Source organism: Hyperolius riggenbachi, chromosome 10 (assembly GCF_040937935.1).
Source record: "Hyperolius riggenbachi isolate aHypRig1 chromosome 10, aHypRig1.pri, whole genome shotgun sequence".
NCBI lineage: Eukaryota > Metazoa > Chordata > Amphibia > Anura > Hyperoliidae > Hyperolius > Hyperolius riggenbachi.
In genome coordinates, this window is record NC_090655.1 from 248,672,537 (window position 1) to 248,960,894 (window position 288,358).

Below are 288,358 nucleotides of genomic sequence, written 5' to 3' on the forward strand. Positions count from 1 at the left end.
ACATGGCGTGCAGGCAGAGATGCTGTGTGTGGGGACTGACTTAGTCTTGAGGTGGGCAGTAGCCCTCCGGGATCCATGCCTCATTTATTTTGATAAAGGTGAGGTACTGAACACTTTTGTGACTTAGGCGACTTCTCTTCTCAGTGACAATGCCTCCAGCTGCGCTGAAGGTCCTTTCTGATAGGACGCTTGAGGCAAGGCAAGACAGAAGTTGGATGGCAAATTGGGACAGCTCTGGCCACAGATCAAGCCTGCGCACCCAGTAGTCCAAGGGTTCATCGCTGCTCACAGTGTCTACTTCCACACTTAAAGCCAGGTAGTCGGCTACCTGCCGGTCCAGGCATTGGTGGAGGGTGGATCCGGAAGCGATAAGGCGAGGCGTTGGACTAAAGAATGTCTGCATGTCGGACATCACCATGAGATCGCTGGAGCGTCCTGTCCTTGCCTGCGTGGACATTGGAGGAGGATTACTGGCAGTGGTACCTTTATTGCGTTGTGCTGTGATATCACCCTTAAACGCATTGTAAAGCATAGTTGCCAGCTTGTTCTGCATGTGCTGCATCCTTTCTGCCTTCTGGTGAGTTGGTAACATGTCCACCACTTTGTGCCTATACCGAGGGTCTAGTAGCGTGGCCACCCAGTACAGCTCATTCCCCTTGAGTTTTTTTATACGGGGGGTCTCTCAACAGGTTGGACAGCCTGAAAGATGCCATCTGCTCAAAGTTGGATCCAGACGTACTATCCATCTCCTCTTTCTCTTCCTCAGTGATGTCAGGTAAGTCCTCCTCCTCCCCCCAGCCACGAACAATACCACGGGAACGTTGAGCAGCACAAGCCCCCTGTGACGGCTGCAGTGGTTGTTCTTCTGCCACTGCCTCCTCCTCCTCCTCCAAAGAAACACCTTCCTCATCATCCGAATCGGACTCCTCTTTCCCACACAACTCTTTCTCCTCCTCCCCCCTCTGTGCTGCCGCAGGTATTGAGGAAACATCTGATTCTGATGTAAATTGCTCCCACAACTGTTCCTGCCGTAACTGTTTCCTTCACACTCCTCCACAGCTTGATTCACCACTCTACGCACGGCACGCTCCAGGAAGTAAGCGTACGGGATCAAGTTGCTGATGGTGCCTTCACTGCGACTCACCAGGTTGGTCACCTCCTCAAATGGCCGCATGAGCCTGCATGCATTTCGCCTCAGTGTCCAGTTCGGGAGCCAAAACATCCCCATCTCCCCAGATTGTTGTAATAGATAGCGGAGAGGCCGCCCGGCGGTGAGCAGCATGGCGGCTGCATCCACGTCTCAGTTACATGTTGGAGTTTAGCCTGGTCCCTCAGTTGCACATAGACTGAGGGCTACGCGCGCGGCGCCAGGCGACAGGACCTTTATACAAGTAGAAGGGGAGTCAGCTGATCAGCCGGTCAGCTGACTCCAGCAGTGCTCCGGATTGGCTAAGTGACTCGGGCGGCGCTGCAGAGCGCTCTTAGTATATATAGGACCTGCCTGTCAGTTGCTCTTTGTCGGCTGTTGCAAATGCTACGTGTTAGCACTCAGACCTTAGTCAGATCCCAAAGTGTGCTAGAACCAGCAGGAGCTGGGGATCCACACTTAGCCAGATTCTGTTGATAGCTTAAAGTACTAATTGAATTATATTATTTGTTATGACCCTCTGCTTGCCTGGACTACTCTTATGCCTACTGATTCTGTGTCTATGCCTATCTGATCTTATTGCCGACTCAGCTTTTACCTTACTCTGATTCAGTCTTCTGTCTTTGTACCGTATCTGTCCGTGTGTTGCCGATCCTGCTTGTCTGACTTTCCTGCCCTCACCAGTGAGCTTAGTGCTGGTGAGGGACTCTCAGTTTAGTAATCACCTGCTCCTCAGGTTGATAGCTGCAGTACAGTCTTAATCACCTGCTCCTCAGGTTGATAGCTGCAGTACAGTCTTAATCACCTGCTCCTCAGGTTGATAGCTGCAGTACAGTCTTAATCACCTGCTCCTCAGGTTGATAGCTGCAGTACAGTCTTAATCACTGCTCCTCAGGTTGACAGCTATAGTACAGTCTGAATCGCCCGCTCCTCGGGTGATAGGTACCTTCTGTCTACCGTGCATCATCCGCTCCTCGGGTGAACCGATCATTACTTCATCTGAGTCTCCAGCCTGCTGGAGTACTGATTCCAGTGTTCTGTAGAGATACCCCTCGTTACCAGCTCCTCTGGGAAAGTGGGTATCTCTATCTAAATTTACTGTTGCACCAAACACTTATCTCACACCTGGTTGTCCTGTGTCTTGCTATACTCGCATTATTGGTGATTCTGCAGATCACCATATAATCAGGTATAGCATCTGTATTGTTGGTGATACTGCAGTTCACCAATAATCAGAAAATCTGTCCTTGCTGACACCAATCGTTACAATTGTGTCCTTCTACTGAAATTGTAGAGGTACTGTGTGGCAGCTTTCTCCTGATCTAGTAGGCGAGAGAACATGACCAGGGTCGAATTCCAGCGAGTCGGGCTCTCACATATCAAGCGTCTCACCGGCAAGTTGTTTCTCCGCTGAATGTCCGCAAAGCGTGCCATGGCCGTGTAAGACCGCCTGAAATGCCCACACAACTTCCTGGCCTGCTTCAGGATGTCCTCTAAGCCTGGGTACTTTGACACAAATCTTTGAATGACTAGATTCAGCACATGTGCCATGCAGGGTTCATGTGTCAGCTTTCCCAAATTCAAAGCGGAAAGGAGATTACTGCCGTTGTCACACACCATGTTGCTGATCTCCAGCTGGTGTAGGGTCAGCCACTGATCCACCTGTTTGTTAAGAACAGCCAGGAGAGCTGGTCCAGTGTGACTCTCCGCTTTTAGGAAAGACATGTCTAAGATGGCGTGACACCGTCGCATACCTCCCAACATTTGAAGATGTGAAAGAGGGACACTTAAGCCTCGCCCCCTGTGCGGCCTTAAGCCACACCCCTGCTTTTGCAAGAGGGTGACAATGGGAGGGAGTTTGCGGGGGAGGGTGCCAGTGGGTGGGAGAGGGTGACACTGGGTGGAAAGGAGGGTGCCAGTGGGTGGGGGCGGAAAGTGCCAGTGGGAAGGAGGAGGGTGTGAGTGGAGAGGAGGTGGGTGCGAGTGGGCAGAGAGGAGAGTGCCAGTGGGCAGAGAGGAGGGTGACACTCAGAGGCAGGGAGGGTGACGCTCAGGGGGCAGGGACTGGGTGCCTGGGACAGGGACTGGGTGCCTGGGACAGGGACTGGGTGCCTGGGACAGGGGGCAGGGACTGGGTGCCTGGGGAAGGGTGCAGGGTGTCTGGAGCAGGGTGACTGGGACATGGGGCAGGGTGTCTGGGGAAGGGTGCAGGGGCCAGGGGTAGGGTGCCTGGGGAAGGGTGCAGGGTCCAGGGGTAGGGTGCCTGGAGCAGGTTGCAGGGACTGGGTGCCTGGGACAGGGACTGGGTGCCTGGGACGGGGTTCCTGGGGAAGGGTGCAGGGGACAGGGTTCCTGGGGAAGGGTGCAGGGGACGGGGTGCCTAGGGAAGGGTGCAGGGTTCGTGGGGAAGGATACAGGGTGCCTGGTGCAGGGGCCAGGTGCCTGGGGAAGGGTGCAGGGTGCCTGGAGCAGGGTGACTGGTACAGGGGGCAGGGTGCCTGGGGAAGGGTGCAGGGTGCCTGGGAAAGGGTGCAGGGGGCAGGGTGCCTGGGAAAGGGTGCAGGGTGCCTGGGGAAGGGTACAGGGTGCCAGGTGCAGGGGATGGGTGCAGGGTGCCTGGTGAAGGGACAGGGACTGGGTGCCTGGGGAAGGGTACAGGGTGCCAGGTGCAGGGGCCAGGTGCCTGGGTGCAGGGACTGGGTGCCTGGGACAGGGGGCAGGAGCCAAGGTGTACTGACACCTGGGGAGGAGGGTGGTAGGGGGAATGCCCGTGGGTGCGCAGGAGGGTGCCACTTTTAGGTTGGGGGGGAAAGGTTGGCTGGGCAGAGAAGAGGTGGAAAACTGATCGATCGGTAATGAGGGATGCGGGAGCTTCACTACTTCCTCCCTCCCTCTTTCTGAATACCCCCCTATGTATGTCTGTGTCCCCCCTCCCTGTAGGCAGAGTGAGCGCAGTGGAGCGGGCAGCCGAGTCCTCTTACCGCTGATGCACGCGTACTGACACCGGACTTCCATGTGCTTCCTGTTTACTATGACGTCACAGGAAGCACATGGAGGTCCGATGCCAGAGACAGTACGCATGCATCTGCATCAGCGGTAAGAGGACCCGACTGCCCGCTCCGCTGCGCTCACTCTGCCTACAGGAAGGGGAGGGGGGCACACAGACATACATAGGGGGGTATTCAGAAAGAGGGAGGGAGGAAGTAGTGAAGCTCCCGCATCCCTCATTACCGATCGATCAGTTTTCCACCTCTTCTCTGCCCAGCCGGCCGGGATTCAAGAGGGGGGGCCCGGGACAGCGGGAGAGCCCCCCCAAATCGGGAGAATCCCGACCAATCCGGGACGGTTGGGGGCTATGCCGTCGTACCTGGCATGCAGCATAGGCCCTGGGGAGATGGGGCTGTGTAGCTGGAGAGGAGATCACAGCACCAGTAGAGTTGAACTGCCACTTAGCCAAGGAGGAGGACGACAGTGAAGAGGATGTAGCATGAGGAGAGGAGGTGGCAGGAGGCCTGCCTGCAAGCCGTGGAGGTGTCACAAGTTGGTCCGCTGCACAGCCATGTACTCCCTGCTTGCCATCGGTCACCAGGTTGACCCAATGGGCTGTGCAAGTTATGTGAGGAGAACGCCAGCGCATACCACTAAGGCTGCATCTGAAATGAATACCAGCTCAGTGTGCAGCACCTAAATAGATTTTCTGCACACTTCGCATTCAATTCAGCTGCAAATCATATGCAAATCTGCTACTACTTATCATGCAAACAGGAAACTCAGGAGGAGGGGCTGGGAGCAGCTAACCTGACAGTTACATAGTTACAAAGTTAAAGTGAACATCCGGACTAAAAATCGACTCAGCAGCACTGGAAAGGCCTGGTGTTTCTTTAACAGTTTCACAGCATCAGAACTTTGTTTCTCTTATCCAAGCCTCATTTTTAGCTGCACAGAAGAAAACTGCCTGGGCTTTTTTCCCCTGATGCTGTGCAAAGCATGATGGGATTTCTGATGTTGTTGCTCTCGTTCTGCTGTTTTGGTGCACTTTTTTTTTTTACACTTTGAATTTGACATTTGAAGCCTAGTGTGTGCAGCTGGGAGGGGTTATCAGGACACAGGACCGTTGGAACTGTGTCTCCTGCTCCATGTCACCTCCTTTCAACCAAAAAGATGGCTGCCCCCATGACAAAGATGGCAGCCCCCATGAACCACAAACATTTGTTTGTTCTTTTAAAACAGGGTGGGTAAAAAATTATATTACCTATCTATTCTAATTAACATAACTAATGTAACTTAATGACAGTATGTTTGTTTAGGCTGAAGTTCCCCTTTAAGGAAAGGTGGGGGGAAAGGCTGCACATCCCCAAACACATGTTGCAATTGAATGGTTAATCGCACAGGCATACACCGCCTCTGCCAGACTGAAAAATGCATGCCCTGCATCCAAGACCACCCTCCACCCTCCTCCCTCCTACCGGAGGGATGAGGGTCTCATCTGCCAGGGAATTATACTATTTCAAAAACCAGTTTACATACCATGGCTGGGAATCGAACCCGGGTTTCATTGTGTGGTGGGCAAGTCACCCTAACCGCTGTACCACAACAGTACTAGCTGAAGCTGGCCTAGCATTTACCATTTATGCTCAATGCAATAGAAACATTAGGTTGCTTAAAGGGAACCTTAACCACTTAAGGACCAGGGGATTTTTCAGTGATCGGTGCTGCGTGGGCTCTACAGCCCTCAGCACCGATCAGGAGTGCAGCAGGGCGATCAGACTACCCCCCTTTTTTCCCCACTAGGGGGATGTCCTTCTGGGGGGGGGGGGTCTGATCGCCGCCGACTGCATTTGCTTAGCGGGGGGGGCTCTTCAAAGCCCCCCTCCGCAGCGTTCTCTGCCCTCTCGCCAGTTCCCTCCCTCTCCCTTACCCTCTGAGCGGCGCAGGACGGATATCCGTCCTGCGCCTGATACGATAGGCTTCTGCCTATCAGATGCCGGCGATCCCCGGCCAATCAGAGGCCGGGGATTGCCGATCTACGTCACGCCGCTGCTGTGCAGCAGCGCCGTATTGATGTAAACAGCGGGGATGTCTTCCATGCGTGTTTACATTATGCGTGCGAGCCGCGATTGGCGGCTCGCACACTGTTCACGGAGGCAGCCTCCATGAACTGGCATGGAAAGGCCGCTCGATCGAGCGGATGTTTCCATGCTATACCACCAACGACCGCCGACGCCTATCGGCGTTAGCTGGTCGTTAAGTGGGAGAGTGATATGGATGTTTCCTGTAAACAATACCAGTTGCCTGGCAGTCCAGCTGATTTTTGTGACTGCAATAGTGGCTGAATCACACCCTGAAACAAGCATGCAGCTAATCCAGTCTGACTTCAGTCAGAGCACCTGATCTGCATGCTTGTTCAGGGGCTGTGGCTAAAAGTATTAGAGACACAGGATCAGCAGGCGATTCAGGCAACTGGTATCATTTTAAAAGGAAAAATCCATATCCTTCTCTGTTTAGGTTCCCTTTAAGGATTTGTAGCAAAAAAGCCAACTCACATTGGCTGGGATTTGAACCTGGGTCTCACTGTGTGGTGGGCAAGCACCCTAACCACTGTACCACAACAGTACTAACTGAAGCTGGCCTAGCATTTACCATTTATGCTCAATACAAGAGAAAAAGTAGATAAGACAAATAACATTTATATCACACTTTTCTCCTGATAGGAGGGAGGAGGGTGGAGGGAGGAGGGTGAAGGGACCCACAAGAGGCTAATTAAAATCTCCCTAGCAGAGTGTGTAGCAGCTGTCCCATAACTAATTAGTGTAGGCAGACAACTGAGTCAAATGGTATAAGGACCTTGCTTGGAGGAGGGAGGGAGGGTGAGCCTCCAGCAGTGATGTGTATTTCACTCAATCAGGTGTGCCTCCAGGTATTAGAGCCGGTAGAATTTTTTAAAATTTTCAAAGTTCGCCTCCCCATTAAAGTCTATTGCGGTTCGCGAACTTTTTCGCGAACCGAACCTTTCGCGGAGGTTCGCGAACAGGGTTCGCGAACCAAAAAGCGGAGGTTCGCGACATCTCTAATCCCCATCCTAAAGGTGTTTTTGACAGTTTTCACTATTGGCTCCAGGTCTTTTTCTTTTTGTTTTAATTCTAGTATCCTAGGAGCTCCGGTACAACCCACTAAGCCTTATACTCATCTTGGCTTTGTAGGCAAGTAAGTAGGATGTTTATAGGAAAATCACCACCAACCTTGGGAACTAAACTCTTGCTTAGCCAATAAAAGCGATAAACCTCCATGGCTCCTCCCACCAATTCCATCTGCACCATAGAGAGGTCAGACAACAACTGAGCAGGATATGCTGCTATGGCCCCACCCCCTTGCCCCATGTGGATGCACTCTGACCCTTTAGGGATGGTCGGAAATGTCGATTTCCGATTCTGCAGAAATTCCGATTTCCGCCAATGCCGAATACTGATTTCACGGATTTCCGATCGGTTTCATATTTCCGAGTAGTGGGTTTTTTGGTCATTTTTTTGCATTCTCTGATTGGCCAAATACTTCCGAGTTCTGTGATTGGGCTAAAATTACTGAGTTGTGGTAATGCAGTATTTCTACAGAAATCCATTTTCCGATCGGTTTCCGATTTTCGAGTAGTGTTTTTGTTTCTGTTTTTTTACATTTTTTGCATTCTCTGATTGGCCAAATACTTTCGAGTTGTTTCTGCATTCTCTGATTGGTCCATTGATTCCGAGTTCTGTAAATGGGCTAAAATTACCCAATTGCAGTAATGCAATATTTCTGCAGAAATCCAATTTCCGAGTTCCGCTTTCCGATTTTCGATCGGAAATTCTGATTTCCAAGCGGAAATTCGGAAATTTCAATTCTGCGAAATCCGAATGAGCATCTCTACTTTTCACCACACCTACCTGATGCTGCTCCCACCCCTCTCATTGGGGCTCAGGTGCTGACCAGGATTGCCCCCATCTGGTGGCCTCAGAGCATGCTGTGTTCAATGACATTATACATGCATCGTAGATGTAGCAGGGTAAAAGTGGATAAAACCTTTCAAATTTGCTTGGAGGAAGCGGTGGACTTACCTCCATAAAGCAGACACGAAAGACTGTCTGTATAATAGTAATCACTTTTATTATATAGTACCCCAAAAGTGTAAAGCATTTCGCAGGCCACGCCCGCGTCATAAGGCAATAAACGTGGGGACAAACAGACTTTAGGCAGTAGCAGGAGTAGTGCCTCCTGCTACTGCTGAAATTCAGTTTGTCCCCACGTTTATTGCCTGATGAAGCGGGCGTGGCCTGCGAAACGTGTTGCACTTTTAGGGTACTATATAATAACTGTAATTACTTTTATACAGTCTTTTGTGCCTGCTTTATGGAGGTAAGTCCACTACTTCCTCCAAGCAAATTTGAAAGGTTTTATCCACTTTTACCCTGCTGGCGCTTCTGTTCCCCGTTTGCTGTACCGTGTCCTCCCCTGGTGGAGGGGTGATCTACCCCTTTTCTGATCTACAGAGAGCGACTTCTTATCCCTGAGTGAGGAGAGGACAGGTCTAATCTCCTCACCTGCCTATACAGTGGTTGCCTTTGTGGTAACCCACGCTTGTGAGTATATTCTTCTCACTAATTATCTTTACTAATTTTATGCTGAACATACTACACTATATTGGGCTCTCGGTTTCTCTAACATTATTGTAGATGTATATTATGTTTACAACTGGAAAAAGATTTTATTAAGTAGGGAGATGTTTATGAGAAACTACTGTATATATGGATGAGTTTGTAATGTATGGACATTGTACTATTGTATTAGTGGGCACAACTTGTTACTGACTAGGGAGGATCGATGAGATGCAAATACGTCTGAGTTTTTGCAAATTTATGTACATTTTTATGAAAAATATCACTTGACAGTCAGCCTACTGGACCAATCAAAGTGCAGGAATACGGGCTCAGGGCGGGTTAAATGGAACGCTTGTTAAGTGTAACGAAGCACTAGTTAAAGTAGAAATGGAGAGCCTAATTGAGCAGCGCACGGTATGGCTACATAGCATGTGCTGAGAATTATTAACAAGCGCTGTTGTTATTAAGCTGCGCAAGTGAATCAACCCCACTGTATTCAAGGTTTAAAGCATTTATTGAAAACATAAAATCACTAGGAACACTGCAAACCCACATTGTGGGGCTCTGCTCACAGGAACATTTGCATCAATTTGCATGTAAACAGTGAACATAAAGTACTTTATTGATCACAAATAAACAGAATATTTTGTCCTTTTTGCACACTGGTTGTTACTATGTATATATTTATTGTGTCCTTTTATTATTAATGTGTATTTTTTGTGCCATATTTTTCTACTGCATTGGGAATGAATCCCCCACAGAACCTTATTATTTATTGTATTTATAAAGCGCCAACATGTTACGCTGCGCTGGACAATAAACATTTTTTATATAGCGGGGTCAGTGGTTTTATACTTTGGATCAATGCTGCTGCGCAGTAGTCTACACATTTAAAACTAGAGGTGTTGCGAACATAGAATTTTCTGTTCGTGAATGGCAAACGCGAACTTCCGCAAAATGTTTGCGAACAGGCGAATTTGGCGAACCGCTATAGACTTCAATGGGCAGGCGAATTTTAAAACCTACAAAGACTGTTTCTGGCCACAAAGTTGATGAAAAAGTTGTTTCACCTGGATAGTGACATGCCAGAGGGGGATCCATGCCAAAAGACTCACCAAAAATTATGGGCAGAAATCACATTATGCACAGCTCAGGGTGTCAATGGGCTGTGGTCTGTGGAGTGTCTCACACAGAGAGATACAATAGTACTGTCAAAATACAGTGAAATAGCAATGCGTTGGAGTGGTTCTGTGCCTGCAACTTAATGAGGCAACAGCAGTAGTGTGCACACAGCTCTGGGTGTCAGTGGGCTGTGGAGTGTCACACACACAAAAACCACAGGAGACCGATGTGCTAGCCCTCAAAAGGGCTGTTTGGAGTACTTTCCCAGCAAGTAAGGAACAAGAACACAGGCCTAGCTAATGCTTTCCCTACCTACCTGCAGCAAGTCTGACCCTGCTCTCACTAACAGTCAGCAGCCAGCAAAGAATGGATCCAATATGGCCACCTCAACTGCTTTTAGATCGGGGGGTGGGGAGTCCATGAGGGGGTGCTAGCTGATTGGATGCCATGTGTCTGCTGACTGAGAGGCAAAGGGTCAAAGTTTTAGCTCAATGATGATGTATAGGGGGTGAATCGAACACGCCAAATAGGGGGCGAATTGAACATGCGAATACGAACAGCCGATGTTCTCAGAATACTATTTAAGTCTTCTACAATATTGTGACTAGAGTTGGGCCGAACGGTTCGCCTGCGAACGGTTCCATGCGAACTTCCGTGGTTCGCGTTCGCGTCCCGCAGGCAAACGTTTGCGGAAGTTCGGTTCGCCCCATAATGCACCATGGAGGGTCAACTTTGACCCTCTACATCACAGTCAGCAGGCCCAGTGTAGCCAATTAGGCTACACTAGCCCCTGGTGCCCCACCCCCCTTATATAAGGCAGGCAGCGGCGGCCATTACGGTCACTCGTGTGCCTGCATTAGTGAGAGTAGGGCGAGCTGCTGCAGACTGTCTCTCATAGGGAAAGATTAGTTAGGCTTAGCTTGTTCCTGGCTGCATACCTGTTCTGTGAACCCACCACTGCATACCTGTTCATTGAACCCACCACTGCATACCTGTTCATTGAACCCGCCACTGCATACCTGTTCTGTGAACCCACCACTGCATACCTGTTCAGTGAACCTGCCAGGCTGCCACTGCATACCTGTTCTGTGAACCCACCACTGCATACCTGTTCAGTGAACCTGCCAGGCTGCCACTGCATACCTGTTCTGTGAACCCACCACTGCATACCTGTTCTGTGAACCCACCACTGCATACCTGTTCAGTGAACCCACCACTGCATACCTGTTGTGTTCAGTGAACCCGCCACTGCATACCTGTTCTGTTCAGTGGACCCGCCACTGTATACCTGTTCAGTGAACCCGCCACTGCATACCTGTTGTGTTCAGTGAACCTGCCACTGCATACCTGTTCTGTGAACCCACCACTGCATACCTGTTCTGTGAACCCACCACTGCATACCTGTTCAGTGAACCCACCACTGCATACCTGTTGTGTTCCGTGAACCCGCCACTGCATACCTGTTCTGTTCAGTGGACCCGCCACTGTATACCTGTTCAGTGAACCCGCCACTGCATACCTGTTGTGTTCAGTGAACCTGCCACTGCATACCTGTTCAGTGAACCCGCCACTGCATACCTGTTCTGTGAACCCACCACTGCATACCTGTACTGTGAACCCACCACTGCATACCTGTTCAGTGAACCCACCACTGCATACCTGTTCAGTGAACCCGCCACTGCATACCTGTTGTGTTCAGTGAACCTGCCACTGCATACCTGTTCTGTTCAGTGGACCCGCCACTGTATACCTGTTCAGTGAACCTGCCACTGCATACGTGTTCTGTGAACCCGCCACTGCATACCTGTTGTGTTCAGTGAACCCGCCACTGTATACCTGTTCTGTTCAGTGAACCCGCCACTGTATACCTGTTCAGTGAACCCGCCACTGCATACCTGTTGTGTTCAGTGAACCCGCCACTGTATACCTGTTCTGTTCAGTGAACCCGCCACTGCATACCTGTTGTGTTCAGTGAACCCGCCACTGTATACATGTACTGTTCAGTGAACCTGCCACTGTATACCTGTTCTGTTCAGTGAACCCGCCACTGCATACCTGTTGTGTTCAGTGAACCTGCCACTGCATACCTGTTCTGTGAACCCGCCACTGCATACCTGTTCTGTGAACCCACCACTGCATACCTGTACTGTGAACCCACCACTGCATACCTGTTCAGTGAACCCACCACTGCATACCTGTTCAGTGAACCCGCCACTGCATACCTGTTCAGTGAACCTGCCACTGCATACCTGTTCAGTGAACCTGCCACTGCATACCTGTTCTGTGAACCCACCACTGCATACCTGTTCTGTGAACCCACCACTGCATAACTGTTCAGTGAACCCACCACTGCATACCTGTTGTGTTCAGTGAACCCGCCACTGCATACCTGTTCTGTTCAGTGGACCCGCCACTGTATACCTGTTCAGGGAACCCGCCACTGCATACCTGTTGTGTTCAGTGAACCTGCCACTGCATACCTGTTCTGTTCAGTGGACCCGCCACTGTATACCTGTTCAGTGAACCCGCCACTGCATACCTGTTGTGTTCAGTGAACCTGCCACTGCATACCTGTTCTGTGAACCCGCCACTGCATACCTGTTGTGTTCAGTGAACCCGCCACTGTATACCTGTTCTGTTCAGTGAACCCGCCACTGTATACCTGTTCAGTGAACCCGCCACTGCATACCTGTTGTGTTCAGTGAACCCGCCACTGTATACCTGTTCTGTTCAGTGAACCCGCCACTGCATACCTGTTGTGTTCAGTGAACCTGCCACTGTATACCTGTACTGTTCAGTGAACCCGCCACTGTATACCTGTTCTGTTCAGTGAACCCGCCACTGCATACCTGTTGTGTTCAGTGAACCTGCCACTGCATACCTGTTCTGTGAACCCGCCACTGCATACCTGTTGTGTTCAGTGAACCCGCCACTGTATACCTGTACTGTTCAGTGAACCCGCCACTGTATACCTGTTCTGTTCAGTGAACCCGCCACTGCATACCTGTTGTGTTCAGTGAACCTGCCACTGCATACCTGTTCTGTTCAGTGGACCCGCCACTGTATACCTGTTCAGTGAACCCGCCACTGCATACCTGTTGTGTTCAGTGAACCTGCCACTGCATACCTGTTCTGTGAACCCGCCACTGCATACCTGTTCTGTTCAGTGAACCCGCCACTGTATACCTGTTCTGTTCAGTGAACCCGCCACTGCATACCTGTTGTGTTCAGTGAACCTGCCACTGCATACCTGTTCTGTGAACCTGCCACTACATACCTGTTCTGTTCAGTGAACCCGCCACTGTATACCTGTTCTGTTCAGTGAACCCGCCACTGTATACCTGTACTGTTCAGTGAACCCGCCACTGTATACCTGTTCTGTTCAGTGAACCCACCGCATCAGTGCGCATACCTGTGCAGTTAAGTGGACCCACCTACCTACGTGAGTGCACGCAGTGTGATATACCACTCCGTGCATACCCGATATTGACAAAACAGGTAGAGGAAGAGGTAGTGCCAGAGCCAGAGGAAGGCCACCCGGCAGGTCTGCGCGAGGTCGTGTAAATGTAATTTCGTGTGGACCTGGCCCACAGTACAGTGCTCGGAAGAAGGCACGTCCCATCATCTCCCAAGATTGTCAGGACGTGGTTGAGTATTTAGCGACACAGAACACCTCATCTTGCTCAGCCATCAGCGCTACTACTAGCACCACTTCCGCTGCATTTGACACTTCGCAATAATTGTTTAGTGTTGAAATCACTGATGCACAGCCATTGTTACAGCCAGATGAATTTTCACCAGCTCATATGTCTGAGTTACGCGGCAACACTATGGATGTAACGTGTAAGGAGGATGAAGGACCTACTGATGGTGCATGTTTGGATTTTTCTGAGGCAAGCAAAGCTGGGCAGGATGATTACGATGATGACGATGATAGGGATCCTCTGTATGTTCCCAATAGAGGAGATGAAGAGGGGGACAGTTCAGAGGGGGAGTCAGAGAGTAGTAGGAGGAGAGAAGTTGCTGAAAGAAGCTGGGGCAGCTCTTCGTCAGAAACAGCTGGTGGCAGTGTCCGGCACCATGTATCGCCACCTATGTACAGCCAGCCAACTTGCCCTTCAGCATCAGCTGCTGAGGTCCCCATAGTGCCCACATCCCAGGGTGGCTCAGCGGTGTGGACATTTTTTTAATGTGTGTGCCTCAGATCGGACCAAAGCCATCTGTTCGCTCTGCCAACAAAAATTGAGCCGTGGAAAGGCACCTGGAGAAAAGGCACAAACAGCAATGGGATGGCCACCTGAGCAAAAGCAGCAGCAGCACACAAAAGAAAAGTCACCCTCCTTCTCCTCTTCCTCCTTCAGGTGCATCATCTGCTTCTGCCGCTTTCTCCTTTCCACCTTCACAGGCACCCTCCTCCACTCCGCCTCTGCCCTTGAGCGCTTCCTGCTCCTCTGCCCACGGCAGCAGTCAGGTGTCCGTGAAGGAAATGTTTGAGCGGAAGAAGCCAATTTCGGCCAGTCACCCCCTTGCCCGGTGTCTGACAGCTGGCGTGGCGGAACTGTTAGCTCGCCAGCTGTTACCATACCGGCTGGTGGACTCTGAGGCCTTCCATAAATTTGTGGCCATCGGAACACCGCAGTGGAAGATGCCAGGCCGCACTTATTTTTCGAGAAAGGCCATACCCCAACTGCACCGTGAAGTTGAGAGGCAAGTGGTGTCATCTCTTGCGAAGAGCGTTGGGTCAAGGGTCCAACTGACCACGGATGCCTGGTCTGCCAAGCACGGGCAGGGCCGCTACATTACGTACACAGCCCATTGGGTCAACCTGGTGGTGAACGATGGCAAGCAGGGCGCAGCGGACCAAATTGTGACACCTCCACGGCTTGCAGGCAGGCCTCCTGCCACCTCCTCTCCTCCTGCTACATGCTCTTTGCTGTCCTCCTCCTCCTTGGCTGAGTGGCAGTTCTCCTCTCCAGCTACACAGCCCCAGCTCCGCAGGGCCTATGCTACATGCCAGGTACGACGGTGTCACGCCATCTTAGACATGTCTTGTCTCAAAGCGGAGAGTCACACTGGAGTAGCTCTCCTGGCTGCTCTTAAGAAACAGGTGGATGAGTGGCTGACCCCGCACCACCTGGAGATAGGCAACGTGGTGTGCGACAACGGCAGCAATCTGCTTGCCGCTTTGCATATGGGGAAGCTGACACAAATACTCTGCATGGCACATGTCATGAATCTAGTTGTTCAAAGATTTGTGGCAAAGTACCCTGGCTTAGCGGATGTCCTGAAGCAGGCCAGGAAGTTCTGTGGGCATTTGAGGCGGTCTTACACAGCCATGGCACGCTTTGCAGAAATTCAGCGGAAAAACAACATGCCGGTGAGACGCCTGATTTGCAATAGCCCGACTCGCTGGAATTCGACCCTGCTCATGTTCTCCCGCCTGCTAGAACAGAAGAAAGCCGTCACCCAGTACCTCTACAACTACAGTAGAATGAAACAGTCTGGGAAGATGGGGATGTTCTGGCCCGACAACTGGACACTGATGAAAAATGCATGCAGGCTCATGCGGCCGTTTGAGGAGGTGACCAACCTGGTGAGCCGCAGTGAGGGCACCATCAGCGACTTAATTCCCTACGCTTACTTCTTGGAGCGTGCTGTGCGTAGAGTGGCGGATGAAGCTGCGAATGAGCGTGACCAGGAACCGTTACGGCAGGAACAGGCATGGGACCAATTTTCATCAGACCCAGCTGTTTCCTCAACACCTGCGGCAGCACAGAGGGGGGAGGAGGAGGAAGAAGAGAAGTCGTGTGCAGAAGACGAGTCAGACTCAGAGGATGATGAGCAAGGTGTTTCTTTGGGGGAGGAGGAGGAGGAGGGGACGGCGGCAGGAGAACAACCGCAGCAGGCGTCGCAGGGGGCTTGTGCTGCTCAACCTTCCCGTGGTATTGTTCGCGGCTGGGGGGAGGAGGTTGACTTACGTGACGTCACTGAGGAAGAGCAAGAGGAGATGGAGGGTACTGGATCCGACTTTGTGCAGATGTCGTCTTTTGTGCTGTCCTGCCTGTTGAGGGACCCCCGTATAAAAAAACCTCAAGGGGAATGAGCTGTACTGGGTGGCCACACTACTAGACCCTCGGTACAGGCACAAAGTGGCGGACCTGTTACCAACTCACCTGAAGGGGGAAAGGATGCAGCACATGCAGAACAAGCTGTCAACTGTTCTTTACAATGCCTTTAAGGGTGATGTGACAGCACAACGCCAGCAAGGTACCACTGCCACTAATCCTCCTCCCGTGTCCACGCAGTCAAAGACAGGACGCTCCAGCGATCTCATGGTGATGTCGGACATGCGGATGTTCTTTAGTCCAACGCCTCGCCGTAGCCCTTCCGGATCCACCCTCCACCAACGCCTGGAACGGCAGGTAGCCGACTACCTGGCCTTAAGTGTGGATGTAGACACTGCTGTGAACAGCGATGAGGAACCCTTGAACTACTGGGTGCGCAGGCTTGACCTGTGGCCAGAGCTGTCCCAATTTGCCATCCAACTTCTCTCCTGCCCTGCCGCAAGCGTCCTGTCAGAAAGGACCTTCAGCGCAGCTGGAGGCATTGTCACTGAGAAGAGAAGTCGCCTAAGTCACAAAAGTGTTAAGTACCTCACCTTTATCAAAATGAATGAGGCATGGATCCCGGAGGGCTACTGCCCGCCCCAAGACTAAGTCAGTCCCCGCACACACAGCATCTCTGCCTGCACGCCGTGTGACTGGCTACCTTAGGGTGACCATATTTTGATTTCCAAAAAAGAGGACGATCACAACAGCATGTGGGCGTGGTCATGGGTGGGGCCAAATATACAAGACCTTAGCCGTGTGCTGTTCAACTTCGTGGGCATGGAGGGACTTTTTTTTTTTCCAGACCACATGGTGGAGGGCCGGCCAACCACAAAATGCAATGAGATTGGCAGCAGATTTCCCCACAAATGTGCGGACAAGGTATATGTCCGCAGTATAGGTTAGATAGGAATATGGCCCCAGTATAGGTTAGATAGGAATATGGCCCCAGTATAGGTTAGATAGGAATATGGCCCCAGTATAGCTTAGAATCTCAGACCCTTATGCTCCCACAGGCTGGCCAGTGGCCACACAGCAGAGTGACTTCACTGCTAACTCAGGCCCTTATGCTCCCACAGGCTGGCCACACAGCAGTGACTTCACTGCTAACTCAGGCCCTTATGCTCCCACAGGCTGGCCACACAGCAGAGTGACTTCACTGCTAACTCAGGCCCTTATGCTCCCACAGGCTGGCCACACAGCAGAGTGACTTCACTGCTAACAACTCAGGCCCTTATGCTCCCACAGGCTGGCCACACAGCAGAGTGACTTCACTGCTAACTCAGGCCCTTATGCTCCCACAGGCTGGCCACACAGCAGAGTGACTTCACTGCTAACTCAGGGCCTTATGCTCCCACAGGCTGGCCACACAGCAGTGACTTATCTGCTAACTCAGGCCCTTATGCTCCCACAGGCTGCCCACACAGCAGAGTGACTTCACTGCTAACAACTCAGGCCCTTATGCTCCCACAGGCTGCCCACACAGCACCAGCGTGACTTGAATCAATTCACTGACACTGACAGACTGAACTCAGGGCTCAGGCTGTGCTGCTGAGCTGCTCCCACAGGTCACACACAAACAGCACCAGTGATCAGCCCAGCGTGAGTCCCAATGAACTCAGGCTGTCTCTGGCTGTCTCCACCCCTCTGCTCTGCAATTTGCTCTGTCTCAGTGGATGGGGGCGGCTGGAGGTGGAGCAGAGCAGCAGGAAGGGATTGACTCACTGCCTAGCCCGAGGAAGAGCCGTTTGAGTCAGGAGCTGAATGAGATGAGCCGAACACTGGGAGCCCAAGCTGCAGAAGAACAGCTTGCAGAGAGAGAAGATTCACTGAGGCTGAGATGAGCCAAACACTGTGAGCCAGCGACAGAAGAACCACTTGCAGAGATCCACTGAGGCTGAGATGAGCCGAACACTGCGAGCCCAAGCAGCAGAAGAACCGTCTGCAGAGAATCTCTGCAAATGGTTCTTCTGCTTTGGGCTCGCTGTATTCGGCTCATCTCAGCCTCAGTGGCTCTCTGCAAGCAGTTCTGTTGCTGGCTCACAGTGTTCGGCTCATCTCAGCCTCAATGGATCTCTGCAAGCTGTTCTTCTGCCACTGACTCGCAGTGTTCGGCTCATCTCAGCCTCAATGGATCTCTGCAAGTGTGTTCGGCTCTCCGGACAGATCAAATATCCGGGAGGACAGCCCGGACAGGTCTGAAAAAGTGGACCTGTCCGGGCAAAAGAGGACACATGGTCAGCCTAGGCTACCTGGCCTGCCCCAAGAAGACTAAGTCACTCCCAGTCCCTCCACACAGCATGTCTGCCTGCAGGCCGCTTGACTACCTTCTCCGCCACCACCAACAGGGTCCGGGACTCCAGGCGGATTGCTGAATTTTTTAGGCCGCTGCTACCAGCGGCCACTGTAATAATTTTTCTGGTGCGTGTACATGACTGCCTAATTTTTCTGGCTGCACTGCGGGCAGCTGCAACAACAACAAAAAAGGCATGTACATGTGCCCATTCCCCTTCGTGATCATTACCTTGCCGTGGTGAAGGGGCTTGCGTATCACAATGAAGCAATGACCGGCGCCTAGATGAGTGTCTCGGGGGGCACACAAAAGATAATAAGGTCGTTGCTTCATTGTGGTCAGACCAAATTTGATCAGCTGGACAGTCACTGTTCTGTCATTCAGCTACATCAGCCAAGCGACCATATGGGCTGTAAAGCCACCAAGACCTGCACTCTCGCCATGGTGCGCACCAGTCCAGCACGGCTGTCACTACACAAACAGCTGTTTGCGGTGCGTTACACGGTGAGTTTGGTGTGTCAGTGTGAAGCAGTACCTTAATTACACTACCTGATTGATGTATACACATGCAAGATGTTTTAAAGCACTTTAGGCCTGTCATTTAGCATTCAATGTGATTTCTGCCCTTAAAACGCTGCTTTGCGTCAAATCCAGATTTTTCCCGGGGACTTTTGGCATGTATCCCACTCCGCCATGCCCCCCTCCAGGTGTTAGACCCCTTGAAACATCTTTTCCATCACTTTTGTGGCCAGCATAAATTTTTTTTTTCAAAGTTCGCATCCCCATTGAAGTCTATTGCGGTTCGCGAACTTTAACGCGAACCGAACCTTCCGCGGAAGTTTGCGAACCTAAAATCGGAGGTTCGGCCCAACTCTAATTGTGACAATGTTGAGGTTTTGAGATCTGGTAACCACCCCTTGATTTTAATTGTTTTTATTATGAGTAGGTCCTAATAAAGATTTATTGTTATACTATGCAGTAATCAATAAGTATTAATTTCCTGATCTAGGAAAGAGGAAGAACCCTTGCTTTTTGTGTGTGTATCTAGACACATCCAGAATCGCATCCAGAAATGTTACAAAGCCACTCCAACCCACCCTACATACAGCTGTTTTGGGCTTTCTGGTCCTCATCAGAACCTCTAAGGTGATAGATGATCTGCTACTGAGCATCCAGAGGTCATGTGAGTTTTAAGAACTAAGGAAGCTAATATGAGAAGACATATGGTATTTACTTCACTTACACCTCAGCGTCTCTCCCACTCTAAAGAGACCGGCCAGTGTGTCTAGGTACCGGTACCTGTATGAGTGTGTATGGGTGAGACTGATTGGGGGAATTAGGTTCAGTATGGTGGTGTATTCAATTTTAAATGATTTTAGTAACTTTGGTGCTTTTGTACTATTTTGACTGAATAAAGGTTGAGTACCTATATTTAGCTCTCAATAATTGGTTTTGGTAATGTGACTCCTACAGTGGTTGCAGTGCATAGGGGATCATATGTGTGGTTGAGACATATAGGTTTGTGATTGCAGACCAGTACTAGGGGTACCCAGATAGCTCAGGGTGACCCAGAACCACTAAGGAAGTATAAGGGGCTAAAAAAGAATGAAAAGCCCTCTTCATAAAAAAAAAAAGGATGCTAAATATAATTTTGCCTTCTGAGAACACAAGGTGCTGTATTTGCAATAATTCAGCTTTGAGTGCAATTAGAGCAACGTGCAGTACCAACACTCTCCACAAGATGGACAACTTACTGAAATGATAGCATGCATAGAGACTAAGGCGTAGGCTCCACAGATAGGAAGTTTGGGGTCAGAGGTGAAGTAGGAGGAAGTGGAGAGCAGCCATTGCTGGAACTGGCAGTAGAGGAGGTAATGAGAAAGATGAAGATATTGTAGAGAATTTCTGATTTGTTGCCAGGATGTCCCTTACTATTTCTCCATGGAGGAGTGCCAGTATGTAGGACACAAGGACCTCTACAAGGACATCATGATGGAGAATCTGCTGCCCCTCACAACACCAGGTAAGAGGAGACTTTCATATCTTGTAGAGAAAAGAGCAGTGTGGAGGGTACACCTAGTGAATCAGTTAAAAACAACACACCTTTTAATCTTGGCCCCTTCATAGCCCACAATGTAATTATCGGCTTTGGCGATGCCGGAGGGAGAGGGTGTCATTTAGGTGCCCGGTGCCTGATTCCTGCAGCTGCCGCATTGTGTTCCCTCCAACATACACATTTCTGCAGCGGCTTCCTCTGTTGAGTGCTGGGGGCCAATATCGTCACTCTGTCGTGCCCTTGTTACCGGATGCCACTTTCAAATGGTACTCCCGCCTAGATCCCCCATCATCTCGTAATCAAATAGAGATGATGTAATCAGTCAATGTGTGTTTCCTACAGATGGAACCAGTAACAGAAACCCACCAGAGAGGTGCACAGATCCTCTTTATTCCCAGAATTGTCTTCTGGAAGATCACACCATCCGCCAACATTATCAGGTAGGTGGGAATGAGGGTCTACAGTAAGAAAATACTTTGATTATAATCTGCAATGTAGTCTCTGTGCATCAGTGTTCATGTAAGATTTTCTTCTGAAAGGGTGAAGATTTAATTGTTTTGAAAGTTGAGAATAAAGAAGAAGAGACAGGAGTGAGGAGTGATCAGCAGTCTATGGAGGAGGGCGACATGATGAGGACAACTAAAGAGAAAGAAGAAGAGACGTATGTGAGGAGTGAGCAGCTGACTATGGAGGAGGGTGACATGATGAGGACAGCTAAAGAGAAAGAAGAAGAGACATGTGAAGAGTGATCAGCAGTCTATGGAGGAGGGTGACATGATGAGGACAACTAAAGAGGAAGAAGAAGAGACGTATGTGACGAGTGATCAGCAGTCTATGGAGGAGGGAGACATGATGAGGACAACTAAAGAGGAAGAAGAAGAGACGTATGTGACGAGTGATCAGCAGTCTATGGAGGAGGGAGACATGATGAGGACAACTAAAGAGGAAGAAGAAGAGACATATATGAGGAGTGATCAGCCATCTATGGAGGAGGGTGACATGATGAGGGCAATTAAAGAGGAGGAAGAGACGTATGTGAAGAGTGATCAGCAGTCTATGGAGGAAGGTGACAGGATGAGGACAACTAAAGAGGAAGAAGAAGAGACATATGTGAGGAGTGATCAGCCATCTATGGAGGAGGGTGACATGATGAGGACAATTAAAGAGGAGGAAGAGACGTATGTGAAGAGTGATCAGCAGTCTATGGAGGAAGGTGACAGGATGAGGACAACTAAAGAGGAAGAAGAAGAGACATATATGAGGAGTGATCAGCCATCTATGGAGGAGGGTGACATGATGAGGACAATTAAAGAGGAGGAAGAGACGTATGTGAAGAGTGATCAGCAGTCTATGGAGGATGGTGACAGGATGAGGACAACTAAAGAGAAAGATGAAGAGACGTATGTGAGGAGTGATCAGCAGTGTATAGGGGAGGGTGACATGATGAGGACAACTAAAGAGGAAGAAACATATGTGAGGAGTGATGATCGGCAATCTATAGATGAGGGCGACATGATGAAGACAATTAAGGAGGAAGGCCATTCTGTGGATTTCAGCTCTGGTAAGCAGAGAAGTCTTTAAAGCAGTATGTAATGGTTCACAGTACAATAGTAACCATGGGACTCAGAGTCGCTCATCTAATAGGTAGCACGCCGGTGCACTTCTCCAGCAGGCACACCACTCCTGCTAATCCAAATTCATCCAAAATTCTGAAGAAGGCACTCCACAGGCTTCAAACTTTCGTTTGTTTTATTAGAGCAAAGGCCACATACATGTTACGGGTCACCTGACCCTTGACACTTGAGGAAGGGTCAGGTGACCCGTAACATGTATGTGGCCTTTGCTCTAATAAAAAAAACGAAAGTTTGAAGCCTGTGAAGTGCCTTCTTCGGAATTGTGGATGTAATGGTTCACAGCGCTGATGATCACACTCTTCAGGCACAAGGCAGGGTCCTATGCCACTTAAGACCCTCTCTTGGTATGTTTGCTTCCTACCCTTGTAGTACTATGTACAGTGCTGGTCTGGTCTAGTCAGCTTAACTTTGACCTCTATTGTCCTGACTAGTTTTGGCTTTCTGCCGTCTTCAGGGGATACCCTGAAGACGGTGGAAAGCCGAAACTAGTCTGGACGAGAGGGTCCTAAGTGGCATAGGACCCTCTAGATGTAAGTGTCTTTGCTGTATACCTGGCTGCCTTTTATGGAATAAACTTTGATCCTGACTTTGCATCCACTGAGAGCATCCCTCTGTTGTTTTGGTGCACTAAGCGCACACCACTAGGTCATTGGATCTACTAGAGGGATCTCTGGAGGTGGTATGGATCTGTCTTGTAGTGGTACGCAGCGTGACCAAGTGTCTGGATAGACGCGAAACGGCCGTCGCCAGTCCCACCTAGTGCCCTGGCATTCCCACCTCCACCGCACCATCACCATTGAGGACCACCAGATGAAGGTATCTCTTTGATATGGTACCCTGAACTCTGTCTGCCATCACTTGCTAATAAAGCACTGGACAGAAGGTGCCCGGAGTTCGTTCTTTTTTCTCTCTAACTGGACATGGATCTGTCTTGTGCCTGAAGAGTGTGATCATCATCTGCGCTGTGAACCATTACATACTGCTTACTTGAGGAGAAAAAGGATATATCCTATACACAGCAGAAGATAATCTACTGTAATTGGGGCACCTTTACTTCACAACTACTGTATAAGTCTTTAAAGCAAACCTAAAGTGAGGAAACGTCAGGTTTGATACTTACCTATGTAGAGGGAAGGCTCTGGATACCATAAAACCGTCCTCGGTCCATCCCATCATTTCTGTGCCATCCCCATTTAACGTCATTTGTCCTACTAGGTTTTCAGCAATCATCAGGCAGCCTTTGGAACTACTCTTGTACCCGAGTAGTTCTGAGGACTCGCGCATCTGCACTGTGCACAGACTTGCATGTGTCCAGTATGGAGGTGCTCATCTTCAGAACTACTCATGGACCTGAGTGGTTGTGAAGGCTGCCTGACGAGAGCCGAACACCAAGAAGGACAAATCACTTCATATGGAGATGACGCCAGAACGATTGGATGGACCGAGGACTAGGAGGGCTGCACAGGATCCAGGGTCTTCCCACTACATAGGTTTGGTTGATTATTGTTGTAGAAGAACTGTACAAGAACAATTATTTTCTCAATACCAAAATTTCTATCCACTTATTATCTAATTATTATTAGACCTGTGCCTCTGCCCAGAATTTAAATGGGAAAAATCCCATTTGTTGCATAAACATCATGGGCAAAGCCTAGTAGACAAATGGCCTATCTTCACACCTCCATGTATTATGAAGGTCAACAGATTTTGAATACAATGAAGAGATCGTGTAGGTAAACCATCATACTATATGGAAGTGGTAACATTTGGCCAATCAAAATTGGATGTCTGTACCAGGATTTATTAATTTCAACATTAGCACCTTCTTTTCCCATGATTGCTACGGAAGATTTTGGCAACTGAGATGTGTGAAAGGTCCATTCCCAACAAATGAGGAGGAGATACTGTACACCATATGAAAGGGCCATCTCCATTCCTCAGCATAACATCACCTATCCAACAAATGAGGAGGAGATACTGTACACCATATGAAAGGTCCACCTCCATTCCTCAGTATAACATCATAGTACCAACAAATGAGGAGGAGATACTGTACACCATATGAAAGGCCCATCTCCATTCCTCAGTATAACAGCATAGTGCCAACAAATGAGGAGGAGATACTGTACACCATATGAAAGGCCCATCTCCATTCCTCAGTATAACATCATAGCACCAACACATGAGGAGGAGATACTGTACACCATATGAAAGGCCCATCTCCATTCCTTAGTATAACATCATCGTAGTACCAACAAATGAGGAGGAGATACTGTACACCATATGAAAGGTCCATCTCCATTCCTCAGTATAACATCACAGTACCAACAAATGAGGAGGAGATACTGTACACCATATGAAAGGCCCATCTCCATTCCTCAGTATAACATCATAGTACCAAGAAATGAGGAGATACTGTACACCATATGAAAGGTCCATCTCCATTCCTCAGTATAACATCATATTACCAACAAACAAGGAGGAGATACTGTACACCATATGAGATGCCCATCTCTATTCCTCAGTATAACATCATAGCACCAACAAATGAGGAGGAGATACTGTACCCCATATGAAAGGCCCATCTCCATTCCTCAGTATAACATCATAGCACCAACAAATGAGGAGGAGATACTGTACCCCATATGAAAGGCCCATCTCCATTCCTCAGTATAACATCATAGCACCAACAAATGAGGAGGAGATACTGTACACCATATGAAAGGCCCATCTCCATTCCTTAGTATAACATCACAGCACCAACAAATGAGGGGGAGATACTGTACACCATATGAAAGGCCCATCTCCATTCCTCAGTATAACATCATAGTACCAACAAATGAGGAGGAGATACTGTACACCATATGAAAGGTCCATCTCCATTCCTCAGTATAACATCATAATGCCAACAAATGAGGAGGAGATACTGTACACCATATGAAAGGCCCATCTCCATTCCTCAGTATAACATCATAATGCCAACAAATGAGGAGGAGATACTGTACCCCATATGAAAGGCCCATCTCCATTCCTTAGTATAACATCATAGCACCAACAAATGAGGAGGAGATACTGTACCCCATATGAATGGCCCATCTCCATTCCTCAGTATAACATCATAGCACCAACAAATGAGGAGGAGATACTGTACACCATATGAAAGGCCCATCTCCATTCCTTAGTATAACATTACAGCACCAACAAATGAGGGGGAGATACTGTACACCATATGAAAGGCCCATCTCCATTCCTCAGTATAACATCATAGTACCAACAAATGAGGAGGAGATACTGTACACCATATGAAAGGCCCATCTCCATTCCTCAGTATAACATCATAGTACCAACAAATGAGGAGGAGATACTGTACACCATATGAAAGGTCCGTCTCCATTCCTCAGTATAACATCATAGTACCAACAAATGAGAAGGAGATACTGTACACCATATGAAAGGTCCATCTCCATTCCTCAGTATATTATCATAGCACCAACAAATGAGGAGGAGATACTGTACACCATATGAAAGGCCCATCTCCATTCCTCAGTATAACATCATAGTACCAACCAATGAGGAGGAGATACTGTACACCATATGAAAGGCCCATCTCCATTCCTCAGTATAACATCATAGTACCAACAAATGAGGAGGAGATACTGTACACCATATGAAAGGTCCATCTCCATTCATCAGTATAACATCATAGTACCAACATATGTGGAGGAAGGCCCCATTACTCTCCTCCCCAGGGCAGCAATATCAGTGTATATACATTGGGAGCTTGTGTGCTATAACTGTTTTGGTTGTCTTGTACATCTTATCTGAATTCTATGTTTATATTGTTTCATCTTCCATGCTGGAGCTGTGTGGAAACCTGACTGCCAGATCAGCATACATGAAACTTGAATGTACTGTTACTAATAATAATCTCTTCCCAGCAGATGGGAGCCCTACGGAGGGACGTCTTATCTCCCCTCCAGATGATGCTGCAGAAGATAATGGCGTCACACAATGTTCTCCAGGAGGAACCCCCATTACTGGAAATATGAAATCACTTTTTACTGCCCATCGGAGGGAGAAGACAGTGGAAACTCTGTTTTCTTGTTCAGAATGTGGGAAGGGTTTCTTTACAAAAAGAGACATTCATCGACATCAGAGATGTCATACAAGCAAGCGTCCTTTTGTGTGTTCAGAGTGTGGTAAAGCTTTCATTTGGAAAAGTTATCTACTTACACACCAAAGAAGTCATACAGGCGAGCGTCCCTTTTCATGTTCAGAATGTGGGAAAGGTTTCAACTCAAAATCAGACCTTCTCAGACACCATAGAATACACACCGGTGAGTGCACTTTTTTCTGTGCAGAGTGTGGGAAAGCTTTCATGTGGAAAAGTAACCTCTTGAGACACCAGAGTAGTCACAAAGATGAGCGCACAGGGGAGATTCTTTTTTCATGTTCAGAGTGTGGGAAATATTTCACGGAAAAACAAACTCTTCTTATCCATCAGAGAAGTCACACAGATAGTCATCTTTTTCCATGTTCAGCATGTGGGAAAAAATTCAGAAGAAAGGAAAGCCTTCTCAAACACCAGACAAGTCACACGGATAAACGTCTTTTCCCATGTTCTGAGTGTGGGAAAAGCTTCACGCGTAAAGATTCCCTTTGTCGACACATGAAGATTCACTCTGGGGTGCTTCGCTTCTCTTGTTCAGAGTGTGGGATGGGATTCCTCCGAAAAGAGTATCTTCTGGTGCATCAGAAAATTCACACAGGCGAGCATCCCTTTTTCTGTTCGGAATGCGGGAAAAGATTTCTACAGAAGGGACACCTTCTTTCCCACCAGAAAATTCACTCAGGGGAGCGGCCTTTTTCCTGTTCAGAGTGTGGGAAATCGTTTCTTCGTAAAGGGAACCTACAGGCCCACCAGGAGATTCACACTGGCAAGAGGCCTTTCTCATGTTCAGAGTGTGGGAAACGTTTTGTCCATAAAAATGGCCTTTTGAGGCATCAGAGAATTCACACAGGCGATCGTCCATTTTCATGTACAGAGTGTGGGAAATCTTTCATTCAAAAGGTTCAACTTTTCGCACACCAGAAATCTCACACAGGTGAACAACCCTTTTCTTGCTCAGAGTGTGGGAAAGGCTTCAGTGACAAAGGACATCTGTTTAGACATCAACGCGCTCACACTGGCGAGCGCCCTTTTTCATGTTCGGAGTGTGGGAAAGGCTTCATCATTAAAGCAGCCCTTCTTAAACACCAGCAAATTCACACCGGTGAGCGGCCTTTTTCCTGCTCAGAGTGTGGGAAATCGTTTCTTCGTAAAGGGAACCTACAGGCCCACCAGGAGATTCACACTGGCGAAAGGCCTTTCTCATGTTCAGAGTGTGGGAAACGTTTTGTCCATAAAAACAGCCTTTTGAGGCATCAGAGAATTCACACAGGCGAGCGTCCTTTTTCATGTACAGAGTGTGGGAAATGTTTTGCGCAGAACGGACATCTCATTGAACACCAGAGAGTTCACACACACTGAAGTTGGTGACAGATGTAAAGTGACATTTCTAGTTCATGTTGCCCTTTCATGATCCTTTCACGATCTTTGTCCTCTGATGCCTCCAGATGTTGCTTGCACCATCTGTCTATTGTCAGCAAGTGGCTTATACAAGTTATAGTCTTACACGCTTAGAAAGCAAAATTTCCTTTGTTCAACTGAATGCCAAAGGGGAAGGAGGTCTTAGTGTAATATTTGCCGTTAATGCCCCAACCCCTGGTACACATGATGCAATTTTAAATCATATTGACGGTCAAACCGATTATTTCTGACAGGTCCGATCTGATTTCCAATCCTTTTCCTAATCAATTTTGTATAGAAGAGACTGTAAAATCATTCAGAAAAACGATCGGAAATCAGATCAAACTTGTTGGAAATAATCGTTTCAACCATCAATCTAATGTAAAATTGCATAGTTTGTACCAGGCATTAGGTAAGAAAATTAAAGTGGAGCTAATCTCTTGCACAGCAGACAAAGAAAACACATATTGTTGCTGATAATTCCACTCTGTGTTTTTAGAGAGATCAGCCTGTGTGATTAGCTGATATCAGCTAGTAATCAGCAAGTGTAAATAAAGGTGCATACACTCGCACTGCTATAAGGAACGACGGGTCCGTCAGACCCTCCCACTGGGCGGGCGTTCCAGCGATAGTAGAGCATGTGTACAGTCTGCCGGCAGACTGATAACACTGTTTCTGAACGATCCGCTCAGCAGATTGCCGACAGACTGTAGACACGCTCTACTATCGCTGGAACGCCCGCCCAGCGGGAGGGTCTGATGGACCCGTCGTTCCTTATAGTAGTGTGAGTGTACGCACCTTAAAGGGACACTTAAGTCAAACAAAAAAAATGAATTTTACTCACCTGGGGCTTCCAATAGCCCGCTGCAGCTGTCCGGTTCCCTCGCCGTCTCCCTCCGATCCTCCCGGCCCCGCCGGCAGCCACTTCCTGTTTTGGTGACAGGAGCTGACAGGCTGGGGACGCGAGTGATTCTTCGCGTTCCTGGCCACAATCGCGCCATCTATGCTGCTATAGCATATATCATATACTATATAGCAGCATAGAGGGTGCTAATGTGTCTGGGAACGCGAAGAATCACTCGCGTCCCCAGCCTGTCAGCTCCTGTCACCGAAACAGAAAGTGGCTGCTGGCGGGGCCAGGAGGATCGGAGGGAGACGGCGAGGGCACCGGAGAGCTGCAGGGGGCTATTGGAAGCCCTAGGTGAGTAAAACTCATTTTTTGTTTGTTTGACTTAAGTGTCCCTTTAAGGGCTGTCAGCTGTGTCTGAAGTATGCCTTTGTTCTGTGCTAATATGTAAACACCAGGGCCGGATTTACCATAAGGCACTGAAGACACCTGCCTACAGGCGCCTGATAATGAAAAGGCAGCTTACTCCCCTCCCCTAGTGCCTCCTATGCAGAGTCCTGAGCAGAGCATAATTAGAGGTTACTCACCCTCTTCGCATTCCACTGACAACATCTCCCTTCAATCAGCGGCACCTCTAGCTACTTAATCCTGAGGATAGCTCTGGCTACCTAACGCTAAGGGGCACCTGTAGCAACCTATGATGGGCTAGGGAACTAAGAGAGGAGTGACAGCTGGGCCAGCCAGCACACTTGCGATGTTGTTCAGGAGGGTTTGTAAGTTTGTGGAGGGACCAGTCTAGGGAAGCAAGGGAAGTAAGGGAGGAGTGAAGCTGGGGCAGCCAGCACACTTGCGATGTGGTTTGGGAGGGTTTGTAGGTTCATGGAGGGAGAAGTCCAAGGTGCCATAACATCTGTGCCTATAGGCTCCTGTGAAGGAAATCTGGGCCTGGTAAACACAAAGTTAAGGCTGTGTTCCCACTTGCGCTAGATCAAATGCGGCTAGCGGGTGTGGACAATGTAGTATCCACTCCGATGGTGCGCTGTGGTCCGACTGTAGCCCCGGGCAGATGTGTTACCTCCATAGGCTATAATATAATATACACATCTGCTCTTCCAGGATTAAAGTGGAGTGCACAGAAGTGCAGCTTGCTTACCACAACCCATCTAACGGATCCACTGCAGGCTCATACATACTGTATATATATATATATATATATATATATATATATATATATATATATATATATATATATAGAGAGAGAGAGAGAGAGAGAGAGAGAGACGTTCCCTGTCCGTTTAGCAATGAGAGGCGAACGGACAAAAATGGGAAGAGAGCCTAACCCTTTCTATGCTCCCAGGAATATCAGGAAGTAAACACTGCAGGTTTATTGTAGGAGTTCCATAAGTTGTTTAGAAGTAATGTTTTTCTTTATAGGTTTTTATGCTCTGACTTTAGGTCCACTTTAAAGGACTCCTGAACTGACAGTATGTAGAAGCTTTCCAGAGGCACCAATAGAATAATAATCACTTAAAGGTTTTGATGCTGATAAGCTGTATGCTCCTTTTTGATTGGCCTGATGAAGCAGGATAAATTGTTGTTTGACTGTTGATGCCACAGTCCTTCCTTTGTTTGCTTTGTCTGCATGGATGGGATAGGCCCACCACTGCCCCATCGGTTTTAAGCTCGTTTAAGTGATTTTTATTCTGTTGGCGCCTCTGGAAAGCTTCTACATATTGCTAAGTCCACGCTTGGTGGAGGGTTGTACCCAACTTCTTCCCATCTACAGAGAGCGACTTTTAATCCTGAGTGGGGTCAGGTTAATCTCCCCACCTGCCTTCACAGAGGTTGCCTAATGGTAACCCTGGTTTGTGAGTATTAAATTGTTATATTACTCATTATTAATTATCATCTATACAGTATCACACTATTGGGCTCTTGGTGTCCCCCCCTCCCTTTATCCTGAACTGACAGGGATATGGAGGCTAACATATGTGGTCCCTTTTAAACCATGCAGATTACCTGGCTGTCCTGCTGATCCTCTGGATTAACCACATGCTTGTTTCAGGTGTGAGATTCAGACAACACTAATGCAGAATGATCAGCAGGACTGCCAGGCAACTGGTATTATTAACCACTTCAGCCTACTGGTGTTTTCACCTTTAGGACAGAAGCAATTTTCCCCTGTCAGCGCTCCTTTCATTAATTCCCCAATAACTTTATTACTACTCATCACTTGTAAATGATCCCTAAGGCAACTATTTATAGATTTTTCCCATTTTTTTTCAATGTATTTACTTAGTAACTGGGGTGGGTGGAGGGGGCTTTGGAAATTATTAAATTATATTAATATTTTTCATTTAAAAAAAGGTGTACTGTGTAATTTAACTTTCCGCCACTAGATGGTGCCAGAAACACTGCCTGCTTTACAAGGAAGTGTTTCATATTTTTTTTCCCATTCATTCACCTACTTTATTTTGAATGGACATGGCCCCTGATCAGAGGTCATGTCCATTCATAACAGGCACTGTGGTTGGAAGCCCTAGCTTCCCATCCCCAATCACCGCTAAGGAAAAAACACCTGGGTGCACGGGGCCGCGGCTGCTTAAACACTGGACAGATTTATCCATACAGATAAAATTAAGCAGGGCCTATCTGGACGGAAATATCTATCCAGATAAGTGGTTAAAAAGGAAATATTCAGAACTTCCACTTTGCTCTAAAATATATGCAACAGCATAATAACCTTTCAAGAAAAACATTGTTTGTAACAGCTGATACAAATCCTGCAATAAATTTGCAGTGTCAGGCATAGGGTTAATATCCTGTGTTTACAAATTAACTGCTCTGCTGAGGCCCTGAACTCTTGCACAGGACAGATGGAAAACATATAGAAATTGACCCTGTATGTATTTAGAGAGTTTAGCCTGTCATTTTATCTCTCAGCTGTATCAGCGGGCTGCTGATACAGCTGAGAGATAAAATGACAGGCTAAACTCTCTAAATACATACAGGATGCATTTCTATATGTTTTCCATCTGTCCTGTGCAAGAGTTCAGGTCCTAGCCCAGAAGGCATTGTGCTGTGTCTCCCATGGATTTTACTGGAATTCCTCACAATTTATAAGCTGTAGACTCTATATACAGCAGCGGTTCTGGATGTGTGCCTGTCTTTCATGGGCATAATTAGCATATTTGGAGTGATGCATCATGGGAAACCACACTTGCTCACTTATAGCTGAATTATTAACCCATAAATCCTCAACTGCGTAACAGATGGGGAATATTCCTGTATCTCCTGAAGTCTGGCAGTATCAGGGGTTCCTGATGAGTCTGATTGATGATGAAACTAGTTGGGTGGAGCTAACCAGAGCATGGGATTTTATCATATGGTGCAAGGGTGCTGGTGTCAGCGTAGAAGGATCAGAAGGAGGGTAGCTGTGAGACGCTGCAGGAGCCCTGGCCGGACAACCATACATAAATATATGCTGTATACCAACAGACACTTGTGAGGTCACATCTGCTTTATACTTTTAAGTAAAGGACAACTGAAGTGAGAAGAATATGGAGGCTGCCATATTTATTTCCTTTTAAACAATTCCAGGTGCCTGGCTGTCCTGCTGGTTTATATGGTTGTAGTCATGTCTGAATAGAACCAGGAACAAGCATGCAGCTAATCTTGTCAGATCTGACAATAATGTCAGACACGCCTGATCCGCTGCATGCTTGTTCAGGGTCTATGGCTAATAGTATTAGAGGCAAAGGACCAATGATAGCCAGGCAACTGGTATTGTTTAAAAAGTAATAAATATGGCAGTCGCCATGTCCCTCTGTTTACAGTTGTCCTTTAAATATGTTTGGTAAGCGATGATCAGTACTCTTTTCTTTGAGGATATTCCCCAGCCAGCTGTGAGGGTCTAACCCAGTGGTCCTCAAACGAAGGCCCACAGGCCGAATGCGGCCCCCTGAGGCTTTTTTTTACCGCCCCCCCACACACACACAAAATGTATTACTTATAGATGTGGTCTGCTGTATCTTTAAATATTGGTGGCTCACATATAGAATAGCAGTTCTGGCACCACCCATCCACATGGACGCCAGAAAGCAGTCATTTGCTGGCTTCTGGGTTACTGGGTGCAGGGGATGACTCATAACAAGCATAATCACATATAATATGGTCAGTGCTGTACAGGAATGTTATGGTTTCTTTTGCGAAGGGGAAATGGAGAATTCCACTGCATATGTTTCTACAGAGATCGTGTGTGTTTGGGTGAGATTGTGCTGCAGGCTTTAGCAGGATCATTGGGTGCCATTATGGCTCACATATGACTTGCTATGTTAGGGTCACGATATCTGCACTGTGTTGGTGGCATAGTAACTGCACATGCTGTGGTGGAATGCATACTACCTGCACATGCTGTGGTGGAATGCATACTATCTGCACATGCTGTGGTGGAAGGCATACTACCTGCACATGCTGTGGTGGAAGGCATACTACCTGCACATGCTGTAGTGGAAGCCATACTACCTGCACATGCTGTGGTGGAATGCATACTACCTGCACATGCTGTTTTGGCGGGCATACTACCTGCACATACTGTGTTGGAGGGCTGCTATCAGCTGTGTTGGGGGCATAACATCTGCTCTGGTAAATGGGAGACACGAGGGCTGCCCATGTTAATAGGCTCTGTCTAGAATTCCTAGGCTCGATGTTATGTTTTTGTACATCATTTCATGTATACTCCAGCCCACCAGCAGTCTGAAGTATGTTGACCCGGCCCTTGACCGAAATAGTTTGGGGACACCTGGTCTAACCATTTACAGATGATAGACAAAGCTTGATTATATTTGTGAGCATTGTGTGCAGGAGGGGGGATGTGTAGTGATCATTCTCACCGCAGGTACTGACATGTATTACCAGGTTGTTGTAACACAGTGAAATGGTGAAGGAATTTTACTGCTCAGGTAATGCCCCATTGTCAGCCTGTTTTTGCAGGTGCATAAACTTGAATACTGCAGGACTTCAGGCATTTGAGTAAAGTAGTAGGAGCGGAGGTCCCCTTCCACAATGCAAAGGCTTTATTCAGTTTTCCATCACAATAGAAAGGCCAGAGTTCCAAAAAGTTGGGAGAGATGTATAGGCAATAGTGGGGTCGACAGCTGTTTCACGCCAAAAGTGGGTGGTGCTTCATCAGGACGTCCTGATAAAGCACCACCCACTTTTGACACAAAAAAGCTGTCGAAGACTTATGGGTTACGCTTTGTTATCTCGTCTTGAACAACAGTGCACCCACACTGAAGCAGTGAACTATATCTAATTGATAATTTGCAGCTGAAAGCGCGTGACTGTTGCTGCTTGAGGTTACTGCTGCTGCAATTTGAATTTATAGCTGAATTATTGCAAATATCTCCTGTTTTAGGAAGGCAAAATTATATCTTGCATCTCTTTTTTTAGCAGGAGGTATTTTCAGTCTATATTAGACCCCTCTAATCTCCAGGTGGTTCTGGGTCACCCTGAGCTGTCTGGGTATTCTGTTTTCCTAATGCAATGAGAATGATATTTATTTATACTCAGGCCTGGATTTACATCACAGATGTCCTGGCACCCTACATCTCAACCTCCGCGAACCTACAAACCCCCACCAAAAATGCAAATGTGCTGGTTGGCCCCGCTGTCACTTCTTCCTTACTTTCCCTGCCCCGTATAAGCAGCCGCTGGAGTCCCTTAATACTGAGTGTACCTCTGGCTACCTAATACTAAGTAGCTACATTTGCCCCCAGGTATTAGGAAGCTAGAGGTGCCCCCAACTGGAGATCTCGTCAGTGGAATGCTGAGAGCAGGGTGAGTAACCTCTTATTCATGCTCCACTGGGGACTCTGCATAGGGAAGGAGACACTCAAGAAGAGGCGTGGGCCGCCTTTCCATCATCAGGCGCCTGTAGGCACGTGCTTACAGTGCCTTATGGTAAATACTGACTGATCCCAGTTGCCCATAGATATGAAATGATCGTGAATGAGAGCAGCTGTCTTGATTACCCGATTCCTAGGTTGTCTCTTCTGTTTGCTGGAGGAATAAATTTAGAAGATTCTGCAAGCTGAGTGTTTCTGTTTATGAAGCAGTCTACTGATGAAAAGGATTTGTACTTATCAGGGGCTTCCTCCAGCTCCCAGTAGTCTGTCAGCTTCCTTGCCGTCCTCACCCTTGTGACGCAGTCAGCCCTGTAAAGTCCGTGACTTGGTTCACAATGGAGAACTGCACATGTGCGGCCTTGGCTGTACACAAGCCAGATCCCCCATGTCTGTGAGTGTTCTGAGCATGCACAGTTCACTAAGACTATAACTCCTGCAGAACACTCCTGGCAATGGTGGCACGATGGAGAAGGTGCATGGCCTGGAACAGTGCATGCACAGTAGCCCACACACATGTAGACTTCACAAGAGTACAGTAGATCAGATCGAAGAGACATCAAGGAAGCTGACGGACTACAGAGGGCTGGAGAAAACCCCAGGTAAGTAAAAATCCATTTCATCAGTCCATCCCAGGTTTACTTTAAAGTTGTATTAAATTTAAAATATGAGAATCTAAAAAAAAGTATTGTGTTACTGGTAATTAGAGTAATATCTATAAGACCCTGTCTTACCATTGCATTTTTTTTAATTGTTCAAATGTAGAAAACATTCTATGCTGTACATTTTACAATGGTTATTTTTTGCCTTTGCCAAAGAGGCTGTTTTCTTAATTGTGCTGCTAGTAAGATATAATTACAGTCACTGTAGGGAGGAAGGAGTGTATTGGGGGATTTTTTCATACTACAAAGCAGGGTCTTTTTTCTGACTCCAGAGAAGATATTAAAGTGGCCCTGCTTCCTCCTGCAGTGACTGTAATTATATCTTATCAGTGGCACAATTAAAATAACAACCTCATTGGCAAAGGCAAAACATAAGCAGTATAATTTTTTTTACATTTGCACATGTGAAGAAAATGATTGTAAGGCTGGGTCTTATAGATATTACTCTAATTAACACAATGCAGTACAGTGTTTCATTTTGTAGAGTTTAATGCTGCCTGAACTATAATATCATCGGGGGAATAATGCGAGTTGGTGATAAGGATTGCTCCTGTTTTCACCTTTGTTTTCTTCTTGTTACTGTAATCTATGTTATTTTTGTCTGTATTATTTTACTGTTTTTTCTTTTTGATTGTATGGCAAATATGGAATAAAAGACCACACCTGTGTTCTCCATTTGTGCTTAAAAACTGTTGATTGCTCCACTGTGTAATCTTTGGAGTAAATGGTCCAATCCCTTTAAGGAAGTCCTCCGAATAGGTGGACACATGCCCTGCCCCCAACAACAGACTTCACCTCTCCAAGTCTCAGGTGATATCATGCTGTAGCATAACCTGAGAGACACAGAGACAGGAGTCCTCATCCTGATACTGTGATGTACATTGCATAGATACTGCCCTGAGAGGTGCTCAGCTTTTTAACATCAACCCAAAAAACCAAAGGAAGGTGGCTGTGAGTGGCAAAACACATTGTGAATACAAGTTCTTACTACTGCATTTATCGTCTATGTAAAGTGTGCTCCCTTCTCCTCTCACTCACTCCCAAGGGTGCCTTTCTCCCAACTTCAGGGCACACTGTGGGAGGAACTAGAGACATGGGGCATTTTGGGGGTAGCCGGTGACACCCTACTGGAGGGCTCTGAAACTCTCACAGCCAGTATTATTGCATATGCTTTAGGTACGCTACTCTCCAGGTATGTAATATTCCCCTGCCAAGCATACATTGGAAGATGGCAAATAAAGATGGTCTGCACTGAGCAATACAGTAAACAGTGTGGACATTACACAGCTGCTGCATCTTCTAGTGTGAGTGAAATGGGTCACTAGAACTGTGAGTCCACGTAGATTGGCAGGTTTAGAGAAGGAAGGGACACCGCAGGTTTCTGGCCCACCAGGGAAACCAACATGCCATCTCCCATTGAAAATTGAGAAAGAGGATCCTTACTTTTATTTGTCTTGCAGATATGTCATCTCTTCTGGCTTCTGCATAGTTAGTTTCACACTGTGTCAGGAAGTTCCTGTTTAACCAATAACAGTTAATAATAAATGGGTGTCAAGCGCTCAGATTAGTCTATAAATCTTATATCAGCAGCCTGGCAGGGTCACCTCCAGAAGAAAACGCTAACAGGATAGGACGTAATTCTAACACGCGGAAAGCCATTTTTGTAAACCAACCGTGGGGAACGAACGGTAGCGGAAGTGCCGGGACATACTGCGGGGAGTAAGCAGAGGGTTTAACTGCAGTATTAGCTCTATATTGGTCCTGTGCGCATAATCACTTCTATAGATACTTTGAATAGTGGTAATCATTAACAAACTGTTCCCGTCCCCTTCTTGCACCTCTGACACTGTAGTTGCCATTGGCAGGTTTTGGTGCGCCATATCAATTGTTATGTATAGAATGCTTGGGGAGCCCCATTGTAAAACTTGCATCGGGGCCCACAGCTCCTTAGTTACGCCACTGGCGTCTGGCCAAGTGTCTCTCCACTGTCAGTACAACTCCACCTCCCAACGTGTCTAGCTGGTCCAATCAGCTTTTCTGACTGCATCATGCACTATAGTGAGCAGGCATCACACCAGCTGCTGATCCTGGTAATGAGCAGAACTGGGAATCAGTGGTGCTCATCATGAGTGACTCATGATCACGAGCCATTTTTTGCGATCACGAGGTCATAATTGGTATTCGTGATCACGAATGCACTCGTGATTGCACTTGTTACCCGATTCCTGATCACGAGTTACTCGTGGAGCCACCCATGCATGCTGGAAAAAGCCGTGCGCAAGCAACTCCATGCTACTGTGCAGGCGCAAGCCTCCTACAGCCATGACTGTAGGAGGATGTGGGAAACCTCTGGAGGATCCCCTATGGGATGCCTGGTGCTGCACTAATGCTGCGCCAACATCACAATTAAACGTGGCTATGTTAATATGATGTCCAGTCTTGATACTCCTTAATGCTTGTGTGAATCTACCTTAAAGGACACCTGACCTACGGTAAGCACAATTCATCCTTTTCCTCATTCCCTTAACAACCACCCCCCAGTTCCCATAATGTGAGTTTTGGCTAAACTCATATGTTCAGACGGGAAGAGGCGGGATTGCCGCGATGGTCCCTCCTCTCACACTCCCATTCCCCCCTATTAAAGGGAGTGAATGGGGAGAGGATGAGGAGGGAATGGCAAGCTTGCCTCTTCTTTATCTATAGATTTTACTAGCCAAAAGTCAGATTTTTCAAGGAGTGGTTATGGGGACTGGAGGAATGAGGAGAGGAACGGACAATGCACACAATTATGTGGATCTATTATGAACATACAATGAGGCAAACTAGTATTTGATCCCCTGCTGATTTTGTTGCCTTGAACAGGAATTTAAATCCTTCACAGCATAGTGTGTTACTAATTGCTCTCTTTGTGACTCTGGTCTCAGCTGCCCTGAGATAATTAACCAATTAAGTACCAGTGGTCTCTGCCAGTGACCGCTGGTACAGAAAATTCAGAATTCCGACGAATTGTGGCACATGCTCGCCACACGTCGGGAACCTGGGCCACCCACTCTGCCGTCTCTATGATGGCAGAGTGGGTGGCCCAGCTTCCCGACGTGTGGCGAGCATGTGCCACAATTCGTCGGAATTCTGAATTTTCTGTACCAGCGGTCACTGGCAGAGACCACTGGTACTTAACTGGTTAATCCTGTGAGCCGGTCAGGAGCCGCTTTTATTGGCTCCTGACCATGTCTATCAATGTAAGCCAATGGGAGTTGCTTACATTGACAGACAAGGCCAGAAGCCAATAAAATCGCCTCCTGACCGGCTCACAGAGCGCTGGCGTCATAGAGACTTGCAGGGCGAGTGAGCTGTGTCGGGAGAAAGCGGTGAGATAGGCGGAAGCAATGAAAACGGCGGATGCGCGCAGCTGCGGTGAGTTGAAATCTACGCCCTGCCAGCCATCAAAACAGGACGTAGATTTCAATTAGCGTCGTTTGAAAGTAGTTAATAAGTTCTCCCATGTAGTTTTGGGCTTTTACCCCCAGACCAGACTGAAGGCAGTTATTTTGTGTTTCTTCCATTACTGTTGTCACCTTCTCCCCAAGCTGATTGGCGATAGTCTTATAGCCCAGTCCAGCCTTGTGCAGGTCTACAACCTTGCCCCTGACATCCTTGGACAGCTCTTTGGTCTTCCCCTTGGTGGCTAGTGTAGAATCTGATTGCTTGCTTCTGAGGACAGGTGTCTTTTATACAGGTCCTGTAAAAAGCTTACAGAGGGTGCCCCTAATCTCAACTTGTTACCTGCATACAGTGAAGACACCTGGGAACCCCTGAAATCTTGTGGCTTGATTGAGAAGAACCACATACCTAATTCACTCATTACAATGCACATCAAGCTCTGACTTTGGGGCACTGCTTTTATGACAGTTCTTTTGTTGTGATTCTGCCTTTAACAGCTAAAGTAAGCCTACCATTACAATCATAGACTGGTCATTTCTTGGTCAGAGAGCAAACAAGCAAAATCTGCTGGGGATCAAATACTTATTTCCCTCGCTGTATCTCTGTACTTACCTAAGTTTGCTTTTTCTCAGGTCAGGTGGGCATTAGGAAAGGTCCTCCCACCCCCCAAAAACCCCCGTACATGACTTCACAGGTCACCTGACCTTCTCTCCAAATGGAGGTTCTTCTCACCACACTGCACACTTCTCTTTGTTGAGCCACTCCCACCATTAGGACATAATTAGGCTTTTAATTACATCCCCTTCCACCATAACCCCCAGGGCATCCCAGTAAACACAATGTTGCATTTCACAATGCTGCTCCTCTGTTCTGAGACACATCACTCTGCTCATAGCCACTCCTTCTGCTATTAAGCAAACAATGTACAGCAGAGTCTCATGCAGCACAAATATTGCAACAGAAACAGCAAACATTAGGAGGATGACCCTGCGCTTGGGAGCTTACAATCTAAAGTAAAATAAGTGCATCTTTATTTACCTGGGATTTCTTCCAGCCCATAGAAGTCTCTGTGTCCATCACCACAGCTCCACTGTCACCCAGTCTTCTGCTGTCCCCACCATATTGGCTTTTGTGCATGCGTGAGTGCCCATAGCACTGCACCAGCGCAGGTGACCACGAGTGAGGCGTCCACGCACCCACGCATCCTATAGAATCTGTCAACTCATTTTTATAAAGAAACGAAAAATGCACATGTATTAGCATGCAAGCTTCTCTAAGTCCATTTCGCAGAGCTGGGACAACGTCCTCCATCACCCAAGGCTGAGACACCAAAGTGCGCCCCTCCATAACTCCCTCCCACCCCAGCCGTCACACTAATTGCTATTAGACTAAGAGGTGGCCTAGGGCCCCCAAACCCCACCAACACCCTAATCTCTTATTATCTGGCTTGCAGCCACTGCCCTGTATTCCCTTTTCCTATTTCTCTCTGCTTCAAACACAATAGGGGACTGATAGCTGAGTGAGTTGTGCGCCCCCTCCTTCACTGCGCCCTGAGGCTGGAGCCTCTCTCGCCTCTGCCTCGGCCCGGCTCTGCCATTTCGCAAATATAAAATGTGTTATTTTTATCAAGTTCTGTGGAACATGTAATACAGTATATTCTTCAATTCTGAATCTACATAAAACAATTCATAATTTATTTTCTTCAATTCGTTTTTCAAGCTTTATTTTTTTGATAACCAAACAGCTTTAGAGAACAAGGAAAAAGTCTAAGCCACGGGATTGTTTGTTGCTTGTTGTAAGGTGGTGTAATGTGGCAGGGCATAGCACAAGGCAGAATCGTAAACTCTGACAAAAAAAGAACTACAGCAGGCTGCAGTGCCTATATTTTCCACTAGGGGGAGATCTTGGATATAGCAAGTGGAACGCAAAGACAAGAAGGGGGTGGAACCTACAGACAGGAAGTGAAAAGTGGGAGGAAGTAGAGAGGAGCCATTGCTGGTACTGGCAGCAGAGGAGGTAATGTGATAAGATACAGGTAGTTCTGAGAATTTATGAAATTATTTCTCTCTGATGAATTCTTAATTTTTCATCCAGGATGACCCTTACTATTTGTGGCAGCAGTATATAGAAGAACACAAGGACCTCTACAAGGACACCATGATGGAGAATCATCTGCCCCTCACATCACCGGGTAAAAAGAGGCTTTAATTTCTTGTATAGGAGAGAGCAGTATGGACAATGTATTCAGTCAGTGTGCGTATGTTTCTTACAGATGGATCCAGTAACAGAAATCCACCAATGAGATGTACAGGTCCTCTTTATTCCCAGGACTGTACACATGAAGATCCCACCACCCCCCACCATTATCAGGTAAGTAGAGCAATGAAGGTCTATGCTATGAAGACAGCTTATGATTGCCAATATATAGATCCTACAATAACTTGCTGATGTGAGATTTTTGTTTGGAATAAAGTTGGCCATAAAATATAACAATTTTAGCGCTAGTCTAGTTTAGGGGACCCAGCAGGAAACCTCATAGGACTCAGTTCTCCTATCAAAGTACCCTGTTACAGCATAAAGCATTGTGATTGGCCGAATAATGTGGGTGTAGTTTACTACAGCCTATCATAAACCTAGCAGTTCAAGAGGGTGCTGTCCCTCCAATCATGTTAGTAGTATTTCCCTATGAGGTTTTCTGTTGGGTACCCTAATGTAGATTAGATTTTCAAATTCTGTTGTCAATATACAGCCAAATCGATCACTCTGATAGAATCGGCTAGAAGGCAATAAAGCGGCCAGCCCAAATGATCAGTTTCCATCAAAATGGAGCAAGTGAAGTGTGGCCCGGTGTTAGTTGAGGAGCAGAAATGCTGACATCAATCCAACAAACGTTGATTCCGGTGATACCTACAATGAAATGACTAACTGTACATGGTTTATTGCAACCTTTCCAAACGTTAAGTTTCTTATTCAGGCATTATACAGAACTGGATTAGAACCGTACAACGTTTGTTGGTTTGTTGTCTGCATTTCAGTCTGGATGGAAAATCTAGGTCAATCGGTGGTGGGTCGAGAGCAGCGGCAGATTGACAGCCCATAATCTTGCACTGGATCAAAAAGTGCAACACTATGGTTAGATAGATTTTTAATAGATTTAATTCTGAAATCTATTAAATACAGTATCTGTTCCTAGCGTGTGGCACACATCAGACAGAGTCCTGTCAGATTGACAGTTGTCTGGGGCCTTGAGAGAATCTAGGGGCCTGGTGGATGCTAGCCCCACCAAATCTTACTAAAAAAGCCAGGTGACCATCAGCGGTGGGCTGTCGATCTGCCGGTGCTCTCGACCCGCCACAGATAGACCTAGATTTTCCATTGAGACTGATATGCAGACATCAAACCAACAAACATTGATTCTGGTGATCCTCCACAATCATCTCGTGTCCTTCTGGACCCCACCGCTGCTTGCGAAGACTTTCTGTTAGTTCACTTCGGTGCTCACCTTCATGCGCAATAACAACTTATTGCGCAGGTGTGACCGTGCTTACGCAGGCACCGTACAGCCGCATTTATACACAATGGAGCATATGGAGCACACACCGGAGCATATGTCCGTAAAGCTCTGGTCAGATATATTCAGGGGGTCCATGCATGGCAGTAGTGACCTGGACTGTCCCGAGTCTTCTCTCTACCTAGGATAGTATCTAACACTCCTTGCCCTTGGCCAAAGACCTTTTGGCTGGAGCCCTGCCTGGTGCAAGGACAGATCTTGACTCTGAAGTGGTTACATGAGAGAATTCTTTTCATGGCTTACCTCCAGCCATGTGACATTTGACTATCGTGTATCTATCACCAAAAGCCTAAAGGACATCATTAGCGAAAAGGTACCAATTGCTCTGACAAATACCAGGATGTCTATTTAGAATTTTTTAACCCCCATGCAAGTCTGACACCACATGTGGCCATAACACTGAACTGCCTGCATGGGTTACCATATTACCCTATAGTTATAAATTCTTGCAAATCCAAAATTACATTGATCATATTTTGTTCTTAACCCAGGATTGAACTTGATCCCAATCAATAACTGATACCCCCTTTCCCATGAGCTATATTTACCTTTTTCGAGACTAGATCATCAGGGACATCTCTATGTCTGAAATTGTGCTGAACCCCCTTTCACTGTGTGATGTCAGGGCCATGGCTCTAATTGTAATTGGAAAAATTGGGAGACCAAAAACCATATCCTCAATGGTGTCCCAGAACACCAATAATATAACCATATAAGTACAAGGATATATAGTAGAAAAAATATTTTTGAAGAGACAAAAAAGTTTCGGTATGATCTTAAATTTTAATGTATCAAAAAGTTTGTTTGTATAAACAGAGTTCACAAATCTTCAAACAAATTAATCTTTGTAAACAACATCCCATTATTCCGTACAAATGACATATGTTGAAATATGCAATTGTTTAAAAAGGCGACAACGTCGACTTGTTTCAGAGTAACCTTCTTCAGGCCTTCACAAACAATTGTAAGAGAGTGGCCACTCTCTCCTGGTACATCTTGCCTGTGTGCTGTGTCCAGTGTTAGTCTAAGTGGTGTTTCCTGGTTTGATTTTGTTCTGTATATTACAGATTACAATTGTTTGTGAAGGCCTAAAGAAGGTTACTCCGAAACAAGTCGACATTGTCGCCTTTTTAAACAATTGCATATTTCAACATATGTTTTTGGTACTTGATAATACAAGAAGTAAGAAGCCGGCACCATCTGTTTCTTCTGCTCTTTTATTGCATTAAAGCATAGACATATTCCAGCAAAAGTAGTGCAACGTTTCAAGGCTACACGCCTCTTTATCAAGCTAAGCTGGGAATGACACTTACATAACAATCATACATGTATTTATACTAGTCATGGATGGCAGCAGCCAATAGAATTCAAATACACTCGTACCAATCATAATGGTCCTAGTATTGCGGACCTGATGGGGAACTTTGATGCTGCTAACCTGATAGGATGCTGAGTCTGGGAACCTCCCATCTGGTGTGTCCCTCCTGGCCACCGGCTCGAAACCTCCTTTGTCCGCCTCCCAAAGTAGGTTTCGAGCCGGTGGCCAGGAGGGACACACCAGATGGGAGGTTCCCAGACTCAGCATCCTATCAGGTTAGCAGCATCAAAGTTCCCCATCAGGTCCGCAATACTAGGACCATTATGATTGGTACGAGTGTATTTGAATTCTATTGGCTGCTGCCATCCATGACTAGTATAAATACATGTATGATTGTTATGTAAGTGTCATTCCCAGCTTAGCTTGATAAAGAGGCGTGTAGCCTTGAAACGTTGCACTACTTTTGCTGGAATATGTCTATGCTTTAATGCAATAAAAGAGCAGAAGAAACAGATGGTGCCGGCTTCTTACTTCTTGTGTTGCTGATTGATCCAAAGTGCTGTTGGATCGCTGGCCGGGCACGTCGATTTGAAAGCCTTACAGAGTGTGCAGTCACACAATTGCATTTGGTACTTGATAATGGGATGTTATTTACAAAGATGAATTCGATTGAAGATTTGTGAACTCTGTTTTTACAAAATAACTTTTTGATACATTAAAATTTAAGATCATCTTGAAACTTTTTTGTCTCTTAAAAAATATTTATCTACTATATATCCTTGTACTTAAAGGGCCATGGCTCTGACAGTTTCCTGTCCCTGAACCTCACTGCCTTCTGGGAAATAAGACCTGTATCTAACTGCCAAGCCAGCAGTATCTCCCCCCGTGCATATATATATATATATATATATATATATATATATATATATATATATATATATATATATATGTATATATTGCTGGCGGGTATGTTTATAGATGAGGGCAGTTGGTGCTGTCTGTTTTTTTTTTTTTTTTTTTTTTCTTGTCTGGCAAGTAGTGAAGATGATGACCTGCAGGCTCATGGTGAATCGAACAATATAAACCAATTACACTCATTTCTTCATCTATCTTTTAACTTCTCACTTCTCAGCGTATTGATTTCTTTTCTTCCCTGCTACTTACTTAATCCTGTGTCTCCCACTGGAGCAAAGGGCCTCAACAAATGTGTGCCACTGGTTTCTGTCCTGGGCGATTTTTTTTTATCTCCGTCCATGTTGCCCCTGCCTTCTTTATTTCTTCCTCTACACTTCCCTGCTACTACCATTTGGTAAAGTTCCTCTTTAAGAATGCACTTCTATCCTATTGCGGCTTTAGGGTGAAGATCTGATTGTTCTGAAAGTTGAAGTTAAAGATGAAGAAGAAGAAGAGACATATGTGAGGAGCGATCAGCAGTCTATGGAGGAAGATGAAATGATGAGGACAATTAAAGAAGAGGAGGAAGAAGAGATGTATTTGAGGGATGATGACCAGCAGTCCATGGTGGATAGTGAAATGATAAAGAAATTGAAAGAGGAAGAAGAAGAGGCGTATGAGTGGAGTGATCTGAGGTCTACAGAGGAGGTTGTAGTGATGAGGACAATCAAAGAGGAAGAACTGCCTCTACATATCAGCGCAGGTAAGTACGTAAGCGCAGTGTTAGTTATAATCCATGTCTATTATATTCAACGGAAGGTCTCTGACAAATAATACCAGTGCACAACAATTAGAATCGGGTGGCCAACGATTAAATTTTAGCGCCATTTAGAGTTCTGAGGAGAGATTCCGGTAGTACAGATTACAGTGTCCACAACAGAAAAATAACCTTCTTCTCTTCTCGTGCTATGTCAAAATATACTTTATTGGTGGCATACAAAAATCCCAGCAAACATCATAAGGAACCCTCCCCTTTAAAACCATTAAAACCAACTCTGGTAGGTACATGGAGCCATATTATTCATATCATTTTCCTCACCCCACTGTCATAGTGATGGTTACTCTCAAAAATGATCGGCCAGCCAAAGCCTATGCAGATCACTTTGGTCCACCACACACTATTTGACATCTGTGGGCCCACAGATATGAATAATATGGCTCCATGTACCTACCAGAGTTGGTTTTAAAGGGGAGGGTTCCTTGTGATGTTTGCTGGGATTTTTGTATGCCACCAATAAAGTAGATTTTGACACAGCACGAGAAGAGAGAAATAATACCAGTGACCTGGCTTGCAGGTGCTTGTCCCATGGTGGAGGAGGGGTGGGGCGGGTGACTCTGCAGTGTTGTGGGGCAGTTTTGTGAGATGTCTTGGTAGAGAAAAATGAAATGCTCTTTCTGTGAACAACAATGCAACCTTTGTGGAATAAATTCTATGCTGGCCTCAAATCCTCATCTCATTATTCACAAAGTATTGTTGGTTTTTTTTCATCACATTTGATGTCATCTATGGGATGTAGTGGATGCTGGTAACTTAGCAATATGGAGATATATAGGACACAGCACATGGGGGTCAACAGGAGCAACAGAGGAGTGATTCAGGTGAATGAGGAGGGGAACAATGATGATATCACAGCCATGGATGTGGTTCATACTTTGGCATTGTGACAACAGGGACTAACTTCACATCTTGTGTCATCGAATGGAGACGCATCAGTGACACCTTTATGTTCCATGGATTTGGTAGGTATACTGTAGGCTAGAGACTGTTAGGAATAGGAACTCAACTGGTTCGCTGTGGGTGTGTGCTTGTCCTGCATGTTCACGTTATGCTCTTCATTGACTTGTTAGGTGGAGAACTAGCAGGAGAGTTGCTGTCTCCAAGTGGCAGCTCTAAGTTTGCATGTGGAAGCTATAGCCATGAAGCCAATTCCTTCTTGCTCACTCTGGGCTAAGTATTGTCTTGTTGGGCCTGATTTCCATGTGTTTTCTGATTGGGTGCTGCTCACATAAAAATTCCTTCCTGCCAGCTCTACTCCCGTGATAGTGGTTAGTTACTAATTAGCAAACTTTTAGGTTTTGTTCAGATTGCTTTTCTTTTGTGACCTTTGCCTAATCCTTTGACTTAGTGTTTGACTGCTGCTTGAACCAACCCTTGGCATGGTTCTGGCTTTGAGTTTGGCTAACACCTGGAATGCATACTCATCTGCAGGGCCGGATTTGTACTTTTTACCGCCCAAGGCCCACTGTCACCAGCCGCCCCCTCCAACTAACAGCACCCCCCAATCAATACACAAGTGCAAAACACAATCCCCTCCCCCAGCAAACACATATCTGTAACAAAATAAATCTTCTTACGTCACACCATTCCAGGACTGGGTCCCTCTCTGGTTAAATAAATCACTTAATTGTGCAAGCATGGTCATGGGCTACCATATCCATACTGGGCATGTGGAAGTCGGGTCTGCGCATGCCCAGTAGAACTAGGTTGCTTAGCATTTTTCCTCCGCAGCATAAAAAAATGGGGGGGGAGGGTGCGGCGTGCGCAGCGCCGAAAAATGGGTGTGGCCATGACATTGTATGGGCGGAGCTAGCATAATGATGTAACAGCGAGGCATAAGAAAGCAGTGTTTACGCCATGATGTGGTCAAATGAGGATTCGCATCATGGGTATGCAGAAACTGTGTGATGCTACGTAATAGTATACCGTAACCTCAAAGCAGCAAACATAGCCAACTATGACCATTAAAAAATAAATGCAGCAACAGCTACCCCAGACACCTGAAAATAAACACAATGTGGGCAGCATGTCAGCAGAAAATAAACGCAATAGGCAACATGTCAGCATAAAATAAACGCAATGGGCAACATGTCAGCATAAAATAAACGCAATGGGGCAACATGTCAGCACAAAATAAACACAATGTGAGCAACATTTCAGCACAAAATAAACGCAATGGGGGCAACATGTCAGCACAAAGTAAACGCAATGGGCAACATGTCAGCACAAAATTAACGCAATGGGGCAACATGTCAGCACAAAATAAACACAATGTGAGCAACATTTCAGCACAAAATAAACGCAATGTGAGCAACATTTCAGCACAAAGTAAAAGCAATGTGGGCAACATTTCAGCACAAAGTAAACGCAATGGGCAACATGTCAGCACAAAATTAACGCAATGGGGCAACATGTCAGCACAAAGTAAACGCAATGTGAGGAACATTTCAGCACAAAATAAACGCAATGTGAGCAACATTTCAGCACAAAGTAAAAGCAATGTGGGCAACATTTCAGCACAAAGTAAAAGCAATGTGGGCAACATTTCAGCACAAAGTAAACGCATTGTGGGCAGCATGTCAGCACAAAATAAAGCAACCTTTCGCCTGGAAAAAAAAAGCATTTACTCACCTGACAGAAGTCTCCGGCCTCTGGCGTGCTGCTCCCGGGACCATCTTGCTCCTGCACTGCAGTCTCCCGCGCTGACAGGCAGAGCAGGGCTACGGGAAGATGGCGCCCGAAGCCCTGTACTGGAGAAACAAAAAGTCTCCAGTACAGGGCTTTGGCAGCCATCTTCCCATAGCCCTGCTCGCCTGCCAGAACGGAAGAGTATGCAGCCTGGAGCGGGGCTGCGGACAATAAACTGGCACGGCGTCTATAGATGCCGCAGCCAGTTCATGCAGATACGGTGGCCAGAGTCCCGAGGCCGGGATGTCCCGTAGCTAAAAGCGGGATGTTTCCCGAAACATCATGCAGCCTGGGACAGCAGACCCCGAAGGCAGGATGCGTCCCAGGTAAAGTGGGACGTATGGTCACCGTAATTCAACTGTCCGGCCAGTGTGCTTCTCCCATCTATGTGCTTCATCATTGTAGACGCCTTATTTCCGTGGCCTGCTGGCATGTACATACTCATATGCTGCTGGGCTAGGGAGATAAAGGCAGATAGAGCACAGAGAAGCACGCCAGACAGGTAAATGCGCTCCTCTGCGAATATGCTGCAGAGGCTCCAGGGGATGACTAATCACTTTGGGGGAGACAAGGTGGTCTACACCAGCCAGCCCTAGGGGGATACATAATACTATATGGAGGAAGGGCATGCTTGGAACTGTAGTGCCTCTATAAAGGGCGTGGGGCTTGCAGGCAGCTATGGTGACCCTATAGTGGAGGATGGGAATGTTGGCAGCTGTGGTGCCTCTATGGTGTGGGACGACATGCTGAGAGGGAGGGGGGCAAATACTACCTTGGAGGAAAGGGGGGAGGGGAGGGTGTACACACAAGCATGCAGCCACACCAGCAGATACTTACACGCATGCAATCACAGTTGAAGAAGTTTCGGAATGTCAGGAATCCGATCACCCAGCATCATGATGCCTCTTCTGTGCACCATGGAAGGCTCCCTGCACACAGGACCCTGCTTCTCCCCATCATGCGAGTTCCAGTCCCGATCAGCTGAGCTAATCAGCTGATCTCTCTCTCCCTCCCCCGCCGTGCTATCACTGTCATCCTGCTTCGTTGTCGGGGCTTAGAAGGGCCAAACAGCTGCCGTGGTTCTATCTGTGCACGGAGATCGCTCTGCCTGCTGCGCCCTGGGGGTTTCGGATCTGTGTCAGCCGACAGCCCCAGCACGTGGCGAGACCTCCGTGTAGCAGCAGAGCTTGTTCCTTCCCACGTCTGTTCGCTGCTTCTGGCCGTTATGTTCATATCAGCTGATCAGATCACGTCAGCCACGTGCTGGGGCGCAGCAGGCAGAGCGATCTCCGTGCACAGAACCACCACAGCGGTTTCCTGACTCATCTGTAGCCGCCCGCTGACTGCACACACAAGGACAAGCTGCAGTGTGCAAAGCGGTCGGCTGTGAAGGACTGGACTGTAAGAAGAGTACATGTTGCTGGTAGCTCCCCACCCGCCCCAAGCTATCTTCCGCCCTAGGCAGTTGCCTAGGTGGCCTGCCCCTAAATCCGGCCCTGCTCATCTGATCTCCTGTGTATGACCTTGGACTGTTCAACTATCCTTCCTGCCCATATCCTGTGTAGTGCGGTTCTGGAGTTACTTCTGCCTCCCCTGCTTCAGTTTCAATACCTTTTGCACCTAAGGCCTGTGCGTAACTGAGTGCTGGGATGCACAGTTGTCCCTCTCCTGAGTGTGGACGTGCTGCATAGGGTGAAAGAGGCTGTAGAGAAGATCGGGGTATTGGGAGTGAAGGAAGACAGGAGATCTGTTAGGCCATACAGAGATGGGAATGTATAGAACTCTGCACTGAACTACAGGGGAATGGAATCCTGACAATCCCCCCTGCCCCCCCCCCCCCTATTTAAGTACTGGTATGTTTTATCGTTACAATCCAAAGTCTTTCCCACCATCCACCACAGTGTGCAGACCTTCCACTGCTCCTCTAGTCTACCCCATGTTCCCACAATCAAAGTAACCCTCACTACCTGTACTCCTCTATTATGATCTCTGTTATTAAACCACTACCCCATACAGTGCTTCTCATAGTCCTTCTCCCATATAGTGCACTGACTTTCGCAGACATCCTGTTATGTTTATCTGAGTTCTATTCCTATTATATTTCTATGTTGTCTTTAGAGTACCCACTTATGTGCTGTGAAGACCAGACTGCCAGACCAACATACATGACTCAGAGCAAAATTTAAAAGGACCTGGGCTCAAAACTCACACTTATCCTATATTAGACATGTGACAAATAGTAGATGTGCTCATTGTATGTATAGAATGTGGATGCATCTACCGTTAGCATAGGGACCCCTCTAGGAGATTGGCCTTGATGCCAGCAGAGGGGCTTAACCAACATGCCTGTTGGATATGTGGCACCAGCAATCTCATTTATTTTGGGTTGTTGTGTTGGCCACTGGCGATCTATGAGTTTTGAGCCCGGGTTCCTTTACATGTTGCTCTGTGTATTTGCCCAGCCTTGTGAGCTCCTCATATGATGGTTATCGGTCTGATGGAGCGACTACCATTTTTTTGCAATATACATGACTGATGACTGCAATACCTGGAACTTGGATGTATTGTTACTAATCAAAACCTTTTCCTCTCAGATGGCCAGAATATGAGGAGCCCCTCAGAGGGACGTCTTATCTCCCCTCCAGATGATGCTGCAGAAGATAATGACGTCACACAATGTTCTCCAGGAGGAAACCCCATTACTGGAAATACACATCACAGACTTTACCATGAGGAGAGATCACCAGATCCCTCTAATCCTGAGGAATCTTATGATAGATCCCATCCTGCTACCCCAAATACCCATCCAGGAGGTCACAGTGAGGAGAGGTCACATGACTCATCTGATTCTGAGGAACCATGTGGAAAATCTCGTAGTGTCAGACATGGAGGAGATGAGATGTTTCCATGTTCTGAATGCAATAAATGTTTTACCAGGAAATCACATCTTGCCACCCATCAGAAGGAGCACACAGGGGAGACGCCTTATTCATGTTCAAAGTGTGGGAAATGTTTTAATTCTAAAGGGAATTTCCTCAGACACCAGAGAATTCACACTGGTGAGCGTCCATTTCCATGTAAAGACTGCGGGAAAGCTTTCATTAGGAAAAGTTACCTGCTTACACACCAGAGAAGTCACGCAGGTGATCGTCCGTTTTCCTGTTCAGAGTGTGGGAAAAGCTTCATTTGGAAAAGCCACCTTCTTACACACCAGAGGAGTCATGCAGACGATCGTTCCTGTCACTGTTCAGAATGTGGAAAAGGTTTCATTTCTAAAGCAGACCTTCTCAGACATCAGAGAATTCACACAGGCGAGCGGCCTTTTTCATGTTCAGAGTGTGGGAAAGCATTTATTCGCAAAGGTAACCTTATGGCTCACCAGAAAAGTCACACAGATGATCGTCCTTTCTACTGTGCAGACTGTGGGAAAAGATTTATTTCCAAATCAAACTTTCTCAGGCACAAAAGTATTCACACGGGTGAGCGGCCTTTTTCCTGTTCAGAGTGTGGGAAAGCTTTCATTGAGAAAAGTCGCCTTCTTACACATCAGAAAAGTCACACAGGGGATCGGCCTTTTACATGTTCTGAGTGTGGGAAAGCTTTCATTTCTAAAGCAGATGTATGCAGGCACCGGAAAATTCACACTGGTGAACGTCCTTATACTTGTTCTGAGTGTGGGAAGGCTTTCATTAGGAAAAGTCACCTTCTTACACACCAGAGAAGTCACACAGGTGAGTATCTTCTGTCCTGTTCAGAGTGTGGGAAAGGTTTCATTGCTAAAGCTGATCTTTTGATACATCAGAGAAATCATACAGGTGAGCGGCCTTTTACATGTTTAGAGTGTGGGAAAGGGTTCACCAGTAAAGGAAATCTTAACCGACACGAGAAATCACATAAGTGAAAGGCATTTTTCATGTTTGAAGCACAAGAAAGGTTCCTGGTGTAACTAAGTGTTTCTTAATGGACATCTATCATGAAAAAATTAAAATACAAACATATAAATGCAGTGCATTTCACATTAATAGTAAAATGCACTGTAAGTAACTTTTATCCTGTGTTGCTGTCACTTACAGTAGGTAGTGAAAATCTGACATCTGTCACACTTTGGACTAGCCCATCTCCTCATGAGAGATTCCCGGTTATTTCTTTATATACAAAAGTACCTGCTGAATGGCAGTTGCTCGGTCTAACTGCCAAAATAGTTTTCGAATGATTAGGGAGTATAGCCAGCATCTTCGTATAGATCCTTGCCAGGGAGAGACTTTTTAAATGAAGTTAATATTGAGAATCCCCCATGAGAAAACGAATTAGTCCAAAATCTTTCAGATTTTTACTACTTACTGTAAGTGACGGAAACATATGACAAAAGTAATTTTATAGTGCAATTGTTAGATGCATTTATACATATTTATATGTATTTATTTTAAATGTTTCTCATATACACGCCTTTGGATATAATGTTTCCTGTTCAGAATACAGGAAAGCTTTCATTCCCAAGTTTCACCACTACTGTCGTACACAGCAGAAAAATCATATGAGAGGGCATTTCTTGTGGTGTTCAGAGTGTGGGAAATGTTCTCTTCATAAAGACACTCTTTCTCGATGCGAGAGGATTCCTTCACATTGGCAGGCATCATGTTTTATGTTCAGAGTGCTGGAAGAGCTATAGACACAAATACAATCTAAATAGAAACCAGAAAATGCATGATGATGACAGAAAAAGGGGTTGATCCAGCAGCCAGAATAACAAGCGCTGCTTCAGCAGTGCTAGTTAAAAACAATTAGCGGCCGCTATGGAGGCTACACTTGCTCCTTGCAGCGTAGTGTGCCTTATTTTGTTACTATGTTATTTACTATAGAAGCGGCTGCGATAATGAAGTATCATGGTTGCGATACTTCACAGAGGCGGCCACTATGTAACCTTTTCACCTCCCCCAGCAGGAGTATCTATGACCCTGTATTTACACAAATATAAACAAATACAAACACTTGGTTCTGTTTCTATTTTTAGAACACACTAACTCTGTATCTCCATCTTTTGGCCAAAAAGTAAAACCACATCCAAATACCCTATTATACACCTTCCCATAGAAAAATGAAATACATTTTCATTATTTTTAAAAACCCTTCGAGGTGAAATGGTCTTTAAAGGAGCATGCGTTGCTATGAAAGCAACGCACGTAACAAAATAAGGCACGCTACTTTGCAAGGAGCAGGCATAGCCTCCATAGCGGCTGCTAATTGTGTTTTTTTTACTTCTAAAGCAGTGCTCATTATTCTGGTTGATGAATCAACCCCAATTTGAGTTAAACCCTGATCTAGCACTAGATGTTGCCTGTGCAGTATCTCTGTTCCATACACAGTACAGACTCATGCAGGAGGGATCAGCGTATACAATACTGTGCAAAGGTTCCAGACTGATGTGGCAAATGCAGGCCATACACCTCTCGATCTCCCACCAGATCGACAATTCGATTCTTCTCGGATTGAATCTGATCAGAGAGGGATCTTTTGCCTGCCCACACACAGACCGATGTCCAACAGAATTCAGCATCAAATCTATCGGAAATTGTCCTAGCACCACTGCCTGCTGGGCCGCCCCACCATATAATGTCCCCCCCCCTGCTGGGACCGTGATGAGTGTTGCATGCTCACCTGTCACGTTGTCGTGACTCCTGGTCTCACCTGTGTCTGGCGTCTATTTGAATTTCCACAATCAGTGCCTGTACACCGTGACACTGTCGCACTTAATGATGTCAGTACATGCAGCGGTGTCACGTGATACAGGCTCTTAGTATCAATTCAAAAAGACGCTGGACACAGGAGGGAGTGTGACAGGTGAGCATATAGCACTCACTGCATCTCCAGGGGCACACATACACTTGGAGGGGGGGGGGGGGGGGGGCTGACCGGGGGTCCTTTGGTTATTGGGAAATTGAACGCTGTTACCATCACACTCTCGATCAATCGCTTGCAACCAAGATTGTCCAGCAAGCCTGATTGATACTTTCAACTGATTTTGTCTGGCAATCAAACAAATAATTGATCAGATGGCCATGTTGGGATGCTTACAATGGAGTAATGTATGGACATCCTAAGAATGTTTTCACAAACAGAGCTGTTAATATTTTATTTTTGCCAGTGAACAATGCAAAATGAATGAGCAGAAGACTAAAAATAGTTTGTGCAACCACCCTTTGCTTTCAAACTGGCATTAGTTCTTTTGCTTACGATTATACGCAGATTTTGGAGGAACTCAGCAGGTAGATTGCTCCAGACATCTTGGAGATCTAAGGAAAACAGCAAATGAAGTGTAGGGTACCCCTGACTTTAAAGAGGAACTTTTAACCCAGGATTGAACTTTATCCCAATCAAAAGCCGATACCCCCTTTCCCACAAGAAAGCTTTACCTTTTCTCAAACAGATCAGCACGGGCGTCTGTAAGGATGATATTGAGTTGAAACTCCTCCCACAGTGTGATGTCAGGGCCATGGTCCTGACAATATAACTCTTTAGCCTACCACTTTGTTAGTGGGTGTGTTATAGATAGAGACAGTTGGTGCTGTCTGCCAGCAGTAAAGATGCTGACCTGCGGGCTCACCATGGATCAAACGACAACCTAAGAATTACCTTGGTGATTTAGTATAACTGCCATGAATCCTGTTGCTGTGCTCAGTCTTGCCGTAGTATATGACCTGTGACAGGAAATTGCCCTCCACAGCTCAGAGTTTGCCTGTTCCTTACCCAGCTTTATGCTTCCTACATAAGTGCCTTTGTTTCAGTTAATGACCAAGTTTCAGCCTACATATGAACATTATGATCATTAGCACCTGTTTGGTATAGTTAGTTAATCATACACCTGACTGTGATCCTACAAAATCCCAGACCTGTGCAAGTGTACCTATAAGCGCAGATGCTGGTTTGAAGACAAAGGGTAGTCACACCACATTTTGAATTACAGTAGAATCTTGTTATAGTAAACCCTGATATAGAAAACCTCTGGATATAGAAAACTCAGTCCTCAGGTCCCAGCAAATGCACCTGTATAAATATACAATGTATGACCAATTCTGATATAGTAAACTTCTGATACAGTAAACTACTTTGCCTGGTCCCTTGAAGTTTACTATATACTCTACTGTAATAAGGATTTATCTCCGGTTAGCTCACTTTGCATTTTATGAAGTAAGAATAAACAATTATTTGTGAAAGCATTCTTAAGCCTGGTACACACTTTCAATTATGATTGGCCAATCATGGACCAATTTCCATCATTCTACATGGAAGTGGTAAAATTGGTCAGTGAATGGCCAATCATAATTGAAAGTGTGTACCTTAAGACTTTAGCATGGCTCTGTATATAGGGCAATTGGTATTTTACCTTCAATATAAAAAAAAACAAAAACTGCTCATTCTCATTGACTGACGTCCAACAATGGTATAATAGTTGAACCTAAAATTACTAAAATAGATGTTCCGGAAATGTAGACTTGCACTTAAAGATAGACTCCAACCAAGAATTGAACTTTATCCCAATCAGTAGCTGATACCCCCTTTTACATGAGAAATATAATGATTTTTACAAACAGACCATCAGGGGGCGCTGTATGACTGATTTTGTGCTGAAACCCCTCCCACAAGAAGCTCTGAGTACCGTGGTACTTTTGGCAGTTTGTTACAATGTAACAAGGTTCACAGACAGGAAATAGCTGTTTACAGCTGTCTCTAACAGCCAAAACAGCTAGCAGCAGCTACATAACCTGCACACAGTAAAAATTTCACCATGTAATAAATGTCAGAATGTAAATCGGGGAGAGGAAAGATTTTACAATGAGCAAACACTGACTAAATCATTTATACATAATTATTGTAAAAATGAAGCACTTTTTTTATTACATTATTTTCACTAGAGTTCCTCTTTAAAGGAGAGATCTTGAAAGCGTCACACACACCTCAGCTTTCTTACATGTTGCATTTCCGATCAATAGGCAACCTGGAGCCTCTGGAAGAAAATATTCATTGATGGCTGTAATGATTTTCTGTTACCTCTGTGTCATTCTCTCTTCTTGTTGCTGTAAGCTGTGGGTTTTCTTCTGCATTATTTGACTTTGTTGTTTCACTGTATGAAAACAAAAGATGAAATAATAAAACAATGGATCGGTGTTTTTCCTTTGTTCCTGAATTCTGTCACTTCTCTGGTGGCTTTATTCCCTAGAAGGACGCTGCAATCAGTTCAGGGGGTCATAGGCTCACCCCTATAACAAGCCTCACCTTTTCCACAGTGTTTCATTTTACCCTAGAGGAGACTGAAGAGGTGTGTGCTCTGACCAGTCTTCACTTGACATATATACCGGCTGCCTCAAGTCTATAGACTAATTAACAATGACATTTAATTAAAATGGCAAGGCGTTTGCCCGCTGCATTCGCCTAGCAGAATATGCAGGATCTAAAGCTACCTCCCTGCCATTCCTGCAGGAGTTGGCCCACGCAAAATACTTTGCTTCTCAAAAAGGGCGCCATGTGTAGGCCTTCTTGTACCCCCAAGAAATGGGGGGCAGCGCAGACACCCCCATAAAGCATCTGCGCGCCCCCCCCCCCTCGCCTATCCATTGGTGTGGTTGCACTTCGCACCCAGGATGCACATTGTGCACTAGAGGTAAGCAAATAATGCAGAAGTAGGGAGTCTATTTTTTTTTCTTTTTTTTTTCTTTTTTACTCAGATCTGAGTAAAACAGAAGTAGGGAGTCTATCCTTTGGGGGGCAGCATGGGTGGTCCCCCCGGACATCGGCCGCGTCTGAGGGGTACGTCCATGTTCTCTTGCTCCCCCCAGGGGCAGTTACGGCGCTCCCAGGCAGTGGATGCCTTGGGGTGGTGTTTGTGCAGCCCCCCATATCTTGGTGGTACAAGGAGGCCTACACGTGGTGCCCCTGTTGAGATGCAATGTATTTTGCGTGGGCCAACTCCTGCAGGGAGGTAGCTTTAGATCCTGCATATTCTGGTAGGCGAATGCTGCATGCAAACGCCTTGCCATTTTATTTAGACGAGGGTCAATTTCAATTAGTCAATTGACTTGAGGCAGCCAGTATGTAAGTCCGGTGAAGACTGGTTAGAGCACACACCTTTTCACTCTTCTCTAGTATGCATTGTTTTATCTCATGACATAATGAAAGAGATAAGACACGTGACGTCACACAATACGATATACAGTACATGGAAGCTGAACCCATAGGAATATTTTATCTCTTCCCCTTTGTGGTCAGCCTCACAGGGGTTGGCTGGTGCTCCGGCCTCCATCACACTGTGTTATGTTTATCCCATACATCTGCACATACTGTCATATGACAAGAAGAGAGGTACAGTGAGGGAAATAAGTATTTGATCCCCTGGTGATTTTTCTTGTTTAACCTCTGACCAAGAAACGACCAGCCCATAACTGTAATGGTAACTTTATTGTAGTTATGAGATAGAATTACAACAAAAGAATCTTCAAAAACCCAGTACCCCAAAGTCAGAACTTGATGTGCATAATGACAGAATTAAGTATTTGATCCCCTATCAACCAGCAAGCCCCCCCCCCCCCCCCCCCTCTATACTACATCATTGGGCTAAAGGTTGACCCTCTACATCACGGTCAGCAGACACATGGCAGCCAATTAGGCTACACTCCCTCCTGGAGCCCCCCCCCCCCCCCCCCTTATATAAGGCAGCAGCGTCGGCCATGTTCTCACTCTGTGTTGCTGCAGTATTAGTGAGAGAAGGGAGAGACATTGGAGAGGTAGGGAAAGCGATAGGAGGTCTGTTAGCTTGCTCCTTGCTGATATTTGTTGCTGGAAAGCACCACCAAAACAGCTCTTTTGAGAGCTAATGTTCTTGTGATGTGTTTTTTTTTTTTTTTTGTGTGTGGCCCACTGACACTGCATATACAGCCCTGTCTGTCGCAGCTGGCCCTTGCTAACTGCTATACTGTGCCAGGCCCAGCACATTCAATGCCTAGTGTGACTGCTGCACGCTGTTTTATATACCAGTCCGTGCATACCTTTCACTGCATCTGTGTGTGTGACAGCTGCACATTGTATTGTAATACCAGTCACTGTATACTTTTCACTGCACCTGTCTGTGACAGCACACAGTTTTATATATATCAGTCACTGCATACCTGTTCACTGCACCTCTGTGTGACTGCACGCTGTTTTATATACAATTATGTGCATACCTGTTAAATGCACCTGTGTGACAGCTGCACATTGTATTGTAATACCAGTCACTGTATACCTTTCACTGCACCTGTGTGTGACAGCACACAGTTTTATATACCAGTCACTGTATACCTGTTCACTACACCTCTGTGTGACGTAGTTGACTATTTTACCCCAAAAATAAACTCTTGCTTAGCTGAGCTTCAGGCATGGATGAATGATAACTGGTTGAAACTGAATGCTGACAAAACTGAGGTCCTGTTTGTCCAAAGCCAGTGCTCGCCATCAAAACAGCTCTATCCTAAAGCAACACCAATCAGGATTGGGAATTCAGACATAAACAGCTCCAACCTTATGCGCAGCCTTGGCATACTAATCGATGGGGAATTGAGTTTCAGAAACCAAATTTCATCTGTAGTTAAATCTTCCTTCTTTCATCTGAAGAACATTGCAAAGATTAAACATCTGATTCCCCCAGAGGATCTTCAAACCCTAGTCCACGCCTTCATCACATCACGGCTGGACTACTGCAATGCCCTTTATGCTGGCCTCCCCAAAAAGGACCTGCGTCGTCTGCAATTAGTGCAGAATGCTGCTGCCAGATTGCTAACAAACCAGCCTCGCCACTGTCACATTACACCGATCCTTCGCTCACTGCACTGGCTACCAGTAGAATGGAGAATACTCTTCAAGATTGGACTGCTGACATTCAAATCCCTGCACAATCTGGGCCCTGGATACATGAAGGACTTGCTGAAGCTGCACCACACCTCTCAGAACCTCAGATCAGCAAGTTCTATAAACTTGGTCACTCCCAGAGTGCACCTCAAAAAATCTGGAGACAGAGCCTTCTGTCATGCTGCCCCTACTCTTTGGAACTCCCTACCACACCCAGTAAAGACAGCACCATCCCTGGAGCTATTCAAATCCAGACTGAAAAGCCACCTGTTTAGCCTGGCATTTCCAGATTTATAAAATTCTTCCTCTGTACCACGATGGTCGGAGCCATGCTTATGCGCTTTGAGTCCCACGGGAGAAAAGCGCTTTACAAATGTTATTTGTTGTTGTTGTTGTTAACACAGAACACCTCAGCTTCCGCACGGAACTGTGACATATCTTCCTCCGCAGCCACCACTGCTACTACAAGCACCACATCAGCTCCATTTGACACTTCGCAGGAGTTATTTGGGGGGGAATTAACTGATTCACAGCCATTATTGTTACAAGATGACGGCGCTAAGCATGTTACATCACCACCTCATATGTCTGAGTTAGGCGTCACTATGGACGTAAGGTGTGAGGATGATGAAGTACCTGTTGTTGGTGTAGTTTTGGAGATGTCTGATACAAGCAAAGCTGTGGAGGATGATGATGATACTGTCATGAATGTCACGTGGGTTCCCAATAGACAAGATGAACAGGGGGACAGTTCAGAAGGGGAGTCAGAGAGGAGTAGGAGGAGAGGAGTTGCTGAAAGAAGCAGGGGAAGCTCGTTGTCAGAAACAGCTCGTGGCAGTGTCCGGCGGCATGTATCGCCACCTATGGACAGCCAGCCAACATCCCCATCAAGGTCAGCTGCTGACGCCACCACCAAAGTGCCATCATTTCCAGGGTTTAGCGGTGTGGAAATTTTTTGTGTGTCTGCCTCGTGCCATCATTTCCAAAGCTCAGCGGTGTGGACATTTTTTGTGTGTCTGCCTCAGATGAGAGCAATGCCTTCTAACCTATCTGCCACCAAAAATTGAGTCGTGGAAAGACCAAGACCCACGTAGGCAGGGGCGTAGCAATAGGGGTTGCAGAGGTAGCCACCGCATCGGGGCCCCCCGAAGGGCCCTTCCTCAACTACCGTATTAGCTCTCTATTGGTCCTGTGCTCATAATAATCACTTCTATAGATGCTTTGAATAGTGGTAATCATTAACAAACTGTTCCCCACCCCCTTCTTGTACCTCTGACACTGTAGTTGCCATTGGCAGGTTTTGGTACGCCGTATCAATTGCTATGTATAGATTGCTTTGGGAGGCCCCATTGTAAAACTTGCATCGGGGCCCACAACTCCTTAGCTACGCCACTGCACGCAGGGACAACTGCCTTACAAAGGCAGATGATGAAAAAACAAAAACGGCAATGGGATGACCACCTGAGGAAAAGCAGCACACAACAGCAAAGCCACCCTAAGCCTCCTCTTCCTCCTTCAGGTGCAACATATTCATCCGCTTTATCCCGTGCACCTTCACAGCCACCCTCCTCCACTCCGACTCTCACCTTGAGCGGTTCCTGCTCCTCTGCCTACAGGTGTCCATGTCTTTGAGCGGAAGAAGCCAATGTCTGCCAGTCACCCCCTTGCCCGGCGTCTGACAGCTGGCTTGACGGAAGTGTTAGCTCGCCAGCTGTTACCATACCAGCTGGTGGACTCTGAGGCCTAGTGATGCTCAAATACCCCTTTTTAAAATTCGAGTTTGGTCGAATTCGAATAGTAAATTATTCGAGGTCAGTCGAATATTCGAGTCGAATAATTTTTACTATTCGATTCGACCTCGGACTTCGAGCTCACTATTCGAGTCGGTATTCGAGCTCACTATTCGAGCTGACTATTCGAATTGGCCTTAAATAGCTTCCAACACTTGTTTTGAGGGTGAATGATGCAAGAAACATCTTTTTTTCCAAGTAACAACAGCAAGTGATTATGTGGGGATGTTCCTTTAAAAAAAAATGTGGAAAGAGAAGTTGTGTCCTTAATTTTGTTCAGTAGTGTTACTGTATATACTTGTTCTTCTTCTTCTTTATCTTTCTTCTTCTTCTTCTAGATCTTCTTCTTCTATATCTTCTTCTTCTTCTTCTATATTGTCTTCTTCTTCTTCTTCTTCTTCTTCATCTTCTTCTTCTTCTTCTTCATCATCTTCTTCTTCTTCTTCTTCATCATCTTCTTCTTCTTCATCATCTTCTTCTTCTTCTTCATCATCTTCTTCTTCTTCTTCTTCATCATCTTCTTCTTCTTCATCATCTTCTTCTTCTTCTTCATCATCTTCTTCTTCTTCTTCTTCATCATCTTCTTCTTCTTCTTCTTCTTCTTCTTCTTCTTCATCATCTTCTTCTTCTTCTTCTTCTTCATCATCTTCTTCTTCTTCTTCTTCTTCTTCTTCTTCATCATCTTCTTCTTCATCTTCTTCTTCATCTTCATCTTCTTCATCTTCTTCTTCTTCTTCATCTTCATCTTCTTCATCTTCTTCTTCTTCATCTTCATCTTCATCTTCATCTTCTTCTTCTTCTTCTTCTTCTTCTTCTTCTTCTTCTTCTTCTTCTTCTTCTTCATCTTCTTCTTCTTCATCTTCTTCTTCTTCTTCTTCTTCTTCTTCATCTTCTTCTTCTTCTTCTTCTTCTTCATCTTCTTCTTCTTCATCTTCTTCATCTTCTTCTTCTTTTTCATCTTCTTCTTCTTTTTCATCTTCTTCATCTTCTTCTTCATCTTCTTCTTCATCTTCTCCTTCTCCTTCTTTTTCAATATCGTCTTCTTCTTCTTCACGTATTTCTCTTTTCAATTTTTTTTTTTAAAGAAATGCAGCTATTTTTGAGCGTAACAAATAGCTGGTGGGCGCACGCATGTTGGAAGCGCCATTGTATGTGCTCCCTGGCAGTGGAAACACAAAGACAGCAGGAGGTAAATTCAGCAGCAGGAGGAGGAGGATGAGTGTGTGGCAGCAGGCAGTCAATGAGGCAGGCAGCTCGCCGTGACATAATAGCCCTGGTACCTAGCGGTGATACCAGGGCTGTAAATAAACACAACAGGAGGTCCCAGACAGCGGTCGTGCAGCCCACATTGTGTCCAATACACAACTGGGACAACACAGTTTTCAACCCGGGCACCTCAGAAAAATTAAACCTTTTTTTTTTTTTTTAATGGTTTGTTTGGTTTTGGTTTTGCAACCAATATAGCTATTGTTTGACGTAATAGCTGGTGGCAGAGTGGCAGCAGAAGGTAATTCTGTGTACCCTGGCAGTGGGAAACACAGACAGACAGCAACAGCAGCAGGAGGAATGGAGGAGTAATGTGAGCAGCTATTGTTTGACGTAATAGCTGGTGGCAGAGTGGCAGCAGAAGGTAAATCATCTGTGTAGTGTACCCTGGCAGTGGGAAACACAGACAGACAGCAGCAGCAGCAGCAGGAGGAGGTGTGGAGGAGTAGTGTGAGTGTGGCAGCAGGTAGGCAGCGTGACATAATAGCCCTGGTACCTAGCGGTGATACCAGGGCTGTAAATAAACACAACAGGAGGTCCCAGACAGCGGTCGTGCAGCCCACATTGTGTCCAATACACAACTGGGACAACACAGTTTTCAACCCGGGCACCTCAGAAAAATTAAACCTTTTTTTTTTTTTAATGGTTTGTTTGGTTTTGGTTTTGCAACCAATATAGCTATTGTTTGACGTAATAGCTGGTGGCAGAGTGGCAGCAGAAGGTAATTCTGTGTACCCTGGCAGTGGGAAACACAGACAGACAGCAACAGCAGCAGGAGGAATGGAGGAGTAATGTGAGCAGCTATTGTTTGACGTAATAGCTGGTGGCAGAGTGGCAGCAGAAGGTAAATCATCTGTGTAGTGTACCCTGGCAGTGGGAAACACAGACAGACAGCAGCAGCAGCAGCAGGAGGAGGTATGGAGGAGTAGTGTGAGTGTGGCAGCAGGTAGGCAGCGTGACATAATAGCCCTGGTACCTAGCGGTGATACCAGGGCTGTAAATAAACACAACAGGAGGTCCCAGACAGCGGTCGTGCAGCCCACATTGTGTCCAATACACAACTGGGACAACACAGTTTTCAACCCGGGCACCTCAGAAAAATTAAACCTTTTTTTTTTTTTTAATGGTTTGTTTGGTTTTGGTTTTGCAACCAATATAGCTATTGTTTGACGTAATAGCTGGTGGCAGAGTGGCAGCAGAAGAAGGTAATTCTGTGTACCCTGGCAGTGGGAAACACAGACAGACAGCAGCAGCAGGAGGAGGAATGGAGGAGTAGGCGAGCAGCTATTGTTTGACGTAATAGCTGGTGGCAGAGTGGCAGCAGAAGGTAAATCATCTGTGTACCCTGGCAGTGGGAAACACAGACAGACAGCAGCAGCAGGAGGAGGTATGGAGGAGCAGTGTGAGTGTGGCAGCAGGTAGGCAGCGTGACATAATAGCCCTGGTACCTAGCGGTGATACCAGGGCTGTAAATAAACACAACAGGAGGTCCCAGACAGCGGTCGTGCAGCCCACATTGTGTCCAATACACAACTGGGACAACACAGTTTTCAACCCGGGCACCTCAGAAAAATTAAACCTTTTTTTTTTTTTAATGGTTTTTTGGTTTTTGGTTTTACAACCAATATAGCTATTGTTTGACGTAATAGCTGGTGGCAGAGTGGCAGCAGAAGAAGGTAATTCTGTGTACCCTGGCAGTGGGAAACACAGACAGACAGCAGAAGGGCAGTACACAGCAGCCCACTGTAGGTGTAAAATGTGTGGCTGCAGGCGACGTAATAGTCAAAGTGAACCAGGCTGGCTTAGTGAGCAGGAGCCAGGAGGTGGTAAAGGGTGGAAAGGCACATTAACGATGGTTCCGGCAGCCAGTTCATGTCCCCCTCTCGCCGACAACAGGGGCCAGGAACTCGCCTTCCACCCACGCCTGGTTCATCTTGAGAAACGTCAGTCTGTCCACAGACTTGTGAGACAGACGTGAGCGTTTCTCGGTGACCACGCCACCAGCTGCACTGAAGCAGCGCTCGGACAGCACACTGGAAGGGGGGCAGGACAGCACTTCCAGGGCGTACTGCGCCAGCTCGCTCCAGATCTCCATGCGCTTGACCCAATACTCCATGGGATCAACAGGGGCATCGCTGTCAAGCCCGCTGTACGACCCCATGTAGTCAGCCACCATGCGGGTCAGGCGCTGGCTGTGACCGGAGGAGGATGCTGCTGCATGCATCTCCTCTCTAGTCACTGCTGCCGGAGCCTCTACAGTCCTGTAGAGCTCGTGGCTGAGAGACAGCAGGTCTGTGGGGCGCTTGCTGCTGCTGGATGCAGGCACCTGCTGCTGCCTCTGTGCTGGCTGCTGGACAGTGGGGGTGGAAGGCTGGGGGAAGGCTTCCTCCAAGCGCTCAACAAGGGCCTGCTGCAAGCTCCTTATTTGTTGCGCTGGGTCTCCTCCTGCAGGCGGCAGGAACTGGCTCAACTTCCCCTTGAGGCGTGGGTCCAACATCATGCTGATCCAGATGTCCTCCCTCTGCTTCATCTGGATCACCCTGGGGTCCCTGCGCAGGCACGTCAGCATGTGCGCTGCCATTGGGAAGAGGCGGGCCACGTCTGCTGGCACATCGACGTCAGTGCTGTCCTCATCCTCCTCCTCTGCCGCCTCATCCTCTCTCCACCCCCGCACCAACTCAGCTGCGCTGTGCTGATCCCCCTCATCAGCAGCCAGGTCAGGGACCTCCACCAAGTCCTCCTCCTCCTCCCCCTCAGAGGTGGACTGCGCAGCTGGTTGCCGCTCCTGCTGGTCCAAGGCTGCCTCTCCCTGTTCCAGCAAAGCATCGAGGGCCCTGTTCAGCAGAGAAACCAGGGGCACCCACTCGCAGACCATAGCATGGTCCCTGCTCACCATGTTTGTGGCCTGCAGGAAGGGAGCCAGCACAAAGCACACCTGCTGCATGTGCCTCCAGTCATCATCGGGGACGATGGACGGGATGTTGCTGGTCTTGTCCCTTCTCTGAGCTGCGGAAACAGTGGCCAGGGCAAGGTACTGTTTGACAGCGTGCCTCTGTTCAACCAGACGCTCCAACATCGCCAGGGTGGAGTTCCAGCGAGTCGGAACGTCAAGGATCAGCCGATGGCGTGGCAGATCCTGCTCCTTTTGCACGTCTTCCAGGCTCGCACAGGCTGCAGCCGAGCGCCGGAAGTGACGCACAACATTCCTTGCCGTTTCCAGCAGTTCGCCCATCCCCTGGTAGGTGCGCAGGAACTTCTGCACCACCAGGTTCAGCACGTGGGCAAGACAGGGGATGTGGGTCAGGTTTCCCCTGTCTATTGCGGCAACCAGATTGGCCCCATTGTCGGCCACCACCTCTCCGACTCTGAGGCCTCTGGGGGTCAGCCAAATCCTCTCCTGCTCCTGGAGTTTGGCCAACACATGGGTTGCCGTCAGCTTGGTCTTCCCAAGGCTGACCAAGTGCAGCAGCGCTTGGCAGTGGCGGGCCTTCACGCTGCTGCTGAGGCGGGGGGTTTGGCCAGGTGTGCCGGAGGATGGCAGAGGATCGGAGGAACCTGCTGCAGTTCCCCTGACCCTGCGGGGTGGCACCACCCACTGTGTTGCTGCTGCTGCTGTGCCCGCTGCTGCTCTCCCATCCTCACCCCCTTCCACCAAGCTGACCCAGTGGACAGTGAAGGACAGGTAGCGGCCTGTCCCGAAGCGGCTGCTCCAGGAGTCCATGGTGACGTGGACCCTTTCACCAACCGCGTGCTCCAGCCCTCGCTCCACATTGGCCATCACAAAGCGGTGCAGTGCAGGAATGGCCTTGCGGGAGAAAAAGTGTCTGCTGGGGAGCTGCCAGTCTGGGGCTGCGCAAGCAAGCAGCGCACGAATGTCGCTCCCCTCCTGCACGAGCGTGTACGGCAGGAGTTGGGAGCACATGGCCCGTGCCAGCAAGCCGTTCAGCTGCCGCACGCGACGGCTGCTGGGAGGCAGAGCCCTAACCACCCCCTGGAAGGACTCGCTCAAAAGGCTCTGGCGTGGCCTTTTGCTGGCACGGGAATCAGCAGACACAGCGGAGGAGGCCACTGAGGACTGGCTGCCAGAACAGGCCTCAGTGTCGGCGGCAGGAGTTGCAGAGGGGGGAGGAGCAGTGCGTTTCCGCACTCCTGCTGGTGCTGCTGGAGGAGCAGGAGGGCGGGTGGCTGCTGTTGCTGCTGCTGCTGAAGGCTGTGCAGTGATGGGTGTGGTGCCACTGCCAGCACCAGATGCCTTCAGCCTCTGGAACTCCTGATGCTGGTGGAAATGTTTCGCAGCAAGGTGGTTGATGAGCGAGCTGGTGCAGAACTTTAAGGGGTCTGCACCTCTGCTCAACTTCCGCTGACAGTGGTTGCAAGTGGCGTACTTGCTGTACACTGTGGGCATGGTGAAAAAGCGCCAGATTGGAGACAGAAACATCCCCCTACGGCATGGAAGCGCTGCTGCCTGTCTCCCTGTGGTGGTTGGGGGTGGGGCTTGGGGGGCTTGGGTGCGGCTGGTGGTGGTACTGGCAGATGCTGCTGCTGCTGAGCCTGAGACACCAGCAGGCTGTGGGACCTGCCTACTGCTGCTGCCAATGCTTGCAATGATGCGCCTCCTTGCAAGGCCCACAAGAGCATCCTCCTCCTCCTCCTCAGAGCTGCTGAGGACGACATCCCCTGGAGGTGGTGGCACCCAGTCTCTGTCTGTCACCGGGTCATCAACATCCTCCCCCTCCTGAAACATGTCCTGCTGGGATGAGGACCCCCCAAACTCCTCTCCTGATGCATGGATGGGCTGCTTGACTGTCGCCACAGTCTTGCTGTCCAATCCCTCATCCCCCAAAGTGCCCATCAGCATCTCCTCCTCAAGATCGCCAACAACAGCAGACAATTTACTCATGATGCCTGGGGTCAAAAGACTGCTGAATGACAGGTCGGCGAGTGACGGTGAACTGGCCTCCTCCCCAGACCCTGCTGGGCGGCTGCTGCGAACAGGGGTGGTGGTGGTGGTGGTGAGGGTGGAGGCCTCAGATGCAGAGCTGATGGCGGGCTGCTCATCCTCCGTCATGAGTTGCACCACAGTGTCTGCATGCTTTTCCTCAATGGGACGTTTCCGACCCGGCTGGAGGAAAATGGGAGCAGGTGCTACACGCTGCTGCTGCTGTGTCTCTGCAGCGTGAGTTGCAGATGCTCCTGCTGGGCGGCGCCCAAGGCGTCCACGGCCAGTGGCTATGGGAGGAATGTTAGCCACTGACGCTGCTGCTGCTGCTGCGGAACTGTGCATGGTGGCGCGCCCGCGGCCGCGGCTTGCCACAATGCTGCTCCCTCTCCTCCTGATTCCCTTGCTGCCCTTCCCCTTGCCCAAACCGCGCTGGCTGCCACTTCCAGACATCTTCAATGTTTTGGGCGTATAGACAAAAGTTTTTTAAAAGGGCGGGTGAAAAGTGGGGTACTTTAATGGAGTGGGTTGGTTGGTGAGGTGACTGAGTGAGTGTCCCCTAGTACAGTAAGTAAGTAGTAACAGTCAGGAAGTACAACTAGCAGTTACAATAATCAGTAGTAATCACAAGTAAATTTAGTGTGTGTACACTCAGACAGTGAGTGCACGCACGCAGGAGCTAGTAGCCTATGAACACAGTGACTGAGTGTCCTAGACTCCTAGTACAGTAAGAGTAAGTAGTAACAGTAAGTAGAACTAACTAATTACAATAATCAATCAGCGATCAGAAGGAAATGGAGTGTGGGTGTGTGTACACTCAGACAGTGAGTGCACGCACGCAGGAGCTAGTAGCCTATGAACACAGTGACTGAGTGTCCTAGACTCCTAGTACAGTAAGAGTAAGTAGTAACAGTAAGTAGAACTAACTAATTACAATAATCAATCAGCGATCAGAAGGAAATGGAGTGTGGGTGTGTGTACACTCAGACAGTGAGTGCACGCACGCAGGAGCTAGAAGCCTATGAACACAGTGACTGAGTGTCCTAGACTCCTAGTACAGTAAGAGTAAGTAGTAACAGTAAGTAGAACTAACTAATTACAATAATCAATCAGCGATCAGAAGGAAATAGAGTGTGGGTGGTGTGTGTACACTCAGACAGTGAGTGACCGCACGCAGGAGCTAGTAGCCTATGGACAGTGACTGAGTGTCCTAGACTCCTAGTACAGTAAGAGTAAGTAGTAACAGTAAGTACAACTAACTAATTACGATAATCAATCAGCGATCAGAAGGAAATGGAGTGTGGGTGTGTGTACACTCAGACAGTGAGTGCACGCACGCAGGAGCTAGTAGCCTATGAACACAGTGACTGAGTGTCCTAGACTCCTAGTACAGTAAGAGTAGGTAGTAACAGTAAGTACAACTAACTAATTACGATAATCAATCAGCGATCAGAAGGAAATGGAGTGTGGGTGTGTGTACACTCAGACAGTGAGTGCACGCACGCAGGAGCTAGTAGCCTATGAACACAGTGACTGAGTGTCCTAGACTCCTAGTACAGTAAGAGTAAGTAGTAACAGTAAGTACAACTAACTAATTACGATAATCAATCAGCGATCAGAAGGAAATGGAGTGTGGGTGTGTGTACACTCAGACAGTGAGTGCACGCACGCAGGAGCTAGTAGCCTATGAACACAGTGACTGAGTGTCCTAGACTCCTAGTACAGTAAGAGTAAGTAGTAACAGTAAGTACAACTAACTAATTACGATAATCAATCAGCGATCAGAAGGAAATGGAGTGTGGGTGTGTGTACACTCAGACAGTGAGTGCACGCACGCAGGAGCTAGTAGCCTATGAACACAGTGACTGAGTGTCCTAGACTCCTAGTACAGTAAGAGTAAGTAGTAACAGTAAGTACAACTAACTAATTACGATAATCAATCAGCGATCAGAAGGAAATAGAGTGTGTGTTGTGTGTGTACACTCAGACAGTGAGTGCAGTGCGCACACGCAGGAGCTAGTAGCCTATATGAACAGTGACAGTGAGTGTCCCTACGGGTACAGTAAGAGTAAGTAGTAAGTAAGTACAACTAACTAACAATAATCTATCAGTAATCAGAAGGAAATAGAGTGTGTGTACACACAGACAGTGAGTGAGTGCACACACGCAGGAGCTAGCTAGTAGCCTATAAACAGTGACAGTCAGTGAGTGTCCTACTCCTAGTACAGTATAACTACAATACTATTAGTAAAGGACAGCAGAAATACTGGTATAGATGAGAGAAATAAACAGAGGACAGCTGCCCACAGAGGCAAGGCCCCCCTGAGGCCTAAACCTGTAAGCTTGCAGCAGCTGCCTGTCTCTAATGTAACACACAAGCTACTAACTAAAATACAATGTCTATCTAACTAACAACAATATAGGTGTATATGGCAGGTGTAGGTGAGCAAAAATGCTAGGTAAATGATCACAATAGAGCACTTGCTAAGCCAAAGCACAAAGGAGCAACTCTCTCTCTGTACAAGTCTCAGGCAAGCATGGAGAAACGGAACATGGCGGCCGCTATTTATAGGGTAGGGGCTGGCCAGGGTCCCCCTCTGTGATTGGCTGCCGTCAGAGGGCCTGGGAGCCCTCTGATTGGCTCTAAGGACATCAATCTGGGCTATGACGCTATTCGAGCTCGGTACCGAGCTCGAATAGCGCCGGGTTGCTCGAATAGCTCGAATAGTGAATGGGCTATTCGAGTGTACTCGGATAGCCCATTCGAATAGCTCCAGCTATTCGGAGCTCGAATACCGAGCTCGAATAGCTGAAAAAGAGCTCGAATATTCGAGCTACTCGAATATTCGAGCTCTGCTGAGCACCACTGCTGAGGCCTTCCAAAAATTTGTGGCGATTGGGACACCGCAGTGGAAGATACCAAACCGCAATTACTTTTCTTAAAAGGCGATACCCAAACTGTACCGTGATGTTGAAAGGCAAGTGGTGTTATCTCTGGCACACAACGTTGCGTCAAGGGTCCATCTGACCACGGATGCCTGGTCTGCAAAGCACAGATAGGGCCGGTACATTATTTATACAGCACTTTGGGTCAACCTGGTGACCGCTGGCTGGGAGTACGTGGGTGTGCAGCGGACCTAGTTGTGACACCTCCAGGGCTTGCAGGCAGGCCTGCTGCCACCTCCTCTCCTTCTCCTACTCCTGCTACATCCTCTTCGCTGTCATCCTCCTCCTCGGCTGAGTGGTAGTGCGGCAGTGCCTCTCTACTGGTGCTGCGATCTCCTCTACAACTACACACCCCCACCTCCCCAGGGCCTATGCTGCATGCCAGGTACGACGGTGTCTCGCCATCTTGGACATGTCTTGCCTCAAAGCCGAGAGTCACACTGGAGCAGCTCTCCTGGCTGCTCTTAACAAACAGGTGGATCAGTGGCTGACCCCGCACAAACTGGAGATCAGCAACTTGGTGTGTGACAACAGCAGCAATCTCATTTCGGCTTTGAGTTTGGGAAAGTTGACACATGTACCCTGCATGGCACATGTGCTCAATCTTTTAATCTAAAGATTTGTGTCTAAGCACCCAGGCTTACAGGAGGTCCTGAAGCAGTCCAGGAAGGTGTGTGGGCATTTCAGGCGGTCCTACACGGCCATGGCGTGCTTGGCCGTTATTTAGCGGAGAAACAACTTGCCAGTGAGGCGCTTGATTTGCAATAGCCCGATTCGCTGGAATTCAATGCTCCTCGTTTTTGACCGCCTGCTACAACAGGAGAAAGCCGTCAATGAGTATCTGTACAACTACAGTGAAAGGTCATGCTCTGGGGAGCTGGGGCTTTTCTGGCCAAAGTTCTGGACACTTATGCGTAATGCCTGCAGGCTCAAGCGTCCGTTTGAGGAGGTGACAAACCTGGTGAGTCGCAGTGAAGGCGCCATCAGCGACTTGATCCCATATGCTTTCTTCCTGGAGTGTGCCGTGCGTAGAGTGGTTGCTCAAGCTCTAGAGTAGCGTGATCAGGAAGAGGAGGAAGAGTTGTGGGAAACATTACCTACGGCATCATCAACACCTGCGGCATCACAGAGGAAGGGGGAGGAGGAGTCATCTGGGGAAGAGAAGTCAGATGAGGAAGGTGTTTTTTTTGAGGAGGAGGCGGAAGAACAACCGCAGCAGGCGTCGCAGGGGGCTTGTGCTGCTCACCTTTCCCGTGGTATTGTTCGTGGCTGGGGGGAGGAGGAGAACTTACCTGACATCACTGAGGAAAAGCAAGACGAGATGGCTAGTACGTTGGCATCCGACTTTGTGCAGATGGCGTCTTTCATGCTGTCCCGCCTGTTGAGGGACCCCCCATATAAAAAAACTCAAGGGGAATGAGATGTACTGGGTGGCAACGATACTAGACCCTCGGTATAAGCACAAAGTTGCGGAGATGTTTCCAAATCACCACAAGGCTGAAAGGATGCAGCACTTGAAACACAATTTGGCAACTATGCTTTACAGTGTGTTTAAGGGTGATGTGAATGTGATGTCACAGCACAATGGAATAAAGGTGCCATTGCCAGTAATCTTCCTCCTCCTCCCATGTCCACGCAGGCAAGGACAGGACGCTCTAGCGATCTCATGGTGAGACATGCGGATATTCTTTAGTCCAGGCAGGGCAAGCCAGAAGTTGGATGGCAAATTGTGACAGCTCTGGCCACAGGTCAAGCCTGCGCACCCAGTAGTCCAGGGGTTCATCGCTGCTCATAGGTGGATTCCTGAATTTTTAAGGCCGCTGCTAGCATCGGCCGCTATAATAGATTTTCTGGTGCGTGTACATGCCTGCCTAATTTTTCTGGCTGCACTGCGGCTGCAACAACAAAACAAAAGGCATGTACAAGTGTCAATTCCCCTTCGTGATCGTTACCTTGCCGCGATGAAGGGGCTTGCGTATCACAATGAAGCAATGACCGGCTATATGAGTGTGTTGGGGGGCACACCTGACCCAAGAAGATAATAAGGTCGTTGCTTCATTGTGGACAGACCAAATTCGATCAGCTGGACAGTCACTGTTGTTCTGTCAAACCGCCATCGCCTGCACTCTTGCCATGGTGCGCACCAGTCCAGCACGGCCCTCACTACACAAAGAAAACTGTTTGCGGTGCGTTAATTAACAGTGAGTTTGGTCTGACAGTGTGAAGCAGTACACTAATTACACTACCTGATTGATGTATAAACACGCAAGATGTTTTCAAGCACTTTAGGCCTCCAATTTAGGAATGCAATGTGATTTCTGCCCTTTAGCGATTATAACTCTCCTGTGCGTCAAATCTGGATTTTTCCCCTGAACTTTTGGCGTGTATCCCACTCCGCCATGCCCCCCTCCAGATGTTAGACCCCTTGAAACATCTGTTTCATCACTTTTGTGGCCAGATTTAGTGTTTGTAGTTTTGAAAGTTCGCCTGCCCATTGAAGTCTATTGCGGTTTGCGTTGATTCGCCGGTTCACAAACTTTTTTGCAAGTTCGCGTTTGCGGTGCAGGAACAAAAAAATGCGGGTTCGCGGCATCTCTACCAAGGATGTCAGGGGCAGGATGTAGACCTGCACAAGGCTGCATTGGGCTACGAGACTTTCCCCAAGCAGCTTGGGGAGAAGTGACAACAGTTGGTGTGATAATTTGCAAGTGGAACACAAGACACAACTGTCACTCTCTCTTGGTCTGGGGCTCCACGTAACATCTCACTTTGTGGAGTTGCAATTGGGGGAGGGAATTGTCAGTGGTCTCAAGGCAGCTGGGACCATAGACACCAAGAAAACAACTGGTAACACACTACGCTAGGAAGGACTCGGATCTTGAATCTTCTGCAGCACTGTATCGAGTAGAGTTTCATAGCGGTTAGCTTCGTCCACAACCTGATGACTCCTTTCCCCCAAAATTTGCAGCAACACACTTGACGCCTCAACTCGTCAACCCTCCCATAAAAAAAATGTTGTTTTTTTTTTTTTGGGGGGGGGGGGGGGAGCGGGGGTGCCTGTAAATAATTAGCACCAGGTGTCAAATTCCCTAGCTACGCCAGAGCTCCCCCCCCCATAGGGCCCCCTGCAGCTGCATACCTTGCAGGCTTTATTGTTATATCCCTAAATAATAAAACTAATTATTATGTATTTTCTGATAAAGAGGATCTGTAACATTAAAAAATTCCCCTGCGGGGGGGGGGGGGGGGGGAGTACTCGTCTCAGGAGGGAGAAGCCTCAGCCTCTGGATCCTATCGAGGCTCCCCTTGTCCTCCTGTGTCCCCCGGCGGTCTCACTGTGCCCCTCCAAACAGCGGGCATATAAATATTTACCTTCCCGGCTCCAGCACAGGCGCAGTAGCGCCTCTCAGCTCGGAAATAGCCGATCCAAGCTGGGTCCGGTTACTGCACAGGCAGACCCGACTGAGATTTCCAAGCCGAGAGCTGCAATGAATAGTGCATCCCCCCATCCCCCACCCTCCCCCCGGAACAGGGAAAGGTAAATATTGCACAACCAGACAAATTGTCAGCTGTACATTCAGTGGGCTGCAGCGAGACCACCGTGGAATGGAGGAGGTCAAGGGAAGCATCAATACATACCTCCCAACTTTTTGAGATGAGAAGCCGGGACACTTAAGTCACGCCCCCGACCACGCCCCCCAACCACACCCCCTGACACACCCCTAGTCAAAAAATGTATATATATATATATATATCTGAATGGTGGGGTGAAGGGTGAGGGTGCCCATGGGTGTGGAGGTAAAAAGAAGGATCGAGGCGCCAGCCGCGGCTGTGGTGTGCGGGATGCGGGTCAAGCTTGTCCCCCCTCCCTCCGAATGTGCCCCCCAGTGTCCCCCTGTATGGCGAGATACGAGCGCAGCAAAGCGGCAGTCTTACCATTCCTCTTCGCATATGGGCATCTCTTCTTCTCCGCTTCCTGTGATGTCACAGGAAGTAGTTGGAAGCAAGAGATGCCTGTACGCGAGGAAGATGGTAAGACTGCCGCTCTGCTGCGCTCGTATCTCGCCATACAGGGGGACACTGGGAGGCACATTCGGAGGGAGGGGGGACAAGCTTGACCCGCATCCCGCACACCACAGCCGCTGCTGGCGCCTTGATCCTTTTTCTTCCTCTGCTGCCTGCCGGGACACAAGGGGGGCTATCCCGGGACAGCGGGACCCCTCCCCCAACCCGTGACGGTCCCGGCGAAAACAGGACGGTTGGGGCCCCTGATCAATAGGATCCAGAGGCTTCCCCCTACCAAGGTGAGTACCCCCCAGGGCAGCCTTTCTCAACCTTTCTACCCTGGAGGATTAGGAACCCTGCAAATAACTTTTGGATCTCATGGAACTCCTGCAAACAATTTTTTTGGTCTCGAGGAACCCCTGCATTTATTTTGCAGGAGGCATGGTCTTTAAATGTATGTGTGGCTGCTTATTTCACTACCCCCATTACACTGCTACTCATTATACTGACTCCTGAGCCGCCAATTTAGTGCTTCTTTTTCTACCACCTATTACAGTGTGTTCTATTTTACTTCCCCCACGATGGGGGAAGATGCCAAGGAACCCCTGCAGAGTACTCAAGGAACACTGGTTGGCAAAGCCTGCCCCAGGGGAACATTTTTTTTATTACTACTGCATTTCACTGTTCTGATTGCTACCTAAATTAGCATGAAATTAACAAAGCATTTGCATTAACTCAAAAATGATATGATGTCATTTGCCACCTCTTGTTATGACCCTGGTGTTAGTAGAGTAGTAAGCACGAGGCTAGGGGCAGAAGATCAAAGCAGGTTGTAGTACTGATATTTGCCACAAGATGGTGGCCTTACACAACTAGGCGGACAGCACTGATAACTTGCTGGCAGGAAAGGGCGGGAAGGCAGGCAGGAAGTGGAAGATCAGGAGAAAGGAGGGAGGAAGTGGAGACAGAGGAGCCATTGCGGGAACTGGCAGCATAAGAGGTAAGAAGATTATTTGAACAAATCCTATATTAATTTCTCCTCCCTCTGGTAAAGCCCTCATCCGCTATCAGGAGGCCCCTGGCTATTCCTCCATGGAGGATTGCCAATTACATGTTTATCTAGCAATTGGCCTCTCTATATTCACAGCTAGGAAAGTGTGCCCCTGGATGCAAATTACCATTGTGCTACACCTAGTTATTATAGCTGTGGATGTCCCTAAAATTATGGAAAGCACGGCAGCCCCTTTTAAATGCAAGCATGTACATTTTTCATAGCTACTTCCTGTAGTAAGATATTCCACATCTCAATCGCTAACGTTTTTTTAAATAGGTAGTAAAATCTCCTTTGCTCCATGCACAGCTCAGGTACCTGTACTGGAGTCATGTCAGATGCATGAGTACCCCTAGATCCATTTGTTCCCCATCTCACTCAGGCTGCCGGAAGCCGCTGTCATGGTCTGTGCATCGTCCTCCTTCCCCCTCAATAGGCTAGCAATGCATATGTACACAAGTCGGCTCAGATTTAGTCACACTACCCCTGCAGATGACAGTCTTTGCACATGTGTATGAGGCATAAGTCTGATGTTCCTAGCCGTATCCTATTTTGTTTATACTGTGCTATGACTCTGGAATGGCCAGAATGCAGTTGCTTACATGTATTGATATTAAAATGTATTTACCCACTCGCATTGCCACCCGGTCAAGGCGTACCTATGAAATAGCCCCTGGGAGATTTGGGTGCAGCATAAAGCTGATATACGGCTTGCCCTGCTCCCGTTCAAGTCCCGGCAGAATTAATTACTATTCCCCCTCCAGGTCCATGTGGATAGTGGGGAATTATGTAATTCGGCTTCCAGCTATTGCTGGCGGCCAAATTACAGTGTTTTAACAGTAATTTAACCACTTGAGGACCGTGGGCTTTTTTTTTCCATTCAGACCACTGCAGCTTTCACGGTTTATTGCTCGCTCATACAACCTACCACCTAAATGAATTTTGGCTCCTTTTCTTGTCACTAATAAAGCTTTCTTTTGGTGCTATTTAATTGCTGCTGCGATTTTTACTTTTTATTATATTCATCAAAAAAGACATGAATTTTGTCAAAAAAATGACTTTTTTAACTTTCTGTGCTGACATTTTTCAAATAAAGTAAAATTTCTGTATACATGCAGCACGAAAAATGTGGACAAACATGTTTTTGATAAAAAAAAACCCATTCAGCCTATATTTATTGGTTTGGGTAAAAGTTATAGCGTTTACAAACTATGATGCAAAAAGTGAATTTTCCCATTTTCAAGCATCTCTGACTATTCTGAAGACATCCCAAAGTATTCACTGAGAGGCATAGTGAGTTCATGGAAGATATTATTTTTTGTCACAAGTTAGCGGAAAATGACACTTTGGGTATCATTCATAAAGAGGCTGTCGGTAATGCGGGAAAACACCATTCTTCTCCGCAAGCGGCACTTAAGACTTCTGGGTGGTCATTCATAAAGAAGTTGCCTGTTGTGGTAGAAGTGCGGAGGTTTTCTGGAGGAAGCTGGCGGTAGCGTGGCGGAAGACATGCGGAAACATAAAAGCTGCCCGATTCCCTCCGTGCGCTCCTCTGCCTGATGCTGCTTGGGAGGTCCGTCCCATTCATTTATATGTAATCCGCCCGCCTATCGCTACTGTCGAGCAAGCGGTATTTTCCTTCCGGATACTGCTTGTTCTAATCTTTATGAATGGACGTGTTTGTAACTTTTTCTAGATTAATCTAGAAAAACTCCGGACAAGGCGGAAATGTATCGCTCTGTCAGCTTTTCATGCGGAAAGAGCCTTTATGAATGGGGATTATGCTGAGTGGTCGGTAAAGTCACCGGTATTAAGCATTTCCGCATGCGGAAATGCTTTATGAATGATACCCTTTGTGACAAAAAGAAAAAAAAAGTTTCCATTTCTTCTAACTTGCGACAAAAAAAAATGAAATCTGCCACGGACTCACCATGCCCCTCTCTGAATACCTTGAAGTGTCTACTTTCCAAAATGGGTTCATTTGTGGGGTGTGTTTACTGTCCTGACATTTTGGGGGGTGCTAAATTTGTAAGCACCCCTGTAAAGCCTAAAGGTGCTCATTGGACTTTGGACCCCTTAGCGTAGTTAGGCTGCAAAAAAGTGTCACACGTGGTATCGCCGTACTCAGTAGAAGTAGTAGAATGTGTTTTGGGGTGTATTTTTACACATACCGATGCTGGGTGGGAGAAACATCTCTGTAAATGACAATTTTTAGATATTTTTTTTTTTGCACACAATTGTCCATTTACAGAGATCTTTCTCCCACTCAGCATGGGTATGTGTAAAAATACACATCTATCTATCTCTATCTCTAATATCTATGCTGTAAGAATAAAGCCTGCTGTGTAGCCAGGTCACTAATAGAGATGGTCAATGAGATGGAAATAATTCTGCGTTGATTCTGATTTATGCAAATGTACATGATTCAGATATATTCCTGTGTCCATGAGAAGGTGCTGGCACATCTCATGTTCCAAAGAGGTGTGTGATCCCTGCCCTAACTCCTCCTTGCTGAAGTGAGTGGTATAACTTAACTGGGTCCAGGATGTCCAAAAGTCCTTCACCTTTAATCTGACTTCGAATTAACATCAAATCGACCAGCCCGCAAGGACACAGGCCAAAACCTCCAACCAATCTTAACCGTTTACTACGCACACAGTGAATTTGCCTCCACAAGTCTCTAGTGCATGAGACCTGCATGGCAACAGTGGCCTAGTAATATGGGATTAGTGAGCGATTGTCACATTACATATTGGCAGCTGCGCGACCCATCTCTATTGTCAATCTGTTCACCGTACTTCCTGCGTATGCTAACAGGAGCAGATTAGACGGGATTGGCACGCTCTGTCACATTAACTACCTTCTTCTGATGATCCAGCAACCGGTCTTTTTTCAGTCTGCTCACTGTACTTCCTGCGTACGCTAACAGGAGCAGATTAGATGGGATCAGGGGGCTGGATTGTCACATTGGTGGACAGTGGTGTTGATAGCACAACCCAAAACCAGGCATAGCCAGCCTTTGGGAAATCAGAGTGCAAAGATCTGACAAACTCAGTCTTTGCAACCAGAACAATAAGACAGTGGTCACTAAGTATCCTGTCTTGCAGAACCGGAGTTCTGGGCACAAAACGGTACACATTGATAGCGAATAGATTGGTGTAATAAATAGTGACATGTCAGCTGCGGTGGATAGCAGTACCACCGCAGCTGCTTCTGGTTCTCTGCCTGTCAGTCTCCCTGCGCCTCGGGCGTCTAGCATGCCGAGGACGGGTGTGGGGCGTAATCGCATGTCGGCTGCGGTGGACGGTGGGTCCTCCGTGGTCATTGCTGGGTCCCTGCCTGCTGATTTTTCCGTGTCCCAGGTGTCTATTAGTACGCTGAGGACGCGTGTCTCTGCTGTGCTCAGGGGTACATTAGCGCGTGCGCACGCTCAACGTCAGGATTTTATGCCAGGAGGAGGCGTGTCGGCTGACGTCAGAGGGCACGCTCGCCGCTCCTGATTGGCCGAGGCTGGTGGGCGTGCCTTGGGGGTCTCCTCCACTTCTTAAGCCTCTCGGCTTCACTTTCAAGTTGTCTGCTGATTTTGTACCTCTCCCCATCTGACCTTGTTGCCAACTTTGCCTGATACTCGTTCTGTCTCTGTCTGTCGATTCTGTACCTGACCTGTCTGTCTGTTGCCGATCTGATCTGTCTGACCATGCTACTCTCACCAGGGACCCCCTGTCTCTGGTGAGAGGTACAGTACGGGTAGTGCTTACCAGCTCCTCTGGTGAGGTAGTGCAAATACTGCCAGTACTACTGTTACACCAATCACTACACTTAGTGCATTAAAGTGTGATTAAGTTACGTCACTTCTCAGTGGTATATTAGCATTGCTTAGCTAACACATCAGTATCTATATATCCATATTATTGGTGATTCTGCAGATCATCATATACATCAGGTATGATATCTGGTGCCGCCGTCACCGGAAGAGGATGGAAAGGGGACAGACTTTTCATTCGTCCCGTCCCTTTACCTCCGGAGACTGTGGTACCATCAGAAAAAAATATTTGCATGCTTTCAAAAAGTATTTAATACTTTTGAAAGCATGCAAATATTTTTTTCTGATGGCACCACAGTTTTGTTTATGGACATCTGAGTTTTGTCTATGGATATTGAGAGTATAGCAGGCCCCTAGTTTTTGAACCTGGAAGCCCATTAAGTATATGAATTATATGTGATGAGTATACTATGTGTACATTGAATGAACTCTGAGCTGGCGGCAATATATGTGTGATCATATGCAGTGTTCTCCCCAGGCTCTTTTAGCCGGGTGCTCCACCCGGGTAGTTTTGGTGACCACCCGGCTGTCATCGGCTCTCCACTTCCTATGCTGTAAGCAGAGTTGCTCACAGAAGCACTGGCCCTGCATTCTCATCTCACCCCACCCGGCTACTTTTTCATGCCACCCGGCTGAAAGAAATTTCTGGGGAGAGCACTGATATTGGTCTTTACTTTTTTGCCTCTGTGAGAGTATTACATTTTGTTTACCTGGTCGTTACCCACTGGGAGGACTCAGGATACCACATGATATTTACTGGAGGCTTTGTAGGGTACCATTATGGTCCAATATATAGGCGGGGTTTTTTATCTATGATGGGATGGGTGATGTAGGTGCACTCCATGGTTGGCTTGGCACTCACTGATATAAGCTAATATTAGCTCGAACAATTTTTCTCTTACTGTATACAATAAATAATTTATATTTTTGCATTATAAAAATGGCAGTGTACTTTTTTCTGTACTAATAGTGTGCGACATATACTGGCTTGGTAGCTTGTGGTTTTTTGTCAATGGAACAGACCCTACCCCAAAAATAAACTCTTGCTTAGCTAAGCTACAGGCTAGAGTTGGGCGAACAGTTCGGCTGTGTTAGCCGAACTGCAGCCGAACTGTTAGGCTGCCCAAGCTGTCATTTATCTGTGGCTCTTACTACTTCAGGGTCGCAATGACCCGGAGTAGTACGTCTGTGCTGGCCCGGCGGAGCGCGTCCTAGATCGCGCTCCCGTTGCCGGGCACTCTCTGCGCATGTGTGTGACGTCATGAGTGACGTCACACACATGCGCAGAGAGTGCCCGGCAACGGGAGCGCGATCTAGGACGCGCTCCGCCGGGCCAGCGCAGACCTACTACTCTGGGTCATTGCGACCCGGAAGTAGTAAGAGCCACAGATAAATGACAGCTTGGGCAGCCGAACAGTTCGGCTGCAGTTCGGCTAACACAGCCGAACTGTTCGCCCAACTCTACTACAGGCATGGATGAAAGAGAACTGGTTGCAACTGAATGCTGACAAAACTGAGGTCCTGTTTGTCCAAAGCCAGCACTCGCCATCAAAACAGCTCTATCCTAAAGCAACACCAATCAGGATTGGGAATTCAGACATAAACAGCTCCAAACATGTGCGCAGCCTTGGCGTACTAATCGATGGGGAATTGAGTTTCAGAAACCAAATTTCATCTGTAGTTAAATCTTCCTACTTTCATCTGAAGAACATTGCAAAGATTAAACATCTGATTCCCCCAGAGGATCTTCCAACCCTAGGTCACCCTTCATGACATCACGGCTGGACTACTGCAATGCCCTTTATGCTGGCCTCCCCAAAAAAGACCTGCGTCGCCTACAATTAGTGCAGAATGCTGCTGGCAGATTGCTAACAAACCAGCCTCGCCACTGTCGCATTACACCGATCCTACGCTCACTGCACTGGTTACCACTAGAATGGAGAATACTCTTCAAGATTGGACTGCTGACATTCAAATCCCTGCACAATCTGGGCCCTGGATACATGAAGGACTTGCTGAAGCTGCACCACACATCTCACAACCTCAGATCAGCAAGTTCTATAAACTTGGTCACTTCCAGAGTGCACCTCAAAAAATCTGGAGATAGCCTTCTGTCGTGCTGCCCCTACTCTTTGGAACTCCCTGCCACACCCAGTAAAGACAGCACCATCCCTGGAGCTATTCAAATCCAGACTGAAAAGCCACCTGTTTAGCCTGGCATTTCCAGACTTATAAAATTCTTTCTCTGTACCACGATGGTCGGAGCCATGCTTATGCGCTTTGAGTCCCATGGGAGAAAAGCGCATTACAAATGTTATTTGTTGTTATATCTGTATTATAGGTGATACTGCAGATCACCTGATAATCAGAAACTTTGTTCTTGCTAACACCAATCGTTACAATTGGTCTACATTTTTGAACCTTTCCTTTGCTATATCTTATTCTTTCTTGCACTCTTCTCTTCTGATTCAGTTCAGGTTCACCAAAATTGGTCAGTCCCTGACTTGCAAGCCCTCTGCAAATTGCTCGGCATTGCCGCTTACGACACAAACAAGGCTAAGCTAGTGGCATTACCCCAGAGATGGAATCCTTCTCTCCACCTTGCTCAATGCCTCCATACTTCGCAGACCCGATACCCCTGCAGTGGTGGCCAAACCTGACTGACCAGGATCTGCTCCTGTACCAGGAATTACGAGAACTTTGGCTCCAGCATGAGGCGAAGGAGCTCCAGCATGAGGCAAAGATGCTCCGGCTAGAGGCAGGGCACCAAGAGCGTCTGTGCCAGGTCAAGCTCCAGACCGTAGAGCTTACGGCTCCAGCGTGAATTGGAGTTGGCCCAGCCAGCCCAAATGAATCTTCCCTCTTCACAATGTGTTTCGGTGTAGAGAAGCGATCCTCTACCTGTGACCCCCACAGCGAAACTTCCTGTCATGGAAGAGGGCACGGAACAAGACTTTCCTGTGCTCACCTCTGAGAGGGCATACCACCAGGTTCCTTTACCTGACAGCCAGAGAACCCTGGTGCTGGACAGTCACAGAACACTGTCCCAGGACTTGGAAGGAGCTAAGCCTACTGCATTTGCTCCTCTTGGTCCGGTGAGCTTTGTGCCACCGAGACCTGCAGCTGCTGCTATTGCTGCATCCCAGTATAACACACATGCCATTCGCATGTGTAACCTTTGTGGCGAGACCGGCCACATACAGTTCTTCTGTCCCGAGAGGAAGAGGACGACCGTCCCTAGCCCGAAGATGGCTAGCAACCTTGATGCATCACCCTCTGCACTGCCTGTCAGCGTGTCAGAGATGCTCTATGGTTCCGGAAATCTTCAGAGTGCTCCAGTGGACGACCAGATCATCTTTTGCTCCAGTGCTCCAGAAGCAGATGTCCCCTTGGTCTGCTCCAACCTTGCCTCAGAGGAAGATATTCTCCCACAAAAGCTCCTCACCCTGACTGGAGTCAGACCCAACCACCACAACCCTGTTTTCCCAGGTCCCGAGAAGGCCGGATGGGGGGTGGGTTTTCAAGAGCGGGCTGTTGCTGAGATTCCTTCTCCTCCTGTGCTTGGCACTGATCTAGGCACACTTGAGTGCCCTTCGGAATTTTCTGCTGATATGCAGGAGATCCCAGCAGGACTCCCTGACAACCAGGTACTGTACAAGTCTTTGGGAAAACAGGGAGATGTAAACCCCTTATTTGCTATTGCTACTGTACCTAACGCCACTGGGCGGGAGGTTTCCTCAGATTTAAATGTACCAGCAACTGACTGTCTTTTATCCATTTCTGCACCTGTTATTGCTAATGAAAATGCATGTGTCAGTGATAATTGTGATGGAAATGCTGTACATGTTCTGGCCATTACATGCCCTATGGCCAGCCGCATGAACTCAGAGCTGACAGCAGGGATTCCCTCTGACAATTCTGGCTTTCAGGCGGGTGACACTCATGCTAAAAATGACATGCCATGTTTTGCAAATGCTTTTGATAATGTGCATGTTTGTGAGAGTACGCTGGCTGATGCTTTCAGTGTCACCAGCAGTCTGGACTCAGGACTATCTGGAGAAGTCTCGACTTCCCCTGATATCTCTGACCCCCAGACCAATGTCAATATTGACATGATTTACTCAAAATGTGATGTTTATTGTGGTGTACCTGTGCAGACACACACAGTACTGTTGGTAACCTGAGCTCAGAGCCTTCAGGCATTCCTGTCAGCTCTGACCCCAGAGAGTTTGATCTTCAGCAGCTGACCCCAGATCTCACTATGCAGCTGGCTGAGATTTGTAGTCCCACATCCGTGAGGATACTACAGAGCGACTCCAATCTGCATGCGCTTAGTGGCCAGACCGCTAAGCCGCCAGCAGCGGAAGCTCCACTACAGGTGTACAGGGAGAATGGTAAACCCATTCTCCAAGTAACTGACACCCCAGGTGAACGCACGGTCCATGTGGATCTGTTAGAAGTCCAGTCAGACAGAACACAGGTAGTTCTAGGAGAGTACGGCCAATTAGAACAGGAAGACACAGATCCCCTGTCAGGCTTGATAGCTCCCACGCGAGAATTGGCGGAAGATGTGAATGTCATCCCCCACCTCTCATACTCTCAGAAGGCATCGCTGAAGCGCATTGCACCCCCACAGCGAAACCTTTGCAGAAACCCTGGGCAGGATACAGCAGTTCACAGAAGGGATCCAGGAACTCACAAGCCCTTACGGCAGATCCCCTACCCCACCTATCCTGAAGTGCAAGCAAAAGTCAAGAGGAAGTATGAGGAGATGTTCAGATGGCTATCCTGTGCAAATCCTCTAGCCCACAGGCCACCAGGTTCTGTGAGGACTATGGGAGGCCGGACGACATCACAATAACAGATGCATATCCCAGGTCGCCCCTTGGTGATCTGTTGGATTGGCTGGCATCCGCCAACTATCTAACGATCATGGATCGGAGCTACTGATACTGGCAGATTCCAACTGTGCCTAAGGCGCGCCTGGAATCTACATTCACCCTGCCCTTGGACTTCAACGCCTCGATGCGGATGTCTTTTGGTATGATGAATATCCCAGCCACCTTCCAACAGGTGTGGAATGACGTGTTGAAGGCCAAGCACGGTTGTGCAGTCACATACCCAGATGACATCCCTGTGTTCCGCCCAACTTGGAAGCAACCCTGCGATCACTCGTCCCTGGTACTAGGACAGCTGACAATCTGACCGTTGAACCAGCCACAGATCAGATTGTCATGACAGAGGTACAAGCCTCTCTGGGATTGGCAGGATACTACAGGAAGTTTGCTAAACCCTGTAGCATCCTGACTAAACCACGGACCGATGCAACGGGTAAGAGGCAACCCCCCCCCCAAGGTCAGGTGAGACCCAGGTTTTTCTGAGGGGGCGAACCAGACCCATCAGACAGTGGATTGCTTTACTCAGTCTTGTTGACTCCTCCCCAGGAAATCTCTTAAAAGGGGGAGGTGTGACGAATAAACGTTTATTAGTCCTAATAAAGTAGTTAGAGCCTTAAAAAGTGACAGCAGATAGGAAAAAGGCTTGGTTTATAAAAAGATCAGGGAAGCTGGCGGTTAACACAGTTCCCCTCTTCCTGGTCAAATGCTAGCAAATGTTTCCTTACTTGTAGCTTTCAAACTACATCAAAGAGGCCAGAAGCAGCTCATTCAGCCCTAATCCCTTATCAGGTCCTGGAAGGACATAGTCCCTCTGCTGTGTGACAATGCCATCAATCTAGTTTCTGCCTGACATAAGTCGTAAAGCCCAAGTTTCTGGGAGAATGGTGTCTGCAATTTTCACACCTCCACCCAGAGCAGCAGAAGGGATAGATCTTCTCAAGGTTCACTGGAAGTAGCTGACCTACTGTGACCCAGGAATCCCCAATATCCATATTTTCTTCACATTTTCTTCATAATTCATTTCATATTTCATGGTATAGGAAATTTCTATGCCCATCAAATCTGCACAGATTGTGAGATTCCTCAGTACACTGGTTCTGAGAGGTTTCCTGACCAATCGGACTCCCAGATTTAGTGTCAGACTGGTTCATAGTAACCCTTTAATACCCCAGGGGTCTGTCCCATCAAGTTTGATATCATTGTTATCGATAAATTCTGATCGACCTAAAAATGTTATTAGATTTAACATAACCTGTACGGTTTTGGAGATAGAATACCTATCATGATTCAGATATATTCCTGTGTCCATGAGAAGGTGCTGGCACATCTCATGTTCCAAAGAGGCGTGTGATCCCCGCCCTAACTCCTCCTTGCTGAAGTGAGTGGTATAACTTAACTGGGTCCAGGATGTCCAAAAGTCCTTCACCTTTAATCTGACTTCGAATTAACATCAAATTGACCAGCCCGCAAGGACACAGGCCAAAACCTCCAACCAATCTTAACCATTTACTTGTAACGATTGTGGAATTATCTCTGTGGTCAGTGCGCAAGATGTGCGCTGGCATTGCGGAAGTCCTCCACAAGCGTATAAAAACGACAGAACCCAGCTTTGGTGCAATGCACCTGTAGAGAGAAAGTGAGCACAGAGACAGAATGTATGTGTGTCCACCAATCTAGTCGCCACCCGGCGACAGTGAACACACAACAGCGGAAATCAAGTGGGAACGCAGTCGCAAGAGTGGCGTTTGCCAACAGCGACACAAGACCGAGCAAGACAGAGCACAAGTGTAGCGAGAAAGACACCGTAAATAACAATGATCAGAACGCCAAGGAAAATAACAAACACACTCGCTAAGCGCGATCGCCGCACGAAAAGCGCAACAGCGCCAAAGCACGCTAATGGCGCGGTCTCCGCACGAAAAGCGCAACAGAGACAAAACACGCCAACCCTAACTAACCAATGAACACGAAAATGAATAGAGAACGCGAACGCTTGTTAAAAAGTTACCTCACCGAGCCTACAGCAAGCGTTCGTTCCAGACAAGACAGACAGAAGGAGCAACCAGTAGTAACCGCAGCTCTGGCCTACACTCCCAGACAGAGTACAGAAGGAACTACCGCTAGGGCGGCTGCGATCCAGACAAACAGACAGAACGATTTCCTGTCGACCGCCGCTGGCGACTAGACAATCGCAACAGATAGACAGTCAAGGCAATACAGATAATACAACCTGACTACGCTAGAAGGAATGCTAGTGCACTCCCAAGGAATAACGCTAAGATAATCTTAGCAAATGATTTGCAAAGGCTGACACTCCAGGTAAATAAACAGAAACAAACCAGTCTGACCAGCTGGGAATTCTGGGAAGAAATGGTATTTACACTGCAAGCCATCAAAGGAAGCAGCTAAGCAATTTGCATGACAAGTGTATGCAAATTCCTCCCCAGAACAGCAGCTCTGCAACTTGCAGAGTGAAGACATGTCTCTTTTCTAGAGACCTGCAGCACTCAGACCTAAAAAATGGTCAAACAGCTGTCTGCCAGTGCAGATCATTACTTTACTATGCACACAGTGAATTTGCCTTGAGACCTGCATGGCAACAGTGGCCTAGTAATACGGGATTAGTGAGTGATTGTCGCATTACATATTGTTGGCAGCTCATGTTCCAAAGGGGTGTGTGATCCCCGCCCTAACTCCTCGTTACTGAAGTGAGGGGTATAACTTTACTGGGCCCAGGATGTCCAAAAGTCCATCATCTGAAATCTTTGTCTATAACATCAGACAAACCAGCTGGACACTGGCGAAACAATAACTTGGATTATTTCATATCGCGGCCTCTGGTCGCATGGCAACCGCCATCTTGGACTTTCTGCCAAAGACTTGCGATTGCCGCATGGACTACCAATAACGGTATTTGAACTGTATATTCAGACATTCGGTTTCTTTTCATCTCTACTCTCTTTCTATCAAACCATTCTGTTCTGCCAGACAGGTATATTTACCTGTGGGCTAAAATAGGCTATGTGTATGTAGTTTTAGAATAAAAACGAACGACTTTATCGTTCAGTCTTGTCTGTTCTGGTCATCTGATTGTTGCTACAACGAATCTGCCCTCTGAAGAGTCAGTCATACTACCACATTGTTTTATTATTTTCTTATAAATAGTTGATTTGCTAGCTAGGTTGTAAATAACCGTTTCTTCCTTTTAGGAGTAGCTAGTTGGAGACTGTCCGCTCCATTCAACCGGACAGTGGTGGCAGTGAGATTACCCGATTTTCAGCGCGAAATTGACATTTTTAGTTTACCGATTGTACATACAATTGTGATTGTACATGTATGGGCACCTCCCACCAATCTTAACCGTTCACACCGTGAATTTGCCTCTAGAAGTCTCTAGTGCATGAGACCTGCGTGGCAACAGTGGCCTAGTAATACGGGATTGGTGAGTGATTGTCACATTACATATTGTCGGCAGCTGCGTGATCAATCTTTGTCAGTCTGTTCCCCATACTTCCTGCGTATGCTAACAAGAGCAGATTAGACGGGATTTCCACGCTCTGTCGCATTAACCTTCTTCTTCTGACGATCCAGCAACCGGTCTTTATTGTCAGTCTGCCCACCGTACTTACTGCGTACGCTAACGGGAGCAGATTAGACGGGATCGCGGGGCTGGATTGTCACAAGTGGTTTGCAAAAGTATTCGGCCCCCTTGAAGTTTTCCACATTTTGTCATATTTGCCACAAACATGAATCAGTTTTATTGGAATTCCACGTGAAAGACCAACACAAAGTGGTGTACACGTGAGAAGTGGAACGAAAATCCTACATGATTCCAAACATTAAAAAAAAACAAAAATAAACTGCAAAGTGAGGTGTGCGTAATTATTCAGCCCCCTTTGGTCTGAGTGCAGTCAGTTGTCCATAGACATTGCCTGATGAGTGCTAATGACTAGAGTGCACCTGTGTGTAATCTAATGTCAGTACAAATACAGCTGCTCTGTGACAGCCTCAGAGGTTGTCTAAGAGAATATTGGGAGCAACAACACCATGAAGTCCAAAGAACACACCAGACAGGTCAGGGATAACGTTATTGAGAAATTTAAAGCAGGTTTAGGCTACAAAAAATTTTCCAAAGCCTTAAACATCCCACGGAGCACTGTTCAAGCGATCATTCAGAAATGGAAGGCATATGGCACAACTGTAAACCTACCAAGACAAGGCCGTCCACCTAAACTCACAGGACGAACAAGGAGAGCGCTGATCAGAAATGCAGTTAAGAGGCCCATGGGGACTTTGGACGAGCTGCAGAGATCTACAGCTCAGGTGGGGGAATCTGTCCATAGGACAAGTATTAGTCGTGCACTGCACAAAGTTGGCCTTTATGGAAGAGTGACAAGAAGAAAGCCATTGTTAACAGAAAAGCATAAGAAGTCCCATTTGCAGTTTGCCACAAGCCATGTGGGGGACACAGCAAACATGTGGAAGAAGGTGCTCTGGTCAGATGAGACCAAAATGGAACTTTCTCCAAATCATCAGCCGGGATATCCTCTTGAGTGAGTGCCACGCCCCCTCACTGCGGAAACACAAGCAAAAAAGCATAAAAGAGCTCCCACCCCCCTCTAACCTCAGTTCATTTGTGTTTCCGCCCAGGAAACACCAGAAGAGCTTTGCTCCCAGTTTTTTATTTTTTCTATCCTCACCAGAGGGTGAGCGTAATGGCGGCAGGTTACCTGGACTCGGAGGTCCTGCTGCCTTAGCTGTCGGAGCCCACGGAGGTAGGGTAGGACAACGGACGCCTTCCTCCTGCGCAAGACGTGCGCCGCCCTATGTAGCGGTGGAGCGCACGCGTCATTTCCGGCGGAAGGGGGCGTTCCAGAGAGGCAGATCCCGGAAACGAAGGTGGGATTGCGCTCATAAGCCAGGCAGTGGCGTGCGGCGGTGGCGGCAATATGGAGAAGCAGGAGGCAAATCCGGCTGCTGCCGCTGCAGCGTCTGCAACATCGGCTTCCACTTCCACCGCTTCTACACCCGCTGAGGGGCATGGGCAAGCTGATGGTGGGGTGAGTGGGAGATGTTAATCTCCCTTAAGAGAAAAGGTCACCTGATTAAATGATGTTAATGGTGTTCTCTTTCTCTCTGTCTCTCTCACTTTCCCTCTCCTCCCTCCTTTTGTTTTTGCTGCAGGCTAGAGTGGAGTCTAGATCTGGAGGCTCTAGCACTAGTAGTAAATCTAGGTCTAGGAAGTGTTGTCAATGTGGCATTAAACTTTCCTCTTCCTATGCAAAATCCCTATGCCAGACTTGCATAGATGCTGTCATTTCTTCTGAGTCCTCCTCTATTCTTAAAAGTGTTTTAAAAACTGTTAAAAAGGATATGTCGATTGCTTTTGAAAGATTTAGAGAGTCCATGCAGCCCGCAAATGTTGAGGCTATTCCCGGTCCCTCCTCAACTCCAGAGATACCGAGGGAAAGTCCTGCTCAGGGGGTTGATCCGGAGATTCCTCCAGAACCATTTGGATCAGGGGTGGAGGCGGAGGAAGAAGAGGAGGAAGATTTAGAGGGGAGAGAGGAGTTTTCCGATATGGAGGAGGGGGAGAATATTAATTCAGAGTTGGAATCCGAGGAGGATTTAGGGAAGGCAGCCAGGTTTCTCTTTAACACGGAGGAGACTAACGAGTTGTTAAAGGCTGTTTATTCCACCGAGCAGATCCCGGAGATCCAAAGGGAATTATCAGCTCAGGATCAGGTTTATTCAGGTCTATCCCAGCAGACGGGACGTGTCTTTCCTTTTCATCAATCTCTCAAGGATATTATTGCTTCCCAGTGGAAGGAACCTGAGAGAAAAGTTTTTATTCCTAAATCTGCTAAAAAGAAGTATCCGTTTGCTGACACTGACATGGACCAATTTACTAAATGTCATAGATTGGATGCGGCTTTGTCCATGCATTCTAAGGGGGCAGACCTGTCCTTCGAGGACGCGGGGGTTTTAAGGGATGCAATGGATAAAAAGATTTATATTTTGCTCAAAAAGGCGTGGGAGTCTGCTTCCTTTGCATTTCTCCCGGGTGTTGCGGCCACTTGCATCTCGCGAAACCTCCGTGTCTGGATGGATAACTTGCTTTCTCATGTCAAAGCAGGTTCTGATATAAATAAATACATTAAGTCCCTACCTGTTGTTTTGAGGTCGGTTGCCTTCCTGGCTGATGCGGCAGTTGAGATTGTTCGCATTTCTGCCCGCACGACTGCTTTAGTTAACTCAGCCAGGAGGGCACTCTGGCTGAAGACGTGGGAGGGGGATTTGATGTCCAAAAATAGATTGTGTGCAATTCCATTTTCAGGCAATTTGCTTTTTGGCAAGGATTTGGATGAAGTGCTTTCCAGATCTGCTGAAAAGGGGAAGCAGTTTCCGAGCAAACATAGAGTTTTCAAAGGGAAACCTCAAGGCGTATTCAGAAAACCAGTACAAGAGCAGCCTAAACCTCAGAACCAGCAAAAGAAATGGTCCTTTCCGACGGGGAGAGGTCGGGGAGGTTTCGCCCTTGCAAAGCCCAACACTACAAAAGAAAACAAATGACTCTTTGCCAGTGGGGGGAAGGCTCCAATTTTTTCTATCCCAGTGGGATTCGATCAAACCAGATCCATTTATTTTAAAAATTATAAAAGAGGGATATCGACCTCAATTTTTTGTTCCGCCTCCCCCCAGGGTATTTATAAACAGTCTGCCGCGAGATCCTACCAAAGCCAAGGGGCTACGATTAGAGATAGAGAAGCTGGTGTTAAAGAGGGTAATTATTCCGGTTCCAAAGGGTCAGGAACTTCAGGGATATTATTCCCACATTTTTTTGGTAACCAAGGCGAACGGCGAGTTCAGGTTCATTCTGAATTTAAAAAGTCTGAACCCTTTTTTAGTTTACAAAAAGTTCAAAATGGAGAACATTTTTTCTGTAAGGTCCCTCCTTCAGGGGGAGGAATATTTTGTATCAATCGATTTAAGCGACGCTTATCTCCACATACCGATTGCGAGGTCCCACCAAAGATTTTTAAGATTTGCAATTCGGGTGGAGAACCAGACTTGGCATTACCAATTTCAGGCCCTGCCCTTCGGAATAGCCTCAGCACCTCGGATCTTTACCAAGGTGCTTGCAGAGGTTATGAAAATGTTGAGACAGCAGGGAATTTCCATTGTACCTTATTTAGACGATCTGCTAATTTTTGCCAAAACTCGAGAAGAGATCATTCTTCACAGGGATTTGGTAATTCAGAACCTGACACATTTGGGTTGGATGTTAAATTACCAGAAGTCGAATCTCAATCCAACTCAGTCCATAGTATTTTTAGGTTATGTAATAGATTCCAGAAGTCAGAGGATTTTGTTGACTTCAGAAAAAGTAACAAGACTTCAGGAGGAGATAGGATATCTTCTTCTAGGCCAAGACAGTTCCTTAAGAGAACTCATGAGAGTTCTGGGTTTGATGACAGCCGCTATTCCGGCAGTGATGTGGGCACAGTTCCACAGCCGTCCGTTACAAAATTGGGTTCTAGAGACCTGGGACAGGTCAAGGGAATCGCTAGATGTGAGGTTTCAAATCCCAGAGCTAGTAAAGCAGAGTCTTCACTGGTGGTTGGAGTCCCCAAACCTGGTACGAGGGAGAATTTGGAGACAGGAGAATCCAATCAGAATTCATACGGACGCAAGCGCCTGGGGATGGGGAGCCATGGCCATGGGGCTTCATTCTAAGGGGAGGTGGTCCAGGGCGAATGCCAGAAAATCGTCCAATTTCAGAGAACTTCTGGCTGTGAGAGAGGCACTTCTTTCATTCAGAGACATGATTTTTCACAATCATGTTCTGTTTTTTTCAGACAACGCTACAACAATTGCGTATCTGAACAAACAAGGCGGTACCAGAGCCCTGGCACTGCTGAGACTAACGTCGGAGATTTTTTCCTGGGCAGAGGACAATCTTCTGTCGATACAGGCAATTCACATCAAGGGATTATTAAATTGCGAGGCGGACTTTTTGAGCCACCACGAGATAGACCACTCAGAATGGGAATTAAACCAGGGGGTCTTCGAGTGGATCACAGAGATAATGGGAGAACCGGACGTCGACCTTTTTGCGTCGCCGGACAATGCAAAGATTCCTCAGTTTTTTTCCGTTCACGACAGTCAGAAGTCTCTGGGATTGAATGCCCTATCGGTCCCTTGGACTTTCAACCTCGGGTACGCATTTCCCCCTCTAAAACTGATACCACAGGTCCTGGAGAAAGTTCGGAGGGAGGGAGTAACTCTAATCCTAGTGGCACCTGCCTGGCCCAAGAGAATTTGGTATTCTACAATTTTGAGACTAGCGGTAGCACCTGCTTTAAAACTTCCGGTCAGGCCGGATCTATTACGACAGGGACCTCTAGTCCATCCCAGACCGGAGATTTTCAATCTCTCAGCATGGATCCTGAAAGGGTAATTTTGAAGAACAAGGGGGTATCAGAAAAGGTAATTGATACCCTTCTAAAATGCAGAAAACCGATTACACATGGTATCTATAGAAAGGTCTGGAAGGTGTTCTTGTCCTGGTGTTCCTCACGTCAAAGAGACAAGTCAAAAATTGGTTCTATTTTGGATTTTTTCCAAGATGGGGTGGATAAAGGTTTAGCGTTGAGCACACTAAAGGTGCAATGTTCAGCTTTATCAGTTTTACTAGATAAGTCTTTGGCACAGGAAAAGTTGATTAGAGATTTTTTCCGGGCTATCCAGAGATCAACACCCATAAGACAAAAGGTGTTGCCCCCATGGGATCTGTCCCTAGTGCTTGGAGTACTAACCAAGCCCCCCTTTGAGCCTATTAATGAAATTGATTTAAAATACCTTACGCTTAAAGTGGCGTTTCTTTTTGCAATTACGTCGGCAAGGAGATTGGGTGATCTCCATGCACTCTCCATTAAGGACCCTTTTCTTTCGTTTTTTCCGGATAGAGTGGTGTTACGGTTAGATCCTATGTACTTACCCAAAGTTGCATCGGATTTTCATAGGTCCCAAAATATTGTCCTTCCTTCCTTTTGTGACAACCCTTCCTGTGCTAAGGAGGCCAAATTTAATTGTCTAGATGTAAGAAGGGCAATTTTAGCCTATTTGGATAGGACGAGACAGTTCAGATGTTCTTCTCATTTATTTGTACTTTTTATGGGGAAAAGGAAGGGTCAGCAAGCCTCTAGACAGACAATTGCTAGGTGGATCTGTGATATGATTGCTTCAGCATACCAGATGTCTGACTCCACTCCTCCATCGAGTATCAGGGCACATTCTACCCGTTCGATTTCTTCATCATGGGCAGAGAGAGCGGGCGCTACGGTCCAGCAGATATGCCAAGCGGCCACTTGGGCAAGTCCGTCTACTTTTGTTAAACATTATAGAGTGGACGTACTTTCCCAGCAAGATTTGTCGTTTGGCCGGAAAGTGCTCCAGGCTGTAGTCCCTCCCTAGGTGGGTATTTACTTGGGTATCACTCAAGAGGGTATCCCGGCTGATGAATTGGAGAAAGCACCAGTTAGTCTTACCGGTAACGGTGTTTCTGTTCAGCAGCCAGGATACCGTCTACTACCCAGCCCATATTTTTCCTCTGTCGCATTTCCTTTTGACTTTTCTTTATAAGATTGGTTTCACCAGGAGGTGCGTCGCCCCTCTTCTACCTGGTGTTGGTCTTTTACTTTATATGCACTGAGGTTAGAGGGGGGTGGGAGCTCTTTTATGCTTTTTTGCTTGTGTTTCGGCAGTGAGGGGGCGTGGCACTCACTCAAGAGGGTATCCCGGCTGCTGAACAGAAACACTGTTACCGGTAAGACTAACTGGTGCTTTTTGGCTAAAATGCAAAACGCTATGTGTGGCAGAAAACTAACACTGCACATCATTCTGAACACACTATCCCCACTTTCAAATATGGTGGTGGCAACATCATGCTCTGGGGGTGCTTCTCTTCAGCAGGGACAGGGAAGCTGGTCAGAGTTGATGGGAAGATGGATGGAGCCAAATACAGGGCAATCTTGGAAGAAAACCTCTTGGAGTCTGCAAAAGACTTGAGACTGGGGCGGAGGTTCATCTTCCAGCAGGACAATGACCCTAAACATGAAGCCAGGGCAACAATGGAATGGTTTAAAACAAAACACATCCATGTGTTAGAATGGCCCAAAGTCCAGATCTAAATCTAATCGAGAATCTGTGACAAGATCTGGAAACTGCTGTTCACAAATGCTGTCCATCTAATCTGACTGAGCTGGAGTTGTTTGCAAAGAAGAATGGGCAAGGATTTCAGTCTCTAGATGTGCAAAGCTGGTAGAGACATACCCTAAAAGACTGGCAGCTGTAATTGCAGCAAAATGTGGTTCTACAAAGTATTGACTTAGGGAGCTAAATAATTACGCACACCCCACTTTGCAGTTATTTTTTTCTCACGTGTGCACTACTTTATATTGGTCTTTCACGTGGAATTCCAATAACATTGAGTCATGTTTGTGGCAGTAATATGACAAAATGTGGAAAACTTCAAAGGGGCTGAATACTTTTGCAAACCACTGCAGCTCTGATATATTTCACAGCGCTGTACAGAGATCACTGATTTATTTCCCATCAGTCTCTGAGGAGCTTACACTCCAATGTCCTCACCGCACTCACACACTATTATTATAGTTATTACTATTATTATTATGCAGGTATGTATTTCACATAGCTGTAGAATTTTGTTATTCTAATTTATTATGGATAATAATCTGTTTGCTATCCCTGTACAGATAACAGCTGCCGTTAGAGATCACATAACCAACTTAACATGGAGGATAATTGGAGTCACATGACAAAGAGGATATTGGACCTCACCCTGGAGATCATCTATCTGCTCACTGGAGAGGTGAGGAGAATTCTGGGAGGTCACATGACATCACTCTTGCCTCTTATAATAAAACTGATGCTGCTGGAGAGGTGTGGAGGTTTCTAGGAGTGAAAACTGACAATACCGTTGATTTTTCTAATATAGGATTTTCCTCCTGTGAAGTATGGTAGCAAATTGACCATCACTATTCCTCCATCTCATTCCTTAACACTCCTGAGAGAAAAGAATAACATTTTGGTGGCCACCAACAAGATCACTGAGCTACTGACGGGAGAGGTGAGCAGTGCTGGGGATTATGGGAGTTTATTCAGTTAGAACAAGGGTCGAGTCTAGTTGATGATTCTTATCGTGTGCGTCAGTTCCTGGAAATTGTCAGTAATGTAGATACTCAAGTATAAGCTGAGTTTTTGGGACTAAAGTGGGGATCTCGGCTTATACTTGAGTGAAGGAGAGAGGATCAGCGGCACAGTGGGACTGTGGGAGGGGGCACTCCTCACTCCCTCTCCTAAGGTCCCCATCCGTACTCCCCTTTCCATTGCTGAAATCAGCTCCAGGCAATGATTACGTGCCACAAGGCTGCTCTGTGTACGTTGCCGCACAGAGGAAGTAATAATCATACTACTTCCTCTGAGCGGCAGTGTACACAGAGCAGCCCTGCAGCACGTAATCCTCGCCTGGACCCCGGGAGGTGAGTCACCCCCTGCCGCAGTACATGATTTCAGCAACTGAGGGGACTGGAGGAGAGGGAGGTAGGAGTCGCCCCCCCCCCCCCTCCCCTCCCTGTTGCTGAGTCCCACTGTGCTCCTGCACCCCCTCCTCTGTAATCCCTCAGCCTGTGGGAGGAGGAGTGCATCTATACCTGGCTACCTTATACTGTGGACACCTATGGCTGGCTAAGCTATACGAGGGCACCTATGGCTGGCTAACCTATAGTGGTGAACCTATGGCTGGATAACCTATTCTAGGGATACCTATGCTGGGGCACCTATCGTTGGCTAACCTGTACTGGTTCACCTATGGCTGGTTAACCTATACTGGAGATACCTCGGCTTATAATCGGGTCATCAGTTTTTCCTTTTTTGTTTTATTTTTTTTGTTTTAAAGGTGGTGAATTTCGGGGGAGGGGGGGGGGGAGTTCGGTCTATACTCGAGATGGATTATACTCTAGCATATATAGTATATCCCTGTCTGTTTCCCCATGCAGGAGTGGCAGTATATAAAAGAACACAAGGACCTCTGCAAGGACACCATGATGAAGAATCAGCCACTCCTCACATCACCGGGTAAGAGGAGACTTACACTAGGAGAGAGCAGTAGAGAGGGTCCACCTAGATCTCTTCCCCCCCCTCCCCCCCCCCCCCCCCCCCCATCATCTGATAATCACATAGAGACAATGTATTCAGTCAGTGTGTGTGTGTGTGTGTGTTTCCTACAGATGGACCCAGTAACAGAAACCCACCAGAGAGATGTACAGGTCCTCTTTATTCCTGGGATAATCCACAGAAAGATCCCACCACTCTCCACCAATCTGGGGTAGGTGAAACTGAGGGCACAAAGATGCTATAATTCTATGTCACTATGTGGTTTCAGTTCATTAATGGGTAATGTTTTAAGGCTGTTTTTTCACATTCTGGGTTTAGGATGAAGAACAGATGGTACTGAAAGTTGAAGTTAAAGAGGAGGAAGAAGAAGAGATGTATATGATGGGTTATGCGATATCTTCAGAGGACACTGATGGAGAAATGAGGACAATTAAAACAGAAGACATTTATTCAGCTATTAGAGCAGGCAAGTAATAGACATGATATGCGGCGGATTATAAATGTTATACCTTTGGCTACTGACAGATGTCAGTGAAGGTAATTACAACAGAGAGAAAATGTGTGCATCAACCAAGTGAACCTGACAAATCTGGCTTTGCAAATTTGGCCTATTGGCTAATCACGAGACATTGCTCATGCAAATATGCATTTGCTTTCGCATGCCTAAATATGCAGGGTCAAAAACCGCAAAACAATCGCCCTGCGGGAATTAGTTCATGCTACATAGCACTATCCAGGGGCGCCACGAGGAGGCTTCCCATTGTCCCCATACAACCGGGGGGCCGCGGGGGTCCCAGGCTCTCTCACTGCCTGGAACCCACACAGTGGCACCCCGGAGGGGGAGGCTGGGGGGTGCAGGCGATCTCCCCAGCGTGCCCAGCGCCGGGAAGAGCCGCCCGCACACACCTCCCAAGATTAAAAACAGGCACTTACCTTAACGTCCCCCGCGGCCCCCCGGTTGTCAATGTCTCGTGATTAGCCAATAGGCCAAATTTGCAAGCCAGATTTGTCAGGTTCACTTGGTTGATGCACACACTTTGTTGTAATTAGATGTCAGTGAAGGGCTGCCCTGTGATGTAAGCTCTAATACACACATCCAATTTTCATTGGCCAATTTTACCATTTCCATGTAGTATGACATCTTACCTACACAATTCATATAATCTAATGGCTATCATAATACATGGAAGTGTTAAAATTGTAAATTGACCGCTGATTGGCCAGCCAAAATTGGATGTATGTATGCACCCTTCAGATGGTCATACATCACTTGATCTGCCACCAGGTCGACCATAATGCTGGGAATACACCATACAATTTTCTGTTAGATTTACCTGCCAGATAGATAAAGTTCAAGGTGCTTCGAATCCGGCTACCGGCATTTAGTGGCACTTTATCTGGCCTGAGGAAGTGGGCGGGTTCCCACGAAACGCGTTGCCTGTGCTTTTTTCACTTATAAATATCCATTTTTGTATGGGTGTCTCATCATTGAGGTAAGCAACCTCATTTATTTATTTTCTAGTTGCTTTTAATGCATTTTATTCACCTTGGGCGCCTCTTTACCCCTTTCTACAATAATCATGTCATGAATGGCTTTCACATCTGCAGGCACAGAGACAGGCCTTCCACTGGGTTTCTTATTTTCAATACCAAAATGGCCAATTTTAAAATTGGCAACCCGACATCAGTACCAACGTATGAGGAGGAGATGAAAGGCCAATCTCCATTCCTCAGTATAACATCATAGTACCAACAAATGAGGAGGAGATACTGTACACCATATGAAAGGCCCATCTCCATTCCTCAGTATAACATCATAGTACCAACAAATGAGGGGATATTGTACACCATATGAAAGGCCCATCTCCATTCCTCAGTATAACATCATAGTACCAACAAATGAGGAGGAGATACTGTACACCATATGAAAGGCCCATCTCCATCCCTCAGTATAACATCATAGTACCAACAAATCAGGAGGTACTGTACACCATATGAAAGGCCTATCTCCACTCCTCAGTATAACATCATAGCACCAACAAATGAGGAGGAGATACTGTACACCATATGAAAGGTCCATCTCCATTCCTCAGTATAACATCATAGTACCAACAAATGAGGAGGAGATACTGTACACCATATGAAAGGCATATCTCCATTCCTCAGTATAACATCATAGCACCAACAAATGAGGAGGGGATACTGTACACCATATGAAAGGTCCATCTCCATTCCTCAGTATAACATCATAGCACCAACAAATGAGGAGGAGATACTGTACACCATATGAAAGGCTCATCTCCATTCCTCAGTATAACATCATAGCACCAACAAATGGGGAGGAGATACTGTACACCATATGAAAGGCCCATCTCCATTCCTCAGTATAACATCATAGTACCAACAAATGAGGAGGAGATACTGTACACCATATGAAAAGTCCATCTCTATTCCTCAGTATAACATCATAGCACCAACAAATGAGGAGGAGACACTGTACACCATATGAAAGGCCCATCCCCATTCCTCAGTATAACATCATAGTACCAACAAATGAGGAGGAGACACTGTACACCATATGAAAGGCCCATCTCCATTCCTCAGTATAACATCATAGCACCAACAAATGAGGGGATACTGTACACCATATGAAAGGTCCATCTCCATTCCTCAGTATAACATCATAGTACCAACAAATGAGGAGGAGACACTGTACACCATATGAAAGGCCCATCTCCATTCCTCAGTATAACATCATAGTACCAACAAATGAGGAGGAGATACTGTACACCATATGAAAGGCCCATCTCCATTCCTCAGTATAACATCATAGCACCAACAAATGAGGAGGGGATACTGTACACCATATAAAAGGTCCATCTCCATTCCTCAGTATAACATCATAGCACCAACAAATGAGGAGGAGACACTGTACACCATATGAAAGGCCCATCCCCATTCCTCAGTATAACATCATAGTACCAGCAAATGAGGAGGTGATACTGTACACCATATGAAAGGCCCATCTCCATTCCTCAGTATAACATCATAGTACCAACAAATGAGGAGGAGATACTGTACACCATATAAAAGGTCCATCTCCATTCCTCAGTATAACATCATAGCACCAACAAATGAGGAGGAGACACTGTACACCATATGAAAGGCCCATCCCCATTCCTCAGTATAACATCATAGTACCAGCAAATGAGGAGGTGATACTGTACACCATATGAAAGGCCCATCTCCATTCCTCAGTATAACATCATAGCACAAACAAATGAGGAGGAGATACTGTACACCATATGAAAGGCCCATCCCCATTCCTCAGTATAACATCATAGTACCAGCAAATGAGGAGGTGGTACTGTACACCATATGAAAGGCCCATCTCCATTCCTCAGTATAACATCACAGTACCAACAAATGAGGAGGAGATACTGTACACCATATGAAAGGCCCATCTCCATTCCTCAGTATAACATCATAGTACCAACAAATGAGGAGGAGACACTGTACACCATATGAAAGGCCCATCTCCATTCCTCAGTATAACATCATAGTGCCAACAAATGAGGGGGAGATACTGTACACCATATGAAAGGCCCATCTCCATTCCTCAGTATAACATCATAGTGCCAACAAATGAGGGGGAGATACTGTACACCATATGAAAGGCCCATCTCCATTCCTGAGTATAACATCATAGTACCAACAAATGAGGAGGTGATACTGTACACCATATGAAAGGCCCATCTCCATTCCTCAGTATAACATCACAGTACCAACAAATGAGGAGGAGATACTGTACACCATATGAAAGGCCCATCTCCATTCCTCAGTATAACATCATAGTACCAACAAATGAGGAGGAGATACTGTACACCATATGGAAGGTCCATCTCCATTCCTCAGTATAACATCATAGTGCCAACAAATGAGGAGGAGATATTGTACACCATATGAAAGGCCCATCTCCATTCCTCAGTATAACATCATAGCACCAACAAATGAGGAGGAGATACTGTACACCATATGAAAGGCCCATCTCCATTCCTCAGTATAACATCATAGTGCCAACAAATGAGGGGGAGATACTGTACACCATATGAAAGGCCCATCTCCATTCCTCAGTATAACATCATAGCACCAACAAATGAGGAGGAGACACTGTACACCATATGAAAGGCCCATCTCCATTCCTCAGTATAACATCATAGTACCAACAAATGAGGAGGAGATACTGTACACCATATGAGAGGCCAATCTCCATTCCTCAGTATAACATCATAGCACCAACAAATGAGGAGGAGATACCGTACACCTTATGAAAGGCCCATCTCCATTCCTCAGTATAACATCATAGTACCAACAAATGAGGAGATACTGTACACCATATGAAAGGTCCATCTCCATTCCTCAGTATAACATCATAGCACCAACAAATGAGGAGGAGATACCGTACACCTTATGAAAGGCCCATCTCCACTCCTCAGTATAACATCATAGTACCAACAAATGAGGAGGAGACACTGTACACCATATGAAAGGCCCATCTCCATTCCTCAGTATAACATCATAGTACCAACAAATGAGGAGGAGATATTGTACACCATATGAAAGGCCCATCTCCATTCCTCAGTATAACATCATAGCTCCAACAAATGAGGAGGAGACACTGTACACCATATGAAAGGCCCATCTGCTACGTACTTTGTCTCTCTCCTCTCCGGTTATGTCTGTAGCTCTCTTTCTCTTCCTTACTTTAGTTTTTTTCAGTAGTGCTCTCTTGTTTGTGCCTCTGATTTGCTTTGTCAGTCTCACCAATGGCTGGTCTCTTCTTTAGTCTCTGCCTCTATTTTCTCACGAAGAAAAAAAAAATCATGCTTATTTCTTGCTTCAAGTAGAGCATTGTATCATGACTCTAAACTTTTTTTTTTTTTTTTTTTTTGCTGCATCATGGCTTTTCAGGCTCCTCCCCCTCACTAGCCTTCAACTGCCAAAACCCAACTGCCCCCCCTGCACATCATTATGTCCAGCTTTTCTCTCCTCTTCCCTGCTCATGTGAGCACCTGAATGCTCCTTCACAGCAGCACTTTCCACATACAGTAAATATCAGCATGCATGCACCCATCATCATCACTAGCCTCCTCACTGACATCATAGGTATGCAGCTCTGTTACAGTCAAAGTGTAAAAAAAAAAAAAAAATCAGGCATTCTATAGAGAGCACTTTGCCTGAACGACTTCAGGCATTCTATAGAATGCCTAGGCAAAGTACATAACGAAACAGACATTTCATACTTTGCCTAATTGCTTCAGGCATTCTATAGAATGTCTGATTTTGTACTTTGCCTGTAACATATATACAGTACATTTTTATCCAGTTTTCTTAATTGTTGTACTTGACAATGTGACTTATTTTATAGAGTGGCAGAATATGAGGAGCCCCTCAGAGGGACGTCTTATCCCCCCTCCAGATGATGCTGCAGAAGATAATGGCGTCACACAATGTTCTCCAGGAGGAAACCCCATTACTGGAAATACACATCACAGACTTTACCATGAGGAGAGATCACCGGATCTCTCTAATCCAGAGGAATCTTCTGACAGATCCCATCCTGGTACCACAAATACCCATCCAGGAGGTCACAGTGAGGAGAGGTCACATGACCTGTCTGATTCTGAGATAACTTCTGGTAAACCTTGTAGTGTCAGACATGAAGGGGATGAAAGGTTTCCATGTTCTGAATGTGAGAAATCGCATCTTGTCGCTCATCAGAGAGAGCACACAGGGGAGACTATCTTATCATGTTCAGAGTGTGGAAAGTGTTTCAGTAATAAAAAGAATCTCCTCACACATAAGAGAAATCACATAGGCGATCGGCCTTTTTCATGTTCAGAGTGTGGGAAAGGCTTTAATTGGAAAAGCCACCTTCTTGTACATCAGAAAACTCACACTAATGATCGTCCTTTTCACTGTTCAGATTGTTCAAAAGGTTTCCTTTCTAAAACAGACTTTATCAGGCACCACAGGATACACACTGGAGAGCGTCCTTTTTTGTGTTCAGAGTGTGGGAAAGCATTTATACGGAAAAGTCACCTTCTTATACACCAGATAAGTCACACGGGCGATCGTCCTTTTTGCTGTTCAGAGTGTGGGAAAAGATTCATTTCTAAAACAGACCTTCTCAGACACCAGAGCACTCACACTGGCGAGCGTCCTTTTTTGTGTCCAGATTGCCCTAAAACCTTCATTCAGAAGAGTCGTCTTCTCACCCACCAGAAGAGACACACAGGCGACTGTCCCTTTTCCTGTTCACAGTGTGGGAAAGGCTTCATTCTAAAAAGTCACCTTGTTGCACACCAGATGGTTCACACCGGTGAGCGTCCTTTTTCCTGTTCCGAGTGTGGGACACGTTTCCTCTCTAAATCAGATGCCCGTAGACACCAGAGGATTCACACCGGGGAACGACCCTTTTTATGCTCAGTGTGTGGGAAAGCTTTTGTTCGGAAAAGTCACCTCGTTACACACCAGAAACGTCACTCAGAGAAGTAGCCTTGCTTGTTTTTAGAGCGTGGGGGAAAAAAGCGAGGATCCTTTTTACGATCAGAGTACAGCAATGATATTTCTAGTAAAAGAAAATCTTAAAGTCGTGTTAAATTCTAAAAATAAAAGTCTAAATAAACCCCTGTATTTTGTTAATTAAAGTAATATCTATAAGACCCTGCCTTATCGTTTTTTTTTAAATTTCTCAAGTATAGAAAACATTTTATAGTATACGTTTTACACAGGTTATTTTTTTTGCCTTTGCCAATGATGCAGTTATCTTATTTGTGCTGCTGGTAAGACATAATCACAGTCACTGCAGGAGGAAGGAGTGTATTGATGATGCTTTCAAACTACTGAACAAATTCCTGCTGACTCCTGTTAAGATTTCCTCCCTGCAGTTCAGCAAGGGTGAGGAGGCGCCCAGAATGATTAAAACTTCATTAAAAGCAGAATAAAATAAGAAGGTAGATGGCTTATCTTTCCACTGATGCTGACAAGGATTTAACAACAAAAAGATTTTTATTTGCACAGGCAACGTGTTTCGTGGGTCTTGCCCACTTCGTCAGGACAGTAACCGTGCCACTTCAAACAAGCCAGATAGCCAGGGTTGCCTCATCCTCCTTAGTGTCATTGGAGAAGTAAGCCACCTCCTACCATTTTATTTTATTGTGCTTTTAACTAAGTTTTATTCATCCTGGGTGCCTCTTCACCCCTGTTGTGCTACGTTTGACCCCCCCCTCCTTTTTCTCGAGGGGGTGGCTTGTACGTTTTAGTCTGAAGAGGCTTAGCCACCTGCAGATCTAATCTACAATTTTGCAGAGTGCCAACGTTCAGCCAACACTGGATTGCCTGATTGGAGACGGGCTGAGTCTCTCCACCTGCCTCAAGTGGTTGGTTGCCTCCTATTGCAGTCTAACTTTGTGAGTATATTTACTGTTGTTAACTCATTCATTTCAGAAAATTGTGACATATTGCACTACTGGGCTCCTGTCGTCTTTGTTTTTTGTTTTTCTAAGGTGATCCTTCTCCTCACCCCCCACTAGGCTCCTCCTTTCAGTGACTGTAATTATATATTTTCAGCAGCACAATTAAGATACCCCCCTCTTTGGCAAATGCAAAAAAAATAACCAGTGTAAAATGTACAGTAAAAAATGTTTTTTACACTTGAACAATTAAAAAAAAACCATTATAAATCCTGGTACTCAGAGATTCTATTTACTATCCAGAAAATGGCAAAAAAAAATATACAGCCTACTGATGACCAATCCCTAGTGCAAAATTGTTCTTTTTCTCGATTGCAAGCAGATCGGACATGCTGGAAAATGTCAATCGAAATACTGGTTATTGTTCCACGTGGGTGTCTTTTTTTTTTTTTTTTTTTTTTTTTTTATTTATTTATTTATTTTCGACCAATATCCAATTGGAAACCTTATTGGAATTACTAAAAAGGCATACGTGTGTACGCTAGATTTCCTCAATGGCCTCAATTCTGGTAGCTATGTGAGGTAAATAATTTTTTGTAGGTAAAGTACCTCATGAGGTATTTCCCTCCTCCTTTTTTTTTTTTTTTTTTTTTTCCCCGAACATGAGGTAAATGCATAAAGTAAGGTAAAACATGGGGTGTTTCAGTGGTAAGCATGCATTAACCTCCCTGGCGGTTCATTTATTTTGCCAGGGAGGCTGCAATGTGTTTTTTTTTAAATTAAAAAAAAAATATTTCATGCAGCCAACTGAAAGTTGGCTGCATGAAAGCCCACTAGAGGGCGCTCCGGAAGCGTACTTTCGATCGCCTCCGGCAATCGAAAGTAACAAGATAGGCCGCAATGAGCGGCCTATCTTGTTTCGCTTTCCTCGTCGCCATGGCGACGAGCGGAGTGACGTCATGGATGTCAGTCGACGTCCTGACGTCAGAGCCGCCCGATCCAGCCCCTAGCGCCGGCCGGAACTGTTTGTTCCGGCTGCGCTGGGCTCGGGCGGCTGGGGGGACCCTCTTTCGCCGCTGCACGCGGCGGATCGCCGCGGAGCGGCGGCGATCGGTCAGCACACGCGGCTGGCAAAGTGCCGGCTGCGTGTGCTGCTTTTTTCAAAACGAAAAACGGCCCAGCAGGGCCTGAGCGGCGACCTCCGGCGGCATACCCCGAGCTCAGCTCGGGATTACCGCCAAGGAGGTTAAATAAATAATAAATAGTCTTTTTTTTAGTTTTTTTTTTTTTTAGGGGGAAGATGTATTTGATTATCTAGCAACCTATGAAAAGTATATTTATAGGTATCCCTTATTTAAAAAAAAAATCCAGTAAATATTTTGTTTTATTTCTACTATTCTGTTCTATTACACAGCCTGAATAGGAACGACACTAAAACAGCAATAGGAACCCCACTAAAAACTGCAAAATGCATACAAATTGACTTTACCTCCAGGTACAGGCAGGTTTTAAACTGATCGGTAAATTGTGCTAACATGCCCCCTAATTTCCATGAGAATAGCTATTTTCGGTAAAATGTATTCAAATTACCTCATGAATTACCTCATAATTTACCTCATGGGGTAAAACATGACTAAAATCTACCAGAATTGCTAAATGTCATTACCTCCATGAGGTAAATTACCGTGCATGAGGTAATGTGTTTGATAACCCTACCAGAATTATGGCCATTATGTCACATCTGAGTATCAATCTGATCAATCACTGGAATAGTATCTGAAGTGAAAATTACATGGTGTGCCAGGCAGGATTTTATATATATATATATATATATATATATATATATATATATATATATATATATATATATATATATATATATATATATATATATATATATATATATAACCTTTATCACAATAAAGTCGTTTTTTGTTGTTGTGTTTTGTTTTTTTTAGATTTTTATTGTTTAGCGTTTACTACCACTTTAATGAATGCAATAGAATTGTCTTTAAATGCTGAGTGTGGGGTAAAGGATACAGTCTACCACTAGATGTCGCCGATGTGGCAGTCACTGCTTCTGGAATACTGGATACAGATCAGAGAGGTTTGTCTGTATATAGTGTAATCGCACTGATCCCCTGACTCGGCATGTCCTTCCTAGGGATCAGAACTGGGGCTTTTATACCCCGATAAAATATTATAAATCACTTGTTAATATTGTAGATTTCCAGGTGTGAGTTAAGGTGGCCACACACGATACAATAAAATGATTTGATTTTACAGCAATTTCGATAACTATGATCGGATCTCCCGAAAAAAACGAAAGCTTTTTTTCATTCGACTGAAAAATCCGATTTTCCTTTTTTTTCCTTTTTCTTTCTTTCTTTCTTTCTTTCTTTCTTTTTTTTTTTTTTTTTTTTTTTTTTTTTTTTTTTTAAGATTGTATGGTGTGTTAGATTGTCGATTTATTAATATACACACCCCAGCAATTTTCTCAGTTTCCAATCATTTTTATCATACTAGGGGAACTGTGTGTGTGTGTGTGTGTGTTTCGTGTGTGTGTGTTGTGTGTTTCGTGTCTGTCTGTCTGTCTGTCTGTCTGTGTGTGTGTGGTACATTGGTCATATTTTTGAAATGTTACAATCAGTCAGAAAAAATGATTGCAATTCTTAAATTGAGCAGATCTTTAAAAAATTGTATGGTGTGCGGCCACCTTAAAGTAAATGTGAAATAACATTTAATCTTAAAGGCAACATTTTGTAAGTTCGACCTTCTGTCCTAATAATAATATTTGCTGTTTCATAAATGGAAGAAGAATTTAAATTGTATTTTGTTGACTGTAAATATTGTTTGTTTCCCCTTTTTTGTTTTATCTATTCTTATTCCTGCAAGATAAGGGTTCTTACCGGTATTTTGTTTTTGTCTTTGTTGTTTAACTGTATGAAAAAGGTAGAAGTAATAAAAAAAAAATCTCAGATCTGTGTTCTTCCTTTTGTGCCTGGAATCTGTCATTGCTCCACTGTGTCCTTTTGGGATGAGCCCCCAGCTGTCCTGTTAGGTAAGCGGAAGCTCTGCCCTCCCAATAACAAGTCCCACTTTTTATTCACTGTCTAATTTTTTGTGGTAAAATCAGGCAGACACAAGGACAGGAAAGACTCACATGATACACGACGGAATGGGCTGCCCAATTACATATGAGCTCAAAATGTGCCGGGGAACCCAAGGTGAAAATAAACAGATGAAATAAACAATTGTATCTATCATTCTGCTCCTAAAAATTACTTTTTTTTAGACATCCCACCATATTTTTTATCTTGTTTAAAAACCTAAATATGTTGAAAAAGTGTTTTGGCTCTGCTCAATGGCATTAGTGCTGCTCATCAGGATTCCAGATATCCATGTAACCTGGATATCCAAACTTTTTTCCGCTATCCAATTCAGGTTCCTGATTTTTTTTTTTTTAAATCCGGGTAGCTATCTGCGGATATTTGGGCGCATAACGCGGATATCCGGATCCGCGAAATACTGTAACTAAGGAGATGATGTCCTGGAGCCAATCAGAGGGCTCCCAGCAGAAGCCCTAGCAACCAATCACAGAGGGGAACCCTGGCCAGCCCCACCTGACCTCATTGAGCCAATCAGAGGGCTCCCAGCCTAAATCCTGGCACCCAATCACAGAAAGGAACACTGGCCAGCCCCCCTGCATAATAAGGAGGGCTGCCATGAAAAGACATATCGTCTTAGCTTGCTGAATGCTCACTGAGAGACATGCGTCAGTGCTGCTGGCCTAGCAAGGGCTGTACACAGTTATAAACCTAAAGCTGTTCAGTGATTAACCCCTTCACCATCACTACACTATTGTTAAATCGTTAATTAGCTTGATTGATGTCATTGTATGACAGTCATATGTGCTCCAGTGCTGCTGGCCTAGCAGTGATAAACCGAAAGCTGTTCAGTGATTAACCCCTTCACTATCACTACACTATTGTTAAATCCTTAATTAGCTTGATGTCATTTGTGTGACAGAGTGTGTGCTGCTGGTGTGTGTATTGTGCACAGACCAGGCCAGCTGCTGCCTGCTGGACAGCTATTAGCCTTAGGTATAGGTTAGGGATTAGGGGATAGGATTACTGTGTTATTGTGTACTTAGTACTGTAGTACTGCAGTCAGTGCTAGTAGTTGTTAGAGTAGTAGTACTACTACTGTGTTAGCTTTCTACAGAACTGCTGTGCTGTGAGCAGTGCCAGTGTGACAGTTAATGTGCACCAGTGTCTTCTCTGCTGTCTGACTGTCACTCGGCACTTGCCACGTCTCACATGGCAAGTGGCTTGTGCTAAGTGCCAATTGCCACGGGCCGCATCCGGCAAGCTCCTGGCACACATTACACCTGCTGCTGCATTGCTTGTGCAGCTCCCATCACCAGGCCAGGGTGCCACAGGCCACTGATACCACCTATATTTAACCCAAAACACAATTGCTGCGTAATTTTTTGGAAGTATCTTGGCTGAAAACTGCCATGTCCCAGTTGTGTGGTTGGACTTTGGACACAATGTGGGCTGCACGACCGCTGTATGGAACCTAGGCCTAATGTTGACAGCCACTTTTTTTTTGGGGGGGGGGGGGGGGAATTTTAAGTCCCTCTGATATCCGACCCGTATTGGATATTGGTGTGATCCGGATTTTGAAAAGGGGTATCCGAGCACCACTAAATGACAGTCTTTCTGTGTTCCAGAGTTAAGTTAATGAACTATTGACCTTTTTTTTTATCTCTACTCTGCACTCACAAGCTGTTCACTGCCAGGCAATAGTTTTATGGCTGTAATTCTTTTTCAGTGAGGGTTACGCTATAGTCCCACCCCTCTTGACCCAATCAGACACTCACTTGCGTACCTAATGTTTAACTTTCAGGCAGAGAAAGAAGAAAAGGAATGCAGCCTTGTTATCTGCTTGGCACTGTACATACATATGTCTATCTCATCATGTCACCTTAGGTACACTTCAGCTTACATGCGGATGAAGATATATAGTCCGCAGTATATGAAACTCTCTTCACTAACAAAATTGTATATCTCACTCAGAGATGGATTTCATTTGAAACACAGTCCTTTAATAGCGGGCTGGCCAGAATGTATTCAGCTAACCCTTTAAGAAGCTTATGTACACTCATCAGGGGGGGGTTAAACCATTCCACTAAATTTGGGATAAATGATGTCAGAATTGATGTACTCTTTTGTGGTTATTATTTTTTATTTTTATTGCGCCAGCATATTCCGTAGCACTTTACAAGGCACAATAAGATGACAAGGGGAACATGGGTACCACCAAAAAATGTACAGCAGAGTCTCAAGTATTGCAACAAAAACAGTAAACATTAGGAGGTTGACCCTGCCCTTGCGAGCTTACAATCTAAAGCAGGGGTCCCCAAACTTTTTTTCAGTCAAGGGCAAGGTCAACATACTTCAGACTCCTTGGGGGCCGGAGTATACATGAAATGGTGTAGAAAAACATAACATTGAGCCGTGGCTTCATAGTCAACGTCTCTGTTGCCCCCTATTTCTTCCGGGTGCCTCCCACTGGCGCACGGAAGGGGGTGTCTGGAACCACCCCCTCGCACTGACACCGGAAGTGCCTCCTGAATCTGAGCAGTGGCAGCCACGGATGTTATAGCGCAGCTGCCACCTGCTCATGTGTGTGCGCTGGGGATGCAACTGCTGACCAGATGTCCTCTTTTCCTCGGACAGTTCCTCCCAGGTTTTTGAAATGTCTCGGGTGAAGAGAGCCGTGAGTCAGAAGAGCCCATTGAAGAGACAGAGAGCTGAACAGCCAAGACTCAGTCCAGTGTTTTCCCCAGAGCCTATCAGCTGGGCAGTAGTGTTGTCCGGATCATGAACAATTCAGATCTTTGATCCGGATCTTTTTTGTGAGTCGAATCATCCGGATCATTCTTTTCATTGTAATGATCCGGATGATTCGACTCACAAAAAAGATCCGGATCAAAAATCTGAATCGTTCATGATCCAGACAACACTACAGCAGATAGGCTCTGGGGAAAACACTGGACTGAGTCTTGGCTTTTTGGCTCCCTGTCTCTTCAATCGGCTCTTCGGACTCGCTCTGTGTTCATCTCTCTTCACCGGAGACATTTCAAAAAAACCTGTGAGGACCTGTCCGGTGAGTGATTTGTTTTTTTTTCATAGGTACATTTTTTTTTTTCTGGTGACTGCTGCCCACTTTACGATTATTTTCTGGTGAATCCTGCCCACATTTCAATTATTTTCTGGTGACTCCTGCCCACATTTCAATTATTTTCTGATGACTGCTGGCTGCTGCCCACATTACAATTATTTTCTGGTGACTGCTGCCCACATTACGATTTTCTGGTGCCTGCTGCCCACATTACGATTTTCTGGTGCCTGCTGCCCACATTGTGATTTTCTGGTGACTGCTGCCCACTTTACGATTATTTTCTGGTGACTGCTGCCCACTTTACGATTATTTTCTGGTGACTCCTGCCCACATTACGATTATTTACTGATGGCTGCTGCCCACATTACGATTATTTACTGATGGCTGCTGCCCACATTACGATTATTTACTGATGGCTGCTGCCCACATTACGATTATTTTCTGGTGACTGCTGCCCACATTACGATTATTTTCTGGTGACTGCTGCCCACATTACGATTATTTTCTGGTGAAATGCTGCCCACTTTACGATCATTTTCTGGTGAAATGCTGCCCACTTTGCGATCATTTTATGGTTAAATGCTTCCCATTTTACGATTCATTTCTGGTGAAACATTGCTGAATTAGGATTATTTTCTAGTGAAACATTGCTGCATTAGGATTATTTTCTAGTGAAACGCTGCCCCATTACGATTATTTGGTGCCTATGGGGAGGGCCCCATCCTCATTTTCGCAGGGGGACCCAGTGATTTCTAGTTACGCCCCTGGGGGGGGGGGTCTCTGGCGGTATGAGAGCGGGGGTACTAGGGGGGCGGCGCAGAGATACATTACCTTTCTCGGCTGTGGTAATGGCGTCCCAGGTCTCCATGGCTAGTTGGCTAACTTTCATCCTGGCTCTAACATGACGTCACCACGCCATCCAGCCGCAGAGGCCGTGCTCCTCCCCCTGAAGGCCATTGGCATTCAGAGTATGCGTCCACGGAAAGAGAAGTACTGCTGCTGGATGAGCTGGAGTCTGGATAAGGCAAGTACAGCCAGGGCTCACTGAGAGGCAAGGTGGGGGGGGGGGGGATGTTTGGAAGCCAGCCAGCCAATCCATGATCCACCATATGTGAGAGGGAGAGAAGGAGAGAGGGGGAGTTCATCTGGCTATATATACACGGGGGGGATCTGACTATATACACTGGCTATATGCAGGGGGATCTGGCTATATACACTGCCTATATGCAGGGGGATCTGGCTATATACACTGGCTATATGCAGGGGGATCTGGCTATACACACTGGCTATATACATTGGCTGTATGCAGGGGGATCTGGCTATATACATTGGCTGTATGCAGGGGGATCTGGCTATATACACTGGCTATATACACTGGCTATATGCAGGGGGAGGCATCTGGCTACATACAGTGGGTATCTCTGGCTATATATACAGGGGATCTGACTATATACACTGGCTATATATACAAGGGAGATCTGGTGAAATACAAGGGGGAATGTACTGAACGGGGAGTCATCTGGCTATATACTATAAATGGGGATCATGCGGTTACCTATCCTAACTGGGGAGGGGGGCCTCATCTGGCTACCTGTGTGATAAATGGGGGTAATCTGGTCACCTATACTAAAGAGGGGTGGAGTAATTTTGTTATCCATAATAAAGGGGGGTTATCTGGCTACTTAATCACTGCCACATTATATATATTTTGGCGAAACACTACTGCATCATGTGTATTTTGTAGGGAAACACTGCGCATTGTGTATTTTGTGGAGAAATGCTGTGCATCATGTGGATTTTGTGGGCAAACGCATGCGTGGTACTGTGCGGCTTGCCAAAAAAGACCTATCAGGAATCCCCCCTTGAAAATCCTGGATTTGCCCCTGCCTCCGGTGCCAAAATTTCCATCTATAGCCAGAAATTGCAGAATTTATCATGGGCAGCTATGTGAGGCGCCAAAATTATTCAGCCGATAGCGTTCTAAGTTTAGTGCTTCAAGTCTTGCAGAGTATTCAATGTTAATAGAGTAGTGTGTGCAGGGCTGGACCTGAGTGTGTGACATACTGGGAAAACAGAGCCGAAGTAATTCAATCAGGTTGCAGTTCTCACACTGTACACAAGATGGTGCAAATTACCTGTGTTGAAAGCACACTGGCAGGAAGAGGTGAAGCGTGCAAAACGGGAGATAAGAAGTCAGTGGTCAAACGGCCGGAAGTAGCGAGGAGACCTTGGTAGAGTTATTGCAGAGAAGGTAATAAGAGATTATTTGACATTAGCATTTTGATATATTTACTTCTAGTAACCCTCCCTTCGCTCCCCACCATACTCAGCTGCACAGAGCACATCTAGTTTTCTCATGTTATCTAAACAGCATTTATTTGTAGGCTGACCTGCTTTAATAATAACTTACTAACAAAATATCAAATATATACTGGCTGGACATTGCTTAGGTTGTAGGATAAATTACAGTGGGGAGATTTGTACAGACATTGGCAAGTATGTAAATAGTCATATATAATCATGGGTGTAACAATAGGGGCTGCAGCTTCTGCGCCGACGGGGGGACCTGCCCTGGGGCCCACGCAGGGCCGTTTTGGGGTGCTGGAGGGGTCGCAGCATGAGGGGAAAGCTATGGCCTCACTCGGTGGGGAGGGGACACGGCGGCAGACAAACATACCTTCCGTGCGTTCCAGCGCAGATGCTTCTCTCTCTAGTGTCTGATGTTACTTCCTGTTTATACAGAGGGGAGAGCTTGAGGTGAGGAAGGGGGGGGGGGGGGGGACCGTCCCACCGACTGTGGCCATGGCTTTCCCCTCATGCTGCGATCCCTCTAGCACCCCAAAATGGCCCTGAACAGGCCCTGGGGGGGGGGGGGGGCACTCAGAATTTCTGCAGGGGACCCGTTGGGTCTTAGTTACGCCTCTGTATGTAATAGCATATAGTAATAGCAATATACTGTATATATAAAAGCAGTAACTGTATATATAAGGAGAGGGGGGGGGGGGGGTAATTATTAACCACCTTGGTGTTCTATTACCTGCGCCAGGGTGGTGGCGCAGCAGTTTTTAAAAATTATTTTTTTAATCCTGTAGCTAGCCTAGCGCTAGCTACATGATGCCACCCTCCCTGCGGCGTCCCTCCCACCCTTCCGATCGCCGCCGGCGCGTACCCACGTAAGGAAATCCCGTTCTGAATGGGATTTCCTTAAGGGCTTCTCCCGTCGCCATGACGATGATCGCGATGACATTATTGACGTCGTGATGTCAGACGGAGTCCCGATCCACTACTCAGCGCTGCCTGGCACTGATTGGCCAGGCTGCGCAGGGGTCTCAGCGGGTGGGGCGGCGGTTATGTGGCCCATCGGCGGCGGCGATCGGGACCAACATGCAGCAAGCAAAGTGCTTGCTGCGTGTTATAAAAAAAATTGTGAAAATTGGCCCAGCGGGGCCTGAGCGGCACCCTCCGGCGGTCATGGACGAGCTGAGCTCGTCCATACCGCCAAGGAGGTTAAAGGAGGCGCTAGTCTACTTTAGGGGACCCAGCAGGAAACCTCATAGGGAACAGATCTCCAATCACAGCAGCCTTTGCAGCACAAAGCGTTGTGATTGGCAGAATAGTGTGGGCGTGGTTTACTATAATCTGAAACCTAGCAGCTCGAGAGGGTGCCGTCCACCCAATCACATTAGCATAATTTCCCTATGAGGTTTCCTGCTGGATCCCCTAAAGTAGTCTAGTGCCTTAAAGGATACCTTAGCTCTTGTAAAAATTCAAAAACAGCGGGAGCAGGCATGTGTAGGAGCTCTGCTCATGGCCATGATTTCCACCTGCTCTCCTCCGCCCCCCTCCGTTAAGGCCTAATGTCCCCCTGAAGTTATTTCCGGCACAGGAGGGTTGGTGCGCACTCGCTGCCTGGGGAATCACCTCCTTGATTGAGCGCCTGTGGCCAGGGGCACTCTGTGCATGCGCACTACGCCACAACTACGTAGTTGTGGCCTTGATGGAGGGGGGATGGAGGAGAGCAAAGGGAATGATGGGCATTAGGAGAGCTCCTACACATGCCTGCTCCACCCCCCATTTTTAAAAGGGCTAAGGTATCCTTTAAAGAAAGCATTAGTGTGAGATGAAATTTACTTTCAGTGTCAGGCAGCGCTGAGGGGTGGATCGGGACTCCGTCTGACGTCAATGACGTCAGTCCGATTGACGCCATGGGGGAAGCCCATACAGGAAATCCCGTTCAGAACGGAATTGCCTGTTGGGTATTTGCGCCGGAGGGGTGGGAGGGATAGCGAAGGGGGGGGGGGGAGCACGTAGCTAGCGCTAGGCTAGCTACGTGCTGAAAAAAAAATAGCAAAGAAAAATAACCCCTCCGGCAGCCGTTCACAGGAAATAATTAGAACGGCAGGGAGGTTAATAATTATAATATGCCAACATTTGTAAAGCGCGTTTCTCTTGTGGGATGCAAAGCACGTGAGAGCTACAGCCACTAAGCTCAATAGCAGGGCTGTGGAAACAGAGTCAGAGCAATTTTTGGCTTCTCAGAGTCGAACAAAAACGCTCCGACTCCTAATAAAGTTAAACTGTAATTAAAGGAATAAAATGATACAATGTTCTATGAGTAGTTATGTAAATCAGGGAGATACAAATAATCCAGTGTTATAGTCTTGCCCAATGACTCCTTACTGAATAGGTTCTGGCTTACTGAATAGGAAGAGCCGAGATTCAAACCCTGGTCTCCTGTGTCTGAGGTAGGCCCTTAACCTGTACCCTATCCAGCCTACTGAGGAGTCTTGCTTGGAAAATTAATGACTCACCAAACTGACAGGCCCAGATTGATGTCACCAGAACCTGTAGGCCAGACATTCTGGAAACCTGGATTTCACTTTCTATGAACCTACAAACCGTCACCTAACTGCAAGTGTGCTGCCAGGCCCACCCTGTATTATGTAAACAGTAGCTAGAGGTGCCCCCACCAGTATTAGGTAGCCAGAGGTGTACCTGAGTCTAGGGAACTCCGGTTACCCAATACTGGGGTTGCAGATGTGCTGCCCTCCCAGCATAGAGAGTCAGATGAGCCCCCAGTATTAGGTAGGCCCCAGTTTAGGTATCGTATGTGCCCTTCCCCCTAGTATAGGCAGCCAGTTGTGCCCTCAGTGGTAAGTTGCCTCCATAGTATAGGTAGTAGATGTGCCCCCCCCCCAAGTATTAGGTAGCTAGATGTGCTGCCCATGTTAAGTAGCCCCCAACCCCCACAGTAAAGGTAGCAGATGTACCCCTAGATTTCTGCAGTTTTCCTCTGTATACATATTAGTTATGCCTCTTCCTAAGCAAAGTTGCGAGTGGAACATAAATGAGAGGTTACTCACCCGGCTCTTGGCATTCCACCGACTCCCCCTTCAGCCACGGATCCAGTGTCCTGTCTATGGCTGCAGTGTTTCATTCTGCACGTGAGCCGACAGCACATACTGGCGTGTGACAAGGACAAGAGATGCCGCTGTAGCCATGATGGGAGGCTGGACGCGCAGCTGAAGGGAGAGTCAATGGGATGCCGAGAGGCAGGTTAGTAACCTTATTTGTGTTCGGCTTGCAACTCTGCATAGATAGATGGGGAGCAGAGGGGGGCACTCAGAGAGGGGCATGAGCTGCACCTTCACTCTCAGGCATCTGTAGAATTGCCCTGTGTAAAAGAGAAATGTGTGTGGATTAGTGGCCACTCCCACAGGGTGGGAGCTCTGAAGAGTGGGAAACTCCCACAGGATGTGACCAGCTGAAGGAGGAGGCTAGGACTAGGGATGGTCAATGAGATGCAAATCATTTTGAGTTGATGCAGCATTAGCACATTTCTGCAGCTTGAAAATGGACAAATCAAGTCCTGCTGAGCTAAAATTTGATTGGTCCATTTTCAAGCTGCATACATTTGCTTACAACATTTGCATAATCCTGCACCAACTTATTAATGATTTGCATCTCATTGACTATCCCTACAGATGACATCATAAGCAGGTCCTCTCTTTGATTTATCATTTCCTGCAGGAACAGATTTACTAGAGCAAATGTCTCACTACAATTATACACTCTTATCATTATACATTCACGTAGGTCTAACTTGTTTCTGTGCTGTGAAATATCCTATACTATTCTAATCTCCCATAGGGCTGATAATCACCAGTTTAGTATCTTTCTCTCTCTTTAGAGATTACATGATCACCTTATGGAATATGGACAAGAGACAGAGTCACGTGACTGAGAGGATATTAAACCTTACCCTGGAGATCATCTGTCTGCTAACTGGAGAGGTGAAAAGGATTGTGGGAGGATCACATGACATCATATTTGTTACTGTACATAAAAAAAACAGGCCTGACCGGAGAATTCTGGGCGTGTGGTATGACATTGTTGCTTTTTTCAATGTAGAATATTCCTCTTGTGAAGTTTGGGGGTCAGGTGACCATCACGGTTCCCCCATGCCTCTCCTGGACACTTGAGAGAGACAAGAAGATTCTGCAAGTCACTAACAAGATAACTCAGCTGCTGATGGGCAAGGTGAGCACTGCTGGGATGTGTCTGGATAGTGACTGTATGCGTGTGTCAGGTTCCTGTAAGGTGTCAGGATGTCTATTTCTTCATGCAGGAGTGGAAATATATAGATGGACACGAGGACCTCTACAAGGACACCATGATGGAGAATCAGCCGCCCCTCACCTCACCGGGTAAGAGCAGACTTTTATTTCTTGTAAAGGAGAGAGCAGTAAAGAGGATCCACCTAGATCTCCCCCATCATCTGCTAATCACACAGAGACAATGTATTTAGTCAGTGCGTGTTTCTTACAGATGAACCCAGTCACAGAAACCAACCAGAGAGACGTACAGGTCCTCTTTATTCCCAGGAATGTCCACAGGAGGATCACACCATCACCCACCATTATCAGGTAGGTACAGTTGAAAGCCAAACTAAGAAAATATTTTAAATATATATTGACAATGAAAGTGCGCTCTAAAACCAATAGAAAATATACTAAATAGTAGTATCAGAAATATGAAAACAATAATACAAAATATGTGCAAAAAATTTAGACCTATATACTGTATGTACAAGTCCATGGATCGCGGTCCACCAACCATGTAGTACAAACCAGTCCACAGATACTCCTTAAACTGCACTCACATGTATCAAATATCAGGTTCTCCAAATATATTTCTTCCTTTGTGGTTATCCTCAAAAGGTTTTAAACAGAAAAGAAAGCAAAGAAAAAAATACATTGTGTAATACTGTATATCAATTGTACCACGTGCTCTTCATTTCAGAGTGGCCTGAAAGTTGGTACCATCACCTCATATCCAAGTATTACAGACACTCACCCTTTTAAAGTGTACCTGAGATGAAAGCCATATTAGGTACCATATTTACCTGGGCTTCCTTAACCTTCTCCGGACCGCATACTGTAAATCCTACGCTGCACTTGTGGCTGTCCAAGCCTGATGCGGTGTAGGATTTACGCAGCCTGCCATTTCCGCTTCCGACACGATCGTGTGCACCCGAGATGGGGGATTAAGCTGTCATATGACAGCGGACATCTCCCCTCAGTGATCAGGAGCCATGGCAATTGGCTCCTGATCACGTAATCACTACAATCGCCGGCGGATCGTAGTGATCACTATTACAGCAGTGGCGGTAGGAGGGGAAGAAGAGGATCCACTCAGCCTCCTGACGCTCTGGGCGACATCCCCGCTCACTCTGACGTAAGTGTCGGGTCCCGGCTTGATGACGACATCAAGCCGCGACCCGGAACTTAACAGGAGTGCGATCGAGGTTACCAGCGAGAGAGCGGAGGGGGCTCGAGCTGCTCATCGCTGGAACCTGGGAGGTGAGTAAATGCTGCTAGCAAAATGGGGCACTCCTGCCTACACTGGGGACACCATACCTATCTAGCCATACTGGGGATCCGGCTGCCTGACCCTCCCAAATGTCGTCCCCCCGCATGTAAAATAGCTTGGTCCTTAAGGGGGGGTAAGGCATCCAGTCCCCAAAGGGTTAAAAAGGAACTTCAGTGAAAATAATGTAATAAAGTGCTTAATTTTTACAATAACTGTATAAATGATTTAGTCAGTGTTTGTCCATTGTAAAATCTTTCCTCTCCCTGATTTACATTTTGACATTTATCATATGGTGACATTTTTACTGCTGGCAGGTGATGTCAGTGGAAGATGCTGCTTGCGTTTTTTGGCAGTTGGAAACAGCTGTTATTTCCCACAGTGTGATGGCAGAACCGTGGTCCTGACATCACACTGTGGGAGGGGTTTCACCACAATATCAGCCATACAGAGCCCCCTGATGATCCGCTTGTGAAAAGGAAAAGATTTCTCATGGGAAAGGGGGTATAAAGGTTTCTCTTTAAGTCCCATTGAGGCCACTAAGTCCCTCGTTGTGTCCCCGGGTGGCTCTTGTCACCTGCAATAGTGCCGAAAGCCTGGGTGAGTCACGCTTCGCCGCGCATGCGTACCCCGGACGGGCTCGCTTCCCCTTCACACTCCCATCCCTGGGATCGTTCTGCACCTGCTCAGTAGTACTGCGCAAGCAAACAATGCTTCCAGCCACGGGAGCATGACGGTGCTGGACATGCACGACAAAGTGCATATTGGAGAACCTGATATTGGATACATGTGAGCGCAGTTTAAAGGGACTCCAAGCACCTCTCATAGGTATGCCTTTAAGACTCCGACCAGTACTGCAAAGTACTTAAAGATGCATACCTTTCTGTAGCCTGCTCTCCTCTTTCATTTGATGCCTGAATCGCCATTTTACACCAAATAGTTTTCGTTCAATTTAAAAATCGTGGCTGCCATCCAGGGCTGTGGAGTCGGAGTCGGAGTCGTGGAGTCGGGCAATTTTGGGTGCCTGGAGTCGGAGTCGGGAAAAAATGCACCGACTCCGACTCCTAATGAATTTGTAACTGTAATTAAAATAGAAAATATGATAAAATGTTCTATTTCTCAGATAATAGTCATGAAAAATAATGTATATATACAGTACATATACAGTAATAGCTGTGCTTAGTCCACAAAAATGAAATAAACCAATCAAAATTAGTTACTTGTGCTGCTTCAATAAAGCAGTCCCCGTATTTTTAAGGTCAGATATACATATCTGATTGTGACTGTATATATGATGTGTACACAGGAATCTCTTATATACACTAAAGCAGGCCATACACTGGCTCGATTCCCGGCCCTTTCGACAGCAGATTCGATCCTGGGATCGAATCTGCTGCCAATCGTTTGCGGTAAACGCAGCCGCCGATCCGATTTCCTCCCGAAATCGGATCGGTCCGTCGATCGCGCCGTGCGGGAAATTACCCTCGATCGCCCGCGGGTAAAGTGCGCGTCGCTAGCGGCGGCCGATCCGATCAAGTATACATTACCTGAGGCTGGCTCCCGGGCGTCTTCCCCACGCTGCACGGCTCTGTTCCGGCTCCATCCATCCCGGCGCTTCCTGTGTCACTGCAGTGACCAGGAAGTTCAAATAGAGGGCGCTCTATTTGAACTTCCTGGTCACGGAGTAACACAGGAAGCGCCGTAATGGAGCCGGAACAGAGCCGTGCAATGCGGAGAAGATGCCCGGGAGCCAGCATCAGGTAATGTATACGGGGGGGGGGACAGGCGGCAGGAGCAGCTCAGCAGATGGTGAATCGGTTTCAGGCTGAAATCGATTCACAATCTGTTTGCAGTAAAGGCAGCCATACGATCCCTCTCTGATCAGATTCGATCAGATAGGGATCTGTCAGCTGGACGATCTAATGGCACATCGACCAGTGTATGGCCACCTTAAATAACATCTATGCTGTAAGAATAAAGCCTGATGTGTAGCTATGTCACTAATAGAGATGGTCAATGAGATGGAAATAATTCTGCATTGATGCTGATTTATGCAAATGTATGCACTCCCTTTGCTGATGAAATAAAATAATTTGATATGTTATTAAAATTTGGTTTGGTGACTACAAAGTAAAGGGTAACTGAGACTGATGAAAAGTAAAGTTTTATACATACCTGGGGCTTTCTCCAGCCCTCTTCAGGCTAATCAGTCCCTCACTGTCCTCCACCACCCGGATCTTCTGCTATGAGTCCTGATAATTCAGCCAGTCAGCGCTGTCCGGCCGCATGCCGCTCCCACAGCCAGGAACATTCTGAACCTGCGCAATAGTGCTGCACAGGTGTAGTATGCTCCTGGCGGCGGAGTGTGTGCATGCGCACTACGCCTGACTGGCTCAAGTACCTGGACTCATAGCAGAAGATCCAGGTGGTGGAGGAGGACAACGAGGGACTGATTATCCTGAAGGCGGCTGGAGGAAGCCCCGGGTATGTATAAAACTTTAATTTCATCTGTCTCAGGTTTACTTTGTTACACAGTAGTACTATACTCTACATATGCACTCCCTACAGAGCTGCAGGGAATCCACTGAGAATGCTGTGCACATTGAACACAGAGGTGTTGTCTGTTTACAATCTCCTCATTCCCCTGCAGAGTACCTGCACATCATTCTTACATGTACCCACACTTACATTGCCTAGGGCCTGATAGATGTTCTTTGTTCCGGTTTGTACCTTTTACAAGTACTCTTACCAAAGACTAGTTTTAGTCTAAAGGGAATAAATATAGTAGTCTACATATCCTTCTCACTTCAGTTGTCTTGTAAAATTCCTAAGCGTTGGCAGTTAAGAGACGAATTTCATGTTACATACTTTTAATCAACAAAATTGTAATATGCAAATTAGAGGAGTCGGAGTCGTGGAGTCGGAGTCGGTGGAATCCTAAACTGAGGAGTCGGAGTCGGTGGATTTTTGGACCGACTCCACAGCCCTGCTGCCATCTTGGCTATGTTATAACTTCTGGGTCACCCCTGTCTTCTCTGTTAGAGAAGTGCATCACTGAATGAAGCAGGAAGAGGAAGTGACACGCATGGCCATTGCAAGAGGCTCCTCCAGAGGGGTCATAGCACGACTTTGTTGGAAGTCGTCTGGCTTAAAGGCATGCCCATGAGAGGTGCTCAAAATCCCTTTAAGGAGCATCTGTAGATTAGAAAATATTTTACAGTTGCATTTTATTACATAGTCTCACTTGATAAGTAGGCATGTGTTGAGGACACTGCTGTAATTCCTGGTCTTAGGATGAAGAACAGATTGATTTGAACCTTGATGTTAAACTAAAAGAAGAGATGTATGTGGGGAGTGATCAACAGACTGTGGAGGCAGGTCACATGATGAGGGCAGGTCACATGATGAGGGCAATTAAAGAAGAAGAGATATATGTAAGGAGTGATCAACAGTCTATGGAGGAGGGTGACATGTGGAAGTCCATTATTAAAGAAGATTCTTCTCTACATATAACAGGTAAGGGCTCAGACCCTCATCAATATTAGAGCAGTATTTCTTGCCTATCATTTATCAGCATCTGCCCCTTACGGAGACCCGGTGTAGCTGATCACTGCTGTCTTTCCTGACTTGCTGGGAATTACTTGGCTACAGTATATGTATTGTAGATATCTGTAAAACTGTGAAACTTACAATGAGCCTTTTTGTTTAAACACTGATTCATTTGAATGTCACATCCATCTGAAAAAACATTACTGAAGTGCGGCTAACTGTCTTTTCTATTGAGTCTTCAGCGAGATTTTCCCTGCTTCTCCCTGTTGTCTGGCTATTCCTAGACGATCCCCTTCCTAATGCTCAACCCCTTCATTCCTTTTAACCCACACTACATCCTGAAGCCCAAACTTAACCTAATGAATGTACTGATGATGATTAACCCTAACCTTCCCCAACAAACCTATAGTCCTTCCTGATAGTTAATCCTAATGTCCCCAGTTACATATTGCCTCTCTGCTACCCTGCTACTTAATGGCACCATTGATATACTATGGCCAATAGCCAACACTTGGCTTGAGTACGAGTCTAATAATGTCATTAATGCCAGACCAACATACATGACTGCTGCCTTCAATACATGGCCTGACTGCTAGACCAACATACATGACTGCTGCCTTCAATACATGACCTGCCTGCCAGACCAGCATACATGACTGCTGCCTGCAATACATAGCCTTCCTGCCAGACCAACATACATAACTGCTGCCTACAATACATGGCCTGACAGCAAGACCAACACACAATTGCTGCCTGCAATACATACTGTAGCCTAACTGCCAGACCAACGTGCATGACTGCTGCCTGCAATACATAGCCTGACTACCAGATCAATATACATGACTGCTGCCTGCAATACATAGCCTGCCTACCAGACCTACATGCATGACTACTGCCTGCAATACATAGCCTACCTGCCAGACCAACATACATGACTGTGGCCTGCAATACATGGCCTGCCTGCAAGACCAACGTACATGACTGCTGCCTACAATACATGGCCTGACTGCCAGACGAACATACACAATTGCTGCCTGCAATACATACTGTAGCCTAACTGCCAGACCAACGTACATGGCTGCTGCCTGCAATACATAACCTGACTACCAGATCAATATACATGACTGCTGCCTGCAATACATAGCCTGCTTGCCAGACCTATATGCATGAGTGCTACCTGCAATACATAGCCTGCCTGCCAGACCAACATACATGACTACTGCCTGCAATACATAGCCTACCTGCCAGACCAACATACATGACTGCTGCCTGCAATACATAGCCTGCTTGCCAGACCTATATGCATGAGTGCTGCCTGCAATACATAGCCTGACTGCCAGACCAACATGCATGACTGCTGCCTGCAATACATGGCCTGCCTGCCAGACCAACATACATGAGTGCTGCCTGCAATACATAGCCTGCTTGCCAGACCAACATACATGACTGCTGCCTGCAATACATAGCCTGCTTGCCAGACCAACATACATAACTGCTGTCTGCAATACATAGCCGAACTGCCAGACCAACATATGACTACTACCTACAATACATGGCCTGACTGCCAGACCAACATACATGACTGCTGCCTGCTAGACCAACATACATGACTGCTGCCTGCAATACATAGCCTGCTTGCCAGACCTATGTGCATGATTGCTGCCTGCAATACATACTGTAGCCTAACAATATACATGACTGCTGCCTGCAATACATAGCCTGACTGCCAGACCAACATGCATGACTGCTGCCTGCAATACATGGCCTGCCTGCCAGACCAACATACATGAGTGCTGCCTGCAATACATAGCCTGCCTGCCACACCAACATACATAACTGCTGTCTGCAATACATAGCCAAACTGCCAGACCAACATATGACTACTGCCTGCAATACATGGCCTGACTGCCATACCAACATACATGACTGCTGCCTGCTAGACCAACATACATGACTGCTGCCTGCAATACATAGCCTGGCTGCCAGACCAACATATATGACTACTGCCTGCAATACATAGCCTACCTGCCAGACCAGCATACATGACTGTGGCCTGCAATACAATGCCTGACTGCTAGACCAACATACATGACTGCTGCCTGCAATACATGGCCTGACTGCCAGACCAACATACACAATTGCTGCCTGCAATACATACTGTAGCCTAACAATATACATGACTGCTGCCTGCAATACATAGCCTGCTTGCCAGACCTATATGCATGATTGCTGCCTGCAATACATACTGTAGCCTAACAATATACATGACTGCTGCCTGCAATACATAGCCTGACTGCCAGACCAACATGCATGACTGCTGCCTGCAATACATGGCCTGCCTGCCAGACCAACATACATGAGTGCTGCCTGCAATACATAGCCTGCCTGCCACACCAACATACATAACTGCTGTCTGCAATACATAGCCAAACTGCCAGACCAACATATGACTACTGCCTGCAATACATGGCCTGACTGCCATACCAACATACATGACTGCTGCCTGCTAGACCAACATACATGACTGCTGCCTGCAATACATAGCCTGGCTGCCAGACCAACATATATGACTACTGCCTGCAATACATAGCCTACCTGCCAGACCAGCATACATGACTGTGGCCTGCAATACAATGCCTGACTGCTAGACCAACATACATGACTGCTGCCTGCAATACATGGCCTGACTGCCAGACCAACATACACAATTGCTGCCTGCAATACATACTGTAGCCTAACAATATACATGACTGCTGCCTGCAATACATAGCCTGCTTGCCAGACCTATATGCATGATTGCTGCCTGCAATACATACTGTAGCCTAACAATATACATGACTGCTGCCTGCAATACATAGCCTGACTGCCAGACCAACATGCATGACTGCTGCCTACAATACATGGCCTGCCTGCCAGACCAACATACATGAGTGCTGCCTGCAATACATAGCCTGCCTGCCACACCAACATACATAACTGCTGTCTGCAATACATAGCCAAACTGCCAGACCAACATATGACTACTGCCTGCAATACATGGCCTGACTGCCAGACCAACATACATGACTGCTGCCTGCTAGACCAACATACATGACTGCTGCCTGCAATACATAGCCTGACTGCTAGACCAACATACACAATTGCTGCCTGCAATACATACTGTAGCCTAACTGCCAGACCAACGTACATGGCTGCTGCCTGCAATACATAGCCTGACTACCAGATCAATATACATGACTGCTGCCTACAATACATAGCCTGCTTGCCAGACCTATATGCATGATTGCTGCCTGCAATACATAGCCTGACTGCCAGACCAACATGCATGACTGCTGCCTACAATACATGGCCTGCCTGCCAGACCAACATACATGAGTGCTGCCTGCAATACATAGCCTGCCTGCCACACCAACATACATAACTGCTGTCTGCAATACATAGCCAAACTGCCAGACCAACATATGACTACTGCCTGCAAATACATGGCCTGACTGCCAGACCAACATACATGACTGCTGCCTGCTAGACCAACATACATGACTGCTGCCTGCAATACATGGCCTGACTGCCAGACCAACAATCACGATTGCTGCCTGCAATACATAGCCTGACTGCCAGACCAGCATACATGACTGGCCTGCAATACAATGCCTGACTGCTAGACAAACATACATGACTGCTGCCTGCAATACATGGCCTGACTGCCAGACCAACATACACAATTGCTGCCTGCAATACATACTGTAGCCTAACTGCCAGACCAACGTACATGGCTGCTGCCTGCAATACATAGCCTGACTACCAGATCAATATACATGACTGCTGCCTGCAATACATAGCCTGCTTGCCAGACCTATATGCATGATTGCTGCCTGCAATACATAGCCTGACTGCCAGACCAACATGCATGACTGCTGCCTGCAATACATGGCCTGCCTGCCAGACCAACATACATGAGTGCTGCCTGCAATACATAGCCTGCCTGCCACACCAACATACATAACTGCTGTCTGCAATACATAGCCAAACTGCCAGACCAACATATGACTACTGCCTGCAATACATGGCCTGACTGCCAGACCAACATACATGACTGCTGCCTGCTAGACCAACATACATGACTGCTGCCTGCAATACATAGCCTGGCTGCCAGACCAACATATATGACTACTGCCTGCAATACATAGCCTACCTGCCAGACCAGCATACATGACTGTGGCCTGCAATACAATGCCTGACTGCTAGACCAACATACATGACTGCTGCCTGCAATACATGGCCTGACTGCCAGACCAACATACACAACTGCTGCCTGCAATACATACTGTAGCCTAACTGCCTGACCAACGTACATGGCTGCTGCCTGCAATACATAGCCTGACTACCAGATCAATATACATGACTGCTGCCTGCAATACATAGCCTGCTTGCCAGACCTATATGCATGATTGCTGCCTGCAATACATAGCCTGACTGCCAGACCAACATGCATGACTGCTGCCTGCAATACATGGCCTAACTGCCAGACCAACGTACATGGCTGCTGCCTGCAATACATAGCCTGACTACCAGATCAATATACATGACTGCTGCCTGCAATACATAGCCTGCTTGCCAGACCTATATGCATGATTGCTGCCTGCAATACATAGCCTGACTGCCAGACCAACATACATGAGTGCTGCCTGCAATACATAGCCTGCCTGCCACACCAACATACATAACTGCTGTCTGCAATACATAGCCAAACTGCCAGACCAACATATGACTACTGCCTGCAATACATGGCCTGACTGCCAGACCAACATACATGACTGCTGCCTGCTAGACCAACATACATGACTGCTGCCTGCAATACATGGCCTGACTGCCAGACCAACATACACGATTGCTGCCTGCAATACATAGCCTGACTGCCAGACCAACGTGCATGACTTCTGCCTGAAATACATAGCCTCATTTCCAGACCAACATACATGAATGCTGCTATACATGGCCTAACTGACAGACCACCATACAGAACTGCTGCCTGCAATACATAACCTGACTACCAGATCAATATACATGACTGCTGCCTGCAATACATAGCCCGACTGCCAGACCAACATACTTGACTGCTGTCTGCAATACATAGCCTGCTTGCCAGACCAACATATATGACTACTGCCTGCAATACATAGCCTGACTGCCAGACCAGCATACATGACTGGCCTGCAATACAATGCCTGACTGCCAGACCAACATACATGACTGCTGCCTGCAATACATAGCCTGCCTGCCAGACCAACATACATGACTGCTACCTGCAATACATGGCCTGACTGCCAGACCAGCATAATGACTGCTGCCTGCAATACGTGGCCTGACTGCCAGACCAACATACATGACTGCTGCCTGCAATACATAGCCTGCCTGCCAGACCAACATACATGACTGCTACCTGCAATACATGGCCTGACTGCCAGACCAGCATAATGACTGCTGCCTGCAATACGTGGCCTGACTTCCAGACCAACATACATGACTGCTGTCTGCAAATCATAGCCTGACTGCCAGACCAACATATGACTACTGCCTGCAATACATAGCCTTTCTGCCAGACCAACATACATGACTGCTGACTGCGATACATAGCCTGACTGCCAGACCAACATACATGACTGCTATCTGCAATACATAGCCGAACTGCCAGACCAACATATGACTACTGCCTGCAATACATAGCCTTTCTGCCAGACCAACATACATGACTGCTGACTGCAATACATGGAACATGAATGTACTGTTACTAATAATAATCTTTCCCCAGCAGATGGGCAGAATATGGGGAGCCCCTCGGAGGGACGTCTTATCTCCCCTGCTGCAGAAGATAATGGCGTCACACAATGTTCTCCTTCGGGATACCCCATTACTGGAAATACACATCACAGACTTTACCATGAGGTGAGATCACCGGATCCCTCTAATCCTGAGGAATCTTCTAGTAAATCACATCTTGTTGCTCATCAGAAGGAGCACACAGGGGAGAGTCTCTTGTCATGCTCACAGTTTGGAACATATAAACACGATCTTGTTATGCACCAGAGAAGTCACACACATAATTCTCCTTTTAGGTGCACAGTGTGTGGAAAAGATTTCATTTCTAAAGTAGATTTTCTCAGACACCAGAGAGTCCATGATGGTCAGCTCCCTTTTTCATGTTCAGTGTGTGGGAAAACTTTTGGTTTGAAAAGTCACCTCTTTACACATCAAAAAAGTCACACCAGTGATTGGCCCTTTTCATGCTCAGAGTGTGGGAAATGTTTCACTTCTAATACAGATGTTTTTAGACACCAGAGGATTCATACTGCTGAACGTCCATTTCCATGCTCAGAGTGCGGGAAATCTTTTATACTGAAAAGACACCTTCTTGCACACCAGAAAAATCACACTGGCAGTCGTCCATTTTCATGCTCGGATTGTGGGAAAGGTTTCATTTCTAGGGCAGACCTTCTCAGACACATGAGAATTCACACTGGTGAACGTCCTTTTTCATGTTTAGAGTGTGGGAAAGCTTTCATCCGGAAAACTCATCTTCTGGCACACCAGAGAAGTCACACAGGAAAGTATCCTTATAAGTGTTCACAGTGTGGAAAAGGACTCCACTCCAACGCAGATCTCCTCAGACACCACAGGACCCACAGTGGAGAGCGGCCCTTTTCGTGCTCAGAGTGTGGGAAATGCTTCATTGACAAAAGAAAGTATAGGGAACACCAGAAAGCTCACAAAGTTGAGCCACCTTCTTCATGCTCAGAGTGTGGGAAAACATACATCCTAAATTGTCACATTCTTAAACACCAGACAGTTCCTTCCATTGGGCCTCCTTTTTTGTGTCCAGAGTGCGGGAAAGTTTTCACTTCCAGAGCAGATCTTTGCATACACCAGAGAATTCACACTGGAGAACGCCCCTTTTCATGTTCAGAGTGTGGGAAAGCTTTCATTCGGAAAAGTCACCTCTTTACCCACCTAAGAAGACACACAGGCGAGTATCCTTATTCCTGTTCAGAGTGTGGAAAGGGTTTTTTCTCAAAACCAGACCTCCTCATCCATCAAAGAACGCACACAGGCGAGCGTCCCTTCTCGTGTTCACAGTGTGGAAAAGGTTTTATTAGTTCAAGAAATCTCTTTCGACATGAGAAGTTGCATAAGTGATCGCATGCCTTCATGTTCAGAATGTGGGAAAGATTTTACCTGCAAATAAATTCTATGGAGTGCCTGGTATCTGGTGCAGAGTGTGGGAAAACCTTCATTTTTTTCTTGCCAAAGAAGTTACTCTTGAACTCTTGTTTTAGTTCATATGTTGAAGTGAGATAAACTCCCTAAACTGAAATTGAAGCATGTACTCCTCCTTGGTACATAAAAGAAAATTGAAAGCAGTAAGTAAGCGAGTAAAAATGTTAATTAATAATGCAAAGAGTTTTCACGGCTCTGTTAATTGGCAAATGTAATCATTGCTGCCCAGGAGAGCTCTCTGCCTGGTTTTTCACTCTGCATCTCCACCCTCCTCTGCTGAAATGACTCGTCAGTTGCCATGACAAGGTTACTATTCACCAGAGGAGGGAGGGGGAGCAGAATGAAGAGATCAGGCAGAGCTCTCTCCTGTCCAGCAATTATTACATTTGCTGATTAGCAGAGTAGTACAAACTTGTGCTATTCTCTGCAATGGAAGTAAAAGTTTACACTCAGGGAATGCTTTCAAATATTTTATGTATCTGTTCACTTTTAGTTGGGGGAGTTAAAGCGGATCAGAGATGAAAAACTAACTATAACAAGTAACTTGTCTATATATCTTATCTAAAGTTTAGATAGTTTACACAGCAAATCTAGCTGCAAACAGCTTTAACAGTTTATGATTATTTATTCCTGTGATACAATGAGAGCGGCCATGTTCTATTTGTCACATTACACACAGGCAAGCTGATCTGTATCTCCAGCCCTCAGCCTGTGAAAACTTCACTCTTCTCTCCTCCTCACCTCTGCCTCTGAAATCTCTGGCTAGTAACCTCCTCCACCTCTTGCCCAGACTGAGCTCCCATGAGCCCTTGCTACATGGGTCTGAGAGTGCCAAGGCACTCTGTAGAAGCTGTGGGAGAGGCTTGCTTAGTTTATAGGGAATTAAGAGTATTAAAACAAAACAAAAAAGTATTTGGCTTGAGGAATGCCCTATAAACTATATGAAAGGAACACAATTATGCAATGAGTAAACGTTCATCTCGGATCCATTTTAAACTCCACTAAGTAAAGGAGCACCTTCTATACACAACAGGCATTAGGGTGGTGTTGACATTTCAGGCAGGGGTCAAACTTGTAAGATTTGCAAGCGTTATGCTGCAAAATGCTTATCCCCGTGATCACCATAGCAGTCGATGGCCCACTCTGGAATCAGAATTTTTTTGTATTCTTTTTTTCAGAGTTTTAAAATCGGAGTAACGTGTAAAATGCAAACATGATCGCAGTGCTCCGGAAAACCCGAAATATTACCCAGCAAGCTCATGGTGATCCAGAACTCCTAGGAGTGTGTAAGGAGCTGAAAGAGAGAGAGAGAAAAAAAGCCCTCATACTAAAATGTTATGTAAAACAGAAATGTACTTTCTTAAAACAGAAGGTATTTGCGATTATTTAGGTTGGAGTGAGTATATGAGGTCTCCCACAATGCTTCACTGCTGAATATGCAAATCCTCTCTTTCATGTCCCTGAAAGCTAAACACACCTCCAGAACTGTTGGAATGCAATGATGTGTCAGCTTATTAATTGTACACAGCCACAATTATCCAACTCTTCTCCCCCCTGAGCCCCTTTGCGTCCAATCACTATAAAGGACATGATCCCTGCACTCTGATTGGCCTAATAGGCAGCCTGTCAAGTGACAGGCAGCCTATTGGGCCAATCAGAGTGCAGGGATCACGTCCTGTATTGGTCCTGTATCCTGATTGGACGTGATCCCTGCACTCTGATTGACCCAGTAGGCTGAGGGAGGAGAGGAGCGCTCCTTATTTGCAGGAAAAAGGCTAAAGGTAATAGCGTTCGCTATGTTGCACTACCCACAGCATAGCGTGCGCTTCTGTGATTAAGCGCAGTACGCGGCTAATGGAATGCGTAGCATGCAGCACATTACATTTAAAGAATAGTGCGAGTACCAGGAGATTACTTGCGCTATTTCCTTTAGTGAATCAACCCCATTAGGTGCCCGTCTGAAAGTTACCGCTATTTTTTTTGTTTTGTTTTGCTTTGGAAGATGTGTTCTCACCACTATGGAATGACTTTCTCAATTCTAACGTGTGAATATGAGATTGGTTTGTTTTGATTTGTTGCTCCTGTTGTATGAAAATAAAAGACCACATCTGTGTTTACCTTCTGTGCCTGAGTGATGTCATTGCTCCGCTGTGCACTCTGGGAGATAATCCCACCAATCCCTTCACGGAAGAGGCCACAGTGGTCCTGATTGGTTCTTACATGCTCCACCTCCAATATCAAGCCCCTCCCCATCTCTTACGAGAGGAATCGGCGCAGGAGACTTGGGCGCAGGATACAGCCGATATGGCTGATCCTGCTACTGCACAAATTCCCATTGATGTTAAATACTATTCACGCTCCAGGCCGCCATGGATGGTGGGGAATGAAATAATTTGGCTTCCAGCAATTGCTGGAGGCCGAATTATAGAGTTTTATAAGTAGCTTCAGCTCCGACCTTTGACGGCGCTGAAGTTACTCACTGCTGCACCCCAGTCTCCTCCTCTGCAATGAAAGTGTTCGTCCTCATCTGTCGAATTGAATATCATGTAGTGAAAGCAGACAGACCAATATGGTGACTAGAGTTATTCTGTAGCTACCTCAATGAACACTAGTCAACCAAAATATATACTAAAGCACTTTTTTTTTTCAATCATTCAATTGGAACATTGATTACTCATCACATCAATTAATAATTACAATATGTGTATAGCACTTTTCTCTTTGCAGACTCAAAGCGCTTGCGAGGCAGTCACTAGAGCACACTCAGTGGACAGTAGCAGTGTTAGGGAGTCTTGCCCAAGAACTCCTTACTGAATAGGTGCTGGCTTACTGAATAGGAAGGTTTGAACCCAAGTCCCCTGTGATAGAGGCAGAGTCCTTAACCAGCACGCCATCCAGCCATTTGGATAAGTGATATGCATTTTGGCCGGAGTTAAAGTGCAGAAGTTAGATACAGTTACTTTACCTTAGTGGTGGGAAGCCTCTGGATAAGCCGCCCACATCCTCCTCGCCCTACCGATCCAGCGCTGGGACCCTCCTGTCAAGGTCCATTCTCAGGTACACAATAATATAAAAAGGTTTTCATGAAAATTTTCACAAAGTTAACATTGGTATATTTGCTTATTAGAATCAGAATCAGTTTTATTTCGCCAAGTACAGCAGAGCTGTACTCGGAATTGTTTTTGGTGCACATGCTGCATACATAGTATAAGAGGACAGACGCTCAACACATACAAATTAACAACTAATACAAAAAAAAAAATGATGGACTGGTGTCACAGTTCATCAGTTCAGCAGCTAGTATATCCGCTTTCTGTGCAGGTACAACCACATAGCACTAGTGGGGATAGGGATGGCAGTAATAGTAATAATGGTGATAATAACAATGACAACAAAGAACAATGATTTTGCCCCCAACCGGAGCCTGGGCAGTGAGAACCAGGATGGGCAGCGGCCCCGCTGGGCATGCTAGTAGGCGAGCCTAGGGGGAAGGTTGGTGTTAAGCAGCCGAACCGCTTGGGGGAAGAAGGTGTTCTCCAGCCTGGTGGTTTTGGATGGTAAGGTCCTATAGCGGCGGCCCAACGGGAGGAGCTCAAAGTAGCGACTGCCTGGGTGGGAGGGGTCACGGGAGATCATGGTGGCTCTCTTCATCATTCTGGTGGAGTGGAGGAGATCGAGAGGCGGAAGAGGAGACCCGATGATCTTCTCTGCGTCGGTTATGACTCTCTGCAGTTTTCACTTGTCGCTGGCCGTTGCCCCCGTGTACCAGACGATGATTGAGGAGCAGAGGATGGATTTTATGGTTACCACTATATTACTAGTGGTAATAATGAAGACAGGGACGTGACATAGAGAGCTTAAGTGCGCAGAAGACCCAGACTGGACACCACTGAGACAGTTACCGAGGCTGATCGCGGCTGAACGGCAGACCGCGGGAGGACGGCAGACTGCGGGAGGACGGCGAGAGGCTCCCACGTGTTTATGCTGCTGGAGGAAGCTGCGGGTAAGTATTGATTTTTTTCTAATTTCTTCAGCTCAAGGTTACTTTAAGCGATGTGACTTTTTAAAAAAATCACCCATAGGCATAGCAATACATCAAATCACTAATACTTTTAAAGCTTTTGCAGTGTGAGCCAGCCCTGGTTCACACTACAAATTGCAATTGCGATTTTGTAAAGCAATTTTCAGAGTGGTTTTTAAAGAAATGTGCGTTTTTGTACATTCCTTTAGGAAAAATCACTAAAAATGGTACAAAACGCTGTTGTGAGTGCACCCTTATAGGGTAACACTGCTCTAGTGCTTAGCAGATTGCTGCCGATTAGAAAACTGAGCGCAATCTCTCACAGTGTGAACCAGCCCTTAGAAATGTTTGAGGTGGGGGGCAAAGGTTGCAAATCGAGAGCTGAGAGCGAGAAGTTAATTTAGGTGGGAAAAGCCTGGATGCAGAACTTTGCCAAAATAAATTGCAGCAGACTGCAGCTCCTCTTTTTTCCACTAGATGGTGATCAAGAAGGGGACGGGACCTACAGAATTCTGGTTGAGAGGTGAAGTAGGTGGAAGCAGAGAAAGGCCATTGTTGGGACTGGCAGCAAAGGCTATTAAGCCACAGGGCAATATATTGAGAATTCCTCTATAAGGAGTCAGGATGTCACCATCTATTTTTCTGTAGAAGAGTGGCAGTATTTAGAAAGACACAAGGACACCATGATGGAGAATCAGCCGCCCCTCACATCACCCGGTAAGAGAAGACTTTCACTTCTTGTAGAGGGCAGTACAGAGGGACCACCTAGATCCACCATCATCTGATAATCACATAGAGATGATGTAATCAGTCAGTGTGTGTGTTTCCTACAGATGGATCCAGTAACAGAAACCCTCCAGAGAGACGTACAGGTCCTCTTTACTCCCAGGATTGTCCACAGGAAGATCACACAAACTATCTCCGTCATCAGGTAGGTGGACGTAAAGGTCAACATAAAGAAAAGACTTATAGTCCACGTTATTGTCTCAGTTTATTAGCACTGATAGGTTAAGGGTGCTATTTTTTCTTTCTTTCTGTGGATTTAGGGTGAAGATTTGATTGTTTTGAAAGTTGAGGTAAAAGAGAAAGATGAAGAAGAGACATATGTGATTAGTGATCAGCAGTCTATGGAGGAGGGCGAAATCATGAGGACAGTCAAAGAGGAAGACGAGGAGAGCTCTATGAGTGACGATCAGCTGTCCACGGAGAACAATGACATCTTAGTAATAGTGAAAGAGGAAGATGAAGAGACCTATGATCAGCAATCTGTGGAGGAGGGTGAAATCCTGGCTATAGTGAAAGATGAATCTTCTTCAGATATCAGCACAGGTAAGTGACAATCACCAGATGAAACTTAATGATAAACTTGAAACCAGGGAAGGAGGGATGGCACTTTTAGGTGAAAATTAGAGGCCCTGCAGTGACATATAGTAGAATGCAGTAAATTCCATAAATTTTTCAGACCATAAGACGCACTTTTTCTCCACCAAAAGTGTGGGGAAAAGTTCCTGCGTCTTATGGTCCAAATGTAAGGCTAAATGTGCTACTGATTGTGCGCCCCACCAACAAGCAAGTAAACAGTGCCATTACCGGTATACCAGTACCTACCCAGCAAGAGAAGGGCGTGATTAGATGCCCTCGAGTCCTCCGGGAGGGATCGGTAGTGCTGCGGGGAGGATCGGTAGTGCTGGCCACTGACCACATGGCAGTGTGGGCAGGCGAATTTTAAAATCTACAAAGACTGTTTCTGGCCACAAAAGTGATGGAAAAGTTGTTTCAAGGGATCTAACACCTGGATTGTGGCATGCCAGAGGAGGATCCATGCCAAAAGTCCCACCAAAAATTACGGAGGTGACCCAAAGTTGGTTTTAAACCCCAAATGGCAGAAATCACATTCAATTCCTATAAATAATGCACTGGAGTGGTACTGTGCATGCAACTTAATGTAGCAACAGCAAGTAGTGTTGTGCACACAGCTCTGGGTGTCAGTGGGCTGTGGAGTGTCACACACAAAAAAAATACAGGAGACCGATGTACTATCTCTCAAAAAGGGTGTTTTCACAGCAAGTGAGGAACAAGAACAAAGGCCTAGCTAATGCTTTCCCTACCTATCTGCAGCAAGTCTGACCCTGCTTTCACTAACAGTCAGCAGCCAGCAGAGAATGAATCCAATATGGCCACTGCAACTGGGGGGTGGGGGGTCCAGGCGGGGGTGCTAGCTGATTGGCTGCCATGTGTCTGCTGACTGTGAGGCAAGGGGTCAAAGTTGGGCTCCATGATGATGTATATGGAGCGGGTCAAACTATACGTTCGCAGTTCGCCGAGAACGCAAACAGCGGAAATTCACCGGAAACTGTCCACCGGCGAACTGGTCAGGCCATCTCTAACTCTAGTTATTTATATAGTGCCAATATTCCCTAGCGCTGTACATAGTACAAACAAATAATGGTGAACAAATATACATAAGAAATACAAGACACTGTACAGTCATGACATTGAATAGTAGAAATACAAATACATACATTCTCCAGTGTCAGCCTTGTTCTGGGAGAACATTTTGCCTGGGTGGGGCTTTTATGAAATATGACGCCTTTTAGAATAAATACCTAATTTAATTGCTTTTTGTTGACTGTGAAGGCTGCTTTTATCATTGTTATTCTCTCTTCTTCTTGTTGCTGTAAGTTGTATGTTATTTTTGTTTTTATCATTTTATTTTGCTGATCTGTTTTGTGAGGAAGATCGCCTAATAATAATAAAAGATCAGATCTGTGTTTTGCTTTTGTGTCTGAATTACTTCATTTCTCCACTATGCTATCTGGGGGCACACATAGCTACCTAATAATGTTATTGGGCCTCCACATGGCTCCCTAATACTGCTGAGGGGCAAAAAGGCTGCTGATACTGCTAACCCGGAAGGGAATACACCTAATACTACCTAATAATACTATGAGGGGGCACACATGGCTACCTACTAATACTATATGGGGGCACACATAGCTGCTTACTAATACAATATGGGGGCACACATAGCTACCTATTTTACCTAATACTATATGGGGGGGTACTCCATCAAGACGGCTAATTTTGGCGCAAATTTGCACCAATGATTTGGGTGCCGCCCATTTCCGGAACTCATATTGGAAAAAAATATGTAATTCGGAGTTGCAACAACTTGGAGGGGAAATAGCATTAACAGCACCCAGTAATTTCAGCAGGCACAAGGTGAGCTGTCTTTCAGCTTAGCCCTGCGCCAAAATTTGGCTGCACCAATTTTAAATGTATGCGCACACAACAACGATATCTAATAATAATAGTAACTGCTAACTGACGGGCACAAAGGCTACCAGATACTGCAAACTGGAAGGTCACAGGTTTAGGCCCCATTTACACTTAGGACCTATTTCCACTGCACGCAGATTGGATGCAGAAAAACTGACTCCAATGAATGCCTGCCTATAGGGAAAATCTGCATCAGAAAAATTGCGTTTAGTGGAAACAGGCCCGGGCAACAGGCATTCCTTGGAGTCCGTTTTTCTGCATCCATCCTGCATCCAATCTGCGTGTAGTGGGAACCGCCCCTTAATCAGTTGCTCTTAGTTATAACTGAAAGGACAACTGATTTTCAAAGTAATGTTCATGTTTCCCAATGGCTCAGTTCACACTATATGCATTTTATAACTGAAAGATTTTTCATAATGCACCGCTATGGAGGAAAAAAAAGCGCCTACCAGCTGATTAAGTGTAAATGGGGCCTTACCTTAGCAAGTTTTTTTTTTTTTGAACTGGCAAGAATAATTCCTGGAGACTGCAGTTCCACTGTTCTCCACCAGCTGGTGACTAGGAAAGGCTCCACAGACAGGAAGTTCTGGTCTGGAGAGGAAGTAGGGAAAGGCCATTGTTGGAACTGGCAGCACACGTTAATATATAAGAGGTTTTTTTGTTTTGTTTTTTTTTAGAACTTCTGATTTGTTTGTCCCTCTGATGAAGCCCTGATTGTCAGGAGGTCGCCGTCTGTTTCTCCATGCAGGAGTGGCTGTATATGGAAGGACCTCTGCAAGGACATCATGATGGAAAATCAGCCGCCCCTCACATCACCGGATGATCTTCTTATCTGACAGAGACATTTCTGGTTTTGTGTCTTAAATAGGTCACATGACCACATCACTGAGGATGCACATGAATTACATAACCGAAAAGATACTGGACCTCACCCTGGAAATCATCTACTTGATGACCGGAGAGGTGAGGGGGATTCTGGGAGGTTGTGTGACATCCGAGATTTGACTCGAAAACTGAGGAGGATTCTGGCAATGTACATGGTGATGATTGTTTCTGTTTGTTATTATACAGGATTATGAAGTTGTGAAGAAGACATCTGGTACAGTATTGATGTCTAGGAGTAGACTCCATGGCTCATCCCGTATCACAGAGTCCCCACCTTACTTCCTGACACCAGAGAGAAACAAGGAAAAGGTTCTGGATGTCATCCACAAGATGATGGAGCTGCTGATAGGAGAGGTAAGTGGTGCTGGGAATTATGGGACATTATCCAGTAACAGCAAGGGTTGTGTCTGGATGGTGACTGTATCATTGTGGGTGACAGGTTCCTATAAGGTGTCAGGATGTTTATTTCTCCATGCAGGAGGGGCAGTGTATAGGAGGACACAAGGACCTCTACAAGGACATCATGATAAAGATTCAGCCCCTCACATCACCAGGTAAGAGGAGTCTTTAATTTCTTGTAAAGGTGGGAGCAGTACGAAGGGTCCACCTAGATCCCCCTCATCTGATAATCACATAGAAGCAAAGTATTCAGTCAGTGTGTGATTTCTACAGATGGATCCAGTAACAGAAACCCACCAGAGGGATGTACAGGTCCTCATTATTCCCAGGATTGTCCACAAGAAGATCACAACTACACTCGTCAGTATCAGGTAGGAGGGCCTGAGGGACACACTTTTCTCCAATAAGAGACATCTATATCCTACCAGCAGATTGGTGCTTGCTTGTCACCGGCATGTTGGAAAGGAGTTTGTCAGGAACTCTTGCACTGGACAGAAGGAAAACAAAGATAAATGCACTTTGTATGTCTTTAGATAGTTTAGCCTGTCTAATTCCCCTCATCTGTGACTAAGCACAAGTTGTAATTTGATCCCTTAGCTGTGTCACCTGACAGGAAGTAGGCAAACTGCAGATTTATTGTATCAGCTGTAGCAAAGAAATGTTTTTCTTTTAGGCCGGCTTCAGACTCAGTGTTGGTGGCAGCGGTGCAGTGCAGCCCGGGGGATGCACCACCAAAAACAGGCCTTCGGGGATTACCGCGTTAGTATGCGGTATAACCTTCTGGCCGGGATCCAAACAGTGACACTCGATTGTGCTCACTTCCTGTTTTTAAAATATGGAAGTGTGCGGACGCGTATTTTAAGATGATGGCAGATGATGAAGGGGGTGCCTGTGGGGGGGGGGGTGAGGGATGATGGTGTGGCAAATGGGGAGGGTGCCTGTGGGTGGGGTGAGGGATGATGGTGTGGCAGATGATGAAGGGGGTGCCTGTGGGTGGGGTGAGGGATGATGGTGTGGCAGATGATGGAGGGGGTGCCAGTGGGTGGGGTGAGGGATGATGGTGTGGCAGATGATGGAGGGGGTGCCAGTGGGTGGGGTGAGGGATAGTGTGGCAGATGATGGAGGGGGTGCCAGTGTGTGGGGTGAGGGATGATGGTGTGGCAGATGATGGAGGGGGTGCCAGTGGGTGGGGTGAGGGATGATAGTGTGGCAGATGATGGAGGGGGTGCCAGTGGGTGGGGTGAGAGATGATGGTGTGGCAGATGATGGAGGGGGTGCCAGTGGGTGGGGTGAGGTATGATAGTGTGGCAGATGATGGAGGGGTGCCAGTGGGTGGGGTGAGGGATGATGGTGTGGCAGATGATGGAGGGGGTGCCTGTGGGTGGGGTGAGGGATGATAGTGTGGAAGATGATGGAGGGGGTGCCAGTGGGTGGGGTGAGGGATGATGGTGTGGCAGATGGAGGGGGTGCCAGTGGGTGTGGTGAGGGATGATAGTGTGGCAGATGATGGAGGGGGTGCCAGTGGGTGGGGTGAGGGATGATAATGTGGCAGATGATGGAGGGGGTGCCAGTGGGTGGGGTGAGGGATGATGGTGTGGCAGATGATGGAGGGGGTGCCTGTGGGTGGGGTGAGGGATGATAGTGTGGAAGATGATGGAGGGGGTGCCAGTGGGTGGGGTGAGGGATGATGGTGTGGCAGATGGAGGGGGTGCCAGTGGGTGTGGTGAGGGATGATAGTGTGGCAGATGATGGAGGGGGTGCCAGTGGGTGGGGTGAGGGATGATAATGTGGCAGATGATGGAGGGGGTGCCAGTGGGTGGGGTGAGGGATCATGGTGTGGCAGATGATGGAGGGGGTGCCAGTGGGTGGGGTAAGGGATGATAGTGTGGCAGATGATGGAGGGGGTGTCAGTGGGTCGGGTGAGGGATGATGGTGTGGCAGATAATGGAGAGGGTGCCAGTGGCTGGGGTGAGGGATGATGGTGTGGCAGATGGGGAGGGTGCCAGTGGGTGGGGTGAGGGATGATGGTCAGTGGTGCTCTCACGAATGGCCGTGATCACGGGTACGCGTGATTCACGGCCATTTTTTTCGCATCACGAAGGCCGTGATCCGGGTGCTGTGATCCGCATGCGTACAAAAAGACGGGTCACGACCCGTAATCACGGCCTTGATGCGGCCGTGATACGGATTTTTCCCAATACATGTCACTGGGCCAATCAGAGGCCCCTGACGCAGGCTAGAGCGACCAATCACAGGAGGGGAGGCTACATGCGGATTTTTATGTCCGCATTGCCTACTGATACGCATGTGCATGCGCAGTTAGTCAGTACGGGTACCCACTCATACGCATTGAACAATACGACACGAACATACATGCGGATTTTTATGTCCGCATTAACTACTGATACGCATGCGCATGCGCAGTTAGTCAGTACGGGTACCCACTCATACGCATTGAACAATACGACACAAACATACAGTACATGCGGATTTTTATGTCCGCATTAACTACTGATACGCTTGCGCATGCGCAATCTCAGCTATTCAACACGTACATTTGTACGCATGGCGGCATGGCGATACGCATGAAGCATTACGGGTTACGACTGCCCACGACACTGCGGATTTCAACAATGCTGAACACGGGTCGAGCCGGTTGCGGAAAAAAAGACGACACGCGATCACGGGTAGATACGGATGCGGCTCCAATAATCACGGCCGCATGCGGATCCGTGATTGCGGGGTATCTGAGCATCACTGATGATGGTGTGACAGATGATGAAGGGGGTGCCTGTGGGTGGGGTGAGGGATGATGGTGTGACAGATGATAAAGGGGGTGCCTGTGGGTGGGGTGATGGATGATGGTGTGGCAGATGATGGAGAGGGTGCCAGTGGGTGGGGTGAGGGATGATGGTGTGGCAGATGGGGAGGGTGCCAGTGGGTGGGGTGAGGGATGACACCTAAGGGCCTTACAGACCTCTCAGCGCTCAATCTTGGTAAACGCGGCGTTTGGTCTGTCAGTGTGAAGCGGGCATAACCCTTACATGACCACTCTAGATATTTACAAGCAGCCCTTTATTCCTAAAATGTAGGAATGTACTGTGATTTCTGCCCTTTAGGGATTAAAACCCGACTCTGCATCAACTCCGTAATTTTTTGGTGGGACTTTTGGCATGGATCCCCCTCCGGCATGCCACAGTCCAGGTGTTGGACCCCTTGAAACAACTTTTCCATCATTTTTGTGGCCAGAAAGAGTCCCTGTAGGTTTTAATTTTAATTCACCTGCCCATTGAAGTCTATGGTGGTTCGCCTGGTTTGCGCGAACTCGAACTTTTACGGACGTTAGAGTTCGGTGTCCGTAATTTGATCTTCGCGACATCTCTATTCATCTGGTGCATACCTAGATTTACTACTTTGTTTTGCAAGCACATGCAAGATGATTGGCCTGGAGCACTAAGATGTCTGTTGTCATCCATGGTTTTGTACCGGGTAGGAAACTACGTATACTCCTTTTATTCCAGCCACACCCAAGAGCGAGTGATGAGGGTTTTTCGCCTTCCTCTGGATCAACAGGGATATGTGAGGGAGCAGGCTGGTGTTGTACTTTGTTCTCTGGTTGAACTCTATGGACGTATGTCTTTTTTCAACCCAAATAACTATGTAACTATGTATAAGTGTAGACAATGTTCACCTCAGCCACACCCTCTGACATCATATTTACTCTCCCTCCATGCTAAACCTATCTGTCTCAGTAAGTACTACTGGGCAGGATAACGTAGCAGGTGCTTAACCTGCTGAGCGGTCTGGACGAGCTCAGCTCGTCCAACACCGCCAGAGGCTGCCGCTCAGGCCCTGCTGGGCCGATTTTTGTCAAATAAAAAGCAGCACACGCAGCCGGCACTTTGCCAGCCGCGTGTGCTGCCTGATCGCCGCCGCTCTGCGGCGATCCGCCGCGAGCAGCGGCGAAAGAGGGTCCCCCCAGCCGCCTGAGCCCAAAAAGTTCCGGCCAGCGCTAAGGGCTGGATCGGAGGCGGCTGACGTCAGGACGTCGGCTGACGTCGATGACGTCACTCCGCTCGTCGCTATGGCGACGAAATAAGCAAAACAAGGAAGGCCGCTCATTGCGGCCTTCCTTGTTTATTCTGGGCGCCGGAGGCGATCGGAAGATCGCCTCCGGAGCGCCCTCTAGTGGGCTTTCATGCAGCCAACTTTCAGTTGGCTGCATGAAATAGTTTTTTTTTTATTTAAAAAAAACCCTCCCGCAGCCACCCTGGCGATTTAATCAGAACGCCAGGGTGGTTAACAATAACCTCTGCAGCTCCCACCATTGCAGGGGAGGTGGGGCTAAAGGGGCCCACTGCTGTCAGCAAATGCAGAGTTAAAGCGGAATATAACCCTGCATTTCAACTTTGCTCTAAAACATTATTTACAGCATATTATATGCAACCAGCATTTTTTTTTTTTACTAGACCAGCATTGGAAGGGTTACACACAGAGCTTTATGCTGCATACACACTTGAGATAAAAGTCTTTGGAAAATGAAAGATCACAGACCAATTTTACCCCATTCCATGTAGTATGAGAGCCATACTCTACACAGTCTATTCTATGGAGCTGCACACCCCATCAGATAAAATCTTTGCAAGATGCTGCACACAAAGATGCTGTACACATTCAAAAGATCATTATCTGCAAAAGATCTCTTCCTGCAATAGATCCATTCCTGCAAAATGCATTCATAGTCTATGCGATCTGCAGATCATCATACACACCTTGTTTAATAGGCAGTCATCTGCAGATCAGATCCACCAGGATGGATTTTTAGATCTGCAGATGATTGCCAGATATGCAGATGAAGTCTGTTAAACAAGGTGTGTATGATGATCTGCAGATCTCATAGACTATGAATGCATTTTGCAGGAATGGATCTATTGCAGGAAGAGATCTTTTGCAGATAATGATCTTTTGAATGTGTACAGCATCTTTGTCTGCAGCATCTTGCAAAGATTTTATCTGATGGGGAGTTCAGCTCCATAGAATAGGCTGTGTAGGTATGGCTCTCATACTACATGGAATGGGGTAAAATTGGTCTGTGATCTTTCATTTTCCAAAGACTTTTATCTCAAGTGTGTATGCAGCATTAGAGTTCTGTGGACCCAGCTGAAGTTTAGATAGATACATTTAAGTCAACAGAATGTAACAAGTGAGGAATGTTACACACTCTTTGGCTGTCCTCCAGCTCCTGCACAGTCAGAGAGTGAGTCACATTCCACACTTGTTACATTTAAGTAAACAGAATGTATCTATCTAAACTTCAGCTGGGGAGCAGTTCTCTCCAGGAACTTTAAAGCTCTGTGTGTAACCCTTCCAATGCTGGTCTAGTAAAAAAAAATGCTGGTTGCATATAATATGCTGTAAATAATGTTTTAGAGCAAAGTTGAAATGCAGGGTTAAATTCCGCTTTAAACACAGAGAAGTGGCAGCAGAGTTACATGCTTCTCCTCTACAGTGCAGCCAATCACAGGCACCTCATGATGCCTGTCACATGATGGGAGACGCATGGTGGATTGGCTACACAGCGTGGAGCTACACAAAAGAGTAAGGAGGACCTGTCCCACCGCCGGATGCAGGTGATGTGTAATGCTCCACTGCTCACACACAGTGCCAGTAGTGGCCACAATAGCGCTTGGGTCCCTGAGGAAGCTGGGGGGGGGGGGGCTAGATGGTAACTGGGTTCCCGCCTGGCAGATCTTTCCCGGGGGCAGGTAGATTGCAGTTCTGCTTCTATAACCTAGTCTCAGCTCATTAGTGCTAACCCGTTAATAGTATTACTTTCCATCATTTTGTCTACGTAGGGTGAAGATTTAATGGTTTCTAAATTTGGAGTTAAAGAGGAAGACAGAGAAATGTATGTAAGAAGTGATCAGCCAACTGAAGAGGAGAATATAATTGTTGGGACAAATAAAGAGGAAGAAGTAGAGACATATGTGAGGAGTGATCAGCAGTCTATGGAGGAGGGTGGCATGAGGAGGACAAGTAAAGAGGAAGAGGAGACATATGTGAGGAGTGATCAGCAGTCTATGGAGGAGGGTGACCTGATGAGGACAAGTAAAGAGGAAGAAGAGACGTATGTGAGGAGTGATCAGCAGTCTATGGAGGAGGGTGACATGATGAGGACAAGTAAAGAAGAAGAAGAGACGTATGTGAGGAGTGATCAGCAGTCTATGGAGGAGGGTGACATGATGAGGACAAGTAAAGAAGAAGAAGAGACGTATGTGAGGAGTGATCAGCAGTCTATGGAGGAGGGTGACATGATGAGGACAAGTAAAGAGGAAGAAGAAGAGACATATGTGAGGAGTGATCAGCAGTCTATGGAGGAGGGTGGCATGAGGAGGACAAGTAAAGAAGAAGAAGAGACGTATGTGAGGAGTGATCAGCAGTCTATGGAGGAGGGTGACATGATGAGGACAATTAAAGAGGAAGAAGAAGAGACATATGTGAGGAGTGAACAGCAGTCTATGGAGGAGGGTGACATGATGAGGACAATTAAAGAGGAAGAAGAAGAGACATATGTGAGGAGTGAACAGCAGTCTATGGAGGAGGGTGACATGATGAGGACAATTAAAGAGGAAGAAGAAGAGACATATGTGAGGAGTGAACAGCAGTCTGCGGAGGAGGGCAAAATCCTGGCTATAGTAAAAGATGAAGAATCTTCAGATATCAGCCCAGGTAAGTGACAATCACCAGATGAAACTGAATTATAAACTTTAAACCAGGGAAGGAGGGATGACACTTTTAGGTGAAAATTAGAGGCTTTGTAATGACTTATGGTATCGTAGAATTCAGTAAATGATTCAGGATTCTCACCTTTACAGTCATTTTCCTGATTTCTACATCATAAACAATTCGTATATCTATATATTGCTGTATATTGGTATGTAGCCTCTCCCTCCTTGTGATATCACAGCCTAGGCCAGGCATGGGCAAACTCGGCCCTCTAGCTGCTACGGAACTACAAGTCCCACAATGCATTTGCCTTTATGAGTCATGACTGTGGCTGTCAGACTCCTGCTGCAATGCATTGTGGGACTTGTAGTTCCTTGACAGCTGGAGGGCCAAGTTTGCCCATGCCTGGCCTAGGCCATTTAGCAATGCAGAATTCTCCTCTCAGAGCATTCTGGGAGACCAGGCAATATTTTCACTGGCTTCGGAATTCTCAGGGAAAAAATATTCCGCAGAGATCACCTGGCAGAACTAAAGATGTGGCCGCCGGTGCTAATTTTTTAGAAAGTAAATCATGGAGAGGAAAGATTTTACAATGGGCAAACACTAAATAATTTATAAATTAATTAATAAGCAATTGTATTCATTATGTTACTTTCACTACAGTTCCTCCACTTCAGCCTACAGCTTCGAAAATCTTATGCATCCAAGCAATGTTCACCTCCCATTCATTCGCTAATAACTTTATCGCTACTTATCAAAATTAATTGATCTATATCTCGTTTTTTCCGCCACTAATTAGGCTTTCTTTAGGTAGTACATTTTGCTAAGAGCCACTTTACTGTAAATACATTTTAACAGGAAGATTAAGATAGAAATGGAAAAAAAACATTATTTCTCAGTTTTTAGCCATTATAGTTTAAAATTAATACATGCTACAGTAATTAAAACCCGTGTATTTTATGTGCCCATTTGTCCCGCTTATTACACCATTTAAATTACGTCCCTATCACAATTTATGGCGCCGATATTTTATTTAGAAATAAAGGTGCATTTTTTCAATTTGCGTCGATCACTATTTACAAGCTTATAATTTTAAAAAATGTAATAAGATACTCTCTTGACATGTATATTTAAAAAGTTCAGACCCTTAGGTAACTATTTATGTAGTTTTTTTTTTTTTAATTGTAATTTTTTTTATTATTTTTTTTAATACAAAAATGTATTTGGGTAATTTTAGTTTGGGAGGTAAATAGCCAATTTTAGATGTAAAATAATGTATTTTTTATTCAATACAGGTATGTGGGTGCAGTTTACTATTTGGCCACAAGATGGCCACATTCAAAAAGTTCCTAGATGCGAACGATGTCGCATCTAGGAACTAAAATGAAGAGAAGTTGTTTCCTGGGGGCAGAAATACCACGCTCTCTGATGAGAAAGCGTCGGTATTTCTGCCGGGGACTTGGATCGGTGAATGGGAATTATATTCCCATTCACTGATCGGGGGGGCAGCGGGAGGCAGCGGGGGCGCACCACACGGCTGCAGCACCACTGCCTATCTGGACGGATATATGCGTCCAGATATGGCGAAGTGGTTACATTTACTCTTCTTGTAAGATGTCAAAACTATACTGACTTTTATTTTGTTTAAAAATGGTGCTTCAAGGAATGATTTTTGTTACCATTAATACAAATATTACAAGTTTTTTTTTTTTTTGTAGTTGCTAAGCGACAAATCCAAAGAAAGGCCTCAGGCCAAATAAATAATTTGGCTTGGAAATGTTTTTCTCCCTTTTAATCATTAGGGATGGTCAGTGAGATGCAAATAATTTCGAGTTGATTCAGTATTATGCAAATTTTGTATGCAAATGTATGCATATTAAAAATGGACCAATCAAATTTTCCCTCAGCAGGATTTGATTAGTTCATTTTCAAGCTGCAGACATTTGCATACAAAAATTGCATGATACTGCATCAACTCGTAATTATTTGCATCTCATTGACCATGCCTGTTCATCATACAGCAAGCTCTCGTTCCAGTTTACCCGCAAACTGTTCCTTTAACTGATCACATGTACCATTAAAGGGGAGCTGAAGAGAGAGGTATATGGAGGCTGCCATGTTTATTTCCTTTTAAGCAATACCAGTTGCCTGGCAGCCCTGCTGATCCTCTTCCTCTAATACTATTAGCCATAGCCCCTGAACAAGCATGCAGCATATCAGGTGTTTCAGACTTTAAAGTTAGATCTGACAAGACTAGCTGCATGCTTGTTTCTGGTGTTATTCAGATACTACTGCAGAGAAATAGACCAGCAGGGCTGCCAGGCAACTGGTATTGATTAAAAGGAAATAAATATGGCAGCCTCCGTATACCTCTTACTTCAGTTCCCCTTTAAAGCATATACACCTTGTGATGTTCTGTGGTTTCGCTCGTATTGGGAGAGGAGATCATAGCATCAAGGGTCACAATATACCAGCCAGTGAGTCTTTTTAGGGTTAAAATAAAACAATGCAGCTTTATTGTCAGTCAAAACAATGTCCAGAACAGAAACAGAAATACACCACACTGGGTATTCAGCAATCACACTGCAGGCACAGCACTCTGCTTCTGTGCCAACCCTGACCTCGGGTTATCTTTGGGGTTACTGCATATCACCCCTGTTTACTCTCAACAGCCACACCGGCTCTTCAGTGACACTCTGCCATGGGCCTAATGGCAGCCCTGGGCCACTCACCTTTTCCAGGCTTCTCCTGGATTACAAATACTGGAGGCCCACACCCTCCAGCACTTCAGCTCAGCAGCGTCCCTGCTGCCCCAGGCCTAGCAGCCCTCTCGGCTGCTCAGCCTTTCAGGAGCCTTCTTACTCCACACACAGCCCACTGCATACTGACAGCTGCAGCTACTTATGCAAACCATGCAGGTGAGCCAATTAACCCCCTCTCTGCCAGACTCAGGCCTGGACTTGGAGGCGTGGCGTGGCGTGCAAGGCCCACCCTTCTCCCAACACATGCCAGTCCAAATCTCAAATGAATTTGCACAATATTGTTGTTGCTAACGTGCAACGTGACACTATCCAGGACCTTTTCATCCAAATTCAAACCAGAAACGGGCAGACATTTGCTCTTTACAACCTGTGCGAGAAATTTTACTATAAATAATCTTTCATGATTTCTCTAGGTGACAGTTTACCTCTTGGCTCTCTGCTGTCTTGTGCAGAGGGGAGGGTGAGCAAAAGCTCCACTACAGTTCATTGAGGGGAAGACAATTGGGAAGATTTGCCAACTCAGCAGGCTATGGAATAGGAAGGATCTGAAATCAGAGGACAGCTGTGCAAATGCTAGATTATCAACTGAAACTATCATGACTAGTCATTCAGGAAGAAGAAAGTCTAGCATCTAGTGACATTGTAAGGTCCGCCCCCATCTGGACTCTACCTTCACCTCATGGGAGCTCCCACTGCCTGGGCTTCCATTGGCTGGGTGTCATATAACAAGTGGGGCCACCACAATCCTCTCCCATTAGTATGGTCACAGCCAAACCTGCTATGGTGGGTGGGCCCCTGTATCAGAGAGAGAGAGGAGGGGTTCTCACAGCCCAGTATTTGTCAGATGCACCTCTGACAAATACGTATTTCTCTTATTGCACACATTAGGCTTGGTTCATTAAAAAGCAATGTGCCTGTCATCACGAGTTAATGTAAGAAGCGGGAGGTCATTTGAATGAATGCACATTACGTGCTGTCCTGGTAGCATAGCATACACTCTGTAGTAACGGCCGATACTTGTCAGTCCCGTGCGATTGTGACGTAGCATGACCGCGATACATCACTAGCGCTGCTGTTACTACAATAATGAATGTATCGCGGTCACGCTACATCACTATCGCTCGGGACTGACAAGTATTGGCTACTACATCAATTAATGTGTTGTGGTCACGCTACATCACTATCGCTCGGGACTGACAAGTATTGGCTACTACATTAATTAATGTATCGCGGTCACGCTACATCACTATCGCTCGGGACTGACAAGTATTGGCTACTACATTAATTAATGTATTGCGGTCACGCTACAGCACCATCGCTCGGGACTGACAAGTATCGGCTACTACATTAATTAATGTATTGCGGTCATGCTACATCACCATCGCTCGGGACTGACAAGTATCGGCTACTACATTAATTAATGTATTGCGGTCATGCTACATCACCATCGCTCGGGACTGACAAGTATCGGCTACTACATTAATTAACGTAGTAGAAGCCGCGTTGGGGATGTGTCACCGTCACACTACGTCACTATCGCTCGGGACTAACAAGTATTGGCAGTTGCTACAGGACCGCATGTAGCGTGCGCTCATTGCGCTACTTACATTAACTTGCGCTGACAGGCACGTTCCTTTCTAATGAATCAAGACCAATATTGTCTATTAGATTACAAATCTGTTTGTGTATTTTATTAATTATTGTATTTGTTTATTGCTCACCCTATGAGCAGACACAGACAGACTGGTGGCAAGTTAACTTGTTAATCCGTATTTAGAGAGTTTAGCCTGTCTTCATTCCCCTTCATCTGGGACTAATCGCCACTGTAATTTGATCGCTCAGCTGTGTCAGCTGACTGCCTCGGCAGAGCAGTTAATTTGTAAACATGGGGTGTTAATACGATGTCTGCTTCTGTGAAAGCAGGAAATAGAGACACTGCAGATTTATTGCAGGATTGGTACCAGCTGTAGCAAAGAAATGATTTTCTTTAAAAGTTATTATGCTGCTGCTTATCTTTTAGAGCAGAGAGGAAGTTCTGAGATCTGGTCCGCTTTAAGCCCCGTCTTTCCCTATCACCAGAATGTGGAAAATGAACATATTAGTAATAATAAGATTTCTCCAACAGATGGACACGATGCTGGGAACCCCTCGGAGGGACGCTCTGATAAAACAAAAAATAAAGGGGTCACACAACATCCTCCAGCAGGAAACTCCGTTGGAAATCGCAGACTTCACCATGAAAATAAATCAAAAAAGTGTGAGAAATATTCTAGTGATGAAGGAAAGCTGACGACACATGAGGGGCGTCACACAGACAATCGTCCTTTTTCATGCTCAGAGTGTGGCCAAGGTTTCAATTCCAAAGCAGAACTCACCAGACACCAGAGAATTCACACTGGTGAGCGCCCCTTTTCATGTTCAGAGTGTGGGAAAGCTTTCATTCAGAAAAGTCACCTTCTTGCACACCAGAAGAATCACACTGGTGAGCGTCCTTTTTCCTGTTCAGAGTGTGGGAAGACTTTCATTTGGAAAAGCCACTTTGTCACGCACCAGAGAATTCACACAGGTGATTGGCCTTGTTACTGTTCAGAGTGTGGGAAAGGTTTCATTTCTGAAGCGGAGCTCCTCAAACACCAACGAAGTCACACTGGCGAGCGTCCTTTTTTATGTTTAGAGTGTGGGAAAGGTTTCATTAGAAAAAGTAACCTTCTTACACACCAGAGAAGTCACACGGGCGATCACAGTTTTTCCTGTTCAGAGTGTAGGAAAGGTTTTGTTTCAAGAGGAAAGTTTCTGAGACACCAGAGAATTCACACTGGGGAACGCCCCTTTTCATGTCCAGAGTGTGGGAAAGCTTTCATTTGTAAAGGTAACCTCTTTACCCACCTGAGAAGACACACAGGCGAGTATCCTTATTTCTGTTCAGAGTGTGGAAAGGGTTTTTTCTCAAAACCAGAGCTCCTCATCCATCAAAGAACACATACTGGCGAGCGTCCCTTCTCTTGTTCACAGTGTGGAAAAGGTTTTATTAGTTCAAGAAATCTCTTTCGACATGAGAAGTTGCATAAGTGAACGTACGTCTTCATGTTCAGAATGTGGGAAAGATTTTACCTGCAAATAAATTCTATAGAGTGCCTGGTATCTGGTGCAGAGTGTGGGAAAACTTTTTTTTTCTTGCCAAAGAAGTTACTCAAATGAACTCTTGTTTTAGTTCATATGCTGAAGTGAGATAAACTCCCTAAACTGAAATTGAAGTATGTACTAGTCCTAAGTACATAAAAGAACATTTGAAAGCAGTAAGTAATCGAGCAAAAATGTTAATTAATAATGCAAAAAGTAGCACAAGTTTGCACGGCTCTGTTAATTGGCAAATGTAATCATTGCTGACCAGGAGAGCTCTCTGCCTGGTTACTTCACTCTGCATCTCCACCCTCGTCTGCTGAAGTGACTCGGAAATTGCCATGGTGAGGTTACTATTCACCAGAGGAGGGAGGGGGAGCAGAATGAAGAGATCAGGCAGAGCACTCTCCTGTCCAGCAATTATTACATTTGCTGATTAGCAGAGCACTGCAAACTTGTGCTGTTCTCTGCATTGTAAATAAAAGTTTTGCATGCAGGGAATGCTTTTAAATATTTTATGTAACTAGTAGCAGGTTCTTAAATTTTAGTTGGGGGAGTTAAACTCCACTAAATAAAGAGCACCTTATATACACAACAGGCATTAGGCATTAAAAGATATACTTTCTTTGTGTGTTCTATTCTTTTTTTCAGAGTTTAAAAATCGGACTAATGTGTAAAATGCAAACATGATCGCAGTGCTCCAGAAAACCCGAAATAGTACCCAGCAAGCTCATGGTTATCCAGAACTCCTAGGAGTGTGTTATGGTGGGCATACACGGTGCGTTTCTTTCTTATCAATCAAGCTGCTGATGGGCTCGATTGATAATATATCCAACAGGTCCGATCACGAATGGATCGATTCCCCCACTCGCGGACAATGGCAGGGAATCGAGCGGAAGATAAGCGGCGCCGGCGGGGACGAGTGGTAATCGATTCGGGCGCACGAGCGGACGCGCGGGGACGCGGCGGGAGTCGATCCGGTGGCTAATCGAGCCACCGGATCGCACCGTGTATGCCCACCATAAGGAGCTGAGACCAAAAAAAAGCCTTCTTACTAAAATGTTATGCAAATTTTGCAAAACAGAAATGTACTTTCTTAAAACAGAAGGTTTTTGCTATTATTTAAGTTGGAGTGAGTATATGAGGTGTCCCACAATGCTTCACTGCTGAATATGAAAAGCATCCCTTTGATGTCGCTGAATGCTAAACACACCTCCAGAACTGCTGGAATTAGAGATGAGCGTAATGACGTAATTACGATTTCGCATAATTAGTGTAATTACGATTATGGCCGTAAGTACATAATTGTAATGAAGAAGGATTTCGCGAAATTTCGCGTAAGCGTAATTTTCGCATTGCAGTGGGTATTACGAAATTAATGCGTATGGCCATGCTCCCAAGCGGAAAAGTTGACGCATGGATCAATGTTAGGTAGCCGCCGACTTTAAGGGTTAATAGCAAAGCCCCCTTAAATGCTAAGAGCCTCAAATTTGGAGAATATATTAAGGAGATCAGAAGGAATAAGAGGAACATTTTTTTTTTTTCAAAAAGACCTTATAGTTTTTCAGAAAATCGATGTTAAAGTTTCAAAGGAAAAATGTATACATTTAAAAACCCGCCGACTTTAACGGTTAATAGCAAAGCCTGCTTAAAGTTTAGGAACACCAAATTCCCAGGGTATATTAAGGGGATCAGTGGGAATAAGAGGAAAAACATTTTTTTTAAAAAGACCTTATAGTTTTTGAGAAAATCGATTTTTAAGTTTCAAGGGGAAAAATGTCTTTCAAATGCGGAAAATGTCAGTTTTTTTGCACAGGTAATAATAGTGTATTATTTTCATAGATTCCTCCAAGTGGGAAGAGTTTTACTTACTTCGTTCTGAGTGTGAGAAATATAAAAAAAACGATGTGGGGTCCCCCCTCCCAGACCTCTTTAACCCCTTGTCCCCCATGCAGGCTGGGATAGCCAGAATGCGGAGCACCGGCCGCGTGGGGCTCCGCACCCTGACTATACCAGCCCGCATGGTCCATGGATTGGGGGGTCTCAGAAGGGGAGGGGCAGCCAAGCTTTCCCCTCCCCCTCCGAGCCCTTGTCCAATCCAAGGACAAGGGGCTCTTCTCCACCTCCGATGGGCGCGATTTCCTGGGGGGGGGGGGGTTCATGGTGGCATCTGGGAGTCCCCTTTAAAAAGGGGTCCCCCAGATGCCCACCCCCCCTCCCAGGAGAAATGAGTATAGGGGTACTTGTACCCCTTACCCATTTCCTTTAAGAGTTAAAAGTAAATAAACACACAAACACTTAGAAAAAGTATTTTAATTGAACAAAAAACATAACCACGAAAAAAGTCCTTTAATATTCTTAATTAACCATTAATACTTACCTGTCCCTTTAAATAAATGATCCCTCGCAATAGCCTCGGAAATGTTCTATCAGTTACAATGTAACAAAGTTATTACAATGTAACAACTTTGTTACATTGTAACTACGCTGCACCCGACGTCACTCGCCGCTCAGCCGCCGCATACACTTACGCGTCCGTGCAGGACGCTAAGTCCCCGCCGGCTCCCGCTGTCCACCCCGCCCACATCTGTCACCCACATGTGGGTGACATGTGGGAGAGGCGGGGAGGGCAGCGGGAGCCGGCGGGGACTTAGCGTCCTGCACGGACCCGACAGAGCTCTGAGCTATATAGCTCAGAGCTCTCTAAGCATCTTTGAATTTGGGCTCCAAGGAGCCCCATTGATCCTTAGCAGACCAATGGGGTTCTTTCTGATTTGAAGGAACCCCATTGGTCTGCTAAGGACCAATGGGGCTCCTTGGAGCCCAAATTCAAAGATGCTTAGAGAGCTCTGAGCTATATAGCTCAGAGCTCTGTCGGGCCCTTGCAGGACGCTAAGTCCCGCCGGCTCCCGCTGCCCTCCCCGCCTCTCCCACATGTCACCCACATGTGGGTGACATGTGGGTGACAGATGTGGGCGGGGTGGACAGCGGGAGCCGGCGGGGACTTAGCGTCCTGCAAGGACGCGTAAGTGTATGCGGCGGCTGAGCGGCGAGTGACGTCGAGTGCGGCGTAGTTACAATGTAACAAAGTTGTTACATTGTAATAACTTTGTTACATTGTAACTGATAGAACATTTCCGAGGCTATTGCGAGGGATCATTTATTTAAACGGACAGGTAAGTATTAATGGTTAATTAAGAATATTAAAGGACTTTTTTCGTGGTTATGTTTTTTGTTCAATTAAAATACTTTTTCTAAGTGTTTGTGTGTTTATTTACTTTTAACTCTTAAAGGAAATGGGTAAGGGGTACAAGTACCCCTATACTCATTTCTCCTGGGAGGGGGGGTGGGCATCTTCGGGACCCCTTTTTAAAGTGGTCTAACACCCAGCATTTCAACTTTGCTTTAAAAGATTGCTTACAGCTTATAAACTATTATGCCAGATTTTTTTTTTAGCAGAAATTCACTGAATGGATTAAACATGACATTTTAGTGCTGCATTTAGCTAGAAATGCTCCTCGTGCTTGCTTGTTTAGTTACAAATGTATCTATCTACAATGTAACAAACAAACACTGCTCTGAGAGAACAAAGAGGGCTTCCCCGGCAGGCTTTTCAAAGGTCTATTTGTATTACAAATAAAGATACATTTTGTAACTAAAGATAAGAACGGATGCGGATTCCTAGTTAAATCCAACACTAAAATGTCATGTTTAACCCATTCAGTGAATTTCTGCTTAAAAAAAAATCTGGCATAATAGTTTGTAAGCTGTAAGCAATCTTGTAAAGCAAAGTTGTAATGCTGGGTGTTAAACCGCTTTAAAGGGGACTCCCAGATGCCACCATGAACCCCCCCAGGAAATCGCGGCCTCCACCTCCACCGCCCATCGGAGGTGGAGAAGAGCCCCTTGTCCTTGGATTGGACAAGGGCTCGGAGGGGGAGGGGAAAGCTTGGCTGCCCCTCCCCTTCCGAGACCCCCCAATCCATGGACCATGCGGGCTGGTATAGTCAGGGTGCGGAGCCCCACGCGGCCGGTGCTCCGCATTCTGGCTATCCCAGCCTGCATGGGGACAAGGGGTTAAAGAGGTCTGGGAGGGGGGACCCCACGTCGTTTTTTTTAATATTTCCTACACTCAGAACGAAGTAAGTAAAACTCTTCCCACTTGGGGGAATCTATGAAAATAATACACTATTATTACCTGTGCAAAAAAAACGGACATTTTCCACATTTGAAAGACATTTTTTCCCTTGAAACTTAAAAATCGATTTTCTCAAAAACTATAATGTCTTTTTGAAAAAAAAATGTTTCCTCTTATTCCCACTGATCCTCTTAATATACCCTGGGAATTTGGTGTTCCTAAACTTTAAGCAGGCTTTGCTATTAACCGTTAAAGTCGTCGGGTTTTTAAATGTATACATTTTTCCTTTGAAACTTTAACATCGATTTTCTGAAAAACTATAAGGTCTTTTTGAAAAAAAAATTTTTTCCTCTTATTCCTTCTGATCTCCTTAATATATTCTCCAAATTTGAGGCTCTTAGCATTTAAGGGGGCTTTGCTATTAACCCTTAAAGTCGGCAGCTTTTTTATATTATACGGGAGCGTTATGGTTTAATGCGAAATTACGGTATGAACGAAACGCTAAATTACGCGTTGAAAATTACGCTTACGGTATTTTCAATTACGATTTTAATGGCAATTACGCTACCGTAATTTAAAAAGGACCATAGAGCCACATTAATCCATGCCGTGCACTGGTGAGGACCCTCCAATTCCAAACAGTCTGTATGCATGTTGGATTATTGTCTCTACAATTAACAAGCTTGACACATCATTGCATTCCAGCGGTTCTGGAGTTGTGTTTAGCTATCAGGGACAATAAAGGATGATTTGCACATTCAGTGATGCATTATGGGACACCTCAGAGCTCACTCCAACTTGAATAATTACAAATACCTTGTGTTTTAAGAAGGCAAACTTTTGTATTGCTTTGGGAATGTGAAATTGTACTTAAAGGGGGTCTCCAGGTAGTGTTAGTAAAATGGGCCGTCTTACCTAACCGTATTTGTCATTTATGTTCATTAAGAATGGTGGAACCTATAGAAGATATTAGGTGCCCACCTAAAAAGTTACCTCTAAATTTGTTTTGCTTTGGAAGATGTGTTCTCACCGCTATGGAATGATTTCCTCAATTCTAAAGTGTAAATGTGAGATTGGTTTGTTTTGATTTGTTGCTTCTGTTGTATGAAAATAAAAGACCAGATCTGTGTTTACCTTCTGTGCCTGAGTGATGTCATTGCTCCGCTGTGCACTCTGGGAGATAATCCCACCAATCCCTTCACGGAAGAGGCCACAGTGGTCCTGATTGGTTCTCACATGCTCCACCCCCAATATCAAGCCTCTCCCATGTCTGCCAAATTTGATGTCATGTTTTAGTGAAAGCAGACAGACCAATACGGTGACTAAAGTTATTCTGTAGCTGCCACAAGGAGCGCTAGTCAACAGAACAGAAATATATACTAAAGCACTTTTTTTTCAATCATTCAAATGGAACATTTATTACTCATCACATCAATTCATAATGCCTATATTTGTATAGCGCTTTTCTTTTTGCAGACTCAAAGCGCTTGGGAGGCAGCCACTAGAGCACACTCCCTGGACAGTAGCAGTGTTAGGGAGTCTTGCCCAAGAACTCCTTACTGAATAGGTGCTGGCTTACTGAATAGGAAGATTTGAACCCAGGTCTTCTGTGTCAGAGGCAGAGCCCTTAACCAGCACACACTCCAGCCGCTGGGTTATGGGATATGCATTTGGTCCAGAGTTATAGTGCAGAAGTTAGATACAGTGCTTACCTCAGTGGTGGGAAGCTTTTGGATAAGCCTCCCACATCCTCCTCGCCCCACCGATCCAGCACTCGGTCCCTCTGAACATTTTCGACAAGGCCTTCTATAATGAGTTTCCGCGGCCACCCTGCACAGGCGTATTGATGGCCAATGCCTCTGCAGTAGTACAGAGGAGAAAGCCATGCGCGAGTACCTCCGTGCTGTTATGCAGGTATGGGCGTTTCCATACTTGGATGGGAATGCGGTTGTGAAGAAGTGGAGGGTCCCAGCGAGCAGCAGTGGTCTTCAAAAGGATCGGAAAAGCCTGTAGATTATCCAGAAGCTTTTGGGTTTTTTCCCCACAGGTGTAATGTAGAACTGTCCATGTTGGCCTCTGAGGAAGTGGCTGGAAGACCACAGAACGTGCATCAGGCAGCAATTACCAAGCTTCCTTTGTAAATGATATGCTCAATATTCTGTGATGTACAATTTATGATGACATTTAAACTCTAACTTTCTATGTAATCTTTTTAATAGGATATATCTCAATTTTAATGTGGATTGAACTTTGTAATAATACAAGTTTGTGATACCTATATAGTCCCTTTATAACTCTAGATAAGGGAATGGTACTATTGCCTAGGGTCTGAAAACAAAATCCAGGTTTCCCTGTAGCATTTGTAAGCTCAATAGGCCGCTATACTGAATGCATATGGATGCAGAGGAGTCCTCCTGGTGGCTGACGCTCCGCCCACCTCACAGCAGTTTTGTGAATCATCACATCTTCAGAGATCTTAGCAGCAGGTTGTATTGTGTAGGGAGAAACGTATTGCGTACCTATGAGCGCATGCTCTTATTATTGGTGTAATTGCCTTCTTAAAACAGAAGGAAATTTGCAATAATTCAGTTATAAGTGAACATTTGTGGTTACCCACAATGCCCTACTGAATATGCAAATTATCCCTTTTCGCCCTTGTGAAGCCAAGCAAGCATTCAGAACCGCTGGTTTATAGCAAGCCTATAGCTTTAAGTTTTACACAGCCATATCAAACCCACATGTAGACAGCCTGTTTCGGACTTTTGGTCCTCATCAGTACATGGCAGGGATTGATAAGGCTGTATGAAATAGGGCTTGGACGAGAACAACAGAGTAACCAAGCAGCTCAGGGTGACCCAAACTACTAGGAATGTATAGGGGGATAAAAGGTTTGATATGGCTGTGTAAAACTTAAAGCTATAGGCTTGCTATAAACCAGCGGATCTGGATGCTTGCTTGGCTTCACAAGGGCGAAAAGGGATAATTTTCATATTCAGTAGGGCATTGTGGGTAACCACAAATGTTCACTTATAACTGAATTATTGCAAATTTCCTTCTGTTTTAAGAAGGCAAATTACACCAAGCTTTGCTTTTTTAGTAGGAGGGCTTTTTGGTTCCTTTTATCCCCCTATACATTCCTAGTAGTTTGGGTCACCCTGAGCTGCTTGGTTGCTCTTATTAAGGGTACATTACTATAGAGGATCCTTTTTCCTGTGTTCAAAGCTCTAAAACAATAGTATACGTGTAGTCAAAGAACAAAAAGTGTTGATTAAATTCTGTTGCAATCACATCATCAAACAATGAATTGTACTTACCTGTGGAGCAGCCAGAAGAAGCCACAGGGGCTGTGTGTTTCTATAATGCAAGCATCTAGCGGGGGAAGGGGCTGAAAATTCCACTTCATGCTGGCTGCATTCCTCTAGTGGTCCACATGCCTCTCCTTCATCCCTTCCTGCAGAGTTGTGAGCGATGCATAAAATACGTTTTCATTCCATATATAAATGCTGTAGATCTCTAAGGCTGTGTTCCCACTTGAGCTGAAAACTGACATTTTTGGCCATTTTCCGTTCATAGCAAAACTTACAGTGAATGGATCCAGCCTGACCACAGCGGACCATGGGTGGGGATACTACACTGTTTGCTCACGCTGACATGTCCGGCGGCAGATATGAACCAAGCCTACTGCTCTGAGCTGCATGTGTTTGTTTAGCTACATCAGAGTGTAATTAGCCTCACCAGTAGCTGTGACTCACAGCAAGGCAGCTCTGCCTCTACAGGAAATGACTGTGGCTCCCTAAGGTCTTGTTCACACCTAGGGCGTTTTCGCCTTTTTTAAGCGCCTGTGATTGCCCTAAAAGCGCTTGTGCAATGATTCCCTATCAGAGTGTTCACATCTGAGCAGTTCAATTCCGATCCGCTCACCAAAGTGCTGCCTGTACCATTTTTGGGGGCGATTTGCCTCAATGGAAGGTATAGGGAAATCACGCTTGAAAAAGCGCTTTGTATAGCGATTTCCCCAGCGCTTTAAAGAATAAATACTTTGTATTTATTCTTTTCCGGGTCAAAGAGTTCACTTCCGGACTTGCATCAGGAAGTGAAAAAACAAATCGCTCTGCAAAAGTACTTTACAAAAAATCGTAGTGCGTAGGGAAGCACCGGGAGGCGCGAAAAAAGTCACTCACAAAATTGCAAAACCAAGCCTAAAAGTTAATCCAGTTAAAACGTCAGGTTTTTTTTTTTTTTAGGAATTCCATAAATTGTAATTACATTTTCCCCTAAAGATGATCATACTGTGCCTAATCTTTTAGAGCAGAGAGGAAGTTCTGAGTTTAGATCCACTTGCTTGTACACCCTCGGTTAGTGTCACCCGTCAGATCCGAGCGCGATCCCGCCGCAGGGCAATACTGTGCGTAATAAGCATGGTACCCGGGTTGCTCTTGTGTAACAGAGCGACACTTACTGTCTGCCTAGGGATGAGAGGAGGGACAACGGCACTGCACACAATGAAATGGTGGACGGAGTAAGAAAAGGAACAATATACTGGCATGAGATGATCTGGCGGATCTGTTGGCAACGTATTGGGTCTGCTCCACACACTAGCTTGTTGGCTGAGACAGCCCCTAATGGCCGATTGGGATGAGTATCCTCTGTGTACAGGGCTTTATAGCTAATGTAAAACAAAAATAAGAAAGGTGAGATAAGTGAAGACAAAACACTTTTGAATCAAAAATCCATTGTGTAAAAAGATGCATGTGGAAGGAATTTTCAAGAATGCATATATAATTTTATCATTAACTGTTTTTTTTGTTTGTTATTGTTTTGTTTTTTTCATATGGCCGGGACTGCTCATGCGCAGTCGTGAACTTTTTGGGGCTTACAGTGGAAGGGACTGGACAGACATTGAGGGAGCAGGGGGCTTGAGGAAGCCCCAGGTAAGTATATTGCCTTTTGACCCATTCATCTCAAGGTCCATTTTCAGCTACACAATAATATGAAAAGGTTTTCATTAAAATTTTTACAAAGTTAAAATTGGCATATTTGCTTATAGCTAGTGGTGATAATGAAGACAGGGAAGTGACATAGAGAGATAGGCCAAGAAAGAATAATTGCGAGAGATGAATGGTAACAAAGGGAGGCAGCAGCTGGGGGAGAGTGAGGGGGAGAAAGAGACAGATGTGGAAGGAAAGAGAGAGAATGCTTTGAGGAAAAAATGTGTTGGAGAGGCAGAGGCTGTGGCGAGAGAGCGTGAGGTGGAGATGGAAGAGAAACAGAGGAGGAAAGATGGCTGGCCTGGAACTGCAGGAGAGGCAGGTGGTGGAGAGAAATGTCACAAAGAGTCAGTGAAAAGAGAGTGAGGAGGAGAATAGAGACAAAGAGAGGTTGGAGGAAAGGGAGGGAAAGGTGGTGGAGAGATGCAGAGAGAGAGGTAGGTGGAGGGGGGATATGGAGTGGCAAAGGTGGAAGAGAAAGATCTGACAGAGAGAGAAGAGAGATGTCAGAATGAGATGATGGAGAAGAACGAGGAAGAGTGTATGCTGCTGGAGGAAGCTGCGGGTAAGTATTAATTTTTCTAATTTCTTCAGCTCTGGGTTACTTTAAGCGATGTGATTTAAAAAAAAAAAAAAACCATAGGCATAGCAATACATCAAATCACTAGTGCTTGAAAAGCGTTTGTAGTGTGAGCCAGCCCTGGTTCACACTACAAATTGCAATTGCGATTTTGTAAAGCGATTTTTAAAGAAATGTACGTTTTTGCACATTCCTTTAGGAAAAATCACTAAAAATGGTAAAAAACGCTGTTGTGAGAGCGCCCTTATAGGGTAACACTGCTCTAGTGCTTAGCCAATTTCTGGCGATTGGAAAACAGAGTACAATCGTTCAGTGTGAACCAGCCCTTAGGCCTCTTTCACATCTATCAATGCGTGCAGGAGCCGTTTCCTGCACGTGTTATATGCCCTGCGGCGTGTCATCGGGAATCTGCGGTGTGCCGCAATCAGCGGCGGTAGCTATTAATTGAACTGGATGGAAAACGCCAGCTCCCGGCGGATCGACGCTCCTGGGTGCGTCGTACCGCAACGCACCGAACCGCAGCATCGGGTGTGAAAGGTAAAATGAAAGACCATGGACTTACATTTTACCTTGGTTAACACAAAGAACTGCCTTTTCGTTACAACGCAGTAAAGGGCTCTGGTGTGAAAGAGCCCTTAGAAAGGTTTGAGGTGGGGGGGGGGAGACAAAGGTTGCAAATCGAGAGCTGAGATAGAGAAGTTCATTTATGTGGGAAAAGCCTGTATGGAGAACTTTGCCAAAATCAATTGCTGCAGACTGCAGTTCCTCTGTGTTCCACCAGATGGTGATCAAGAAGGGGGCGGGACTTACAAACAGGAAGTTCTGGGTGAGAGGTGAAGTAGGAGGAAGCAGAGAAAGGCCATTATTGGAACTGGCAGCAAAGGCTATTAAGCCACAGGGCAATATATTGGGAATTCCTGATCCTCTATAAGGAGTCAGGATATCACCATCTATTTTTCTGTAGAAGAGTGGCAGTATTTCGAAAGAGACAAGGACATCATGTTGGAGCATCAGCCGCCCCTCACATCACCAGGTAAGAGGAGACTTTCACTTCTTGTATTATTATTATTATTATTATTATTTAGTATTTATATAGAGGAGACTTTCACTTCTTGTAAAGGAGAGAGCAGTACAGAGGGTCCACCTAGATCCCCCATCATCTGATAATTACATAGAGACAATGTAATCAGTCAGTGTGTGTGTTTCCTACAGATGGATCCAGTAACAGAAACCCTCCAGAGAGACGTACAGGTCCTCTTTACTCCCAGGATTGTCCACAGGAAGATCACACAAACTGTCTCCATTATCAGGTAGGTGGACGTAAAGGTCAACATAAAGAAAATACTTTACCATTATATTCCATGTTATTGCTTCAGTTTATTAGCACTGATAGGTTAAAGGTAACCTTAAGTCAGATAAAAATAAATGAGTTTTACTCACCTGGGGCTTCCCTCAGCCCCCTGCAGCTGATCGGTGCCCACGTAGAGTCGCTCCGATCCACCTGGCCTTCCTTGCCGCAATAGCAGTATAGGGGGTGCTATTGTAGCTGGGAACACGAAGAATCACTCGCATTCCCAGCCTGACGGCCAGTGACGGCGAAACCGGAAGTAGCCGCCGGCGTGTCCAGGAGGATCAGAGCGAGGCTGCTAGGGCACCAATCAGCTGCAGGGGGCTGAGGGAAGCCCCAGGTGAGTAAAACTCATTTTTTTTATCTGACTTAAGGTCACCTTTAAGGGTGCTATAATTTTTCTTTCTGTGGATTTAGGGTGAAGATTTGATTGTTTTGAAAGTTGAGGTAAAAGAGGAAGATGAAGAAGAGACATATGTGATTAGTGATCAGCAGTCTATGGAGGAGGGCGAAATCATGAGGACAGTCAAAGAGGAGGACGAGGAGAGCTCTATGAGTGACGATCAGCTGTCCACGGAGGACAATGACATCTTAGTAATAGTAAAAGAGGAAGATGAAGAGACCTATGATCAGCAATCTGTGGAGGAGGGTGAAATCCTGGCTATAGTGAAAGATGAAGAATCTTCTTCTATCAGCCCAGGTAAGTGGCAATCACCAGAGGAAACTGAATGATAAACTTGAAACCAGGGAAGGAGGGATGGCACTTTTAGGTGAAAATTAGAGGCCCTGCAGTGACATATGCAGTGGGTTGCAAAAGTATTCGGCCCCCTTGAAGGTTTCCACATTTTGTCATATTACTGCCACAAACATGAATCAATCATGAGAAGTGGAATGAAAATCATACATGATTCCAAACATTTTTTACAAATAAATAACTGCAAAGTGGTATGTGCATAATTATTCAGCCCCCTTTGATCTGAGTGCAGTCAGTTGCCTATATACAGTACATTGCCTGATGAGTGCTAATGACTAAATAGAGTGCATCTGTGTGTAATCTAATGTCAGTACAAATACAGCTGCTCTGTGAGGGCCTCAGGTTGTCTAAGAGAATATTGGGAGCAACAACACCATGAAGTCCAAAGAAGACACCAGACAGGTCAGGGATCAAGTTATTGAGAAATTTAAAGCAGGCTTAGGCTACAAAAAGATTTCCAAAGCCTTGAACATCCCACGGAGCACTGTTCAAGCGATCCTTCAGAAATGGAAGGCGTATGGCACAACTGTAAACCTACCAAGACAAGGTCATCCACCTAAACTCACAGGCCGAACAAGGAGAGTGCTGATCAGAAATGCAGTCAAGAGGCCCATGGTGACTCTGGACGAGCTGCAGAGATCTACAGCTCAGGTGGGAGACTCTGTCCATAGGACAACTATTAGTCATGCACTGTACAAAGTTGGCCTTTATGGAAGAGTGGCAAGAAGAAAGCCTTTGTTAAGAGAAAGCATAAGAAGGGCCATTTGCAGTTTGCCACAAGCCATGTGGGGGACACAGCAACCATGTGGAAGAATGTGCTCTGGTCAGATGAGACCAAAATGGAACTTTTTGGCTAAAATGCAAAACGCTATGTGTGGCGGAAAACTAACGCTGCACATCACTCTGAACACACCATCCCCACTGTCAAATGTGGTGGCAGCATCATGCTCGGGGGGTGCATCTCTTCAGCAGGGACAGGGAAGCTGGTCAGAGTTGATGGGAAGATGGATGGAGCCAAATACAGGGCAAATTTGGAAGAAATTCTTCCTCTCTTGAAGACTGCAAAAGACCTGAGATTGGGGCGGAGGTTCACCTTCCAGCAGGACAATGACCCTAAACATAAAGCCAGGGCAACAATGGAATGGTTTAAAACAAAACATATCTATGTGTTAGAATGGCCCAGTCAAAGTCCAGATCTAAATCCAATCGAGAATCTGTGGCAAGATCTGAAAACTGCTGTTCACAAACGCTGTCCATCTAAACTGACTGAGCTGGAGCTGTGTTGCAAAGAAGAATGGGCAAGGATTTCAGTCTCTAGATGTGCAAAGCTGGTAGAGACATACCCTAAAAGTCTGGCAGCTGTAATTGCAGCAAAAGGTGGTTCTACAAAGTATTGACTCAGGGGGCTGAATAATTATGCACACCCCACTTTGCAGTTATTTATTTGTAAAAAATGTTTGGAATCATGTATGATTTTCGTTCTACTTCTCACGTGTACGCCACTTTGTATTAGTCTTTCACGTGGAATTCCAATAAAATTGATACATGTTTGTGGCAGTAATGTGACAAGATGTGGAAAACTTCAAGGGGGCCGAATACTTTTGCAACCAACTGTAGTAGAATGCAGTAAATTATGCAGGATTCTCACTCTTAGGGCCGGTACACACTGCTGCGCTTTTAAAATTGCATGAAATTTTGAAATCGCAAAGCCTTTATGAAAATTGAAAATTCGTATTGCGCCAGTGTGTACAGGTCTTTGCGATTTTCATGATTTTTTAAAAGACCTTGAGATTAAAAAATGCATGCAACTTTAAAAGTGCAGTGCAAGCGCAGCAGTGTGTACTGACCCTTACAGTCATTTTCCTGGTTTCAGCATCATTAACTAATAATAATTCCTGTATCTATATATTGCTGTATACAGTATTGGTTTGTAGCCCCTCCCTCCTAGTGATGTTTAGCCTAGGCCATTTAGCAATGCATATTCTTGTCCCAGAGCATTCTGGGACACCAGGCATTATTTTCACTGGTTTCAGAATTCAGCTTCAATAAACCAACATTCCGCAGAGCTGCATCTGACAGCACTAAAGATGTCACCGCCTGTAATCATTTGTAGAAAGTAAATTAGGGAGAGAAATTTTTTTTTACAATGGGCAAATTTTAATACAAAAGCAATTTTAATACATGACATTATTTTTACTATAGTTCCTCTTTGAAGGACACCTGTAGTGAGAGGGATATGGTGGCTGCCATATTTATTTCCTTTTAAGCAATGCCAGTGGCCTGGCTATCCTGCTGCTCATCTGCCTTTTAGCCATAGACCCTGAACAAGCATGCAGCAGATCAGGTGTTTCTGACATTATTGTCAGAATTGACAAGATTAGCTGCATGCTTGTTTCTGATGTGATTCAGACACTACTGCAGCCAAATAGATCAGCAGGGCTGCCAGGCAACTGGTATAGTTTAAAAGGAAATAAATGTGGCAGCCTTTGTTCACCTCACCTCATTTGTTCCATTAACTGATCACATGTACCATTAAAGCATATACACCTGTATGAGAAATCTTACCGTAAATGATCTTTCATGATTTCTCTAGGTGACAGTTTACCTCTTGGCTCTCTGCTGAGTAGCATATTCTGTCCCGTGGAGAGGGGAAGGTGACCAAAAGCTTCACTGCAGCTCACTGAGGGGAAAACAATAGGGAAGATTTGCCAACTACTGAATAGAAAGGAGCTGAATTCAGAAGACAGTTGTGGAAATGCTAGATTATCACCTGAATCTATCATGACTAGTCATTCAGGAAGAGGAAGTCTAGCATCTAGTGAAATTGTAAGGCCGCATCCATCTGATCTCTTCTTTCACCCCTCCCCTCATGGTAGCTCCCATTGCCGGGGGGCCCATTGGCTTGGTGTCAGAAAGCAAGTAGGGCCAGTATAATCCTCTCCTATGAGTATGGTCACAACCAAACTTGGTATGGAGGGGGGCCCCTGTATCAGAGATCCTCGCAGCCCAGTCTCCTTTCTACACCCTGGTTGTGACCTGTTATAGCTGCCAGGGCGTAGATTTCAGTTACTACACCGCACGCTCCCGCCTCTACCACCGATTGGGACACTCTCATACCACTGTAGCCCACTCACTCTGCGTCCAGCGAGCGTCGTGCGCTGTGACGTCACTCCGTCACGAAACGTTGGGCGGAGCCACGGAGTGACGTCACAGCGCACGACGCTCGCTGGACGCGGCGGGATTGTCTGTGTGCAGCAGGCTCGGTATCTTTTAGAGCACTAGCCAGTAAGCTATTGCGGAGAAGGACGCTAAATGACAGAGGCGTGCGCCTTGTCACCAGCTTAGTGCATCTCATCTCTGCATACCCCTGTACCTGGAATCAGGTAGCTTGTAAAACAAGGGGCTGGCTGTGTTTTTTCATTTTTGGTGAAGTTTTCTGACCCAATGAGTGGTTATACACCACTGATCTGTTTTTAAATTTTTTAAAAATAAACTGGTACGCTTTTACGCGATGTGGAATCCGCTTTTTGCTTACACAGACTGGGAATAGCCAAGAGAGGACTGCCAGAGAGGCTGCGGGGTGGCCAATACCCCGAATGCGAGCATTGGCCTTGGAGGCCTAGAAGTCTGGTGAGTCTCTCCCCGAAGGGGGGGCTTTTTCATTATATGACATATTTGCTGTGTCTAAGAAGGAACAGGCAGAGAAGAGCGCTTAACCACTTTTACTGAAGAACTTTAATCACAACTGTAATTTGATCTCTCAGCTGTGTCAGCTGGCTGCCTTGGCAGATCAGCTCATTTGTAAGCACAGGATGTTAACAATATGGCTTCTTCAATGAAAGCAGGAAATAGACACACTGCAGATATATTGCAGGATTTGTATCAGCTGTAACAAAAACATTTTTCTTCAAATGTTATTATGCTGTTGCTTATCTTTTAGAGCAGAGAGGAATTCTGAGATCTGGTCCGCTTTAAGCCCCGTCTTTCCCTATCACCAGAATGTGGAAAATGAACATATTAGTAATAATAAGATTTCTCCAACAGATGGACACGATGCTGGGAACCCCTCGGAGGGACGCTCTGATAAAACAAAAAATAAAGGGGTCACACAACATCCTCCAGCAGGAAACTCCGTTGGAAATCGCAGACTTCACCATGAAAATAAATCAAAAAAGTGTGAGAAATATTCTAGTGATGAAGGAAAGCTGACGACACATGAGGGGCGTCACACAGACAATCGTCCTTTTTCATGCTCAGAGTGTGGCCAAGGTTTCAATTCCAAAGCAGAACTCACCAGACACCAGAGAATTCACACTGGTGAGCGCCCCTTTTCATGTTCAGAGTGTGGGAAAGCTTTCATTCAGAAAAGTCACCTTCTTGCACACCAGAAGAATCACACTGGTGAGCGTCCTTTTTCCTGTTCAGAGTGTGGGAAGACTTTCATTTGGAAAAGCCACCTTGTCACACACCAGAGAATTCACACAGGTGATCGGCCTTGTTACTGTTCAGAGTGTGGGAAAGGTTTCATTTCTAAAGCGGAGCTCCTCAAACACCAGCGAAGTCACACTGGCGAGCGTCCTTTTTTATGTTCAGAATGTGGGAAAGGTTTCATTAGAAAAAGTCACCTTCTTACACATCAGAGAAGTCACACTGGCGATCACAGTTTTTCCTGTTCAGAGTGTGGGAAAGGTTTCATTTCAAAAGGAAACTTCCTCAGACACCAGAGCATCCACACTGGTGAGCGTCCTTTTTCCTGTTCAGAGTGTGGGAAAGCTTTCGTTCAGAAAAGCCGACTTCTCATACACCAGAGAAGTCACACAGGCGAGCGTCCGTTTCCTTGTTCAGAATGTGGGAAATGCTTCTCTTCTAGAGCGGACGTTTGGAGGCACCAGAAGATTCACACTGGTGAGCGCCCTTTTGCCTGTTCAGAGTGTGGGAAAGCTTTCATTCAAAAAAGTCGCCTTCTTAAACACCAGAGACATCACACAGGCGAGCGCCCCTTTGCGTGCTCAAAATGTAAGAAAGATTTCACTAGCAAAGAAGATCTTCGTCGACATGAGAAGTCACACAAGCGATCCTCCATTTTCAAGCTGAGCGAATAGGGAAACTTTCACTGATAAAGGAAACTATGTTAAAACACCTGATGATTAGGGGTTAGTCAATGAGATGCAAATCATTTTAAGTTGATGCAGGATTATGCAAATTATGCAGTTTGAGCATGGACCAATCAAATTTTACCTCGGCAGCATTTGATTTTCAAGGTGCATAAATTTGCATATTTAATTTGCATAATACTGCATCAACTTGACGGCCCGTTTCCACTACTGTGGTGTGATTTCGACGGGAAAATCGTGGCAACAAATCCGCATGCGGTTTCGTTGCCGTTTCTATGCAGATTTTCACACAGAATCGCTCGCGGTTTGCACAACGCGATTTTAACCATGTCAATGCCGGCAAGCATTGACATGGGTTTTTAAGCGGAAACGCACGTGGAAACGCCGGGAAAACCGCAAGACTAAAATGCTTACGATTTTCCTATTTAGTTACATTACCGACGAATCGCATGCGGGTGTGCGGCGTGCGAATTCTGATGGGTCTGCCGTGCAGATTTTTTCTGCACGACAAACCACACAGAATCCCGCACAAGTGGAAACAGTCCCATCCACTTGTATTGTCTATGCGAATCTGCATGCAGGAAACGCATGCAGATTCGCTCTAGTGGAAACGGGCTCTGAAAGTATATGCATTTTATTGACCACCCCTACTTACAATGAAAGCTGTCAAGTGCTAGTTTTCATGTTCAGAGGGTGGGAAAAACCTTCATTTGATACCAGGAAAGTCACCCAGAGAAATATTTTTTTTCTGTACTCAGACAGTGGGAAATGTTTCTGGGAAGGAAGGAGGGACACACAGACTGAGGAGATTGCAGCCGGAGGCAATGACAGTCTGTGGTTCAGGAAGTGAACAGTGTCTGGGCTTCTGACCAGGAATTTTCCAACATGATTTATTGATATCAGATTATCTAGGTGCTCCCTCCTACGCACAGACTTGGTAGGTGGCAGCCTATGCAGATCTGGGAGAACGTTTTGCCTGGGTGGGACTTTTTAGAAATATGAAGCCTTTTAGAATAAATACCTCATTTAAAGAACAATTGAAGTGAGAGGTATATGAAAGTTGCTATATTTATTTCCTTTTTAACAATACCAGTTGCCTGGCTACTCTGCTGTTCTTCTGCCTCTAATACTTTTAGCCACAGACCCTGAACAAGCATGCAGCAGATCAGGTGTTTCTGACATTATTGTCAGATCTGACAAGATTAGCAGCATGCTTGTTTCTGGTGTGATTCAGACACTGTTGCAGCCAAATAGACCAGCACGGCTGCCAGGCAACTAGTATTGTTTAAAAGAAGATAAATATGGCAGCCTCCATATACCTCTCACTTCAGTTGTCCTTTAATTGCTTGTTAACTGTGAAGGCTGCTTTTATTATCTTTGTTATTATCTCTTCTTGTTGCTGTGAGTTGTATGTTTTTTTTTCTGTATCATTTTACTTTGCAGTTCTGTAATAAAAGATCAGATCCGTGTTTTGCTTTTGTGTTTGAATTACTTCATTTCTCCACTGTGTTCTCTGGGGAATAATCCCACCAATCTTTTCACGGAAACATAATATTTTCATTAAACTTCTGCTCCCTAATAATACTATCTGGTCGGCAGACATGGCTACCTAATAATACTATCAGTGGAGGGGACACACACATAGCTCCCTAATAAAACTATTGGGGGGCACACATATCTCCTTAATAATACTATCGGGGGGGGGGGACACATAGTTACCTAGTAATACTATCTGGGTCAGGGGCATAGTGCTAACTAAGAGGCACAAAGGCTAATTGATACTTCTAACTGGAAGGGCACATATAGCTGCCTAATATTGTTATTGGGGATCCACATGGCTGCTAACTGTGGGGCGAAAGGGTTGCCTGATACTGCTAACTGGAAGGGCACACATAGCTGCCTATTATTTCTATCTGGGGGCACACATAGGTACCTAATAATACTATTTGGAGGGCATGCATAGCTGCCTGATAATACAACTGGGGAGACAAAAAAAATAGCTACCTAATACTATCTGGGGGCACACATAGCTATGTAATACTGCCAACTGGAAGGGGAACACAATTCCCTAACACTGATATGGGAACACCGTTCCCTAACACAGATAATGGGGATTCACATGGTATATCTAATGCTTCTAACTGAGGGACACATATATAACCTAGTATTACAATTGAGGCACAAATTTGTACACAAACAAAATACAATTTTGCTAAGTGGAAGGGCACAAATACTTTCCTTATAATACTATCTGGGCAGGGCCAGTTCAAGACTTTTTCCTGCCTGAGGCAAACTTGTGAGGATCGCGCAGCACCCAAAAATTTTCACCTTCGGTATAGGTTGGTAGGTATAGTTGCCCCCAGTATAGGTAGCCAGTATATTTGCCCCAGTATAGGTAGCCAGTATATTTGCCTCAGTTCAATAAATACTAAAGGTTAGCGCTCCTGGATAAGAAATATTACAAACTCAATATGTGGTGCGCACTCAAAACAACCTGATGATAATAGGTTAGTCCAGACATGCAATATTAAATGAGCAGTGCTCAGAGCCTCTTCAAATAAAGCGCAGGAGTAATCTGATACAGGTCATCAAAACAGTTCAAGTCCACTTTCACCAATGGTGTCCTCGTGCCAGTTCCTTGTCACTCTTTCTTGTGGGGCCAACACATCACATGTGAAAAGATATATAAAAAGCTAATAGTGTGATTCTGTTACGATACAGTTTCCACCACCTTTATATAGGTAGGCTATAGTCAACAGATTGAGAAAATAAATTACCATAACACCTCAGGTGAGCACCCTGACACTCCCCCACAATGTCCGCACTCACCCAGCAATCCTCCAACAATCTCCGGAGGTAGGATTAATGGCTTTGGGGGATGGTTTCACAGTAGATCAAACGAGCATCAGCCACTCTACAGTATAGTCAGCTGACGGGTTTATTTAATAAATATAAAATGATGAATGCTGACCCTGGCCGGCCCGGGACTGAACCCTGGTCTCTCACAACAGAGGCGATACCCTTAACCAGTATACTATAGCTAACACACAGTCAGGAGGTTTTGTTGGTCAGCTGAGTGGTTAGTCAGCTAACATGTATTGCTACCTGTGTCAGCTGATCTCTTCAGCTGACACTTAAACAGAATTATTGCCTGCGTGTGATTGGCTGCTGTGTGCATGTGGTCGACCACTGATTGGTTGCATGAAGTATTTAAACCTGCTGAGTGCTTCCTGTCATTGCCCGTGATAGCTTTGGCTGTGTGCTTTGCTGGTTGTGATTTACTGCTTATTGATTACCTGTGATGAACCGACCTCTGCCTGGAATCTGACTAATCTCTGCCTGCCGCCTGAACCGACCTTCTGCATGATCCCTGACTACCCTCTGATCTCTGCCCGGACCGAGCTAGGATTACTTGACCTTGATTTCGCCTGCTTCTTGTGTACCTCGATACTTCTGATTGTACGTGTATGACCTCGGATTGTTACTGGACTCTGCTTATCTCCTGTTAGGTTCTGGTGAGTTACATAGTTCACTCTACCTTCAGCTCCTATACCTTGCACCTACAAGGCCTGGGTGTAACCGAAGTCGGGCAGGTGTTGTTTCCTCACCTCCCGTTCAAGCGGGGACACGTCACACAGGGTTAACCCTCCTGGCGGTTAATTTTTTTGGGCAAATTGGCAAAAATTCTTTTTTTTTTTTTTTTTGTGCGATCGTCGCCGGCATCAATAGCAAACAGGGGAACGCGTATATAACGCGCTCCCCTGTTTGGCTTCTCCTGTCGCCATGGCGACGATCGGAATGACGTCATGGACGTCAGCCGACGTCCTGACGTCAGACACCTCCGATCCAGCCCATAGCGCTGCCCGGAACTTATTGGTCCGGGCAGCGCAGGGCTCTGGCGGGGGGGGGGGGGGCCCTCTTGCGCCGCTGCGTATGGGCGATCGCCTCAGAGCGGCGGCGGTCAAGCTGTACGCGCGGCTAGCAAAGTGCTAGCTGCGCGTACAGCATTGTAAATGGAGGAAATCGCCCCACCAGGGGCTGAGATATCTTCCTGCTTACCGCCAGGAAGGTTAAGAAGGTGGGGATAGATTGGGGCATAGGAGCTGAGCTGTGAGCTGATAACTTGCCAAGCCTGACATTACAGAAGCTTAATAAATAGTTTTGTCAGCAATTTTGTTCTTGCCTAGTATAACTAGTGGGCAAAGTTAGACGGTTTAAAAACCCTACTTGCTGAGGCAAAACAAGGCGGGAGAGAGACAGTGGGGAAAGACAGGCGGAGGGTATGGTGGAGGAAGTAGAGAAAGGTGGAGGAGAGAGAGAGAAAGGTGGTGGGTATGGTGGAAGAAGGAGAGAAAGGTGGAGGAGGGAGAGAGACAGTGGGGAAAAACAGAGGTGGTGGGTATGGTGAAGGAGGGAGAGAAAGGTGGTGGGTATGATGGAGGGAGGGAGAAAGGTGGTGGGTATGGTGGAGGAAGAAGAGAAAGGTGGAGGAGGGAGAGGGACAGTGGGGGAAAACAGAGGTGGTGGGTATGGTGGAGGAAGAAGGGAAAGGTGGAGGAGGGAGAGGGACAGTGGGGAAAGACAGAGAGAAGAGAAATATAAAAAGAGGGGGTGGGAAGGACTATCGAGAACCCACAATGGTGTAGTATGAAATGTAAATAGTGCAGCCCAAAATGGTGCAGTACAGAAGTATACCGCTGTATATGCAGATGGGGAAAATCACCTGTCCCCACTCAGGCTAAGAAGTTGCTCTCTGTAATAGAAAATAGGGATGAACCCTTAAACCAAGGGAGGATCAGCGTATTTGTAGGAGAACAGAGGCACCAAAATAGTATAAAATACATTAAGAACAGTTTAAAAATGAGGGGGCAGTGGTGGACTCTCCTCCCCACGAGGGACTCGACAGATACGAATCAGTATAAAAATACCAAACATTTATTTCATACTCCCCAGGGATGCTCGGATGTGCCTCATCCACGAATTTGGCAATCCGCGTGGTTGCAAAAAAAAATCCGCATTCGGCCCCGCCGCATGCGGATTTTCGTCCGCGTCCACGCAGCCACGCGGATTTTTTCCCGTGAATGGCGTAATCACGCGTGGATTCACGCCCGGAGGCGGATTTTCTTTTAACGTTAATAACAAAGCCCCCATACATGCTACAGTCCCCCAAATAGCATGGATTATCGAGGTGATAAGGGGCAACATAACTTCAACATAAAAAATCCTAAAAAAAAAAATTTTCTAGAGAAAATGGATTTTAAAGTGAAATCAACACTTTAAATGGGGCTATTAATTGGTAATAAGTGGTTTTAAAAAGGGATATACGCGTTAAGCAGTCAAAGAGGTGAAGGCGAGTTCCAATGGCACTTGGCGGCGAAGGTTCCGCTGGAGGAGGATGAGTGGCTGACGGCAAAAAGGCTCCAGAGAGGTTTTTGTAATTTTTTTTTTTTTTTTTTTTTTTTGCAGCAATTAGCAATGACATCGCAGCAGAGTTGTCAGTGGACACGGGCAGTGTGAACGCAGAGTGCAGTGGTGGTAGCGACTGAGTCAGGAGAAGGACTATGCGGGCGGTCAGTTCAGCAGCACAGAAGGACCACGGCAACATACTGGTGGTAGTCGTAGCAGCACAGCGTCATAGTGCTGGCCAAAAAATTAAATGCACCCGGTGACCCGGGCAGTGTGAACGCAGAGTGTAGTAGCGACTGAGTCAGGAGGACAAAGCGGGCGGTCAGTTCAGCAGCAGCAGCAGCACAGTAGTAGTAGCATAGCGTCATAGTGCTGGCCAAAAAATTAAATGCACCCGGCGACCCGGGCAGTGTGAACGCAGAGTGTAGTAGCGACTGAGTCAGGAGGACAAAGCGGGCGGTCAGTTCAGCAGCAGCAGCACAGTAGTAGTAGCACAGCGTCATAGTGCTGGCAAAAAAATTAAATGCACCCGGCGACCCGGGCAGTGTGAACGCAGAGTGTAGTAGCGACTGAGTCAGGAGGACAAAGCGGGCGGTCAGTTCAGCAGCAGCAGCACAGTAGTAGTAGCACAGCGTCATAGTGCTGGCCAAAAAATTAAATGCACCCGGCGACCCGGGCAGTGTGAACGCAGAGTGTAGTAGCGACTGAGTCAGGAGGACAAAGCGGGCGGTCAGTTCAGCAGCAGCAGCACAGTAGTAGTAGCACAGCGTCATAGTGCTGGCCAAAAAATTAAATGCACCCGGTGACCCGGGCAGTGTGAACGCAGAGTGTAGTAGCGACTGAGTCAGGAGGACAAAGCGGGCGGTCAGTTCAGCAGCAGCAGCAGCACAGTAGTAGTAGCATAGCGTCATAGTGCTGGCCAAAAAATTAAATGCACCCGGCGACCCGGGCAGTGTGAACGCAGAGTGTAGTAGCGACTGAGTCAGGAGGACAAAGCGGGCGGTCAGTTCAGCAGCAGCAGCACAGTAGTAGTAGCACAGCGTCATAGTGCTGGCAAAAAAATTAAATGCACCCGGCGACCCGGGCAGTGTGAACGCAGAGTGTAGTAGCGACTGAGTCAGGAGGACAAAGCGGGCGGTCAGTTCAGCAGCAGCAGCACAGTAGTAGTAGCACAGCGTCATAGTGCTGGCCAAAAAATTAAATGCACCCGGTGACCCGGGCAGTGTGAACGCAGAGTGTAGTAGCGACTGAGTCAGGAGGACAAAGCGGGCGGTCAGTTCAGCAGCAGCAGCACAGTAGTAGTAGCACAGCGTCATAGTGCTGGCCAAAAAATTAAATGCACCCGGTGACCCGGGCAGTGTGAATGCAGAGTGTAGTAGCGACTGAGTCAGGAGGACAAAGCGGGCGGTCAGTTCAGCAGCAGCAGCACAGTAGTAGTAGCACAGCGTCATAGTGCTGGCCAAAAAATTAAATGCACCCGGCGACCCGGGCAGTGTGAACGCAGAGTGTAGTAGCGACTGAGTCAGGAGGACAAAGCGGACGGTCAGTTCAGCAGCAGCAGCACAGTAGTAGTAGCACAGCGTCATAGTGCTGGCCAAAAAATTAAATGCACCCGGTGACCCGGGCAGTGTGAACGCAGAGTGTAGTAGCGACTGAGTCAGGAGGACAAAGCGGGCGGTCAGTTCAGCAGCAGCAGCACAGTAGTAGTAGCACAGCGTCATAGTGCTGGCCAAAAAATTAAATGCACCCGGTGACCCGGGCAGTGTGAACGCAGAGTGTAGTAGCGACTGAGTCAGGAGGACAAAGCGGGCGGTCAGTTCAGCAGCAGCAGCACAGTAGTAGTAGCACAGCGTCATAGTGCTGGCCAAAAAATTAAATGCACCCGGCGACCCGGGCAGTGTGAACGCAGAGTGTAGTAGCGACTGAGTCAGGAGCACAAAGCGGGCGGTCAGTTCAGCAGCAGCAGCACAGTAGTAGTAGCACAGCGTCCTAGTGCTGGCCAAAAAATTAAATGCACCCGGCGACCCGGGCAGTGTGAACGCAGAGTGTAGTAGCGAATGAGTCAGGAGGACAAAGCGGACGGTCAGTTCAGCAGCAGCAGCACAGTAGTAGTAGCACAGCGTCATAGTGCTGGCCAAAAAATTAAATGCACCCGGTGACCCGGGCAGTGTGAACGCAGAGTGTAGTAGCGACTGAGTCAGGAGGACAAAGCGGGCGGTCAGTTCAGCAGCTCAGAAGGAGGACCATGGCAACTTACTGGTAGTAGTACCATAACACCAAAAAATTAACCAAGGTAGGCACTAGGCAGGTAGTAAATGTCTTTATAAAGGCAGGCATAGTTAACAACAGCACATGCAGCAGCCACTTCATGTCCCCCTGTGTCCGACAATAGGGGCCAGGAACTCACCTTCCACCCAAGCCTGGTTGATTTTCAGGAAGGTGAGTTTGTCCACAGAGGCGTGGGAGAGCCGAGAGCGCTTCTCTGTGACCACGCCACCGGCCGCACTAAAGCATCTCTCTGAGAGGACACTGGAAGGAGGGCAGGATAGGAGTTCCAGGGCGTACTGGGAAAGCTCGCTCCAGATGTCCAGTCTCTTGACCCAGTACTCCAAGGGGTCCACGGGGCTGTCGGTGTCATTGAGCCTGCTGGATGACCCCATATAGTCAGACACCATGGTGGTCAGTCGTTGCTTGTGCTGGTTGGTGGTGGATGCTGTGGCGGGCACCTCTGTTCTGGGCTGCTGCACTGCATACAGGCTCTTGCTTAGGCTCTTCAGGTCTCCGGGGCGCCAGTTGCTGCTGCTGCTGCTGGTGGTTGTTGTTGTGCTGCTAGTGGCAATGGCAGGCACCTCTTGCTGGCTTGGCAGAGCAGTTACAGTGGGGGTGGAAGGCTGGGGGAATGCTTCCAGTAGTCTGCGCACAAGGGCCTCCTTCAACTCCCTTGTGCGTTGCTCGGTGGTGGATGGCGTCATTAAGTCTCCCAGCTTCCCCTTCAGACGGGGATCAAGCATCAAGGTAATCCAGATGTCCTCCCTTGAACGCATCTGGATCACCCGGGGGTCCCTGCGAAGGCAGCGCAACATGTGCACAGCCATGGGAAACAAGTGGGCCCTGCCAGCAAGATCTTTCTCGTCCTCGCCATTGTCCCATAACGCATGCCTGTCCTCTTCCTGTGCCATGTCGTTGTCCTCCTCAAACCGCCATCCACGTACAACGCCTGCTGCACTCTGCTCCTCCTCCTCCTCCTCATTCAGGTTAGGGACCTCCAACTCTTCCACTACCTGCTGTGAGCCCTCCTCTGAGCTGGACTGTGCTGCCATCTGCTCCTGTTCTTCCAACTGCCTCAGGGCTTCATCCCCACGCTCAATTAAATTGTCCATTGCCTGCTCCAGTAGACAAACCAAGGGCACCCACTGGCACACAGAGGCCCGCTCCTCACTGACCATCTTGGTTGCCTCCAGGAAGGGACTCAGCACCAGGCATACTTGCTGCATCAGTGTCCACTGAGTGGCAGTAATCATGGGGACTTGCTGGTTGCTGGGGACACTTGGGTCTAGCATGTAGGCCCTAAGAGCCAGCCTGTGCTGACACAGCCGCTCCAACATGGCCAGAGTCGAATTCCAGCGAACTGGCATGTCGATGATCAGCCGGTGTTGTGGCCTTCCATACTGCTGCTGTAAGGTGGACAAGAGTGCAGAGGCAGTGGCTGACAGGCGGAAAAAGCGTACCACCGCCCGGGCATCCTGCAGCAGCTCGCTCATCCCCTGGTAGGTGCGCAAGAAGCGCTGCACCACAAGATTGAGCACGTGGGCCAAGCAGGGGATGTGCTGGAGGTTTCCCTGCTGCACTGCTGCCACCAGGTTGGCCCCGTTATCGGCTGCCACATACCCCACTTCCAGGCCTCTGGGGGTCAGCCACCTCCGCTCCTGCTTCCTGAGGGCGGCCAGGACATTGGTGGCCGTAAGCCTCTCCTTCCCCAGGGTCACCAATTTTAAAAGGGCTTGGCAGTGCCGAGGCTTGGCGCTGCTGCTGCCGAGGCGGGCTTGCTTTCCGGGTGCAGAGGGAGTGTCGTGACAGGACCCTTCTGCATCCCCCCTGATCCCGCGTGGTGGCACCACTAGCTGGGCTGATGCGCTCTTGTCCTCCCTCCCTTCCATCGGTGTCACCCAGTGGGCCGTAAAGGACAGGTAGCGACCTGTCCCAAATCTGCTACTCCACTAGTCCATGGTCACGTGGACCCGCTTGCCCACAGAGTAGTCCAGGGAACGGGCCACGTTTTCCACCGCAAACTTGTGGAGTGCTGGGATCGCGCTCCTGCTGAAATAGTGGCGACTGGGGACTTGCCACTCGGGGATGCCAAATTGGAGCAGCGTCCGCATGGCGCTCCCCTCCTGCACCAGGGAGTAGGGAAGCAGCTGTGATGCCATGGCCCGGGCCAGCAAGCCATTTAGTTTGTGGATCCGCCTGTGGCTTGGAGGCAGAGGCTTGGTCAGACCCTGAAAGGTGTCGCTCAGCAGGGTCTGACGACGCTGGGATGCAGGGGAGACAGAGGAGAGAGACGAACACTGGCTGCCAGCCTCAATGTCTGTGTCCTGAGTAGCCGAGGTGGAAGAGCGCTTGCGTGCTACTACTGCTGCTGCTGTGGGGGATTCACGACCCTGAGGGAGGGATGATGCTGCTGCGCTGGTGGGCCTTCTGCTCTCAGGAACCCCTGCCAGCAGTGCCTGCTTCCTCTTAAACTCCGCATACTCACGGCAGTGGCGGCTTCTCAGGTGGCCCTGGAGGGATGAGGTACCCATCTTGCTCAGACTTTTCCCACGGCTCAATCTTTTGCTGCATAACCTGCACACAGCATACCTTTTGTCATCAGTACATTCCTCAAAGCAATCCCACACTGGTGACTTTAATTTACTGCGGCCCCCACTAGCAGAGGGTGCAGCGGAACAATGTGTGGTAGTAGTTGCCGGGGGTTGCATGGTGGTGGTGCCGGCTGAAGCAGTGTCCTGTCTACTTCCTCCACGCCCACTGCTGCCGATGCCCCTGCCTGACATATGGCGATATCCTTGCCTAGGCCGAGGTGACTCGTCATCCTGCTCTGCCTCTGACCATTCTTCCACGGACTCAGCAGGCTGCACATAGTTAGGGTCCACAACGTCGTCATCAACAGCAGCATCTTCATAATCCAGCTCTTCCTCTGACTCCCCTGCCTCCTCTTCTGTCCCTACATCCCCAGACACAGACCCCTCTTCTTCATCATCAGAACTCAACAACGCTTGTTATTGTGGCCCGATCTCAATCTCTGCCACATCAGTCCCCAGTAAGTCCTGAGCTTCTTGCATCAGCAGGTTCCCAGAAGCCGGACTGAGGGACAGAACGCTGTCATCCTGGGAGGGCTGCTGACCAGTGGGTGCTGGGGTGGATGTCACAACAAGCGTGGGACGTTGGCTGCTGCTGCTGCTTGGAGTGGTGCTCACAGTAGAGGTCTGGGAGGAAGTCATGATGTCCATGAGTACGTCAGGTTCCATTTGCTCAACCACCACACGGGGACCAGAAACTTTAAAATATTTGGACAATGGCGTCCGCTGACTCGGCCCAGGCTTTGCTGTCCCCCTTTCTGCTGCATCACGACCACGTACAGCTGGGCGTCCTCTCCCTGGACGTGGAGCAGTCCCAGAAGTGGCTGAGGCAATTGAACTCCCTTTCCTCTCACCCCGCGAAACCCTGCCAGACATGTTGCTAGTAATGAATCACTGGATGCAGTGGGCACAGTACAAGGTCACTGAAGGATGCAGTGGGCACAGTACAAGGTCACTGAAGGATGCAGTGGGCACAGCAGTGGCCACTGGATATACAACTAGGTCACTGAAGGATGCAGTGGCCACAGTACAAGGTCACTGAAGGATGCAGTGGGCACAGCAGTGGGCACTGGATATACAACTAGGTCACTGAAGGATGCAGTGGCCACAGTACAAGGTCACTGAAGGATGCAGTGGGCACAGCAGTGGGCACTGGATTTACAACTAGGTCACTGAAGGATGCAGTGGGCACAGCACAAGGTCACTGAAGGATGCAGTGGGCACAGTACAAGGTCACTGAAGGATGCAGTGGGCACAGCAGTGGCCACTGGATATACAACTAGGTCACTGAAGGATGCAGTGGCCACAGTACAAGGTCACTGAAGGATGCACTGGGCACAGCAGTGGGCACTGGATATACAACTAGGTCACTGAAGGATGCAGTGGGCACAGTACAAGGTCACTGAAGGATGCAGTGGGCACAGCAGTGGCCACTGGATATACAACTAGGTCAATGAAGGATGCAGTGGCCACAGTACAAGGTCACTGAAGGATGCAGTGGGCACAGCAGTGGGCACTGGATATACAACTAGGTCACTGAAGGATGCAGTGGGCACACAAGGATGTCACACTGTGTAATGAGATGCTCATATGCCAGCGAGCGAGCGAGCAGTGGGCACTGGGCACGGCACAAGGTCACTGACAGAATGAATGAACAGCGCTGGCAGAGAGTGGCGGCGCCGGCGGTGTGACTGGCTGCCTGCAAATAGTACAAGTGTATAACTGTCACTGGAATATACAAGTGAACACTGCAGCTGCACTAACCTGCCTGCCTGCACTCTACACACAGATAATCCCCACTCCCACTACACTGCAGCACTGAACCTGCCTGCACTACACACAGTTAAATAATCACTAGACTCCCACACTCCCACTACACTACACTGACTACAACTAACTACAGCAATCACTCACTGACTAGCTAACTGTGTACAGTATAAGAGCAGTGTTAGCAAAAAAAATGCTTTGTTTTTAACACAATAAATGCACTTGCTCAAACAACAATGGCCTGGAGATAATCCTCTCAGCACCACAGTCTAGCAAGGACAGAGCTTTTCCATCATGGCCGCCGCTTTATATTCAGGAGGGGAGGGCATAGCTCCCCTCCTGTGATTGGTTGCTAGGGCCTGGCTGGGGCACTCTGATTGGCCTGCAATGTGTCACTTCCGCATAGTTTGACGCATTTCCGCAAACCACGACTTCAGCGCCGGGTTTCACGAGCGTGAATGCGGATTTCTGTCCGCATTCACGCGTAGCCGAAGCAGATTTTCGTGGTTGAAAATCTATTCACGGCTTAGCGTGTCCGAGGCGGAATGCGGCAAAATGGTCGTGAATCCACGCGTAAGCGTGATCACGACCTGGCGGTGAGCACCACTGCTCCAAAATACTGTTGCGTTTCATGGGTCTCACGTCCACTTCCTCAGGCAAAGTAAAAGGAGCAGCTAAAACAGAAAAATCAAAGTAATCTCAGTATTCAAACTAACAGGTACAAGATTTTTAAAAAGACAAAAAAAAAATCTGATCTAACCAATAGCTGGGGTACCTCTACATAAAGGAATCATCAGGGAAAAATGAAAAAATTAGCGTTAATTTTGTCAATCTTGGCCACGTTGTCCGCCTGCGCAGTGTGCCGCGGACAATGTGGCCATGATTGACAGCGGCACTTTACGCAGGCGCAGTAAGGACGACCTCGAGGTTTTCCTCTGCACCGTGCGGGGAGCCCGGGGCGGCGGCGGAGAGCAGAGCGGTCAGCGTGGGAAAGTCGACTGCAAGGGGCTGGAGAAAGACCCAAGTGAGTAACGCTCATTTTCTCATTTTGGAATAAAAAGAGCAAAAAAAATGGCACCAAATGCGGCAGGGACGGACCCCAAATCACACAGGGCTTAACTGCAGCGTGCTCCGGTGCAGTGTACGATTCCAAGCAGAAAATGAGGAGAAAGATGGGCACAGCTGCATAAAATACCCTTTATTGTGACCGGGTTGACACAATAGTTACAGCAGTGGGGGAAAGGAAGATGTCTGACAGCTGTTTCGCAGGGATTAACCCTGCTTCATCAGAGTCTCTGATGAAGCAGGGTTAATCCCTGCGAAACAGCTGCCAGACATCTTCCTTCCCCCCACTGCTGTAACTATTGTGTCAACCCGGTCACAATAAAGGCTATTTTATGCAGCTATGCTCATCTTTCTTCTCATTTTTTGTTTGGAATCAGTTTCTCATTTTTACCTGATGATTCCTTTAGTTTAGGTAAATATCTAAAAAAAAAAAAAAAAAAAAAAAAAAAGCTGCAGTACCACTACTCTCCACTAAATGGTGATCAGGAAAGGGCGGAACCTACAGACAGGAAGTTCTTGGCTAGAGAGGAAGTAGAGAAAAGCCATTGTTGGAACTGGCAGCACAGAAGTTAATGTACAGAAGGCTATTTTTTGAGAAGTTCTGATTTGTTTGTCCTTCGGGTGAAGCCCTGATCCTCCATAACGTGCCTGGATGGCCCTGTCTGATTCTGCATGGAGGAGTGGCAGTATTTAGAAGACACAAGGATCTCTACAAGGACACCATGATGGAGAATCATCCTCCCTTCACATCACCTGGTAAGAGGAGACTTTCTTGTCTTGTAAAGCCGAGATAAGTATAGAGGATCTCCCATCATCTGATAATCACATAGAGACAATGTATTCAGTGTGTGTGTTTCCTACAGATGGATCCAGTATCAGAACCCCACCAGAGAGATGTACAGGTCCTCTTTATTCCCGGGATTGTCCCCAGGAGGATCCCACCATCCGCCAACATTATCAGGTAGGTGGGACTGAGGGACATAGTCTGCAGCAATAAGATACTTTTGTGTACGGACTACAGATTGGTACCTGATTGGCACCGGCATGTCAGAAATGAGTTTGTCAGGAGGGATGACAGCAGTTAAAAATTGTTATGGCAGCCAGTCTGTAAGCGAATCATAATGCCTGTCACATGACAGAAGCCACGTGGTGATTAGCTGCACAGCTGTCACATGACAGGAGCCGCATGGTGATTGGCTGCACAATGTGGAGCTACACTAAGGAAGAGTGAGCAGGACTTGTCCTGCTGCCGGAAACAGGAAATGTATAATGCTCCACTGTCTCCACTGCATTTGCTCCCCAGAGCAGCCTCCCCCGAGGAGATGGTGTGGGGTCCGGCAGGGCTTGGCCTGCAGAGTGTGCTGCATAGCGCCTGAGTTTGGTGCAGCGATAGCAGCAATTCTATAGTCTGTGCCCCGCAGAATTTGTGCGGCAGCCGGGTGAGCTGTCATTCGGCTCACGCTGTGCTAAAATGACGGTCCGTGACCGGCCGTGTACGCAGTGAGGGGGGCAGGAAGATGGTGGCTGGAGGGCTGGTAAATTATGCCACTGTAATCTAGTCTCAGCTCATTAATACTAGCAGGTTCAAGGAAATCTTAAGCCTGAAAAAAGTCAGTTTAACTTACCTGGGGCAATCTTGCAGCCCGATACAGTCATCCTGTGCTCATGCCGATCTTCCTGACCCTCCAGTTAGCAGAAGTGACCCCCTGAAAGCTGGACCGGCCACGTGCCTCCTCGTCTCACCTGTGCACAACAGCGTTCTCCGCATGCACAGTACAGGAAAATCACTACTGTGCATGTGCAGAACACTCACGGCAACGGTAGCATGATCAGGGTCAAGGTGCGCGCTGCTCAGGGCCGTGCATGCGCAATAGCCTCTGACTGCCCGTGACCAGTCAGCTTTGAGGGGGTTGCTGCTGCTGACTTGAGGGTCGCAGAAGGACAGTGCGGGCACAAGATGACTGCGGGGGACTGCAAGAAGCCACAGGTAAGTTAAACTGCTTTTTTTCATGCTTAAGTATCCCTTTAATGGTATTATTTTCTATAATGTTGTTTACTCAGGGTGAAGATTTAATGGTTTTGAAAGTTGTGGTTAAAGAGGAAGAAAATGAAACGTGTGTGGAGAGTGATCAGCAGGCTAAAGAGGAGGATATAATGATGGTGACAATTAAAGAGGAAGAAGCAGAGATGTATGAGATAGCTGACCAGCTGACTGAGGAGGGTGCAACGAGGATGACAGTTAAGGAAGAAGAGACATATGATCAGCTGGCATCGGAGGAGTGGGAGGCGATCGCTAAAGAGGAAGAATCTTTTCCATCTATCAGGACAGGTAAGCAATAAACAGCGGCATGAATACTGCATTATAAACGTTAGAATGGGGAAGCATAGATGCAAAAATGTTACATAAAAAATGAATTTTCTTTCAATTTCATAAACTAAACCAGTAAGGTTTTACAGTATATGGTGTAATTCATGGATTGTTTTCTATAAATATGAAGCATTGGGGTTGATTCACAAAGGTTACTTATTTTTCACCCTAAAGGTCCGTACACACGCCGGACTGCAGGAAACGACGGGTCCGTCGTCACCTCCTGCTGGGCGTGTTTTCAGCAGACAGTTCGGCGTGTGTACAGTCTGTCGGCAGACTGATACGGCTGTTTCTGAGCGATCCGCCGGGCGGATCGCTCAGAAACAGCCGTATCAGTCTGCAGACAGACTGTACACATGCCGGACTGTCGCTGGAACGCCCACCCAGCGGGAGGTGACGACGGACCCGTCGTTGCCTGAAGTCCGGGTTGTGTACGGACCTTAACTGTAAAGAGTGCTAATGCATGAGATAAATAAGGGGAGATCATTCATGAGATAAATAGATTAGGAGAGCTATACAATGATTTAAGTCAGTTAAGGAGAGATAAATTGTGAGTTAATAAGTAAGGTGAGATAACAGAAAAGCTTTGTAAATCAGGCCCATTATGTCCAGTAAAAGAATTCTGACTGAAGAGTCCTGATGAAGCGCCTCCATGCTTTACAGCACGAAACAGCTGTAGACCTCTGTCTGGCTGTACCTCTCTCTCCTGGATTTGGTAGATATGTGTGTAAGAATAAAAGTGAAAGTATTGCCTGGATGTGCACTGCCGCCTTCTAATTGATTACGTATACTGATTGAAGAGTCCCAATCAATTTGGCTTATAATTGCTGTCCCTTGCCACCAAACAATAAGCAAGTATTTCACCATACTGGTACTCTTTTCAATTCGGCCAAAATTACTAAAGGGGGGGTTAATATGGCCACACTTCTTGGGGAGGAGTCAGGCCACACTTGCTATGAGGGTGAGGAAAGATAGGACTTATGCTGGCCACAATCATTATGGGGGGAAATGAGGCACAGGAAGGTTTCAGCACTTGTTATAAGAAGAAGGTAATGCTAACTGCAGTTATTTTTGGTGGGAAAAAGGGGGTTAAGGTGGCTAAACTAGGAATGGGGGTTATGACGGGAACACTTGTTATATATTGTTACATATGATTTATATATGACTTGAGGTCATCACATGGGTCCATGATTTCTAGTTACATCCTAGCATCCAGCTCGGTTGTTTCTGAACTGCAAGCAAGTAGCAATGCTCTTTGTGGACAGTAGTGGCGTTCTTTTTGAAACTCTTCTAAATGCATCATGGTTTTCCAGTATTTTGATGTTGGTCTTCTGAACTCAGACGTTCCTCAAAGAGGAGGAGTTCAATAGCTCCTTAGATGTTCTCCTGAAGTTCTTGGAGACCTCTTGGAATATTACTTGCCTTGACCATTCCTGGGGAGAGTAACAATCGGGCCGAATTGCCTCAATTTCTCCCTGACTGGACTGGTAGATTTCCAAATGTTCATAGATGTTTTGTAACCTTTTTCAGCCTTGTGAGGTTCATTTACTGTTTTTGTAATGGTATTGTCTCTCCAACAGATGGCCAGTATATGGGGAGCCCCTCGGAGGGACATCTTATCATCCCTCCAGATGATGCTGCAGGAGATAATGACATCACACAATGTTCTCCAGGAGGAAACCCCATTACTGGAAATACACATCTCAGGGGTCACAGTTTCACTGATAATGAAAAGGTCCTAAAACATATGAAAACTCAGAAAGACGACCGACCTTTTTCATGTTCAGAGTGTGGGAAAACTTTTATTCAGAAAAGCCACCTTCTTACACACCAGAAAAATCACACAGGTGATCGCCCCTTTTCAGGTGTAGAGTGTGGGAAGACTTTCATTTGGAAAAGCCACCTTGTCACACACCAGAGAATTCACACAGGTGATCTGCCTTTTTACTGTTCAGAGTGTGCAGAAGGCTTCATTTCTAAAGAGGAGCTTCTCAAACACCAGAGTTGTCACTCTGGGAAGAATCCTTTTCCATATTCAGAGTTTGGGGAAGGATACATCGGGAAAAGTCACCTTCTAACGCACCAGGAAACTCCCACAGGTGATCATAGCTTTTACTGTTCGGAGTGTGGGAAAGGTTTCATTTCAAAAGGAAACTTTCTTAGACACCAGAGCATTCACACCGGGGAGCGGCCTTTTTCATGTTCAGAGTGTGGGAAAGCTTTCATTCAGAAAAGCCACCTTATTAGACACCAGAGATGTCACACAGGCGAGCGACCGTTTTCATGCTCAGAGTGCAAGAAAAGTTTTAATTCTAAGGCAGATGTTTACAGACACCAGAAAGTTCACACTGGCGAGCGCCCTTACTCATGTTCAACTTGTGGGAAAGCATTTATTGAGAAACGTCATCTTCAGAAACACCAAATAAATCATACAGGTGAGCGTCCTTTTGTATGTTCAGAGTGTGGGAAACGCTTCACCTCTAAAAAATGTGTCTCTAGACACCAGAGAATTCACACCGGAGAGCGCCCCTTTTTATGCTCAGAGTGTGGGAAAACTTTTACTCAGAAAAGCCACCTTCTTACACACCAGACAAATCACACAGGTGATCGTCCCTTTTCATGTTCAGAGTGTGGCAAGAATTTCATTTGGAAAAGCCACCTTGTCACACACCAGAGAATTCACACAGGTGATCGACCTTTTTACTGTTCCGAGTGTGGGAAAGGCTTTATTTCTAATGCGAAGCTCCTCAATCACCAAAGATGTCACAATGGCGAGCGTCCTTTTTTATGTTCAGTGTGTGGGAAAGGTTTCATTTCAAAAGGAAACTTTCTCTCACACCAGAGCACCCACACCAGGGAGCCGCCTTTTTCCAAAGCAAGATTTCATTCAGAAATGTCATCTTATCAGACACCAGAAGTCACACAGGTAAAAGTGTAAAAAAAAAATTTAATTCTGAGGTAGATGCTTACAGGCACCAGAAAGTTCCCACTGGCGAGCCCCTTACTCATGTTCAGAGGGTGGGAAAGCATTTTTTGAGAAATGCTGCCTGCTTAAACACCAGAGAAATCATACAGGTGAGCGTCTTTTTGCATGTTCAGAATGTGGGAAAGATTTCACCACTATAGAATCCCATCATCGACATGAGAAGACACAAAGGTGAGCCTCTCTTTTTCCTGGTCAGAATGGGGGAAACGGTTCAGTGATACCTGCATATGAAAGCTGTCAAGTGCCAGTCTTTATGTTCAGAGGGTGGGAGTGTTTACATTTGGAAATTAGTATTCTTAATCCCAAAATTATAGACTGCGTGTTGCCACTGCACAATACCGGATATATGTTTAACGGGTGAATGTCATATCGGCGCGGGGAGAGTTGCGACAACTCAGAGGGAGACGTAATTTGGGGTCTGGCAGCCGCCACAGCCCCGAATTACCGCTACGCGGGGTGCGCACCATAGCATTGCCGCTATGACGGCGCCCAGTTTCGGCACTCGGCTCTCAGAGCCCTGCGGCAAAATCAGCTGATTTAATGTTTAACAGGTCCTGAAAGTATGAACTAGTGAATAAAGGAGAACAATTCTTTTGTCTTATAACTGTTGCATTTTTATGGTAGATGAACCATAAATGGATCACTATAGATGTGAAAGCTCTGTACTCTTCCATACCCCATGACCTGGCACTGAAAGCCATAGAGTTTCTTTTCAGTAACAGTTAATACAGTTATTCTGCCCATCCAGAAGATGTCCAACTTTTCATCTTTCTAGCCGATCTGCCTTTGGCTTGTTCTGAGGCTGCGCCTCAGTGGCTGGCCTCTATTATGGGGGCTACGTCTCGGCTCCTACTCCATTGCAACCGAAGCAAAAGAACAAAGGAAAAACAGCAGAATATATACAAGCGTTGAATAATTAAATTAAAAAACACTAGAGAACTGAATTACACACTCCACAAAATTGATTATGCGCATAGTTAATTACTGGTGTGCAATCAATGCACTGACCTAATTCTTAACAAATGCTCTTTATTGTGTCACTACCGACCTCTGTCTAATTAACGCGTGCTCTACCACAATTGCCATTAGCGCACGCCTTGCGTATAGCATTACGCTGTAGGCGCTTTATGAAACAGAGATGTTTAGTGAATCAACCCCACAGTGTGGAATTAAACCAAGTAGTAGACATTATGAAAAAATATATACCTGTACTGGAGGCAGATGAGGGCTTGCATCCATTTCTTCATCATGGGGTCTGCTTTGCCAGTAGGAGGGCTCCCACTTTGGCACAGTCCCTATCCCTGAGTCTTTTTGGGACAAATTCATCTGGTCCCACCTGGCTTAGTTTTACTAGGTCCTATAAATGTGGGGGCTGGACTTGTCAGTATTGTTTCGCTTATGTCAAAACTCGCCTGCTGTCTCTACAGCTAATGGACGGAGCTTTCCTATTAAAACAATTTCTAAATTGCAATACAACCAATGTGGACTATTTGATAACACACAAGGAGTGTTTGTATGTTCTAAGATGTGGGTTGCACAGATAGACCCCTCAGGGCAAGGATAGGGGAGCATTACAGGGGACCACCCTGGCAAAGTATAAATATTTCTAATGTAGCTAAGCAATTCCACCAAGTCCATCAGGGCGATATGGCAGCTTTTTCATTTCATGGTTTGGAAAGGATTCTTCCCTCTCGTAGGGGAGGTGACCGGTATAAGCAGCTAGTAAGCAGAGACACCCTCTGAGAAGCACAGCGGGGATTCCAGCCAACAATAGTTATACCTATGTCCACTTGGGTGGCTGTAGTCTCTGGGTGCATATGTCTTTTAATATTTTTTATGTATAGATCATATTTGTGTGTATTCTTGAGGTTTTGAGAAATTCTTTGGTTCTTTTCCCTCCCACTGTGGAGATTCTCTTATATTGTTTTGGAGGATCTGTACTTTCTCTTAGTCTGCCTTATGTCAAAGTTCACCCTTGGGAAGTACTTTTTGTAGGCGGGTCACTTCATCCCACAGGGGGAGTGGTTATGTAAATATGCATGTACAGTATAGATACTGTGGATAGGTGGCGGTATCACTGGCTATGATTAACCACTTAATGACAAGCAGGCTTATAAAAACGTCCTGCTAATGGCTCCAGGACGTTTTTGTAAGTCAAGCAGTTCTGCTGCCGCTGTGCATGTGCACGCTCCCGCGTTCCTGTGCGTGTGCACGTGAGATTAGTGTGGGAAAAAAAAACATAGAAAAAATACACCTTTATTTCCCCATTATATATTGTGCTCCATACTTTGTACTAGGGACATAAATAAAATGTTGTGATAACCAGGACAAATAGGCAGATAAAATGTGTGGGTTTTATGTAAAGTAGCAGTGTTTATATTAAAACTATAGGGGATGAAAGTGGAGAAATAGTGTAGTTTTTCATTTTTTCCTTGTTTTTCCCTTTAAAATGCATAGAAAATAAAGTATTTACTGAAAACAAATATCAACCCCAAACATCCTAATTGGTGGTGAAAAAAAGAAGATATAGATCATTTCATTGTGATTAGTACTGATTAAGCTATTGGCAAATGAAGGGATGAGCACTGAAAGGTGAAAATCGCTCTTGTCCGTTTGGGTAAAAACCGCTTTGGGGTGAAGTGGTTAAGGACCACGGTGGTCCGAAACATGTAAGCTGATGGTCTATGCAGGCTGCTGTTTTTATTGCATACATCTGTAATAAATTTTCTACTTGGATTCACTGGACAGAGTGTGGACCTTTTTCTTACGGAACTGTTGAATTTTTATGTTATTTATACAGTATTTCTTCTTTTTGATACAACTGAACTGTAAAGCAATAATACATGTGTGTGTTCTTCGACTGTGATTCTGTCATTGCTCTACTGTGTTCTGTGGGGAATAATCCCTCCAATAACTTGCAGTGGTCCAGATAAGATTCCAGACTCCACAATCAATAACAAGCTCCACCTCTTTCTCCATAGCTGATTTCATATTATATTGCAGTAACATCAGGCAGCAGACACACATGATGCAGCCATATAATACGATATACCTTACATAGAAACTGAGCCCAATGTTATAAGTGTGTTGTGGTTGTGGGTGAGAAGAGACAAATACAGAGGTGGCAGGCATGGTGGAGGAAGAAGAAAAAGGTGGTGGAGGGAAAGAGACAGTGGGAAAAGACAGAGGTGGTGGGTATGGTGGAGGAAGGAGAGAAAGGTGGAGGAGGAAGAAAGACAGGTGGAGGAAGGAGAGAAAGGTGGAAGAGGGAAAGAGACAGTGGGGACAGGCAAGAGTGGTGGGTATGCAGAGGTGCCTCTAGGCACCAGCAGATAAGGCAATAGCCTGGAGTGGAAGATTTAGAGGGCGGCTTCTAGGAAAAAAATAAAAAGTTTATTTTTCCTGTCCTTAGAGACTGAAAACTAAGGGTTTGAAAAACAAGACACCAAAGTAGAGGGAAGACTTCTGGAGAGGAGGCACTTTTCTGATCTTCTTTCACCTCTCCAGTTCTGGGTCCCTCAAACATATATTCGACAAAATTGTAAAATATGTTTCTTGTAGCTGCGCTTGTGTTTATGTATGGGTGTGGCCATACTGCCCAAGCACAAGTTGGGTCCATGCCTGTACGTGTAGCACAAGCTGTGCAGGGTTAGCTTCTTCCCCTGTGCACAAGTGGCTTAATGCTACAGCACAGGGGTGGACCTTTCTTGTGCATGGGCAGTATGGCTACACTAGTAAATAGCTGAGAGTGTGGCATGAAGAGGAAGAAGGTCCCAGCTAGCAGCGGAGGGGTCTAGGAGTATTGGGGAAGCCTCTGGACCACCCAGAAGCTTCTCACTACTTTTTTTCCCTTACAGGTTTACTTTAAATGTCTCATCCCCCTGCCCCCCAGATGGCCTGCCAACCCTACTCCACACTTGCATCACATCACTGCTGCTCTACACAGGCCTTACAATGAATAACTCTGATTGGCTGCAGTTAGTACAGAATGCTGCTGCCAGGTTAACAAACCAACCTCACAATCACCTATTCTTTGCTTGTTCCACCAGTTACCTATAAATCAGAGAATCATCTTTAAAAAAAAAATATGGCCTTCTGACATTTAAAGAATACCTGACCCGAGGATAAGCTACATAAGAAAAGGTTTGTCTGTTGACCAAAGTAAAATTTATAGGGAGTGTGATAGGAGGGATCATAATCACAAGCCCACTTTTTCCTGCCTGAATATTTGTCTTTAGCCAAAAGTCAAATTTTTTAAGTGGTGATTATGGGGACCTGAGGGAGAATGAGGAGAGGAACGGACAATGCACCGAGCTATGCGGCTACAGCATGGACATACCTCTGTGCTTACCTTGGGTAGCTTTGCCTCGGGTCAAGTGTGCTTTGGGTCTTGCTCAGTTAAGAATAAATTGAACTATCTGAAGGATTTGTCAGTGATGCACCATACCTACTCTGACCTCAGAAAAGCAAGATCCAATAATTTCATCATCCTGGAGTCCGCCTCAACATTTGTGGAAACAACGCCTTCTGTCATGCTGCTGCTATGTTATGGAGCCCTCTTGGGTCGCCAAAACCAGGTGCCTCATAGCAGCAACATCAAGCTGCGCGGGGCGCGTCAGGGTAGTTCAGGACTCTGGCCATTGCCGGACCCCAAATTACACATCCCTCCAAGTTGCGACAACTCGGAGGGGAAATAGTATTTAAGGCCGCCAGGCATTTTGCGGCAGCGGGGAGAGACGTCAGTCGGCTTTCCCAGGGCCCAACTCACCGGTGATGCATACACCCTTAGGGATGTTCATTGGCATGGAAATAGTTCAGAGCATGTAAATGTATGCAGCTTGAAACTGGACCAGTCGAATTCCACCTTGACAGGATCCATGTTCAAGCTGTATTAATTTACATACCAAAATTTGCTGAAACCGGCATCATCTTGGAATTATTCGCATCTCATTGAACCTCCCGGCTCCTTGCCACACCAAGTCAGGACAGCTACACACAGCCTGAAAGCCCAACTAATCATTCATGGCACAATAAGGGTATAAGAGGCGCCCTGGTGTAGTATAAAAGCATCTAAAAACAGTTCAAAACAAAAAATAAATTTGAGGTAGCTTACCTCAATGACGAAAAAATCTTTGCAATGACAAAGGTTTTATTAGCAGCACAGGCTTTGTCATTACAAAGATTTTTTCGTCATGGGTAAGCTACCTCAAATTTATTTTTTGTTTTGAACTCTTTTTAGATGCTTTTATACTACACCAGGGCGCCTCTTATACCCTTATTGTGCTAACATACCCCCTTACCTCACCCGTTTGAGGGGTGGAGACACAACACGCGTGGTTTCTACCACGGTGGACTTTTATCCCCTTCTTTTTACTGTACCAAGGAGAGCGACCGCATCCAGGTCCCCAGTGACCACCCCGAGTGAAGTCAGGTTTATTGTCTCCACCTGCTTCCTGTGGTCAGTTGCCCCTCTGCAACTCATCTTTGTGAGTAGTGTCTTACTTTCTACTATCCCAATTTGTTTTTGACATACTACACTATTGGGCCCCCGCTTTTGTCTCCTGTATCTTTTTCACCAGAGGGTGCTTGCGACACCCACATCCCACTAATCATTCATGGAACTCTTTCCTTTGTGAGGAATTTCACCTTGCCATTAGCTATTGAATTGAGACATTGTCTGGGGTTTGAGTCCTAGCAGAGCAGGATCATCAACCAGGCAACCTAGGCTGACAGCTGAGCTGCGGAATAAGACATGTCGGCTGCAAATGGCTGGAGGAAGCCCCGGGTAAGTAGAGCGTGCATATCATAATTTAGGCTGACATTTCCTTTAAGGATTATAGAAACCTCTGGAGGATCCCTCTACTGAGGTAAATATCTAACTTAAAAAAAAACACAGGTTTGCTTTAGCAAGTTTTTGTTTAACTGGCAAAAATAATTCCTGGTGGCCGCAGTACCACTATTCTCTACCAGATGGTTATCAGGAAAGGTTCGAACCTACAGACAGGAAGTTCTGGGCTAGAAAGGAAGTAAAGAAAGGCCATTGTTGGAACTGGCAGCACAGAAGTTAATGTACAGAAGGCTATTTTTGAGAAGTTCTGATTTGTTTGTTCCTCTGATGGAGCTCTAATCCTCCATTAGGTATCAGGATGTTCCTTTCTATTTCTACATGCAGTTTATAGAAGGACACAAGGACCTCTACAAGGACATCATGATGGAGAATCAGCCGCCCCTCACATCACCGGGTAAGAGGAGACTTTCATCTCTTGTAAAGGAGAGAGCAGTAGGGAGGGTCCTCCCAGATGTCCCATCATCATATAATCACATCAAGACAATGTATTCAGTCAGTGTGTGTGTTTCCTACAGATGGATCCAGTAACAGAAACCCACCAGAGAGATGCACAGGTCCTCTTTATTCCTGGGATTGTCCCCAGGAGGATCCCACCATCCGCCTCCATTATCAGGTAGGCGGGACTGAGGGACACTGTCTGCAGCAATAAGATACTGATAAGATAAGATATTGTACTGACAACAGATTGGTAGCTGATTGGCACCGGCATGTCAGATATGAGTTTGTCAGGAGGGATGATAGTAGTTACAAATTGTTATGGCAGCCAGTCTGTAAGCGAATCATGGTGCCTGTCATATGACAGGAGCCGCGTGGTGATTGGCTGCACAGCTGTCACATGACAGGAGCAGCGTGGTGATTGGCTGCACAACGTGGAGCTACATTAACTATTTATGCCGCCTGGACGTGATCCTCGTGTCCAGGCAGCTGCTGCTGCGTGCTCCCGCATGCACGTGGTCCCCCCGTTAGCCCGGAGATCAATGAATGGGAATATAATTCCCATTCATTGATCTAAGTCCCCGCTAGAAAGACCGATGGCTTTTTTTCAGAAACCGCCGTCTTCCTGGAAAAAAAAAGGTTTCCTATCCTCTTAGTACTTCCCGAAAGCGAGATCTCACTTCCAGGACTAAAAAAGAGAAAATGTTCACTGTGGCCATCTTGTGGCCAAATAGTAATACTACATCTACATACACTTTTTAATGAAATAAACCCACATTATTACATTTAAAAATTACCCAAATAACATTTTAAATAAAAAAAAATTACAATAAAAAAAATAATAATAGTTACCTAAGGGTCTGAACTTTTTATATATGCATATAAAGAGGGTATATTACAAACATGTTTTTTAATTATAAGCTTGTAAATAGTGATGGATGCAAATCTGAAAAAATGCACCTTTATTTCCAAATAAAATATTGGCGCCATACATTGTGATAGGGACATAATTTAAATGGTGCAATAACTGAGACAAATGGGCAAATAAAATACATGGGTTTTAATTATGGTAGCATGTTTTATTTTAAAGCTATAATGGCTGAAAACTGAGAAGTAATGAATTTTTTCCATTATTTTCTTAACCCCTTCAGCCTTCAGTCGTTTTCACTTTATGCATCTGAGCAATGTTCACCTCCCATTCATTAGCCTATAACTTTATCACTACTTATCACAATGAACTGATCTATATCTTGTTTTTTCCGCCACCAATTAGGCTTTCTTTGGGTGGTACATTTTGCTAAGAGCCACTTTACTGTAAATGCATTTTAACAGGAAGAATAAGAAAAAAACGGAAAAAAATCATTATTTCTCAGTTTTCAGCCATTATAGTTTTAAAATAATACACGCCTCCATAATTAAAACTCACGTATTGTATTTGCCCATATGTCCCAGTTATTACACCGTTAAAATTATGTCCCTATCACAATGTATGGCGACAATATTTTATTTGGAAATAAAGGTGCATTTTTTCCGTTTTGCATCTATCACTATTTACAAGTTTAAAATAAAAAAATATAGAAATATTTCATGTTTACATTGATATTTAAAAAGTTTAGACCCTTAGGTAAATATTTACATTTTTTTATTGTAATGTTTTTTGTTTTTTTTTATATTAAACATTTTATTTGGGTATTTTTGGGAGGGTGGGATGTAAACAGTAGTTTTAGATTGTAAATGTGTGTTGAGTTTTATATTTTTTACTTTTAGTTGTAGTTTTACTTTTTGGCCACAAGATGGCGGCCATGAGTTTGTTAACATGACGTCACTCTAAGTGTAACATACGCTTAGAGAGACGCATAGGGGACGTAACAGCCAGAAAAAGCGAAGCTTCAGAGAGAAGCTGTCGCTTTTTCTGCCGGGGAGAGGAATCAGTGATCGGGCACCATAGCAGCGCGATCGGCCGCGGGAGCACGCGGACGCGCACATGGCCTCCTGGGCCGAAGTACTTAATATTCCTGTTAAAATGTATAAAACATTAATTCTTAGCAAAATGTACCACCCAATGAAAGCCTAATTGGTGGTAAAAAACAAGATATAGATCATTTCATTGTGATAATTAGTGATAAAGTTATTGGCAGCGAATGAATAGGAGGTGAAAATTGCTCTGATGCATAAGGGGAAGAATACCCGCGGGCTGAAATGGTTAAGGAAGAGTAAGGAGGACTTGTCCTGCTGCCAGAAACAGGAAATGTATAATGTTCCATTGTCTCCACTGCATTTTCCCCCCAGAGCAGCCTCCCCCGAGGAGAGGGCACTGTGATTCTTGGCATGCAGAATGCCGCGTAGCGCCTGAGTTTGGTGCAGCCATAGCAGCAATTCTATAGTCTGCGCCCCACGGAATTTGTGCGACAGCACATTTGGCTCACCCTGCCCTAAAATGACGGTCCGTGACCTGCCGTGTACGCGGTGAGGGGGGCAGAGAGACGGTGGCTGGGGGGCTGGTAATTGATGCTACTGTAATCTAGTCTCGGTTTATTAATACCAGCAGGTTAAAAGAAAATCTTGAGCCTGAAAAAAAACAGCCTAACTTACCTGGTGCTTCTTGCATCCCGATACAATCATCCTGTGCCTGTGCTGTCTCTTCTGACCCTCCAGCCAGCAGAGGTGACCCCCTGAAAGCTGGCCGGCCACGTGCCTCCTCGCTGCATCCCCATGCACAGCAGCGTTCTGTGCATGTGCAGTACAGAAAAATTGCTACTGTGCAGGCGCAGAGCACTCCTGGTGACAGGAGCACGTTCAGGGTGCGCGCTGTTTAGGGCCATGCATGCACAGTAGCTTCCGACTGGCCATGGCCGGCCAACTTTGAGGGGGTTGCCGCTGCTGACTGGAGGGTCGCTGAAGGACGGTGCGGGCACAGGATGACTGCATGGGCTGCAAGAAACTGCAGTTAAGTTAACCACTTAAGTGGTTTGAGACCGTATATCTACATCTCGCAGGATTTTAGTTCCTGCTCAGGGACGTAGATATTAGTTTATTGCGGTGGATGGCCGCCGCTCGCTCACGCGTGCGCACCCGCGTGGGTACTCGTTGCCGCCTGTTAGAGGGGAGGGGAATGAGTGGGAATGCAGTTCATATTCATTAATTTAGGTTCCCGTGTCAATGAGCGCCGGCATCAATGAGATGAGCGATCATTTGTAGCTTCTGAAGTAACACATCCACGCATTACTTCCTGTTAGCATACTTATAGTATACTAATTGGAAATAATGTGGGAGGACATCTTGTGGCCAAATAGTAAAATTACACCTACATTAATTTATTTTAATAAAAAGGCCCATATATACATTTATAATTAACCCCTTACCCCCCACCCTCTCCCATAGTTACTTAAATAAATTACATGCAAATAAAAAAATGATTAAAAAAAATACATAAATAGTTACCTTAGGGACTGAACTTTTTTTAATATGTTTGTCAAAATGGTATATTAAAAGGGTTCTGTGGAGTGTAAAAAAAAAAAAAATAGACACCTGGGGCTTTTATCGGCCCCCTGTAGCTGTCATTTCCCACGCCGTCCTCCTATGATCCTCCATTCCCTGCTGCTGGCACCGGTCAATTGTTAGTCTAATAAGACGAATAGTGCGCGCTTCCGCTCGCATCTCTGGGAGCTTACTGTACAGGCACAGTACGAGGTTTTCTCATACTGCGCCTGCGCAGTAAGCTTCGAAAGACGCGAGCAGGAGGGAGCGCAGCTGCAGTCTCGCTAGAGGAATAATTAGACCGGGCCCGGCGGCAGGGAAAGGATGATCATAGGAGGATGGCATGGGAAATGAAAGCTACAGGGTACAGATAGAAGCCCCGGCAAGGTAAGTGTTTATTTATTTATTTATTTTTTTTACACTCCACAGAACCCCTTTAATGAAATTATGGGCTTGTAATTAGTGATGGATGCAAAATTGAAAAAAATTCACCTTTATTTCCAAATAAAATATTGGCGCCATACATTGTACTAGAGAAATATTTTAAATGTTTTAATAACTGGGACATAATGGGCAAATAAAATTTCCGGGTTTTACATACGATAGCATGTATTATTTTAAAAATATAATGGTTGCAAACTGAGAAGTAAAGATTTTTTTTCGAGGAGAAAAAGGTACTGATCCTTTTGCACTTCTCTCTGATTGGACCGAACAGGGAAGGAGGAAAAGATCACTAGTGCCAGGTGGAAACAAATTTCATGGCACAATGTTGGTGAAAGGTATGGAGAGTCAAGTGTGCTGGAAGTGTGAGATGAATGGCAGCTTAAATCTGCTCTGGAATGTCACACTCCCGAAGCAAACGCACCGATCCAAAGTCTTGTTAAAAGGTACATTGCAGTGCAATGGGTAAATGCAAAAGGTGGAGTGTGTTGTTCAGGATTACCTTGTCTTGGTGCTCCGGAGTGGGGTTCTTCTAGACTGGAGAGCAACGGGCAGTAAACGTAAACATCCCTTCTCCTCCAGAAGTGAAGCAAGGATCCATCCCACAGTCTGGAGTGGCCAACAGAGGGTGTCCCTGAAAAAACTATATATACACAAAGGCTGGAAAGCAGAAGGGTTTCGGTTCTTGGAACAAGTCGCAAGAATCAAGATCCAGCCACATTTTCAGGTAACGATGAGGATGGGGAGAGCGATCCCGAGGACGGGAGAGTCAACACAGGTAACACCATCCTCACTACATGGTTCACCATACGAGACAATTCCACACAATCCATCTTCAGCCACTTATCCTCATTCTAGATGGCTAAGTGAGGAGGGACTCTTAATTTAGAGATTGCAGAGAGTACATTCTTCCCGACCTAAAGTACGCATTTTGCCTCAGGACATAAGGGGGGCAAAGGTCCAATCAGGACAGTTGGGAACATCTTGTCATTGAGATGCTAATCAATTTCCCAGAAGATAGGGTACCAACCGTATTCTTCTGGGGAGGGCCACAAGGGTCAGCATGGGACATGACTTTAATGGATCAGGGGACTTTTTGGAGTAGAGAGGTAGAATCCTGGGATACATTACGTAGCACCACGGGGACTGTCTAAGATGGAAGGGTGATGGGTCTAAAACAAGGGGGTCTAAAAATAGCGCCCTTAGTCCAGGAAGATGAAGGACCATGGACATACGGTTTTTGCATCCCACAGTCCCTAGAGTTTAAAGGTACAAATAGATCTTGCATAATAAGAAGGGAAACCGTGATGGTAAAAGTGGGGGTTCCGACGATTCCTAAAGCTCAGGTAGCCACCGTGCCAGTGACTACCCAGGATCCCAACCTATCACCATGTGGGACACATAAAGTTGTAAAAAGTGGCCCTTTTCAGCTAAATCAACTGAGGGCGACTCCAGTTATCATGGAGGCCCAGCTTCAATTGATCACTTGGCAGATTAACTTAGAAGAGTGGGTAATATCTAATATCTACCCTAACTGCAGGACTGTCGCTGCCAGTCTAGTACAGGCTTTTATGTCATTACTCACATTCCACAGGGAATAGTGTAGCCAGAAGAAGGTCCTGGGATTTAGCAGATACAATCTTGGGAGGCATAGGCGCTGGAATGAGGGTAGCAAACAGTGTAGACATAGAAGTTATGACAGAGGTCATTCAACAGTCAGGCACATTGGGACAACAGAATGTGGGTACCCAACATCATCTGAACTTGGTTTTGGAACAGTTAACGCACAACGCCTATAAAGTTCAGGGGTACACTGAAAGGCACATTCAAATAATTCTTCAGAAGATGATTGCACATGCTAGGGGTACTGCATGGGAGACAGCATGCCTGTCTATGCAGATCGAGTTAACAGCGAAATTTTAAGATAATGTCTCAAGCCTTATCAGAAGGTAAAACTCCTTTACAACTGAGACTTGACAAGGAGAGATTTATTGATTTTCCGGGGGAAGGATCTTTTGCATGGAGGCACCGAGATGTCTGGGTAAACAGGTGGAAAGGGTGCAATATTTCTTTATGCACCGCTACTTCCTTAGTTCCTACCGATGGAAAAACCCAGGTAGCTTTTCCAGTAGTATCACTGGGGACACCTATTTCCTCTACACGTCTTACACCATGACCTGAGAGGTCAACATTTTTTGGTGCTAGATAAAGAGGTAAAACAAGTAGACTTGTCATGCTGGCAATTCTCAGAGAAGTACTTGTGTTCAGGCATGGGCGAACATTCAGATTCGGGTGAATCCGGATAGTTGCTATCCGGATTCACCCAGTAATGCTGTGTGGGCTGGGCGGGGGGGTCAAGCTTACCCTTCTGATGTCTTCTTTGTCCGTCCCTCGTCGCCTCCCACGATGCGTTCCACTCGGTGCTCATGTGACTACAAACACTTCCTCCTTCCGGGTTGAAGGAGGAAGTGTTTGTAGTCACGTGAGCGCCGAGTGGAACGCATCGTGGGAGGCGACGAGGGGCGGACAAAGAAAATGTCAGAAGGGTAAGCTTGACCGGCCCCCCCGGCCCACACAGCATTACTGGGTGAACCCGGATAGCAACTATACGGATTCACTCGAATCCGAATGTACGCCCATGCCTGCTTGTGTTTGCCGGGGCAAGTCAGATTTAGTGAGGACGCCTGCTGGCTCAGTAGCACAGAACGCACAGCTGCCATTCAAAAGATCCATCCTAAAGCCAAACCCATATCTCCGGTGGCTGAAGGAAAGGTTTGTTTTTTAAACATGATGTCTAATGACCCATTAATTGTACATTTTCATAATTGTTCTGACAAGTTTAATCTCCCAAGGGAAACTTCATGTGTGAGCGGAGATCCCATATGGATCCAGACGTCAAGGTTTGACTACATTATTTCTCAAATTGTTAAGAGAACTCTAAAATTCAAAGCTCCACAGGAAGTGCCCATCCTGAGAGATAACACGCCATGGGACAAGTGGGTACAGGTTTTGACACAAGACCACACTTTGTTACTTAGGTTAAACAAACAGAACACTAAACTAGAGGTGATATTTCACTATGATCAAGGGGATCTTAAAGAAGTTGAACACAAATATAATCAGGTGAGTTCCAGTCTGACCTGGTGGAAAAGGTTTCTGGTGATGTTCCAGGGACACTCGGACTGGGTCTCTGCAGTTCAAAAACTTCTTTCTACACCCACTGGTCATAATGATGCAGATTACAATCATAGGCATCATTACACAGGTGAGTTTGTGTGTGAAATGATGCAAACAAATCAACATGGTAAGAGATTGGTGTCAGATAAACAATCTCATAAGCTCATATTTCCAAGCTAAGCTACATTATACAAGGTTAGGTTTCTAGCTTTCAGCAGTACCTAGGATGGAGCTGATTGTTTGAAGACGTTTTTTTTTAGAAGACACCTGGCACTGCTCCGTTGCTTAACAGACAAACAAGTTTCACTTTTCCATGAACATGCAAGTTTGTAAGGGATACGCATGTGATGCAAATGCTGAGAGTTTGGTCAATAGGGACCTAGAAGTAGGGCATCCCCAGAGAGCCTGGTAAAAAGGAAGCCAAGAGTTCTGGCTCTCTCTCCCAGGGATAACCACCTAGAGCAGAGAGTGTGTGTGAGCACGAGCATCGAAAAGTGAAACATAAATTATTATTATTATTTATTGTATTTATAAAGCGCCAACATATTACATAAAGAAAAGACTCATGGGTGCTGTCTGAGCCATAAGTCAGGGATCTGCAGATCAAGCCTTTTCAGGGGGGCTGTTAGAATTTAAGTATGATATGCTTGAATTCGTAGGCCCCAGTTACTTTGCCTAAAGGCCAGAGTGCTTATAAGGCCGAGTTGTACAGACTTCTAGGCTGCAGCAGGATAAACATGAGCCAATTTTATGGAAACATTCTCACAAGTACCTTAAACAATAGTTTAGATACATATTACCTACAGTGGCTTGCAAAAGTATTTGGCCCCCTTGAAGTTTTCCACATTTTGTCACATCACTGCCACAAACATGAATCAATTTTATTGGAATTTCACGTGAAAGACCAATACAAGGTGGTTTACACTTGAGAAGTGGAACGAAAATCATACATGATTCCAAACATTTTTTACAAATCAATAACTGCAAAGTGGGATGTCCATAATTATTCAGCCTCCTTTGGTCCGAGTGCAGTCAGTTGCCCATAGACATTGCCTGGTGAGTGCTAATGACTAAATAGAGTGCACCTGTGTGTAATCTAATGTCCGTACAAATACAGCTGCTCTGTGATGGCCTCAGAGGTTGTCTAAGAGAATCTTGGGAGCAACAACACCATGAAGTCCAAAGAACACACCAGACAGGTCAGGGATAAAGTTATTGAGAAATTTAAAGCACGCTTAGGCTACAAAAAGGTTTCCAAAGCCTTGAACATCCCACGGAGCACTGTTCAAGCGATCATTCAGAAAGGGAAAGGGTATGGCACAACTGTAAACCTACCAAGACAAGGCCATCCACCTAAACTCACAGGCCGAACAAGGAGAGCGCTGATCAGAAATGCAGTCAAGAGGCCTATGTTGACTCTGGACAAGCTGCAGAGATCTACAGCTCAGGTGGGGGAATCTGTCCATAGGACAACTATTAGTCGTGCACTGCACAAAGTTGGCCTTTATGGAAGAGTGGCAAGAAGAAAGCCATTGTAACAGAAAAGCATAAGAAGTCCCGTTTGCAGTTTGCCACAAGCCATGGGGGGGGGACACAGCAAACGTGTAAGAAGGTGCTCTGGTCGGATGAGACCAAAATGGAACTTTTTAGCCAAAATGCAAAACGCTATGTGTGGCGGAAAACTAACAATGCACATCACTCAGAACACACCATCCTGACTGTCAAATATGATGGTGGCAGCATCATGCTCTGGGGTTGCTTCTCTTCAGCAGGGTCAGGGAAGCTGGTCAAAGTTGATAGGAAGATGGATGGAGCCAAATACAGGGCAAACATGGAAGAGAACCTCTTGGAGTCTGCAAAAGACTTGAGACTGGGGCAGAGGTTCACCTTCCAGCAGGACAATGACCCTAAACATAAAGCCAGGGCAACAATGGAATGGTTTAAAACAAAACATATCCATGTGTTAGAATGGCCAAGTCAAAGTACAGATCTAAATCCAATCCAGAATCTGTGGCAAGATCTGAAAACTGCTGTTCACAAATGCTGTCCATCTAATCTGACTGAGCTGGAGCTGTTCTGCATAGAAGAATGGGCAAGGATTTCAGTCTCTAGATGTGCAAAGCTGGTAGAGACATACCCTAAAAGACTGGCAGCTGTAATTGCAGCATAAGGTGGTTCTACAAAGTATTGACTCAGCGGGCACACCCCACTTTGCAGTTATTGATTTGTAAAAAAATGTTTGGAATAATGTATGATTTTTGTTCCACTTCTCACGTGTACACCACTTTGTATTGGTCTTTCACGTGGAATTCTAATAAAATTGATTCATGTTTATGGCAGTAATGTGACAAAATGTGGAAAACTTCAAGGGGGCCGAATACTTTTGCAAGCCACTGTAATTTCTGGATAATAAGGGAGGAAACGCCATATTTGGCTTTTCCCATCTGAGCAAGCGCAGATAGGGTCATCCATTACATGCTATTATCAGCCAATTGCATGCGATGGGGACTGGACCGTCCCTGCTCAGATGATGTCAAATTTAACTCTTTAGAGGCTGGTATTAAAACAGCCAACGGGCTCCAGAGAGCCACTTCTCACGTCTGACTTCCATCTTTCATTTCAACTTACTTTCCGTAACTGTATGCTGTATATACGCTAAGTGCAACATATCATAGATTATAAGATAAAGCCTGGACCATTCACCAGGGATGGCCCAAGTCTGCATGGAACGCATAAGATTCTACAAACCTATTGCTTTGCTGAGGTAACGAAGATTGCTGATCACATCTGTATAACTGTTTTCTGAATAAACACCTTAACATATGAAGACGTCTAAGCAATTCTATCTCCTGTGCTGTTGCTGTTATGAGTGTTAAGTTATCACACTTTCTGTGATTGGTGCCGGACAAAGGTGTGTTGTTGCCCATAGCAACCAACAAATATTTATTACAGTAAAGAGCGCTGAAAGGTGAAAATTTCTCTGGTACAGAAGGGGAGAAACCCCTCAGTAGTGAAGTGGTGCAAGTGCTTTTTTCAGGCTTAAGTATCCCTTCAATAGTATTACTTTCTATAATGTTGTTTACTTAGGATGAAGATGTAATGGTGTTGAAAGTTGGGGTTAAAGAGGAAGAAAAAGAAACTTGTGTGAGGGGTGATCAACAGTCCAAAGAGGAGGATATAATGATGGTGACAATTAAAGAGGAAGAAGCAGAGAGAGCTGACCAGCTGACTGAGGAGGAGGATGCAACGAGGATGACAGTTAAGGAAGAACAGTCACATGATCAGCTGGCATCAGAGGAGGGGGAGGTGATCGCTAAAGAGGAATAATCTTCTCCACCTATCAGGACAGTTAAGCAATAAACAGCAGAATGAATACTGGATTATAAACATTAGAATGGGGTTGCAGGTATGCACATTTTACACAAAAAAATGAATTTACTTTCAATTCCATAATCTAAACCAGTAAGGTTTTTATATGGTGTAATTCATGGATGGTTTACTATAAATATGAAGCATTTTGTTTAGTAAAAGAATTTTGACTGACTAGTCCCAATAATTTGGCTTAGAATTGCTGTCCCTTGCCATCAAATACTAAGCAAGTATTCCACCATACTGGTACTCTTCAGTCCGGCCACAATCGTTTTCAGAGGAGAGGTCAAATATGTACAGTAAATTAAAGGAAGAGTAGAGGTGATAGCCACACCTCTTATGAAGGTGGGGGGCTACAGCGGGGGTAGTTATTATGGCCACACTTCTTGGGGAGGAGGCTGGTCACAGTTGCTGTGAGGGTGAGGAAAGATAGGACTTATGTTGGCCACAATCATTATGGGGGAAAATGAGGAACAGGATGGCTTCAGCGCTTGTTATGTGAGGAGGGTAATGCTAGCCACAGTTATTATAAGTGGGAAGAGGGCATTAAGGTGGGTGACTACACTTGGCATGGGGGTAATGATGGCAGCATTTGTTACATATTCTTATATGTGGCCTGAGGTCGCCACATGAGTCCATGATTTCTAGTTACTTCCTAGCATCCAGTTTGGTTGTCTCTGAACTGCAAGCAAGTAGCAATCCTCTTTGTGCACAGTAGTGGCGTTCTTCTTGAAACCCTTCTGAATGCATCATGGTTGTCCAGTGTTCTGATCTTGGTCTTCTGAACTCTGACATTCCTCAAAGGAGAGGAGGCCAATCGCTCCTTAGATGTTCTCCTGAAGTTCTTGGAGACCTCTTGGAATATTACTTGCCTTGACATGGGTGTGACCATTCCTGGGGAGAGTAACAATCGTGCTGAATTGCCTCAATTTCTCCCTGACTAGACTGGTAGATTTTTTTCAAAATGTTTAAAGCTTTATTGTAACCTTTTTCAGCCTTGTGAGGTTAATTAACTTTTTTGTATTGGTATTGTCTCCCCAACAGATAATCAGAATATGGGGATCCACTTGAAGGGACATCTTATTTCCCCTCCAGATGAAGCTGTAGAAGATAATGGCTTCACACAATGTTCTCCAGGAGGAAACCCCATTACTGGAAATACACATCACAGTGGTCACAGTTTCACTGATAACCAAAAGGTCCTAAAACATAAGAAAAGTAAAAAAACTGTTTCATGTTCAGAGTATGGACAAAGTTTCACTTGTAAATCTTACATCCTCAGACACCAGAGAATTCACACTGGTGAGCGCCCCTTTGCATGTTCAGAGTGTGGGAAAGCTTTCATTCAGAAAAGCCACCTTCTTACACACCAGAAAAATCACACAGGTGATCGCCCCTTTTCATGTGTAGAGTGTGGGAAGACTTTCATTTGGAAAAGCCACCTTGTCACACACCAGAGAATTCACACAGGTGATCGGCCTTTTTACTGTTCAGAGTGTGCAAAAGGCTTCATTTCTAAAGCAGAGCTTCTCAAACACCAGAGATGTCACTCTGGTAAGCGTCCTTTTCAATGTTCAGAGTGTTGGAAAGGCTATATCGGGAAAAGTCACCTTCTTACGCACCTGAGAACTCACACAGGTGATCATAGCTTTTACTGTTCAGTGTGTGGGAAAGGTTTCATTTCAAAAGGAAACAGAGTATGGACAAAGTTTCACTTGTAAATCTTACATCCTCAGACACCAGAGAATTCACACTGGTGAGCGCCCCTTTGCATGTTCAGAGTGTGGGAAAGCTTTCATTCAGAAAAGCCACCTTCTTACACACCAGAAAAATCACACAGGTGATCGCCCCTTTTCATGTGTAGAGTGTGGGAAGACTTTCATTTGGAAAAGCCACCTTGTCACACACCTGAGAATTCACACAGGTGATTGGCCTTTTTACTGTTCAGAGTGTGCAAAAGGCTTCATTTCTAAAGCGGAGCTTCTCAAACACCAGAGATGTCACTCTGGTAAGCGTCCTTTTCAATGTTCAGAGTGTGGGAAAGGCTATATCAGGAAAAGTCACCTTCTTACGCACCTGAGAACTCACACAGGTGATCATAGCTTTTACTGTTCAGAGTGTGGGAAAGGTTTCATTTCAAAAGGAAACTTTCTCAGATACCAGAGCATCCACACCGGGGAGCAGCCTTTTTCATGTTCAGAGTGTGGGAAAGCTTTCATTCAGAAAAGCCACCTTATTAGACACCAGAGATGTCACACAGGCGAGCGGCCGTTTTCATGCTCAGAGTGCAAGAAAAGTTTTAATTCTAAGGCAGATGTTTACAGACACCAGAAAGTTCACAGTGGCGAGCGCTCTTTCTCATGTTCAGTGTGTGGGAAAGCATTTATCGAGAACCATCGCCTTCTTAAACACCAAAGAAATCATACAGGCGAGCGTCCTTTTTTGTGATCAGAGTGTGGGAAAGATTTCACCACTATAGAATACTTTTATCGACATGAGAAGACACACAAGTGAGCCTCTCTTTTCGCAGTCAGAGTGTGGAAAAACGGTTCAGTGATAAAGGGCATCTGAATATGAATACTGTCAAATGCCAATCTTTATGTTCAGAGGTTGAAAATGCTTTCATTTGGACACTAGTATTTTTTATCCCAGAATTGTACTGCACAATACTGGATACATGTTTAACATGTCCCCAAAGTATAAACTAGTGATTAAAGTTGAACGTTTCAATTAACCTTTTACTGTTGATTATAACTTTTATGTGCTGTTATTATTGTTTTTTTCTTTTTGATACAACTGAACAACAAAGCAATAATACAGATCAGTGTTCTTCGACTGTGCCTATATTCTGCTAATCACTTAAAGGAGGAGTCTCCAGTGGTCCTGATAAGTTGCCACAGACTCCACCATCAATAACAAACTCCATCCCTTCCTCCATAACTAATTTCATATTATGTTGCAGGCAGCTGACACACACGATGCAGCCACATAATACGATATACCTAACATAGAAGCTGAGCCCAATGTTATAAGTGTATTGTGGCTGTGGGTGAGAAGAGGAATATGGTGTTAAAAAGGATGAGAAGAGACAAAAACAGGAATAAAAGAGGAGAGAGAGTTAGAGGGCAGTGAGGAAGAAGATAGCTGATAAATTTGGAGGAGAGAGAGTCAGGTGCAGGGAGATAGAGACGATAGCTGAAAGAATTGGAGGAGAGAGAAAGAGAGGGCGGGCAGGGAGGAGGAGATAGCTGATAGAATTGGAGGAGAGAGAAAGAGAGGGCGGGCAGGAAGGAGGAGATAGCTGATAGAATTGGAGGAGAGAGAAAGAGAGGGCGGGCAGGGAGTAGGAGATAGCTGATAGAATTGGAGGAGAGAGAAAGAGAGGGCGGGCAGGGAGGAGGAGATAGCTGATAGAATTGGAATAAAGAGAGATAGAGTCAGGGGGCAGGAAGGGAGGAGGAGATAGCTGATAGAATTGGAAGAGAGAGAGATAGAGTCAGGGGGCAGGAAGGTAGGGGGAGATAGCTGATAGAATTGGAGGAGAGTCAGAGGGCAGGGAGGGAGGAGGAGATAGCTGATGGAATTGGAGGAGAGAGAGTCAGGTGGCAGGGGGGGAGGAGGAGTTAGCTGATAGAATTGGAGGAAAGAGAGTCAGAGGGCAGGCAGGGAGGAGGGGTTAGATGATAGAATTGGAAAAGAGAGAGTCAGGGGGCAGGCAGGGAGGAGGAGTTAGCTGAAAGAATTGGACAAGAGAGAGCCTGAGGACAGGGAGGGAGGAGGAGATAGCTGATAGAATTGGAAAAGAGAGAGTCGGGGGGCAGGCAGGGAGGAGGAGTCTATACTCCCCTCTAATCACACCCTGATCACCTATCAATCACCCCGTCACCACCTGTCACTGCTACTCATCAGATCAGACCCTAAACTTCCCCCTGCGGGCACCCAAACACCTGCCCACACCCTCAGATCACCCTCAGACCCCGACTGAACACCTCTCCTTTGCATTATTTACATCTGTCCACCCCTCTAATCACCCACTGATCACCCATCAATCACGCCCTGTCACTGCTACCCATCATACCCATCAGATTAGGCCCTCATCTGCCCCTTTTCGGGCACCAAATTACCCGCCCACACCCTCAGACCCCCCCCCCCCGATCATCTCCCCAGTGCATTGCTTGCATCTATTCCCCCCTCTAATCACACATTGAGACACCCATCAATCACCTCCTGTCACCCCCTAGCACACCTACCCATCAGATCGGGCCCTAATTTGCCCCGTGTGGGCTCCTGATCACTCGGCCAAACCCTCAGACCCCTTTCCGATCACCTCCCCAGTGCATTAATTGCATCTATTCTCCCCTCTAATCACCCCCTGAGACACCCATCAATCATCTCCTGTCACCCCCTAGCACTCCTATCCATCAGATCAGGCCCTAATCTGCCCCCTGCGGGCTTCTGATCACCCGGCCAAACCCTCACCCGACCCACCGAAGACAGAATTTTTTTTTCTCATCACTGCTGGTCTCTACGACTTAATTGTGGCTGAGACCAACCGTTATGCCACACAATACGCAACCGCCAATCCAAGAAGCTACCATTCCCAGCCTTTTCGGGGGAAACCACTCCAAGTTTCCGAACGTAAAATTTTTTTGGGGCCTTCTCCTTAACATGGGTCTAGTCAAAAAGAATGTATTGCGGTCATATTGGTCTACGCACCCAATACATCACATGCCCATGTTCTCTGCTGCCATGTCCAGGTCATGATTTGAGAACATCCTGCGCTTCCTGCACTTCAGTGCTAATACAACCTGTCAGCTAAGAGGCCACCCTGCTTATGACCGGTTCCACAAAATTCGGCCCCTCATAGACCACCTGTCATCAAAATTTGCAGATGCTTATACCCCTGAACAGTCATTTTGAGGCATTTGGTTTCCAGACTACTCCTCACGGTTTTGGGCCCCTAAAATGCCAGGGCAGTATAGGAACCCCACCAAGTGACCCCAAATGCCTCAAAATGACCTGTGAATAGGATTTTGGGCCCCTTAGCGCACCTAGGCTGCAAGAGTGTGTCACACATGTGGTATCGCAGTACTCAGGAGAAATAGTATAATGTGTTTTGGGGTGTATTTTTATACATACCCACGCTGGGTGGGAGAAATATCTCTGTAAATGACAATTTTTTGATTTTTTTTTTACACACAATTGTCCATTTACAGAGATATTTCTCCCACCCAGCATGGGTATGTATAAAAATACACCCCAAAACACATTATACTATTTCCCCTGAGTACGGCGATACATACAGGTGCGCTAAGGGGCCCAACGTCTTATTCACAGGTCATTTTGAGGCATTTGGTTTCTAGACTACTCCTCACGGTTTAGAGCCCCTAAAATGCCAGGGCATTATAGGAACCCCACAAGTGACCCCATTTTAGAAAGAAGACACCCCAAAGTATTCCGTTAGGTGTATGGTGAGTTCATAGAAGATTTTATTTTTTGTCACAAGTTAGTGGAAAATGACACTTTGTGAAAAAAAAAACAATAAAAATCAATTTCCGCTAACTTGTGACAAACAATAAAATCTTCTATGAACTCACCATCCTCCTAATGGAATACCTTGGGGTGTCTTCTTTCTAAAACAGGGTCACTTGTGGGGTTCCTATACTGCCCTGGCATTTTAGGGGCCCTAAAGCGTGAGGAGTAGTCTAGAAAACAAATGCCTCAAAATGCCCTGTGAAATCCTAAAGGTACTCATAGGACGTTGGACCCCTTAGCGCACCTAGGCTGCAAAAAAGTGTCACAAATGTGGTATCGCCGTACTCAAGAGTAGTAGTATAATGTGTTTTGGGGTGTATTTTAACACATACCCATGCTGGGTGGGAGAAATCTCTCTGTAAATTGACAATTGTGTGTGAAAAAGTAAAAAAAAATCTCATTTACAGAGATATTTCTCCCACCCAGCATGGGTATGTGTAAAAATACACCCCAAAACACATTATTCTACTTCTCCTGAGTACGGCGATACCACATATGTGACCCCTTTTTGCAGCCTAGGTGCGCTAAGGGGCCCAAAGTCCTATGAGCACCTTTAGGCTTTACAGGGGTGCTTACAATTTAGCACCCCCCAAAATGCCAGGACAGTAAACACACCCCACAAATGACCCCATTTTGGAAAGTAGACACCTCAAAGTATTCAAAGAGGGGCATGGTGAGTCCGTGGCAGATTTCATTTTTTTTTTTTTTTTTTTTGTCACAAGTTAGCAGAAATGGAAACTTTTTTTTTTTTTTTTTACAAAGTCATTTTCTGCTAACTTGTGACAAAAAATAAAATCTACTATGAACTCACCATGCCTCTTAGTGAATACTTTGGGATGTCTTCTTTCCAAAATGGGGTCATTTAGGGGGTATTTATACTATCCTGGAATTTTAGCACCTCATGAAACATGACAGGTGCTCAGAAAAGTCAGAGATGCTTCAAAATGGGAAAATTCACTTTTGACACCATAGTTTGTAAACGCTATAACTTTTACCCAAACCAATAAATATACAGGATCTTCTCAAAAAAATTAGCATATTGTAAAAAAGTTCCTTATTTTCTGTAATGTACTGATACACATTAGACTTTCATATATTTTAGATTCACACAACTGAAGTAGTTCAAGCCTTTTATTGTTTTAATATCGATGATTTTGGCATACAGCTCATGAAAACCCAAATTTCCTATCTCAAAAAATTAGCATATTTCATCCGACCAATAAAAGAAAAGTGTTTTTAAAACAAAAAAAGTCAACCTTCAAATAATTATGTTCAGTTGTGCACTCAATACTTGGTCGGGAATCCTTTTGCAGAAATGACTGCTTCAATGCGGCGTGGCATGGAGGCAATCAGCCTGTGGCACTGCTCAGGTGTTATGGAGGCCCAGGATGCTTTGATAGCGGCCTTAAAGGAGAAATGAAGAGGGAGGTATATGGAGGCTGTCATGTTTATTTCCTTTTAATCAGTACCAGTTGCCTGGCAGCCCTGCTGGTCTATTTCTCTGCAGTAGTATCTGATTAAAACCAGAAACAAGCATGCAGCTAGTCTTGTCAGATCAGACTTATAAGTCTGAACCACTGAAACACCTGATCTGCTGCATGCTTGTTCAGGGGCTATGGCTAATAGTATTAGAGGCAGAGGATCAGCAGGGCTGCCAGGCAACTGGTATTGTCTAAAAGGAAATAAACATGACAGCCTCCATATACCTCTCTCTTTAGTTCCCCTTTAAGCTCATCCAGAGTGTTGGGTCTTGCGTCTCTCAACTTTCTCTTCACAATATCCCACAGATTCTCTATGGGGTTCAGGTCAGGAGAGTTGGCAGGCCAATTGAGCACAGTAATACCATGGTCAGTAAACCATTTACCAGTGGTTTTGGCACTGTGAGCAGGTGCCAGGTCGTGCTGAAAAATGAAATCTTCATCTCCATAAAGCTTACAGTATTTTAAGTCATTTCTAGCTACGCTACGCCCCTGCTCATCAAAGCAAAATCTTTTGCAAAATGTATCTGAAAACAATTGGGCATCTACACAAGAGGCAATTTCTTATTAGATTTATCTAATAGACAGGGCCGGCCCGCTCATGAGGCGGGGTGAAACTTTTGCCTCAGGCGGCAAATTTCCAGGGGCGGCACCCGCCCATCCGTGGGTGCGGGGAGCCGGCCCGCCGAGCTGGAGGGGTAGCTGGCAGGACGGGGGTATTGGGCCAGCGGCGGGGAGGGGGGTCGGACCCCCCCCCTCCCTCGCCTGGGTCCCCCGTCCTCCGCTCCCCTCCAGCCTAAATAGACGCAGCCGTATATGTAAGAGGCACGGGCGGGGAGACACTCACCTCCTCCTCGCTCCAGCGTGCGCTCCACTGACATCACTTCCTGCAACGCTGCAGGGAGTGATGTCAGTGGAGCGCATGCTGGGAAGAGGTGAGTGTCCTCCCCGCCCGTGCCTCTTACATATACGGCTGCGTCTATTTAGGCTGGAGGGGAGCGGAGGACGGGGGACCCAGGCGAGGGAGGGGGGGGTCCGACCCCCCTCCCCGCCGCTGGCCCAATACCCCCGTCCTGCCAGCTACCCCTCCAGCTCGGCGGCCCCCCAGAGCGCCCCCCCCCCCGAGGGGGGGGAGGGGCGGCGGTGGCAATTTTTTTTAAAAAATTTGCCTCAGGCGGCAAAAAGTCTAGGGCCGGCCCTGCTAATAGATCTATCTATCTGATGGAAAACTGTACAGTGTAGATGAAGAGATACCTACTTGCGAGTTGCAGTGCACCAAGTGCAGTTTCTCTCTTCTCCACAAGGTGGTGACCAAGTGGAGAGAACAAACAGGAAATGGTGGAACGCACAAAGATGTGTGAAACGCATGTACAGGAAGTGGAGGATTAGAGGTGAAGTAGGAGGAAGTAGAGAGCAGACCTTGCTGGAACTGGAAACAGAAGAGGTAATAAAGTGTTATATTTCACACTAGCAGAAATAGTGCTGATAGAAAAATGGGATAAGAGATGATGGCAGAGAGGAGCACAGAGTAGTGGGGGAGGGAGGCACACCGTGGTTGGAGGAGCATAGATGGGGAGGGGAGCACACAGTGGTTGGGGGTGCAGAGAGGGGGAGCAGCCAGTGGTTGGGGGGGGGGGGGGCAGAGATGGGGAGGGGAGCACACAGTGGTTGGGGGAGCAGAGAGGGAGAGCAGCCAGTGGTTGGGGAGGAGAGATGAGGGAGGGGGGCACACAGTGGTTGGGTAGCAGAGATGGGGTAGGGGGGGCACACAGTGGTTGGGGGAGTGGAGATGGGGAGGGAAGCAGCCAGTAGTTGGGGAGCAGAGGAGGGGAGCACACAGTGGTTGGGGAGCAGAGATGGGGAGGGGAGCACACAGTGGTTGGGGGAGCAGAGATGGGGAGGGGAGCACACAGTGTTCGGGGGAGCAGAGATGGGGAGGGGAGCACACAGTGGTTGGGGGAGGGGAGCACACAGTGGTTGGGGGAGCAGAGAGGGGGAGGGGAGCACACAGTGGTTAGGGAAGCAGAGATGGGGAGGGGGACACACAGTGGTTGGGGAGCAGAGATGGGGAGGGGAGCACACAGTGGTTGGGGGAGCAGAGATTGGGAGGGGGGCACCCAGTGGTTGGGGAGCAGAGATGGGGAGGGGAGCACACAGTGGTTGGGGGAGCAGAGATGGGGGAGGGGAGCACACAGTGGTTGGGGGAGCAGAGATGGGGGAGGGGAGCACACAGTGGTGGGGGGAACAGAGATGGGGTTGGGGGGAGAGCACACAGTGGTTGGGGGAGCAGAGATGGGGAGGGGAGCACACAGTGGTTGGGGCAGTAGAGATGGGGAGGGGAGCACACAGTGGTTGGGGGAGCAGAGATGGGGAGGGGAGCACACAGTGGTTGGGGAGCAGAGATGGGGAGCACACAGTGGTTGGGGGAGCAGAGATGGGGGGGGGGAGCACACAGTGGTTGGGGGAGCAGAGATAGGGAGGGGGGAACACAGTGGTTCGGGGAGGGGAACACACAGTGGTTGGGGAGCAGAGATGGGGAGGGCAGCACACAGTGGTTGGGGAAGCAGAGATGGGGAAGGGGGCACACAGTGGTTGGGGGAGGGGAATACACAGTGCTGTGGAATGTGTCTAGTGTAACCCAGCAGCCTACAGACCAGATAATCATCAGCTTATTTATGATTCATCTACAGAGAGGGGTTTCGATAGAAATCACGTGACCACCTTATGGAACATGAATGACATTCAGAGTCACATGACTGAGAGCATGTTAAACCTCACCCTGGAGATCATCTTTCTGTTGACTGGAGAGGTGAGGAGGATTCTGGGAAGGGCATATGATGTTATGTTGTTCTATTTTAATACAAAAAAAAAGTTGACTGGAGAGGTAGGAGGATTCTGGGAGTTTCTATAACAACACTGTTGACTGTTCTATATAGGATTTTTTTCCTGTGAAGTCTGGTGACCAGGTGACCATCTCAGTCCCTTCATGTCTGACCAGGACACATGAGAGAGACAAGAAGAAGATTCTAAAGATTACCAACAAGATTACCAAGATGCTGACAGGAGAGGTGAGCATTGCTGGGAATTATGGGACATGTAACAGAGAGGTGTATCTCTGGATGTTGACTGCATCATTGTGTGTGTCAGGTTCCTATAAGTGTCAGGTTTTCCCGGTCTATTTCTCCATGCAGGTGTGGCAGTATATAGAAGAACACAAGTACCTCTACAAGGACACCATGATGGAGAATCAGCCACTCCTCACATCACCGGGTAAGAGGAGACTTTCATTTCTTGTAAAGGAGAGAGCAGTACGGAGGATCCACGTAGATCCCTCATCATCTGATAATCACATAGAAACAATGTATTCAGTCAGGGTGTGTGTTTCCTACAGATGGATCCAGTAACAGAAACCCACCAGAGAGATGTACGAGTCCTCTTTATTCCCGAGACCGTTATCAGGTAGGGGGGACTGTGCCTCCAAACCATGACAAATTATATTATTTGCATGAGCACTGTAATTATAATTTTAATTAATATCAATTTAGGATGATGAACTGGTAGATGAGAAATCTGAGGTTGAAGTGGAGGAAGAAGACACTTATCTGAGGGGTAATCAGGAATTTAAAGTGGAAGGCGACCTGATGAGGACAATTAAAAATAAAGAAGAAGAGAAGTATGTGAGGAGTGATCAGCAGACTACGGTGAAGGGAGACATGATGAAGATAATTAAAGTAGAAGAAACCTATGTGAGGAGTGATCAGCAACCTGTAGAGGAGAGTGACATGTTGGAGACAATAAAAAAAGAAGAGTGTTCTCTGGGTATCTTCGCAGGTAAGCAATAAACATTGGATCACAATGGATCCTGAATGTTAGATGATTGAAGTAAGAGTGCTAATGTCACAGGCAGCCTATTGGGCCACTCAAAATGCAGGGCTCACTTCCTTTAAAGTGACTGGATCTGAACGGTCTCAGGGCGGAAGGAGTGGAGCGAGCGTAAAGTTGCTAGCGCTCGCTATGCTGCAATACAGCATGTGCGCTATGTGGCTACGCTATGTGCGTTACATGGCCGCTAGTAAAGATGTCACGAACATAGAATTTTCTGTTGGCGAACGCAAACTTCCGCAAATATTTGCGAACAGGCAAACACGGCGAACCATCATAGACTTCAATGGGCAGAAGAATTTTAAAACCTGCAAAGACTGTTTCTGGCCACAAAAGTGATGGAAACGTTGTTTCAAGGGGTCCAACACCTGGACAGGGGCATGCCGGAGGGGGATCCATGCCAAAAGTCCCACCAAAAATTACGGAGATGACTCAAAGTCAGTGTTTAATCCCTAAAGGGCAGAAATCACATCATGCACAGTTCTGGGTGACAGTGGGTTGTGGAGTGTCACACAGAGAGATACAACAGTACTATCAGAATACAGTGAAATAATAATGCACTTGAGTGGTTCTGTGCCTGCAACTTAATTATTATTATTATTATTTATTGTATTTATATAGCGCCAACATATTACGCAGCGCTGCACAATAGATAAAAGGGTTAACATACAAGGTAGGACATACAGGAAACTCACAACAAAACAAGATCATGCAAATGATTTGATAATACAGTGTCATAGGTCAAAATAGAGACTGTTCTAGTCCACAAGAGGGGTGATTGTCAGTAAGATTGCATAATCAAGCTGGAAACACTAAGGGAGATGGCCCTGCCAGAGGCTTACAATCTAAAGGGTAGAGGTGGAGACAATAGGTGTATCTGTTGAGAGGGTGTCTAACAGAACATATTATAGTGCTGGTGTAGGGGGGTATGCGAGCATGAAAGGGTGAGTCTTGAGAGCTTGGGTGAAGGTATTAAAGGTGGGGGCGAGTCCGGTGGCTGGAGGGAGCGAGTTCCAGAGAGCAGCTTATTGCGGGTGGACCTGGCATTCCAGAGGCCACAGGAAACACGGAGCGAATGCCTAGGGGTAGGATGGAAAGAAATAAGGTTATGCTGAGGGGGTGTGTGGGTAGAGTTTGGGGGGGAGGGAAGGGAGGTGCATGGGGGTTGAGGGCCAAAAGGGTGTCTAAGGACAAAAGGGGAGAGGGTGCAGGGAAACAGAAGGGGGACAAGGTGTAGAAGGAGGTGGAGGTAGAGCATGTGGTGATGGGGGAGAGCGAGATGGGGAGGGAGATAGCTTGGAAATGGTGGAGGGGTAAGGGAGTGAATAGGAGGGAACATTTTGTACTGATGGGATAAGGTAGGATGGGGTATGGAGAGTGGAAGCATAGACAGGGGGACAACAGTTAGACCAAGATGAGATAAATGTCACCAATGATGTGGCTGAAGGGGTTCAGCAAAGTTGCATCAGTAATCAATCTGGTAAGGAGTAGTCCACAGGAGATCAGCAGTGAAGTTGGCAGAACATCAATGATGGCAAAAAAAAAAAAAAAAAAAAAAATTCCAGCTGTGTGTGATTGGTAGATGGGGTGTCTGGTTGGTAATGACGTAGCTTGTCTGGAGGTCGGCGATGGATCAGCTGATAGGGAGTTCAGCAGTGGAGCAGTTAGCGAAGATTGGTTGGTGAGGCACGGTGAAACCATCAGTAGTTTGGTAAGCGGGTGTGCAGTGCTTAAATTTAGCTGGTGTATGATCAATATGGTATTGAAGGTACTTCTATGCAGGGTGTAGAAAATCAGCAGATGAACAACAGCCCAGAGTTATGTGCTAGTTTACTTCTGTTCCCTTCTGGCTCAATTCTGATATATTTCGGTTTGTCTAAAGTACCCTTAAAATCAATACCCTTTAAATTTATACCCTGCTGACCAAGGTCATGCTGACTATATGATCTACTAATATATCCCTGACTAGATTGATGCTAACAAGCAGACTGCTTGCAGCTGTGAATATACTAGACACTAGACTCTAGCCACACAGGGGCAGGGCCAGTCTAAAGATATGCAAATTGTGACTAATGAAATGAAGTAAGCAAATGGTAACACAGGAAGAAGCCCCAATTAATAACACTTATAATTAAGCAGATTGATGCAGAATTTAGATTTTAAGCATACAGCCAGGAAATTCAATCAGTTGCATACCAATAAAACAGATTGATGCAGAATTTAGATTTTAAGCATACAGCCAGGAAATTCAATCAGTTGCATACCAATAAAGCAGATTGATGCAGAATTTAGATTTTAAGCATACAGCCAGGAAATTCAATCAGTTGCATACCAATAAAGCAGATTGATGCAGAATTTAGATTTTAAGCATACAGCTTAAAATCTAAATTCAACAGCAGTAGTGTGCACACAGCTCTGGGTGTCAGTGGGCTGTGGAGTGTCATACACAAAAAACACAGGAGATGGATGTGCTAGCCCTCAATAGGGCTGTTTGAGGTGCTTTCACAACAAGTGAGGAACAAGGACACAGGTCTAGCTAATGCTTTCCCTACCTATCTGCAGCAATTCTGACCTTGCTCTCCCTAACAGTCAGCAGCCAGCAGAGAATGAATCCAATATGGCCAACGCAACTTCTTTTTGATAGGGGGTGAGGGGTCCAGGAGGGGGTGCTAGCCGATTGTCTGCCATGTGTCTGCTGATTGTGAGGTAAGGGATCAAAGTTTGGCTCCATGATGATGTATAGGGGGAAGGTCGAAAACGCCATATCTTTGCAGTTTGCGAAGAACGCGAACAGTGGAAATTTGCCAGGAACCATCTGCCGGCTAACTGTTCGAGCCATCTCAAGCCACTAACGCATGTAGCATGCAATTAAGGCACATAAGTTTACTCACTCTATTTCTTAGTGAATCAACCCTACTGTCTGTTTAATAAGATTCAGTGCAACCCGTTGGGAACCACAGGCCGAGATGGCCGACAGGGTTGAGTGACAGCTTCCTGGTCAGGAGTTTTCTGTTCCCAAAAGTAGACGCCATCTTAATATAGCTTTAAAATTCCTAAGCTTTGTTAGCAATTAAAGGACTTGTACTCATATATACTTGCATATAAGCCAAACCGTGTAAAGCTGAGGTACCCACTTTTCCCTCAGAAACCAGGACAAAGTGATTGACTTGCGTATAAGCCCTCTACCCAGAATAGCCCCCTCCACAGTAGCCTGATGTGCCCCCAGTGCAAGTCAGTGCCTTTCCCCATAGCCAGATGTGCCCCAAGGATGATACAGCTGTGTCTTAAGACGCCACTAGAGGGCATCATAGGTATGAGAGACAGTGATTGCCACTAAGGAGGCAATAATTGCTCTGCTAACACATTGCTTGCACCCTCCGCTCCACAAGCCAGGGGACACATGTAGTCTTGAGCAGCGCACTCTGCACACCATGTTGCAGGGGATGGAGGGCACGGATACAGCAGGGAGCCAGCTGGTAAGAGCAGGATCATTAGTGCACAATCCTTACGCTCTTCTGCCTGCTCCACCATCTGTTTTGCTCTACTGACTCGCATATAAGCCGAAGGGATAACTTTTTAGCACCTTTTTTGTGTTGGAAAATTAGGCTTATATGCGAGTATATACAGTATGTTACATACTTTCAATCAACAAGTTTGTTATATGCAAATTAGAGGAGTTGGAGTTGGTGGAAACAGAAACTGAGGAGTCGGAGTCGAGAGTCGAACAACTTCACAGCCCTGATTGAAATTATTGCACCAAATCAACATACATGACTGCTGACTGTAATACATGGAACATGAATGTACTGTTACTAATAATAATCTTTTCTCAACAGATGGCCACAATATCAGGGGCCCCTTAGAGGGACTTTTTACCTCCCCTCTAGATGATGCTGCAAAAGATAATGGCATCACACAATGTTCTCCAGGAGGAAACCCCATTACTGCAAATACTCATCACAGACTTTTCCATGAAGAGAAATCACTGGATCCCTCTAATCCTGAGGAATGTTCTGACAGATCCCTTCCTATTACACCAAATACCAACCTAGGAAATCACAGTGAGGAGAGGTCACATCACCTGTCTAATCCTTTGGAAGCTTCTAGTAAATCATGTAGTGTTAGCCCTGGAGGAGAGGAGATGTTTCCATGTTCTGAATGTGATAAATGTTTTACACGGGAATCACATCTTGTGGCCCACAAGTGCGAGCACACAGGGGAGAATTCCTGTTCAGAGTGTGGGAAATGTTTCACTAATAAAAGGAAGCTCGGGGCACATAAGAGATATCACACAGGCAATCATTCTTTTACCTGTTCAGAGTGTGGGAAGGGCTTCATTTCTGAAGTAAATTTCCTCAGACATCAAAGAATTCATACTGGTGAGCGGCCTTTTTCATGTTCAGAGTGTGGGAAAAGCTTTATTTGGAAAAGTCACCTTCTTATACACCAGAGAAGTCACACAGGCGATCGGCTTTGTTACTGTTCAGAGTGTGGGAAAGGTTGTATTTCTAAAGCAGACCTTCTCAGACACCAGAGAACTCACACTGGTGAACGCCCTTTCTCATGTTCAGAGTGTGGAAAAGCTTTTATTCTAAAATGTAACCTTACTGCACACCAGAGAATACACACTGGAGATTGTCTTTTTTATTGCTCAGAATGTGGCAAAGGTTTTATTTACAGATCAAGCTTCATTAGACACCAGAGCACTCACACTGGTGAGCGGCCTTTTTCATGTTCAGAGTGTGGGAAAGCTTTCGTTGAAAAAAGTCGCCTTCTTGTCCACCAGAGAAGTCATACGGGCGAGCGTCCATTTTCCTGTTCTGTGTGTGGGAAAAGTTTTATATCCCAAGAAGATATTTGTAGACACAAGAAAATTCACACTGGTGAGCGGCCTTTCTCATGTTCAGACTGCGGAAAAACATTTACTCGGAAAGGACATCTAAAACGACACGTGAAGTCACACAGGTGAGCTCCTATTTTCATGTTAAGAGTGTGGGAAAAGTTTAAACAATATACCAGTGACCTGGCTGTCCTGATTTTCTGCCTCTAATACTTTTAGCTATAGACTCTGAACAAGCGTGCAGCAGATCAAATGTTTCTGACAAAAATCTCACAAGATTAGCTTAAAACAGCTCTGATACAGTTCTGTATCATGCCGGAAGAAGAAACTTCAGTTTCGAAAGCTTGCAAAGATATCTTGTACAGTTAGTCATTAAAGGGAGTCTGAAGCCTCAAAAAACAAACAAAAAAAAACAGTTTTTATTTAACAGTCTTCTTTATAGCATTAATGCCATACCTGAAAAGCTGCATCCCCGCTGCTGAACTCTCAATTAAAACCCCTGAAATCCCGGGGCAAAAATCCAAGAATTTCCAAGTCGTGGATTTTTCTGCCCGAGGGAGGCAGAGCTTTGGGCTGTAGCTCTGCTTCTAGTCCAATCAATCTGCGCTGATCGCCACCTCTCCCCGCCCCCTCAGTGAAAGAAGACTGGGAGAGGCGGCGATCAGCGCAGATTGACGTGAGTAGAGGCAGAGCTCTGCCTCTACCAGGAAGCGCTGCCCAAATCTTCCTCCGGGGATTTTGGGGTTTAATTGAGAGTTCAGCTATGGGGATGCGGCGTTTCAGGTATGGCATTAATGCTAAAGAAGACTGTTAGTAAAAACTGTTTTTTGTTTTTTTTTGAGGCTTCACTCTCTTTAAAGATATTACCAAAACAACTTTTGTTGTTATGACTTCGGATTCTCTCCATAACTAATACCGGACCAGATGCAACAAGATTAGCTGCATGCTTGTTTCAGGTGACTGATTCAGACACTACTGATGCATAAAAGATCAGGATAGCCAGGCAAGTGGTATTTAAAAGGAAATAGAAGTAACTGGGAGCCGGGAGCACTCTGCATCTTCACAGTACTACTGAGCAGGCACAGAATGCTCTCCGCGACGGGGAGGCGGCCGGACTGCACATGTGCAGACTGAAGCTGACTGGCAGATTTACTGGGCCGCCTAGCAGTTGATTGAGGCAGCCTGGAAGGACGCAGAGGGAGCGATCAGCCTGAAGGGAGGTGGAGGAAGCCCCAGGTATGTATACATTTTTTTTTCTTCCACATCTCAGGTACGCATTAAGACGTGTTCAGAGTGTGGGAAAGCTATTATTCAAAAAGACACCTCCTTATACACCAGAAAACACACAGTTTAGTATCTCCATTTTACAGTCTTGCATGTGGGTCAGATGAGAGAGATAAAGCCATGTAACCGAATGTGGGGTCAGAATTGGTGTTTTTACCCCCAGAATAGATTATAAACCGTTAGTTAATATTGTACAGTGTGAAGACAGTTCTAACAGATCTTCTGATGTACTGAAAGTGGAAGGGAAATTAAGAGAAAAAATTAGCCTCTGTATAATCCAGAAGCCTCCCCCACCCCCCTGGAGCTCGCTCATCCAGTGCTGGGACCCTCTGCACATAGTCGGCACGGGCCTGTCCAATATGTTCACCTGCCGCGATCCTGTCTGTGTACAAGCACTACTACAAAGCTGCATGTGCACAGCTTCTTCCTGGGGGTCATCGGTGCACCTGCCCAGTACAGCCACGCTCATTCATGGATGGCAGTGCGGCTGGGAAGAAGAGGATGGTCCCGGCAAGCAGCAGGAGTGCTCAAGGGGGATCAGAGAAGCCTCTGGATCATCCTGGAGCTTCCCTCTAGTGAGGTATCTAACTTTTTTTAAGTTGCAGGTTTGCTTTAACCCCCTCAGCCTGCAGGTTGTTTTCACCTCTTTTTTTTTTAAAACAATCCTGCTTAATACATTAGCCCTACCTAAACCGCCGCATTCCCGCGGCTGTAAACTATCTAAAACCCCCCTAACCCACCCTCCCTCTCCCCCGCAAAATCCACGACTTCCTTGGTTGTGGATTTTGCTGCCCGTGTGCGCTTCCGTGTGAGGCAGGGCTATGAGCCGCAGCCCTGCCTCACACACGTCTGTCAGCGGCAGATCTCCGCCTCTCCCCCCCCCCTCAGCGAAAGGAGACTGAGGGGCGGAGGAGAGGCGGCGATCTGCGCTGATAGACGCGTGTGAGGCAGGGCTGCAGCTCATAGCCCTGCCTCACACGGAAGTGATGCCCGGATTGCCCCCCGGGGATTTAGGGGAGATTTAGATAGTTATAGCCTCAGGAATGCGGTGATTTAGGTAGGACTAATGTATTAAGCAGGATTGTTAAAATAAAAAAGGATTTTAAAGAGGCTTCAGAGTCTCTTTAAAGAGACACTGAAGCGAAAAAAAATGATGATATTATGATCTGTATGTGTAGCACAGCTAAGAAATAAAACATTAAGATCAGATACATCAGTCTAATTGTTTCCAGTACAGGAAGAGTTGAGAAACTCCAGTTGTTATCTCTATGCAAACAAGCCATTAAGCTCTCCGACTAAGTTAGTCCTGGAGAGGGCTGTTATCTGACTTTTATTATCTCAACTGTTCTTGGACTATTTACTTTTCCTCTGCTAGAGTAGTAATAATGGCCGAAAACTGAGAAATGATGATTTTTTTTCAGTTTTTTTCTTATTCTTCCTGTTAAAATGAATTTACAGTAAAGTAGCTCTTAGCAAAATGTACCATTGTGATAAGTAGTGATAAAGTTATAGGCGAATGAATGGGAGGTGATAATTGCTTGGATGCATAAAGGGAAACACGATTGAGGGCTGAAGTGGTTAAAATAAACAACAGCTACTATACAGAAAGTCCCACACATTTTATTTACCCATTTGTCCCGGATATCACAACATTTAAATTACGTTCCTTCTACAATGTATGGTGACAATATATTATTTGGATATCAAAATGTATTTTTCTGTGTATGTACCCTATCAGTAATTACAAATCCTTATTTGTTAAAATACCTGTAATATAACCTCATGACATACAAATTAAAAAATTTTAGACGCAAAGGTAACTATTTATTTATGTATTGTTTCAAAAACTGTTATTTGTTTTTTAAAATGGTGTCTGTGTTTGGTACTTACAGGTAGTGATGGGCTCACGGGTAGAAAAGTATCCGAATCCATGATTCTAATGATGCTTAATTGCCTCAGGTGTGTGCATGGGGGACAGGGGCGCTTCTATGCATATCAAACGCTCGCATGCGTCCAATGGGAAGCGTTCCACAACTCAATACCGCGCGGTATCGAGTAGTGGAACGTGTCCCGTTGGACACATGCGAGCATTTGATACCCATAGGAGCGCCTGGACATCTGGGTAATTAACCCCTTGTCCCCCATGCACATACCTGAGGCAATTAAGCCTCATTAAAATCATGGATTCGGATACTTTTCTACCCGTGAGCCCATCGCTACTTACAGGGATGGGGGAGGGGCTAAAACAGATTTAATAAATATTACATTTTTTTTTGTTTTACTTTAATTCGATTTTTTGGCCACTAGAAGGCAATGTCCTAGAACTTACCAGGAAGTGGTCAATCTGTTTTTGTTTTTTTTACTACACTTCCACTTTTATGAATCAAGGTGCCTCGTGATTTAGGGCATGTTTATTCATTCAGAGGCACTTCGATTGGCTTGTGAACACATGTTTCCCTTCAAAAGTTCCTGTAAATCCCAGAATGAACAAGTGGCAGCAGCGCTCATGTGCGCACGCACTCGCTGCAGCAACACCGGATGTGGTAGACTAGTCCTGATAGGATAAAGTGGTTAAATGAGAACCCCAGGAAGTATGAGTAAGATCCTCAATCTTGCCTAATTGTGTCAATGCATCTACATGAAGGAATATAGAGGAGCATTTAGGAGAATTTTTTCATTTCATTGTTGGATAAAAAGACTTGTTACCTCTTATAGTTACTGCAAGCTCTGTGTTCTTTTCTGATCATCTGTATTTGTTGTATAACGAATAATAATAAAAATACACATATGTGATCTCCTTTTGTGCCTTAATCCTTACATTGCTCTGCTGTGTCCTCTAAGGAATCATCCCGCCAATCCATTCAGGAGCCCCCAGTGGTTGGGTATGACATGGGGAGGGGGAGGAGCTTACAGGAGAGGGGCATAACCAATTAGATTCTTCGCCAGGAAAGATATCTGATACCATATTTTGGCCTATGTACAGTATTATGCAATTTAATTTCATCCTGTATATTTAGGATTTTTATGTGCTATATGCTTTGATAGGCACATACCTGAGGAAGCGGCAAGTGCCACGAAATGCGTTACCCGAGTTCTTAATCAATTAAATTCTTAACTTAGTGGGGGTTTTTCATCTTGGAAGTAAATCTCACTTTACCCACCTATTATTATTACTTGTATACTTTAATATTACTGAGGATACATAGTTGCGGATTTTGGGCACCTCCCAGTTAGTTACACATCATATCCTAATTTAAGGTAAGTAGTTGATCCTTGTAGTTACTTCCTTGAGAGTGACAGGGACACTTGTAGACCCTAGACAGTGCTGCTCATCCAGATTCCGGATATCCGGGTAACCGGGATATCTGGCCATTTTTCAGCTATCCGATTCGGATTCAGATACCGGATTTCTACAGAAATCCGGATAGCTATCTGCGGATAGTTGGCTGGAAATGCTGATATATCCGCAGAAATCTGACTATTGTGATACTGTATGACGTCCAGGACATCATTGAGCCAATCAGAGGTCTGCCAGCAGAAGCCCTAACAACCAATTGTAGAGGGGAACCCTGGCCAGCCCCATCTGACCTCATTGAGCCAATCAGAGGGTTCCCAGCCCAAGCCCTGGCACCCAATCACAGAAAGGAACACTGGCCAGCCCCCCTGTATAATAAGGAGGGCTGCCATGATGAGACATATCGTCCTTGCTTGTGAATGCTCACTGAGAGACATGCTCCAGTGCTGCAGGCCTAGCAAGTGCTGTACACAGTGATAAACCTAAAGCTGTTCAGTGATTAACCCCTTCACTATCACTACACTATTGTTAATTAGACTAGCTAGCTTGATTTCATTCAGTGAGTGACAGTCAGAGTGTGTGCTCCAGTGCTGCTGGCCTAGCAAGTGCTGTACACACTGATAAACCTAAAGCTGTTCAGTGATTAACCTCTTCACTATCACTACACTATTGTTGTTTGTTAATTAGCTTGATTTCATTGTGTGACAGTCAGAGTGTGTGCTGCTGCAGCTGCTATGTGGCTGTGTGTGTGCTGTGCACAGACCAGACCAGCTGCTGCCTGCTGGCCAGCTATTAGCCTTAGCTAGCTACAATATAGGTTAGGTTAGGGATTAGGGAATAGGATTCCTGTGTTATTGTGTAGTTAGTACTGTAGTACTGCAGTCAGTGCTAGTAGTTGTTAGAGGTGTAGTACTACTGTGTTAGCTTACTACACTGCTGTGCTGCTGAGCAGTGCCAGTGTGACAGTTAGTGTCCTCTCCTCTGCTGTCTGACTTGCACGTGTAGCGTGGCACTTTGCACGTGCAATGTGCAAAGTGCCAAGTGCCACGTCCGGCATGCTCCTGGCAGACGTTACAACTGCTGCTGCTGCATTGCCCTGCTCCTGCTGCCTTTGCTGCTCCCACCGCCAGGGTGCCACAGGCCACTGCTGCTGTGCTGATACCACCTATATTTAACCCAAAACACAATTGCCGCGTAATGTTTTGGAGGTGTCTGGGCTGAAAACTGCCATGTCCCAGTTGTGCGGTTGGACTTTGGACACAAAGTGGGCTGCACGACCGCTGTCTGGAACCTAGTCCTGATGTTAATTGACAGCCAGTTTTTTTTTTTTTTTTGGGGGGGGGGGGGGATTTTAAGTCCCCACATCATCAATTATTGTTCCCCTTTAAAAAATAATGATGCTACATGCCTCATTTACCCTAAAAATCGTTTTTAAAGAGAACCAGAGACAAAGCATCCTCATGTATTTTATTACATTTATCAGTGGGAACAAGACAAACAACCTACACTGCTTTTAGTTTCATTCTTATCTGCTTAATTAGTCTATTATCAGCTGTGATAAGAATCCCCGACTGGCTCAGTCTAGGTTTGACCTGGAATCGTTATAGCCGAGTCACTCTTCTGTGGAGTCTTTTCAAGCCCAAGCCTGCCACCTCCTGGCTCAGATTTCCTGCTTTGCATACTGAGAGCTGTGATGACATGGGAGGGGCTGCTGCTGCTGAGAGAGAATCTCTAAAACAGACAAGTGTGGCTGCAATACTGTATGATCTGTGTGCACTCTGTCTGCATAGATACTGATGGTGACTGCAGTTTCATTCCTATGAGAGACATTTCCTACAGGCAGCTGGCTGCACATCATACCAAAATGAAAGCACATAGCCTAAATAGCAGCCTAGTCTCATATAGCCTAGACAGCACATCCAGAACAACTCATAACCTGGAAGCAGAAGGAATATGAGCCGGTGGCCATATTTGATTTTTCCTGGAGCAATAATGGATAAAAAAACACTAAAAAAGGCACACCAGAGCGGCAAAATTATCAGGTAGAGCATTTATTCTTTACAAGCTATCGACTGATATGTTTATTTTGTGTGAAACGGTCATCTCTGGTTCCCTTTAAAGCAATTTAAAGGCCACTTCTGGTTTTTCTATCCAGATATCTAATTTTGCCCGGATATCCCGGATACTGGGGTCGGATATCCGATTCTATTCGGATACCCAAAAGGTCAGATCCGAATATCCGATCTGGATCCGGATATCTGGGTATCCGGGTCAATCTGGATTTTGAAAAGGGGTATCAGAGCAGCACTAATAGAGTCCAGGGTAGGGATGAGCCTGAAGTCCCCACAAGTTCCCACAGTGGCTACCTGGTCAGAAACCAATTTTGTAAGTATAATCATAACGGGATCAGATGAAAATCGGTGCCGCCAAGAGCATGCCCGATCAACGATATGACCAATTTCGGGCCTAAATTTGTTGCATGTATTGATAGGACATGCTGCAAGATGTAGGGTCGACTTGTCGGGTCGTAGGTCAACTTGTAGGGTCGACTTGCTTGATTGGGTGGGCGGTGGTAACGGAGTGCGATATGGGGACGAATGTGGTGGAACTCCTGGCGCTGTCCCACCTAATGTAAAATGTTCTCCCCCCAGTGCCCGGTGCAGTATTCTTTACCTGTCCGTAGCTGGCCCTGGGTTCTGTCCACATACACGCGCCCCACGTGGTTGCCAGCGTAACTTAAGCACATGGGGGGCATTTTACATTGGGGGATAGCGCGGGGGCGGCAGATGCGGTGTGACAGGGCCAATTCCCGAGAGATTTCATTCTGAAATCGATCAGGAATCAGCCGGTGGTATATGGGCAGGCAGCAGATCTCCCTCTGTCTCTTGGTCGATCTGCCCATACATCTTCTGATGTATGGGAACCCCTTAAAGTGTACCAGATATGACATGTGACATGATGAAATAGACATGTGCATTTACAGTGGCAAGCATACAGAAACGTATGCTGTGCTCCTTTTCTTTTTTTTTTTTTCGTGCCTGAAAGAGTTTATAATTAGCTATGGAACTGACAGTTTTTCTTCAGTCAGGACTCAGTCGGCTCGATGATGACAAATTACAGCTATAAAACACATTCCTAAGCAGATAATTAGGCTTTTTACTGTGAGAGGAAAAGATAAAAAGGTCAGTAGTTCATGTATTTTCCCTGTGGGACTCTTGAGACACTGCATTTGAGCAGAGACCATAAAACATTAAGGGCTTGATTCACAAAGCGGTGCTAACTGTTAGCACGCCTGTGAAAACCCCCTTAGCACGTCTAAACAAGCTTTTCGCGCATAAAAGTTTACGCGCGCAAAACTTTATGCGCGTAAAACTTTACGCGCGTACTGCACAGAGCGCAGGGCGCACCGTGCGAAGTGCCCATTAAAGCCTATGGGACTTAGCGCGCTTAAAACTTTGCGCGCGTAGAACTTTACGCGCGCAAAGTTAGCGCGCGATCTGATTGAGAAATCCGGTGCTAACCTACTTAGCACCCTGGTTAGCGCGTCTAAAGACTTTAGACGTGCTAAGTAGGTTAGCACCGCTTTGTGAATCAAGCCCTAAATCTGCTTTGTAAATGTTTATACATAAAATTAAACCTTGAGATATCTAAGAGTCATTTTTAGGAGTAGAAGGACGGAAATCCGCGTCCAGAAAAATGAATGCAGAATACAACATGCTGGTGGAAATATCATGCGCTCTATGCCTTTCCCCTCCTGGGATTGCTGAAGCACCCACCCACCCTTTTCCCTCTTGGGATTGTTACCCACCCTCCCTTTCCCTGCCTGGTCTCTGCTGCCTCCAGTCTGTGTACAGTATGAGCTATTACTATGAGCCTGTACTGATAGTAAACTAGCTGCAGTGTGTGCTGATCTCTGCTACCCCCAGTATGTCCAGTATAAGCTGTTACTCTGTGCCTGTGCTGATAGTAAACTAGCTGCAGCGTGTGCTGATCTCTGCTGCCTCCAGTATGTACAGTATAAGGTGCTACTCTGTGCCTGTACTGATAGTAAACTAGCTGCAGTGTGTGCTGCTCTCTGCTACCTTCAGTATGTACAGTATAAACTTTCTCTGTACCTGTGAGGGTGAGCAGTTTGTTTGTCAAAGACTCCCAAATCGGTGGGAGGGGAGGGGGGGGCACATCATCACAAGTTTGCCTCAGGCTACAAGTCTGGAATCTGCATGCTGGGCTCCAGGTTTGCTAACCCCTTCCCTGAAACAAGCACAGCATGACCTTCCATCACAGATGTTGGTGGAACAGGATGTAGAGGGGTTGCCGATTTGACAACACAGATGACATTATTCTTGAAGTGGAAGAGTGGTGTGAGTCGCAAGCTGCAGACTTCTACTACAATGTTGTCAAGAAATGCTGGGGAAAAAATTACGAATCTGGATGGTGACCATACCTTACAACTTTTCGAGATGATCATGAGATAGAGGGACACATAAGCCATTCCCCTGCCACACTCCTAATCACACACCTGCCACACCTCTAATGCCCCCGGAGTAACCCTAGCCAAGCATACCATAAATATTTCATAAGAAAAATGTTTTATAAATCAAACCATACTGGTCCTTTCTATCCTAGTTCATTTTCCTTCATATTAACAATTAAATAAATGAAGTATATTGAGTCAAAGGATGGGAATAAAGTTTAGAGTCAACTAAACAAATTGTTCAGTAGAAAAATATATATAGATTTGTAAATCAGTGCTGAAAGAGGGACACATGAGCAAAAAAGAAGAATTGGGTTCCCAAAGAGGGACTGTCCCTCCAAAAAAGGGACAGGTGGGAACTATGATTGTTACTACATAGAGAAGAGATTACAAATCAAAACAAACGTTCTGTCACATTCTTTTTAAGGTAATAATTAAAGTTTTACAATACCCATGACTCACACCCACTCTAATGCCTGCCTGGTACACGCAATGAGATTTTTTTGGCAGATTTACTGCCAGATTGATTGTTTCCAACAATCCCGGTTCGAATCCCAGCCAGGTCAGCATCTGCAAGGAGTTTGTATGTTCTTGCCGTGTCTGTGGTTTTCCTCCGGGCACTCCGGTTTCCTCCCACATCCCAAAAACATACAGATAAGTTAATTGGCTTCCCCCTAAATTGGCCCTAGACTGCGATACATACACTACACCATACATACAGACATAAGACTATGGTAGGGATTAGATTGTGAGCCCCTCTAATGTTGGGAATACACGGTACGTTTCTGTACCGTGTATCGACCAGCTGATCTGGCCAGTTGATAATATTCAGCTGGCCCGATCACGCCGCTCCATCCCCGCCGGCGGACAATGGCAGGGAATCGAGCGCTGATAAGGAAGCGCCGTCGGGGACGAGCGGTAATCGATCCGCGGGGACGCGGCTGGGGTCGATCCGGCCGCTAATTGGCCGCCGGATCGACCCGTGTATTCCCAGCATTAGAGACAGTTAGTGACAAGACTATATACTCTGTACAGCGCTGTGTAATATGTTGGCGCTATATAAATACTTAAATAAACATGTCCCATCTGATTTCCAATTGCTTTTCCATAGAAATCAACGATCGAATCGGAAAGCAGATCAGACATGTTGGAAATAATTTATCTGGCAATAAATCTGCCAGAAAAATTCATGTGTACCAGGCATAATGGAGAGGTGCCAGTAACGTTTGTCAGGGAGGATCCCAACCCTGTCCTCAAGGCCCGCCATTAACAGGACAGGTTTTGCAGAAAACCCCAAACATGCACAGGTGGGGTAATTATTGTCTCAGCAGAGCTGATCAACTACCTCTGTGGATTTCCACAAAAGATGAACTGTTGGTGGGCCTTGAGGACAGGGTGGGTGGGGAACACTAGGAGATATGGGTCTTGATTCATCAAGCTGCACTGCTTAATGTTCTGTAGTGCGTGCTATGCAAGCCTTACACAGCAGCACTCGCTCCCATGTAAGTTAGTTACGCGCATTGCTTCCTTAGCATAACATTAACTGTGGATGGCCCTGCTCCTCTGAAGTATCGCTACCGCAACTGTGTTAATTTACATTGTAGAGATATTTCACTCGAGCAGGGCCACCCGCAGTTAATGTTAAGCGCATTGCTAAGGAAGCAATGCGCGTAACTATGGCAGCGAGCTCTGCTATGTAAGGCGTGCATAGCGCGCACTACAGAACATTAAGCTGCGCTGCTTTAGCATGATGGATCAACCCTGTGGTGACATACAAAACATCCTACTTGCAAGTTGCAGTTTAGCAAGTGCAGTTTCTCTATTTTCCACAAGGTGGTGACCTCGCTCATTTCTACCAAGTGGAAAGAACAAACAGGAAATGGTGGAACGCACAAAGAAGAATGTGTGAAACGCATGTACAGGAAGTGGAGGATTAGAGGTGAAGTAGGAGGAAGTGGAGAAAATACCTTGCTGGAACTGGAAACAGAAGAGGTAATAAAGTGTAATATTTAACACCAGCAGATATAATGCTGATAAGAAAGTGGGGTGAGAGAGATTATGGCAGAGAGAAGCACAGAGTGGTGGTGGGGAGGGGAGAACACAGTGGTTTGGGGAGCATAGATGGGGGAGGGGAGCACACAGTGGTTGGGGAGCAGAACTGAGGAGGGGAGCACACAGTGGTGGGGGAAGCAGAGATGGTGGAGGAGGGCACACAGTGGTTGGGGAGGGGAGCACACTGGTTGGGGGAGTGGGGGGAGGGGGGGAGCACACAGTGGTTGGGGAGGAGAGATGGGGAGGGGAGCACACTGGTTGGGGAGCAGAGATGGGGAGGGGAGCACACAGTGGTTGGGGGAGCAGGGAGGGGAGAACACAGTGGTGAGGGATGGGGTGCAGTGTGGTTGGGGAGGGGAGCATGTAGTTGGGGAAGTGGTGTGGTAGGAGGTATATCTGATGGTCAAATCTGCTGCCCAACTTTCAGTCTATGGGCACCTTTAGTTTATAATTAAGTTGTGTTAGATATGTTTATGTGTTCTATTTATGTATGTGTTTTTTGTTATTATACTTGTATATATTATATTTGTCATTATACATTTGAATAGCTCTGACATAATTCATAGTGCTGTAGTATTAGTCCAGCATCCTATAAACCAGATAATCATCAGCTTATGTATGATTTACCTACAGAGAGGGGCTCCCTATAGGAATCACGTGACCACCTTATGGAACATGGATGAGATATGGAGTCACGTGACAGAGGGAATATTAAACCTCACCCTGGAGATCATCTGTCTGCTGACTGGAGAGGTAAGGAGGATTCTGGGAAGGTCATGTGATATTATGTTGGTCTCTATTATAACAAAACAAAGCTGACTGAAGAGGTGAAGAGGATTCTGGGAGTTTCTATAACATCATTATTGATTTTTCTATCTAGGATTTTTCTCCTGTGAAGTCTGGTGACCAGGTGACCATCTCAGTCCCTTCATGTCTGACCAGGACACTTGAGAGAGACAAGAAGAAGATTCTAGAGATCACCAACAAGATTACCAAGATGATAACAGGAGAGGTGAGCGGTGCTGGGAATTATTGCGCATGTAACAGAAAGGGGTGTGTCTGGGTTGTGACTCTATCAATGTGTGTGTCAGGTTCCTATAAGGTGTCAGGATTTCCCTGTCTATTTCTCCATGCAGGAGTGGCAGTTTATAGAAGGACACAATGATCTCTACAAGGACATTATTAAGCAGAATCAGCCACCCCTCACATCACCAGGTAAGAGGAGACTTTCTTTTTTTTGTTATGGAGAAAGCAGTAGGGAGAGTCCACCTAGTCCCCCATTATCTGATAACCACGGATGTGTTTACAAGTCATTACGAGTAGCTAGCTACTCTAATTCGTGATTCTAATGAGGCATAATTGCTTCAGGTATGTGGCTGGGAGAGAGGGGGTTAATTACCCAGCTGCCCGCCGCTTCTATGCGTATCACAGCCTCGCACGCGTCCAATGGGATGCGCTCAATGACTCAGTACAGTGCACTTCCTCCTTCGGCCGGAAGGAGGAAGTCCGCGGTACTTAGTCGTGGAGCGCGTCCCAATGGAGGCGTGTGAGGCTGTGATACGCATAGAAGCGGCGGGCAGCTGGGTAATTAACCCCCTCTCACCCAGCCACATACCTGAAGCAATTATGCCTCATTAGAATCACAAATTTGAGTAGCTAGCTACTCGTAATGACTCGTGAGCTCATCCCTGCTGACAATCGCATAGAGACAATGTAATCAGTCAGTTTGTGTGTTTTCCTACAGATGGATACAGTAACAGAAACCCACAAGAGAGATGTACAGGTCCTCTTTATTCCCGAGATTTTCCACAGAAAGATCCCACCATCCCGCACCGTTATCAGGTAGGTGGATCTGAGGTTCTACAACTCAAATGTGCCTCCAAACCGAGCAAAATGATACTCTGCTGCCTAGATTATATTCATGGGTGATTATGTGTTAAAGATCTCATTTTATTTTTTATTTTTGTTGATTTAGGACGACAAACTGGCAGATGAGAAATCTGAGAGTGAAGTGGAGGAAGAAGACAGTTATCTGAGGGGTAATCAGGAATTTAAGGTGGGAGGTGACATGATGAGGACAATTAAAGAGGAAGAAGAAGAGACATATGTGAGGAGTGATCAGCAGTCTACGGTGGAGGGAGACATGATGGAGATAATTAAAGTTAAAGTAGAAGAGACGTATGTGAGGAGTGATCAGCAACCTGCAGAGGAAGGTGACGTGTCTCTGGGTATCTTCGCAGGTAAGCAATAAACATTGGATAACACTGGATTATGAATGGTAGTCTAGTGAAGCAAGAATGCTAATGTCACCTGAAAAAAATGAGTTTACCTTCCTTTTCATAAGCCGGAACGTTCTCCTAGAGTCAGTTAAATGGATTACAAGACCAATATTAGCCACAATATAGAGTTTAACAGTTACCCCCCATTCAAATAATTAGAACACTTAGATTAGAATCTTTTATGTAAAAATCTATTCCTTTAGTTATTGTAGGCATCTCCTATTGTGCACTCTTCTATTATTATCATTCTTGTTCAGCTCATTACAGAGTACATCGTCATATCATTAACTGTTTCAGCTCACAATCCAATCCCTTTAAAAGTTATAGTCTTATGTCCCTACTGTAGACTAAGGCTAATTTTGGGTGGACCATTTAACATTCCTGGATGATTTGCGGAAGTGGGAGGAAATTGAATGCCTGGGGGAAACGCCTTTAAGCACAGGGAGAATAGATGATTATCATAAAGATAGTTAAATAGGAGACACCGAGAGCCCAATATAGTGTAGTATGTATTGGAAACCGTGGATAAATGTAAGTGTGAGATGAATATACTCACAAACTCTTAGGCAACCACTGTAGATGCAGGTGAGGAGATTAGACCTGTCCTCACTCAGGATTAAGATGTCGCTCTCTGTAGATCAGGAAAGTAGGGGTAGGTCACCCCTCCACCAGGGGTGGACACAGTATTATCGTAAGAGAACAGAGGCGAAGCAGGATAAAAGGTAATAAAAATTAAAAAATTTGCTGGGAGGCAGTGGTGGACTTACCTCCGGAAAGCAGGCTCAAAATACTGTCTGAATTAAACAAATACATTTATTATTGGTACCCCAAAAGATGCAACGCGTTTCGCAGGCACAGCCCGCTTCATCAGGCAATAAGATAGGGGACAAACAGTAGCTCGTCAGTAGCACGAATGGCACCTCTGTCTTTTTTGGATTTGCGGAAGTGGGAGGAAATTGAATGCCTGGGGGAAACGCCTTTAGGCACAGGGAGAATAGATGATCATCATAAAGATAGTGTCATGGTGCAGATATGACCCTGGTCTTGCTGCAAGGTGAGTGTGGGTCTTGCTACTGTAGATGCCACCTCCACAACTGCAGGAGAGAGCCTGGAGGGGGGGGGGGGCAGTCTTCATTCTCTCCCTCCACTAAGTGGCCCCCTTCCCCCCAGTTTTCCAAGGGGACCACCTCTCATCCTGGAGGGGGGGGGGGGGGAAGAGAACGCTATAGTATGAACACAGGAGGGGAGGCCAGTGTTATGGGGAGGAGAAACAATGACAGCACTTTCTTATAGGGGAATGGGAGCTACAAATCTGAGGGAGTGGAAGCAGAGGGTTATTGTGGCTGCAGTCACTATTGTATAAAGTAAGAGGGGTACTGTACACCATATGAGGCCCATATTAATAACATCATATGTATAACATCATAGCACCAACATATGAGGAGATACTGTACACCATATGAAAGGCCCATCTCCATTCCTCAGTATAACATCATAGTACCAACAAATGAGGAGGAGATACTGTGCGCCATATGAAAGGTCCATCTCCATTCCTGAGTATAACATCATAGTACCAACAAATGAGGAGGAAATACTGTACACCATATGAAAGGCTCATCTCCATTCCTCAGTATAACATCATAGTACCAACAAATGAGGAGCAGATACTGTACACCATATGAAAGGACCATCTCCATTCCTCAGTATAACATCATAGTACCAGCAAATGAGGAGGATATACTGTGTGTCATATGAAAGGTCCATCTCCATTCCTCAGTATAACATCATAGCACCAACACATGGGGAGGAGATACTGTACACCATATGAAAGGCCCATCTCCATTCCTCAGTATAACACCATAGCACCAACAAATGAGGAGGAGATACTGTACACCATATGAAAGGTCCTTCTCCATTCCTCAGTATAACATCATAGTACCAACAAATGAAGAGATAGTGTACACCGTATGAAAGGTCCATCTCCATTCCTCAGTTTACCTGTTCATATACCTGTTCTTATATTTCCCCAACAGATGGGCAGAATATGAGGAGCCCCTCAGAGGGAAATCTTATCTCCTCTCCAGATGATAGTGCAGAAGATAATGGCGTCACACAATGTTCTCTAGGAGGAAATTACATGATTCAAAATACACATCACAGACTTTACCATGAGGAGAGATCACCAGACCTCTTTAATCTTGAGGAATATTCTGACCGGTCCCATCCTGTTACACCAAATTCCCATACAGGAGGTCACAGTGAGGAGAGGTCACATGACCCGTCTGATCCTGAGGAATCTTCTGGTACATCTCGTAGTGTCAGACATGGAGGAGAGGAGATGTTTCCATGTTCTGAATGTGATAAACATTTTAAAAGGAAATCACATCTTGTCGCCCATCAAAAGGAGCACAGAGAAGAGACTCTCTTTTCATGTTCAGAGTGTGACAAAGCTTTCATTCTGAAAGCTAACCTTCTCACACACCTAAGAAGCCACACAGGTGAATGTCATTATTCCTGTTCAGAGTGTGGGAAAGCTTATATTAGCAGACGAGCTCTTCTTACACATAAAAGATGTCACAAGGGCGATCATTCATTTATGTGTGCAGAATGTGGGAAACATTTCATTTCCAAAGCAGACCTCCTCCGACATCAGAGAATTCACACTGGTGAACGTCCTTTTTCATGTTCAGAGTGCGAGAAATCGTTTGTTCAGAAAAGTGACCTTCTCAGACACCAGAGCAGTCACACAAGAGATCGTCCTTTTTCCTGTTCAGAATGTGGGAAATGGTTCCCCGATAAGAGAAATTTATTCAATCACCAGAGAAGACACACAAACTATCGCCCTTTTTCTTGCACAGAGTGTGGGAAAAGTTTTGTCTCTAAAGCAGAACTTCTTATGCACCAAAGAATTCACACTGGCGAGCGCCCTTTTTCCTGTTCGGATTGTGGGAAAGCTTTTGTTCAAAACAGTCATCTTCTTACGCACAAGCGAAGCCACACAGTTGAGAAAGTGAGTCTTCTTTGACACCAGAAGAGTCGCTTAGAAAATAATCATTTTAAAAAGTATTTTAACAAATCAAATCAAAAATTGCTTTATTGGCATGACCAAGATTCATACAGGCATTGCCAAAGCAAGGGGAAATGGGGGTCATGGAAGCGGGTGAGTCCCGGGGGTTGGGATAGGGGTACATTGGGTACACAGCCAGTATAGGGGAATTGGGGAGGGGAAAGTTGCCAAACTAGAATTCCCCAATGTCACCACCACATATAGGTTCTGCAAAATACTGAGCTTGTTAAAACAACAAGAGGTAATAACACATCAGTGTGTACAAAGGGTATCAAAGTGTTATTAAACACATTTGGAAAAAATGGGTACACAGTCTGTGGATATTTTTAGGTTTACAGTTCATGTATGCTCTGTCTGTGGCATGCTGTGACATAGTGTGCAGCGATTGTCACTGTGGATTCCTCTTCTCCCAGTAGAATGTAGAGTTTTCCATCATCCTCTAATGTGTGAAAGTCTGAAAATAGTTCCATCAGTTTCTTTAAAAAGGTTTCCATGGTTGCGGTATATTTGGTGCAGAGCAGCAGGAAGTGGTTCTTGTCCTCGAGGGTCTTCTGCTCACAGTGTTGGCATAGTCTCTCCTTCCTGGGTTTGTACGTCTGTCTGTGTCTCTCAGACTCTATTTCCAGGTTGTGAGCACTCAGTCTGTAGACACTCAGGATTTGCCTCTCTTGAGAATTTTGGAGATTTTCCAGGTATGGGGCCATTTTATATTGTTTCTGTGAAAAAAAGAGTAAACTAATGAGCTCCTTTTCTTTAGTTCTAAGTATGGAAAAGGTTTTATTTATAAAGGATTTATTTTTAAACATCAGAGAAGTTAGACAGTGAAATGTCAGTTTCCATGTTCAGAGACCTGGAGTTGTCTTAAAGGGAACCTGAGTTGAGACGAATATGAAGGCTGAGAGTAGAACAAGCTGGGTCTCCACCTGAATCTTGCAATATTAGCTTAATTTATCAGTGGTAACATAGCCACAAAAAGCACAACATTTCGGCACACAGGCATTCGTCAGATGCATTTGGCAAAGGCCTGTGTGCCCAAACGTGCTTTTTGTGGCTATGTTACCACTAATAAGTTAAGCTAATATTGCAAAATTCAGGTGGAGACTCAGCTTTTTTTGCTTGTGACTGCACGCCCCTGTGGGTTCCGGGTTATGCTGGTTGACTCCCTGGGGCTACGACTGTCAGTGGTTGGAGCTCCAGGGCACTTTTTTGTGGCAGGAATAGGAAGGCTGCCATCTTCATTCTCTAATAAACTATCTTATTAGCCTGACTTCTGTGCTTATACTTCTCCTCTAATACTAAAAGTCACTGCTGACCCAAAATGAGCTGCAGATCAGATGCTGTGACTCTGGTGTGACTCCGTTGGCTGCATGCTTCTTGCAGGTGTGTGACTCAAGCACAACTAAAGCCTAAAGCTCAGAATGACAGCCTGGCACCAAATCTTGTGCTCAAGCAGCCTTTTATGTTTGTGGCAGCAAGTAGTCTGCTCGGATCTGGTCTCCCACCAGATCGGTCCCCCTCCCCTGATATAGCTCTGCCGCTGTCTGCACCTCGTCCGTGATCACTTTAGTTGCAGGTAGCTAGCTGCTAGGGTGGGATTGGGATTGACCTCCGTTGTAATCTTTTTGACCTGCTGGCTTGACTTTGGATTGCCCCCTGTACTGACCTCTGCTTGTTGTGACATCACCTCTGGCTGATCCCTGCTTTATCCACCTTGTCTTCTGTTGTCTCATGTTTAAAGGAAACCAGAGACAACTGGAAATAAAAGTTTTATACATACCTGGGGCTTTCCCCAGCCCCATGCACATGTATCGCACCCAAGCGACGTCCTCTGCTGCCTGCAGCTCTGGTTCTGGGTCCCTTAACTTCACACAGTCGCAGCCAGTCTGGCGCAAGGGAAGTGCGCTCTCTACGTATCTCTCTGGTGGCTGCCGGGGAGCTATGTAGAGAGTGCACTTCTCTTGAGCAGACTTGCCGCGACTGGAGGAAGTTACTGCACCCGGTATCCTAGAGGGAGAAGACTGAGGAGTGATCCGAGTGCATGGGCCTGGAGGAAGCCCCAGGTATGTATAAAACGTATTTAATCTCATCTCTGGTACACTAACTCTTGGCTTCTTCTGGACTTTGAGATTGCCTGGACTCCGGATTGACAGTCACCAGGTGTGATTTTGTCTCAGTTCCTGGACTTTGTCTTTGGCCTTTGGGGACATCATTAGCTTCCCCCGCCTCAGATTCTATATCTTTTATGCACAAGTCCAACCGAATTCAGGTAGACCCGTTCAGTCTCCCATTCAAGAGGGTTCTTGGCTGTTGGTGAAGAGCTTGTTGGAGATTGCAGTACAGACTCTGATTTGGTGGAGGCCTTACACTGGCATTGTTTATAAGAGAATGAAGATGGTTTAATTCACATGTTAGTTATTTATAGCCTTATACAATCTATACAGATTATTTTGTGTATCAGTGTAGGAATGATCGCTGTATGGGCAAGCTATTCAGATCTTGGTCAAGCAGCATGTTCTGTTCTTGGAAAGGAAGGGGCAAAGGCATATAAAGCACAGTGTTGCAAGAACTTCCTATCGGTGCTCCAGCAATAACAATAGTCACTGGGTGAGAGCGAGAAATACTGTGGCGCACCTGTACACTCCTTTTGTTTTCAGACAAGATAAAACTGATTACTTCAGTTGAGTAGAATTTAAAGTGTGTACATAGTTTTACAGAATAAGAAAGTCTAGCTCAATATTACATTTTTGCTCTAAAACAATAAACACTGCAGGAAAAAAAAAATAGAAAACATAAAAAAAACTGCTATAATGTTATTGGAAGGCATAGTTATCCTTCGCTGAAACTAACCGACTAACACTTTCAAATGTAAATTGTTGTGACTTGCAGTACCACTGGTCTGCCACTTGGTCGCATGTGCTGTCACTGCTTGTAAATCTCTTATACAAAATGCAAGAAAGACCCGAGAGGTACAGACATACTGTATATAGCCACACACTAACCCTCTGACAGAACTGCTGATTCACCCTAAAATAGATTATAGACAGCTTGTTACCATTGTATGATGCCAGATACAGGTTTAATGGCTGACACACACAGGTGCATGTTATTACGGCGCCAATCTGTTTGGAATAGGGCAAGCTGAATGACGGCTCTCACTGCTGCTGCTAAACTACCCAGCGGCGTTAAATACTATTCCCCCTCCGAGTTGTCGCAGCCCAGAGGGAGATGGAGTTTGGGGTCTGGCAACTGCCCATCTGCAATGAACTGTTCTGGATACACACTAGGCAATTTTCCCGTCAGATTGATGGAGCAGAGTGGACTTGCTGGAAATTATCGATAAATCCATTGACGGGATTGTGCTTAAAGGACCACTATTGCAAAAAATTTTAAAATGTTAAATACTTGTAAACACATACAAATAAGAAGTGTTTCTTCTAGAGTAAAATGAGCTATACATAATTTTTCTCCTATGTTGCTGTCACTTACAGTAGTTAGTACAGAAATCTGAAAGAAAGACAAGTTTTTGACTAGTCCATCTCTTCAGGGGGGTGCTCAGTATTTCATTTATTTTTTACAAAAGCACTCCCTGGATAGGATCTGTACAAACATGCAGGCTGTCGCCCCCTCCCCCCCACCACCTGTTTGCACATTATTCTAGCAGTTGGACTGAACAACTGCCATTCACTAAGTGCTTTTGAAAATAAAGAAAACCCTGAGAATTTCCCATGAGGAGATGGGCTAGTCCAAAACCTGTCAATTCTGTCATTTCTACTACCTACTGTAAGTGACAGCAGCACAGGGCAAAAGTAATTTTTAGCAGGTTTTAGTCTGGGAGAAATGTACCTTTTAGTTATGTGTTGTTTTTTTTATTTTTACAATTATTTACAATAGTGGTCCTTTAAAGAGGAGCTGCCAGCCATACTATCTCAGAAAAACAAACATGTATATAAAGCGACAAATTCTTGCTCTACTTCCATAACATATGTATTGCACTGTCCACAGTTTTATTTTAGTGATTTTTCTACAGTAAAAAAAAAGAAAATCCTTCTTAGCATTTCCTATTTTAAGTGTGGCTATTTTGAAGCCAATTGTGACGCCATTTCCTCCCTCAGTATCCTCTGCCTGATTTGCCTGCCCTTCCCTATAGAAAGTGCATTGTCTCAGCATGAGAAATATTGGCCATTCAGAGAGGAACAGAGGTGTGGGAGGGGAAAACAGGAGGGAAAGAGGCTTCAGCCAATCAGGCTGCATTAGTTAAAGAGACTCTGTAACAACAAAAACCTCCCCTGGGGGGTACTCACCTCGGGTGGGGGAAGCCTCCGGATCCTAATGAGGCTTCCCACGCCGTCCTCTGTCCCACGGGGGTCTCGCCGCAGCCCTCCGAACAGCCGGCGACTGTGCCGACTGTCAGTTCAATATTTACCTTTGCTGGCTCCAGCGGGGGCGCTGTGGCGACTTTCGGCACGGAAATAGACGGAAATACCCGATCTCCGTCGGGTCCGCTCTACTGCGCAGGCGCCGGAAACTTGCGCCTGCGCAGTAGAGCAGACCCGACGGCGATCGGGTATTTCCGCCTACTTCGGCGCCGAGAGGCATCAGAGCGCCTGCGCAGGAGCCAGGAAGGTAAATATTGCGTCACGGCTGTACGGAGGGCTACAGCGAGACCCCCGAGGGACGCAGGACGGCGTGGGAAGCCTCATTAGGATCCTGAGGCTTCCCCCACCCGAGGTGAGTACCCCCCAGGGGCCGTTTTGTCGTTACAGTTCCTCTTTAAGTCTGAGGGGAAGTACAGAAGCAAAAAAAGGATAACCCAGCATGCCCTGCAACTTCCTTTTTGTGTACCAAATTTTGTGTGTACCAAATAAGATTCAGGTAAACTGGGGAATGATAATTTATCAACAAGAAAAGTAATAGAGATTTTAACGTTTGGATTGCCTGGTTAGCATCCTTATTACTTGTTTACCAGATAAAAATAAATAATTGATTCTTGATTTTATGCCAGACAGTTACACTTTAACAGAGAATTGTTTTTATTATCTTATCATTTTTGCCATTCATATTCACAAATAAATACTGAGCAGTTTTGAATAAATGATTAATGAATAACAGTCAAGGTTGTTTGTTTTTACTCTTTTTGTTTTTTCTTCTTGTTACTGTAAGCTTTGTGTTCTCTTCTACTCTATTATTTTGCTTTGTGGTTCTGAAAAATGACATAATAATAAAATAACCGATCTGTGATCTCCTTGTGTGCCTGAATTCTGTCATCGATCCGCTTTGTCCCCTGGGGAATAATCCCCAGGACCAGAATTTTAAGTTTGCAGGCGCCAGACTGGACAGCCAGCAGCATTATTATAGCATGTGGTGGCGACCCGTGAGACATTGAAGGATGAATATCTATGTAAGAGGCCTGGGGAACTGGGGAGAGGGAAGGGGGCAAGACTAGCAGTAGCTGGAAATGCACTGACATAAATCTGTGTGCACAGCTGCTTAGTATTCACTGTCACTGACTAAATATAGAAACTGCCACCAGAGCGCGAGTATATAGCAGAAACTGGCCAGCCGACCCCTGTGCGCCTGTGCTCTCTCCCTTCCTCTGTGTGTGTGGGTTCTCTGGCTTTATTGCATTCTGTGTCAGCCAGTATTCGCTTCATACACTTACTTGCTCCATGCGGACATGTGCTGCAGGTTAGACTGTGGCTGGGGGCGTGTCCATGCTTGTGCAGCGCAGCACAAGTCTTGGTTCATGCATGCAAGAAGTTTGGCGCTCGTGATTTGAGCATGTGGGTTTTGCGTAAGTTCACACCAAAGTGCATTAGAAGTATAAAAGTCCTGTCCTCTCCTGTAACCGGTGCTGGTCGTTCTCACAGCTAGTGTATGCTCCTGTGTTCCTTGCTAGTGACAGTCCTCGCTTCTGCTGATACTCTTGTCGTGACCCGGCCTGCCTGACTACTCTCGATCTCTCTCCTCTGGTTTGACCCCTGCATGTGACCTCAAATCCGCTGTCTGTTGCCTTCCCCTACCCTGACTCCTAGCCTAGACACTGTTTACTCTTCCCTGCCACCTGCCCTGACTTCTAGCCTTACTCTTCTCTGTCACCTGCCCTGATCTGCTTCCTGATACTTGGACTTCCTCATTGAGGTGTAACGTTCTCTCAACCACTGGCTGGAGTTATCCCAGGGGTGACCTAGTGGGCACTAGGCTGCAAAGACCATCGTCCCTTGCAGCTTACAGTGTATGGTAGGTGGACTCATGTCCCGGATGGCTGTCAACACTATATATAACCTTTTTGCCACTGTTCGCCTGCCACTACGCTAAAAAAAGTTAAATATTTACTCGCGCCACACCGGTTCTCTCACCGCATACGTGCACCTTGTGTCTCACGCCAGAACCTGCAAAAGCGGAATTACACTATTGGAAGCTGGTCTTCCGTCTGTGTTTTTTCCACATTGTTGAGGCAGAGTGATCCAGGACTGTATAACAAGACCAGACACCTGATAGGAAACCCCTCTCAGGAGAGCTTGCCAGAGAGGCTGGTAATACATCCCGAAGGCACATATAGGTCCTCTGAGACCTTTATCTGGTGAGTGGAACCCGTAAGGTGCATTTTACTTGGATTACTGCTCTTCCATCCTGGTCTGGTATGCTGGCTCCTCTGCCAGCCACAGACTCAAGCTACAGAGGGTAATCAGATCAATGGAGAGAATAATCAGGAAACCTCCACCCCCTCTGGACGGATTGCCAGTGATCCCTCACATCCAGGCCGCCCACTGCTTCTCCAGCCGACTCCCATCTGGCCGGAAGTTCCAGGCCATCTCCTCCAAGGCCTCAAGGCACAAGAACAGTTTTTTCCTCTCGGGTGTCAACTCTCTCCATGCCCTTCCCCCCTAAGTTTTTTCACTGTTACTGATCTGCTGTAGACTGCATCTGCTCTGCTGTACATTGTGTATATTCGTATATAGAGATGGGCCAAATATCAAATTTCAGGTTCGTGAATTTTGAATCTGAATCTCCGCAAAAATTCACAAATAGGAGAATCCAGTGAATCTCCATAGACTTCAATGGGCAGCCGAATTTTAAAACCTACCAAGACTGTTTCTGGCCACAAAAGTGATGGAAAAGTTGTTTCAAGGGGTCCAACACCTGGACTGTGGCATGCTGGAGGGGGATCCATGCCAAAAGACCCACCAAAAATTACGGAGTTGACGCAGAGTTGTGTTATAATCGCTAAAGGGCAGAAATCACATTACATTCCTAAACTGGTGGAATAAAGTGCTTTAAAACATCCGGTGTGTGTACATGTTCATCAGGTTGTGTAAGGGTTACGCCCACTTCACGCTGACAGACCAAACTCTGACACACCAAATTCACCGTTTAACGCACCACAAACAACTACAAAGAGTTGTCAATAGTTGACACTCTCAGGACATAAATGTTAGTCCTCTCATTGGCAATCTTTGTGTAGTGGTCGCCATGCTCGTGCGCATGTTTGCCAGAGTGCAGGCAATGGCTGTTTTCCAGCCCATATGGTCGGGCCGAGGTAGTTTAATGACAGTAAAGTGACCCAGAAAACACTGATTCTGCAGAGTGGACCCTGTGTTTGCCTAGTAGGCTTTATTGATCACCTGAGATGACCACAAAAAATATAATTGTTTTTGCCAAAATTTATCCAGTCGATCGAAATTGGTCTGTCCACAATGAAGCAACGACCCGCCCACCATCACACTCATATAGGTCATTGCTTCATTGCGATACGCAAGCCCCTACACCACGACAAGGTAATGATCACGAAGGGGAATTGACACATGTACATGTCTTTTTATTTGTTGTTGCAACCACAGTGCATCACCAGAGGCCAGAAAAATTAGGCATGTACACAAGACTGAAAAATTAGGAATTGTAGTGGCCAGAAAAATGTATGATTTACCTGGAGAAAATGTCACAAGAACATGGCGTGTAGAGAGTAAAGACATCTCTGTGGGGTAGTCTGGGGACTAAAGGTGCCCATACACTCGTCAGATTGGCAGCAGATAGATAAGAAATGCATCTGATGATCTATCTGATGCGTTTTTAGAACATTTTTTACCAGGATAGAATTCCAATAGATTTCAGTTTGAAATCTATTGAAATTCGATCTGATGGAATTTTTTTGCCATCAGATTTCCATTAAGGCCAATGCAAACTGATAAGCAATCTCATCAGATCGACCTAAATTTTCCACCCTGCAAGTTCGATGGAAATCCATCGAAATCGATCGAAATCGGCCGTCGATCGGTCGATTGGCCAACCGATTTGCAATCGATTGATCGATCGATCGGGATCGATCGGTCGGCCAGAAAATCGTCTGAGTGTATGGGCTGGTAAGTCACAAGTCTTCCTTCGTGCAGTAACCCTCTGGGATCCATGCCTCCTGCTGTGCTGAAGGTCCTTTCTGACAGGACGCTCAAGACTGGGGAAAAGCCAGAAGTTCGATGGCAAATTGTGACTGCTCTAGCCACAGGTCAAGCCTGTGTACCCAGTAGTTCAGGGCTTCATCACTCCTTAAGCAGCCCATACACTCAGCCGATTTTCTGGCCGACCGATCGATCCCGATCGATCGATAGATCGATTGCAAATCGGTTGGCCAATCGACCGATCGACGGCCGATTTCGATCGATTTCGATGGATTTCCATCGAACTTGCAGGGTGGAAAATTTAGGTCGATCTGATGAGATTGCTTATCAGTTTGCATTGGCCTTAATGGAAATCTGATGGCAAAAAAATGCCATCAGATCGAATTTCAATAGATTTCAAACTGAAATCTATTGGAATTCTATCCTGGTAAAAAATGTTCTAAAAACGCATCAGATAGATCATCAGATCCATTTCTTATCTATCTGCTGCCAATCTGACGAGTGTATGGGCACCTTTAGTGTGTCGATATCCACACTTAAGGCCTGTGGCCTGCTACCTGTTGGTCGAGGCGTTCTCTGAGGGTGGATCCCAAAGGGCAGGGCCGATTCTTGGGCAGTGTGTGCATGGTGACCGCCCTGGGCACAGACTGGCAAGTAGAAGAAGGGAGGCGCGGGTAGAAGGAAATAACCACTTGGGAGCTGGTGACGCGTGGTGCAGCCAAATGGAAAAAGAAAGATGATTACCAGCGCGATCACCTTCCTTAACTCCTCATGGGCTGCCTGCATCCGACATCAAGTCATCATCAAGTCACCACCGCGTGATGACACCTGATGTCCTGTAGCAGTACTGCAGGCTGTCAGTGCGCGGCGTTCATGTAGAAGTCAGCTTTCCGGGCTCTCTTCGCCTGTGTGTTTTCCTGGTCCCTGCTTCCTCCTGGATGAGCGGATGGTCACTAGTAAGTAGGCAGATCTACTTGTGACCTGTGGCTCTGTGACTGTTGCTTAAGACTAAGGGTTCGCGAGTCCACGGGGGTGCGGGGGAAGAGGGCGCAATTTTTACACCCTCACCCTGGGTGCAATTTAGCTTAGAAACTGTCCTGCCGAAGGGCTGTGGCGAGTCGTTGGACTAAAGAAAGTGTGCATGTCTGACATCACCACCACATCGCTGCAGCACCCTGTCCTTGCAGGCGTGGCAGTGGGAGGAGGGGGAGGAAGGGGAGGAGGATTACTGGCACCTCTTTCCCGTTGTGCTGTGACATCACCCTTAAATGCATTGTAAAGCATACTTGCCAGATTGTTGTACAACTGCTGCATCCTTTCTGCCTTGTGGTAATTTGTAACATTTCTGCCACTTCGAGCTTATACTGAGGGTTTAGCAGTGTTGCCACCCAGTACAGGTCGTTGTCCTTAAGCCTTTTTATACAGGGGGTCCCTCAACAGGCAGGACAGCATGAAAGACCCCATTTGCGCAAGGATGGAGGCCGAGCTAGCCATCTCCCGTTCCTCCTCCTCACTGACGTCATGGGAGGTCTGTTGCTCCTCCCAGCCACCTACAACACCAAGGATACACGAAAGGTGACCACAAGCCCCCTGGGATGCCTGCTGTGGTCTTCCACCTCCTCAAAGCTACCTTCCTCCTCTGAATCCTCTTCCTCAAACTCTTCTACCTGCGTTTCCATAGGTACTGCAGGTTATTATTATTATTTAGTATTTATATAGCGCCAACATATTACGCATCGCTGTACAGTGTATGTATATATATATATATATATATATATATATATATATATATATATCTTGTCACTAACTGTCCCTCAAGGAGCTTACAATCTAATCCCTACCATTGCCATATGTCTATATTATGTAGAGTAAGTACTGTAGTCTAGGGCCAATTTTAGGGGGAGCCAATTAACTTATTCGTATGTTTTTAGAATGTGGGAGGAAACCGGAGTGTCCAGAGGAAACCCACGCAGACACGGAGAGAACATACAAACTCTTTGCAGATAGTGCCCTGGCTGGGATTCGAACCAGGGACCCAGCGCTGCAAGGCGAGCGAGCTAACCACTACGCTACCGTGCTGCCAACAAGGTGATGACAACAAGGCTGGTTCTGGTGGTGTAGGAGGAGAAGGAAGTGAGTAAGAGAAGAAGAGGAGGAGGTGGTAGCGGGCCTGCCTGCCATTCGTGGCTGTGTCACTCACTCCACTGCCGAGCCATGCATTCCATGCTTGCCACCGGTCAGCAGGTTTACCCAGTGTGCGGTATAGATGATATACCTGCCCTGATCGTGCTTTGCAGACCAAGTATCAGTGGTCAGATGAACCCTTGCCCCAACTCTGTGTGCCAGAGATGCCTTAACTTGGCTTTCCACATTATGGTAAAGGTTGGTGATTGCCTTTCTTCAAAAATAAGTCCTGCCGGGCAGGGCCGGGCCGAGGCATAGGCTGGAGAGGCTCCAGCCTCAGGGCGCAGTGTAGGAGGGGCGCAGTGGCGTACCTAGGGCATTTGGCACCCGGTGCTGGGTATTAAAAGACACCCCCCCCCAAAAAAAAAATGGACGTGACCACAACCTGCGGCGTGTTTCGCGGCAAAAATGGGCGTGGTCATGGCCGGATGAGGGCGGAGCTAACTGTAATTTAAGGTATTAGCTAGTATAGTTGCCCCAGTATAGCTAGTAGTTTCCCCCAGTATAGCTGCCCCCAGTGAAGCTAGTATAGTTGCCCCCAGTGAAACTAGTTGCCCCCAATGAAGTTAGTATAGTTGCCTCCAGTATAGCTGGTTTAGTTGCCCCAGTATAGCTGGTTTAGTTGCCCCAGTATAGCTAGTTTAGTTGCCCCAGTATAGCTAGTTTAGTTGCCCCAGTATAGCTAGTTTAGTTGCCCCCAGTATAGCTCGTTTAGTTGCCCCCAGTATAGCTGCCCCCAGTATAGCTAGTATACCTGTTAAGCTTGGAGGTGTAATCTCCACAGTCAGCATACAACACATAAGCTGACGTGAAGGAGGTACACACACCAGCACAAGGGATCAGGATATCCCCAGTTTAGTGGAGGAGAGGACTGACTCCAATAGGAGATTGTGGTGCACAGAGCCGGTGCAGATCCGAACAGCCACAAACAACACTTTCGTAATAACGTCTCAGCGCAAAGTAGCGCTGAGCGCATAAACCAGGACTGAGGAGATCAGAACAAGTAGACAGAATGAACGCTTGCTAGCTAGCGGCTACTTAGCGACAGCAAGCGTCCAAAACCAGACAGACTGGAATGAGGCAGCCAATGCGTTGCAGCGATGGCGTGCCTCACAAAGACAGGACAGGAATAGTCAGAAAATAGCAGGATCGAGATAGATGAACGTAACACAGATAAATATACAATAAGTATGTTTTCCTAGCGTATTACAATTACAGCTATCAATGAAACTCTTTGTAAGGTCTGACTAACATATGTATATATCGACAATGAACCGATATATGACATAAGCAGGAACGCTGACTAGGACTGGAGTAATACAGGGAACAGGACTCAGAAGGATTCGCTATCTCTTCGCAGAGATGAACGCAATCCACAAACAGTAACAGAACAGGATTCAGAAGGATTCGTTATCTCTTCGCAGAGATGAACGCAATCCACAAACAGGACCAGGAACAGGATAACTAGCTCAGCACGGGTGTTCACGGTACGCGCAAACTACCAAAACGTGCTGGAAAACTGACTAACTGAACACAGGAAATAAACAGTTCGTGTACGTATATATCAGCGACACTGATATATCAACGTAACACAAATACAAGGAAAATAACAAAATGCGCAAGTATGCGTATATATTGGCGATGAACCAATATATGACACAAGACAAGCAAGTAGCAACTTCTAGAACAAGAGCAGAACTAGGAGGACTCGCTGACCCCTTCGCAGGAGTCAGCGCAGTCCACACGGACCAGGAACGAGGTGAGGCACGAGCAGAGTAACAGATACAATCTGAGACTATGATAGCCCATGAGGCATTGCAGGAAGCAGTTCTTTATACTGAGGTCATCCAATGGGAGCAGACCTGCAGATTCCCACACAAGTGAATGGTAATTAATCACAGGCTGCTAGCAGGAAAAGGCAGACAATGATATGCAGCCTGCAGGAAAGGGACCGCCCCTCCACTGCAGCAGACAATGTTTGTTTACACAAAAGCATATTAAACTGTCATTAACTTCAGAGCGACTGCAGATGGAATCAGCAACTAGTTTAAGTGCAAACCAAACTATGCAAGCAAATGCATGTAATGACATTAGAACTGCTTGGTTTGCAATACCACTGCAGTCAGCAGTAAACGCTGCAGAAGCGATCATAACAGTACCCCCTCCCTTAAACGCGGCCTCTGGACGCCTATGAAAACTGACATATTTCTCCTGAACCACCCAAACCAAAAAATCAGAAGTGGGAAATCCAGCAAACTGATCTGACTGAAAATTCATGAAGGTCGGATCCGTCCGACAAAACCAAATTCCCGAATCAGTCTCACCAAAACTAGACCAATTGGAACCAGAACCTACCGAACCATGCCCGTCAGCACTACAAGCCTCAGTGTGATACCCATCAGAACCACGACTTCCAGAGAAAAGCCCCCAGAAACTCTCTGAGCGATACCCATCGCCTTCCCGGGACTGTCCAAAAACGCCAAAGCCTTTGCAATGCCCACCGGAACTGTCCCCACCAACACAAAACCCACCGTTGAACCAGTCCAAGGTGCCAGGACAAGTTTCCTCAGAGATCTCCCAGAACACTTGGAAGCTCCAAAGAGATCCCCACAGGTCAGAACGCCCCTTAGGCTCACATGGAGAACCATCAAGAACCCCTATGGAACCCAGGGCAACTCTAGAGTCAGGGTCACAAGGACAAACATCAAGATCAGGGTTTTTAGGGACCAGAACCATCTCCGGGCATGCAGGCCAACCGGCAACATCAGAACATGTCTCCACTAGGGAAGCGTGTGAGCACGCCAACACAGACACACTTGGGCACTCTGGCATACGAAGCACATCTGGGCTCACCGGCACAAGAGAGACTTCTGGGCATGTCAAGGAACTGCAAACCTCAAAGTCAGTCAAGGTAGGACCGAAACCAGGACTGGGCAAAAAAAAATCATCATGACTAGACTTCACAGTTACTGGATTCTCACTAAAAAATGCAGGATCAGACTTAGATGTCTCTGATTCCAGCAAAGTTATTAACAAATCATGTTCAGGGGCATTTACAAGACAGGACAAATCTTCTGATGTATGCACCGAACTAGACAGGGTTCCCATAACTTCTTCTGGACTAGACAGAGACTCATCAAATACACTGGATTGGAGCTCATGAAGGGCTGCAAAACAAGTCAATAGTGCAGCAATCCCCACTGAACTAGGCAAAACTGAGTAACTCACTGGACAGGAAGGGGATTCAGGAACTTCTGCCACACCGGCCAGAGAACCAGAATTTTCCAGGATACAGGGCTGGGTTTCAGAAACACTCATTAACCCGGACTGAAATTCTGAGATTTCTATTATTTTTTCCAGCGAGTCAGAATTATCCATGTTACAGGGCAAGACTTTTGAAACATTCAGAGGACAGGGCTGGAGTTCCTCGGCTGTTACAACACTGGAGAGGGACTCAACAACATTGGTTAAATCAGACTGTGTACAGGGCAAGGTATCTAACACACTTGCTGACGAGGACAAAATTTCAATGGCTTCTGCTTCGCTGGGCAGAAATTCATCAAGTTTTATTAGAGCAGACTGTAATTCCAAAACAGCTGCTAGACAAGTGAATATTACTGTAACACCAACTGAGGTAAGCAGTGCCTCAGACTGTTCTGCTAGAGGGTTTGAAGTATCCAAAGTACTGGGTGAAGCATAAGACTCTGTGACCACAGCTTCACTGGACAGGATCACCGAACAGTCCACACTGCAGGGCAAAACCATGGAAGCACCTGCTGGACAGCATAATGATTCTGTGACCTGAGTTTCATTGGAGAGATCTACTGCACAATTCATGGTACAGGGCAAGTTCACTGGAACATTTTCTGAACACGGTAATAATTCTGCGATTTCGGACTCACATAGCAGACGCTGTGAGTTATTCATGAGACTAGAGTGAGGTGTAGAAACAGGAAGATCAAAACACAATGTTTGCGCATCTAAATCACCATTCAATTGTGAAATTGGAAAATTCAGATGCTGGGGTTCTGAGATTTCTGGACAGGATTGCTGGGACTCAGAAACTGATGTAGTGCATCTATTGGCATCTGCTGGATCAGACAGGAGTTGAACTTTATTAACACAGGTAATTTCTGCAGAAGTGTTTGCAGAGACAGGCAAGATTTTTCTGGTGTCTGTTTCACTGAACAAAGACTCATGAGTACTGGCTAAGCTGGACTCAGAAGTCAGCAGGACCTCTGGGTCCTCTGCTGAGAAATTTGTGCATGGCAAGATTAAGGAAGCATCAGTAATTTCTGTCTTACTGGGAAGTAACACTGAGTTATCCATGGTACAGGGTGGAATTACAGGAACTTCAATTTCACACAAAAGGAGCTCTGAATCACTCGCTGAATCAGCCAAAGGTGCTGAAGCAGGCGAGTCCTCAGGAACTGAGGAAGTGGAACAATCTCCCCTTGACAGTGTGTCTTCCCTGGTATCAACTGATTGAATCGCATAAAAATCGTCCAGAATCATTCTCCACACATCGATCAATGGAGCCACAAAGTCATACCCACACACACCAGTTTTTATTAGGTTATAGGCAGACTTAATGCATGCATTCAATACTAATTCACTCTTTGCACTGTAAAACTGACAAAATGAACTTGCATCTTTCTTCCATTCATAGACCAGGGCTTCCATCTCTCCTTTCTCAAATGGAGGATCCCATGCATATTTAACAGCTGAGCATTCCGGCTGATCATAGTTTGCAAATGTGTCAGTGGCAGAAACATACATTGGGTTATTTAGCAGGTGATTGGCCGATTTCTTATTCCTTTGCTGCACGAATAAATTGATCTGTTCAATACTCTGTAATATATCTTCATAATCATATTCAGATAATTCATTTAAACAAGAACTTTTATTTTCCCTGGCTAGCAATGAAAGTTCATTAGTAGTTTCATAGGTCCATTTGACTCCCCTGAATGGTGACTGAATTTCATTATCTGCTACTGGCGGAGTCTCATTACAGATCTGCTGCGCAGTCGCCAAGGGCAACGACTCCGCTGATTGTAACGCTTTTCTTTTGGAGCGTTTACGTTTGGCTTTAGACCCTGCTGCCTTAGCAGAAGAAAAGTTATCAGAACAATTATCTGCTTGCTGATTATTTTTGTAGGCAGTAGAAGGAGCAGCTGATTGACAAGCTGCCAGGAGCTTATCAAAAGGGCTAGGCAAATCGGTTTTGCGCAGCCAGTTATGGATCACAAACGCTAGAAATTCCAGTGGTCTTTCTTTTAAATTGGTATGATCCAAGACATCGTAGGCCCACTGGAACAAATTTCCCTTAAATAAAACATAAACTAGCTGGGGGGCCCACGTTGAAACAGGAGTAGCCTGGAGCTTGGGATTGGCCAGGAACCTGGTACATTCAGAAAAAAACTCATTTTCTGTTTCAGAATTGAGCTTCTCAAATTTCTTAAAGGAACAGGAACCATAACAAACAGTGTCATTTTTGCTGGGAACCCCCCCCCCCACAATGGGGATTGGTAATGGGGCTATCATAATGTTAAGCTTGGAGGTGTAATCTCCACAGTCAGCATACAACACATAAGCTGACGTGAAGGAGGTACACACACCAGCACAAGGGATCAGGATATCCCCAGTTTAGTGGAGGAGAGGACTGACTCCAATAGGAGATTGTGGTGCACAGAGCCGGTGCAGATCCGAACAGCCACAAACAACACTTTCGTAATAACGTCTCAGCGCAAAGTAGCGCTGAGCGCATAAACCAGGACTGAGGAGATCAGAACAAGTAGACAGAATGAACGCTTGCTAGCTAGCGGCTACTTAGCGACAGCAAGCGTCCAAAACCAGACAGACTGGAATGAGGCAGCCAATGCGTTGCAGCGATGGCGTGCCTCACAAAGACAGGACAGGAATAGTCAGAAAATAGCAGGATCGAGATAGATGAACGTAACACAGATAAATATACAATAAGTATGTTTTCCTAGCGTATTACAATTACAGCTATCAATGAAACTCTTTGTAAGGTCTGACTAACATATGTATATATCGGCAATGAACCGATATATGACATAAGCAGGAACGCTGACTAGGACTGGAGTAATACAGGGAACAGGACTCAGAAGGATTCGCTATCTCTTCGCAGAGATGAACGCAATCCACAAACAGTAACAGAACAGGATTCAGAAGGATTCGTTATCTCTTCGCAGAGATGAACGCAATCCACAAACAGGACCAGGAACAGGATAACTAGCTCAGCACGGGTGTTCACGGTACGCGCAAACTACCAAAACGTGCTGGAAAACTGACTAACTGAACACAGGAAATAAACAGTTCGTGTACGTATATATCAGCGACACTGATATATCAACGTAACACAAATACAAGGAAAATAACAAAATGCGCAAGTATGCGTATATATTGGCGATGAACCAATATATGACACAAGACAAGCAAGTAGCAACTTCTAGAACAAGAGCAGAACTAGGAGGACTCGCTGACCCCTTCGCAGGAGTCAGCGCAGTCCACACGGACCAGGAACGAGGTGAGGCACGAGCAGAGTAACAGATACAATCTGAGACTATGATAGCCCATGAGGCATTGCAGGAAGCAGTTCTTTATACTGAGGTCATCCAATGGGAGCAGACCTGCAGATTCCCACACAAGTGAATGGTAATTAATCACAGGCTGATAGCAGGAAAAGGCAGACAATGATATGCAGCCTGCAGGAAAGGGACCGCCCCTCCACTGCAGCAGACAATGTTTGTTTACACAAAAGCATATTAAACTGTCATTAACTTCAGAGCGACTGCAGATGGAATCAGCAACTAGTTTAAGTGCAAACCAAACTATGCAAGCAAATGCATGTAATGACATTAGAACTGCTTGGTTTGCAATACCACTGCAGTCAGCAGTAAACGCTGCAGAAGCGATCATAACAATACCTGCCCCCAGTATAGCTGCCCCCAGTATAGCTAGTTTAGTTGCCCCCAGTATAGCTAGTTTAGTTGCCCCCAGTATAGCTGCCCCCAGTATAGTTGCCCCCAGTATAGCTGGTATAGTTGCCCCCAGTATAGCTAGTATAGTTGCCCCCAGTATAGCTAGTATAGTTGCCCCCAGTATAGCTAGTATAGTTGCCCCCAGTATAGCTGGTATAGTTGCCCCCAGTATAGCTGGTTTAGTTGCCCCCAGTATAGCTGGTTTAGTTGCCCCCAGTATAGCTGGTTTAGTTGCCCCCAGTATAGCTGGTTTAGTTGCCCCCAGTATAGCTAGTATAGTTGCCCCCCAGTATAGCTAGTTTAGTTGCCCCCAGTATAGCTGCCCCCAGTATAGCTAGTATAGTTGCCCCCACTATAGCTGGTATAGTTGCCCCCAGTATAGCTAGTTTAGTTGCCCCCAGTATAGTTGCCCCCAGTATAGCTGGTATAGTTGCCCCCCAGTATAGCTGGTATAGTTGCCCCCAGTATAGCTAGTTTAGTTGCTCCCAGTATAGCTGCCCCCAGTATAGTTGCCCCCAGTATAGCTGGTAGTTGCCCCCAGTATAGCTAGTTTAGTTGCCCCCAGTATAGCTGCCCCCAGTATAGCTAGTACAGTTCCCCCCAGTAAAGATGCCCAGGAGGGGGGGAAGCAGCGCTAGAAGAAGGGGCAGTGGGGGCAGCGGTGGGGAGGGGGGAAATATCCCCCCCCCCTCCCTCACCTGGGACCCCTCCTTCTGCCTCTCTCTCCCCCTCCAGAATAGCTGCGACAAGTGCGGGGCGGCCGGAGGCGTATAGACAATTACTCACCTAATCTCCGCGTTCCCAGCGTCATGACGTTACAGGTCTCCGCCTCCAATGCCGCCCACTGTGCTTCCGCTAATCAGGAAGCACAGTGGGCGGCATTGAAGACGGAGACCTGTGACGCTGCGCTCTACGCTTGGAACGCGGAAATCAGGTGAGTAATTGTTCATACGCTTCCGGCCGCCCCGCACTTGTCGCCGCTATTCTCAGTATTCTGGAGGGGGAGAGAGGCAGAAGGAGGGGTCCCAGGTGAGGGAGGGGGGGGGATATTTCCGCTGCCCCCACTGCCCCTCCTTCTAGCCCTGCTTCTCCCTCCTGCTGTGCTGCTGTGGGGGGTCGTGGTGACACCCCCCTGGGTGTCTGACACCCGGTGCGCCCCGCCCCCCTGCGCACTATGGTAGGGACGCCACTGGGAGGGGGCGCACAATTCATTCAGCTGTCATTCCTAATTGTGTATGAAGCAGAAAGAAATAAGAAAAGGGGATACATAGCAGTGACTGCAAGCCAGATAACTACATATTAAGGTGTTGGGGAGGTTGTGGGCCCTGTGGCGCCTCTTAGTCTAATAGCAATCAGTGTGTGATGGTTGGGGTGGGAGGGATGGAGGGGCGCACTTTGGTGTCTCAGCCTTGGGTGCTGGAGGACCTTGTCCCTGCTCTGCTGCCGGGTACCTTCCACTGTGGTGTTCCAATCGCAACAAATTTTTTAAAGGCCTCAGACTCCACCAGCTTGTATGGTAACAGCTGGTTAGCTTGCCAGATACCGGGCAAGGGGGTGACTCAGAGACATTGGCTTCTTACGCTCAAAAATTTCCTTGACAGAAACCTGGCTGTGGACAGATGAGCAGGAACTGCTTAAGGTGAGAGGCAGAGTGGAGGGTGTCTGTGAAGGGACTAGGGCAGCAGAGGTTGATGTGGCTGAAGAAGCTGGACCAGGAGGAAGGTGGCTTCGACTTTGGGTGCTGCTTCTCCTTATGTGTTGCTCCCATTGGTGTGGGTGTTGGGAGCTCTGGTACTTTGGCAAAACCGTTGTGCCCAGGTGGGTGTTGGACTTCCCATGACTCAGAGTCTTGTGGCACAGGTTACAAATGGCTTTACTGTTGTCAGAGGCAGACACACAAAAAATAGCCACACTGGTGAGCTTTGGGATGTTGGCATTCTGGTGGTGGTAGAAGCAGCAGAAGTTAGCGGGCGTGTTGGCTGGCTGACCCCAGGTGCCGATACATGCTGTGTGGCAGTGCCACTAGCTCCTTGCAATGATCTCCCCTTGCTTACAACAACTCGTCTCCTCCTCCTCTCTGTCTCCCTATCAGAACTCTCCCCCTCTTCTTCATCTCTTCTTGAAGGCACACACGTCACATCATGGATGCATCATCGTCATCATCAGCTGCTTCACTTGTTTCTGACACCTCTAAAAGGGCACCAACAGTGAGTACTACATCATCATCATGACACCTGGCTTGGGCCATATGAAATTAACTTTTCTCCTGAGTTTTCTCCTAGGTGATATTTTTCGTGTTCAAATTTTTTATTGAAAGTTTTCAAGAAAGAGATACAACACCAGTATGGGATCAATATTCACCCAGAACTGGACAGCATGACAATAACCATGTTAGCATAACATTTTACACAAAAGCAAAAGGTGGCATGCCGCACAGTATCAGTTTACGAAATAGGGAGGCTAATTGCCACTCCTTTATTCAACCAACCGAGGATTCCGACCCAGAACGGCCGAGCTCCACCTAGGTGATATTTTTAAACTTGTCGATAAAATGCATTTTAAGCAGGGATGCTCATCCGGATATCCGGGTAACCCGGATATCCGACCTTTTTTCATCTATCCGATTCGGATGCGGATCCTGAATTTCTGTGAAAATCAGGATAGCTATCTGCGGATATTTGGTCGCATACCTGGATATCCGTCGAATATCCGGATCTAAATACTGTAACTAAGGAGATGACGTCATTGAGCCAATCAGAGGGCTCCCAGCAGAAGCCCTGGCAACCAATCAGAGAGGGGAATCAAAGTCCAACACCAATTTCAATAAAGTGCAAGTACCCCACATCCATCTGGTGCCATCATCATCACACAAACTTGCACTATGTCTGCTGGCACCCGGGGGAAGGGCATCAAGGGAAAGAAGAGAGGAAACATTGCTGGCACCGTCACCGCCAGCAGTTCTGCCGCACCAGTGTCCATTTTGCCGCTAGCCACTGGCCGTGGACACACTGGGCACCCAGCTGATAGGGGGAGTCACTCTGCAGATGCGCAGCAGCATGTAGCAGACATTTTTCAGCATGGTCGGCGCCGCAAATTGGAAGTGAAAGACACCGAGCCTGTGATGCAGCTGATGGTGGTTGAGTAGGCCACCACCAGCTCTACAACAGACACCTCCACCCCCACCACCACTCCTGTTCGCAGGAGCAGCAGCAGCCGCCCAGCAGTGCATGGAGACTCGTAGGTCATCATGTCGACCCCAGCAGGCAGCCTACCCTCAGTCAGTGCGCTCTTTTCTCCAAGCACAATCAGGGCTGTTACCAGCAAGTTTGAGGAGGATATTCTGGGTGCAATGGGGTGTGTGGAGGAGTCACAGATGGTGATGGTGATTGTTGGGGGGGGGGGGGGGAGTCCTTGCCTAATATGTCAGCAGAAGAGGAGTTTGGGGGGTCATCAACATCCCAGCAATTGTTTGAGGAGGGGGAGTATGATGATGATAATAATGATGACGAGATGAAGGACCATGACTACCAACCACAGGAGGGGGATGTTGGCTCTGAGTCTGAGGATACACCCGTAGGTCTGGCATGGAGGATCAGCATCGCTGAAATTGGCAGGAGCAGCAGTTGGAGTGGAATGCGGGACCCACAGCCTGCTGCTTCATCTTCTAGAATCAGAATCAGAATCTTTATTATCGCCAAGCACGACTGGGTCGTGCCCGGAATTGGTCTTGGCACGTACAGGGTACTGATACAGGATATAGGTACAGATAACAGGACAAGTCAAGCAGTCAGAAAGGAACAGAACATTATACCAGATGCAGAGAAAGACAATGTAGCATAAGTTATAACACAAAGAAACACTCAAAAGCGCCCAAAAAGAGTCAGCTTGAGCTAGGGCAGTCTATCCACGTGCAGAGTGCCTCAGTGCAGACATGGTGTTGTGGTGTGGGAATAGGCAGTTACGTGGAGAGAGTTCAGAAGGTTGACAGCCGAGGGAAAGAAACTGTTTTTATGCCTTGAGGTCTTGGTGAAGATGGACCGGAACCGGAGCCTCCGGCTCGAGGGGAGCTGACTAAAGAAGCGGTGGCCTGGGTGTGAGGGATCGCCGGTGATCTTTAATGCTCTGGAGTATAGCCTGGAGTGGTAAAGGAGGTCCAGTGAGGGAAGGGATCTCCCGATGACCCTCTCCGCTGATCTGATGACCCTCTGCAGTTTGAGTCTGTCGCTGGCAGAGGAGCTGGCATACCAGACCAGGATGGAAGAGCATAGGACAGATTTGATTGTAGCAGAGTAGAAGTTTGTCAGAAGTTTTTGGGCCATACCAAACTTTTTTAGTTGGCGGAGAAAGAAAATTCTCTGTTGGGCTTTCCTCTGTGTGGAGGCAGTGTTGGCCTTCCACCTCAGGTCATTGGAGATGGTTGTGCCCAGAAGGCGGACGCTGGTGACTCTTTCCACCTCCTTGCTATCGATGCAGATTGGGGGCGGGGTGGGGGCGCATCTCCTGAAATCAACAATCATCTCCACAGTTTTCGCTGTATTTAGAACCAATCCGTTCTCTCTGCACCAGTGACAGACGCCTTCAACCTGGTGGCGGTACTCCTTCTCATCGTTATTGGTGATGAGACCGACAATGGTCGTGTCGTCAGCGAATTTGATTACTTTTACAGAGTCCGACGTGGATTTGCAGTTGTTCGTATATAGAGAGAACAGAAACGGCGACAGAACGCAGCCTTGTGGGGCTCCTGTGTTGGTGATCCTAGGTTGTGAGGAGATAGTGCCCAGCCTGACAACCTGGGACCTATTGGAGAGGAAGTCTGTGATCCACAGGCGTAGGGTGGGGTGGACTCCTATCGCTGCAAGATTGTCTTGCAGTATTCTGGGGCTGATGGTATTGAATGCAGAGCTGAAGTCCAGTAGGAGGATCCTGGCGTAGGAGTCTGGTCTGTCCAGGTGGTCATAGACGAGCTCCAAGCAGATGTTAATGGCATCGTCAGTGGACCTGTTCGCTCTGTACGCGAACTGGTGTGGGTCTAGCAGTCCCACTGTGGAGTGCTTAAGGAGGGGGAGCACCATGCTTTCAAAAGCTTTCATGATCACGGATGTAAGTGCCACGGGCCTGAAGTTGTTGAGGTCCAGGATTCCCTGCTTTTTGGGGACAGGGATAATGGTGGACCTCTTGAAGCACGCGGGTACTTTTCCTCCCTGGAGGGACCTCGTGAAGATGGAAGAGAGGGTGGGGGCAAGCTGACGAGCGCAAGTTTTCAGGCAGGCTGGTGACACTCCATCCGGACCTGAGGCTTTCCTAGCATTTAATCTTAGCAAGTGTTTCAGTACATCCGCCTCTCTCACTTATGGTGGGGGCGAGTTTGGGCCCAGGGTGTCAATGTCAGAAGATTGTGCAGGCGGCTGTGGGAGTCCTGCAGGTGTTGGCTGGTTCTCAAATCTGCAGTAGAAGTCGCTGAGACTCTCTGCCAGCTCATTGCTGGGAGTAGCATGCTGAGGGGGAGGCTTGTAGTTGGTGGCAGCCTTAAGCCCTTTCCATACAGCTCGTGAGTCATTTGAGGAAAGGTTTTGTTCCAGCTTTTCCGCGTAGTCCTTCTTTGCAGACCTCAGTGCCCAGTTTAGGTCATTTCTTGCCCTCTTGTAGTCCTCCTGGTTGCCGGACTTGTGTGCGGCTTCTTTGCTGCGTCGCAGTTGTCGTAGACTTTTTGAGAACCACGGTTTGTCGTTTGGATATAGTTTGAAGGATTTTGTAGGGATGCAGGAGTTCTCGCAGAAGCCAATGTACGAGGATACATTGTCTGCCCACTCGTCCAGGTTAGGCGATTCCAGAGCCTCCCAGTCTGTGCAGTCAAAGCAGGCCTGAAGTTGAAGTTTAGCCTCACTTGACCACACTTTGGAGGACTTAGTGACCGGTTTTGAGGTTTCCAGGCACCTTTTGTAAGTAGGTACCAGGTGGATGATGCAGTGGTCAGATGCGCCTAGGGCTGCCCACGGTGTCGCTTTGTATGCATCTTTCAGGACCGTGTAGCAATGGTCGAGGGTGTTGGCACTCCTGGTGGGGCAGGTGATGTGCTGGTGGAAGCGGGGCAGTTCATTACGGAGGTTAGCCTTGTTAAAATCCCCCAAGATAATGAACAGCGAGTCCGGGAGGGCCGTCTCCCACTGCATGATGGTATCACTGAGATCACGCAGGGCAGCATTTACCTCTGCATCAGGAGGGATATACACACCCGCGAGGACGTAGGAGGAGAACTCCCTGGACAAGTAGGTTGGCCTGCAATTAATGAGGAGGAGTTCCAGTTCTGGTGTGCATTTCTTGGCCAGTACCGAGGTGTTTGAGCACCAGGCGGAGCTGACGTAGAAGCAGATGCCTCCCCCTTTCTTTTTCCCAGAGAGGGTGCTGTCACGGTCTGCTCGAATGAGGCTGAAGCCTGGGAGCTGGAGGGCACTCTCAGGGATGTCGTCATGGAGCCACGTTTCAGTAAAGCAAAAGACTGGGGTGTTGTTACCGAGTTCCCTTTTGTCGCTGAGGAGTTTCAGTTCATCTAGCTTGTTGGGGAGGGAGCGGACGTTAGCGAGGAGGACCGCAGGGATGGCTGACCGCAGGCCCTTCCTCTTCAGCCTCGCCCGGACGCCTGATCGACAGCCCCTGCGGTGATGGTTAGTGCGAGGCCAGGGCGTAGAAGCGGTGATTTCTTGGACGTGGTTCCAGACAGAGTTGGTCAGGAACCTGTCCTCCGGGTGTAGGGCTGAGATATGTTCCCATTTGAGGAGCTGTGCTCTGGAGTAGGAGGTACGAGGCGGGTGGAGTAGCATGGGAGGCATGGATGGTAGCCCAGCACAGTGCGACACAGATGCAGAAGCATGTGCAATAACAGTCCATCAGCAGTGTAACACAGATGTAAGGGGCATGTGCAATAAAAGTCCATCCGCAGTGCGACTCGGATGTAAGGGGCATGTGCAATAAAAGTCCATCCGCAGTGTGACACAGATGCGAAAAGCATGTGCAATAACAGTCCATCAGCAGTGTGACTCGGGTGCGAACAGCATGTGCAGTAACAGTCCATCAGCAGTGTGACACGGGTGTAAGGGGCATGTGCAATAACAGTCCATCCGTAGTGTGACACAGATGTAAGGGGCATGTGCAATAACAGTCCATCAGCAGTGCGACACAGATGTAAGGGGCATGTGCAGTAACAGTCTATCCGCAGTGTGACACAGATGTAAGGGGCATGTGCAATAAAAGTCCATCCGCAGTGTGACACAGATGCGAAAAGCATGTGCAATAACAGTCCATCAGCAGTGTGACTCGGGTGCGAACAGCATGTGCAGTAACAGTCCATCAGCAGTGTGACACGGACGTAAGGGGCATGTGCAATAATAGTCCATCCGCAGTGTGACACAGATGAAGGGGCATGTGCAGTAACAGTCCATCAGCAGTGTGACACGGACGTAAGGGGCATGTGCAATAATAGTCCATCCGCAGTGTGACACAGATGAAGGGGCATGTGCAGTAACAGTCTATCAGTACTGTGACACAATGTAAAAAGGCATGTACAATACAGTCCATCCGCAGTGTGACTCAGGTGTAGAAAAACAAAGCCTGTGCAGTAGACAGTCCATCTGCGGTGCGACCCAGATGCAAGATGCATGTGCAGCAGACATTCAGCAGTGTGGCGCAGGCACAATAACAGGCCATGAGTAGCGGTGTAAAGCAGACCGCAAGCTGGCAGCGAAAGGCATTTTATGCGCAAGGCAGACTAAAAACATCAGCAGTGCTCAGCCAGTGCAAGGGCTCCAGGTTGTGCACACATTTCCCAGGGCAGTGAGAGTGCCCTAGGCCGTAACCCTGTATCAATATGGCTCCGGCATCCAGCAGCAAGGCCATGAGGCAGAGGCCAGAAAAATAGGGGTCTCACCTGGTGGAAGATGGGGGGTGGGATCGGAGTCCTGGTTCAGTGGAAGAACTGGATCTGGTGTGGGGCAGCCTCCATTTCTGCACAGCAGCCTCCGAGCAGTGCTGTGGCCATGGCCATGGGACTAGCAGGCTGCGGGGAAACAGGGCCGTTTGGATGGCCCGATGTCGGCTGAGGTGCAGTCCAGGGCTGGGGCACTGCGTTCGCAAACTAGAGCGGTGACGTCTGGCTGTGGCTGAGCTCTGCGCTGTGGATACGGCAGAGGCAGCCGCCGTCCGTGGAGCAGGGTCCTGCAGGTGGGAGCCAGTCTGCTGCAGGCGAGCGTGGCTGGTGCGGGAATGCGGCCGGGGATGCGCATCCGGCTTGACTTATCTCACGTGGGCTCCGGGGTACTGGCGGAGGGAGCAGATCCGCAGTGCCTGCAGTGGACCCGATCCAGGGCTGAGGCACACGTGCCTGTGCGGGTTGTTTCTCCACGTGGGTGGCTCTCCTCTGTTCCGAGCCGGCTCTGCTCAGGGGTCGCTGGGGCACTCTGCACGCTGAGCTAGAGAAACCAGCCCTCGCTCTAAGCTCCAGCTCACTCTCAGCTAAAGCTGAACATAAAGAAAAAAAAAAAAAAAAAAGCTAAAAAACGAGCACTAGAAAAAGAAGAAAACTGAAAAAATACGGAATAGCATCAGAGCCCTGTGTGCCGAGGCAGCCTAGTCAGCGCCATCTTGTTGTCCATTCTACCACTACCACCAGCCGCACCACTCAACCCCAGGCCCCAACCACCGCAGGGAGAAAAAACGCAGCAGCAGCCCAATCAGGGCGTAAGGGAAAATTACAATCCCCAATCTGGCAGTTTTTTGATCTGCCCTCAGTGGACAGCAAGTTTGTGACTTGTAACTTGTGCCAGGTGAAGCTGAGCAGAGGTTGAAACCCCTCCAACTACGGCACCTCAGTGGTCTCCTCTGCTCCCTCTTCCTCTTCCCGTGCAACCAAAAAACGCCAACAAACCTTTTTGAGCGAGTCCTTTGTGGTCAGGGCTCAGCCTCCCAGCAGCCATCGCATCCACCAGCTGAACAGCCTGCTTGCACGGGCCATGTCCTACCAGCTCCTCCCGTACTCCTTTGTGCAGGAGGGGAGCGACATGCGTGCGCTCCTGCAGAGCTCATTGCCGGATTGGCCAATACCCAGCCGGCACTATTTCAGCAGAAAATAACGCAATGTGGGCAACATTTCAGCAGAAAATAACGCAAAATGTGGGCAACATTTCAGTAGAAAATAACGCAATGTGGGCAACATTTCAGCAGAAAATAACGCAATTTGGGCAACATTTCACCTGCCAAAAAAATAATTTACTCACCTGACAGAAGTCTCCTCTCCCGGCCGGCCTCTGGCGTGCAGCTACCCGGACGATCCTCCTGCAATCTCCCGCGCTGGAATGGAATAGCAGGGCTACGGGAAGATGGCGCCCGAAGCTCTACTGGAGACACAAATAGTCTCCAGTACAGGGCTTTAGACGCCATCTTTCCGTAGCCCTGCTCTGCCTGCCGAAAGACTATGCAGGCTGGAGCGGGGCTGCGGGCTATGAACTGGCGCGGAGTCTATTAGACGCCGCAGCCAGTTACTGCAATGGATGATGGCCAGAGTCCTGAGGCCGGGACGTCCTGCGGCTAAAAACGGGACGTTTCCTGGGACATAGCGCAGCCTGGGACAGGGGACCCCGAATCCGGGGACCTGTCCCGGGTAAAGCGGGACGTCTGTTCACCGTATCTTAGGGTGTATTCTGTACACAGACTCAGTCACTAGGAGTATGCGCCCATGTGTGACGTACAGCTCAATAGACACTGCACACTGGGTGCACTGGGTGCTCAGTCAGAAGGACACTGTACAAACACAACCTAGGCCCTTTGATGCTTAGGAGTCAGAAGACTGTATAAATACAATTTATAGCAGCCCTAAGAAAAGCCTTTAATTCTGACTCAGGACTCAGGAGGATGCTATACAAACACAACCTATACCAATAACAGTCCTGAGAAGCTAGCTAGAAAATTAAAAGCTAACCCTTTCCCTATGTGCAGCACTGCAGCTCAGTCTCTCCCTGCTCTTACTATCACTGCAGCCAGAGAATGAATCCAACTTGGCCGCTGCAACTGCGTTTTTAAAGGGGGGTAGCTAGCACCCCCTCCTGGGGGGTCCAAGAGGGGGTGCTAGCTGATTAGCTGCCATGTGTCTGCTGACTGTAAGGTAAGGGGTCAAAGCGAATGATGATGTATAGGGGTCGGATCGAATCCACTATGTATTCGCCTGAGCAGGCAAATGCGAATTCCCCATCTTTGCTGCGAAGTATTCGCTTGGCGAATACTTCAGCCCATCTCTATTCGTATATTGTGCCACTCTGCTTTGTTTGCTATTACATGGAATTGTGTGCCCTCACTGCCCTATACTTCCTCATTGTACTGTATGCCAAATCCAATTCCGAGCACAACCCAGTCGTGGACTCGTGGTTGGCGAATAATAAAAAATGATTCTGAATGATCTGCAATTGAACAGAAAGCGCAACTTACAACTGCCTTTTCTATGAACTGGCCATTTCCCAGTAATTTGGTTGCAGCACTCGGACTCTTAGTTTAAAGTGTAGACATTTTGCTAGTAAGTAGAATCTACAGTATTTATTAACATATCAGGAGGTGAGTTACACAAAATTCCTAGCAGGCATATAGTGCTATGTATTCTTTTAGCAATACAAATTGCCTGGCTGTCCTGAAGATCCCACAATTTAATGTATACAAACAAACAGGTTTTTTTTTTGATGAACCAAAAGTTCTCTTTTATTCTTCAATATTATCCTTCAGAAAGCAGGCAAGAAGCGTAGATATGACATCAGACCTTCATTTCACATAAAAAATGCCTGACACGTGTTTCATGGCCATAAGCCGCTTCCTCGGAGGCACATCACAAACAAACATCTGTCAGAAATATATAGATAAACATATACCATTAAAGACCCATGCGCAGATCAGGATAAATAGCCAAGATATAATAAAGATATATATTCATCTTACCCAAGTCTAGGACATAAAAGCAGCAGCACGATCTATAACCATAAAGGTAAGGGTGAGGCAGGATCATAATAATGAACAAATAAGACCATATAGCTCTGTAATGTGACTAACAAAGCCCCCAACACCAAAGCTGCATGATAATTGCATAACAACAAAACAGTGCGCCCAAGTCCCCTAAGGTGCTGTCCCAGAGTACCCGAAAAAAGTCACTAACTGTGCAACCACACTACTGAGTATATGTACATTGACCATAAAAGTAATATGGTATGATATATCACCTTTATATAAAAGTGTGTCATCTCATCTACAACAGTAGAGGAAGAAAAGAGCATCAGTATGTTTGCACAGGACATCCCAGTCCTATCATACATCACAGCACCAAAAAAAGAATCTATAACTCCTTATAGTGCATATAGTGAACTCCTGTGCACCAGACCTGACAAAGAACATAATTACCAATACCCAAGTTGAGAGAATATACACGATCCATCACCACATAGACTCTACATACATGTGAGCCATCTCACATACAGTAGATAACACCAAGTGAAAGGCAAACTGACAGCCATGCAAATAAATACCAATATGGTGCAAATAATACATATCAATATGATAGAAGTGACTAGATTCCCATACGAAACCACAATAATAATAATAATGGCAGTATTTGTATAGCGCCTTTCTCCTGTCGGACTCAAAGCGCTTGCGAGGCAGCCACTAGAGCGCACTCAGTAGGCAGTAGCAGTGTTAGGGAGACTTGCCCAAGAAACTCCTTACTGAAATAGGTGCTGGCTTACTGAACAGGCAGAGCCGAGATTTGAACCCAGGTCTCCTGTGTCAGAGGCAGAGCCCTTAACCATTACTCCATTCAGCCAATACCTGAAGTGAGTAAAGAGAGACACCTTCAACGCCGATCCCAGTGTGAATGGGCTGCAAGAGACACCTTCCCTCGCACCGCAGCGAGCATAAAAACCCTAAAGGACCAATAAGAACTAGGGAGGGGCGGGCTAACGAAAAGTTAAACCCAATCAGCTACATATAGTGGACGCCAAGAGTCCCGATGGACCGCACGCTACTATAGAGTGGTGCACTGGAGCGCATAGTACCCGGACATAAAGTCTGCACATGCGCGTAGTGTAAGCCGCATGTATGGCACACGGAAGTGCGCCATATACCAAGGTGATCTGACGGCACATTATAGGGGCATGGCTAATCTTGCCTGAGATCTCGGGTGACCCAGAGCCGCCGTCCCTGACTACACGCGGAAGTGCGTCATATAAACATACATGCAGATGAGAAGTCTGACATGTAAGAGTAATCAAAGCTAAGACTCATTATCTCAAATAAACCCTGTTAGAAATACCCAAATACAAACCAAACAAACATAATATTAAGTGCAGACTTTATGTCCGGGTACTATGCGCTCCAGTGCACCACTCTATAGTAGCGTGCGGTCCATCGGGACTCTTGGCGTCCACTATATGTAGCCGATTGGGTTTAACTTTTCGTTAGCCCGCCCCCTCCCTAGTTCTTATTGGTCCTTAAGGCCCGGTTCACACTTGCGGTTGTTTGCCAAACGGACCAGATGACCTGACCGGATCCGGACCGGATCCGGATCGGAACCGTACGGTTCTGATCCGGATCCGATCCGGATCCGGTCAGGTTGCATCAGGTGTTCATCAGGATGCGATCCGGATCCGTTTGGCAAAAGTAACGTAAAAAACAAAAAAAATGTTGGGGTCTGGGAGGTCAGCAGAAGGGGGACCTGTGGAATCAGGCCCTCTGCTGTTTAGCACTCACCTCCACCTGCGACATGCTGCCAACATCTCCGGATCCGGATCCAGCTGTGCTGCTCCACTCCAAAATGCTTGCCCATGTGTCCCCATCCAATATCGCCGCAACAATCCGCATAGGAAGTGGGGTAGAACATCCGGATTTCTCAGCCAGTGTGTTGTGCGCTCTCCGGTTCCCATTGGTTTGTATTGGCCGGATGGTGCAGTCCGGCTCCGCCCCGGATACGGCTGCCGGAGGAGCCGGATCAAAAAATAGCGCATGTTGGAACGGAGGCCGGAGTCCGGATCCGGCCCGGAGCCGGTCCGGCTCCGGTCCGGCAGAACGGACGCATGTGAACGGACGCATAGGCTTTCATTGCTATGCCGTGCGTCCGTTCCGTCCGTTCTGCAAGCGGTGCGGCTCCGGCACGGCGATTCCGGACGGCCACCGCTAATGTGAACCGGGCCTTAGGGTTTTTATGCTCGCTGCGGTGCGACGGAAGGTGTCTCTTGCAGCCCATTCACACTGGGATCGGCGCTGAAGGTGTCTCTCTTTACTCACTTCAGGTATTGTGGTTTCCTATGGGAATCTAGTCACTTCTATCATATTGATATGTATTATTTGCACCACATTGGTATTTATTTGCATGGCTGTCAGTTTGCCTTTCACTGGTGTTATCTACTGTATGTGAGATGGCTCACATCCATGTATGTAGAGCAGGGGTCTCAAACTCGCGGCCCGCGGGCCATTTGCGGCCCTCAATACAATATTTTGTGGCCCTCGCCGGCAAAAGCTTCCTTATAGTTCGCTTCAGTGCTCCCAAGTAATCCGCCGCATCCCCGCCACTAAACGAGGGCTGCAGAGCCCCCAAATCGCCCGGGGGGCAATCCACTGGCATTTCCTGGAAGGGGCAGAGCTTTCAGCTTCAGCTCTGCCCCTCCTGACGTCAATCGCTGCATGGATCGCCGCCTCTCCCCGCCCTTCTGTGAAGGAAGTGTGAGAGGGGCGGGCAGAGGCGGCGATGCACCGCGATTGTGAAATTCCTTATGCGGCCCAGCCTCATCCTGACTTTGCCTCCTGCGGCCCCAAGGTAAATTGAGTTTGAGACCCCTGATGTAGAGTCTATGTGGTGATGGATTGTGCATATTCTCTCAACTTGGGTATTGGTAAATGTTCTTTGTCAGGTCTGGTGCACAGGAGTTCACTATATGCACTATAAGGAGTTATAGATTCTTTTTTTGGTGCTGTGATGTATGATAGGACTGGGATGTCCTGTGCAAACATACTGATGCTCTTTTCTTCCTCTACTGTTGTAGATGAGATGACACACTTTTATATAAAGGTGATATATCACATCATATTACTTTTATGGTCAATGTACATATACTCAGTAGTGTGGTTGCACAGTTAGTGACTTTTTTCGGGTACTCTGGGACGGCACCTTAGGGGACTTGGGCACACTGTTTTGTTGTTATGCAATTATCATGCAGCTTTGGTGTTGGGGGCTTTGTTAGTCACATTACAGAGCTATATGGTCTTATTTGTTCATTATTATGATCCTGCCTCACCCTTACCAGTGCCTACTTTTATGGTTATAGATCGCGCTGGTGCTTTTATGTCCTAGACTTGGGTAAGATGAATATATATCTATAAAACGTGTCAAGGCATTTTTTATGTGAAATGAAGGTCTGATGTCATATCTACGCTTATCACCTGCTTTCTGAAGGATAATATTGAGGAATAAAAGAGAACTTTTGGTTCATCAAAAAAAAAAAAAAACAGTTTGTTTGTATACATTACATTGAATTGTGGAATTATTTGTAGGGGGTGGAACCACACTACTTTTTTATCTTGTCAGTGGTATGTCCTGAAGATCCGCTGCCTCTAATACTTTTAGCCATAGACTCTGAACAAGCATGCAGCATATAAAGTGTCTCTGACAAAAATCTGACAATATGAGCTGCATGCTTGTTTCAGGTGTGTCTGATAAAGACACTAATGATACCAGAATGATCAGCACAGAAACAGAAACAAATATGGCACCCTAAATATACCTTTTACTTCAGGTTCACCTTTAAAGTTGTCCATCTTTTTGTAACAAAAACAAACAAACAAAAAAAATCACACCGGCACTGAGTGTTCTTAAATGGTAACTGCAGTTCCTCCGAGCTCCAGAAGATGGCAACCTCCGTAATATACCAGGAAGAAGCTAGGCATAGAAAGTGGGTGGATCGCACAGCAAGGAAGTAATTTTTGAAGAGGAAGAATGTAGAGAGAGGAGACGAACAACTGTAAGCAAAGAAGGTAATTTAATTATTTTCTTACAAAAACATTTCATTATATTTTATTGCTTAAGTATTATATTACGTTTTATTCCGCAGATATGTCTGTTGGCTGTAAAATGGAAGAATTTTTGAGGATGCAGTTGGAAGAGAGGAGCAGAGATGAGGGAGGGGGACACACAGTGGTTGGGGGAGCAGAGATGGGGAGGGGAGCACACAGTGGTTGGGGGAGCAGAGATGGGGGAGGGGAGCACACGGTGGTTGGGGGAGCAGAGATGGGGGGGGGGGGGAGGGGAGCACACAGTGGTTGGGGGAGATGGGAAGAGGAGCACACATTTACAATTAAATCATACTTTTCTCTCTTTTTTTGTGTTGCTAGAAATGGTTAATTGCTATGTCCCCAAGTGCCCACATTCCAGTGGCTTTAATAATAGACATCCAGAAAGTAAACATCCGGAAATTAAATTGCATAAGTTTCCCAATGATGCTGACAGAATTGAAACCTGGCTCAGGAATTCTGGGGTTTCAGAAGACATCCTACAGATGCAGAAGTCATTCGTTCTGAATGATAAACCGGGAGACCGGTACCGTATGTGTTCAGCCCATTTTCTGCCAGGAGATTATGCAATTCGCCGTTCAAAATTATTTCTGAAAGATGATGCCGTACCAACGATCTTCAGACTCTGTGAGGAGCAATCGTGCAGGGAACTTTCTAAGCGAAAAAGAAGTAAACTTGTATCTAGTTCCCGTATTGTCAAACCGTCTACCACTGAAGCTTCTACTCAGACCGAAGAGATGGAGGTAGAAACCTTTTCATTAATAAACTTTATAACAAATTTATATAGAGCTAACGTATTATGCATCACTGCACAATAGATAGGAGAGACAAAATATTGATGTAGCAATGTAAGATAAATATAGCAGACGAGTCACTGTGACCATATGGGACGGAGAAGAGCACACGGGGGGGGGGGGGGGGGATTCTTATAGGCATACAGTCAATGGGGTGGAAAAGGGTGGGATGTAAGCACAAGGGAGGAGGATAGCAATATGAAGATATTGCATAAGAAGTGGTGAACAGGAGGGTCTTTAAGGCCTGTTTGAATGAGTTGAAGGTGGGTGCGAGACTGTTGGGGGTAGGAAGGACATTCCATAGAGTAGGGGCTGCTCTAGAGAAGTCCAGGAGTCTTGGGGGTGAGCAGGTGATGCGAGGGGTGGAGAGCGGGTTGGGAAGTATACCGAGATCTGAGGTGTATGAAAAGGGAGGTGTGGTACTGTAGATGGATTGATAAGCCAGGCAGAGCAGTTGAGATGTAATTCTGAGAGGCGCAGGGGACCAGTGCCGGAACTTGGCAGGAATGAATGAGCCTGGCAGCTGCGTTCATAACAGATTGCATGGGTGGAAGTCTGGTCTCAGAAAGACCAGAAAGGATGGCATTGCAGTAGTCCAGATGGAAGATGACCAGAGCATGGGCATGGAGTTTGGTGGTGTCAGTGGTTAGGTAGGAGCGAGTGGCAGGCATTATAGATGGGAAGGGGGGGTGCTGAGGCAAGGGTGAGACCCAGGCAGCGAGTTTGAGGGACAGGATGGATGGACATATTGATAATAGCAATAGAGAAGTCAGGGAGAGGTGGGAAGAAGTCTTTTGGGTGAACGTTACAAAGGACAGAGACGGATACCCTAAGTATGCCAGATTTGTGTTTTCTTGGGTACTCCTTAGAAAATGTGTCATATCATCATGTCCCATGAGGAACTATGCAATGAGTAAAAGTTTATCTTGGATCCACTTTAAGGGTCCTTTTACATATGCGTGCTGCGGTAGCTGTGTGATTTGGAACAAGCACACTGCAGCCAAATGTCACACTGCGCATTATAGTCTCGGTGCGACCGTAGAAAGACAAAATGAACACGCGGCATCCAGTGCACTTCCGGGAGTTGCAGGGTAATGCACTGCAGCTTGTGTGTTACTTCTGCAGAGCCCAGAGCACTTCCACCGCATCGCGTAATGGCCTCTGTGACGAGCTGCTACAGGGGAGAGTACTGCGATCTGACACAGTAAGTGTAAGAGGGGTCATGAGGTTAACTTGGAGCTAAGTTTATGATTATGTTGTTTATGTTTTCTAATTTTGTATGTGGTTTGTTGTTTTGTTAGTATTTTTCTCATAAATAGAAAGTGAATAGAAAGGCTACATGCTAATGTCACACACTGTCATTATATTGTATAGCTCTGTCATAGTGCTGTGGAATATATCTAGTGTAACCCAGCAGCCTACAGACCAGATAGCCATCAGCTTATTTATGATTCATCTACAGAGAGGGGTTACCTATAGAAATCATGTGACCACCTTATGGAATATGGATGACGTCCAGAGTCACATGACTGAGAGCATGTTAAACCTCAACCTGGAGATCATCTGTCTGCTGACTGGAGAGGTGAGGAGGATTCTGGGAAGGTCATGTGATATTATGTTGGTCTTTATTATGAGAAAGCAAAGCTGACCGAGGAGGATTCTGGGAGTTTCTATAACATCCGTGTTGATTTTTCTGTATAGGATTTTTCTCCTGTGAAGTCTGGTGACCAGGTGACCATCTCAGTCGGTCCATGTCTGACCAGGACACGTGAGAGAGACAAGAAGATTCTAGAGATCACCAACAAGATTACCAAGATGCTGTCAGGAGAGGTGAGCGGTGCTGGGAATTATGGGACATGTAACAGAAAGGGGTGTGTCTGGGCGGTGACTGTGTCAGGATGTCATCTTCTATTTCTCCATGCAGGAGTTGCAGTCTCTCCTAACCATGCTAAATTATACTCTGCTGCATAGATTATTTGTGTGAGTGCTGATGTGTTAAACTGAAAAAAAAAACAGTTTCACTTACCTGGGGCTTCTACCATCCCCCTGCAGCCGCCCTGTGCCCACAACGTCCTGGAACAATCCTCCGGTCCCCCGCTGTGGTTTAGTTCGATTCTGGCGACAGAGCCAGTCGCCGGTTATTGTGCTTGTTTGGCCCTGGTCATGCGCGTCCTCGATCACACTCCCGCCGCCCAGGAGATGGAGCGTGATTAAGGACCCGCACGGCGAGGGCCGCGCAGGTGCAGTGGGCAGCGACTGGTTCTATCGCCAGAATCGAAACTAAGCCACGGCGGGGGATGGGAAGATTGTCCAGGATGTCGCTGGCACAGGGAGGCTGCAGCGGGATGTTAAAAGCCCCAGTTTAGTTAAGGTTCCCTTTAACCACTTAACGACCAGCTAACGCCGATAGGCAGCGGCTGGTCGTTAGTGGTTTTACATGGAAACGGCCGCTTCCATGACAGTTCATGGAGGGTGTCTCCGTGAATAGCCTGCGAGCCTCCGATCGCGGCTCGCAGGCTAATTGTAAACACGTGGGGAAAAAATCCCCGCTGTTTACATCAATACGGCGCTGCCGTAAAGGGGATCGCCGCCGTGTGATAGGCGAAGCCTTACAGAGGCGGCGCAGGACGCATCACCGTCCTTTGCCGCCCAGGGAGGGAGAGGTAGGGAGGGAGGGAGGAATCGCGTTGCGGAGGGGGGCTTTGAGGAGCCCCCCCCCCCCCGCTCGGCCACACAGAGCGGCGGCGATCAGACCCCCCCAGCAGGTCATCCCCCTAGTGGGGAAAAGAGGGAGGAAGTCTGATCGCCCTGCCTTGCACACGATCTGTGCTGCGGGCTGGAGAGCCCACGCAGCACAGATAGGAGAGAACAGCCCCGGTCTTAAGTGGTTAAAGATGTGTTTTTTTTTTTTGTGTTTTTTTTTTTTCAAATTTAACTTTTAAAGAGAATCTGTACCATTCTATTCATTATGATCTCCTGGGCCCCTCTGTGCTGTTTCTGCCACTCCCTGCTGCAATCCTGGCTTGTAATTGCCAGTTTTAGACAGTGTTTACAAACAAAAGACATGGCTGTTACCAGCTTGTGATAGGCTGTGGAGAGTGTGTGTGTGTGTGTGTGTGTGTTTGTGTGTGTGTGTGTGTGTGTATAGCTTCTGCCAATAACAGCAGACAGCACATTTCTGCCTGAGCCCGACAAAGCCGACAGAAGAGAGATTAGATTATATAACAGAGATAACACAGCCACAGTGCAACTAAAAAAGGCTGCAGTGAGCCAGACCACATTTGAACAGGAATAGGAACTTATAGGATAGAAGAAATAAGGCTGAAAATTTTGTTAGAGTCTCTTTAAAGTAATTTTCTTGATTATTGTTGATTTAGGATGACAAACCGATGGATGAGAAATATGAGATTAAAGTGGACGTAGAGGACACTCATCTGTATGGTAATCGGGAATTTCAGGTGAAAGGTGACATGATGACTATTAAAGAGGAAGAAGAAGAGACATATGTGAGAAGTGATCAGCCATCTATGGAGGAGGGTGACATGATGAGGACAAGTAAAGAGGAAGAAGAGACATACGTGAAGAGCGATCAGCAGTCTATGGAAGAGGGTGATATGATGAGGACAGTTAAAGAGGAAGAAGAGATATACATGAGGAGTGATCAGCAGTGTATGGGGGAGGGTGACATGAGGACAATTAAAAAGGAAGAAGAGAAATATGTGAGGCGTGATCAGCAGTCTATGAAGGAGGGTGACATGATGAGGACAATAAAAGAGGAAGACAACACATATTTGAGGAGTGATCAGCAACCTATGGAGGAGGGTGACATGATGAGGACAATTAAAGAGGAAGAAGAAGAGACATATGTGAGGAGTTTTCAGCAGCCTGCTAAGGAGAGTGGGTTATTGGAGAAAATTAAAAAAGAAGAATTTTCTTTAGGTACCTTCACAGGTAAGCAATAAACATTGGATCACACTGGATTATGAATGTTAGACTATTGAAGTATGAATGCTAATGTCACCCGAAAAAAATCAATTTACCCTCTTTTTCATATGCCAACACCATTGTGGATACTGGCTTTTAAAAAGTGTGCTGATAAGAAAGCCTCCTTCTCTTTATTCTGGAGGAAGCATCATTTGTGATTTCCCTATGAAGATTTCAGATTTTGATTTGTAAGTCCACAGGACGTTTTACCACTTTGCCTCAGTCCATCTCAATTTAGCTCGGGTCCAGAGAAGGTGGTGGTGTTTCTGGGTCAATTTCATCTACAGTTTCTTTTTTTTTGTGTAGCAGAATTTTAACTTGAATTTATGAGAGCAGGGACAGACTGTTCACAGAGAATGGACTTTGGAAGTGTTCTTTAATCCATGCGTTGATCTCCACCAGAGAATCGTATGTTCTCAATGCAGTGCCAATAGAATGGCCAAAGGTCACAGCCATCGGGTAGAGGCTTTTGGACAAGTCTCATGCTTGAAGAGATTATGTTGGTTTCTATGAACAGTTTGATACTATGTATTCTAAAATGTAGATCAGGGGTAGGTGGGAAGGTAAAGTTCAAGAGTGGTTTATGGGGGTTAAGAGGTTAGATAAGAGATGGGTGGGAAGGTGAGCGTTAGGATGGGTGACAGGATTGTGGCACAAACAGGGAGAGGAGTGGGCAGCTTGTAGAAGGGTTACAGTAAATGCATATACTGTATGTAATACCATTTACCAGTGACATTTTCTCACAACTTATTTGCTAACCCTTACTTATGGACTGCACGCTTCTATTACTATTATTGTGCAGAAGTTTTATAGAGTACATCATCATATCACTGTTTCTCTGAGGAGGTCGCAATCTAATCCCTAACATAGCCATAGTCTTATGTCCCTATCATAGGCTAAGGCTAAATTTGAGGGTAGCCATTTAGCATACCTGTATGACTTAAGGATGTCATGGAAAACAGAATGCCTGGAGGAAACACCTTTACACACAGGACAATATACAACCATCATGCAGATGGTTTCCTGGCCCAGATTTGACCCTGGCCTTGGTGCAAGGTGAAGGTGGGTCTTGCTACTGTGGAAGCTGCCCCAACAACTGCAGGAGAGAGGGTAAACTTCATTTTGTCCCTATACTAAGCGCCCCCCACCCTGTGCTTGCAAGGGACCCCCCTCATCCTGTTCTCATCCTTACCAGGGAGGCACAGCAGTGATGCTTTATTTACTCCTCCAGTGCTGAGTCCTCTCCATCCTCCTGTGCTGCAGTGTCCTTTCTCTTTCTCTGTCACATGAGGACCTGCAGGAAGGCTGAGGACTGGGAGGCAGAGGAGAGTGGGCAGCTGCAATGTAGGAGGATGAAAAGGACCCAGCACTGGAGGAGGTAATGAAGCACCACTGGTGCACTTCTCAGCTGATAGAGGGGAGGAAAGGAGGATGAGAGGAGGCTGTACTGTGAACACAGGAGGGGAGGCCGATGTTATGGGGAGAAGGAGAAACACTTGTTATACGGGAATGGGAGCTACAAATATTAGTGAGTGGAAGCAGAGGGTTATTGTGGCTGCAGTCACTGTGGTATAGAGTAAGGGGGATATTGTACACCATACGAGCCCCATATCAATTCCTTAGTATAACATAGAGCCAACAAATGAGGAGGAGATACTGTACACCGTATGAAAGGCCCATCTCCAATCCTCAGTATAACATCATAGCACCAACAAATGAGGAGGAGATACTGTACACCATATGAAAGGTCCTTCTCCATTCCTCAGTATAACATCATAATACCAACAAATGAGGAGGAAATACTGTACACCATATGAAAGGCCCATCTGCATTCCTCAGTATAATATCATAGCACCAACAAATGAGGAGGAAATACCGTACACCATATGAAAGGCCCATCTGCATTCCTCAGTATAACATCATAGCACCAACAAATGAGGAGGAGATACTGTACACCGTATGAAAGGCCCATCTCCATTCCTCAGTATAATATCATAGCACCAACAAATGAGGAGGATATACTGTACTCCATATGAAAGGTCCATCTCCATCCCCCAGTATAACATCATAGTACCAACAAATGAGGAGGAGATACTGTACACCGTATGAAAGGCCCATCTCCATTCCTCAGTATAACATCATAGCACCAACAAATGAGGAGGAGATACTGTACACCATATGAAAGGCCCATTCCTCAGTATAACATCATAGTACCAACAAATGAGGAGGAGATACCGTACACCATATGAAAGGCCCATCTCCATTCCTCAGTATAACATCATAGCACCAACAAATGAGAAGATACTGTACACCATATGAAAGGCCCATCTCCATTCCTCAGTATAATATCATAGCACCAACAAATGAGGAGGATATACTGTACTCCATATGAAAGGTCCATCTCCATTCCTCAGTATAACTTCATAGTACCAACAAATGAGGAGGAGATACTGTACACCGTATGAAAGGCCCATCTCCATTCCTCAGTATAACATCATAGCACCAACAAATGAGGAGGAGATACTGTACACCATATGAAAGGCCCATTCCTCAGTATAACATCATAGTACCAACAAATGAGGAGGAGATACCGTACACCATATGAAAGGCCCATCTCCATTCCTCAGTATAACATCATAGCACCAACAAATAAGGAGGAGATACTGTACACCATGTGAAAGGTCCACCTTCATTCCTCAGTATAACATCATGTTTCCAATGGGTTCCTTTAAGCTCCTCACAATCACAGTTCTATCTCTGTCCATATATAGTGAACTAGTGTGCCATTGTTCATTTAATTGTATTGTTTTTATATTTTTCTACAGATGACCATTACATTGGTAGCCCCTCGGAGGGATCTCTTATCTCCCCCTCAGATTATGCTGCAGTAGGTAATGACATCACACAATGTTTTCCTGGAGGAAACCCCATCACTGGGAATACACATCACAGCCTTTACCATGAGGAGAGATCACCGGATCCCTCAAATCCTGAGAAATATTCAAGTAAATCATGTATTGTCAGACATGGAAGAGGGAAGATGTTTCTATGTTCTGAATGTGATAAACATTTTAAAAGGAAATCACATCTTGTCGCCCATCAGAAGGAGCACAGAGAAGAGACTCTCTTTTCCTGTTCGGAGTGTGACAAAGCTTTCATTCTAAAAAGTAGCCTTCTTTCGCACCAAAGTGGTCACACAGGTGATTGTTCTTCATCCTGTTCAGAGTGTGAGAAAACTTTTATTAGCAGACAGGCTCTTCATATGCACCAGAGAAGTCACAACCGTGATTGCCTGTTGTGTGAAGACTGTGGGAAAAGTTTCATTTCCATTGCAGACCTCCTTCAACATCGGAGAATTCACACTGGTTAGCGTCCTTTCTCATGTTCAGAGTGTGGGAAATCTTTTATTCTGGCCCCAGAAAAGGGAATCACCCTTTTTCTTGCACAGAGTGTGGGAAAAGTTTTGCCTCTAAAGCAGAACTTTTTATGCACAAGAGAATTCACACCGGCGAGCGCCCTTTTTCCTGTTCCAATTGTGCAAAATCTTTTGTTGAAGACGGTCACCTTCTTGCACAGTCACATAGTTGATAAAGGAAGTCTTTGACACGAGTTACAGATTGCCCATCAAGCTTATGGTGAACCAGAACGCCTAAGAGTGAGTAAGGGGCTGAAAGAGGCCAAAAAGCCTCCATGCTAAGATGTTATGCAAAACAGAATTCTGCCTTCTTAAAACGGAAGCGATATGCAATAATTCCTGTTGGAGTGAGTGTATGAGGGGTCCCACAATGCATCACTGCTGAATATGCAATTATCTCATTGTTGTCCCTGATGGCTAAACACACCTCAAGATCCACTGGAATGCAATGATGTGTCAGCTAGAACCATATTATTCCATGCTATGCACTGATGAAGATCAACCAGTCCGAAAGTTTGTATGCACGTTGGATTACTTTGGCTCTGTCCAATGAACAAGCTGACAGATCATGGCATTCCACCGGTTCTGGAGGTGTGGCTAGCTTGCAGGGGCAACAGACATAATTTGCATATTCAGCAGTGGTGCATTGTGGGAGACATCATATACTCACCCCAACCTGAATAATCACAAATACCTTCTGTTTTAAGAAGGGAAACTTCTGATTTGTCAAGAGGAGTTGCTCAGAGATTAAACCATCCCCCAAAGCGTGGAAGAATGTTCTTCTTACATGCCAGAGAATTTAAACTAATGAGCTCCCTTTCTCTAGTTCTGAGTGTGGGAAAGGTTTTATTTATAAATGATCTCTCAGTGAAATGTCAGTTTCCATGTTCAAAGAGCTGGAAGGATCCCTTTAAGGGCTCGTTCACACTAGGGGCGTTTCTGCCGTTTTTTTCAAGCGCAGGCGATTCTCAAAATCGCCCTGAAACCGCTTCTGCAATGATTCCCTATGTGAGTTCACATCTGAGCATTTAGTTTCCGATCCGCTCAGCAAAGTGGTGCCTTTACCATTTTTGAGGCGATTTTGCCTCAATGGAAGGTATAGGAAAAACGCAAACGCTCACAAAATCGCTTTGTGCAACAATTGCATTTGCGTTTTTAAGAATAAATACATTGTATTTATTCTTTTCCGGATCAAAGAGTTCTTCTTGACTTGCGTCAGGGAGTGAATAAAAAAAACGCTCTGGAAAAAAAAACGCACTGCCCACCCAAGTGCCAGGGATCACAAAAAAATTGCGTCAAAAAATGCACAACGCGAACGGAACGCAATGTGAATAAGGCCTAACAAAGCTGAAGGGGACCATGTGTGGCCCGAAACAACTGCCAGCTTTACGGCTTTGGCGAATTAATGGAATAATAGCGACTTCATGCAGTAGTGGAGTGCTAACCTGCTTTGAACCTTTTGAATCAGTGAAGTGGTGGTATGGCTGACTACCATGGCTATGCACCCAAATAGAGTTTGTGCAATGGTGTGCGACTCTGGATCTACCTATGGGAGGCTGCCATCTTCATTCCCTTATAAACCATGCCTGTTGCCTGACATGTGCTGATGCTCTTCCTCTAATACTATAAGACACTGGCCCGGAATGAGCATGCTGATCAGATGCTGTGACTCTGGTGGGACTCCGCTGGCTCCACCAGGATGGATTTTCAGATCTGCGGATGATTGCTTGATCTGCAGATGAATGTCAGTTAAATCATGTGTGCATGATGATCTGCAGATCTCATAGACGATCATTGCAATTTGCAGGAATGGATTTTTGGCAGGAACAGATCTTTTGCAGATACTGATCTTTTGTGTCTGTACAGCATCTTTGAGTGCAGCATCTTGCAAAGATTTTTTTTCTGATGTGCAGTTCAGCTCCATAGAAAAGACTGTGTAGAGTATGGCTCTCATACTACATGAAGGGTGGTAAGATTGGTCTGTGATCTTTCATTTTCAAAAGACTATGGTCTGATGTGTGTATGTGGCCTAAGTGTGGCATGTGACTCACTCTCTCTGACTGAGAAGGAGCTGGAGGACAGCCAAAGAGTGTGTAACATTTATCACTTGTTACATTCTATTTAGTTAAATGTATCTATCTGAACTTCTGCATATCTCTCCACGGAACTTTAAACCTCTGTGTTTAACCCTTCCAATGCTGGGCTAGTAAAAAAAAATGCTGGTTGCATATAATATGCTGTAAATAATGTTTTAGAGCAAAGTTGAAATGCAGCGTTATATTCTGCTTTAAATTGCCCTCTTATAAGATGTGAATTGTTAGTTGCAGTACCCCGATCTGCCACTCAGTGTCATATGTGCTGTTACAGCTTGTAAATTTGACCAGCTGTCTCATGCACAGTACAATCTTGCCTGCAAGAAAGATCTGGGAGGTACAGACCTATACAGTATATAGCTGCGCTGTAACCCTCTGGCTCCCTCTGACAGAATCAGAATCTTTTATTTCACCAAGCACAGCTGGGTCGTGCCCGGAATTGGTTTTGGCAGGTACAGGGCTAGTGTGAGACAGGATATACAGACAAACTACACAATAATTTGTTTAAACATAGCAAAACATCGAGATGGATCCCAATTTTGTCCAGTCAGAGGAGAGTCCATAGAGATCAAAGAGTTGACAGCTGAAGGGAAGAAGCTGTTATGGTGCCTTGTCATCCTGGTGTAGATGGACCGGAATCTTCGTCCCGAGGGAAGCTGGCTGAAGAAGCGGAAGCCCGGGTGAGATGGGTCCTTGATGATCCTCAAAGCTCTGGAGCGCAGTCTGGAGTTAAAAAGATGTTCCAGGAAGGGAAGAGGTTTCCCAATGATCCTTTCCGCTGATCTTATGACCCTCTGTAGTTTGAGTTTGTCGTTGGCAGAGGAGCCAGCATACCAGACCAAGATGGAGGAGCAATCGTGGCAGTGTAGAAACTCGTCAGAAGTTCTTGGGCCATGCCAAACTTCTTCAGTTGGTGGAGGAAAATTAGTTTCTGCTGGGCTTTTTTCTGGGTGGAGGTCGTGTTGGCTTTCCAAGTCAGGTCCTTGGAAATTGTAGTGCCTAGGAGGCGTGCACAGGGGACGCTTACCACTTCCGTGCCATCAATGCAGATTGGAGGTGGGGTGGGAGCGTGCCTTCTAAAGTCGACAATCAGCTCAACGGTTTTTCCAGTGTTGAGGACTAGGCCATTCTCCCTACACCACTGGCAAAATCTGTCAACCTGGTGGCGGTACTCCTGCTCATCATTCCCATAGATGAGGCCAACTATAGTGGTGTCATCAGCAAACTTGATAACTTTGAAAGAGTTCGCCGTAGACCTGCAGTTGTTTGTATAAAGGGAGAACAGGAACGGCGACAGCACACATCCTTGAGGGGCCCCTGTGTTGGTGGTCCTTGGTTGCGAGGTGATAGTGTTCAGCTTAACGGCCTGGGATCTGTTACTCAGGAAGTCCGTGATCCACAGGCGTAGGGTGGGGTGGACTTTGAGGGTAAATAGGTTTGGTGGCTGATGGTGTTAAACGCCGAACTAAAATCAAGTAGGAGGATCCTAGCGTATGAGCCTGGACGATCTAGGTGGTCATTTACAAGTTCCAGGCAGATGTTTATGGCATCATCAGTGGATCTGTTAGTTCTATAGGCAAACTGAAGTGGGTCTAGCAAGGCCTCAGTGGATAGTTTTAAGAGGGGCAGGACCGTGCTTTCAAAGGTTTTCATGATGACAGATGTGAGAGCCACTGGTCTGAAATTGTTAAGGTCGGATACTCCCTGTTTTTTAGGGACAGGGATGATTGTGGACCTCTTGAAGCAAGCAGGGACTTTGCCGACCTGAATTGATTTATTGAAGATGGAGGGGAGAACAGGAGCGAGCTGCCATGCACACGTTTTCAGACAGGCTCTCCGTCTGGGCCTGAGGCTGTCCTTGCATTTAACACCTTTCCTTGAAAGGTGCCGCAGAACATCCTCCTCGTTCACAGCCAGAGGTGGGAGGCTTGGAATTGGGACATTAGGTCAGAGGATGGGGCAGGAGGCCTTGTGGGTGCTGCCTGGTTCTCAAATCTGCAATAGAAGTTGCTGAGGCTCTCGGCGAGCTCGGTGCTGGGGATTGCGTGCTGGGGGGGGGGGGGGGGTGGTTTATAGTTCGTGGCAGCCTTGAGTCCCTTCCAGACAGCTTGTGTCTCAAGGAGAGGTTCTCTTCCAGTTTCACCGCATAGTTCTTTTTGGCAACTTTCAGTTCCTGTTTAGGGTGTTTTTTGCCCTTCTATAATCCTCCCGGTTTCCAGACCTGTATGTCATTTCCTTATTTCTCCGCAGTTGATTAAGTTTATTAGAAAACCCTGGTTTGTCATTGGGGTAGTGCTTGCGGGTTTTTGTTGAGATACAGCTGTCCTCACAGAAGTTGATGTACGAGGATACGTTGTCTGCCCATTCGTCTAGGTTTGGTGCTTCCAGGGCCTTCCAGTCTGTACAGTCGAAGCAGGCTTGAAGTTGTAATTTAGCATCATCTGACCATATTTTTATGGATTTCAGGACCGGTTTTGCAGTCTCCAGGCGTCTTCTATAGGTGGGTATCAGGTGGATGATGCAGTGGTCAGATGAGCCTAGCGCTGCCCACGAGGTGGCCTTGAATGCATCTTTAAGGACCATATAGCAATGGTCCAGAGTGTTAGCATTCCTGGTTGGGCAGGTGCCGTGCTGATGGAAGCGCGGCAGCTCTTGACTGCTCTTGAACTACTGATTTACCCTCAGAACAGTTTATAGACCTCTTGTTACCATTGCATACCTCCCAACTTTTTGAGATGAGAAAGAGGAACACCTAAAATGTAAAGGTCAGGCATAAAATAAAAAAATAAATTCTTTATTTTTATCCGGTAAACAAGTAATAAGGATGCTAACCAGGCAATCCAAAAGTTAAAATCACAATTACTTTTCTTGTTGATAAATGATTATTCCCCAGTTTACCTGACTCTTATTTGGTACACACAAAATTTGGTATATACAAAAGAAGTTGCAGGGCATGCTGGGTTGTCCTTTTTTGCTTCTCTACTTTCCCCTCAGACTTAACTGATGCAGCCTGATTGGCTGAAGCCTCTTTCCCTCCTGTTTTCTCCTCCCACACCTCTGTTCTTCTCTGATTGGCCAATATTTCTCATGCTGAGACAATGCACTTTCTATAGTGGAGGGCGAGCAATGCATACACAATCAGGCAGAGGAGAGTAAGGGAGGAAATGACTTCAGGATTGGCTTCAAAATAGCCACAATTAAAATGGGAAATGCTAAGAAGGATGTTCTCTTTTTGTACTGTAGAAAAATCACTAAAATCAAAACATGGACAGTGCAATACATATGTTATGTAAGTAGAGCAAGTATTTATCTACTTATATGTGGATTTTTTTTCTGAGATAGTATGGCTGACAGCTTCTCTTTAAGCCACAGCCCTGACACACTCCTAATTATGCCTCTGCCACACCTCTAATGATATCACCGTAACACCCCTAGTCACGCATACCATAAATATTTCATAAGATAAATATGTAGTTTTATAATTCAAACCACACTGGTCCTTTCTATCCTGGTCCATAATCCTTCATATTTACTATTGAATGTACTGTAAGAAATATATCAATTTAAAGGATGAGAATAAAGCTTAGAGTCAACTAAACACATTTTTCAGTAGAGAAATACATGTATTTACACAGATCTGTACAACAGTCCTGAAAAAGGGACAAATGAGGAAGAAAGCGGGACAGAGAGATTGGGTTTCCAAAGAGGGACTGTCCCTACAAAAAGGGAGCTATGCCATTGTATGATGCCAGATTCAGGTTTAACGAGACTCCGAGCACCCCTCATGGGCATGCCTTTAAAGATACTCCGACCAGTACTGCAAAGTACTTAAAGATGCATACATTTCTGTAGATTGTGCTCTCCTCTTTCATTTGGTGCCCGAATCGTCATTCTACATCAAACAGTTTTCTTTCGATTTCAATTTAAAAATCGCGGCTGCCATCTTGGCTATGTTATAACTTCCGGTTCACCCCTGTCTTCTCTGCTAGAGAAGTGCATCTTTGAATGAAGCAGGAAGAGGAAGTGACATGCATGGCCATTGCAAGAGGCTCCTCCAGAGGGGTCATAGCATGACTTTGTTTGAAGTCGTCTGGCTTAAAGGCAAACCCATGAGAGGTGCTCGGAGTCCCTTAATAGATGGTATGGAAATGAGACATTGGGCCGGATTCAATCCACTTTTTCTCTTAAGTTTTCTCGTAGGTGATATTTTCACTCTTTATCAATAAAGTGCCTTGTAAGCCACCAGCAAGCCAGAACGCTTAATACACATCATTTTGTGTACTTTTTCTCTCTTTTTTTGGTATTTTTTCAATCCTAAATAGCTGAAAAGTTATTTTAAACAGAAGATGAAAAATTATCTGCTAGGAGAAAACGCAGGAGAAAAAGTGAATTGGATGAAGCCCATTGTGCTTGGCATAGTTGTGTGTTGGCATAGTTGTGTGTTGGCATAGTTGTGTGTTGGCATAGCTGTGTGTTGGCATAGCTGTGTGTTGGCATAGTTGTGTGTTGGCATAGCTGTGTGCTTGGCATAGTTGTGTGTTGGCATAGTTGTGTGTTGGCATAGCTGTGTGCTTGGCATAGTTGTGTGTTGGCATAGCTGTGTGTTGGCATAGTTGTGTGTTGGCATAGTTGTGTGTTTGGCATAGTTGTGTGTTGGCATAGTTGTGTGCTTGGCATAGTTGTGTGTTGGCATAGCTGTGTGCTTGGCATAGCTGTGTGTTGGCATAGCTGTGTGTTGGCATAGTTGTGTGTTGGCATAGTTGTGTGCTTGGCATAGCTGTGTGCTTGGCATAGTTGTGTGTTGGCATAGCTGTGTGTTGGCATAGTTGTGTGTTGGCATAGTTGTGTGTTGGCATAGCTGTGTGCTTGGCATAGTTGTGTGTTGGCATAGTTGTGTGTTGGCATAGCTGTGTGCTTGGCATAGTTGTGTGTTGGCATAGCTGTGTGTTGGCATAGTTGTGTGTTTGGCATAGTTGTGTGTTGGCATAGTTGTGTGTTGGCATAGTTGTGTGTTGGCATAGTTGTGTGTTGGCATAGTTGTGTGCTTGGCATAGTTGTGTGTTGGCATAGTTGTGTGTTGGCATAGTTGTGTGTTGGCATAGCTGTGTGCTTGGCATAGCTGTGTGTTGGCATAGTTGTGTGTTGGCATAGCTGTGTGTTGGCATAGTTGTGTGCTTGGCATAGTTGTGTGTTGGCATAGTTGTGTGTTGGCATAGTTGTGTGTTGGCATAGTTGTGTGTTGGCATAGCTGTGTGCTTGGCATAGCTGTGTGTTGGCATAGTTGTGTGCTTGGCATAGTTGTGTGTTGGCATAGTTGTGTGTTGGCATAGTTGTGTGTTGGCATAGCTGTGTGCTTGGCATAGTTGTGTGTTGGCATAGCTGTGTGTTGGCATAGTTGTGTGTTGGCATAGCTGTGTGCTTGGCATAGCTGTGTGTTGGCATAGTTGTGTGCTTGGCATAGTTGTGTGTTGGCATAGTTGTGTGTTGGCATAGTTGTGTGTTGGCATAGCTGTGTGTTGGCATAGTTGTGTGCTTGGCATAGTTGTGTGTTGGCATAGTTGTGTGTTGGCATAGTTGTGTGTTGGCATAGCTGTGTGCTTGGCATAGTTGTGTGTTGGCATAGTTGTGTGTTGGCATAGCTGTGTGCTTGGCATAGTTGTGTGTTGGCATAGCTGTGTGCTTGGCATAGCTGTGTGCTTGGCATAGTTGTGTGTTGGCATAGCTGTGTGCTTGGCATAGTTGTGTGTTGGCATAGTTGTGTGCTTGGCATAGTTGTGTGCTTGGCATAGTTGTGTGTTGGCATAGTTGTGTGTTGGCATAGCTGTGTGCTTGGCATAGCTGTGTGTTGGCATAGCTGTGTGTTGGCATAGTTGTGTGTTGGCATAGTTGTGTGTTGGCATAGCTGTGTGTTGGCATAGTTGTGTGTTGGCATAGTTGTGTGCTTGGCATAGTTGTGTGTTGGCATAGCTGTGTGCTTGGCATAGCTGTGTGTTGGCATAGTTGTGTGTTGGCATAGCTGTGTGTTGGCATAGCTGTGTGCTTGGCATAGCTGTGTGTTGGCATAGCTGTGTGTTGGCATAGTTGTGTGCTTGGCATAGTTGTGTGTTGGCATAGTTGTGTGCTTGGCATAGCTGTGTGTTGGCATAGCTGTGTGTTGGCATAGTTGTGTGTTGGCATAGTTGTGTGTTGGCATAGCTGTGTGCTTGGCATAGCTGTGTGTTGGCATAGTTGTGTGCTTGGCATAGTTGTGTGTTGGCATAGTTGTGTGTTGGCATAGTTGTGTGTTGGCATAGTTGTGTGTTGGCATAGCTGTGTGCTTGGCATAGCTGTGTGTTGGCATAGCTGTGTGTTGGCATAGTTGTGTGCTTGGCATAGTTGTGTGTTGGCATAGTTGTGTGCTTGGCATAGTTGTGTGTTGGCATAGTTGTGTGCTTGGCATAGTTGTGTGTTGGCATAGCTGTGTGTTGGCATAGCTGTGTGTTGGCATAGTTGTGTGTTGGCATAGTTGTGTGTTGGCATAGTTGTGTGCTTGGCATAGCTGTGTGTTGGCATAGCTGTGTGTTGGCATAGTTGTGTGCTTGGCATAGTTGTGTGTTGGCATAGTTGTGTGTTGGCATAGTTGTGTGTTGGCATAGCTGTGTGCTTGGCATAGTTGTGTGTTGGCATAGTTGTGTGTTGGCATAGCTGTGTGCTTGGCATAGTTGTGTGTTGGCATAGCTGTGTGCTTGGCATAGCTGTGTGCTTGGCATAGCTGTGTGCTTGGCATAGCTGTGTGTTGGCATAGTTGTGTGCTTGGCATAGTTGTGTGTTGGCATAGCTGTGTGCTTGGCATAGCTGTGTGTTGGCATAGTTGTGTGTTGGCATAGTTGTGTGTTGGCATAGCTGTGTGTTGGCATAGCTGTGTGTTGGCATAGCTGTGTGCTTGGCATAGCTGTGTGTTGGCATAGCTGTGTGTTGGCATAGTTGTGTGCTTGGCATAGTTGTGTGTTGGCATAGTTGTGTGCTTGGCATAGTTGTGTGTTGGCATAGCTGTGTGTTGGCATAGCTGTGTGTTGGCATAGTTGTGTGTTGGCATAGTTGTGTGTTGGCATAGCTGTGTGCTTGGCATAGCTGTGTGTTGGCATAGCTGTGTGTTGGCATAGTTGTGTGCTTGGCATAGCTGTGTGTTGGCATAGCTGTGTGTTGGCATAGTTGTGTGCTTGGCATAGTTGTGTGTTGGCATAGCTGTGTGCTTGGCATAGCTGTGTGTTGGCATAGCTGTGTGTTGGCATAGTTGTGTGCTTGGCATAGTTGTGTGTTGGCATAGCTGTGTGCTTGGCATAGCTGTGTGTTGGCATAGCTGTGTGTTGGCATAGCTGTGTGTTGGCATAGTTGTGTGTTGGCATAGTTGTGTGCTTGGCATAGCTGTGTGCTTGGCATAGCTGTGTGTTGGCATAGCTGTGTGCTTGGCATAGCTGTGTGCTTGGCATAGCTGTGTGTTGGCATAGCTGTGTGTTGGCATAGTTGTGTGTTGGCATAGTTGTGTGCTTGGCATAGTTGTGTGCTTGGCATAGTTGTGTGTTGGCATAGTTGTGTGTTGGCATAGTTGTGTGCTTGGCATAGTTGTGTGCTTGGCATAGTTGTGTGCTTGGCATAGTTGTGTGTTGGCATAGTTGTGTGCTTGGCATTATTGGCCTCCTTGACACATCATTTTTACCAATCATATTCACAAAGAAATACTGAGCAATTTCAAGAAATGATGAATGGCTAGCAGTTAACATTGTTTTTTTTTTTTTTCTCTTCTTGTTACTGTATGATTTGTGTTCATTTATTACAGTATTTTACTTTGCGATATAATAAAATAATATAATAATAAAATAACAGATCTGGGTTTTTTTTTGTAATCAATCTGCTGTGTCTTCTGGGGAATAATCCCATCAGTCCCTCCAAGGAAAAGTCCCCATTGGTCATGATTGGCGATCACCGGTTCCTATTCCTGAAATAAGTCCCACCTCTTCCTGTGTCTTATCCCTATCCCCTCCCTATACAGATAGTAAAGCTGTTGATCTGCACTTTTCCACTTCCTGGTCACTGGAGAGCGGTGGGAGATGAAGTCAGAAGGGTGTGGCAGGAGAGAGGGGAGTTCCAACTCCTCCTAATCGACCAATCCTGGGTGTGGCTGAACCAGCAAGAGCTATACCATGGAAGTCATCCCCACCCCCTCCACACACATCACCCCTATCCCCCACACCAAGCACACCCAAACATCAACTCGCACCCAGACCTGTTCTCCAGCCACCTGCTATGTGAGAGAGAAAAATAATTCATCCCCGACTTTCTCTCTGACCTAACACACCCACAGGCATTACATTACAAGGTCTCTACACATATACCCCATATTTCTTAGCTCAGCAGTGACACAGACAGCAATAAAAAACACAGCTCCAGCTGCATGCACACTTTGACTTCACCCTTTGAGAAACCCACATGCAAAACATATAGCTACTACACGGATGCAGCATATACCTCGGCTTATTATCATTATTCTTTTAGTATTTATATAGCACCGACATCTCCTGCAGCGCTGTACAAAGTATATATTGTCTTATCACTTAATTGTCCCTCCGGAGGCCTCACTATCTAATACCAACCATGGTCTTATGTCTGTGTATGTATTATGTAGTGCAGAGTTCCCCAACCCGGTCGTCAGGGCTCACCAACAGTACAGGTTTTGCAGAAAACCACAGATTTGCACAGGTGAGGTCATTAGTGTTGCAGCAGAGCTGATTAATTACCTCTGTGGATTTCCACAAAACATGCACTGTTGGAGGACGTGGAGGACAGGGTTGGGGAACACTGATGGAGTATATGTATTGTAGTCTAGGGCAAATTTGGGGCAAAGTCAATTAATGTATCTTTATGATTTTGGGATGTGGCAAGAAACCCACACAGACATGGGGAGAACATACAAACTCCATGCAGCTAGTGCTCTGGCTGGGATTCAAACTGAGGACCCAGTGTTGCCAGGTGCTAGGCAGGGCCGGTTCTAGACTTTTTGCTGCCTGAGGCAAACTTGTGAGGATGTGCCCCCCCAATTGGAGTGATCGCACAGCACCCGACCCCAAAACACCCTCAGTATAGGTAAGTAGCCAGGTATAGGTGCCCCCAGTATTGGTAGCTAGATACAGTTGCCCCCCAGTATAGGTTGGTCAGGTACAGTTGCCACCAGTATAGATTATTCAGGTATAGGTGCCCCCAGCAGCCCCGTTTCTTGCCCCGTGCGGAGCGTGCCGCCGCCCGGGGCGCTGTTGGGAGGGGGGCGCTATAATGGAGGGGGGAGCCGGAGCCGCGGGGAGGGCAGCCCGACCTCTCCCTCCCTCTCCTCTCCCGGGCGCCCTCCGTGCTCCCCCTCAGATGCAGAGTTCGTGAGCAGCAGGGAAGCGCTGTTTACAACTCACCGGCTGCCTGGCTCCAAGCGCTGCTCTCTCGCCGCTGGTCTCCTCTCTCTCTCTGTATACGTCAGTGCAGTTTCTAGGCTAAAATGCACCCAGGGCGAGGGTGTAAAAATTGCGCCCCCCCCCCCTAGGTTAGATAGGTAGGTGCCTCTCAGTATAGGTTAGATTAGGTAGGTGCCCCCTAGTATAGGCTAGATTAGACAGGTGCCCCCCAGAATAGGTTAGATTAGGTAGCTGCCCCCCAGTATAGGTTAGATAAGGTAGCTGCCCCCCCAGTATAGGTTAGGTAGGTGCCCCCCAGTATAGGTTAGGTAGGTGCCCCCCAGTATAGGTTAGATAGGTAGCTGCCCCCCAGCGTAGGTTAGATTAGGTAGCTGCCCCCAGTATAGGTTAGATAGGTAGCTGCCCCCCAGTGTAGGTTAGATTAGGTAGGTGCCCCCCAGTGTAGGTTAGATAGGTAGGTGCCCCCCAGCGTAGGTTAGATTAGCAGCTGCCCCCCAGCGTAGGTTAGATTAGGTAGATGCCCCCAGAATAGGTTAGATAGGTAGATGCCCCCAATAATGGAGGGGGGAGCCGCAGGGAGGGCAGCCCGACCTCTCCCTCCCTCTCCTCTCCCGGGCGCCCTCCGTGCTCCCCCCTCAGATGCAGAGTCCGTGAGCAGCAGGGAAGCGCTGTTTACAACTCACCGGCTGCCTGGCTCCAAGCGCTGCTCTCTCGCCGCTGGTCTGTCTCCTCTCTCTGTATACATACTGATACACGCTGCTTCCGGCTACAGGAAGCAGCGTGTATCAGTACGTATACAGAGAGAGAGAGGAGACCAGCGGCGAGAGAGCAGCGCTTGGAGCCAGGCAGCCGGTGAGTTGTAAACAGCGCTTCCCTGCTGCTCACGGACTCTGCATCTGAGGGGGGAGCACGGAGGGCGCCCGGGAGAGGAGAGGGAGGGAGAGGTCGGGCTGCCCTCCCTGCGGCTCCCCCCTCCATTATTGGGGGCATCTACCTATCTAACCTATTCTGGGGGCATCTACCTAATCTAACCTACGCTGGGGGGCAGCTGCTAATCTAACCTACGCTGGGGGGCACCTACCTATCTAACCTACACTGGGGGGCACCTACCTAATCTAACCTACACTGGGGGGCAGCTACCTATCTAACCTATACTGGGGGCAGCTACCTAATCTAACCTACGCTGGGGGGCAGCTACCTATCTAACCTATACTGGGGGGCACCTACCTAACCTATACTGGGGGGCACCTACCTAACCTATACTGGGGGGGCAGCTACCTTATCTAACCTATACTGGGGGGCAGCTACCTAATCTAACCTATTCTGGGGGGCACCTGTCTAATCTAGCCTATACTAGGGGGCACCTACCTAATCTAACCTATACTGAGAGGCACCTACCTATCTAACCTAGGGGGGGGGGGGCGCAATTTTTACACCCTCGCCCTGGGTGCATTTTAGCCTAGAAACTGCACTGACGTATACAGAGAGAGAGAGGAGACCAGCGGCGAGAGAGCAGCGCTTGGAGCCAGGCAGCCGGTGAGTTGTAAACAGCGCTTCCCTGCTGCTCACGGACTCTGCATCTGAGGGGGGAGCACGGAGGGCGCCCGGGAGAGGAGAGGGAGGGAGAGGTCGGGCTGCCCTCCCTGCGGCTCCCCCCTCCATTATTGGGGGCATCTACCTATCTAACCTATTCTGGGGGCATCTACCTAATCTAACCTACGCTGGGGGGCAGCTGCTAATCTAACCTACGCTGGGGGGCACCTACCTATCTAACCTACACTGGGGGGCACCTACCTAATCTAACCTACACTGGGGGGCAGCTACCTATCTAACCTATACTGGGGGCAGCTACCTAATCTAACCTACGCTGGGGGGCAGCTACCTATCTAACCTATACTGGGGGGCACCTACCTAACCTATACTGGGGGGCACCTACCTAACCTATACTGGGGGGGCAGCTACCTTATCTAACCTATACTGGGGGGCAGCTACCTAATCTAACCTATTCTGGGGGGCACCTGTCTAATCTAGCCTATACTAGGGGGCACCTACCTAATCTAACCTATACTGAGAGGCACCTACCTATCTAACCTAGGGGGGGGGGGCGCAATTTTTACACCCTCGCCCTGGGTGCATTTTAGCCTAGAAACTGCACTGGCCCCCAGTATTGGTAGCTAGGTACAGTTGCCCCCCAGTATAGGTAAGTAGCCAGGTATAGGTGCCCCCAGTATTGGTAGCTAGGTACAGTTGCCCCCCAGTATAGGTTGGTCAGGTACAGTTGCCCCCAGTATAGGTTAGTCAGGTATAGGTGCCCCCAGTATTGGTAGCTAGGTACAGTTGCCCCCCAGTATAGGTTGGTCAGGTACAGTTGCCCCCAGTATAGGTTAGTCAGGTATAGGTGCCCCCAGTATTGGTAGCTAGGTACAGTTGCCCCCCCCAGTATAGGTTGGTCAGGTACAGTTGCCCCAGTATAGGTTAGTCAGGTATAGGTGCCCCCAGTATTGGTAGCTAGGTACAGTTGCCCCCCAGTATAGGTTGGTCAGGTACAGTTGCCCCCAGTATAGGTTAGTCAGGTATAGGTGCCCCCAGTATTGGTAGCTAGGTACAGTTGCCCCCAG

General features: G+C 46.5%; 8 protein-coding genes across 8 annotated transcripts; all 8 read left to right on the forward strand.

The window, feature by feature from the left end:
- Positions 1-20,143: 20,143 nt before the first annotated feature.
- On the forward strand, positions 20,144-52,910 carry LOC137537061 (zinc finger protein 850-like). The gene is made up of 10 exons (XM_068259207.1): positions 20,144-20,320; positions 20,696-20,793; positions 20,893-21,914; positions 25,926-27,508; positions 34,749-34,908; positions 40,385-40,425; positions 40,504-40,600; positions 40,682-40,779; positions 44,655-44,955; positions 50,313-52,910. The coding sequence occupies exons 3-10, from the start codon at positions 21,113-21,115 to the stop codon at positions 51,617-51,619; spliced, it is 4,389 nt and encodes a 1,462-aa protein (XP_068115308.1). The 5' UTR covers positions 20,144-20,320; positions 20,696-20,793; positions 20,893-21,112; the 3' UTR covers positions 51,620-52,910.
- A 21,557-nt stretch (positions 52,911-74,467) lies between these two features.
- LOC137535204 (oocyte zinc finger protein XlCOF6-like) lies at positions 74,468-102,235 on the forward strand. The gene is made up of 7 exons (XM_068257019.1): positions 74,468-74,539; positions 94,090-94,205; positions 94,332-94,463; positions 95,392-95,470; positions 95,623-95,720; positions 95,828-95,975; positions 100,938-102,235. The coding sequence occupies exons 2-7, from the start codon at positions 94,128-94,130 to the stop codon at positions 102,065-102,067; spliced, it is 1,665 nt and encodes a 554-aa protein (XP_068113120.1). The 5' UTR covers positions 74,468-74,539; positions 94,090-94,127; the 3' UTR covers positions 102,068-102,235.
- A 9,101-nt stretch (positions 102,236-111,336) lies between these two features.
- LOC137537062 (uncharacterized) lies at positions 111,337-167,393 on the forward strand. Its single transcript, XM_068259208.1, has 19 exons — positions 111,337-111,424; positions 115,364-115,466; positions 115,585-115,713; positions 115,802-115,880; positions 116,002-116,099; positions 120,336-120,558; positions 132,718-132,815; positions 132,931-133,213; positions 136,032-136,126; positions 136,235-136,402; positions 136,527-136,602; positions 136,721-136,818; positions 142,303-143,176; positions 148,061-149,003; positions 155,241-155,330; positions 159,682-159,794; positions 159,974-160,071; positions 160,527-160,809; positions 164,908-167,393. Exons 2-19 carry the CDS (start codon positions 115,371-115,373, stop codon positions 165,963-165,965), a joined length of 4,902 nt encoding a protein of 1,633 aa, XP_068115309.1. The 5' UTR covers positions 111,337-111,424; positions 115,364-115,370; the 3' UTR covers positions 165,966-167,393.
- Positions 167,394-179,601: 12,208 nt separating this feature from the next.
- On the forward strand, positions 179,602-187,170 carry LOC137535202 (zinc finger protein ZFP2-like). Its single transcript, XM_068257017.1, has 4 exons — positions 179,602-179,827; positions 179,935-180,032; positions 181,133-181,400; positions 183,020-187,170. The coding sequence occupies exons 1-4, from the start codon at positions 179,794-179,796 to the stop codon at positions 184,375-184,377; spliced, it is 1,758 nt and encodes a 585-aa protein (XP_068113118.1). The 5' UTR covers positions 179,602-179,793; the 3' UTR covers positions 184,378-187,170.
- Positions 187,171-202,227: 15,057 nt separating this feature from the next.
- On the forward strand, positions 202,228-203,906 carry LOC137537063 (zinc finger protein 84-like). The gene is made up of 2 exons (XM_068259209.1): positions 202,228-202,726; positions 202,821-203,906. Exons 1-2 carry the CDS (start codon positions 202,228-202,230, stop codon positions 203,618-203,620), a joined length of 1,299 nt encoding a protein of 432 aa, XP_068115310.1. The 3' UTR covers positions 203,621-203,906.
- Positions 203,907-209,555: 5,649 nt separating this feature from the next.
- LOC137535199 (oocyte zinc finger protein XlCOF22-like) lies at positions 209,556-217,306 on the forward strand. Its single transcript, XM_068257014.1, has 7 exons — positions 209,556-209,629; positions 210,876-210,994; positions 211,122-211,253; positions 211,377-211,455; positions 211,577-211,644; positions 211,731-212,016; positions 215,904-217,306. The coding sequence occupies exons 2-7, from the start codon at positions 210,917-210,919 to the stop codon at positions 217,034-217,036; spliced, it is 1,776 nt and encodes a 591-aa protein (XP_068113115.1). The 5' UTR covers positions 209,556-209,629; positions 210,876-210,916; the 3' UTR covers positions 217,037-217,306.
- A 10,577-nt stretch (positions 217,307-227,883) lies between these two features.
- On the forward strand, positions 227,884-233,446 carry LOC137535206 (zinc finger protein 154-like). The gene is made up of 7 exons (XM_068257021.1): positions 227,884-227,952; positions 228,646-228,765; positions 228,893-229,024; positions 229,149-229,227; positions 229,757-229,854; positions 229,988-230,252; positions 232,325-233,446. Exons 2-7 carry the CDS (start codon positions 228,688-228,690, stop codon positions 233,314-233,316), a joined length of 1,644 nt encoding a protein of 547 aa, XP_068113122.1. The 5' UTR covers positions 227,884-227,952; positions 228,646-228,687; the 3' UTR covers positions 233,317-233,446.
- A 32,478-nt stretch (positions 233,447-265,924) lies between these two features.
- Positions 265,925-274,829, forward strand: LOC137535198 (gastrula zinc finger protein XlCGF53.1-like). Its single transcript, XM_068257013.1, has 6 exons — positions 265,925-265,981; positions 266,339-266,760; positions 268,274-268,393; positions 268,513-268,641; positions 270,189-270,762; positions 273,621-274,829. The coding sequence occupies exons 2-6, from the start codon at positions 266,341-266,343 to the stop codon at positions 274,163-274,165; spliced, it is 1,788 nt and encodes a 595-aa protein (XP_068113114.1). The 5' UTR covers positions 265,925-265,981; positions 266,339-266,340; the 3' UTR covers positions 274,166-274,829.
- The last annotated feature ends 13,529 nt before the right edge of the window (positions 274,830-288,358 follow it).

Bases quoted from the DNA above. Each gene is read 5' to 3' on its own strand.
- LOC137537061 (XM_068259207.1), top strand. From the start codon at position 21,113: ATGGAGGAGGGTGACATGATGAGGACAACTAAAGAGGAAGAAGAAGAG. The intron at 27,509-34,748 runs ACACACTGAAGT...TAACTCCTGCAG, and splicing joins TTGAACACCAGAGAGTTCAC to AACACTCCTGGCAATGGTGG. The intron at 34,909-40,384 runs GTAAGTAAAAAT...GAAAAGTGGGAG, and splicing joins AGGGCTGGAGAAAACCCCAG to GAAGTAGAGAGGAGCCATTG.
- LOC137535204 (XM_068257019.1), top strand. From the start codon at position 94,128: ATGGAGGATAATTGGAGTCACATGACAAAGAGGATATTGGACCTCACC. The intron at 94,206-94,331 runs GTGAGGAGAATT...TTTCTAATATAG, and splicing joins TCTATCTGCTCACTGGAGAG to GATTTTCCTCCTGTGAAGTA. The intron at 95,976-100,937 runs GCAAGTAATAGA...CTTATTTTATAG, and splicing joins TTATTCAGCTATTAGAGCAG to AGTGGCAGAATATGAGGAGC.
- LOC137537062 (XM_068259208.1), top strand. From the start codon at position 115,371: ATGATCACCTTATGGAATATGGACAAGAGACAGAGTCACGTGACTGAG. The intron at 136,127-136,234 runs GTGAGGGGGATT...GTTATTATACAG, and splicing joins TCTACTTGATGACCGGAGAG to GATTATGAAGTTGTGAAGAA. The intron at 159,795-159,973 runs GTAAGAGGAGAC...TGTTTCCTACAG, and splicing joins GCCGCCCCTCACATCACCAG to ATGGATCCAGTAACAGAAAC.
- LOC137535202 (XM_068257017.1), top strand. From the start codon at position 179,794: ATGATGGAGAATCATCCTCCCTTCACATCACCTG. The intron at 180,033-181,132 runs GTAGGTGGGACT...TTGTTTACTCAG, and splicing joins CCATCCGCCAACATTATCAG to GGTGAAGATTTAATGGTTTT. The intron at 181,401-183,019 runs GTAAGCAATAAA...TCTCTCCAACAG, and splicing joins TTTTCCATCTATCAGGACAG to ATGGCCAGTATATGGGGAGC.
- LOC137537063 (XM_068259209.1), top strand. From the start codon at position 202,228: ATGGGGATCCACTTGAAGGGACATCTTATTTCCCCTCCAGATGAAGCT. The intron at 202,727-202,820 runs GTAAGCGTCCTT...AGGTGATCATAG, and splicing joins ACACCAGAGATGTCACTCTG to CTTTTACTGTTCAGTGTGTG.
- LOC137535199 (XM_068257014.1), top strand. From the start codon at position 210,917: ATGAATGACATTCAGAGTCACATGACTGAGAGCATGTTAAACCTCACC. The intron at 211,254-211,376 runs GTGAGCATTGCT...TTCTCCATGCAG, and splicing joins CCAAGATGCTGACAGGAGAG to GTGTGGCAGTATATAGAAGA. The intron at 211,645-211,730 runs GTAGGGGGGACT...ATATCAATTTAG, and splicing joins ATTCCCGAGACCGTTATCAG to GATGATGAACTGGTAGATGA.
- LOC137535206 (XM_068257021.1), top strand. From the start codon at position 228,688: ATGGATGAGATATGGAGTCACGTGACAGAGGGAATATTAAACCTCACC. The intron at 229,025-229,148 runs GTGAGCGGTGCT...TTCTCCATGCAG, and splicing joins CCAAGATGATAACAGGAGAG to GAGTGGCAGTTTATAGAAGG. The intron at 229,228-229,756 runs GTAAGAGGAGAC...GTTTTCCTACAG, and splicing joins GCCACCCCTCACATCACCAG to ATGGATACAGTAACAGAAAC.
- LOC137535198 (XM_068257013.1), top strand. From the start codon at position 266,341: ATGGTTAATTGCTATGTCCCCAAGTGCCCACATTCCAGTGGCTTTAAT. The intron at 266,761-268,273 runs GTAGAAACCTTT...ATTCATCTACAG, and splicing joins CTCAGACCGAAGAGATGGAG to AGAGGGGTTACCTATAGAAA. The intron at 268,394-268,512 runs GTGAGGAGGATT...TTTTCTGTATAG, and splicing joins TCTGTCTGCTGACTGGAGAG to GATTTTTCTCCTGTGAAGTC.